Source organism: Notamacropus eugenii, chromosome 4 (genome assembly GCF_028372415.1).
Source record: "Notamacropus eugenii isolate mMacEug1 chromosome 4, mMacEug1.pri_v2, whole genome shotgun sequence".
NCBI lineage: Eukaryota > Metazoa > Chordata > Mammalia > Diprotodontia > Macropodidae > Notamacropus > Notamacropus eugenii.
In genome coordinates, this window is record NC_092875.1 from 201,088,194 (window position 1) to 201,376,551 (window position 288,358).

Below are 288,358 nucleotides of genomic sequence, written 5' to 3' on the forward strand. Positions count from 1 at the left end.
CAGATCAGGAAACTGAGGCAAATTGGGTTAAGTGACTTGCCCAGGGTCACACAGCTAGTAAGTTTTTGAGGACAGATTTGAGTTCAGGAAGATGAGCCTTCCTAACTCCAGATCTAGCACTCTGTGCACTATGGCACCACCTAGCTGTCCTTCTTAATCAGATTGGGCTGCTTCCCCCAAATGGAGGAGGGCAGATATGTAGATAATAACAGGTAGAATGACCGATAGGTCCACGGGGGCAACTACTGAATACCAAAGGAATGTTTACCAACCCCTGTTAGCATCGCAATTAAAATTATGCATGATTCATATATTGAAAGGATGTTGGAGACTACTTTCCCTGGGTTAGGACATTTGTAATGTTCCAGACTTCTTTGTCCCCCTGAATATAAAGTAATGTTTTCTTTGACCTCTTCAGGATACTTAGATTTAGCCTGTAGTACTGGGTAGCATTTGTCAGCTGGCATTGTTAAATATTCTGTGTCTTCTCTTAGGATCAGAATAAACTGAGACCTAGAATGGCAACGAAGCAGATTAACAAGTCTCCTTTTTTATTAAAAAAAAAAAAAGTGCAACCAGTAGTTCCTGTACTGTCAATAAACCAAAGTAGTTAGATCAATAGAGTATAGCCTTACATTGTTATTCCTTGAAATTTGGATTAGACTAAAGAATAGTCATAAAATGCGTGAAAAGGGACTAGCCTTTAGGTGGAAGCCTAGAGGACCACCTGTTGGTGATATGGAAGCATCAATATGGAAATTAGGGTTTAGGTATGGATTGTGCAAGATAACCTCTAACGATTCTTTCAACTCTGTGTTTGTAATAAGGATTTCCACCAGGATGTAAAGTTCTCAAGCAAGTGTTGCAGACAGAAATGAGTAATTTTTTTTTTAACGTGTATCATGTAATGGCACTGAGGTAGGTAGGGGTCAGTCTTACTCTGGATCCAAAATGACCTAGAGAATGAACTTATTAGGTGTTTTGCTAGGAGAAAATCTGCTCCTTATCTTGAGGAGTTCATTCTGTTTTGGATGGCATTACAAACTAACATTAGTCCATCAAGAACTGGTTATGCCATAAAATCAGAAAATGCGGAAATCAAGTTTGGAACAACACTTTATGCCAGATTCTACAATAAGCTTTAAATGGATACACTATCTATATACAAATGTACTTTCAAAAGCAAACTAAAGGAATAAAGAAAAAGAGCTAGCTACCTTTCAGAACTGTGGATAGGGGAAGAAATTTTTTTAATGAAACATGGGATAGAAAGGATGACGGGATAAAATAGAGAATTTTGATTACATAAAATGAAAAAGTTTTGCATAAGCTAAAATTAAGGTTATAAATAGAAAGGAAAACAGTTAAATGGGGGAAAAATCTTTGCAGCAAATTCCTCTGGGAAAGGTCTGGTATCTAAGATTATATAGGGAATGGTGCAAATATGTAAGAGCAAATCATTCCCCAATAAATAAATGGGGAAAGGATAGGAACAAGCAATTATCAAAAGAAGAAATGCAAACTATCAGGAACCATATACAAAATGCTCCAAATCACTAATAAGAAGATAAATATGAATTAAAACATCTCTGAATGATTACATTAAATTAAAAATGATTCTTCCAAATAAAATCAGTGTGGTCAAGATTATAAGAAAAGCATAAAATTAGGGGGAAGTTTTATAACCAGTTTCTTGGATAAAGGTCTCATATTTCAAAAACATAGAGAACTGATTCAGATTTATAAGTACACGAGTCATTCCCCAACTGACAAATGGTCCAAGGATATGAACAAGAAATTTTTGGAAGAAAAAATTACAGCTATCTATAGTCATAGGAAAAATGTTCTAAAATATTATTAATTAGAGAAATGCATATTAAAACAACTTTGAGGTATCATTTTACATCAATCAAGTTGGCTAAAATGATAAAAGGGGAAAATGACAAATGTTGGGGGTGGTGTGGAAAAATTGGAATGCTAGTATACTATTGGTGGAATTGTTAATTGATTCAGCCATTTTGGAGAGTGATCTGGAATTTTGCCCAAGGAGTTATAAAACTATGTATACCCTTTGACCCAGAAATCCCACTATTAGGTTTGTTTCTCAAGATGTTCAGGGAAAAAAGAAAATAACCTGTGAGTTCTAAAATGTTTATAGCAGTTCTCTTTGTGGCAGCAAAGAATTGGACATTGATGGGATGCCCATCAATTGGGAAATGGCTGAATAAGTTATGGTAAATGATTGTGATAGGATGCTACTGTACTGTAAGAGATAATGGGCTGATTGGTTTTAGAAATACATGAAAAGACTTGCATGAAATAATATACAAGTGAAATGAGCAGAATGAAGAGAATATTGTATATGGTAACAGCAATATTGTTCTAAGAGTAACTGTGAATGACTAAGCTATTCTGAGTAATATGATATTTCAAATCAACTGGAAAAGGCTCTAGAGAAAGAACATCAGTTCTTTACATAAACATATGGAAGTATGTATTGTATAGTTCCATATATATATATATATATATATATATATATATATATATATATATATATATATATATATATATCTGTATCAAATGTTTGCTTTCTATAATGTGGTGTTGGGAAGAATGAAAGGAGAGAGACAACTTGAAATTCAAAAATATGACAAAAAATAAATAAAACAGCTCTGGGGTTCTACTTCTTACCCATCAGATAATGACTAAAAAGGAAAAAGACCTTTGCTGTAGGTCTACTGGAGGACAGGCACACTAGTGCATAGTTGACAGAACTGTGAAGTGCTCCAAACATTCTGAAAAGTAATTTAGAACGATACTCCCCCATGGGGCAGAACCAAGATGGCAGAGTAGAAAGATGCATATACTGTAGTGCTTCCCCCACAGCCCACAAAATACTTGTAAAAAAATGACTCTCAACAAATTCTAGAGCAGCAGAAACCACAGAACGACAGAGTGAAAGAGATTTCCAGCCAAAGGTAACCTGGAAGGCCAATAGGAAAGGTCTTCCCCATGGGATACTGAGCAGAGCAGAGCCCAGCCCTGGCCACGTGGCACAGGAAGGAACAGGCCTCTGGGGCAGAATCCTCAGCAGGGAGGGTCCCAGATCCCTCAACCCACAAGTGCCAAAGAAAGCTTCAAAGGTCAATGTGGGAGGGCTTTCCCAGTTGGGCGAGAGAGCAGTAGGGTCCCCCCAGCACTGGCAGAGGAAGTGGCAGAGGTAGCAGCAGCAGCAGCAGCAGCAGCAGGCAGCTGGCAGCTACTGTGGAAGCAGCCTGGGTCCATTGTCCAAGTGGCTCAGCTTAAACCTCTGAGGGAACTGAGCAGGGGATCTGAACTTCAGCTCTCAGTGGCAGCCCACCCCTGCCTAAAGCCCCTAGGGGAATTGAGCAGCTTATCTGAATCTCAGCCCTGAACACAATCCTGGGGGAGAAGGAGCACTAGGACTCTCTTCTTAACAAAGGATTCAGAAGTCAAGTAACTGGCTGGGAAAATGCCCAAAAAAGGGAAAAATATAAGACCATAGAAGGTTGTGTGTGTTCATCCTTCACTGCCAAAGAAGACCATGCCATCAGAGAAATGATGATGTGACTTGCACTTGACTTTCTTTTGAGGGAAGGAGGGCTGTACAGGTCACCAGCCTCACTTCTCCTCCAGAGTCATCTGAGTCTAGTGACTAGATATTCATCAGGATGACTGGAGATGACCCAGGATGAGGCAACTGAGGTTAAATGACTTGCCCAAGGTCACACAGCTAGTAAGTATCAAGTGTCTGAGGTGAGATTTGAACTCAGGTCCTCCTGACTCCTACACTGGTACCCTATCTACTCCACCACCAAGCTGCCTCCCATAGAAGTTTACTTTCTTGGTGAACAAGTATCTCCTTTCATCCTTTCAGATGAGGAAGAACAATGCATACTGTCAGAAGAAGTCAAGGCCTCTGCCTCCAGTACCTCCAAAATGAATATAAAATGGGCTCAGGACATAGAAGAGCTTGAAAAGCAAGTCAGCAGTTTGCTAAAGGAGAACAAAAAACAATGCTGAGGAAAATAGCACCTTTAAAAATAGGCTAACTCAAGTGAAAAAAGAAATCCAAAAAGCCAATGAGGAGAAGAAGGCTTTAGAAAGCAGAATTGGCCAAATGGAAAAGAAGGTTCAAAAGCTCACTGAACAAAATAGTTCTTTAAAAGTGAGAGTGGAATTCAGGGAAGTGACCGCACAATAAACCAAGAAATTACAAAACAAAAGCAAAATATTGAAAAAATAGAAGATAATGTGAAACATCTCATGGGAAAAACAACTGACCTGGAAAGCAGATCCAGGAGAGACAATTTAAAAATTATGGGACTACCTGAAAGCCATGATCAAAAAAGAGCCTAGACATTATCTTTCATGAAATTATCAAGGAAAACTGCCCTGATATTCTAGAACCAGAGGGCAAAATAAATATTGAAAGAATCCACCAATCACCTCCTGAAAGAGAACTGAAAAGAGAAACTCCTAAGAATATTGTGGCCAAATTTCAGAGTTCCTAGGTCAAGGAGAAAATATTATAAGCAGCTAGAAAGAAACAATTTGAGTGTTGTGGAAACACAATCAGGATAACACAGGATTTGGTAGCTTCTGCATTAAGGGACTGAAGGGCTTGGAACAGGATATTCCAGAAGTCAAAGGAACTGGGATTAAAACCAAGAATTACCTACCCAGCAAAACTGAGTATGATACTTCAAGGGAATAAATGGTCATTCAATGATATAGAGGACTTTCAAGCATTCATGATGGAAAGACCAGAACTGAAGAGAAAATTTGACTTTCAAACCCAAGAATCAAGAGAAGCATGAAGAGGTAAATAGGACAGAGAAATCATAAAGGATTTTCTAAAGCTGAACTGTTTACATTCCTACATGGAAAGATAATATGTGTAACTCTTGAGACTTTTCTCAGTATTTGGGTAGGTAGAGGGATTATACACACACACACACACATACATACGCACATATATAGACAGAGAGTACAGGTTGAGTTGAATCAGAAGAGATGATATCCATAAAAAAATGAAATAAAATTAAGGGATGAGAGAAGAAACTATTGGGAGGAGAAAAGCAGAAATAGAATGGGGCAAACTATCACTCATAAAAGAGATAAGAAAAATCTTGTTCAATGGAGGAGAAAAGGGAGGACATGAGAGGGGAAAAATGAAGCTTACTCTCTTCACATATGGCTTAAGGAGGGAATAACATGCTCACTAAATATGATATGAAAATTTATCTTACACTACAGGAAAGTGGGGGAGAAGGGGACAAGTGGGGTCAGGTGGATGATAGAAGGGAGGGCAAATGGGAGAAGGGAGTAACTAGAAGTAAACACTTTTGGGAAGAGACAAGGTCAAATGAGAGAAAAGAAAAAAAGCGGGGACAGGGTAGGATGGAGGGTAATATAGTTAGTCTTACACAACATGTCTATTATGGAAGGTTTTTGCAAAATGACACATATATAGCCTATATTGACTTGCTAGCCTCCTCAGGGGGGATGGGTGGGGAGGGAGGGAGGGAGGGAAGTTGGAATTCAAAGTATTAGAAACAAATGTTGAGAATTGTTATTGCATATAACTGGGAAATAAGAAATACAGGTAATGGGGTATAAAAAGTTATCTTGCCCTATAAGAAAAGAGAGAAGATGGGGATAAAGGAAGGGTGGCGTGTGATAGAAGGGAGGGCTCATTGAGGGAAGGGGTAATTAGAATGCAAGGTGTTATGGGGTAGGGGGAGGGGAGAGAAGGGGAGAAAAATTGGAACTCATTTGTGGAAATGAATGTTGAAATCTAAAAATAAATAAATACAACAATTAAAAAAAAAAGAACTATACTCCCCCAAAGACACCAAACTGTGTCTTTGTTGACATTTGACATTTTAAAAAATATCAATACCACCCCTAGGCATATATCCCCAGAAAGATCGAATACAGAGAGAAAGAACCCATATGCACATAAATACTTATTAAGGCATTTTTTTGTTGTAGCAAAGAATTGGAAAAAATGTGGGTGCCCATCTATTTGGGTTGGCTCCAACAAATTATGTTATGTATATGTAATGGAATATTATTGTGCCTTAACAAATAATTAAAAAGCTAGATTCAGAGACATCTGGTAGGATTTGTGTGAATTGACACAAAATCAAATGAAGATATGCAGGAAGATAATTTCTACAATGACAAATAATTATGAAAGACTTACAACAATGATCAATGAAATGATCAATCATAAGTCAAGGAGATGGATGATAAAGCCTTCTTCTCTTCTCTTGGCACCAAGGTGATGAATTAGAAATATAGAATGAGATATATATTTTCAGATTTGGCTAATGTGGGAATTTGTTTTGTTTGACTATGCCTGTTACAACAATTGAATGATGATGAATGGTAAAGAATTTCATTAAGCACTTATTATGTGCCAGATACCTTGTTAAGTCCTAAGGATAGAAACGCAAACAAGCAAAATAGTTCAAGGTCTCAAGTAGTTTGCATTCTAATGGAAGATGGCACACAAAGGGAAGCTAGAAATCAGGGGACACAGTCTGAAAATATCTGGTAGTGTCATGGTTCTGAGCAAGATAAAAAGAAAGCTCTTCATCTACCAGAGCCCAGAGTTCTGGAAATAAAGTCCAAGTGTCCAGTGGGAAAGGTTAAAGGATATCTGAAGTAGGGTTGGAGTCGATGACCGCTGAGGTCCCTTCCAAATTTAAATTTATCAGTAAGAAAAGTAGGACGTATGTTGGTGTATCTCACCATAAGAAGAAAAAAACCCAAATTATCTAAGTTAACTGTATTGATAAGAGAGAAAATGCATGGAAGGGCAGGTGAAAATTTTGCAAAAGATAAGGCAATTCTGAATTATATTCAGAGAGGAAAAGGAAATTTTTGAAATGCCCTTGCCAAAGGGAATATAAACCAGCCAGTGAAAGAGCCTAGCAGAAGCAGATTTCTAGATATAATAACACACCAGGTTTTAGGTGGTGATGGGAAAATGCAGCAAAGGTATTTTTTAGTTCTAAAAATAGGAGTTATTTATCACAGGGTGTCACTGTCATTCTTTCTCCAGAAGGCTAAGGGATTTGTGATCTTTTAGCAGGAAAAAAGTAAGTAAAAGAGCTAGTAAAAAGTATAAAACCTCAAAGGGTTAATGAAAAATTAAAATGAAAATTAACTAGTTTGACAAGCTAAGTCTTCTGTAAAATTGCAGCCTGTCAGCGAGACATGAGGCAAGTATTTTAATGAAAAAAGGGTTGGGGGTGCGGGTAGGAAAAGAATTGACTTTGGTTGTAACCCAGGTCATTTAGGTATTCATTTTACGTCACGTGTCTCAGCACCAGGATCAAAAAAGAAATTAGAAAGAATCAGAAACTAAGCAACATTTTGAATTTTGCATCCCTTTGGATTCCCAAGAGGGTGATGTGAACAGTTAACACAAGCATGAAAACAGGAAGTAATCACCACAGAAACAGACATGGGAAAGCTTGGAATTCCTTCAAACCGAGGGAAAGTTTGGAAATGGGTCTCTTTGGAAGAGGAACCTGGAAGAAAACATTGGGGCTGGTGTCCTTTATGACAAAAAAAAAAAAAATGACAGCAAGTAAGAACATGGTCTTGTTTGTAATGTAATCAATGAGGTTTGACTTTATCATAGAAACAATGTATCTTCCAGAGAGAAGAATGACATATCTAATAGATATGTTGACTGGTTTTATATACAATGGGTTGGAAGGGACATAGCTTCTTAATGTCAAATGTGCCTAAATGCTAATAGTCATTAAGTCATCTTAATTTTTGCAAGGAGAGGCATATGTGGTAGAGGAGGTATCTCACTCTTTGTCCGAGGAGTTGATTCTGTTCTAGGGTGACATTAAGAGCCAGAATCCAGAACAGCTTATGCCTGGAAAACAATCTAGCAGAAATTAGATTTAGATTAGCACTGCATCTTAGATTCCACAGTAATGTCCAAATGGATATATGGTCTAGATGTAAAAGCTAAAATGATAAATATGATACCTTTCACAACTCTGGACATGGAAATATTTTTTGACTAAACATGAGATAGAGAGCATCATAGGAGATAAAATGGATAATTCTGATTACACAAAAAATTTTCTATGAAAAGTTTTTTTTTAAGTTGAAATCAATGCAGTTAGAAATAGAAGGGAAAACAGTTAAAAAATCTTTGCAGCAACTTTCTCTGGGAAATGTCTGATTACCTAAGATATACAGGGAATTGATACAAACATATAATATCTTGCTGTATACTATTTGCATGGTTTTCATCAGGCCAATTAAACTTTCAGTACACTAGCCAACTCTCCAGGCAAACAAATTATTGAGATGCCCATTTATAATAGATGGAGGGAGTTTCCATATCGGAAGTTCACCATGCTGATGAAATCACGTCGAGATCCTGTCCCTGACAAAATTCTCTAAAGCATGTTGAACTCTTAGGCATTCACTGATGAGTAAGTGATAGCAATTATATTGTCACAATAGCTATAATGATGATAATAATAGATAAGGAAACTATCATTCATAGACCTAATAGTTGTTAGTGGACTATATCTTCAAAGAGATGCCAAGTCACAAGCCTGTCAGCACAGAAGATAAAGCCAAACATTTATGATGTGCAAAAGGGATTGCAGCTATTTCTTTCCTGTATCATAAATTCCTCCAAACAGCAGGAGGGCCCCCCTTCTTCAGCAGTTATTATGCTCCTTTTTATAGAATATGGTAGGCATTTTATCTCCTCCAGTTGCTTTGCCCAGAAATGAGGAGCCACCTTCCTGCAGAGCTCTGCAGAAGCTATGTTCCATGGAGAATCAGTCTTTGCTTTATTCAGTCATTTCAGTTGTGTCTGACTCTTAGTGACCCCATTTGGAGGTTTTCTCCAGTCCTCCTAACCTATATCTTGCCATTGGACCCAGATGGCTCTGGAGGATAAAGTGAGGCTGGTGACTTTGCACAGCCTCCCTCACTTAAATCCCATTCAGTTGCAAGTCATGGCATCACTTTCCTGATGTCATGGTCCTCTTCGAGAATGAAGGACAAACAACAACAATGTTCTCATTTGAGGTTTTCTTGGCAGAGGCTGGAGTGATCTGCCATTTCCTTCTCCAGCTCACTTTACAGATGAGGAAACTGAGGCAGAGTTAAGTGAATTACTCAGGGCACATAGTAAGTGTCTGAATCAGCCTCATTCTAGTCTTTTATCCTAAGATTAGCACTGCACAGGATGCAAAAGAAAGGGAAAGAGAGATATTTGGAGCAATAAGATGCAATTTTTATCCTTGCTGATTCCTATAGGCTTTTATCTGACTTGCTGAATCTGCCAGGCAGTCCATTTAATGTTGTCTGGGAAGGAAGAATTGTCTGATAAAAAAAACCTTCCTTTTTATCAAAAAAAGATTCTCTAAGGCAACAAATAATAAAAATAACAAACAGTACAATAAACTTTGCAAAGTACTTTATATATATATTATCTCGTTTGACTTGATTCTCAGCCCTCTGTGAGGTAGATGCTATCCTTATCCTCATTTTATATATGAGGAAACTGAGGCTGAAAGAGCTTAAGAGATTTACACAGTTCACACAACTAGCTAGTGTCCAAGGCAGTTTTCCTGACTCCAAGTTAGACATTCTATTCACTTTGCCACCTAACTGTTTGTTTGGTTTTTTTGCAAAGCAATTGGGTTAAGTGACTTGCCCAAGGTCTCACAGCTAATGTCAAGTGTCTGAGGTCAGATCTGAACTCAGGTCTTTCTGACTCCTGGGCCAATGTTTAATCCACTGCACCCCCTAAGTGCCCCATCACTTAGCTGTTTCAAACAAACTTACTCACTATTCCCTGAAGGTCTATTTCCTCCACTTCCCACCCCCAAATTAAAAACCAGCCCTCAGTTTAAACTGGTAGATGAATTTTGCCATCTACCTAGGAAGCTTCCTGATTTGGAGTCAGGAAGACCTGAGTTCAAATTCTGCCCCAGACCAGACAAATCAACTACTCTGATCCTTAATTTCCTCCAATGTAAAATAATGATAATAATAGCAATAATTTCACAAACATCAAGAGGATCAAAAAATCAAATAACAACATATTTGAAGTGCTTTGCAAATCTGTCAGATAAATGCTAATTTTTATTATTTATTAGTTAATTATTATACATTAGTTTAATTATTAGCTAATTATTATTTAATTTATTAATTTAATGAGTACCACCACCACCACCACTACTACCACTACTACCACTACCACTACTACCACTACCACCACTACTACTACCACCACTACTACTACCACCACCACCACTACTACCACTACCACCACTACTACTACCACCACTACTACTACCACCACTACTACTACTACCACTACTACTACTACTATTCTCAATCCCAGGGGTACTTGATGTTTTTATGTGTCATCAATTCCTTTAGAAGTCTGGTGAAGCTTATGGATTCCTAAGGTTAAGAGCCTCTGCTCTATACTGAATGGCAATGATGTTCAGTAAGTTAGAAGAAAGAAAGTAGCAAAAAATCATCAATACCTTCCTGTTGTCTACTGAATAAAATATAAACACCTGATACTGTCATTCAAGGCTCTCCACAATTTGGCTCACCTACTAAGTTTTTGAGGTAAGATTTGAATTCAAATTTTCCTGATTCTAAGTCTAGAACTCCATCTATGTCACCATCTAGCTGGCATACATGCCTTATTCTATTGTCTGCTCCTTAAGGTCAGGGATTATGTCTCATTCCATCTTTGTATCCTCTGGACTTAAGCACTTGTTCAGTTGTTTTTTGGTTGTGTCTGACTCTTTGTGACCTCATTTGGGGTTTTGTTGAAAAGATACTGGAGTGGTTTGCCATTTCCTTGTCCAGCTCATTTTATAGATGAGGAAACTGAGGCAAACAGGGTTAAGTGATTTGCCCAGGGTCACACAGCTAGTAAGTGTCTGAGGCTGGATTTGAACTCAGAAAGATGTCTTCCTGTGCCTATACAGCCGCCTGTACCTAGTACAATCCCTTTTCAATATCAGATGTTTAATGAAAACTTGATGAATTGAAAGTTCATATACAAATTCTCACAATGATGGGTAAAGAATTAATAGGATTTCAAGATTATCTTGTGCAACTCCCTTATTTGTCTAATGAAGAAACTAAACTCTTGCTAAGAGGGTAAAGCAAATTTAGGAAACTAAAAGAGGTGAAATGATGTCCCAAGTCACAGATGGTAGGTGCCAAAGCTAGCATTGAAATCCAAGTCTTCTGACTTAAAATTTATCTCTTTTTCCACTATGCTGTGCTGCTTCTCTTTAAGGAAAGCCATTTATGCAGCACTTACTACGTGCCAAGCATTTTATAAATATCATCTCATTGATCCCATTTCACAAGCGAAGAAACTGAGACAAATAGAGGTAAAAAGACTTGTCCAGCATCTGGAGCAGATCTTCCAACTCCAGGCCCACCACTCTATCCACTGTGCCACCAGTGGCTTCTTTTTCTCATTTGTCACTTAAAAGGTATATTATTTTGCCCTCTGGATCCTTTCAGAGGGAAAAAATGGCCCTGGATAAAAGATCCTATGGGATTCCATTTGATTATAAGTGTTAGAACTTGGATTTCCACAGTAATAGTTAGAGAAGTTTAAGGCACAACCTTGCATGTCATGTAGCTCAAAGTGACCAAAGGTTCTTACCTCAAGTACTCATCCATCATTTCTATACACCTATGTAAGCCAAGCAAAGAAGCTGGTCACTGACTCCCTTCCTTCCCTCTTTGCCTTTTTACTCTACCCAAATCACATACCTATAAAGTACAAGATTTAGAATGGGGGTGGGAGAAGAAGAGAAGTTGGCTGTCCTACACACTGCAGAACGTTAATATTGACTTCTAGGTTCAAATCCCACCTTACAACTTACTACAAGTGACCTTGGGTCTAAGTTGAATTTAATGGAAAGTTACTTAACTTCTCTGTGCCTTAGTTTCCTCATACATAAAATTAGAGATTGAGCTAGATGATCTTTAATGTTCCTTCAAGCTCTGAATAAGATAGTTGTAAGATTCTATAATCTTCTGACCTTGCTTCTGAGAGTAAGGTAAACTAACCAAGTAATCAAATCCCTCTATTACAGGGGCAATGACTGTCGCATTCTAAAATCTGAATTGACTTTTCTGGAACATATGATCATTATCAGGGAAGAGGAGTTAAGGAGCAGCTAGCTGCCCTAGAAAAATGGCCTGGCCACACTTAAAAATTCCTCTGAACTGACATGGCATGTTATATTACCTGACTTGGGAGAAAACACATTGTCATCCCACATTGTCTGGTAAAGTTAAAAGTCAAAGACCATAACTTAAGAAGCCTCTCGATGGGCGGAGCCAAGATGGTGGAGTAGAAAGACGCAAATACACATAGCTCCAAACCCACAACCAATACAACATCTGTATAAAGTAACTCACGGTGAATTCTGGAGCAGTGAGGCCACAGAACAGTGGAGCGAAGGAGATTTCTGTTCCAGAGGGACCTGCAAACCTCTCACAAAAGGTCTGTCGCGCTGCAGACGCAGAGCCCAGCCCAGACCTGCCGTGGCCGCGGCACCAAGAGGAACAGATCCGAGCAGGCTTCAGGGACGGGATCTCCAGCTGCCGCACAAGTCCCTCCACCCACAGGTGATGGGGGTTGGTGAGACAGTCTCTTTGGTGGGTCGAGAGGGGAGTGGGGTGCCCCCATAGCTCGGGCCCCCTCAGGAGGCAGAGGCTGGGAGGCGGCGGACCAGGGCTCCGCAACCAGGCAGGAGCCTGGATCCATCGTTGAAGGTCTGTGCATAAACCCCCTGAGGGAACTGAGCCTGAGAAGTGGCCCTGGATACCTGCCATTAAGCTGAACCTCAAAGGAGGACCTTGAAGTCTAATTTTTTGCCCGCTTCGATGTTCCTTTTTTCAATCAGTGATAATCTGGTTGGATTCACTGCAAACTCCTTAATGCCTGTCTACCTCAGTCCTACCGCTCTAATGTCTTACTCCAAATCAGTTCCCCCTTTCCTTTGTGCCCTCTGCAATGTCTGCTCCATAGTTAACAAGCTTCATTTCTCATCTTAAATATCTTTGTTCCTCATTCCATCCAGCTTCTAAGCCTCACTGACACATGGCTTCCTCCTGATACCATTTCTGTTAGGTCTTTTCCAATCTGTTTTTTCTCATGTTCCCTAACTGGTCATGGTAGAGAAGCAAGAAGACTACTCCTTCCCCATTATCACTTTCAATCTCTCTCTCTCTCTCTCTCTCTCTCTCTCTCTCTCTCTCTCTCTCTCTCTCTCTCGTTTCTGAGATTCATGCTATTCACATTTATTACCCTATCCAGGCCCCAGTGCCTATTATTTCCCTCTCCCACCCACACCCCCAGGACATTCTCTTTTATTTCTCAATGAGTTTACTGCCTGCTTTGTTGTATTTTTCTCATCTGCATCTCTTCTCTTCTTACTAGGGATTTCAGCATGCACATTGACATTACCTCAAATGTTCTAACTTCCCATTTTTTCATTCCACTTATTTCTTAAGACCTATTCCACCGGTCCATCTCATCTACACACAGAGATGATCATACTCTTGATCTTGTGGTCACCCACAAGAGTTCTACTTTTTTTTATGAACTCTGAAATTCCTTTATTTGATCATCTTTTACCATTCATTTATTCCTTTGTTTTGTGATCACTAACCCTGTTTGTTTTTTATAGTCCCTATGACCTTTGTTCTCTCTGCTCCTCAGCTTTGTCCTAGCTCAGCACTTTTGAACTTGCTATAGTCCTCTTCCTTCTCCATTTTGAGCCATTAGTCAATTCTATACTCTCATCTACCCTAGAATCCCTTGACCCTTGGTTCTATCACAAATTATTAACTGCTTTTGGTAATCACATCTCATCAGTACCCCCAGCTTATAGAGGATTCAAAATCCCAGGCATCTCCTTGTTTTCCACCAGCTGCTGTTTGGTCTTGACTCTGCCATTATCTTCAGGTGCTTCCCCACCCCCACCATCTTTTGAGTTTTTTTTTTTATGCATTGTCTTCCCCCATTAGACTGTCAACTCTTTGAGAGCAAGGACTATGTCTCTTAAAAAAACCCCAAAAACTAGCACAGTGCCTGGCACATTATAGATACTTAATAAAAGTTTATTGTGTGTGCTTGTATCAGTAAGCACCCCAACATAAACAGGGGGGCCTGCTATCACAGGTTCTTAGATCTACATTCATAAAAGGAAAGGCTACTTTTGAGGGGTTAACAATCACTTGAATCAAGCACATGTTATCAATGCTTTAGTCAAGCACATATGTCATTTACCTAATTCAGGGGAGTCAACACCCTGAACCCCGAAGTGATCAATGGACATGGCTTCCTCTGACCATATTTCAACAGATAGACAGTTGTCTGACCATAATTATCAGAGAGGGAAGCTCAACATCTGGATTCTCAAAGTTGGGGGTGGGAGGAGGGGAGGGGGCTCCTTATCAGCTTCCCAGAGTCCTTGTCTGGCACTCAAACCTTCTTACCAAAACTAAGCCCCAAAGTAAAACCTCACCCTCAGAGTATTTATACACTTTTAAGAGCCTCTGCCCTAGCACCTCAATAGAATAAATAAAAGGTACTTGGGACCCTCCTACAAAACAACTCCCCTAATCAAGTTTCCCACAATGGGCAGGCCCATCAATGGATGGGAAAGATCCTCACCAATCACATTTAAATAGAGGCATTATAGTTCTTGATTATACTAAAACAAAAACAGCAAAAGATCCTATTTTACTTGCCATTACAGTATTGTATGGTATGCCAAACCTCAATCCTGGATTACTCTATTGACCTCACTTGCATGTTTCCAATAAAATGATTGCTATGCTGCATTAAAAGTCAATTGGAGCAAGTTTTCTGCATCAATCATGTAATTTGTTCACTGTGGTTTAAACCTTATTGTCACTGAAAAAAGTAGAGTTATACTTGAAAAATCCAATAATTTTGGCTATTGATTTGAGTCCCTGAATGGCAGACAATATATTTTGGAAAACTCTGACCTATTCTTTGTTTTTTACCCTTCTTATTCATTTACACAAGAAGCCAAAAATAATTTTGGATTTGAGAGCACTCAACTCCAAACCTAGAGGTTTTTTGAGCAGAGGAGAGTTTGTTGGGCAGTTTCTTAGGAAGACAGGATCTAAAATAACTCTACATGTATATTGCTTAGTAATGAAACATGAAGTAGAAAGAAGCAAAAATTTTTTAGTTGATTAGCTTTGCTCCTGGGGTGGTGAATTTCCTTTTGGAGAACTAATGTCTGTCTGACATTGTCTGAGTACTTGTAGATCTTCTTTGAGGGAGCAGAAAAACTCAAGCCTAAGGATTTTTTCCTTAATATTATGACCTGGCATATGAGGACCTTGCCTTTTAAGAGCTGTAGTGTAAGCCTTTGGCCATTAAGTAACAAGGGAGATGGCAGAGCCCACCTTTCTCTTATGGGGAAGAAACATCGTGTCTTCTGAGGATACCAGGTAGAAGCAGAGAAAAACTCAGTATTGTTACATCCAACAGCGTTATAGCTGGCAGTAACTACTGTACCTGTAAGAAGAGTGGATCTCCATTGTGCAGCAGTCACATGCACCCAGTTGGGACCAATGCTTGGCAGAGAATATATACCATGCCCAGGTGACTGGCAGACTCTACACAACTGGCAGCAAGTGCATGCCATAGCACACTAGACAGAGGCAGTTCAACAGAAGCATCGAAATGATGTTACCAAAAGGCATGGGTGGCCCTGGAGCACCAGAGGCATGGGTTGCCTCTCCAAGTGTCCCCTGGCCACATGTTGCCTACATGTATCATTTGTATTGCCTCTTTGTATCTGCACTTCCCAGTCATGGTGTCTTTGTGAGAAATCTTACCTCCAGTCTATGGGGAAAATGTTCTGTAACTATTTTTCTTACTATGTTATTTCATTAAATGCCTTGGCTTTTGAATTAATTATGTCTTCTGGCAAACCAGAAAAAAAGTATTAGTGATGTCTTGTAAGCTATTATTTTGAGCAAATATGGAGCCATGGAGTCCTTGGGGTACCCCTTCTGAGAGGTTCCAGCTGGGAACTATCCCCAGAGGCTCAGCATTCATATTTTAGTTTATATAGAGCAGTTCTCTTCCTTCTTCTCAAATATAATGCCTTTTTAATATTATTTTTTAGTAATTGCAGAGAAAAGACCTACTCACAGAATCAAAAAGTCTGTTGGACTCAGCCATCATCTAATCCATATTATACATGAATAGGAATTCTCTATAGTTTTTGCCAGAAATGGCTATCAAACTTGAGTGACTTAGAGTAATGGGGAACTCACTACTTCGGTCCATTCCATGTTTGTATAATGTTGCTAGGTTGTGTCTGACTCTTCATTAACCCAATTTTTTTTTGGCAGAGATACTGGAATGGTTTTCCACTTCCTTCTCCAGCTCATTTTACAGATGAGGAAACTGAGGCAAACACGGTTAAGCAACTTGCCCAGAGTCACACAGCTAGTAAGTTTCTGAGGCCATATTTGAATTCAGGTCCTGACTCCAGGGCCAGCACTCTATCCACTAGTTGCCCATAATATTGTTAAGAACTGTTTATGTAATTCAGTTGAGTGGGATGGATGAATTTTCCAGGTGACTCCAGGAAGCAGTTATTAACAGGTCTAGTGGTCTGTGACCTTTTTTTGTATTTAGAAGGAGCTGTTAAGTAGCAATACATGCCAACTTTGCCTTCAGGCATGACCTCGTGGGAACAAATCAGGTCTGCTTGGTGAAGATCATTCAGACTTATTGAGGGATTCTCCAGGTATGAGTGAACCCTTGTTTCATGGGGGTAGAGAGAAAGGAGGGACTAAGATATAACAAGTGTAGGAATTCTTTAGGGGAAGTAGGAAATGAATTAATTCCTCCTAATTATTATTTTAATTAGTATTTATTTAATTTATATATATAATTACATATAATTTATCTAATTAATTTCATTATTTTCATAATTAATTAATTATTCCTAAATATTATTATTTCTAATAACATCTTACTATTTTTTATCCTGATTTTGCATTAAGGAATCTGATATTCAATACAAAGAGAAAGTACTTTGTGCTAATGCCTAAAGTATCTCACTCTCTCTATTAAGGCCTAGTGGATAGGATACTGGAATTAGAATTGGAAAGAACTATTTCCCATTCTTCTGGGCTCTGTGACTATGGGTAATCCACATAACTTTTCTAAGTCTTACTGATCTCATTTGCAAAATGAAATGAATACCTACAATACTGAATGAAATCAGGTTAAGTGAAGACCCCCTCAGGCATGAATTCCCCCAAACCTCACTCCTTCTTGTTAAAGCTAAAATAACTAAGTATCCCCCTTAGGTAAATAAAGTGCTTCAGGATGGAGGAGAACCACCAAAGTTCCAGTCATGTGACCTGTTGTACCTCCCTCCCCCTTCCCTCCCCCTTCACTTCCCCTTCACCACCCCCTTATGCCACATCAGCACTCTTCCCTTAAGTTCCATATTTGGTAACAAAAACTCTCATTGGTAAGCAATGATCTTTTCTATGTTCTTTGTCTCTGGGGTAGATTTCTGCACTTAGACTGTATGCCTGGATTCCCAGCCAATGGGAAGAGAGGCTAGTGAGCTTCCATGTTAGGGATTATGTAATGTACTCTGCTCTGCTCAGGTGCACTCCCTTGCTGACCACTGTCCATGGTCTTGTAGGAAGTGCCCCTACTCATGAGATTGTAATAAATTTCTTTTTGCCTTCTACCTTGAGAAGCCTCTGAGTTTAATTTGAGTAAGGGTCACTGTATCCCACATAGTTTTGGGGGCTCATCTGGGATTATTCCCCATCGTGGGGGGGTCTTCCAGACCATTAGCAGACCAGGCACCAAACAAGGTTTTTTTGGAAGTCCTTGAAATTGGTTTGCGAGATCCTACTCCAATCAGGTAATTGCCTGAGAAGAGGAACTTGAAGGAGGAAAATATGAAAATAAAGAAACTCCAGAGTGATGTCAGGACTGATTAATTCAGCCAGGAAGACCAGCCAAAATATCAGTCACATGAGTTGTGAGCACAACCCAGGTAAGCAAGATCTTGTGAACTTGAGCAGATAACTCAGCCAAGATCAAGTGAGCACCCCTGGGTGACTGGCAGAGAAGGTTGTAAATTCCACCACCCTCTTTGAACTTATAACAAGATCCAGTGAGTTTTATGTTGAAGCAAGATCTCATGAGCCATGGGAAGAGGACAATTAAAGGTGGCTGGTCCCAAAAACTCATTTCTGGACATTCCTGGAGGATAGCCTCTTGGGGAATAGACTTAGCAATTGCAATGAAACACCAAAATATAAAGGAAGGATAAGAAGAAAATGATTAATATTGTTGTTTTGTTTGGGCAGGGATCCTGCTGGGAGGAAATGTAAATTGACCAAGGTACAGTCCTCCCAGGACTGGGTGTGCAGACAGTTAAATCTGATGGTGAATGCCAAAAAGCCTCTTAACAAGGAAGAAAGCTCTTGTGCAGCCCCATGCCTTCGGGAGGCAGGCCAATTTGTGATAAACTGTTTGGCTTGATCTGTTCCATGAATGGTGTTAATAGAGAATTTGAAAACTTTTTGAAAGTTGTCAAAAAAAAATCTTTCTGCATTCTAGACCCTGGCTGGCCACATTTTTGAATGTGAAAAGAAAGATAAGGGAAAACGAACCTCAAGCAGTCTGCAGGGAAAAGTTGCATTTTGATTTGATGAGATCTTAAAGCTAAAATCTGTACTTTAGGTTTGAATTGGGTCAATGTATCTGATACAGGACAGTGTGTTTAAAATTTCAAGTCCACTTTGGAATTTCAGTGGTTTCTTTTGGAGGCATTCACTCTCTCCTGATTCTGAAGGATGAAGACAAGGAGGGTGAGTATGGAGGTTCCTCAGATACCTGTCTGGATTTTGTGCTAACCTAAGGAGAGCAGGTGGGATTTCAACTCTTTCTAGAGCATGAAATTCCCAAGGCAGAAGGATATGGGTGAGACAGTAGTATCCATGTGCTCAGAGGAAGTTGCCCCCTCCCTCCTGGTCCGAATTAATTGGGAAAGCTCCTGGTCTGGTGGACCTTGGAGCAGGGAGGGGAGCCAGAAGATGACATTTCAACTCTTTAAGGGAGTAGAGTAAAAATAGATTATGGGAAGTTATAAAAAAAAGCTTTCTTTTAAGTAGCAAGAGCATTTTTTTAAAAAGGAGGTCTAAAATGTTTGTCATTAGTGATTACAAATCCAGGTTTGATACGATTCAAGTTAAAATCTATCCTGAAGGAAGTCAGAGCAGCCTCTGAGAATGCTCTTCCTATCAGGATTAAGCAGAAAGATATTATTTGGCATTTATGATTGTAAAGTGCTTAACATAAGGATGGGTATATATGTTAGATGCAACATTAATCTAATGTAATTGTCAAACAATTTTTGAATTTGGAGTTTGTTATATATATAACTAGAATGAGAATCCAGTGCAGACAGTTATGATTACGATGTGGAGGAGCTGGACAATTTGAGTAATGGGATTGAGAGTTGGAAAGATGAACGAGGGTTTTGATTGAAGATATGAGTCAGATAAGAAGGTTTGAATGGCTCTGGATGGGTTAGTTTGTGATGGTTTTAGTAAGTAGTGAGGGTATGAGGAAGTATGTTAAGAAGACAAAGAAATCATGTAACTTGATTTGATAATTAATAGCTCCATCAAATTTGAGATGACTCTATTTGATCAGGTGGTAAGAAGATAAATTACGGTACAAGATGATGTGGAAATGAGTAAAAGCTTATTTTAAGTTTTAAGTAAACTTAAATAGTTTAAAATTTTTAAGTAAATCTAAATGTTGTTATATTAGAAATTGCATTGTAAAATTAATGATGAATTGGTTAAAGAAGCTGTTATGAATTCTGTGTAAGAGTTTCTGTGTTGTAGAATTTCTATTGAGAAAATGAGAATCCTTAAAAAACAATACATATATATTTTAATATATGGGTGTGATTTTCAAGCCTGCTTCATCTAAGGATGTATTAAGTATGTTAAAAAGTTTACTTCTGCTGTTAAGAAGGAAGTTTTAACTAAAATTGTTTTTGCTATGAATCAAGCATTTACAAAAGTATGTTTGTAAAAGGAAGCTTATAGGCAAATATACAAAGACCTTGGTTTTAGATCTTGTCATTTTTTCCATTTATGGAAAAAATGGGGGTTTTGTGATAAATTGTAAACTGTTCTTAAAAGAAGAAGATATTTGTTGTATGAAGAAATATTCTGTAAAATCTTTTGTGTGATTTTTGAAAGGACTACCTACCAAATTTATATTTGTAAGCTAATTTGTTATACTAGCTTCAGGTTTTATGGGAGGTTGGAAGATAAGGGACAAGATAAGGGAGACCAGGAATTTTACGGCTCCAGGTAGCTCTGTGGTAAATTTTAAGACAGTCTCCTGGTCTCATCCCCCTTTCTTTTTGAAGTCCAGTCATAACAGAAGGACTTCTTAAGATCTAATCTGAACTGGAGATTCTCAGAGGAGAGATAGTAACTATTTCCGATTGTCAAAGGAGTCCAGGGGTGGCCCCAGGGGGTTCCAGGCATGGTCTTGATGGGACTGGCCAGTAATCTGGAGATTTGGATTGATAGGGTATAGTGACAGGGAAAAGTTTATGGGCCTCTAGATAGCCAGTTCACGTGGGGAAAGTCAAGGAGTTTTCAAGGTGAGGTTTTCCAAGGCCCTTTTAGATAAATGGGACCAAAACTCTTTCGGGTAAGGGACAAAGGTCTCAATTTGGAATACGGTCTTTACCTGGTACAAAATGATGTAAAAGCATATGGGCAAATATAATTGACTGAATCAAGTTACTGAGACTAAATCAGAGACATCTTTAGTTTGGGGAAAAGAATTTTAGTTTAAGTTTCTTAGAGGCATGCATGTAGTCTCTGGTAATATTTGGCATTGATGGGAAAGTTAAATGTCTGTTTTGATTTGAGTTCATTTCATGAACATACATTGAAATTAGTGTTTGAACTTATCATATGTATAACTCATTCTTTTAGATTGAGCAGGGTTAGAAAGGGATAGAGTAGTTTGGGAAACAGATGTAAATCTATTAGGGCAATAACTTATGGTTACAATGGTAAATTTGATTTTATGATTGTTATTTAATCAAGGACTAGAACATGTATAGAAAGGCATGCAAGCTACTTAAGATTTGCTTCAAAAGATGTTCCTTAGCCAATGTGAAGTTATAGTCATATCTGAGACTGATTATTGGAGCTTGCTATTTTAAGATTTTATGGAACTACTAATTGACTGTTCTTCTGAGTCTAACTCCAGGTATGGATAGTAAGAGAGACTGTTTGAGTCATTGATCCATGATGCCAGTGAGCCTATGAGATACTGGTATGAACTGCAAAAGGTGATTTCATGGGAAGGTTGGGAACGCGACTGTTCAGCCTGGGCTGAAGTAGGATTCTCCTGATTCAGTTTTCCCACTGATACCTGGCAGACTTTAAGCTTGGCTGAATGCTAGTTGACAATCTACTCCTGCCTGGAATTGACATGAGGGAGATGTTGTTTCCCTGAAATGTCTCCACTCTTAGTGGCAATTTCCTATAATCAAAAGTTTTGTAAGTTTAATACCAGATCTATTAAACAATAGATTGTTGGTAGGGAAACACCTGAGTTTAAGTCCAAAAATTAAACTATTAGACTTAGGACTTTAGATCAACAACAATAAATTAGAGTCCTTTAATTCTTAGTAACAGTGTAAAGACAAATCAGGTCAAGGGTTTGTGAGGTTAGTATACATAGTTATTATTATTTTTGTCTCAGTTGGTCAATGTTAAAAGAAAAATGGTTTGTGGTCTATATTGTAAATGCTTTAAAAGAAACATCACATGATCAGAAGTTGGAATTGTTTTATGGGGTGATATGTACTGTGTTAAATATGATTATTTATTGTGTTTATGTAAGTATTGGAGCCTGTTATTGATTCCTTAGTGAAATCTCATCTTTCTGATGGGGGAATGAATAGTGAATTAATATAAAATGTAAAAACTGGGTTCTAATGTGAATTTCTTAAACATGACAATTGGCCAAAGTTCCAATTTTGATTTTGTAAGAGTGGTAAGTGTATCAAGCTTAGGGATAGTCATCTAAAATGGTATTAAGATTAGTGTTGTAGGAGAGTAGATATCTCGATTTCCTAAAGAAGATAAAGGAAGAAGATGCTGAGATGCTGTGCTGAAGATGACTTGAACGAGCATCCAGACCAGAAAACTGCATCAAATGATGTTCCTCCCCAGACTGCTGTATGAGATGGAATCTCTAAATGGATAATTCATTGATCTACCTTTGTATTTTGAATCTCTGTATTTGTACTTATGAAAGGGGACTGCCCCCTTCTAATTTGTCAATGCATCAAACAACTTTGCTCCCTTCTCATATTCATATAAAGGGGAGCTAGATAAAGGGAAGAATTCATAGGGGAAAGAATGTGAGGAAGTATTTATTGGATTTAGGTGTGGAAATAGGAATTTTAATAGAGAAAAAAGGGAGTGTGTGGGAAGCTAAATCTCTCCACATGTTGTATGAAAATAGATGACAATGGAAAGGCAGTAAAAGAAATCATTAGGAATATTAAAAATTTGGCTCACATTCTAGTTCAGACTTGGACATCACCATTTAACACTTCTTGGTGGTCCTGGTTTGGAGATAGCTGGTGGAAACAACTGTTATGGTTTGTGCTCATTGCCATCAGTGGAGTTATACTCCTCCCAATTTATCTCCCTTGCATGATACAACTAATAACCAGACTAGTAGAAGATTCCCTTTCAAAGATGATTAGGCCAGAAACTAAAGCTGAAGGGTCAGTTAAACTCATGGTCCTAAAGAGCCAAGGCTGGACACCAATTGAAGAGAGTGGAGAAGAAGGTAGGATGATTTAGCAGAGGCAGCCTTCTGAGAGTGGTGTGAGAGGTCTTCAGAGGAGGGATAATAAAGAGGAGGAACTGAGTGAAATCAGGTTAAGTGAAGACCCCCTCAGGCATGAATTTCCCCAAATCCTCATCCTTCCTGCCAAAGCTAAAATAACTAAGTATCCCCCTTAGGTAAATAAAGTGCTCCAGGATGGAGGAGAACCACCAAAGTTCCAGTCACATGACCTGGTATACCTTCCTCCCCTTCACTTCCCCTTTACCACCCCCTTATGCCACATCAGCACTTTTCCCTTAAGTTCCATATTTGGTAATAAAAACCCTCATTGGTAAGCAATGATCCTTTCTATGTTCTTTGTCTCTGGGGTAGATTTCTGCACTTAGAATGTTTGCCTGGGTTCCCAGCCAATGGGAAGAGAGGCTAGTGGGCTTCCACATTAGAGACTATATAATGTTGTACTCTGCTCTGCTCAGGTGCACTCCCTTGCTGACACTGTCTATGGTCTTGTGGGAAGTGCCCCTTCTCATGAGATTGTAATAAATTTCTTTTTGCCTTCTACCTTGAGAAGTCTCTGAGTTTAATTTGAGTGAGGGTCTCTGTATCCCACACAATACCTTCCTAACTATACTGACATTAAAGTACATGTCACTGTTAATAATAGTGATAATAATAATAGCTAGCATTCATATTGTGCTTTAAGATTTACAAAGCACAATTGTGATATCATTTGATTCTCACAATAACCCTGGGAGATAGTTGCTATTATCCCCATTTTACAGAAGAGGAAACTGAGGCAGACAGAGGTCAATTGACTTGCCCAGCATCACACAGCTAGTATCTGGGGTTGGATTTGAACCCAGGTCTTCCTGACTCTAACTTCAGTGTTCTATCCAATGTACCCTTAGTTGCCAATTAATATTATTTACTATTATTACCTAAAGATCATCTGACGTGAAAGGATCTAACTAACTCTTTCTGGCAATGACTGGAAGGTTCAGTAGAGGCAGAGAATAAGGCAGGATCAAAAGTAATAATGTTAAAATAGTGCTCCTGCTAAGAAGTTTCTTTTTGTTCCTCCATTTCAGTCAGGGGTCATTAGCATAATGGTACCAGGCAGTCTGACTCATTAAACTAAACAATAGTATACCAGTCTTGGGAAATACTAACTTTTCTATTCATTGACTCACTGGATGATCTAGTCCTCATCAACCAATGGGAGACACTATTAGTGTTGCTGTAAAGATTACCTAGAAAAAAAAGGCATACCACTTTGTAAGTTAAATAGCTCCATAATGTTAGCCTACAGGCTTTCCATTCATTTTATATTACTGAAATAATTCAGATTTAATTGAATATAGGAAATATCACTCAAACGTTACAATAACAATATCATTTTTATCTCCACATGACTGCCATACAAAGAGTTTCACAAATACTATCATAGGAAGCTTTACCTTGACTAGTATGAGAGGGACCAATTGGATTGTACTTTAATTTTTTTTTTTAACTAAGCAAGGTTCTCTCCAGAGACATAGCAAGCCAGGGATGAGAGAGAACTCAGGAAAGAACTAAGATCTCAAAATTCCTAGTTCATTACAGGTAAACACCCCAGAATCTAGTTTTGATTTTGTCACAAACTGAACTGGAGACCTTAGCTACTAGCTTGTCTTCTCCATGTCTTTATAAAATGAAGAATTTCATTTAGATCAAGAGTTCCTAACCTAGGGTTTGTAAACTTGTTTTTTATTAAATTGATAACTATTTCAAAATAGTTGATTTTCTTTGTGAAGTTATGTATTTTATTTTATTCATTTAAAAATATGATTCTGAGAATAGGTCCATAGACTTGGTCAGAGTCCCAAAGGTCTCCGTGACAAAAATGGTCAAGAACCTTTAATCTAGATGGTCTCTGAGGTCCCTTCTTAGCTCTAGCACACAGCGTGTGAAGACTTTCTCCCAGTAGAATGGGTGGATAAGAGCAATTTGTTCCAATGATCATGAAGGAGACAGAAGCAGGTTCTGTGGAGTGCTTAAAGCTTGGTCAGACATTGAAGATGCTAAGGTTATCCCCTGCATTTTGAACCACTGCCAGTTACCTTGACTTTTGTCTTTTACCTGGACTTCAATGACTCTGGAAGAGAGAGTGAAGCTGATGACTTTAAGCAACCCTACCGCATTTAAACCCAATTCACATATACGTCAAGATATCACCCTTTGATATATTGATCTTCTTTGAAAACAAAGGACAACCAACAACAGAACTCAATTATTCTTAAAACCAAGAGATAGCATGGAAGCATGGATAGAGTGGGCTTGGATGCCCAAAGGCTTCATTTGAGTCCCCCCTTTGATACTCATTGTCTATGTAACTATGAGTGAGTCACTAAACCACCATGACTCTTAATTTCCTTATGTGTAAAACAGGAGGAATATCTCATTATATATCACAAGATTGTTGGAAGGTTCAAACTTTCCAAAATCAGTAGAACCAGTTATGGTTAGTGACTTTGTGACCTATAACCATGTCTTTGCAAACTCCAAGTCACTTCTACCCCACTAGAAGAAGACTTTTAAGCATATAAATATAGACTGCCTTTGGGTTAGGAGCTTCCCTCTCATTTGAGGTCTTCAAGAAAAGTTTGCTTATCAAATGTGATGTAAAAAAGATTTGTATTTCATATCTCCATATTTCATTTGGACTGAAACCTAGTTAATAGCTAGTATCTATATAGTGCCAATTATGTATCAGGCATTGGACTAAGTACTTTATAAATATTATTTCATCTGATCCTCATAACAACCTAGGTGCTGTCATTAACACCACTTTACAGATGAGGAAACTGAGGCAAGTAGTGGTTAAATGTCTTGTTCAGGATCACACAAATGTGTAAGACTGGAGATGAGCTCAGATCTTTTAACTTCAGACTCAGTGCTCTATCCATATCATATCTATAACTGCCATATTCATAGAAACATAACCTTAGAGCTGGGAGAGAATCTTAGAGGTCAGCAAATCCAACCCCGTCACTATATAGATGAAAAAATTGGGGCTATAGAAGTTAAGGGACTTGCCTAGGGTCACAGGATGTTGGAAGTGAGGTCTGCCAGTCTCTAACATTCAATTACACCATGTGCCCCAGTGATTATTAGGATCACTTCCAACTCCAAAATTCTGTGTTTTGATTCTGTGAGGTTTATAAAAACTTTAGGATGCTATGATCATTATTGCTGTTACATACTGGGTTCTAAAAAAATAAATGTCTATTGAACTGAATTCAATTGCTGGCCCTGAGAGACATTTCCCCACTGGGAAGCGAGCCTTGTCATATGTCTTCCAGCTTTGCTGTTAAGTGCACACAATAAAAAGGCAAATGAACTCTTGAGGACTGAGTGCAGCTTTCTGGCAACACAAAATGGCTCCTGGAATAATTTACTAGAAATTATCTGGTTCCAAGTCACGATTAGAGCAAAGCTACCCCTCTCTCTCAAAGTATGTAAAGAAGGAAGTGATTGTTAACACCAAAAATCGGATGAATTACCTCATAATGACAGAGCACTAGAAGATTTTATAATAATAATAATAATAAAAATGAAATTATTTTTCTACTTATTCTCCAAGTGCTATGTGCTACTTAGCAGTTATTAGAGGATAAGACTTAGAAACAAATCCAGCCCAGTAATGGCTCTGCTCTTCAGTAAATAGGAAGTAGCCAAAACCTACTTAACATTTTTCAAGAAGGAACCCTTCCAGTGCTATTATTTTAAAAAGTATAGCTCTTAATAATTATTCTATATTCATCTCCTGGAACACCACGCCCACACAATCTCCTTGCCTCTGTCAAACATGCTGCTAAAAACCTATTTTTATGTTCTCAAAATTTAGGCTCATATCAACTTCTCAATGCAATTATTAAACTTGAATGCACTTCATTGTTCTAAAAGGGATATGTTTGTGCAGCAGATGATACCAACACTACAGAAAAAAGGAATACTGTCTCTTTTCCTGTATATTTTCTTTTCTCAATTTAAACACACCTTATAGAGCTAATTGCGAGAATTTGGCACGGGAATAGACCTAGGAACAATGTCCTAGGAGATTTGTTCTCTATGAATACAATTAATTTGAATGTTGTAGATCAGGCTTCTTGGGAAATAGAAGTAATATCTATACTGTGTTTGAGAAGGTTGCTCCAAAGAAGAAAGAATGGTTAGGGAATACTTTATCACCCTATTCTAGTGTGCTGATTAAAAAGTTCTGAGAGACATAGTTTCTGGGTAATATAGTCACTTTATTAATAAGACTAACAGATTATTAATAAAAGGGTGATCATTTGGTCGTCTCTCGACCAAAGTCCAAAGGCTGTGGCTGAGGGGAGGGGGTCACAGTTTATATGCCCTTCAAATTGGTCCCAAAGGGTGACTACTCAACTCTGATCGGTTAATTACATGGGAGGTGGGCTATCCTGGAGTACCTGATTTAGGACACCCAAATCTCCATCAAAGAGGCATCAGTTTCCATTTCACCTGTTTTGATAATAGGGAGAATCAACATTTTCGCAGGACCTGTCTGAGCAAATACAAAAAGCAGGAATATACCCATTAGCCCAAACTTAGAACTTCTTTTGCTGTCTGATTAGATCATGGTCTGGGTAAATCTCCAAAAGAGATTTCTCACACTGGTTGAGTTCTGGATGAGGAAGCAGAAAAGGGGAAAAACCTTGATCCTAATATAATAATTAGTTATTCAATAGAAGAGAGAAATATTAATTTCTCACACTAGTTATCTTGACATAAGTAGAATGTATTGGACAATTTAAATAAAAGAGAATGGCAATTGGAATCATGAGATGGGCATGATCTAGAATGGAAGGAAGAATCAAAGTTGATTTTTCGATTGTGTTTTTTTATTCTAGTTCTCTAATAAATTTATTTTGTATTGGTTGAAAGGTAATGTGGTCTAGAATGGGTATGGTGTATTACCATTTGGATGACCTGGTTTCAAATTCCAGAATTGCTATTATTACCTGAGGGACCATGGGCAAATCATTCCCCTTCATAAAAATCACAATCTCTTAATCTGGGGACTGTGAATTTGATTTTTAAATATTTTGATAATCATATTTCATTGTAATAGATTTCCTTTGTAACCCCATGAGTTTTATTTTATGCATTAAAAATATTATTATGAGGATGGGTCTATAGTCTTTATCAGACTGCCAAAGGGGTCCATGACACACACCAAACGCTAAAAACTACTGATTTCAGAGTTGAAAGAGACCTGGTCTTACCTGCTAAGAGTCTCCAGCATTCTCAAGAAATAAATATTCAATATTTTACATCAAGAATTCGACTACAAGGAAACTCTTATCATCTTGAACAGCTCTAATTGCTAGGAAGTTTTTCTTTACATTAAGTCTCAATCAATTTTTCTATAACTGCCACCCATTTCCCTTAGTCCAGCTTTCTGGGACCAAAATGAACAAATTCAATTTGTCTTCCACACAATAGACCTTGAAACACTTGAAGACAGTTGTCATATGCTCACTAAATCTTCTCCAGGCTAAGCATCCCATTCTTTCAAATGGTCTTTGCATCTTACATTCTCCTATCTTCTGACCATTCTGGTCACTATCTTGGGGATGTGCTTCAGTTGGTCTTTGTAGTTCCTAGAGCCAAAGACATTATTACATGTAGTGTGACTGGAGAAGAAAATGGTTGAACTACTTTCTTCCTCTGGTCTCTTTTAGTGCAGCTAAAGATACTACTAGCTTTTGGCTGGCATATCCCACTATTAAATTACATTGAACAAGAAATATATGAAAACTCACAGAAAATTCTCATAGGATCTAATATCCAACCATGTTTCAAAGTCAAGCCCACTGGTCTATAGTTAGATTCTGTTCTCTTCTCAAAAAAAGAAATGGAACATTTCTCTCTTTTTTTTTTCAGTTCTGTGGTACCTATTCCATTTGCCACACTGTCTTTTAACATTGGCCTACATTGGTTCAAAAACCATATCTGCAAGTTCTTCCAGGTCTCTGTGATGTAGCTCTACTACTCCAGAAGATCCTGAACTCATTAAGAGAAGCTAGCTATTCTCTTATTATCTTCTCACTTGTTTTAAACATCACCTCCTTCTGAACTATTTTCTATTTTGTAGTTTCCAGTCCAAAGATCATTCTCCTTGGCAGTGAAAACTAAAGCAAAATAAAAACTGAAAATTGAGCAGGTGGTTTCTCTCTGTCTTTTGTTATCTATAAGAAGTAATTCTATCTTTTTCTTTTATCTCCCCATTTTCCCCAAGATGACTTTAACATCCCCATTCCCTTTTTGCTGTCCTTACCCATCTTTGTCAACTTTAGCTTACTTTGTCCTTTGCTATACCTGCCTCAATTCTTACAGGACCATGATGTTTTTAAAGCCTTTGCTTTGGGTTAATTGTGTCATCTAGTTGACTATTAAGGCTTAACCAATGGAGGCTCTTCAACTATAGTTTTAGGAGTTCAGACTTACAGAGTACCTTGAACCTATGTTACCTTCTGGGAAATGAATCTGTGAGGGAGTTGGGTGTAGAGAGACAATCTCAGAGTGGGTACTACATAAATGTTTTTTAAAAATCTAAGTTGCTTGACAAGTTCTCATTCCATCCACATCAGTTTCCTTTAGACAACTTGGGCTTTCCTTCTCTTTGTTTCTTTTTTATTTCTTTTTTTGAGAACTTCCCAATTCTTCTGGGTTGCTATCCCCTATAGAATTTAAGGCTTTGGGATCATTATTCTTATTCTTTCTCTGAATCCCCTGAAATATCTCTTAGTCTTAAATTGTTGTTGTTGTTAGTTGTGTTTGTCCTTCATTTTCAAAGAGGACCATGACATCAGGGAAATGATGACATGACTTGCAGTAGACTTTGATTTAGTTAAGCAGGGCTGTGCAAAGTCACAAGCTTTACTTTCTCCTCCAGAGCCATCTGGGTCCAGTGGCCAGATATTTATCAGAATGACTGGAGATGGCGCAGAATGCAATGGGAGACCCTGGCCCTTTTCAGCTAAAGCCTTTTCAGGTTCTCTTTTTGAGTGAGGTAATGCCCATTCAGGGAATAAGCCTCTTTAAGAAGTGAGTCAAGGGATGGTCCCTTTAATTAGAAAAAAAAAATCAAGCTGGGAGGGGAAGACCTTCAAGGTTGCTTTTCCAAAGAGAAACTTCTTTAAGAAACTTCTTAAATTTAAAAAAAATCCACAAATAGTTTTGGGGGCTGCCCACAACTGTCATTTGTGTTACCTTTCTGTTACTCTGATAACAATAGTATCATGAATCCTTCAGAAATTCTTTATTACCCAAAAGCCTCAATCAAGGAAGTTCCATCAACCACTCCCTCCTGTCCCTACAAATACTTTGATGGGGCAAAATTTTCTCTGTCTTTGGGTGGTAGTGTTTTGTTTTGTTTTCTTTCTAAGAAAAAATACCTTGAGTTCTTTGTTAGGAGATATGGTTATCCCTGAGTCTATCACAGGTTGGGACATGTCAGAATAGAACATGTTTGCCAGCTGATTGCTAAATTTTCAGTGTAAGAATTTTCACCTTGGAAATCCTCAAGTGCTACCAATCAAAGCTTGATTTATTTTGTTGCTTGTTATTAGATCTAAGACAGTAGTGGGGGATTAATAAAATAGTTTAAACATAGGGGTGTTTTTCAGTTTGGGGGAGACTTGGATGTTAAACATTTAACAATACACCTCTGATTACATCTCTAGTAATTCAGTATCAGACCTACTGTAGGTCTTATAGGACTACATGACATATCTGGAGGGGACTTCAGACTTCATGGGACCATGGAATCAAAGCCTTAGAGCTGGAATGCACCTAGTTTAACCCCCTATTTAACATATGATGAAACTGAAATTGACAGAAGTGTATAACATATCTATGGTCACTGTGTGTGACCTAAGTGTGACACCTAGGATTTAGTCTTAAATACAATTGTGTCAATTCCTTATATTCCTTTGTCTTGATTGTGGTTCCAGGTCTTGAACAATGGATCACGCAGAGCCTGAAGATTCAAATATATGACACCTTAAGTAAAAACACATTCAAATTCCCCCAAGTGAAATCAATCTTTAATTCAGCTAAAGTGCATCCTAGGAAGATAGCAGGTAAGAGTAACCAGCAAGTTCACTGGTGTTTCAAGAGCTTGCTTTTAGGGTTATCTTTGCCTGAAAGGCCCACAGCTGGGTCCCAAATCATACCATCTGGTACTAAGGTTAGTTCAAACTGTCAGAGATCTGCTCCAAAGTTTCTTGACTCACCAGAGCTCTGGCTGGCGTGTAGGTAGTGGGGAGAGTTAATTCAAGCCTCTTCAGTTTCATTGGTGTACTAGCCTACAATGCCCTTTTTGTGGTTTTTGTTCAGTCATGTTTGACTCTTTGTGACTCCATGGACCAAAGATGCTGGAGTGGTTGGCCATTTCCTTACCCAGATAAATGCCCTTAGATATTAGACTTCTATCAGAGATGTTTTCAATTCAAAGATTTCTTCTCATTTGATTTTTCTTCTTATTCTAGTTGCATTGCTTTTGTTTGTGTAGAACCTTAAAAATTTTACATATAAGGGGGGAAAATCATAAAATTCTCTATTGTTGACTCAGAATGTTCTGGCTAAACTACGTCTTGTGGAGCATGTGCAGCACTGAAGTGAGTTCCTCTAGGCACTTCGTGTGATGCATATGTATTCTGGCTCAGTGCTGAAAGACTTAGAACTTTGTAATGACGTAGCAATCCCTTCATCTCAGTGATGGGAGGGGAATGCATCAAGGAGAATTACCTGCTGAGCTGGAAAGAGTTACCGAGTTAGTAGATTTTAAAGGGAGAAAACCTTCACTCTTGTTCCCTCTTTCCCCATCTGCTCAGAGTATGTGGGTACTCTGTGAAGTTCTTTTTGGATTTCCTCTGGGGTAGTGGTGAGAATCTAACTGCACATACATGGTAGCTAGAGCATATGTTCATTTAGGTGAACCTCAGTCATGATCTCAAGGTCTTGATTGCCTCTTCAACTTTGTGTTTCTTTTTCTAAGTATAGGTGACTAAACAGCATTGTAGAGATTAATATAAGTAGCCAATTCACCCTGTATATATTTTGCTTTTTGTTTGCATATTGCCTCCCCTACTAGAATGTGATCTCTTTGAGGGCAGAAACCATTTTTGCTTTCTTTATATCCCTAGCACCTAGCATAATGCCTTGCACATGGTAAGTGCTTAATAAATGTTTGTCAAATTTACTTGCTATATAGGGGAAAATGCTGATTTAAATCCATTTTCTTCTAAACTGCTTTCCTGTTTCCCAAGCAGTGCTTGTCAAAAAGGGAGTCTTTCCACCAGTTGTTTGTGTTCTTGAGTTTATTAAACCTGAGTACTTGGTCTTGCTCATTTAATCTTTGTCATTGACCTACTTTCCTATTTTTAACCAATATCAGGTTATAAAAAAAAAAAATAAACACTCATTAAAAAAAATTTCAGTTCCACATTCTCTCCTTCCCTCCAGCCGCTCCTCTACCCATTGAGAAAGCAAGCAATATTATATTAATTATACATATGAAGTCATGTAAAATATATTTCTATATTAGCCATGTTGAAAAAAAAAAAAAGGAAAATGAAGTGAAAAAAATATGCTTCAGTCTGTACTCAGAGTCAACCAGTTCTCTCTCTGGAGGTAGCTATCATTTTCCATCATGAGTTCTTTGGAATTGTCTTAGATTACTGCAAAATCAAGCAATTTTGATATTATTGCTTTATAATGTGGTTTGAGATCAGAAAATGATAAACCTTCATTCTTTCCTTCCATTATTTCCCCTGATCTTGTCGATCAGGAGTCTGCAAACAGCCTGAGGGCCACATTCAGCCCTGCCTGTTTCTGGAAAGTTTGCAAGCTAATAATAGCTTTTATATTTTTTAAATACAATAACACTTTATCAAAGACTTTCTTGGCTAGCCAGCCATATAAAAGCAGGTGACTGACTGGATTTGGTCACTGGCTACAGTTTGTGGACCCCCATTCTAGACCATTTATTTCCTCTTTCAGATAAAGTATTGTTATTTTGTCCAGCTCAATAACTACCCGAGGTGGTTGGTTAGTGGAGCACTGAATATGTAAACTGTTTTAAGGTAGTTTTATTTTTGCTGTTGTGGCCCAGATGTAAACAGTTTATATATATTTAATTTATGTCTTCCTTTATTTCCACAAAGTATTTTTAGTGGTATTTATGTAAGCCCAGTGTGTATATTGGTAAATAAATTTGATCATTTATTCATTTTGTAGTTATTTTGAATAATCATTGCACTCTCCTGGTTTTTCTTAAGGCTACATGGACATGATGATTTTTGTGGATTTATTTGACCTTATTTTGTTTTATGGTATGAATGTTGATCTACGTCTGTTTCTGCCACTTCACTTTCTAGTTTTACCAGCAGTTTTTCTCAAATAGTAAGTTCTTGCTCCCTAAGCTTGGATTCTTATGGTTATCACACTAGACTACTATGGTCATTTACCTCAGTCTCTTCCACTGCTCCACCACTCTGTTTCTGATCTAGCACCAGAATATTTTGATGATTACTGCTTTTTAACAAAGTTTCAAATCTGGTACTGCTAGGCAGCCTTCCTTAATATTTTTTTTCATTGATTTCCTTGATATTCTTGATCTTTTGTTCTTCTGGATGAATTTTGTTATTTTTTCTAGCTGTGTAAAGTAATTCTTTGGCATTTTGATTGGTATGGCACTAAATGAGTAAATTAATGTAGGTAGAATTGTCACTTTTATTATATTGGTTCAACCTAAATATGAACAATTCATATTTTTCCAATTGTTTAGATTTGTCTTTGTGTGAAGTGTTTTGTTATTGTGCTCATATAGTCCTTGGATTTGTCTTGGCAGGTAGACTCTCAAGTATATTATATAGCTGGCAAGTATTTTAAATGGAATTTCTTTTTCTATTTCTTTCTGCTGGTAATATATAGAAATACTGATGATTTTTGTGGATTTATTTGATATCTTGCAAGAGTATTGAATTTTCTCAGAATTCACCTGTGACTTTTGCTTATTGAGTATTTAATTTTTTTTCAATAGGGCACAGATTTACAAATCTGCAGAGGATGAGTTATTATTGAAATGTTGAGCCTATTTCTATTTCTAGAACACACAAATCCTATTCCCCAAACTTCCAGTAAAAGCATTTGTATACTCAGAGCTCAGCCTTCTAACATAGATTTGAAACTCTTTGAGTGACATTTAAAAGAGAAAAGGCCTGAATTCTTCCCTATAGCATCTTAATTATGATGCTTGATGCCTCTTCATGGAACTCTAAATGACATACCCTTTTTAAAGTATTTTTAAGCAGTTGGTTTTAAGATAGAAATGTGGGGAAAACTAATAGGCAAAAGCTATTTTTTTAAAACAGAAGCTGACTCTTTTCACTTTCCCTTCCCCTCTACCTCTTTCTTTCTTTCCTCCACTCCCTAGTCTCTCTTTGTCCCCTTGACTTCCCCCCCTCCCCCTTTTCTCCTTGGCAAATTGTCAGACCATAGGAGAATTATCCATCCTCTGGGAGCAGGGGAGAGATTGCCTAAGTCAGAGTGACAACTTGCCAGCAAATACTTCCTCTATTCTCATTTATGGCTTCTGGGCGATGTTATTAAATAGAGTTATTTGTCAAAAGGAACAATCTCATGCCTGTGTGGTCAGTTAAGTTTCTGAAAACCTCAGGGGCACCTCCTTCCTCCATTAACACAAAGTATATGTTTTCGGTAGCAGCTTACCAAGGTTCCTTATGGAGTCATTCATGCTGCAGGTCAGGAAGCTAACTTAATCCTCTGTCTTGAGAGTAGGGAGGGAAAAATGGAAGGCAAGTACATCTGAAGAGTGTGGAGGTTCTAAATGCAGAAAATCTTCAGCATATTGGGTATGTTACTGACAAAAGGTCTATCTTTGGGGATATAGGGTGAATGGATCACTCAAGAATGGTGGAATCTTAAGTACATGATAGAGGGAAGCTTAAAGCCCTGTCAGGTAGGTAAATCATTGGAAGTCCTTCACTTTCTAAATATCTTCTGAAGCCTACCTGTTTTTATAGCTATTAATGGTTCTGGGTTTCAGCAAACTGGCATAGGGTCTATCCCCTGACAGCATTAATAGAAGATCTCTGTGCAGGCAGTAATATCCCAACCCCATTAAAAGCCACCAAAACAAAACAAAGGTTCCTAGGGAGACTGCATGTTTAGGAAATGTAGCAATTTGGTGTGTATGCCTATGTATTCTTTTTCTTACTGCACTGGTCACTTTTGTAAAGAGGCTATAATTAAAATGTCATTTCCTAAAGTACAGAAATTAGTCCTTGAAGGGTATTTTGTGTAGGCTAGAAGGAGGTAGAAGTGGCTGACAGTACATGGACTGAGCCTCAGAAGGAAATTGAGAGACTTTCTGGGATATATGAGAACAAAAAATTTGCCCTTCCCCCAGAAATGTTGACTATTCTGGATTAGGGTAGTTATTTTAAAAGTCATTCCTTAACTTCTTTGCTGGTAGGGCACTTTTAATTAATTTTCCAGAGGAGGAAATGAAGACTGAAAGATAGAGAAACCCTTTCCTCTTAAGCCAGTTCCGTTTTTCACTTTTAGCTTTAGTGAAAGCAATCATTTGTGTAAAGGACAGATTGGAGTTGGAAGACAGTGGAGGCAAGAAGACCAATTTGGATGCCATTATATTCAGCCAGGTGAAAATTGATGAAGATTCGAATTAGTATTCATTTGAAATCATTAAGTCATTCACTTAAAAAAACCCAAATTTGTACTACTTGATAGCAGAGAGGCAACAGATGTGAAAGATAAAGAGGTAGAATTGGCAGGACCTAGCAATTGACTTAATATGGGGGTGAGGGAGAAGGAAGAGCTAAAAATAATATTAGGTTATAAGCCTTAGTGAACTGGAAAGATAATGGATAATAATCTCAGCAAAGACAGGGAAAAAATATATGAGATTGTGTGAGATTCTGGTAGGATATGCAGGTGACAGTTGGAAATGAAGGAACAGATTTCAAAAGGGAAATTAAGACTAGACAACTAGATATATAGATTTTTAGATTCATCTGCTTGGTTGATCTGGTTAGATAATAATTGAACCCACTGGAGTAGATGTGATCAGAGGGAAAAGAAGCCTTATGACAGAATTTTGAGAGACATCCCCCTCTCCCCAACACATGCAGCATAACAAATAGGTGTTTTCTTTGCCATAAAAAATATTGCTACCAGAGACAATGCAATAAATTTCTCATTGAAGTTATAACCTCCCCATTATACTTTTTACATAGGTATATTTTTATGTGTGCAATGGTAGAATATTAGCTCCTTGAAGGTAGGGGCTATCTCCTCTTTTATATGAGTATCCTCAGTATCTTAGCACAGTGCTTTGCACATAACAAGTACTTAATATATTTTTTCCTTCCTTCCTTCCTTCCTTCCTTCCTTCCTCCCTCCCTCCCTTCCTTCCTTCCTTCCTTCCTCCCTCCCTCCCTCCCTTCCTTCCTTCCTTCCTTCCTTCCTTCCTTCCTTCCTTCCTTCCTTCCTTCCTTCCTTCCTTCCTTCCTTCCTTCCTTCCTTCCTTCCTTCCTTCCTTCCTTCCTTCCTTCCTTCCTTCCTTCCTTCCTTCCTTCCTTCCTTCCTTCCTTCCTTCCTTCCTTCCTTCCTTCCTTCCTTCCTTCCTTCCTTCCTTCCGTAGTGTGCTTAAATCCTGCCTTCAATACTAACTAGGTATGTGACCATGGGAAAATCACTCTGAGCCTTAGTTTGATCATGTCCACAAGTGTACATACACACACACACACACACACACACACACATACACACACACACACAAGCAAAACAAAACCCCACAAAAACTTGTTCTGTTGCCTCACAAGTTTTGGTTAGAATGTCCCTTAGTAAATTTTAAACCGCTATATATATTATTACTAGTTCTTAATCCTTCTCCACTCTTAGTGTGAACTCCTTGAGAGCAGACTATCTTATTCCATTTTTGTATCATAAAAGACTAGCACAGCGTATAGAGGATCACATAATCTCAAGATTGGAAAGGACTTCAGAAGGCATCTCCAACCCACATGTGAACTAGGAATATCCATTTTAAAAGACCCTTGAAGTAGTTGTGATCCAGTTTGTGCTTGAAGACCCATTACCACTTTGATAGCCTGAAGTATTGGGAAATTTCCTCCCTCACATTAAACCTAAATTTCTTTTCTACAACTTCTAATGTTGAACTATCCTTACATTCTTGATGTAAACCCAACTTTGTCCTAGTAAATAACTAAAAAATATGTTGCTGTAGTCTATTTGCTAGGATTTTGTTTACAATATTTGCATCAATATTTACTAAGGTTATTTGTCTGTAGTCTCTCTCTCTTTCTCTTCCCCCCTCCCCTCTTCTTTTCTCTGGTTTAAGAATTAGTGCCATTTTTGCCCCATAAAAGAAGGTAGTGCTCTCTTTCAAAATATTTAAGACTATTCAGTGTAACATGGGTATTAATTGCTTTTTAAATGTTTGATACAATTCATTTATAAATCCACCTGGATCAGGGTTTTTTTCTTTGGCAGTTTCTTTATGGTTTGTTAAATTTAATTTTCTCAGTTGGATTAATATCACTATTTCATTAATTTGTGTATTTCACATCTTTATAGATTTCTTTTAAATTCTTGGTTTTGTTAGAACATGATTGTGAATAGTAATTGTTTTAATGTATATGTCTCCTGCTTGTAAAAATTTCATATATCCTTTCTCTTAATATTTGGTAAATCACAAAAATGGAAACTGATATATATTACCAGCAAAAATAGTGCCATTAGTTGGTTTGGACAAATTTTTCAAGAAATTTTCTTTGTGGAAGGGCAGTTTGGGAAATCTATTTTTTTTTTCAAAACAGAACACATTCTCTGTAATAGCCCTGTACAGAAGATAAAAACAAGGGTAGACAACTGAAAATGAATACCAAAGAGTAGCATTGTTCAATAAGAGCAGCTGAGCAATTTTAGTACTCTGAGTACTCTTAAATAATGAGTGCCAGGGACAATAAAAGGGTTTTCAGTTCAGTTGGGAACAAAAGGAATATCAAAGAAGAGATAGGACTCTTGCGCAACCTGAAGGTGTTGGCACTAACTTGACAATAAAGAGACAGCATCCTTTTGAATTCTTAATTTGCTTCTTTTTCTTAAATAAAATGACCTTTTGTTAAGATAGTACTGAAAATGACTGAAAAAAGTTAACACCAAAATCAAATGAGGTGATGAGTGGTAGGAGAGCACCTGTCTGCTAATATTTTTTTGTTAAATATTTACCAATTACATGCAAAAATTTTTTATGTTCACTTAAAATAATTTTGGGGGGTTTCAAATTCTCGCTCCCTCTAGAACCCGCAAACCCCTTAAGATTAGCAATTTGATGCCAATTGTACATGTGAAGTTATGCAAAACATTTCCATATTAGCCATACTTTTAAAAAAAACAGACCAAAAAAAAAAGAAAAAAAGTTTAAAAAGTATGTTTCAATCTGCATTCAGAGTTCATCAGTTCTCTCTCTAGAGGTTGATGGTATTTTTCATCTTGAGTCCTTTGGAATTGTCTTGGCTCATCATCTTGATCAGATTGACTATGTCTTTCACAGTTGGTTGTTCTTACAATGTTGTTATTACTGTGTACAATGTTCTTCTGGTTCTGCTCACTTTACTCTGCCTTAGTTCATCTAAGTCTTCCCAGGCTTTTCTGAAACCATCACCTTCATAATTTTTCATAATACAATAATATTCTATCACAATCATATACCATGACATGTTCAGCTATTCCCCAACTGATGGACATCCTTCAAATTTCTAAATCTTTCTCACCACAAAAAAAGCTGCTATCAATTTTTTTTGTGCAAATAGCTTTTTTCTTTTCTTTGATCTTGTTGGAATACAGACCTGGTAGTGGTATTTCCAAGTCAAAGGGTACACACAGTCTTATAACCCTTTGGGCATGGTTCAAATTGTTCTCCAGAATGGTTGGACCAGTTCACAACTCCAGCAAGAGTGCATCAGTGTATCTATTTTTCCTCATTGTCTCCAGCATTTGTAATTTTCCTTTTCTGTCATGTTAGCCCATCTGATGGGTGTGAAGTGGTAAATCAGGGTTGTTTTATTTTGCATTTCTCTACACAGTAGTGATTTAGAGCATTTTAAAAAATGTAACTATAGATAGCTTTGATTTCTTCTTCTGAAAACTATCTGGCCATATCCTTTGTCCATTTATCAACTGATCAGTGACTTATTATTTTTTATTCTTCATTTATTTATTTTTAGTTTTCAACATTCACTTTTATAAGATTTTGAGTTCTAAATTTCCCCCTCCCTCCCCTCCCCCTTCCCCAAGATAGCATGCAGTCTGATATAGGCTATACATGTACAATCATATTAAACCTATTTCTACGTTTTTAGTGAAAGAAGTGAAAGAAAAATTCAGAACAAAAGGAAAAAAAACACAAGAAAGAAAAAAGAGAAAACAGTATGCTTTAATATGCATTCAGACTCCATAGTTCTTTCTCTGAATGTGGATAGCATTTTTCATCATGAGTCTTTTAGAATTGTCTTAGATCATTGCATTACTGAGAAGAGCTAAGTCTAATAAAGCTGGTCATCACACAATGTGGCTGTTACTGTGTACAGTGTTCTCCTGGTTCTGCTTACTTGACTCAGCATCAATTCATGCCAGTCTTTCCAGGTTTTTCTTCTTTTAAAAATATTATTTATTTTTAGTTTTCAATATTCACTTTTATGAGTTTGAGTTTTACTTTCCTCTCTCTCTTCCCTCTCCCCATGATGGCATACAATCTGATGTAGAATATACGTGTATAATCATATTAAACATATTTCCACATTAGAATGCTTATTTTCATAAATTTGACTCAGTTCTCTATGTATTTGAAAAATGAAGTCTTTATAGAGAAACCTGTAGTAAAATCCCATCCCCATTCCTCAGTTTCTTTTTTATTTTGGTTATATTAGTTTTGTTTGTGCAAAAGCTTTTTAATTATATGTAATCAAAATTATCCATTTTACTTCCCATGATCCTTTTTATCTCTGGTCATAAACTTTTCCCTTATACCCATAGATCTGATGGGTAATTTTTTCCATGCTCCCTTAATTTGCTTATGAGAACACCCTTTATGTCTAAATACTTTATCAATTTTGACCTTATCTTGGTATATGGTGTGAGATGCTAGTTTATGCCTAGTTTCTGCCAAACTGTTTTCCAGTTTTCCCAGAATTTTTTTTTTTTTTTTTTTTGTCAAACGGTGAGTTCCTACCCCCAAAGCTTGGGTCTTTGGATTTGTCAAATACTAGATTACTATGGTCACTTACTACTTTGTACCTAATCTGTTACACTGATCCATCACTCTATTTCTTATCCAGTACAAGACTGATTCCTGATTTGTAATATAGTTTGAAATCTGGAACTGCTAGGTGGCCTTCTTTCACATTTGTTTTGCATTGATTCCCTAGATAGTCTTGATCTTTTATTCTGGATGAATTTTGTTATTATTTTTTCTAGCTCTATAAAATAATGACTTGCTAGTTTGATTGGTATGGCGTCAAATAAGTAAATTAACTTACACTGAATTGTTATTTTTATCATATTGGTTCAGCCTACCCATGAGCAATTAATATTTCTCCAATTATTTATATCTTGTGTGTGTGTGTGTGTGTGTGCATGTGTGAAAAGTGTTTTGTAATTGCATTCATATAATCCCTGGGTTTGTCTTGGCTGGTAGACTCACAAGGATTTTATGTTATCTGCAGTTATTTTAAATGGAAATTCTCTATCTCATCTTGCTGAATTTTATTGGTAGTATATAGAAATGCTTATGATTCATGTGGGTTTATTCTCTACATTCTGCAACATTGCTGAAGGTATTAATTGTATCAACTAGTTTTTTAGTTAATTCTTTTGGGTTTTCTAAGTATGCCACATTACATCATTTGCAAACAGAGATAATTTTGTTTCTTCATTGCCTATTTTTGTTCCTTCAATTTCTTTTTCTTGTCTCATTACTATAGCTAGCATTTATGGTTAGATTTAACTAGCTCTGAAAGGGAAAAGTTGAGTTTCTCCATTAGTATAGTTTTATTATTTCCTCCTATAATTCGTTAAACTTTTCCTGTAAGAATATGCATGCTATACCTTTTGGTGATATATGTTTAGTATTGATATTACTTCATTGTCTATAGTGTCTTTTAACAAGATTCAGTTTCTTTGGTGTTACCCCTTTCAATTAGATCTAATTTTGCTTTTATTTTGTCTGAATTCATGATGGCTACGCCTGCATTTTTTACTTCATCTGAAGCATATTAGATCCTGCTCCAGCCTCTTATTTAACTCTGTGTGTTTGTTTCAGGTGTGTTTCTTATAAATAACATATTGTTGGATTCTGGTTTCTAATCTATTTTGCTATCCAGTCCTGGTTTTATGGGTGAGTTTATCCCATTCACATTCACAGTTATGATTCCTAACTGTGCATTTCCCTCCATCCTATTTTTTCTTTTTTTTACCCTATCCTCCCTCTAAAGTCTTTTTTGCCACTCTTATGTCCCCCCCCCTCTCTCTCTCTCTCACACACACACACACACACACACAAACACACATACACACACACACATTTCCTCTTTGAACCAATTGAGATGTGAGTGAGGTTCAAGCATTTCCCCCTCTCTCCCCTCTCCTATTTTCTTCTATGTTGTAAAAGCTCTTCCTTGCATGCTTCTTTTATGTGAGATAATGTTCCCTGTTCTTCCTTTCCTTTCTCTTTCCTGTCTTTCCATTTTTTTATACATCATCTTAACATATTGAACTCACTCCTATGCCCTCTTTCCATGTAGAACTTCTAACAGCCCAAATAATGGTACAGTTCTTAGAGATACATGTATCTTCTCATAAAGGAAGGTAAACAGTTTAACCCTATTGAATCATGATTTCTCTCATATGTTTACCTTGTTGAAACTTGTATAAGAAAGTCAAAATTTCTATTCAGCTCTGGTCTTTTCATTAGAATGCTTGAAAGTCCTCTATTTCATTACACATCTGTTTTTTTTCCCTTGAAGGATTACACTGAGTCTTGTGGGATAGGTTATTCTTGATCGTAATCCCAGCTCTTTTGCTACCCAGAATATTATATTCCAAGTCCTCTACTCCTTTGACATGGAAGCTGTTAAATATTGTGTGATAATGGTTGTGACTCCATAGTGTTTCTTTCTGGCTGTTTGAAGTATTTTTTCATTGACCTTGGAGGTCTGGAATTTGGATATAATATTCCTAGGAATTTTTATTCTGGCATCTCTTTCAAGTGTTGATTGATGGATTATTTCATTTTTCATTTTACCCTCTGCTTTTATGATATCAGGGCAGTTTTCCTTGATAATATCCTGAAATATGAAGCCTTGGCTTTCTTTGATCCTAGCTTTCAGGTAGTTCAGTGATTCTTATATTATCTTTCCTTGGAACTATTTTCCAGTTCAGTTGTTTTCCCAATATTTCACATTTCTTCTACTTTTTTATTCTTTTGACTTTGTTTTATTGTTTCATGATTTCTTAAGGAGTCATTAACTATGATTTGCCAAATTCTAATTTTTATGGAATTATTTTCTTCAGTGAGCTCTTCTTCCATTTGACCAATTTTGCTTTTTAAGGAGTCATTTTCTCTCCCTCTCTTTCCCATATAGCATTTTATTTTTTTCTAATACATCTAAAGACAAATTTTAACATTCATCGAAAAATTTTGAGCTCCATATTTTCTCTCTCCTTTTCTCTTGTTCCTTCCTTCCCTTCTCCTTTCCTGATGGTAAGCAATTTGAAATTTGCAATCATGTAAAACACATTTTCATATAAATCATGTTGTAAAAGAAGAAACAGACCAAAGGGAGAAAAACATGAAAAAAATACTGATATCAGTATGTTTGGTCTGCATTCAGATTCCACCAGTTCTTTCTCTAGATGTGAATAGCATTTTTTTCCTCATGAGTCATTCAGAATTATCTTGGATCGTTGTATTGCTAGGAATAACTAAGTCATTCACAGCTGATCTGTGGAAAATGTTGCTGTTACTATGAACAACGTTCTCCTGGTTCTGCTCACTTCACTTTGTGTCAGTTCATGTAAGCCTTTCCACTTTTTTTCTGAAATCCATCTGTTTGTCATTTCTTATAGCATAATGGTATTACATTCATATACCACAGTTTGTTTAGCCATTCCCCAAATGATGGGCATCCCCTCAATGTCCATTTCTTTGCCATTAAGAAGTTATTTTCATCAGTGAATTTTTGTATCTTTTTTTCCATTTGACCAGGTTTTTTTAATCTGTCCCCCACTCCCCCAGTATTTTTGGTGTCTCTTTTACCAAGCTATTTATTGTTTTTTCATAATTTTCCTCCTTTGTTCTCATTTTAAATCTAATTTTTCTACTCATATTTGATTTCAAAAATCACTTTTTCCACTCTTCTAGGAATTTTTTTTGAGGCTTTTGTTCAATATACATTTCTTTGAATCTTTGCTTGTAGCTGTTTTGACTTCATTGTCTTCTTCTGAGGTTGTGTCTTTGTCTTCCTTGTCACTATAGTAGTAGATTTTTATGGTCAGGTTCTTTATTTGTTCATTTTTCCATCCTATTTCTTGATTTTTAAAAATTTATTTATTTTTAGTTTTCAACAGACACTTCCACAAGACTTTGAGTTCCAAATTTTCTCCCCCTCTCTCCCCACCCCCACCCCAAAACAGCGTACATTCTGATTACCACTTCTCCTAATCTGCCCTCCTTTCTATCACACCTCTCCCTTCTCTCTTTCCCCTCTATTTTCTTGTAGAGCAAGATAGATTTCTATACCCCATTGCCTGTATATCTTATTTCCCAGTTGCATGTAAAAACAATTTTTAACATTCATTTTTTAAAACTTTAATTTCTCTCTCTCCCTCCCCACCTATCCCCACTGAGAAGGCAAGCAAGATTATACACGTGCAGTTATGCAAAATACTCCCGTAAAAGTAATGTTGTGAAAGAACTAACTATATCTCCCTCCATCCTATCCTGCCCCCCCCATTTATTCTCTTCTCTCTTTTGACCCTATCCCTCCTCAAAAGTGTTTACTTCCAATTAGCCCCTCCTCCCATTTGCCCTCTCTTCTATCATCCCACAAACCCATACTTATGGTGTAAGATAGATTTTTATATCAAATTGAGTGTGCATGTTGTTCCCACCTTAAGCCAAATGTAATGAGGTTAAGGTTCACTCTTTCTCTCTTACCTCCCCCTTCTTCCCTTCCATTGAAAAAACTTTTTCTTGCCTCTTTTACATGAGAATATGTGCCTCATTCTATTTCTCCTTTTCTCCTCCCAGTGTATTCCTCTCTCAACACATATTTTTTTTAGATATCTTCCCTACCTATTCAACTCACCCTGTGCCCTCTGTCTATATGTACATAATCCCTACAACTACCGTAATATTGAGAAAAGTCGCAAGAGTTACAAATATCATCTTTCCATGTAGGAATGTAAACAGTTCAACTTTAGTAAATCCCTTATGATTTTTCTTTCCTGTTTACCTTTTCATGCTTCTCCTGATTCTTGTGTTTGAAAGTCAGATCTGGGGGGAGAAGCCAAGATGGCGGAGTAGAAAGATACATATATGCTAGCTCCTAACCCACAACCCATAAAATACCTGTAAAGAAGAACTCCCAAGAAATTCTGGAGCAGCAGAAGCCACAGAACAATGGAGTGGAGGATATTTCTGTTCCAGAGAGACCTGAAAAACTGACACAAAAGGTCCGTAGCACACCAGACCCATAGCAGAGCCCAGCCCTGCCTTGGCCGTGCGGGACTGAGAGGAGCAGATCCAAGCAGGCTTCAGGGACAGAATCACCAGTGGCCACGCAGGTCCCTCCACCCACAGGTGCCAAAGGTCAGTGAGAGGGTCTTTGTGGCCAGCTGAGAGGGGAGCAGGGTGTCTCCATAACCCAGGACCCCTCGGGAGGCAGCAGTGGAGGCAGCAGCAGACAGGGGCTCCCAAGCAGGCAGAAGCCAGGATCCATTGTTGAAAGTCTCTGCATAAACCCCCTGAGGGAACTGAGCCCTGTGTGGCAGCCCTGCCCCCACCTGAGCACCTAAACTTAATCTCACACTGAATAGCAGCCCCACCCCACCCAAAGCCCTGAGGCTTGGAAGCAGCATTTGAATCTCAGCCCCTAAGCCCTAGCTGGGTGGTCTGGAGGCAAGGGTGTGGAGAGGAAACTCAGAAGTCAAGTAACTGGCTGGGAAAATGCCCAGAAAAGAGAAAAAAAATAAGACTATAAAAGGTTACTTTTTTGGTGAACAGATATCTCCTCCCATCCTTTCAGATGAGGAAGAACAATGCTTACCATCAGGGAAAGACATATAAGTCAGGGCTTCTGTATCTCAAACATCCAAAATAAATCAATGGGCTCAGGCCATGGAAGAGCTCAAAAAGGATTTTGAAAATCAAGTTAGAGAGGTGGAGGAAAAACTGGGAAGAGAAATGAGAGAGATGCAAGAAAAGCATAAAAAGCAGGTCAGCACCTTCCTAAAGGAGACCCAAAAAAATGCTGAAGAAAATAACACCTTGAAAAATAGGCTAACTCAATTGGCAAAAGAGGTTCAAAAAGCCAATGAGGAGAAGAATGCTTTCAAAAGCAGAATTAGCCAAATGGAAAAGGAGGTTGAAAAGCTCACTGAAGAAAAGTTCTTTCAAAATTAGAATGGAACAGATGAAGGCTAATGACTTTATGAGAAACCAAGAAATCACAAAACAAAACCAAAAGAATGAAAAAATGGAAGATAATGTGAAATATCTCGTTGGAAAAACAACTGACCTGGAAAATAGATCCAGGAGAGACTATTTAAAAATTATGGGACTACCTGAAAGTCTTGATCAAAAAAAGAGCCTAGACATCATCTTGCATGAAATTATCAAGGAAAACTGCCCTGAGATTCTAGAAGCAGAGGGCAAAATAAGTATTCAAGGAATCCACCAATCACCACCTGAAAGAGATCCAAAAACAGAAACTCCTAGGAACATTGTGGCCAAATTCCAGAGTTCCCAGGTCAAGGAGAAAATATTGCAAGCAGCTAGAAAGAAACAATTCAAGTATTGTGGAAATACGTCAGGATAACACAAGATCTAGCAGCTTCTACATTAAGGGATTGAAGGGCATGGAATAGGATATTCCAGAAGTCAAAGGAACTAGGACTAAAACCAAGAATCAACTACCCAGCAAAATTCAGCATAATACTTCAGGGGGAAAAATGGTCTTTCAATGAAATCAAGGACTTTCAAGCATTCTTGATGAAAAGACCAGAGCTGAAAAGAAAATTTGACTTTCAAACACAAGAATGAAGAGAAGCATGAAAAGGTAAACAGCAAAGAGAAGTCATAAGGGACTTACTAAAGCTGAACTGTTTACATTCCTACATGGAAAGACAATATTTGTAACTCTTGAAACTTTTCAGTATCTGGGTAGTTGGTGGGATTACACACACACACACACACACACACACAGCACAGAGTGAACTGAATAGGATGGAATCATATCTTTAAAAAATGAAATTAAGCAGTGAGAGAAAAATATATTGGGAGGAGAAAGGGAGAAATGGAATGGGGCAAATTATTTCTTATAAAAGAGGCAAGCAAAAGACTTTTTAGTGGAGGGAAAAAGAGGGGAGGTGAGAGAAAAACATGAAGTTCACTCTCATCACATTCCACTAAAGGAAGGAATAAAGTGCACACTCATTTTGGTATGAAAACCTATCTTAAAATACAGGAAAGTGAGGGAGAAGGGGATAAGCAGGGTGGGGGGGATGATAGAAGGGAGGGCAATGAGAGGAGGGAGCAATTTGAAGTCATCACTCTTGGGGAGGGACAGGATCCAAAGAGAGAATAGAAGCAATGGGGGGCAGGATAGGATGGAGGGAAATATAGTTAGTCTTACACAACATGACTATTATGGAAGTCATTTACAAAACTACACAGATATGGCGTATATTGAATTGCTTGCCTTCCCAAAGGGAAAGGGTGGGGAGGGAGGGATGAAGAGAAGTTGGAACTCAAAGTTTTAGGAACAACTGTTGAGTACTGTTCTTGCTACTAGGCAATAAGAAATACAGGTAATGAGGCATAGAAAGTTATCTGGCCCTACAGGACTAAAGAGAAGATGGGGACAAGGGAAGGGAGGGATAATGGAAGAGAGGGCAGATTCGTGATAGGGGCAATTAGAATGTTCGGTGTTTTGGGGTGGGGGAGGGGACAAATGGGGAGAAAATTTGGAACCCAAAATTTTGTGAAAATGAATGTTAAAAGTTAAATAAATAAATTTAAAAACTAAAATAATAATAATAATAATATGAAAGTGAGATCTATTCAGCTCTAGTCATTTCAATAAGAATGTTTGAAAGTCCTCTGCTTCATTGAATGATCATTTTTTTCCCCCTGAAATATTAGACTCAGTTTTTCTGGGTAGGTGATTCTTAGTTTTAATTCTAGCTTCTTTGATCTATGGAATATTATATTCCAAGCCTTCAATCCCTTAATTTAGGAGCTGCTAGATCTTGTGTTACCATGATTGTATTTCTACAATACTCTAATTGTTTCTTTCTGGTTGCTTGCAATATTTTCTCCTTGACCTTGGGATGTCTTTCAGGAGATGATTGGTGGATTCTTTCAATATCTCTTTTACTTTCTGGTTCTAGAATATCAGGGCAGTTTTCTTTGATAATTTCTTGAAAGATGATGTCTAGCTTCTTTTTTTCATCATGGCTTTCAGGTAGTCCAATAATTTTTAATTTGTCTCTCCTGGATCTATTTTCCAGGTCAGTTGTTTTTACAATGAGATATTTCATAGTCTGCTATTTTTTCATTCCTTTGGCTTTGTTTTATAATTTCTTGATTTTTCATCAAGTCATTAGCTTCCATCTGCTCCATTCTAATCTTTAAGGAATTATTTTCTTCAGTGAGCTTTTGGACTTCATTTTCCATCTGGCCAATTCTGCTTTTTAGGGCATTCTTCTCATTGGCTTTTTGGATCTCTTTTGCCATTTAGGTTGGTCTATTTTTTAAAGTGTTATTTTCTTCAGCACTTTTTTGGGTCTCCTTTAGCAAGCGACTTGTTTTTCATGATTTTCTTACATCACTCATTTCTGTTCCCAATTTTTGTTCTACTTCTCTTACTTGATTTTCAAAATCCTTTTTGAGCTCTTCCATGACCTGAGACCAATTCATATTTTTCTTGGAGGCTTTGGATGGAGGAGCTTTGACTTTGTTGTCTTCTATTTGTACACTCTGGTCTTCTTTTTCACCAAAGTAAGATAGTCTGATTATTTTGCTGGTTTTTGCTCATTTTCCCAGTTATTTACGTGACTTTTGAGCTCTTTTGTCAAGGTAGTTCTCTGCTTCCAGTTGGGGTGTAGGGTGTGCTATCACTAGTTGGATCCCCCCCACAATCTGTGGACCTAGAGGTCCAGAAACAGCCACTGCCGTGGCTGCCAAGCACTCCTCTGCCACATGCTCCTTCTCCTCCACCACCCTGGGCCTGGGGCCCAACCACTCTACTCTCTGACATAGTTCCCATAGGTTTTTTTCACGGACCTTCCAATTTGTTCTTGGCGTTTTGGGATCATAAAGTCTGGAAACCACCACAGATGCCTGAGATTCAATCCCTCCATGGTCTGTTCTAGTCTGTGCTGGTGCAGCCCACACTGACTGTGCTCTGCTCCTCACATGGCACAATAGACATTTCCCAGTGACTTTCCAGGGTGTCTTGGGCTGGATATTTGCTTCACTCTGTCATTCTGTGGGTTCTGCAGCTCCAGAATTTGTTTCGAGCCATTTTTTTTTTACAGGTATTTTGCTGGGTTTGGCAGGAGCACTCTAGAAATTCCATGCTGTTACTCTGCCATCTTGGTTCTGGCCCCCCACAGAGAAGACTTGCATAGGATGGGCTACAATTTCCATCATTGGAAGCAACTTTCAAATTAATGAATTCATAGATTCCTTTGAGATGGAGTATCACTGAGATTCAGTTGGAGTCATATTATAATATGAAAAAAAAGTGAGGACAGTTAGCACATTCAGAGCACAGAACTTTGCAGACCAAAAATGTGAGTTCATTCCTTTTGAGACCAATTAATATTAAACAGAATAAACAAATCATACTATGTGCTGGAATGGATCTTAGAGATCATCTAAATTCAAGGGTTCTTAACTTGGGATCTGTGAACTAGTTTTAAATTCCAAATAACTATATTTTACTATAATTGTTTTTCTTTTAAATTCTACGTATTTTACTTTAAGCACTTAAAAAGTTATTCTGAGAAGGAATCCATAGGTTTTATTAGATTGCCAAAGGGTCAGTAAACACTAAAAAGGTTAAGAATTCCTGCTCTCGTATAAACCTTTAATTTGATAAAGGAAAAAAAAAACCCAAACTTAACAGCAGAACTCTTAATCCTAACTTACAAATCTTGGAAATTGAAAGGGATAGGCATATGTATGGCATACACCCCATTCCATCTACAAGAAAATAAACAACTCTTGTGTATGCTCATTATCTTCTTTTAGGAAGGGAATGAGGTAAGGATACACAATAGCACAGTAGAAATTAACACTGGATTTAAACAGAATAAGAGAAACTAGATTCTAATCCCAGCTCTGGAATTTTACTACCTATGACCTTAAGCAAGTCACTTAACTCCCTGGGCCTCAGTTCCTTCTCTGTAAAATAAGGAGATGGTATAAGATGACCTCTTATGTCTCCTTCATCTCTAAACCAATAATCTTATCACTTACAAATGTGCAGTTCTTGGGGGCAGAGCCAAGACGGCAGAGTAGAAAGACGCATATACTCTAGCACTTCCCCCACAGCCCACAAAATACCTGTAAAAAATTACTCTCAACAAAGTCTAGAGCAGCAGAAGCCAAAGAACAACAGAGAGAAAGACGTTTCCAGCCAAAGGCAACCCGGAAGGCCGACAGGAAAGGTCTATCTCATGGGACACTGAGCAGAGCAGAGCCCAGACCTGGCCATGCGGCACTGGGAGGAACAGGACATGAACAGACCTCTAGGGTACTGTTCCCAGCAGGGAGGGTCCCAGATCCCTCAACCCACAAGCAACAAAGAAATCTCCAAAGGTCAGTGTGGGACGGCTTTCCCAGCTTGGTGAGAAGGGAATGGGGTTCCTCCAGCAATAGCCCCAGGTGAAGGCAGCAGCAGCAGCAGCAGCAGCAGACTGCAGGCAGCTATGGAGGCCAGGAAACAACATGGGTCCATTGTACAAGCAGTTCACCTTAAAGCCTCTGGTGGTAGGGAGCAGCTGATCTAAACCTCAGTCCTGAGTGGCAGCCTGCCCCCACCCAAAGCCCTGGGGGAAATCAAGCAGCTGATCTGAATCTCAGTCAGTCTAACCCCAGCTCTGGACAGCAAGAAAGATGGTGTGAACCTCCAATCCATGATGCCAGTAACCCTGTGAGATGCTGGTAGGAACTGAAAAAGGTGATCTCATGGGAAGGGTGGGAGAGTGGCTGTTCAGCCTGGGCTGAGGTAGGATGTCCCTAACTCAATTTCCCCACTAACACCTGGCAGACTTTAAGCCTGACTGAATGCAAGTTGACAATCTACTCCTGCCTGGAACTGACATGAAGTTGGGGAGGAAGTTTTCCAGAAATGTCCCTACTCTTAGTGGCAATTTCCTACAGCCAAAAGGTTTGTAAGCTTAATACCAGATCTATTAAACTGTAGATTGTTGGTAGGGGAACATCTGAGGTTAAGTGTAAAATTAAGCTATTAGGCTTAGGATTTTAGACCAACAACAATAAGTTAGAGTCCTTTAATTATTAGTAATAGTGTGGAGACAATTAGGTCAAGGGCTTGGGAAGTTAGCATACATAGTTATTATCTGTGTCTCAGCTGGTTAATGTTAAAAATAAAATTCATTTGTGGTCTATACTGCAAATGCTTTAAAAGAAGTATCACCTGACCAAAAGTTGGAATTGTTGTATGTGATATGAACTGAGTTAAAAATGAAAAATAAAAAATAAAAAACCCTTCAAATTTGCAGCTCTTTCAAATGGGAACAGTTGCAAAGTCTTGCCTTGGGAAGAAAAGTAGCCATTGTAACTATAGTACATACACTCTCTTCTTCTATACACCATAATGTGAATTATGTTAGGCAGAGCTATTCTTTCCTAAAGTTAGCTTTCAGGCTCACACCTTTCCTCAGTGATTGGTTTGATTTAAAACATTTCCTTAAGCTGGGATCTGTGAACTTTTGGACAATTGGATTTCAATATAATTGGTTTCCCCTGTAAACCTATATATTTTATTCATTTAAAAATATTAGTCAGTAAAGGAATTCACAAGCCTCCCCAGTTTGTTAGAGGGTTCATGCCGCAAAAAAAGGTTAAGAATCCCTGGTTTAAAAAGACTTCTCTAAACCTTTTTGCATATGTTTCAAGGGCAAATAAAATGACATCAACAAAGTACCTAAGTAAATGGATGTTGTCAAAACTAGGTTGAAAGTTTGATGATGATGATGATGATATGAATCACATTTCACCACAGAGAACTGAGGATAGACAAATATGCTTTTTAAATTTTACTTGAGGGGAATCAGTATAACAAGGAAAAAAATATGGCATTCCAAGATGGAATGCTATCTGTGACATCACAACATTGTATAATTTTAGGCCAAAAAAACCCCAAAAAACAAAACTAGATCAGATCAGTCACATTTTTTCATAGCGGTAACTGCTGATAAATTGAACCAGGTTGTCATAGTCACTGTCCAAGTAATTTTTAAAAAGTTTCCTTCTTTCTAAACCTATGCTTCTCATTTAAAAATTTTGTTTTTGGCTACTCACAAAGGCAATTTATTACTCTCTTTCATAGTCTGCCATTTCACCTAATGACTTGGGCATTTTACTTCTCCAAGCAGGAAACAGAGCTGATAAACAGAGGTCTTAATCATTCACGTGGCAGAGCTGGCAAGAGAACATAGGATGCTGAACTCTTTGCTTCCTTCTGCTCCATTAAGGAAGTACTCCCACACCTGTATTTAAACTCTATTTTAGGTAGAGGTATATCAGTATAATTTAAACTCTCCATAAAGGGAGAGAGGAATTCTGGGTTTAGTAACCACATCAGAGTTTCTAAGGTAAACTCAGATTTCTCTTTTCACTGAGAAACAAATTGGCAATGATATCTATAACAGGCACAAAGGGTCCAGCTGACTAGTGAGCAGCTAATGTTCCCAGGGTATGTATTTCTATGCTATTCAGAGAAATTTGGTAGGGAAAACAAAGGTGAATTCTTCTCAAAAGATAATCATAATATTAATTGGGAAACTGAATGAATTAAAAAAAAAAGTAAAGTATACTTTACTAGTCCTTTTTGAGAATTAAAAAAAATTAAAATCCTACTTTCCAGACCTCAATATATTCTAGTGAGTTAAAGCATGGAGTATCACTCAACTTTCAGTCTCCACAAGTATTCAAAAAAAAAAAACCTTTCATTTTCTTTGAGGTAATTGAACATTTGAGCAAAGAAAAAGAAAAGGACTTATATGTACAAAATAATATATTTATCACAGCCCTTTTTGTAGTGCTAAAGAATTGGAAATCAAGGGGACACTCATCAATTGAGGAATGGCTGAACAAATTGTGACACACAATTGTGATGAAGTAGTTGTACAATAAGAAATGACCAAGGGGTGTTTCAGAAAAACCGATGTAAAGTGAACTGAATTGAAAAGAACTAGATCATTATGCACAGAAACAGCAATGTTGTAATGATCAACTGTGAAAGATTTGGCTAAGACAGTTTCAAAGGATTCATGATCAAAATGCTATCTACTTCCAAAACGAGACCTGATGAACTCGGTGCAAACTGACATATAATTTTCTCACTATATTTATTTTTTACAATATGGCTAGTATGGGAATGTTTTGCATAATTTCAACATGTGGAACTGATGTCATATATTCCTTGGCTTCTTAGGTAGAGAATGGAGTGGGAGAGAAGGAAAGCAGGAAAGCATTTGGATCTCTAAATTTAAAAAGAAAAGACTGCTAAAAATAAAAGAAAAAAGAGATACTGAATCTTTGAAAATGTATTTTGTCAAATGCCTCATAGATCATAGTGAATATTAAATAATGCCCTCTAGTGGAAGAGAAAAATCCCTTTAGTTTTACATTAGGAAACAACCTTGGGTTAATCATACCAAGGAGCAACGAGTTTTTGAGAAGACCTTATTCAAGTATTCATTTCTCGCCATTACATAAATCAACACTCAAATTAGCCTGGGAAATATATTTTTTAAACTCACCTACATCCTTGCTATTGCTTGCTTAGTCACTAATCCCCAAATATTTGCCTGTTTCATTTTGATTTTAATAAATAAGGAGCTTGATAGGAAAAAAATCTCACCTTGGAATAGGAGTGTGAAAGCATATAAAAAACCTTTCTCATTAAATTCATATTAGCAAATAAATATTTCTTCATCCTAAAGTCTTGTCCAGGCTTTTCCCTTTAGTAATATGTGTAGAAGGTAAAGAACAAAAAAAATAATGTCATGGAAAAACAGATTAGAGGAGGTAATCAAACAGAACAAAACTTCAAGAAATGATCTTTTCAGAAAATACTTGGATTCTGCCAGATTTTGTTTTGTCTACATTTTCAATTCTATTTGGGCCAGTGTTCTGCTCTAAACTTTTCCTTGAAATGATTTACTGATGACCAACAGCATGAAAACAAATTGTCCAAAGGCATAAAACAAATTTATGAAGATGATTTGTAGTAGGAAGTTGAAACTGCATGTGGTCAAATTAAATTCAGAATGCCAATTTAAAATTTAAATGTTTTTTGCCCCAAATATGCTTAGTGATAGCAACCTACAGTTCAAGATATAAATAAATGATCAGTGATTTCTTATTGTAGTATCCCAAAATTGCTTAATAGATAAACAGTGTATGAGAAGTAAATTTTCTATTACACAAATTTGCATTTTAATTTTTGAAAAAATCAACTTTCATGAAGGAATTGGTGACCAAAGTTAGTGAAAATAAAGATGTCGTTTTTTCCCCATCTAAGTTCACAGACTTCCTGAAATCCATCTACAGACACTGGGTTAAGAAACCCTGTTCTGTGAAAGTGGTCTCATGTTCACAATTCTATTTCTGTCTTGTCTTTTACTTCTTACTCAGTTGCCTGTCAATACCATCATTCTGACTTTACTACAGAAATTTCGTGTTGAATTGGAATCATTCAAGAGACTGACCTAACCATGTCCAAGTAACAAAATAGATTAAGAAGGCAGGTTGCCCCAGCTTACTTACTGGTATTCTAATTCAGAATTTGTCCTAGACAGGTGCTCTACAGATTGGACTCAAAGTTGAATAGGAGGTGGCAATTTGATAATGTTGCACTGTCAGATGACCTTAAGTTCTCCTTGCTGCAAAAGACCACCTTTTCAATACTTCTATATTCCTGTTACTGCTATGTGTCTGCAAATCATGAAATATTACAATTACAATCTCAGTAGAATCGCAGTTTCAAAAGGCAATGGAAAGTCACAAAGAGGGCAGAAGTAGACTGTGACACATTAATAACAATGATTCATGGTTGAAAATTACCACGACATCCTTAAAACCTGTATGACTGGAAAAGGTGAGTTTATTATGTAATAAGTCAGAGAAGTTGTGCTGCAATGGCACCCATAAAATGTTTAGAAAACAACAGAATACCTCCAAGTACGCAACATGGATCTTGTGAGGAGGACTTATAGAAATGCATGGATCAGAACTGCTCAAGGTGAGAGTACGTGGATAGGTAGGTCATAATATATAATAGTAGAGGGACACAGAGTTAGAGCAGAACATGATTTGTCATGGAATCATAGATTTAGAATTAGTCCTATTTTCTTATTTTACAAATAAGAAAATTGAAGCGTGGAGAGGAAGCTAGAGGACTTACCCAAGGTTGTACAGGAAGCAGAATGGCAGAGCTGTAACGTGACCTTTTTTTAAAACTTAATTTCAACCCCCACTTAATCAAGATCCCTCCTTCCTCATTGAAAAAGAAAATTCTTGTGACAGATACATAATCAGCACCAATTCCTATGCAGATTGTGTTCAAATCTACGTATCTATCTATCTTCCTATTTCTGCACTCTAAGCCCATCACCTCTCAGTCAGCAGGTAACATTTTCCACTGTAATGTACTTCTTTTTTTTCCAGTGGAATATTATTTTTTAAAATTGATTTATCTTTTAGTTTTTAGCATTCACTTGCACAATATTTTGAGTTCCAAATTTTCTTCCCATCTCTCCCTTCCCTCCGCCCCAAGATAGCATGTATTCTGATTACCCCTTCCCCTCATCTATCCCTTTTATCACACCCCCTCCCTTCTTTTATCCCCATCCCCTCTACTTTCCTATAGAGCAAGATCGATTTCTATACCCCATTGCCTGTATGTCTTATTTCCCAGTTGCATGGAAAAACAATTTTTAACATTTGTTTTTAAGACTTTTGAGTTCCACATTCTCTCCCTTTCCCCCTCTCAACCTACCCTCATTGAGAAGGCAAGCAATTGAATATAAATTGTAACGTACCTTTCCTTTAGAGGTCCAATCTCATTTACAGGTGAGGAAATTGTAGCCTAGAAATAAGTGACTTTGCTGAGATCACAAAGGGATTAAGTTGTAAGTCCAGCATTTGAAGCCTGCTCTTCTGATTCCAAATTCAGACTTGGCTATTTCCCCACTAATGAGGGAGTATTTCTCTTAATCTAATCACAGAACCATTTAAGCTTTAGGTGGATATTTTTTTTGTTCCTACTTATTTGAATGGAAAAATCTTTAATGTGTTTTGAAAACCAGATGTAGAGTCCATTGCTGCTATGGTAAAAGTGCATACAACAAAGAAATTGCAATAATGTATTTAATGAGATGAAGACTTTCACTGTGTTTTGGTACCACTTAGAGATTCTGAATCAATGTTTAATGAAGAGTATGAAGGTTTATCTGAGGTTGTTTTTTGATTGTCTTAGTTTTTTAAAAAGTTGTTTGTTGTAAAGTAGCCTTTCATTTTATTTCCAAAGAGCTCTCCTATCCTGAAGTAAGCCAGGAAAACAGACAGAAAGGAAATCTGCTCTGCAACTGATGCCAACACTTTCTGTGAAGTGGTGGGCAGAACAGTAATAAGGAAGTTTCTAAGAAACTGAACTACGATACTTTCAAAACATTTCTGAACTCTGATCTCCCCCAATTCCAAATACTACTCCAAGGCTAATTTACTGACTTGGCCTTCTATGCTTCAAACACAGTTGGCAGAGGTCCATTAACACTGATGACCTTAGGTAACTAAATCCAACAAGTTCCAGAGTTGATCATCATTTAAAATTACCTCCATTGGGCCAAGGTGTATAAACATCTGGTTCTAGACTCTAAAACAAGTCATTTCATCATATCAATTGAAACAAAAACTTCACTTAAGACTTTAATGTGTCTTGGATCTCATTCATGCAGATGGATTAGTGGGAAACAGTCTAGCTCTGGATTTGCAATCAGAGGACCTGAGTTTAAACCCTGGCCCTGCCACTTACTTAATCCCCTTACCAGCTCCCACCAATTCTTCTTCCATTCAAGCTTATCTACAATTTAGATTGAGGACAAGAAACATTCTCATACATCTTTGAGCAAATATGAAGTATAACACTGTTTCCAACTTCTGGGAAAGTAGTACTCAAAAATGCCTCAGTGGCATACTTTGAAATTTTGTAGTGGATCTGAAAAATGGAAAAGGATATTCAAAGGAATAAGTAAGCCAAGACTGCCTTAACAACTCAGGGTTACTCAGTAAGTTAAGAAATGTGTGAAAGGGTTGCGAAGTTTTTGTACTAGGACTTTTCCTAGTTGGAAACACCTATTAAAAGGAACAACTATTAGCCAATTTTGTCTCATGCTAGCTACGGATAATTTTGACCATTAAGAAAACTATATGGAACAAACAACAAACAAATTTGAAGTTTTGTTTGCTAAAACTGGTAAAGTGTAAGATGTGGAAGATTATTTTTCTACACTGAAAAAAAAGTGTTATGATTATGAGGCAACACTTGCAGCACCTAACTCTTCTCTCTAAAGTTCAGAAGACCTATTAAACTCTTTAGAGTTGCTCAGTTTTATTCTACTTCTGACATCTTTAGGTACTTTCAGAAATCCAATTATGTCATCCTCTGCAATTTTCTGATATCCTGTGGTAGGCTCCCCATCAAAAAATAAGTGGAAAGATGTGACATTTTAAAAAAATAATTTTTGATAACTTAAAAGAGTTTTTTGGTGAAGCACTGTTTAATTATCTATATTAGCTTTGTGATCAAAATAAAATAAAATGGCACTTATATAGAGCAAGACAAGTCTTTGGCAAGAAAGATTTGCTACTCTGCAGAAAGACAGACTGTTCTAAATAAAGTTAGTTCTGAAATAATAGGTAGATGAATTGTATCTAATCAAAGTAACTTCATAAAATGCACACACTACTTCCCTGAATTCACAAAAGAGAAGGGAATTTACAAAATGGATCTTTATTAAATGAAAGAAAAATCTGTTTGGTGGGTCAAATATGAAATAGAATATACAAAAACTTTACATCAGATCTCTCAGTCAAAGAAAGAAAATCCTATCTAAGACAAACTAGCACTCATTCCTTTTATGAAGAAAACAAATGCGTGAATAAGTTCCTTATGGCAGTACAGGATGGCAGAGCATCATACACTGTGCTAAAATTTCAGGTTACACAGAAGCAAAGTTTAAAATCTAAACAATAGTCTTCTAAAGAGCCCAACTATTTTAGAAAGTAACTTAAAAATAAGAAATTTGATCATTACGTATTCTTTCAGAAGCAAGTGATGTGGATGTCAAGTGTAGAGTCCATGAAGTCTGCTTATCACATTTTCAGTTTCTATACAAATATAAATTGTTTTGTATTTTAAAATCCTTTTTATATTTTTGATAGCTTTAACTGTGAAAAAGCACACTAGATCATCATATTCTTGTTACATCATTCCTTTTATCTTGTCTGTTCCCCTGAAATCTTACCCCAAATCATGTGCTGTGGTATTAAAAAAAAAAACAAAACCCTGCAATGTGTCAATAAATCACATACCCTCCTACTACTATATATTCTGTAAAATTCAACACTTCTTTGGCATTGCACACCAATTCCCCTTTTAATACTTTTGCTATTTAAAAAAGTAGACTTTGACTGTAGCAAAACACCTTAAAAACACCTATTTCTGATTGTGTAAAATAATGTGTTGCCTTTTTGTGTTGACTTACAAAATATACATACTGGCTTTGAGGGAGAAAAAAAATAACTGAGTGCTACCATATGGGGCTCATTTGAAGTCTGTGATCTGTTACAAGAAATAAAACATAATTACAAATCCTCCTCCCCTCCAGATGTCACATGAAGTCATTCAACTCGGCTTCAAGTGCAGCTGCCATTTCATCTGCCTCAGAGCTGCTTCCCTCCTCATCTTCATTACTGGACTCTTTACTAGATTCACTGGCAGCATCATCCTCATTCAGCTTCCGCTTGTGGCCTCTGTAAATGTATTACAAAAGGGTTAGTGAGATTATAGTTGTGCACTCAAAATATTGCATCACAAAACCTGTACTTAATTTAAAAATCTGTGAATTAAGAAAAAATATTGTATTGGTCCTAACAATACTCCAAAATCTGTGATTTCAAACAGTGAGGGTACTCCTTTCCTCCATCTATGCTGATCACCAACCATCTAGCAGATGGTCTATCCTGGAGATTTTCTGTGCTAAAAAGGTTTGTCATTCTTCACCCAACCTAGGGATCAGCTTTTCCAACACTAGTAAGTTGGTCACTGAATAATAATCCATGACCAGGTCCATTTTAGAGTCTTTCCAGCTGGCAGGGCTTATGATAATAATGGCAAGCATCCAGGACAATCTTCACACTACACTAAAGCATCAATGTGTAGGATGTACATGGATGTAATCAAAATCTATGATACCAAGAATGTTTAAACCAACTAGGCAATGCACACTAGAATTACCAGGAAGAAACTTTAGCTTCAGTCTATTCTATGGCCATATGCCAGTATCATATGACTCCTCATGAGTGCTGAGGCTTACTTCCCCTTGGGTAGTCATGTGATGAATTTGGGAATGTTTGCACTCACCTTGGGGTAAGTTCTAAACTGTAAGCTTTAAAGAATGTTAAAACTGGAGTTCTATGTCATATGGAGGCATTTGGGAAAACTAGTTAAAGTGAGACACATAAGGATCCTACGCATATTTGGAAATGAAAAAAAAAATCATTACCTATTCTTTCATGTAACAGATTTGATGTTCACAGTTCAAATGAGGGGTTGTTTTTTCAACAATTCATGGTTGGCCTTAAGCTTAAGAGTTATAGAACTTTGAAATGATATAAGCTGACTAGAAAAGATAAACAGCTTCATGTCTAATGACAAACAAGACAGTTTACTTTCTTTCATTTTTAGAGAAAAAAGAGGAATGTTCCAGGCCTCCTGTATTCTCATAATAGTTCTATCCTTGCGTTCCTTTTCTCGCACAGAAAACAATTTAATGTGTCAACTTAAAAAATCAACAGCATGTGAGGCATTATGTGCCAGAGTGAGTTTGTACCATCCTAAGTTTGGTTCTCAGCTCAACAAGTGTTTGGCTAATAAGACGTATTTCTACTGTGAGCTATGCATATTAGCAATATTAAATATATTAATATAATGTTAGTGATTATATGAATGATCTGAGAATTTAATTTGTAATATGTATCTGTATTTTACATTATCTCAAATGAATAAACATGTAATTTATTATGATAAATTGTACTAAACAAAGTAACTGTTAACATTGTAATTATAACATGCAATACTAGAAGTAAAAATGGCAAAATTTGTAGCATCTGTCACAGCAAGATTTCCTTTTTTTAGCTTTTGATGAAATGAGAAGGCAACTGTTTATTTTTTCACAGAAACATTTGACATTTATTAAGCACTCAAAATGTACTAGTATAATGGAGCTATTTACAGAGAAGGAAGTGAAGACACATGGACAAGTGAGACCACTGTTCCGTAGTCACACAAGGCACATGCTGTAGCCTTTTTATACAAAATGTGGATTCTTTACAACTTCAAAGACTAACCATGTTAGCATGGAAGCTAATCTCAAATTCTTTTATCAGTTTAGAAAATATATTCCATACTTTCCTTCACATGACCATAGAATGTGATGTCCACATGATGTCCCTTGATGGTCACAAATGCAATAAACTGGAAAATAATGAATGATTTACCTGCTACTTAAAGGCTTAGAGTAGTGAATTAAATGCTGTTTTAAAGGACTGGATATTTAATGAATTTAATGAATATCCATTTAACAGATGCACAGTTATCCCTTCCACATTGTGACTTTTCCCATGGCAGTTTCACTGTATTGTGGGGTCAGCATAAGAAACTAAATGGGAATTTGAGGGAGTTCGGTGGAAGTTGCAGATGACACGAGAAGCCAGTAGACAACACAGGAAAAATTTAGAAACTCAGAAATGCATAAAATATATGTATAGCATTGTATAAATACCACTCACGTTTTACAATAAGGTAAACATCCCATAAAAGAAAAAGTACTTCTTCTCTGATATGAAGGGAAGAGACAAAAAATTTTATGCAGATTTTCCAGATAGCAGGGGTGCCGTACCCATAACCCCCATCATGTAGAATGGATGATTGTGTATATGTGTGTGTGGCAATATTTTAAATTAAGTTTGCCTCAGATACTTAACAGCTATTTAACCTGGGGCAAATGACAACCTCTGTCAGACTCAGTTACCTCATGTATAAAATGGGGATAATGACAACATCTACCTTCTAGGGTTGTTGTGAGGACCAAATGAGATAATACATGTAAAATGCTTCGCAGACTTTAAAATACTACAGGTGTGTAAGCTATTAACATATGCTGTGGAAGAAACAAAGATGAACAAGGATTGAGGTCTGCCTTCAAGGAATTCAAAAGACAGACATACCAATTAATATGTTAAAGGACAGTATGTAATAAGTGTCATAAAAGAGATGTATAGAAACCTTAAGAGAAAAGGTTTTTGCTTGTAGTGAACAGGCAAGGCATTACAGAGAGGAGCATTTCAGTTAAGTACTGGAGGATGGGTCAGACTTCAACACGGCAGACAATAAGAAAAGACAGACAGGGTAACCACAGGGAGTATAATTAATGACTTTGTTCTGGCAGTTTTTACATTTGAAAATGAACAATAACTAAGTGGATCTGGTAGCAGCTAAATAATATACGTTAGCTGGTCCCTGGCAAAAAAATGCCACCTAGAATGCCAATCTAGAATGTCACACCACAAATTCATTCATTTCAACATTGGCCAAAAAGTGCTATTTGACTACCATATGAAGATCTGCTAACCACTAGATCAAAAATATCCAGCTGTAAGTTGATACTAAATAGTGACTGAAAGTGCTGAGGAATTTAATTAGAAAGTTAATATTTTCCATAGGAGGTTATTAAAAGTAATCACCTTTATTAACTTCTTTATTAAACAGTGAACTAAAAAGAATGCTAGATTAAAGACTGGTAAATGTCATTAAACTTTATTACTGGTTACTACTGAATAAGTTTCAATGGCAGTTTGAAGTATTCTCTAATTAGACTTGTCCTAATTATGTTTCTAAAGCAGCAACATTTCAACCAGCAAATTCAAAGACAAGCAGTCTGCAGAATCAATTTCATACTGTTTTAATCTAGTCATCTTCTAAGAAAATACAAATTCACTCAACAGTACTTTTAGAAATGTTCTTCAATAGATTAGTGACCTCACTGACGGGGGTGCCCCCTCCAACCCATTAGCAGAGACTGAAATATACCCATATCTTCTCATGCTCTCTGACTCATTCTGTGACCTCCCGAGAAGGTCCACCCAAAATGCCTTAAATCTGATTATATATATGCCTTAATATATATCTATATATCTATAGCCTTATATATATAATGCCTTAAATATTATTATATCCTATAATTATATTCTGATGAAAAAGAAAAACTGACAGTTACACACACAAAACCCCTACTAATTTTCTTTTCTCTCAAAATGCATGGTGAATTACTAGTCTTCAGTTCATCAGATAAAATGAACTCCTTTTGAACTTTTTTGTTCTAGATGCAAACATCTCTTCCCTCCCCCCATTCTTTAGCACGACTACTAGGCTTGAAAACAATTTTCCGATCTGATTATTTTTTCTGTTAAACTGGCTCCAAAAATGGGTGAATGTCAATCTTTGCATCCTTCCCAATTACTAGAAAATACATGCTTAATTTCGAAGCCTGGTCTAAATTAATTTCTAGTAGAAAGGGAATTGAGACTTAAAATTATATTTCCCAGTTCTACCATTCATAGCTACATAATTATATGAAAATAATTTCCCCCTTTTTTTTTGCCTTTCCCTTCCAAATTCAATGTGGATAATTATTTTTCTCTCTATGTTAGATGTAATGGATTATTAAGAAAATTTTTACAAAATCAGTTATTTTAAAAACTGAGGTGTTCTATGTAATTAAAAAATTTTATCTGCATGAATTTTGAGGAAATATTTAATTCTTTTTGCCCTTAGGAACAACTGTATTTTGTACTCAGGAAAAAGTTTTGGTTCTGCTACTATGGAACCAAAAAGATCAGGCTCAAAGCAAGCAAAAACAAAATATATCTTATTCAATTTTAATTTATTATTATTAGAAATCTAAAACTTAAACTGTAAGGAGTCCTCATGTTTGGGGTGGGTTTTTTTGCCCCTTATTAAAGATACTGTGAGTAGAATTTGATTTTCCTGTACAAGTGATTGAATGACTAGGGGTTAAGTTCCTGACTAAAGGTGAAAGACTTAAGTGCTTTATTCAATCAAAATTACTCATATCATAGAATAAAGGTTTCTACATTATATAAACCTCAGCGAGTAATGAATCACTTAAAAGTACAATTAATAAAGTATTGTAAGTATAAACTGTACTTTGTACATTTCCTTTCTTATCTATAATGAAATAAATCAGATGATTAAACACTTCCAGAAAAATCAGGTGATCTTGTGGGGCAGGCTTTGAGGGAAATTTTCAAAGCTATCTCCAGGAGACTTTGGGGATGGCTTGCAACCACATGCAGGCTTTTTGGAGAAAGTGATTGAGGGGTGTCTATTTCACTGCCTTCTTCTCCCCACTCAAGATCTGCCTATAGGAAGCATAGGCATTAAAGACCAAGTTGCAACACCACCTTACTTTGGAAAATCTTTCCTTCCTTAGCTTCTATCAACATTATCTTTTCTTGGTTCTCTTCTTGGATTGCTCTTTGTCTCCTCTGCTTTACCCTCCTCCTCCAGTACACTAACTACTTTCCCCGCCACTGACCCCAGTGTTGTTGATGATCCACAGCCTTAAAGTCCTCCCCAACTCTGCTACTCCCTTCAACTTCTACAGACAACTAGTTGCTAAGTCTTATCAATTCTAACCCTCCAGCAACATCTCTCATACACATCTCCCATACACATCTCCACTCCTTCCCCATAGTTTAAGCACTCAGCTTGGATTACTGCAATAGGCTTTTATTTGGTTTCCTTGTATGAGTCCCTCTTCGATAAGTTCCCTACACTGCCAAACTAATATTTAGGAACATGGGCTTGGCTGTGCTATTCTAACTTCAAACTCTTCAACTGATCACTACTGTCCTTAGGATATATATAAATTATACATTTCAATATGTGTGTGTGTATACACATACACACACACACATTTAAATGTTAGTCTGGCAGTTCAAGTCTTACATATCAAAGGATAAGAGCTACCATTCTTCTCAAATTACAAACTGTAAACTTATCAATCATATGAAAGAATATTCGAAATCACTAATAGTAAGAGAAATGCAAATCATTAAGAAAAACTATGAAATTTCAGTTCATACCCAGCAAATTGGCAAAGATTACAAAGTTTGGAATGGTTAGCTTTGGAGGGGTTGTGGAAAGACAGGCACATTAACGCATTGTCAAACCATTCATGAAGGCAGTTTGGAATTAAGTAAATAAAATGACTAGATTGTCCATATCCTTTGACCCAGAAGTCAAAGGGACTGAGTGGCTACTACTAACATAAAACCCAAGGAGGTCAGTAGGGAGGGGGTGAGAGTAGAGTGGAAAAACAAGCATTTAGTGCACACTCCCTCTTGAAATTTCTTTGTATTGACTTCATTAATATTTTGCATTGACCTCTCTGTGTCCGTGTGGCCTCATCCTAGTAAAACACAAACTCCATAAGGGCAAGGGCTGTTTTATGTTGGTCTTTGCATTCCTAATACCTGAAAGAGAGCCTGGTGAACAGTGAATACTTAATGCACATTTGCTGTAATGAACTGAAGTTGCAGGTTGCTCATTTTGCTGCATGTGAAACAGAAGAAGAGGATTTGAGATGCTGAGTTACTGTATCATCAGCCCTAGCTTGGATCAAGATGTTATAAAAGGCATAAATGCCTTTAAAATTCATGGGCCAAATCTTATTTGCACTGAATTTAAACTTCTTTGATCCTTTTAGTATATTGCTACTTCAAAGTGTCAAAAACTTTGGCTCAAATGGTGACTTTGATGAATCTTAAAATTTGTTAGACACCTACTATGCCCTAGATAAGGCAAAGCAACAAACATTTGTTACATGTTCACTGAGCTAGGCACTGGGCTGTGTCCAGCTGAGGGAGCTGCAAAAGATAAATAAGATAGTCTTTACTTCAAAAAAATTTACAATCCAGCAGAGATATTTGGACATGAATAGTTCTGATTTAAAACCGGGCCTGTCTTTGGCTTTCTTTGCATTCCCAGAACTTAATGGTCAATAAACATTTATTAAGCTCCTACTATGTGCCAGGCACAGTGTTAAGCACTGCAGATACACAGAAAGACAAAAACCAGCCTCTTCTCTTAAGGAGTTCACAGTCTAATGGGGGAGACAGCATGAGAAAAACAAAAATATGAACAAGATTTACATAGGATAAGTTGAGGGTAGTCTCAGAATTACTAAGACTAAGGACTAAGGTCTTTGAGGACTTTAGTTAAAACTTGAAAGAAACCAGGGAAATTACAAGATGTAAATGAGGAGGGGAGTTCATTCTAGGATGGAGGAGAGCAAGTGAAAACGTCCAGGACATGTGTCTATTGCAAGGAACAGCAAGGCCAGCATCACCGCATTTCAAAGTACGAAGTGGGGAAGGGGTGGTCTAAGAAGACTGGAAAGGTAGGAAGGGGTCAGGTGAAGTTTTAAAGCCCAACATTTTATATTTGATCCTGCACATGTATAAAATTGGTGTGATTAGTGGCTGTGGCTGGAGAGTGATAATTGCTTTGACGGAGCCTAAATTTAATCAGTAGGTAGTCTATCTCTTTGTGCCTTTTAATTTTGACTGAACAGACTGGATTAGAGATGCTGAAACTATAGATGATGTGCTCTCATTTTTAGCCTTTTTTTCGACTCTTTGACCTTTGTTCTAGCCAGCCTATAGTCTAAATGCTCATACATAGTTGCTTCTGAAATGAACATCTCACACACACTCTCTCTCTCTCTCTCTCTCTCTCTCTCTCTCCCCCCTCCCTCTTCCTTCCTCCCTCTCTCTCTCTCTCTCTCTCTCTCTCTCTCTCTCTCTCTCTCTCTCTCTCTCTCTCTCCTTTGCTTCCTGTTAGTTAAGAAATTGTCCATATGTTTTTTGGAGATCCACATAGTGCTCATTATATCCATAATAACTTTTTTGGGGGGAAATTATGACAAAGTGCAAAGCTCATGAGTGGTCTTTGGCCTTTTTTATTCTTTATATTCCAACACGATTTTTACTATCTTGCCTTTTGCAAACTTTTGCATCAGAGTCATAGGGTAAAAAAATATATCTAGATTTTGTTTCAATGACTCACTGTGTGACTTTGAACAAGTCACTGAACATCCCTGGATCTTAATTTCTTTGTCTATAAAATGAACAGGTTAGATTAGATGGATTTCGGTGATTCCATTCAGCCCCAAATCGAGGACCCTATGATTTTGTTGATTTCTTCAGAGGACTTCTTTGCAATGAATGTTGGCGTCTAAGTTCTCATTATCTTGATAATGGCAAACCTAAATGCTTATCACGAGCAGTGATAGTGAGGAGAGATAATCAGGCATCCCGTGAAATGAAATTTCCTGTTGCCTTTGGACACAAAAACCTAACAACACTAAATCTCTTATTCAGATGTGAGCTATTTTTCCATTTTATCTGCAACTTCTTATGTATTCTATTTATATCTATATTGGGAATATCACTATGGTTATGGCTCAATTCCTTCATCAATGTGTCAATTGATTCAACAATGCTCATAAATTAAATGTCTCAATAGTTAATGTACAACATTTTTCAGTATCAGGCATACAGAAATGTGAGAAATAATTCTAGGCTAAAAATGAGGCCATGTAAAAGTGATGATTTTTACTATTTTTCTGTTTTATACTGGATTTTTAAAATTAAGTTTTAAAAATAGGTTATTCCATTTTCCACCATAGGTTTTTTCCCCCCACCCCCAGCCTTACTTTGTTTTTTGTTCATTGATAAGGCAACCATATAATATTTTAGTATAGGCAGAATCCAGTATATTATGTGACCAATTAAAATCTTGTATATACTATCTGAGCAAAACAAGAAACCTGATCTAGAGGGAGTCTGTGAACTTGTTTTTTAAAATTTTTTTGGTAACTATTTCACTATTATTAGTGTTTTTTGTAATTTTACATATTTTATTTTATGCATTTAAAAACATTACAGTGAGAAGAGCTCTGTTAGGCTGCCAGAGGAGTCCACGATACAAAAAGGTTAAGAACTCTTATTAATACTGGAACAAATGAAATTATTCCTTTTCCTAGCAGATATTTCTAAAATTGGCAGTGCTGAATAATAACGATGATGATGATATTAAAAACAATTTCATATTTAAAATATCTAGGTTGTTTTTTTTTTAGAACAATTCTGGGGTAATGTTTTTATTTCTAGCCATTTATTCACATTAAATTAGGAAGACAATGTGGTATAGTGGAAAAAATGCTGGGTTTAGAGTCAGAATAACTGAGTTTGAATACTAGTTTCTTTATGTCCTTATGTCCAGGTACTATATCACGTCAGGCAAGAAGACCTCTATGGGCTTAGGTTTTTTCATCTATAAAATGAAGGGGCTGGGTCATGGGATGATCACTAACATCTCTTCATATGATCCTGTGAGGAAGGCAGTGTGATGTAATGGAAAGTTTATTGAACTTGAAGTTACCAGAGGCGTGTTTGAAATCCAGCTTTGCTAGAGAATAGTTTGGCAGAAATAAGGTATTGACCAACATCTCACATTCTATTTTGTTACTGATATTTGCTCGTGCCTGACATTTCATGACCCCATACATAAACCATAGCATGCCAGGCTGTTCTTTCTCACACTATCTCTTAGTCTGTCCAAGTTCATGTTCACTGTTTCCATGACACTATCTATCCATCCCATCCTCTGCTGTCTCCTTTTCATTTTGCCTTCAATCTTCCCCAATATCAGAATCTTTTCCAATGAGTCCCGCCTTTTCATTATGTGGCCAAAGTATGTAAGCTTCAGTATTTGACTTTCCAGTGGATGGCCTGTATCAATTTTCTTAAGCAGTGCCTGTATCTACTTTTGTTTAACTGACTACACCAAAGTTTTTGACTGTGTGGGTCATAAAAAAATGTGGAAAGAGATATACCAGATCGTCTTACGTGTTTCCTCAGGAACCTGTATGCAGGCTAAGAAGCAACAGTTAGAACTACACATGGAACAACTGATTGGTTTAAGATCAGAAAGGTAGTACAACAGCTGTATATTGCCATCTTATTTACTTAACTTATATGCAGAGTACGTCATGTGAAATGCCAAGATGGATGAATCAAAACCTGGTTGCTTTTAAGGTTGCTGGGAGAACTGTCAACAATCTCAGATATGCAGATGATAACACCGTGATGGCAGAAAGTGAAGAGGAATCAAGAAGCCTCTTAATGAGGGTGAAAGAAGAGAGTATAAAAGCTGACTTGAAGCTTAACATCAAAAAAACTAAGATCTTGGCAACTGGTCCCATCATTTCCTGGCAAATAGAAGGAGAAGAAATGGAAGCTGTATCAGATTTTGTATTCTTGGGCTCAAAGATCATTGCAGATGGCAACTGCAGCCATGAAATTAAAAAAGTATTTGCTCCTTGGAAGGGAACTATGGCAAACCTGGAGAGCATACTAAAAAGCAAAGATATCACCTTGCTGACAAAGATCTGTATAATCAAAGCCATGGTTTTTCCAGGAGCAATTTATAGCTGTGAGAGTTGGACAATAAGGAAAGCTGAACACTGCAGAATCAACACTTTTGAACTGTGGTGCTGAAGAGTCCTTTGAACAGCAAGGAGTCAATACTTAAAAGAAATTAATTCAAGCTATTCACATTGTATACTAAAGTAAACCCCAAATGGACATGTGACTTAGGACATATAAGGTGAAAACACGAGCAAATCAGAATTGAGGATGAAATTACCTTTCAAATTTGTGCAAAAGGGGAGAGTTTATAACTAAACAAAAAATATAGAGGATCCAAGATAATAAAATAGAACAATTCTGATTATACAAAATTGAAAAGCTTCTGCACACAACAAATCTAATGCAGTTAAAACTGAAAGGGAAACAGGTAATGAGGGGGGAAAAAATCTTTACACAAAGTTTCTCTGATAAAGGTCTCTTATCCAAGATATATACCGAAATAATTAGAATTTATAAAACTAAGAGCTATTCAGAGGATAGCAGGCAACTTTCAAAAGAAAAATTCAAGATATGAATGATATATGAAAAATGTTCCAAATCACTAATAATTAGAGAAATGTATATTAAAGCACCTAATAGATTGGCAAGGATGACAAAAAAAGGAAAATGACAAATATTGGAGGGATTGTGGGAAAAATAGGCACAACGGTGCTGTGAATTGTGGATTTCACAATTTCCAGGAAATTCTAGAAAGTAATTTAGAAGTAATCCTCCAAAATAATCAAATACTACATACAAACAAGGCGAAAGGGGTAGGAACTGTTCTTGAAGAACAACACTGCCCCAGAGAAATGACAGTTATGGGAGAACAGAGGTCTGTGGGGAAGAGCATAGGGATGCGATCTTTACTGTCCCTACCTCCATGGACAGGCTAGTGGCTTGGACATGCAGCTAGATCTGTATCCTGATCCAAGGCCTTGAAGCCACTAAGGCTCCAAATTACAGTAGGCAAAAGTCTGGCACTAGCCTTGTCACCTGTGAGGTAAGGCAGTGAAATCAGACTGTTCTTTGAATTGCCTAATAAGGAATGAGGGACAAGGACCCAGGAAACTTAACTCTAACGGTGCCACAGCAGGCAAGCATTAGGGGAAGAGGGCAATGCCCTATTAGTTAAGCTTTATCATATATGCATCACTGGTTCACAAATACTCTTTGACTTATTACTAGGCCCATACCCTGAAGACATCAAAGAAAGAGTAAAAGAACCTATATGTACAAAATGTTTATAGCATCTTTTTTACAAGTAGCCAAAAACTAGAAACTAAATTGGTATCCCACTATTAAGGAATGGCTAAACACAACATGCTAAATAAATCTAATGGAATATTATTGTAAAAAATGAGAAAATAGATACTTGTAAGGGAAACTGGGAAGACCTCTATGAGCTGATGCAAAATAAGGTTGAACAGAACTAAGGGATCAATTTATATAATGACACTGACATTATAAAGGAAAAACAAATTTGAAAGACTTTAGATCTCTGATCACTACAATGTAAACCAGTCCAGAGGCCTAATGATGAATTACAATACTTACTTCCTGACAGAAAAATTATGGACAATTAAAATGCACAGTGAAACATATATTTCTAGAAATGGCTAACATGAGAATGTTTTTCTGGATTAAGAAAATGCTATTAGAATTTTATTTTTTCATTTAAAAAATTATTCAATGAGGAGAGATAATAAATGCTCCCAAAATAAATAAATAAATCAATAGAAATCTAACTCTGCCATTTAGTACTGATGTGACCTTAAAAAAGCGAAGGGAGTTGGGCTAGGTGATTTCTAAGTTTGTTCTTTTTTTTTTTTTTTTTTTTTAGTGTTAGCTATTTGAGAATGACAATAATAAACTAAATTTCAATTTCACAGTATAAAATGGGCTATTTTTCTCTTAATGACTCAGAAGGATTTATCATTTTATTTTTGAAATTAATATACTTTTGTCTAAGGAAGAAATTATACTTTATATAGTAAAATGCCAATAATAAAATTCACTGTCATAGATTCAATTTTATTATACCATTGGTCAAATTATGTTCCGAATTATCTCTTTCACAAGGAAAAGCATTATTCTTGACCTTGACAGTAATATCATAACTACAATGAACACCTAATGTTTGCAAATAATTTTAAGTAACAAAAATGTACAGAATGGTCTTTAATACTCTAGCTAATATTCTTCATGGAGTTAAATATTTATTGTGTGGGATCTTTTCTGATTATACTTTTACAAACTTAAAAAAAAACCTGCTTACTAGGTCTTATGGATGACAAGTTTCCTCAATAGTGAGCATTTCAAAGATATGAAAATTCTCATTCTATTTTAACTTTCCATTCTACATAATAATGATGATGATAATAACAGTTGGCATTTACATAACACTTTCAGGTTTATACTTTACCAACACTGTCTTGTTTTATCCTTACTATAACTCTGGGAGATAGGTGCTATCATTATCTCCATTTTTCAGATGACAAAACTAAGGCAGACTTACCCAGAATGACACAGCTATTAAGTATCTGATGAAAGACTTGAACTCAGATCATCCTGACATTCTTTTTGTCCAGCAAAGGTATATGAGGAATTACTTTAAAGGACAAGCCCAAAGGGGTGGGGAGGGGAGAATGAGTGTCAGTCTGGGGACTGGTAAAGCACAGCAATAAATTCTGAGGTTTATTCTCTTCAACCTCTTTACTGATGTCCTGGCCACTGAAAGTTTGGGAGACTGTTAATACCTCTAAAGGGAGGAATCGAATTCACCATCTTCCTAAGAAATTAGGTGGGTTACAACAACAATGAAATTCAATACCAACAGGTATAAGCTAGTACTGGAGAGATTAAAATTCAATGCACAACATATGGGAGATAGAAGGACTGGCTAGACATAAAGTAATGCAAAAAGTCAACAATCTTTGCTACCCATAAATTATGAATAATCAATAGCATCACACTATTAAAAAGGAGACAAAATGACAAATCAGCTTGCTTTAGTAAAAATAAACATATGAAGGTTTTGAACGCATCCTTCATCCTGCAACAGATCCTGTGACAGTACTAGGTCCAGGTCTGCTGACTACTTTTTAAGATGGGTATGAAAGAATCAGAGTTTTAGAGTAGGGGGAAAAACAGTATGAGTTCTATGAGCAGACTTACAAAAGGATTAGAGTTGTTTAATCTTAGGAGAAAGAAGGCTAAGGGATAACTCAGTGCTTTAAATCATAAAAAGTGTTTTAAATTAGAGAGATGCTGATTAACTGTTTCCTCTGTCTATGACCAAGAAGAAAAATGTTTAAACTAAAGCAGAAAGGAAATAAAGAACATCTTGTGCAAAACAGTACAGCAAGGAATATCAAAAGGCAATTGTGAAATCTCTAAGTCTAAGGATCTTTGATACTGAACTAGATGCCAAAAGGGTTGCATTGTATAATCTTCAATATCTTTATAATTATTGTGATGGCTTATTTTTGCACACTCCTCACCTATCCCTCACCTTGTAGCAATCCAGAGTAACACATATATGTGAAGTACACTTGAAGGATTTAATGGCTCACATGCCTCTGGGAATAAACTTTTTTGCGGAATGCAACCAAATTTTGTTCTTTTACAGGTCAAACCAAATTATATTATTAATAAGACTTACTTTTCCCCACATCACACATAAGCATTCTTCTATCTTATTCTTTCCCAGGTTATCCCATTCTCTTGGCTCTGGGAAAGGCCAGTCACTTGTGCTGCTTATAGAGTCCTTAATATGCAACAACATAGTGTCTGCCTTTGTAATTAAGCAGAAATTAGTTCCATTTACGTGTTTTTCATCATCATGTTAACATCTATTTCTAGCTCTGCTCATTTACTTAATCAAGCATTGCATGCAAGAATGGTATCTGCTTCTCATGTTATGGAAAATGTTGGCATATTCTCTCTTCTCATATTAATAACTTAGTTAGGCACATGTTTCATCTCTTAGAAAAATCTCTTCAGGAAGTGATTGGTTTTTTATTTTGTTCATGGATGCCATGGTATTTGGTACATGATCCTGCATGTAGTACTCAAATACTTGTCTAATTGAATTGCATGCTCAAGGTCAGGCTCATTATTAACCCTTTCTAAGCATATAGAACCTACGATAGGAAACCTATGATGATTCAACACACTGGAAAATTTATAGTCTGATTAAGGTCTTCCTCACCTGCTCAGCATTGACCTGAATAATTTAAATGTATGGAGAGAGAGCAATTGCCAAGCCTTGAGAATGCATTACTGATGATTTAAAAGCTGCATACCATTCACCCTTGTGTCATCCATCCAGCCTAAGGTCAATGACAGCTCAATGCTGCTATTTTTCCATAAGTTGACATTTTCTGCAAAATCCTTTCCTGAATCCCTAGGTATTTCACCAAGTGCCTGCTGGGCCTACTATTGTGCAAGGTCCTATGGGAAACATTTTTCAAATGCACACAGTACTACTGCCAGATAGGAAGAGGGCATTTGCACTGATCTTGAGCTACTTGGAACCTTTGGGGGTTGGAACACAGATAATATTAATATATGGTTTTCTAAGTAAATATGAAACCTGAAAGAAGTCTTATGTACAATTTAGTGCCTTCCTTTCCTATTTGAGTTTGATACGGCTGATCTAGGTGACTTTCTGAAATCTTTTCTAGTTCCAACATTTATAATTCTAAGTATGATATAAGTTGGCCACCTAATATGAAAGAAGGACCCAGGAGATTTGAATTTCATTATAAAAGTTACTATTTATTCATTGCATGACCTTGAACAAAAAGTTTCTATCTATTTTATTTTTGGGGACTACAGGGTCTCAACTTTTAAAATAGAATGAATGCTCATTGTTTACTTTATGGAAATGCTAAGAAAAATAACAAGGTTATGTCTTAGAAAAGCTGTCAGCTTTTTCAAAGAAAAATCTCAATAATGAGATAAACAATTACTGCTTGGCTAAAAACTGGACAGACAACAACAACCCAGACATAGCTCTTCTTATGTTATCTGACTTAATAATCACAAAATTAAACCAAAAGCTGACAGGTATACTTCTCCGCTGCCAAGATGAGAGAAAATCTTTCATTTATGCTTCACGTAAGACTGATTGAAAGAAATTAATTTACAGCACCTTTTATAACTCACCCAAAAATCAACTAAAAGGGAAAAACATTTGCTTGTATTTTCACAGGTTTTTAATGACTACATTCACAATAAATACCTATAGATTAGAAGATGATAATTTTAAACATCCTGAGTCAATGTTACCTCAAATAGCATTATTTGGCAGGAATCCCCCACTATTTTTGTGAAGAAAATTACTCCGACCTTTAAGTCTTGAGATTGGAGCAGTAGAGACTGTGGGGAAAAGGACCAAGTTTTAACAGAGTTTCCTTTCTGGGGTCAGGGGTAAAGAGTGAAAATTAATCCAACAGGAATCACAGAATCAATACCTTTATCAGCTAGGGCTCCCCTCTGGAAAGGGAAACTTAACAAATAAATAGAAAGTCTTACTGGCAACCTGCTTAGAAACTGACCAGATAAAGTTCTGAGATCTATGGTTAGATCCTGAAGCCCAAACCTCACCTGGTCACTGTTTGGATTCTGATGGCTCAGTGTGAGCATAAATAGCAATTGTTTCTGTTTTGGCCAGAAATCCTGAAGGTCTTCCCCTTCTAGACTGATTTTTTTTTTTTTTTGACTAGGTAAAAGAGGCCATTCTTTGCCTCATTTTTACCTAACCTTAATCACCGAGTGGACATTGCCTCAGTCAAACTGAGACCTGGAAGAGATTTTAGCTTAAAAAGGTTAAGGTTTTCCACTGCATCTGGGGTCATCTCCAGTCATCTTGATCTATATCTGGCCACTGGACTCAGATGGCTCTGGAGAGTAAAGTGAGGTTGGTGACTTTGCACAGCCTTTCCTCACTTAAATTTAATTCATTTGCAAATCATGATATCTCATTTCTGATGTCATGGTCCTCTTTAAGGACAAAGGATCCACCACCACAACAACCTAGATCCTGAAGTTACTGAGTTCATGGTAGGACTGGGTTTAGAACTCAGATATTTTCCTTACATCATACTACCTCAGCTTTGCTCCTAATTAATTCTGTCTCTTCTGGTAAACCATAATCTCTGTGGGCCTGTTTTTTCATCTGTAACACTAGAAGGATTGGCTTAGATGGTCTCAAATGCTATGACACCTATCAATGAAAAACTGCTAAAGTCAATCTGCTGAAGAAAAAAAAGTGCATGTGTACATATGTATGTGCATATAGATAAATATGTATATACACACACACACATATTATACCTTCTATTAGAGATGTATAATTAAATTTAATTAAAAGGTAGAATGGAAAGTAATTTGTAGTTCAAAAATCAGTTTTTAAATCCTGACACCTATGAGGTCTGCCATCTTAAGCAAGTCATTTAACCCCAGAGGGTAGCCAACAGACTGTGGACTTGGACTCAAGAAGATCTGAGTTTGAATCCAACCTCAGACACTTATTAACTGTGTGATACCAAGCAAGTCACACTCTTTCTTAGTTTCAGTTTCTTTATATATAAAATGGAGATAATAATAGCACCCAACTCACACGGTTGTCTATGAGGAACAAAAAAGATAATTGTATGTATATCTCACACACACATACACACATACAAACACATAGCACTTACTGCATTTTACTATATAAATGTCAGCTACTATTATCTTCCTGGGAAGGGGGAGAAGGGTGGGAGGTGTCTCAAAATTGAAGAGATTATACTCAATCTCTAAAATTCCTTCCACCTCTGGATCGATGATCCTATGAGTTTAACAGGTATTTATTACATGCAAGGTACAAAGACTAGGTACCAGAGATAAAGACAAGTAACACAGGTCCTGCTCTCAAGGAGCTTATAATTTGATAGGGACAAGGGGGAGATTAATTAATAAATGCACAAGCATCAACGATCAAAGGGAACCAAGAAGTGGAAAAGGCAGAGTGGTACCAGAAGAATGCAACAGAATCACTGATCGGACAGTATCACCAGGGTGTGCCTTAGACGTCTAGATTAAAATTCCATCTTCCATCATATCTTTAAAAAGGCAAAAGTGGCACTGAAAATCATCTAAGTCCAACTGTATTTTATAGATGAGGAAATCAATCACCAGAGAGTGACTTTTCCAAAGTAATAAAGTGCCAAGCAGAAGAAACAACATTCAAATGCAATTCCTCTTGCTGCCAAATGAGGAACCCTTTCCCATAATTTGAAAGGTATCTGCCCCAAATAACTTTCCTATTAACACACCAATGTGGTATTTTACAAACTTCAATTTAAAAATATTTATTAAACATCTCTTATTTGCAAATTACTAGAGACATAAAGCCAAAATTGAAAGCAATCCCTGCCTCCGAGGGGCTAATAACATGAATACACATAAATAAGTACAATATAAGGAGAAGTGAGGAAGGGGAGAACACTAGCAGGTGGAGAAATCAGTGAAGGCTTCATGAAAGAAGCAGTACTTGACCTTTGAATGAAGATAAATATTTTGAAAGGTAAAGATGAGGGAAAGAGTGCATTCTAAGCAGGAAAGGATGACCTATACAAATGACCTTTAGATGAGATAGTGTTGAATTTGGGAGAGAGGGAAAAATAGCTAGCAGTCCACTTTGGTTCTAATGTAGAGTTCACTGAAGGTAGGTGATAAGAGTGAAAGAAAATAAAGCTGGCTGCCATATTATAAAGAGCCTTAAATGCCATTCTGAGTTTGTATTTTATGCTGCAAGAAATGGAGCACCAGAGGTTGACAGTTGAGACCATTCAGCTTCAGAGGCTTCCAAGCTTTGTGACCCTAGGCAAGTTACCTAACTTCTCTTGGCCTCAGTTTCCGCAATTATAAAATAGGGATAATAACAGCACCTACCTAGAAGGGGTTGTTGTGGAGATCAAATGAGATAATATTTGTTAAGTGCTTGTCATATAGTTGATATTATAAAAAGGTTTATTCATATCTCTTCCTCCACCTTAATAAATTCCCAGATTTTGAGGAGTCAGATGTAGAACATCTCTCTCAAAGTAATAAATGCCATTTATGCATGCTATTTACCATGCATGCACAATTGCCATGAGATAATTATATGAACAATGCAATGTGTCAGATTAATTTTATTTTAATTTTATGGTAACACAACTGTTTGCATACCTTGGATATCCACTCACAACTTAAAAAAATAAGAGGAAACTTTAATCCATATCCTGTGAGGTTAGTTTACATTATCAGATAACTCTGGGTTGAGTCTTAGCGACCCTTTTTCAACCATCTCTCTCAGACTGTAACGACCCAAGACTGAGTCTCAGTGAAACCTGACAGCCAGCCTGAGAGTTTGTTCCCAGACTCACCTTCCTTGGCCAGGGACAGTTATACTTTGACTGGGTCAGATGTGGGAATTCCAGGTGAGTAAACTCCTACTAAATTCAGAACTACAGTATTACGATTAATTATTATTATTACCATCATTACGAGGATAATGACAATGACAATAATAATTATTATAGTATTTCCCTATCCACTGTGCCAAGTTGCCTTTATGTACGGTTAAATACGCTTTAACATCAGTTTGTCAGAATGCTATTATCAAAAATACTATACAAAATACATTTAAGGTATTGTAGCTTAATATTAAACCTGGTTTGTCAAGTCTGGACTATGAGTAAAAAATAACTTTTAAGGCCCAAATGCTGGAAAATCTGATTTCAGATTTTAGTTAAAGACCAGTCATTTAATGTTTCTGATTCTGTTTTATTCCATTAGTATAATGGGGATAATTAATTGTACCACATACCTTAGAGTGGCAAAGATAGCAGAGAGTAACAATACTGATTAGCTGTCTCCCATAACTATTCCAACAATGATCAAGGAAGGTCACCAGAATAAATGGCGATCACGAAATCCAAGGAGAAAATACAATGGGTCATTTTTCTAGCCCAGTTGAGTACAGGGAGCACAGAACAACTGTGGCTGTTGCTTTGACTCCCGCCACCCCCCTTACATTAAAGAAAAACATTTACACAAAACCAAGAGAAACAGAAACTGAACCTGACAGCGAATAGACAATATTTCATATAAATATGAATCCTTCTGCCCCACCCCCACCCCCCCTTTACTAAGAGGAGTAAGCTGGGCTGAATCATCAGTTCTGTAGGGTGGATGCTTGTAGGCATGACCTATATTGGATGAAGCTGAACTGGCTCTATGTGATCACTGTTTGCTTCCCTGGAGGCCTATTAGCCATCAGTGGCTCAGCAAACCACTGGTTCCTTGCTCTGGGATGCAGTTTGTATGGGCCTGGTAGACTTGAACACATTAAGATTAACTGGATGTTCTCTTACTGTCTTCCAAATTTATCTTGAGTATCAACTCTCTATTATTCATTTCCGAACCACTATTTCTGATCTAAAATTTCATTTTCTTGAAAGTGAAAGAAAAATAAGAGTTGAATTGTTTTGTTTTCTTTCCATCATAATATTCATTAAAGCCAGCTTAAGGCAGCTATTCCCCCTATCTAGCTCAAAGTCTCAACCTTCCCTCCCCCACACAATTTTGTTGTTGTTAGCATGACTTGCCAGTTTCTGTTCATTCTGAGCTATAAACTCTTCTGACACTATTCTTAGAAGGCCATTGATAAACCATGCTGTTACCTTTTCTTGCTTTTATATTCTATATATGTATTTCAAAAATATAAGTCAGATGATGATATCCATCTATACCCTTAGTCTTGTTGAAAAAGCATCTCTTTTTCATCTGGATTTTCTCTTTGAGACTTCAATATTTCATTCTTATTTTCCCGTGTGCTGATTTGCCCTACAGAGAATCAGGCCATGGAAACCTATCTATCCCTTCTCTGAATACTCTGAAATTTGCTGTCCCTAAATCTAGGCTGCATGTCAGACTATGTCTGGCTTTTCTTTCCCCTGATATCTCAACAATCTAAGGTGGATTAGACACTCTACTCCTCTCCCCAATGTTTCCAACATCTCTGCTTCAGCAGACAGTCTTTCCTTAGTCAGAACTGAGTCCAGAACGACCTTTCCCACTGTTAGTTCCTCCTCTTCTACAAAGATAAAATTATCATTAGGGCAAGCCAGGAAATGACTAGTTATTTTTCTTTTGACAAAAAGCTCCAGAAAATGTCCAGATATCTATCACTATGATATCATGCTTCTGAACTAGACTTATGACCTGTTTCCCAAATTCTGCTGACTTTTTTTTTTGTCTGGGTGGTCAACAGTAACAATCTGATGACAATGTTGTTTCTGTGTATACTTCTGCTGATATTTACTCAAATGTCCTTGCCTTTATTTCCTTCTCAGATTCCTAGACTTCTTTGTAAGTACACTTTTCCTATTATGTTCAATGCTGTTCCTATACCTTTCAAGAGCCACATTCTAGTCAAAGATAAATAATTCGTTTAATTTCAGAGATATCTAATGAGGTAAAATTTGCTTCTTTTCATATGAACATAAAGTTCTAAAAAAAAAAAAAAGGAAAACCATTAATTATAAGAAAGAATGCTACAAATGAAATGCAAACCAAAACAACTTGCACTGCACACATAGCAAATTGATGAAGATGACAGAAGATGGGAATACTCAATGTTAAAGGAGTAATAGAAAGAAATGCAAACTAATGCACTGTTGCTGGAGGTGTGAATTGGACCATTCTGGAGAGCAATTTGGAATTATGCTAAGAAAATGACCAAAATATCTTTATCTTTTGATTGAGAGATGCCACTGCTAGCCAAATGGAAGCAAATGATTTCTTTTAGAAAAGGTTCTATTTGCAGCAAAGTATTTATAGCAGTACTTTCTGCTGTAACAGAAAACTAGAAACCAAAGAGATGCTCATTGACCGAGGAACAGCTCAATAGGTCACAGATCAATGGAATAATGATGTTGTGTATGAAACTATGAATGTGATGAGTATGGAGAAAAATGGAAAGACACATGAACTGATGAAAACTGAAGCACACAACAGGAAATGAACAAAGGTGATAACCATTCAATGTAAATAGAAAGAAAAGCAACAAAACAATAGAAACTGAATACTGTGAAATTATGACTGAGTTGGTTCTACAGTGACATAACCAATAGTTAAATTCAATAACAGCTATAGCTTCGACTGCTTTGAAACACCAATATTATCCATATATTAGGTGCTAAGTGGTATTCTATTATTTCTATTTCTACCCCAGTCGAAAACAGCATTTGGGACTTAAAATATCAACAGTTATGAATAGAAATCATCAATGGATATTAATTCATATATATTGAATTGATGAATCAATCATCAATTGATATTAATTCATATATTCAAAAAACTATGTTATCTGCTGGAAGTTATCCTTCTATGTAAGGGGAGATTAAAACAATATGCTGAAATTACTCTATCTGTATAAATGTTTTAAGGATTTAACAAATAAAGCTTTGACTAATGAAAATCTCATTTTTAGATAATATTTTTAGATAAGAGAGGGGGGATAATTGAAGGGATGGCAGACTGGGGGAAGGGGTAATTGAAAGTTGACACTTTTATAGAGGGACAGGTCAAAGGAGAAAACAGGATAGAAGGAAATATAGTTAGTTGTTCTAACTGTGAAGCCTTCATTAAATAACTGAAAATCAGTGCCAACTTCAGAGAAAAAAGGAAATAAGGAAATCTTTTGAAAGTGTTATAATACTGCTTCTAGATCAACTTCAAGGAAAATAATTCTGGGTAATAAAAAATAACAAATAATGATTTAATAATAATTCAAACTATGGTAAGGGATATTTCATTTCTTTTTCAAACTTAAAACTAAGCACCCAAAATGCCTTACCCATGGCATTTGTTAGATGTGGAACATGACATTTTACCAAGGATGGGAAATTAATGAACACAAAAGAATTAAAAGACTTGACTAAAAAAAGACCTACTTTTTATTTTTAGAACTTATGCCATAGTCTTTTTTCTTACCTGTAAGAACGGTTTTACATAATATTAATGTCTATTCAATGTCAGGGTAATTTCAGAAAAAAATTCAAAGAATAAGTGTGTGTGTGTGCGTGTGCGTGTGTGTGTGTGTGTGTGTCTGAGATGGTGGAAATTCAGGTTGTCCAAATATATTCATAAAATCCAGTTAAATACTATTCTAAACTTATTTGCCTGAATCATTTTATATTGACTGACTACATGTGAAATATAATTTGTCTATGACCCAGATAAATCTCTGGATCATGATTTGAGAATATTTTATAGAAAAGTAAGGAATGTCATATAGTGGATAACCTGGTTTTTTTTTAAAATACAATTCAGCTATGTGGCAAATTAGAGGTGAAGGTACAATCAGACCTTAGGCCTCCTGGTTTTAATGTCTAAATTAATTATCTTCTTTTTGACCTTCATGAAGTGATAACTTCACATCAATTAAGTAAGACCATTGTGACTAGGAAGAGGGGAAAATAACGAAGTCCACTAGCAACTTTTTCTGGGTAAATGATAATTCTATGAATCATAATTTGGAGCATGCTGTATTAGATTATGTTGTCCTGCAGAATACATAAGGAATGAGTTCCCTCTGATGAATTTTCAAAAGCTTAAATTAGTCCTGATATGCTTTTTTCCTAAGAGAAAACTCAAAGTCTAACATGTAAAAACTATGTTAAAGGGGAAGTCATGCTGCTAAAATATATTCACCTAAAATATAAAGAACACATTTGAAAACACTATGATGATAATGAACTCTGAATATAAACCATTTTTAAGGTTAGGTACTGAATCCCATAATTTCTACATAAAATGAAAGAACTATTGCTAAAAGCTTCCCAAAGGGATAATAAAAAAAATACTCCAAATATTCAAGATGCAATTTAGTTGATAACTGTCTATGCATAATGACTTATTTTCATTCTACAATCTTTTCCCAGAAGTCACTTGCCTAGTTTAAGGAGGCCAATACCAAGGCCAATACCAATACCAAGATCGCCCTATGTGGCTCTGTGACACCACAAAAGATTTGAAGGTGATTATGGTGTATGAGAAAGAAAAAAAAATGGAAAAGAGAAACCAAAAGCATATCTTTCTGTGGTAACTACCATTTATGTATGAACTTGGGTCTACTACATGACAGTATAATTGGCTGCTGTCAAATGTTGACAATTCTCTGAAACGAATAATTTTCTAAAATTCAAAAGGCAATAATATCTCATGACTGAACTGCTACTTTTAAACTTTATAGCCATATAGAACAAGTTGCAAGTTTTTTTTTTTATTAAAAGCAATTCCATTATATTAAACTGAGAAAATAAGAATATATTTAACATGATGCTGGTAATAATGAATGTTGAATACCTGCCATTATTATCATTGTCTTTCTATTTCTACCCCAGTCGAAAACACCTTTTCACAAAAGACTATTCAGTCTTCAAACAAATGTTTTACAATCCACCTTCTCCTCTCCTCCAAAATGAATATACTAAAAGATAAGACAAACTTTATGGTTTAAAAGAATGTTCTAATTCCATTCAAAGCCATTTCAAAACCCAAATTACTATAGTTTTACTTCAGATATCATTTAAAACTGCTGGGCATTTGGGCTCAAATTGTGGGAGATCCCTGGTTTGGCAACTATCTCGAGGACTACAAAGAACTTTAACTTGAGGAGCTCTTAACTCCTTGGGGGACAACGGAAAGATTTCAGGGAGTCCATGAACTTGAATGGGAACTATCACTCTAACTGAAGAATACTGGCAACAAATATCATTCTGAGAAGGAACCCATAGGATTTGTTAGATTGCCAGAGGGTTCGATGACATACAAAAAAGAACTGCTGATCTAATTTAGACCCTCCCTACAACTTTAATCATGTTTTCCTTGTTTTGTTCTTTGGGGGTCAAGTCAAATAAACTAAAGGCAGACCTTCAAATATCTGAGGACAGTTATGGTATCCTCTAAATGTTTTTTTCAAACTAAAAACACTCACAGTTCATTCTACTGATATTTCCAAGGCATAGCATCAAGGACCTTTGCCATTCTGGCAGCTTTCCTCCAGATGAAATGGAAAGAATTTTATCTTTAGATAAAATTCTGACAATTAACAAGTAATTCTGATCAGGAAGGAAAGGGTGGCCAACTAAAAATGACTGGAAGAGAAAAGCACTTATAAAATGCTTGCTACATACAAAGCTCTGTACCAGGTGCTGAGGGGTACAAATGGAAAAGTAATAAAATTTCTGATCTCATGGGAAATTAAATAACTTAGATTTTAGGAAATGTATATTAAAAATGGAAGCCAAAAAGGAAATTGAGCATAAATACAAAGGTATGATTTAAAAAAAAAAAAGGGTTTAAAAGCTTCAGACCAGGAAAGTGAACAAAAATAGAGAAATCCAAAATAAGTGAGGAGATGGCTGGAAGGCATCTCACTACCCTCAAAGAATTCAAGACATGCCTTGAATGGACTATGCCTTGGTGCACTCAAAAAAGAAGACCTCCCCCCCCCCAACTCTGTGGATATGATTGCCAAGTTGCAAATGAATTTTGAAAAGAAAAGGAAAAAGGAAAGAAAAGATACAAATGGATAAATTCTCAGGACTGCTGCAGAGAGGACTCCTTCCTGCTCAGGTAAGGAGTTGGAATATATGATCTCTGATATCCCTTCCAAGTCTCACATAAAAAACACTCTGTAGACTGTCAAAGCTCTCCCTAAAAATGACATTCAGAATTGAACATGCCAGATATGTTTGATCTGAACAAAGTACAGTGTGATTATTACTTCTTACGTTCTGGAGAGACTATGCCTTTGTTAATATAGGCTAAAATCATGATGGTTTTTTTGGCTGCAGAGTTGTAATATATTGATTTACACTAAGCTTGTAGCCCACTAAAATTCCCAGAGGAGGAGCAAAGATCAGGGAAGGTCCCATGGAATAACAATTTAGTTAGTCTTTACAGAAAAGTTATAGGTTCAACAGTCAAAGAGTGTTAAGGTTGCAGGGACCTTCTTTTAGAGAAAGTTAATGAATAAAAATCCTTTGGCTTTTCCCTTCAAGAGTGTTTATTTATTCAAATTAAATAAAAATATAGTGATGTTTCTCCTACTCAAGAATCAAAGTATGACTAAATAATATTTTGCATTTTTTTAAACATACATGGTTAAGTTTAGTGATTAACAATTATCTCAAAAATTAGAAACAGATGGCCATGTGGCCCAGTTAATAAACATCTATAACTGAAACTGACTTCACATTCTTTTTTGTTTAACACATAATATTTACATTTTGTTTTTACAACCAACTGCATAACTCCAGAGAGAAATACCAATTGGAATTCAATTCTGGAAAATGTTCAACTCTGAGAAAGCTTCACATTTCAATCTTCTGAACACACTGTTGCTGCAGTATTTTCTGCAGATGATAATTTATTAAATGCAGATTAATGCAGATGATATTTATTAAGATTTCTTCAAGGCAAGATGAATTTAAATTCATGTATTAAATTCAGGCTATTAAAATTTTAAACTATTAGCACTCAAAACTGTCCAAAGACTTTTAGGATACACTGTGTTGATAAAACATATAAGTTAGGTTTTCTTATGCTACTAATCAAATGAGAATTTTCTTAGGCAAATCTATTCAAAAGGTATAACCTTTTGTAAGCTAATAATCTTCACATACAAATATTTGTCCAACATGAGAAATTAAGTAGGAATTCCATATATACTTGATTGAGTTCTAAAACAATTTTAAGAGGATCTACTTCATTTCATAATAGGTCTTTCTAATTTTTAAAACAAAGACCTCAAGATGTGTCACATTTAATCTGGTTTATTTAGCTACATAGGTTCTGAGCATAAACAATAACAACAAAAACATGAATTATCTTTCAATTCAATCATACAGCTGAGAAAATTAAAGTTTCTAATGGACCAAGCTTTTAACAAACCAAGTTTCCTTTACTTCTTTGTCATTTCTGTTATATGTCTATGGAAAAAACCTTGCTCCAAAGATGTAACAGAAATAATCCTAACATTCACTTCAAAGTATATATTCCCCCTTCTCTTCATGCAAAATCTATGCTTTCTAATTTTACCATACATCCCCTGCAGGATTAGTCAAATGGACAATTCATATCACCTTTGTGTGCAAATTAAAATACAGTCAGCTGATTCTTTTTATTCTCTTAAAATACAATCCTCAAACACTAATCATGTAAGAAAAAATATCTGAATAAAATAGGAAAATATGTACACTGCTCTGCTAGCATTCTAACACCAGTGAAAGCTTTATGAACTAGTATGCATTCTTTTCTGGTTACAATTTTTTTAAACTTCTTGCAAAGCTGCTTTATTTTATTTGGCAGTTTTGGAATACATTTATGGTCAGATTACAATTAAATGAAGTTAGTACCACTCGAACCTACTGATGAATTGCTCTTTTTTTTTTGAGGTAGCAGGAAAAGGAAGAACTAAAACTAGGGAGTTCTTTGGTCCAGGACACAAATAATTGGGAATAAGGAAGCACTTCCTTTTCCAACTCCCAAAGTACTACCTCTGCTCCTTGCTGGGCCCAAAAATTCTGTTACTGTAACTCCCAGGGCCTTCCTTCTTTCCTTGTCACTCCACTTTGCTTAGGAGTTATAGGCTATTGCCTGTGTCACTGGGGAATGGGATTTCCCTCACGTTTTGACTGAATGCAATCAAGGAGGATGGGGCTTAAGGATTGGTTTACTTCCTAGCTGCAACTCTGAAAAAAGTTATTTCACACCAAGTTATAAACTGAAATTCAAATAATCTACTTAAATTACTATGATATACAAATATGTGGCATGAGTCCAAAATTAAATTTCCATTTTGGTTTACTAGTATCTAAACTGTGAGTTCTTATAACCAGTAAGTTCATTAACTTGCTTTAAAAAAATTTCTCCAGATAACTGTAGTTCAAGTGTAACTATTTCAGGCTTGTTTTTTAGATAATGGGAGAGGAGAGCTGAACAGGTTTAAAAGTGGCAGAGAAAGCATTTACAGATGAGGGGAGATTGAAGATGTTGGGGGGCAGGGGGACAAGCAGAATGACTGATGAGGGAAATGCCCACAAGGGACGCTAGAGTTCAAGGCACAAGTTGGGGTTAAGAAATGGGGGAGAAAATATTAGAAAAGAGATGGGAGTAAAAAAAAAGGAACAAGGTGATGACATAGAAAGGTCCTGAGTTAAGGAACAGGAGAGATGAGGAAGCTCACAATAAATGATCCCATTTTTTTTCAGTCTAGCTGAAGGCAAGGTCATCTACTGAGAGAAGTTTAGCGCAGAGGTGTCCATGTGGGGCCCATGACACTCCTGAGTGTGGCTACAAGACTAGTGTGTTCATGTATTCATAAAAATACATATCTATAAATGTGTAGGTTTTCTAGGTCAATATGCATCCTACAGGGTTTCTTCTATTCAGTTTTGCGGCCCCTACTTCTATTTGAATTTGACATTCCCTAGTTGAATGTTGTTATCACAGTTAGTCCTGTCAATGGAGGCTCAGTCAAGGATTAGCATCAGGATAAAGCAGTCCCAAGCAGTAGCATAGTCAGAATGGATCATAGGGAGGGGAGAAGGAGATGAGTGAAACCTAGGAACAGAAATTATGAGAGATTTTAGAGTTCTGGTGCCCACTCATCTAGAGCAACTGACAATATGTGAGGCACGTGAGGCACAAAATATAGGTGGGTTTCGTTTGCATTGCCTTCTATCCTCTTCACTACCAAAGTTAAATTTCTCAACAGTCTATTCCATTTAACGTCAGCTTTCATTTCCATGATGAATCTCTTTACTCCAAAAAAAAAAAAAATTAGATTACAATTATTTTATCTACTTCCCATGATCCCTGTTCTAAGACTTCTTTTTATTTCCCAAAGAACTTCCCTCAAAATAAATTCATCAAAAGATTAATTAAAATTTCAAAAAACATAAAGTTTAAATTCTACCTGATTCTAAATAACTAAGAACTCACTTCTCTTTATTTAAAAAAGAATGAGTCAAAGTGAATTATAAATAAATTCTGGCTATTTTCTAGATACCTTAACATAAAGATAGCATCTTTTTCTAGAATTTACTGTGAAGAATGAGGAGTCATATACTATGTTTCTGCTCTAATATAAACTACTGAAGGTAACTGCCTTTTTTTGGGAAACCCTAGGTAATCTTACTGTTCATGCTGATGAGATTAAACAGAGGTGAAGGTATAATTAGTTTTTAGTCAAAATTTATAGGATCATAAGATTTAGAGCTGCAAAATGTCTAAGTTCTTCAATTTACCAAGGAAATGTGGCACAGTGGATAGAGTGCCAGGCCTGGAGTCAGGGAGACTTGAGTTCAAATCCAGTCTAAGACACTTACTTATGATCCTGGGGAAATCACTTAACCCTGTTTGCCTCAGTTTCCTCATCTATAAAATGAGCTAGAGAAAAAAAAAATGGCAAACCACTCCAGTATCTTTGCCTACATGGGATCACGAAGAGTTGGATCTAACTGAAGAACAAAATCCCTTCTAATGCACAAATACTACGATCTTAGGGTTTTCTGATCCAATTTAGAGTGGATGCCATTCCCTAATAGCACCTGTGGGAAAACAACATAAATGATTACTCACGATGAAAAATTTCTTCTATTGTATGAAAATCCACTTATTCCTAGTGTTTCTAATTTGAACAATTTAAGTACTAAAATAATCATTAGGAACATAAATTTTTCTGGAGTATTTTTTATGATTAGTCTTAATATCTTACTGTTTAGACAGACTGACCTTTTGAAAACAGAATTGGCCCAGGTAAAGGATGGGGAAGGTAAATCAAGAAGCATCTGTTGGTGCTTATTATGTCCCAGGCACTGTGCTAAGTACTTTAGAGGTGTTACCTCATTTGAAAGCTCACAATCACCCTGGAAGGTAAGTGCTATTAATATCCTTACTTTACAGATGAGGAAAACTGAGGCAGAAGAAGAGTTACGTGGCTTGCTCAGGGCCACACAACTAATAAATGTCTGGGGCTGGATTTCAACGAAGGCCTTCCTGAATCCTGGCCCAGCCCTTTAGCCACTGCTCTACTTTGCTACACCTTACATATAGATTGTTTTTATATGCAAATTCTGCCACCCAAAAGAAATAGTTCTTATGAGTGGGGCTTTTCCTATCATCACATAATGAATCAATAAGGGTTTCACAGAATTCAGACGAAAATGAATAAGGAGTAAGGGATATTTTAAGAATAAGCCCTTGCTTGTCTTTGAAAGTTACATGGAGGAATTCGTGGTTTAAAAAAAATATTTCTTTACAGAACTAGATGTACTCAGATGCACATATAGGAAAAAAATAAATAATAGAAGCTTGGATAACAACTACCTCACAAACTTCAAGAATATATAACTTCAGTATATGTATTTATATAGATTTCCAGAGGGTTTTGGTTTTTTTTAGGAGAATAACGTACCACTGTTTCTGTGTCTTCCTAATTGTTCATGGTTCAGATGTCTCACAATGGGAGCTGCTACTTTACAGCTGGAAAGCCAATAAGTATGATTTTTGAACCTGATTACTATTTCTTATACTAAAATTGAAAATGTGTGGAAACTAACAGTCTTTTTCAAAGGTTTTTTTTAAATAACAGTACAGATATTTTGATTCATCAGTTAATATACAAAATTTCCAAATCTAAGTTAGAATCTACTTCATTTAAAATATATAATGAAGATAAGTGGTTTTAATTAAATGACATATCATTTTCTCATTATTATTCTTTCTTCTTCCTTTTTAAAAAATTAAATAAATTCAAATCTTGGCTCTCATAAACTAATGGTCTAATTATACACAGACAAATGACTCATTGATATCTCCCACCTCAATAGCTAGTCTTTTCCCATCTATCAAAATGTGGTCAATTTCATTCTCAGTGCTTACCAATGACAGCATGCTGATTGAACCTAACCTCAAGAACCTGGCTACAGGACCTAATAGAGATTTATAACCACCCAAAGTGTTGGATCATCACAAAGGAAAGACCGAGTGGATGGAGAATGTCTATTCCTCATATTTCAAACTGAATTTGGATGGACATCTCCTAGATTTTGTCCAGGATCTACTGAAGATACACTTGGGACAGACTGAAGAAATGGGAAATTAGTTGGGTCCAGAGTTAAAAAGGCAAGTGGGATGGATTGTATTAAGTAAATGGCAAAACTCTTTTACTGATCCCAATCTTCTCATGAAAAGTTCATATCCTCATGCTTATATTGTGCCAGTTTTTTTTAGGGCAACAAAATACGACATAAAACTGCCTCCAATGTGAGTTGCACCTACCAGAGGGCAGAGGAAAGACATGGTAAATTCTAGAAGTATGTAATACATAACCAATAAGGAACTCAAAAGAATAGGAGTAAAGGACAATATCGAGGAATTACAAATAGACAGCCAAAAATGTTCCATCTCTGTGATGCTAAGAGAAAGAAAGAAGGTTTTCAAGAATCTCTTGGGTATAAAAGGACTGCATAGGATGGGCAGTCATGGGCAGGTTGTCATTTGTATTGCTGGAAGGAACTCCAAAATCGGTAAGGTCACATGTATATTTGAATACTTGAGTTCTAATGGGAATGACAGAGCATTTCCCTCTAACTTGCGGTACACTAATTGCAGTCTTAGAAATAAATTGCTGTCTCAAGTGTACAATGGGTATTAGGAATATGGGATTCTTTCCCTGTTGTTTATAAACACTCATTTGGTTGAGAGAGAAGATGGCATATTAGAGTAATAGTCTTAGAGTCAGGGAGATATGGGTTTGAATCTTGCCTAAAACACTACTAGCTCTGTGACTCTAAGCAAATCACTTAGGATCCTTAATTTTCATAAGCCTTTCCCTGATCTAAAATGGGAATATTAATACCTACAATATTTACTTTATAAATTTTTAAAGTCAAATGAAATAATGAACATAAATCATTTTGCAAACTTACGATGCTATTAGTTATTACTGATAAAAATCCAAATAAACAGGTTTAATTCCCTCAAACTTTTAAGTTTTTTTTGTTTTTTTGTTTTTTTTACAAAATAAGAACTGTCAGACTGAGAAGACTGAATTGATTCTGTATCATTTTTTTAATTGATCCTATTTACAAGTAATTGATTTTGTCCCATAACTTCTTTTGTCCTGTAACTAACTTAAGTCATGACTCTGTCTCTGAACTTAGAGATTCAGATGGCCTGTAATGGGTTAAGTTCTAATCACTGATCTATTCTTGTCTCATGGAATTTAACTGATTTGGGGGGATGTATGAATATAAGGGAGATGAGACTAATATCTTACACCACTAAGTTACCCTTCAAGGGTATCTGGTTTTGTTATCTTGCACCTAGATTTTCAGGTAGGAAGAAAAATTTTTGCTAGCCCCCATTTTTCAAATGCCAAATAGACACTTTTGAGTTCATGGAGAACTCACACAAGTCAAGCATTCACACGGTGGTGAGAAAAAGTGATATGGAACTCTCAAAGTCTCTTTGAAGAACTTTGGAACGGTATGACATGGGAGACACTAGCACAGGACCACCTAGCATGATGAGCCACAATCAAAGAAGGTGCTGTACTCCATGAGTAAAGCGGAACTTAAGTAGGTCAAAAGAAACACAAGATGCACAAATTTAGAGAATGCTCACATGGACTATTTGTGCCCGACCTGTGTTGGAGCATTCTGAGCTCATATTGGTATCAGTCATGGTCGGACACATACTGTAATTTGACTTCAACACAGTGATATCCATTTTGATCCTCTTCAAGAACAAAGGATAACAACCAACCAACTCATCAAACTTCCAACTAATCATGTTGCTCCTGTACTTGAGCTTTGTAACCAGTCATGTTGTCCCCAAGCCCATGTCATCTACTCTGCTCTATTCTTCGTTTTTTACTTTGCAAAACTCGTAAAAGAGAAACTGTCCTCTGGCTTGAGGTCTCTGTAATAAAATAGAGGCAAGCCACTGATCCACTTTACAAAAATTTTTATGGCCATGCTAAGCATTTGAATCTTGATCACATTTTAATAATCTTCCCAATATGGTAGAATATAAGGAATAAAAAGAGACTTTATGCTTGGTATTCTTATCTTTTGTAGCGAGAGATGTATGTGACTGTTAATTATTTTTTGCTTTTTAAAAATCAAAAGTACACAAAAATATTTACAGCACTTCTTTTTGTGGTGGCTAAGAATTGGAGATCCAAAGAACACCCATCAATTGAGGAATGGTTAACCAAGCTATAGTATATGACTGTGAGGAAATATTATTGCATTGTAAGAAATGATAAGCATCATGATTTTAGAAAAACCTGAAAAGATGTACATGAACTGATTTAAAGTCAAGTGAGCAGAACCAGGAGAACACTGAATACAATAACAGCAATACTGCATGATTAATAACTGTGAATGACTTAGTTATTCTTCGCAATAAAATGATCTAAGACAATTCCAAAGGACTAATGATGAAGCATAGTATCCACCTGCAGAGAAAGAACTGATACTGTTGAATACAGACTGAAGCATGCTATCTTTCACTTTCTTCATTCTTTATCTTTTATTCAAGTCTTCTCAACAAAAGGACCAATATGGAAATGTCTCACATGATTGCACATGTATTACCTATATCTGATTGCTTACCATCTCAGGGAGGGGGGAATGGGAAAAAGGAAGGAGGGAGGGATAGAACTTGACTCAAAGCTTAAAAAGTTTAAAACTGTTTTAACATGAAATTGGGAAAATTATATATATTCATATACATATACATAAATCAAAGTTAGAACATACTGAAAATATGTGAATTTAAAAATGTTCTCAATAAATACATTCAAGATAGTATGATGAGAGGATGAAATATCTCCAACATCCCGTCCTAGAAATCACAATTTCCCACAAAATGTTCCTTGGTGTGACTGTAATAAAAATAAACAAGTCTTATAGGCCAACAACAAAAAGGAAAAACATGTAATGGATATTAAATTGGTTAATGTTATAAACTATTATGGTTTCTCAAGCATTAAATATCTAGAGGCCACAAGATTCATTCTTGGGAGAGTAGATATGGAACTGTATTAAACTAAGATAAGATCAACCAACAGAGCAATTAACCATAAAATGCTGTTATAATTTTAAGCAAAGCATTACTAAAAATGTTTAATAAATTGCATATAAATTTTCTTTGCTGACATGGGTAACATTTCTAAAAATGTGAAATGCTGCCAAATAAAATATGAAAAAAAATTTTTCTTGTTTACACTGAGCTCTTATGCTGTTCTCATAAACTATGGCAAAAATACATAATTAAGTTAAGATTAACTTGTGTCACAATGGCCTGATCCTCCCTTCCCTGCTCTGGTAATTTCTGTTTCCCACGGACTAAAAGGTAAACTGTATCTTCCAATGACCAAAAGCAATATCCTTATTTTTTTGTATTACATGATGGGTCAGTGGTACTTCAGTAACATAATATTGTGTGCCTTGCTAACACACTTAGTGATTTTACCAGTGTAGAGAACTGCATTCAATGTTATTAAGATTGGTACTCAAAAAAAAAAAAAAGACTTCATAGAAAGTGGCATGTCAAAACATTTGTTCCACTTGAATTTTTAAATGAAGTATGTAGAATAAAATAATATATAATGTTGAGAAATCAGATAAGTTTTGAACACATCATACATTGTTAATGCCTTCATCTAAAAATTTCCGTATATATTATATATACATATATATCCCTAATATATCCAATTTAAAAATAAATTCAGCAAATAATTAGTTTTATCATGACTGCTATTACTGATAGATTCATCAAAACTTAGAATATCTAGATAATATTTCCAAGAGTTGACTGCTGTTATTTGTTTGTATGAAATTACCAAGTGAGGCAAGACTATTTATTGCCCCTACCTTATAATTTTGATACTTTAAAATGTAATTAGTTTTCTTTTCATAAAACTTTCCTTCTGGCGAACTCTCTGATTAGTATAATAGCTAGAGATATTCTGCAAGTTTGGTCAAGGCATTTGAAAAAGCCATTAGATGGTAGCTCCTCCAGGTCAGAGACTATTTTTTTGCCTTTCTTTGTATGCCTGGCATTTAGCATAGTGTGTGGCACATGGTACAAGTTTAATAAATGCTAATAACTGACTGAAATGCTTTTTGAAAAGGCAAGCAAACTTCTGATGACAGTATGAGTTGTTTTAAATTATTTTTTCATCGGCTTTCGGCTTTTCTCCCAAGCTTGGTGCCAGGATCTGCTACTTCAGTCACATCCCAGAAACAAGATGGTGAAGGTCGGAGTCAATGGATTTGGCTGTATTGGGCACCTGGTGACCAGGGCTGCATTCACCTTAGGTGGAGTAGACATCATGGCCATCAATGACCCCTTCATTGACCTCAACTACATAGTTTACATGTTTCAATATGACTCTACTCATGGTAAGTTCAAGGGCACAGTCCAGGCTGAGAATGGAAAGCTGGTGATCAACGGAAAAGCCATCTTCCAGGAGAGGGATCCCACCGTTATCAAATGGGGAGATGCTGGAGCCGAGTATGTTGTAGAGTCCACTGGAATCTTTACCACCATGGAAAAGGCTGGGGCTCACTTGAAGGATGGAGCCAAGAGGGTCATTATTTCTTCCCCTTCTGCTGATGCCCCAATGTTTGTGATGGGAGTGAACCATGAGAAATATAATAATTCCTTTAAGATTGTCAGTAATGCTTCCTGCACTACCAACTGCTTGGCCCCCTAGGCCAAGGTCATTCATGACAACTTTGGCATTGTGGAAGGACTCATGACTACAGTCCATGCCATTACTGCTACCCAGAAGACAGTAGATGGCCCCTCTGGTAAGCTGTGGCATGATGGGCATGGTGCTGCCCAAAACATCATCCCTGCTTCCACTGGTGCTGCTAAGGCTGTAGGCAAGGTCATACCTGAGCTGAATGGGAAGCTCACAGGCATGGCCTTCCGTGTTCCTACTCCCAATGTATCTGCTGTGGATCTGACCTGCCAAATATGATGATATCAAGAAAGTGGTGAAGCAGGCATCAGAGGGACCCTTGAAGGGCATCTTGGGCTACACAGAGGACCAGGTTGTATCCTGTGACTTTAACAGCAACACTCACTCTTCCACCTTTGATGCCAGCGCTGTTATTGCCCTTAATGACCACTTTGTCAAGCTCATTTCTTGGTATGACAATGAGTATGGTTACAGCAACCATGTAGTAGACCGCATGGTCTACATGGCCTCCAAGGAGTAAAGTGGAAAGTCATGGATCTTCATCCCCAGTCAAAAAAGGAGTTCTACCACTGGGGAGCCTATATTCCTAACTTATGTTCCTGTACTGGGGCTACCATGTCCCAGTCACATCCTTGTCCCGATACACCCCTGTAGTAGGGGGGAGAAGCCTAGAGTCCTGTACTGTGTATCATCAATAAAGTCACCACATTCAGTGCAAAAAAAAAAAATCATTTTTTATCCTAAAATACAACACTAAATAAAATGAGTACTTTATTCATACACAAAGTAGAAAAGAAGAATGATTGTACGTGAAAATGTGATTATGTACAGCTTGCTTTTTCTCTTAAGTAAATAATATATTCAACACTTGTCTTTTAAAACACTTATTTTTTTGCTGTTCTGGCCTTCCTCCTATTCTCTTTTATGCATTAAAAAATGCTTCAAGCACAGTCTTTTCTTTTGGCAAATCTAATCTTTCTCTTTCCTTCTCATTCAACTGAATTTTTTTAAACAGAAAAAAAATACCTCCCCTCCACCCCTACCCCTGCAACTAATATGCATTGTCAAGTGAAATAAATTCTCACATTGGCCATGTTCTGAAAATATATGCCTCATTCTGCATCTTGAGCCGATCACCCCTGTCTGGTCCTCTGGGATTGGAGTTAGCCATTGCACTGGCTATAATTCTCAAGTTTAGGTCTGGGTGAGGGGAAGAGAAGAGGGTCTAGGGGACAGAAGTTATTTACATCCAGAAGAGAATCAGTGTGCTGAAGTACACACCTGTTCTAGTCTTCTCTTCTTCTAGGTTTGGGGGTGAGAGGGGCACAAAAAGGAAAAAGTTTAAGAGAATAAGATGAAGGGAAATAAATAAAATTAAAATGCTTTTGCACAAACAGATCCACTGAAATTAAAAGGGAAAGTTAACTGGAAAAAAAATCTTTGCTACAAGTTTGTCTGATAAAGGTCTCATTTCTGAGATACATAAAGAACTGATTCAAATTTATAAGAAACATTCCCCAATTGATAAATGGCCAAAGAATATGAACAGTTCTCCATGGAGGAAATTTAAGCTGTGTGTAGTCATATGAAAAATGCTCCAAATTACTACTAGAGAAGTGCAAATTGAAGCAAATTTGAGGTTAGACCTCACATCTAGCAGATTGATAAAGCTGATAAAAACAATGATGTTGGTGGGGTTGTCAGAAAACAGCACTGATGCCCCCTCAATGGGTCTGTGAACTGGGATAGCTACTCTGTAAAACAATTTGGAACTAAGTCCCAAGTTATTAATTAGTGCATACCCTTTGACCCAGAAATATTATTAAGTAGTACCCACTGATAACTAGGCAAATAATTAGGTCAATACCCCAAGGAGATCAAAAAAAGGAAAAAATTCTAGATGCTCAAAAATATACATATAGCAGCTCCTGTTGTGGTACAAAGAACTAGAAACTAAGAGGGTGCCCATAAACTGGAGGAATGGCTAAACAAATTATGGTATGTGAATGAAAAGGAACACTTGTGCTGTACGGCATGAGGAAAGAGATGCTTTCAATGAAACCTGGGAAGACATGTATGATCTGTGGCAAGAGTGAACTGAGCAGAACTAAGAGAACCATTCGTAATATCAACATTATAAAAATAAACCATTTTGAAAAATTTCAAAACTCTCATCAATGCAATGATCAACCACAATTCAGGGACCTATGAGGTATGCTGCCACCTACCTCCTGACACAGAAGTGTGGGCTAATATGCAAAATGAGATGTATGCTTTTAGATGTGACCAATATACTTTGTTTTGCTAGACTGTGTTTGTTAAAAAGAGTTGTTGTTTTCCCCCCAGTAGTGTGGGGGAAGCGAGAGAGAAAAAATTAAAATCTGATCATTGAGAAATACAAAATTTAATTAAAAATACAGAGAAAAGAAGTAAATTCTGAAAAAAACAGAAAATCATGAAAGCTTTTAAAATAGCACATTGAATTTATTACATACTTTTAAAAGCATACTGAATGCTATTTTGAAAATGGAAATGTTTACTTCTGGGAGTGTTTGTCAAGTTCAGAAAGAAAATTAAATTAAAAAACTGATTAGAGAAGGTAAAGTGAAAGGGCATGTTCTCCTCCTCCCAACACAGTGCTTTGTACAGGATAGGAGCTAAATATTTGTGTGTGTGTGCGTGTCTGTCCATCCTTTGTTGCCGACGAAGACCATGCCATCAGAGAAATAATGACATGACTTGCACTTGACTGTTTTGAGTGAGGGAGGGCTGTGCAGGTCACCAGCCTCACTTTTCCTCCAGAGCCATCTGAATTCAGTGACCAGATATTCATCAGGATGACTAGAGATGACCCAGGATGAAGCAATTGGGATTAAGTGACTTGCCCAAGGTCACAAAGGTAGTGAGTATCAAGTGTCTGAGGTGGGATTTGAACTCAAGTCCTCCTGACTCCTGCACTCTATCCACTGAACCACCTAGCTGTCCCAAGGAGCTAAATATTTACCAAACAGATGAATTCTACTTTCTTGTTAAAAGATATAAATGAGGAAATAACATGGTAATACTGAAGTCTAATTTCTTCTGGAGGAGACATGCTTATTTGTCTCCTGCAAGCTCTTCTAACTAGACCTCACATTTTCTGTTTACACCACAGGTAGGTGACACAGGATAAAGCAGGAAGAACTGAATTTAAATGTGGTCTTCTACATTTACAAGCTTTGTGATCCTGGGCCAATCATTTAACTTCTCTTTGCCTCAGTTTTCTCAACTGTAAAATGGGGATAGTGATAGCACCTATCTCATATGGTTATTTTCACAAGGTTGTGGTGAGGATAAAATGAAATATTTGTAAAGCACTTAGTGCAGGTCTGGCATGTAGTCGGCACTTTAATAAATGCTTGTTTCCTTCCTCTATGTAAAGGGCACATCTCAAACCTTTTTTTTAAAATTAGTGGCCATGTTCAAAAATGTATGTTTCATTATGCATTTTGATTTCATCATCTGTCAAGAAGTGAGTAGCACTGCCTCAGCACTGGTTTTCTGCAAACATGGTTGCTCAGAGTTCTTAAGGCTTTCAAAACTGTTTGTCTTTACAATGTTGTTTTTTATTACATAAACTATTCAAGTCCTTTGAGTGTTCCTTCAGAAGTTTAGGATGAGTAGGGATGACAGAAGTTGACTATTAGTCCAGAGCTAGGTAATGGAGACTTCTTGCCAGTATTATAATATTTTGCTAGCTTGTATTTCATTGTACCAGATAAAGACACAGTGTCTAAGTTATCATTTTCTAGCTCTTTGAAAATGAAATCTTTAGGGGACGTGTTTATTTGAACAATAATTATTTTTGTAAGTTGCTACTATTTGTCTTTTCTCTGGCCTATAAAATTACTAAAAATAAAAAGCTGACATTTCTATAGCTCTGTGGAGTTTATAAAATACTTTCTATACATATATCACCTCATAGGAGTTGCACTGTCATTGTCTTCTGTAAGCCTTATAGGCATCTTTATCCCTTTTTTCCAGATGGTAAATTTGAAGGCAAACTGACTTAGTCACACAGTTTGGTCACACAGCTAATAAATGTCAGGGATGAGATTCAAACCCAGTTCTTGCTGTTTCTATGTCCCAGTACAGTATTCTAAAGATTCTGTCATGCTGCCTATCAATACTAAATGCCCAACTAAGCACATGGTTATCTGATTCTTCTAGAACATCATATCTTACTTTCTCAATGACTCCTGTAACAGCATCTTGAGAAGGGGGTCCACATTTCTGAACAACTTTGTATTGTCTCACTATACCTAGAACTGCACTAGGCAAAGAGTAGATAGATATTCAAATACTCAACTGTATATTCAAGACTTGGTCAGCAGAAAGCAGGGGTTTTTATAATACCATAGTATAACAAATTTCAACTAGAATAAAATGGACAAATGCTTCTCTAATACTAAAATAATTTTTGTCCAAGTCATTTTCTGTCAAGGGCATTTTGCACAGAGTCCCACACAGTATCTTGCATGTAGTAGGCAATTAAATGTTTGTTGATTTGGCTAAGGAAATTATACATAAGCAAACAAAGAACCACATGTCCTTCAATCTATCATTCAGAAAATCATTATCGAATTCAAGTGAAATTAAAATTCTACAGAAGAGCTTGCCAATGTGAAATCAGCAGGATGTGTAGGCAACTAGAACACTTCTGTTCAACACTAAAACTGAATTTCAGTATGGATTGTGCCACAGCTCTTAAAAAAAAGAAAAACCACTTTTAAGTGCTGAAAACTTATTTGTTAAATACTCTACATACAAAGAATTTGTTTTGATTCTGAATTGAAGCATTGTTAGTAACTTGAAATGATATGGTGATCCTCAAACTCCTATACACTTATGTTTAAGAAGAAAGTAAGTTTTGAGCCCAAGTACAATAGTATTTACCTAGCCAACTCCTTTATATTTCCTTTTATTTGATACTTATTAGGTAGGGCATCTAGTTGATGCACTGGATAGAGTGCGGGGCCTGGAGTCCAGAAGACTCATCTTTGTGAGCTCAAATGCAGTCTCAGACACTTACTAACTGTGTGACCTTGTACAAATCACTTAACTCTCTTTGCCTCAGTTTCCTCATCTGGAAAACGAGATGAAGAAGGAAAGAGGCAAACCACTCCAGTATCTTTGCCAAGAAAACTTCAAATGGGGTCATAAAGAACTGGACACAACTGAAAATAAGTGAACAACAAAAAAGTAAGTCAAAGGTACCTTAAAACAGAATGTCCTATTATGGCAAATAATAAAAACTCCAAATTCCATGCTATCACAAAGCTCATTATGCTCTGTTTAAGATGGTAGACAAGTGAAACCACACATTTTTAAAAAATTTCCATTTAAAATCACTTAAAAACAGACATATACAAGTTGTGGTAATTGGCTATTTAAAACTGGGCTATCTAGAAAGATTCTATAATGTTTCTCAAATGTAGAATGGATATGACTTTCTATTCAACAAACCTACAGAATAAAAATGCCTCATCAGCTTTCATTTAAAAAACATCTTCTGTACAACAAAAAACAACATAATTTTTTATAATAACTTACTTTTTGAAAAGAGACTGGAAAAGAATTTTCTGGCAGAGATGGTAGAAAAAAACTACATCTAAAATACTAAAAAAAACCTTAAAACAGTATAAAGGGAATTCCTAGTTAAAAGCTTTAACAAGTAAATTTTAGAAGTTCACTCACTAATAAAGAGATACAAATTAATACAATTCTTGAGATACTACTTCAAACCCAGAAAACTGACAAAAAATAATTAAAAACTATAAAACAAAATACTTGTGGGAGCATGCAAAAATAAAATATCTACACTCATTGCCAGCAGAATCGTAACAGAAAAATTTTTGGAGACCAATCTGGCAGTACACAGTAAATTACAAAATTAATCATATCCTTGGGTCCGTTATCTATAACTGTATTACTTCCTTGATTCCGAAATCTTAAATTCCTCTTTCTAATCACTTCAGCTTCTCCTCTCTATCTCATTCTTTTAAAAACCATTCTTCATCTGCCACTTCCTGTTCTAGATTCTAGAACATTCCCTCTGCTCTGGCTTTACTTTAATCTTGAGTGTTATAGGAGACTAGCTCAAAAATGCACTGTGAATCCCTCTCCTCAAACCCTGTTCCATGTTATCCTTGTACCAACTTTGCCAAATCTGGATTCTTCATTGACTGAATAATATGCTCTTGAATCATGATACAGAAAATTCTATAATGATGGTAATGAAGGTCATCTAAAAATATGTTAAATTAGCCATAGATACATCAGAGGTAGTAAAAGGTTGTACAATAAACCAACCAGAGGATTAAGGAAAGAAATATCTCTACATAAACTGAAAAGTTTACATATAAACAAAAAGTTAAAATCAGAAGTTTAGTAAGTTAAAAATAGAAGTAGAATTAACTAGGAAAAAAATCTTTGCACAATGTTTCTCTGAGATAGCCCAACTATTCAAGATACACAAGGAGATGATTTGCAAATAACAAGAATCATTCCCCAATGAATGGATGGTCAAAAAATAGGAACAGTCAGTTCTTAAAGATATTCAGGCTACTGACAGCCTAATGAAAAAATTCTCCAAATCGCTAATAATTAGAGACATGAAAATTACAACAATTCTGAGATTCCACATCACACTCACTAGATTGGCAAAAATGACAAAAAAACCAAACCAAAACAAAATTCCAATTGTCAGTCAGTTAAGAAGCTCTTTATGAAGTGCTTATTATGTGCCAGATAATGAGCGAAGCTACGGTGATACACAGACCAAAATAGCATCTCTGCCCTTTAAGAGCTCACATACTAATGGAGGAAACAACACGCAAATAACCATGTACACACAAGATATGCACAGAGCAGACGGAAGATAACCTCAGTGGAAAAGCTCTAGCTGCACAAGTGGGGACAGGAGATGCTAGGAGAGGCCTCCTGAGATGAGAAGGCAAAGCACTCCACGCATGGGAAAAGGACAGTGCAAAGCTGGCAGGTGGAATGTCATGTAAGGAATAGTAAGGACTGGCAGGGGAGGAAGGTATCTGCTTCTGAAGGGTCTGAGATGCCCAAATGCACGATTTCTTTTGTTTGTTTGATCCTGGAGGTAAAGGGGAGCCATTGGAGTTTCTGTAGGAGGTAGGGAATGACTAAGAAAATCATTTTGGCAGTTGAGTGCAAGATGGATTGGAGTAGGGAGAGAACTGAGGTAGGGAGATCATCTAGAAGATTACTGCAATAGACCAAGAAAAAGGTGATGAGGGCTTGTGGGTCAGGGGAATAAAACCTGACAACAACTCAGCTGGAAAAACAAGACAAGGTAAATAAGAATAGGTAAAGAGAAATTACTAGAGTTATTTTTGACATCCCTGACTTCTTTCTAGACCCAGCTCAAATGAAACTTTATACAGAAGGCCTTTCTTTGCATACTGCCCTTTCCTCCTCCATTCAATTAACCCTTTTCATCTTCTTTCTACTCTGTGTGTATCTTGTATGGATCCACTGGTTTATATATTGTCTCCCTTATTACTATGTAAGGACATACTAAGGACAAAAACCCTGGTTATGCCTTTCTCTGGATCTCTAGCACTTAGCACAGTATCTGGCATATCATAAGTGCTTAATAAATGCTTGCTGATTGATACAACTAGCTCTAGAGTTGATAGTCTCTTATGTTTAGTGATTATATAAACCTGAAACTAACATTCATAAAAAAGTAACAGGAAACAAAGGAAAGGAATTATCAACTTAGAACTTGAGAAAAGAATTCCTTCTATGAGTCTCATTTTTTCTTTCTGACTTAGCAATTTCTTCTCTGAAAATAATGTGACAATTTACTCAGTCTGAAGCCTTGATGAAGGGGTAAATGCTAAGACAAGTCTGACTGAGAGCCACTATTAACTACAGGATTAACAAAGTCAGTATTAAGATTCAGACTGAGCAGCTTTCCTTAAGTGCTGAAATCTATGCAAATTTAGAAAGAACAAACAAAAATAGTTATAAGGCAACTGAAAAATCTTAGCTTAGATTTCAACAGAGTTAATGTAATGCCACCCCCTGCATAGCATTATACAGGGTAGCAGGGCACTGAGAACAAGCAATGCCATTATTGAGGTTTCTTCCAGAACCATTAATCAAGGTCTTACTGAAATACCACTCAAAGAATTTATTTCTTTTAAAGTATTAGTATAATTGCTTCCAGATAAAAAATGCTCACGTAATCCAATGAATTCACCAGGACAGAAGAAACAATTTGCAATGGCAATAATAACTTTTACAAAAAAGAAAATATTTCCAACGTAGAAAGCAGACATTTCCTCATCCTTCCTTTATGCTCCTGGGAAGTACCCATTGGGGCATTACTGCCTCAAACCTTTATGTCATGAACTTTACCACCTAGATGCTAGGGAACCTTACTATGTTCTGCAACAAGTACCTGAATTTCCTGATAAAACTTATGAACATTCAATACAAAATAATGTTTTGTGTTACTGTTTTCCTGTTACCTGTTTCCCCACTGTTCCATGCAAAGGGGGTTAGGTGGATTAATAAAGTCCAGTTCAGTAGCCCTTCCTACCCTCAAATATTACTGTGCAAGCCTAGGTAGTGCAGTCAACAAAGCAATGTACCTGGAAGCTAAGGAGACCAGAGCCTCAAGTTTAGCTTCAGATACTTATGTGTGACTCTGGGCAGATAATTTAATCTCTCTGCCTCAGTAATATCTGTAAAGTTGAGATGATCACAGCACTGACCTCTCAGAGATAGTGTAATAATCAAATGAAATAATGTATGTAATGTGCTTTTCAAACTTTACAGCACTACATAAATGACATTATTATTATTACTTTAAAAAACAGTTTAAAATTAGTCAATTTTCTCACAATGCCCTTATTTTAACTTGGTAAAAACTATGTTGCACGCTCCCTTAGAGTAACACATATGTCTATGTTTCAGGCTACACTAAGGAGAATAGGGACACAATGTTAGTTAATGTGGTATCCCAAAGGAACAAATACTTTCAGATAAGATGAAGACAGACACTAATACTTTAGTACTTAATGATATCAGTTGGACTTTTAGACTGAATCATTACATTGTTGTAATATAATCCACTTATTCAGAAAACATTTATTCTATGTACCAAGTCACTGTTCATGATCATGGACTTACCTTGTCAGGAAAAACTTCTTGACAAGAGGAGATATCAGAAAACAGAATTAGCTCTCTAGGGAGATAATGAATTTCTGGACATGTGGATCTACAAGCTGGGGCTGAATGATTTATCATCTGTCTGGTGTGTTGTAGAAGGGATAAATGCTTTAAATAGGGATTGGACCAGGTGACCTCCAAAGTCCCCAGTAGGGTTCTAGAATTTCTTTCATTAGCTTATTGTGGAGCAGGAGAAAGGAGAGGAAGAGGAGAAGAGAGTACATATAACTATGGATGATGATGATGATGATAATAAAAATAACTGTTATTACTATAACTAGCATTTATGTAGCGCTTTAAGTTTGGCAAAGTATTTTGCAGATATTGTCTCATTTGATCCTCCCAACAACCCTATGAGTTCAGTGCAATTATTAGCCTCATTTAACAGACGAGGAGACTGAGGCTGAGAGGGCAACATCTGAGGGAGAATTCAAACTCAGGCTGTCCTGACTCCAAGTCCATCAATCTATCTACAATGCCACCTACCTGCCTAGGCTGCTTACCTTCCTCTGTAAAACAAGCCATTCGATTTTTTGGACAGTTCTTGCTATAAATTGATTTCTTATACTGAGTTCGAATTCCTTGTGCCTTCCCATCAAGTATTAAAGTGTAGGTTGATTTGGTATAGAGGACTTAGAAAAATATTTCTATTTCATCTTCTGCATCTTGGTGAATAAAGTACAAACAGCGTCATAGCTGTTGCCTTGCCAAAGCTCCAATATTGCAGAGAGAGAGAGAGAAACCAAACAACAGAATGATGTTTGATACTGCCCTTGGTTCTCACATAAAACTGCTGTCCCAGTTCCATTATTCATTGTGTAAGGTGAACCTGTGCGCTAACCTTCCATTTAGCTGCAATCCTAATCCTATTCATTTATAGCAAAAAAAAAAAAAAGTTGGAAAAGGAGATAGATGGAGCTATTAATCACAGTTTTTAGATGATGTACAAGACTATCACATTACAAACACAGAAGGAATAACAGTAGTTAAATCTTTTAGAGGAATACCGTTAACTGTAAAACATTCCCTTTTGTACTATCTCATCTCTGTCAATCTGTTATTGTTTGTAAATATAGTGTGCACTGAACATCTGCTGTAAGTAAACAAAAATCAAACACTACCTTATATTCCTTTCATATGAGATTATAACCAGTTTCTATTTTTGAAAGTGGAGATGAGATTCTTTTGATGAAATTTAAGTTAATTAGTGATTATATTAGGTAAAAATCTTGAAAGAATAAAAGATTTTCAGATTTAAATCCTAAAAAAATGAAACAAAGAAAAGAAGCAAAGACCTCCACAACATTAAATTCTAGTCATTTTTTTTGTCTTCACATGTAGAATTCTTACCTGGGTATACTGCCTGTCAGGCTTCTTTCACTCGATGATGATGATGATCCAGGTCTTTGTTCAATTTTTGTTCCAAGATTCTCAGTTTCACCCTTCTGGGGTTTCTCTCCCTCTTCTTCTAGCTTCTTCTTTTCAGTGTCACTGTCATCACTTCCTTCTCCTAAGATGTCATCAACCTATTAATTGATCAAGAGTCAATGTGTACATGAACTGATGCAAAATCAAGTAAGCAAAGACAGGAAAGCAACATACACAATGACTACAACATTGTGAATGGAAAGATCAATCATAAAACATACATATATACATATACACACAACTTTTCTCAGCTCCTTTACAGAGGTTTAGGGTTGAAGCATAGAATATAGCATATAAAGTCAAATTTTTTTTGATATGCAAGTTGGTTTTACTAAATTATTTTTTCCTTATTCCTCTTTTTAAAAAATTCTTTGTTATGATAAGTAGCTCTCTGGAGAAGGAAGAATAGAGTGATGGGAATTTTAGGGGACATAAAAACAAAAATATCAGTAAAAATCTATTTTTAAAATGTTTATAAGTTCTTATAGGCTCTCTTATATAGTTACTAACTCAGATTTTAAAAGTTCATTCATCCACACAAAGAAAAATGAGCAGTAATTTAAATATTCCTATTTAAAAAATCCATGAAAGAGACATACATAAAATATAAATTTTAGACACAAAAATTAACTAGAAACTTATTCTCATGGTATAACTGCATGCTAAGACTTAAAGATGACCAGTAACTCTTTTAAATTAGTTAGGAGAATATGAAGAATAACTCTGAAAGGACAGAAGAGTAAAGAGCAGCAAATTTGGAGTCAGAGAACCAATCACAGCAACTACTTAATAAATACATGTTGAACTGCATGTCACCATTAGCTTCTTAAAACATGAAAAGTGTGAAAGCCCATTACAGGAGCAACTGAGGGATCCTCTCACTAGTACTTCTTGCTCCTTTTGCCGAGTCCACTCTTGAAGGGCTTATAAACAAAGTGCCCAGAGATCATCAGTGTGGTTAGACCGTGGGAAATAAACCTTACAAAAACACTTGCTATTATTTGTAGGCCCATTGTTTTGCTAACTATTAGTGTGTGACTGCTGTGAAAATTTTCTTTTGATTAAAATCTGAAGATTAAGTTGAACATAACCAGTGTCATCCTTGGGGCAAAGTACTGTACCATAAGTTCACATAACTTTCTTCTGCTCTCCACATTAAAACATGCCCAGATTCCAAACAATGGTTCTTATAAATTTTTTCTTTTTTAATGCTCCCTTTATGATCCAGCCTCTAATGTTGAAGATTGTTCAGTTTGTACTGATTCTCTTCTCTAACTCTACTTTTCCTCTTAAACATGTCCCATTTCCCTGTCTCTGCCTGTTTCCATACTGAACTTAATGTAATTTTAAGTCAAATTATGTGTATGTGTGCTGAATTGTCCTTTGTTTAATTCAGATAAGCCTGAAGTTTGTGAGATGACTTCCTATCTTCACTCCCTTCTCCATTCTCACCTAGAAATACTAAGTTCTTTCCTCTTCCCAATTTCTTTGCTAACCCTTTTCTTTCTTCTCTCAAAATCAACAAGGTGGAACCAAACTACCCCTAAATTCTATGTTTGTCATTTTTAAAAAAATTTATTCTAAACTTAAACACAAAAACACAAAAAAGAGATCACTTCCATACACATAGCACAACACAAAATGAGATTTTCAATGAAACTGTCAATGTCCACTTAATATCTCCTGCTTTTTAAAAAATGTGTAATAAATCCTAAGTATTTATTTCAAAATTGTCCCGGTTGTCTGTTCTTCCTGCTGAACTCTCTTATGTTAATAATATTTCTCATGCTTGTCTTTCTGTGACCCCTCAAGACAGTGAAATTTTGAACGGACTTGTCTTTTTTTCCTTCATGATAAAGTAAGCACTTAATCATCATTTAGCCCCTTCCAATTTCTCAAAGATATTTTACCTTTTTAGGTTTCTCTTGTTTCCTATATTTTTACTTTAAAGGTTTTACCCAACTCTGATCTTTTTATGAAGAATGCTTGAAAGTTCTCATTTTTTGAAGGGTCACATTTTTTCCCACATGCTTATACTCAGTATTTTCTCAATAAGTTATTTTTAGTTCTAATATTTAGTCCATTTGTCTTTTTGAAAATCATATTCCAAGACTTCCTGTTCTTTCTGGTAGCTTCAGTATAGTCTTGTATGATCTGGCATGTGGCTCCTTGGTACTGAATTTTCTGTCTGGCAGCTTGAAGTATTTTTCTTTGACTGAGGTCTGAATTTTGGTTCAGAAATTCCTGGTTGTTTTTTATTTGGGATTTCTTACAGGAAATGATAGATGATTCTTTCTAGTTTCACTATGTCCTTTGGTATTAATAGATCTGGGAAGTTTTCTTTTATTATATCTATAAATATGATATCCAAGGTTCTTGGAATGGTCATCTTTTTCATGGCATCTGATGATTCTCAAATTCTCTAACTCTTTTCAGGTTAAGTTGTATTTGATATAGATACTTAATATGTTGTAATCTTTAAGTCTTTTTTTCTTCACTTTGTTCTAATATTTCTTGATGTCTCAGGAATTACTGAGTTCTCCTTGCACCATTATACGTAAAATAAAAACTGTCTGCCATGTACATTCTCTGTTTTCGGTGTTTTATTCTTCCAATTTTCCCTTAAAGACCTCAAATTTCATTTTTCATTTCTTAGTTTATTTGTCTAGCCATTTTTAGAGTCCTTGAGGCCAAACCATTCTTCCCCCACTCCCCTTGCCACCATACTTGGACTTGTAAAATTATTCTTTTCTTGTGGATTTCTCTTTGGCTTCTCTTAACTCACAATATTTCTTCATTGTGTTCCATATGTTGCTCTGCTAACTTGTCTCCAGTCTTAGTTGCTAGCCTGTGATTTTGTGCAAAGACTAGACTCTGCCCTTCTATAACCTTGGATGGGGAGTGAAGTTTGTCCTCACTGTAGTTTGGATGCTGTTGCACTTCTGGACAGGGTGATTTATACTAGGCCCTACCCACTGTAATCCTTGGTTTCTAACATCCTTTCTAGTTAGCCCAATGCAGGTATTAGCTTCGGCCAATCACCGTCTCTTTCTCCTTTGACAATTCTTAATCAGAAGTTCATTCTGCTCACTTGCTGCCTGGTCAGAGAAAACAGATTAAGCTGATCTCAAATATCCTGCAGGTCCCTGGAATATGTGACTATTTGTTGAGTTGGGCATGTCTCTTGCTGTGCCTCCAAATGCTCTGAAGTGAGCACTGGTAGGACCTGTTTCTCTGTATAATGATCTGTGGTGGGAGGGATAATGACAGTGACTCTGTCTGTTACTGCTACTCTCACAGGCCAGGGTCCAGATTCTATAGACTTCAGTGCTCATTTGCAAGAGGTTGCTGCTGACCGACTCCTTCCCCCTACCCCGCACCCCCAATTTCCTCTGTAATGATATCTCACTCCTTGCGTGTAGGACTTCAGGACATGTTAATTAGAGATTGCTGGCTCAGCTGGAGCTTATTTCCTGGAGCTTATGCTGGCTTCAACCTATTCTGGCACGGTCCCTCTTTGAGATTTCACAGGCTTCTGTCTTCTTGAGCAGTTCTGAACTAGATGAAGAAAATGTACTAGTGTTTTTTTTGTTCTTTGTGATCACTATTCTATTTAGTGCTCTTTTGCTGGGATTCTTGTGGGAGAGCTGGGTCCTTTAGGACCTTTTGTTGCACCATCTTAGTCTGAAGTCAGGCCATAGTATCTTAACTAAAAGTGATCATCTACTCCAGTAATACTCCAGTATTTCTCAAAGCAGACTAAAAGTTAATTTGGAAATATTTAACAAAATAAATAAAAATACAACAGAATTTAGATAACATAGTTTTCAACATGTGGCCTGCTACGATGGTTCAGTGGCCCACTTCTACTTGTGTTTGACACCACTGATGTGTTCCATTTTACAATCCCCTCACTTAAGAGATGAGAAAACTGAGGCCCAAAGGCATTAAGTAACTAACCTAAGGTCAGATATTAGGGGAGGAGGGTGCAAATGAAAAACACAATACATGGCAGTTGCAATCAAAGTTTGTTATAATTTTGATAAAAGAGGCATGAAAACCAATATCATCTAGCAGGGTTATTTTATACATTTGTTAACTTCAATATTGCCTTTAAGGAAGGAATCATGCATGGCCCATCCCTTGATAGTCTACATGGCAAAATATTCTAATATATGATACAGAAAAATGTATCAAATTTCATCTTAAAGAGGTGATTTTAAACTAATGTTACATTAGAAATAAAAGTGTGTTAGTTTACTCTTAACATGGCCATATATTCTCCTAGTTAACAGAAAATACAGAAACATTTTATGCTAAGTAGTCAAATTTCATTTCAATGTCATTTTGCTTATGTTTAGGTTTTACTATTAGGTAGTTACAAAAAGTCAAGTGTAAAACCAAAAAGCCTTCCTGAGAAGCCCAGCAGAGTGCTTAATAAAGAAAATCAAGTTCGTTCTAAAATATCTTATGGGAAATTATCCACTGGTCGATTGACTGACTGATACTTTTTGTATTACTGAATTACGTATGGAAGTATTGATAGGTCCTGATATTGTGAATTACTGAGTCTTGCACAAATACAGACAGAACATTTAATGTGAGAAATCTGGTATTACTAGATTGATACTGTTGAATAGAAATGTTCAAATTGTTCTTTGGCACTCAAACTGACCTACGATGCTTGTCTAGAGAAACTGGGCTAAGTTTTCACACACAGAGATGTACATCTGTCAATTGAGAGCACAGTAGTTGAGTTTCGAGAGGCTTGTGACAAGACTAGGCACAAGAGATGAATTTTTTTTTTTAGGCACAGAAACTGACAAAGACCATCTACAAAGACAAAGAGCAATAAAGAACTATGTTGTTGGAAGGTGTACTGAAGAAAAACCGTGAGGTACTGATTAAACAACCAGCACAGATTAAAGTACCTACTATGTGCTAGGTACTGTTCTGGGCTCTGGGGTTACAAAAACAAAAGTGAAACAGTACTTGCCCTCTAGCCATGGAAAACAACATGTATGTAATTTGGGGAGAAGGCACAAGCAGTGGGAGGAATTTGGAAAAGGTTTGTGTAAGTGGTGATACTTGAGTAGATTCTGAAAGATAGGAGCCAGAAAGGAGTTCATTCCATGCACCAGAAAGAGTCAGCACAGAGACAGATGAAGTGACAAGTGCAAGGAACAATAAAAGACCAGTTTTTCTGGACCATTCTATGCATACTTGGAGATTCTATCTAATCCAAGAAGTAACTGGGAACCACCAAAGTTTACTGAAAGAAGAATGACAAGGTAAGATTTGAACTTTAGGAAAATCATTTAGGCTGTTGTTTGGAAAGTGGAGTCCACAGAGGAAAGACTTGAATCAAGGAGACTAATTGATGAAAATGATGACCTGAGGTCACTATCTTGTATTTATACAGATAAATGGCGGGGATTTTAGTCTTCAGGATTCTGCTACTCTAAGTATATTTCCCCTATGGAGAACTTGTAGCAGAACTTCCAACATTTTAAAAATAAAGATCATTTAAATATGTTTGTTGAATAATTTATTCTCATTAGATAATCACTGTCATTATTATTGAAGTTAAGATGATCAACAAGTTGCTAAAGAACCAAGATGCCACAATAATTAATACAATAATTTCACAATAAAATATAGGTCAGGTTTTGTTGGCAAATCATTTTTAACACAATAAAACCATCTGTTTACACAGCTTTAGTCACCAACTAAAAATATTCAATATGGTAATCCAAAATTATTATACAACTTCTATTGTCTATGGGCAAAGATACTAGAAACCAGTGTCTTTCTCATTTTAGATGAGTTTAATTGTCAGGGAATGACCAGTCAGCATTTACATATAAAATAAAAACATTTTTTAGCAGTAGAAATGTTTGTATTTCTGCTTGTTTAAAATACATGTTACATGTCACTTCTGCTCCATATAAGCAGATTCTGTCAAGATTTTTTAAACTGGAAATATTTATAGATGGTGAAGTGGGAGTAATATTTGCACTCTAATTACAATAGAGCTGTTGAACAAATAAAATAATGTATACAATTTCCTTTGTAAACCTCAAAGTGTCATCTATTAACTATTACTATCACCATGATATAGTTCTAATTAAATTACAGGCAATGGGATATAAGTTTAACTGGCATAGATCCCTGCATAAAAATTTAAGTTTTGAATTAGTTTTATTACATATGTAAACTGTAAAAAGAAAAGGAAGGAAGGCTAATAAATGGATAATAAAAGGGACAAAATCAGGGGAAAAAAATTAGCCTAGAAAAGGAAGAAAGGGAAGAAAATGGAAATGGTAAGAGAAGAGACAGAAAAGGAAGAAAAAAGAACAGTATGAATAAGCAAAATAACTGAGTATGTGATCTTTGGTATGTTTCTACGGTACCTTAAATAAAAACTGTTCTCATTCACTTTTTAGTCATGAGTTTTAACTTCCTCCTTTCTTTAACCTTTCTGTAAGTTTCTTAAAGATAGGTAAGTCATTTGACAAATTTGAGTTTCTTCTGCCTGTCTACTGATAGATATTAATAAAACAGTTCAAATTCAAGCAGAAAAGTAATCCACATCTCATCAGCATCTCAGCAATACATATTATAAAAATACAGCCTACAATGTATGAATTCAAAAGATGGCACCATCAAAATGTCCTACATTCTAAACTCTAAAATTTAGATTAACTTTTTATTAATTTTTATTAAAAAATTTCAAATATTACACAGACTGATAGTATTTAGTAAGCATTTAGAACCAAAGTAAATGCATATTTTACATCCCTACCTCCTCTAGGCTAATAGTTTTTTAAAGGTGAAACAAAATAAAACAAAACAGGCAGAAAATAACTGCTAAATTCTCATTTTGGATACTAAAATTTTTATCTAAGTTACATTAAAATATAAAGTAAATTATACAAAAAAATTTCCCCTCATTAAGCTTGTTTCAACATGGCATAAGGAAGCAATAATGAGAAAATGTTCTAACCTAGTGCTTTTGGCCTTGTTCACACCACATATTCGACACTGTTCAAAAAGGCTTTTGACAAAAAGGCCTTGAATGCTTTGTTACAGGTTAGCATGGTTGTTCAAAAAACCCATTTCAAATGTGTGGTTTTTAAAAAATGAAAATATGTTCATAATGTAGGTATTCCTACTAACATAAAAACTCAAAGATAACTAACTATCACTGAAGGGGGAAAAATCCTTATTCATACAAAATTAATTATAAAATATTAAAAATAAATTTTAGTATAATTTTAGAATAGGATAACTGAACTGTTTACTCTAAACAAATGTCTTAAATTATGTGGAGTCAAATGATTCATTTATCATATATTTATTTACTGAAATAAAGGTGTTTTTGAAAAATTTGGCCTCTGTGCAACAGTAGTGGTAAGGAGATAGAAGATGACTTATTATTCAATATTGAATAAGACAGTGCTGGATTTATAATTAGGTGATAGGCAGAAAGAAAAAGGAGGATAAATACACAAATAGTCATAATACAAAATAGATCACTGGAGATACCTTAGAGTTTGTCTAACTTCCTTATTCATATTGACTGCATAGAAGGAGTATCATTTCCATTCTACCTTTCTATAAACCATTCTCAGAGGAACATTTTCTCCCAGAAGTACCTGCTTTCTCTCTCTCGCCTTGCAATGTTATTTTGGGGAAGAACACAAAGAGAGTGAAGAACACGAGAGCAGCAGTGTGCTCAGAGAGGTTTCTCTACTGCTCTACTGACATGAAGGAGCTCAGGACAGGACTGTGAGCATAAGAGAATAGCCAGAGAAGAGAGAAGGATGAAGAGAAAAGCATGGTACTGTATATGCAAACATTAAGGTGACTGTGTGAATATGTATGTGTTCTCCTGTGTGAAGATGTAATGTGAAGAAACAAATTCAGGTTCTCAAAAACACTGGGGAGGTTTTCTTCAAGGCTATATAGGCAACTTCAAATGACAAATACTATAAGTAAAGCTTACTGAGTTGAAAAGAAATAATAAAAATAGAGTGGCTGGAACATAGCCTTTGGCAAGAAAATAATGTCCTGAGTTTCCATCTCACCCTATCCCTGCTCAATGTTGAGGGTAGGAGGGGGATTTAATCTACATAAGGTATGATGAAGGGGTCTCCTTTTCTTTCAGTAGATTGACCTATGATCTGCTTCATCTATTTTCAGTCAATTGGGGCAGCTAGGTGGTGCAGTGGATAGAGTACCTGTGCAGGAGTCAGGAGGACCTGACAAGTCTTACCTCAGACACTTGACACTCACTAGCTATGTGACCTTGGGCAAGTCACTTAACCTCAATTGCCTCATCCTGGGTCATCTCCAGTCATCTTGCTGAATATCTGGTCACCGGATTCAGATGACACTGGAGGAGAAGTGAGGCTGGTGACTTGCACAAACCTCCCTCACTCAAAAAAAAAAAAAAAGTCAAATTCAAGTCATGTCATCATTTCTCTGATGGCATGGTCTTCAGCAATGAAGGATGAACACATAACAACAACACAGTCAGCTGGTCAATGGGCAAGCAAGTAGGTCAGTGAGGCTTCATGGCAAAACAAAATATGGTCTCCATACTGTGGTCTTATTTTATTAGGGCATGAAAATGTTGTTCATTTTTACCAATTTTCAAAAAACCAATAAGAGACCACTTATCTGTTTAGAATCAAAATGCACCTGGGAAAAGTCTATGACTTCTATGCTAAGATCACATATTTCCCAAAATGAGTAAGAAAAAGTGTTCCAAGACAAACTTTGAGTACTCTACCTAATAGGAGGCCAGAAAATAATAAGCTTGGGACAGCCCTGACCTTCAGCTTCTTGCAGTATACATCAGAGACTGATTATCAAAAGAGAATATAGGAGAATCTGTTTATAATATAACTGTCAAGGGTTAACATTTTAAAAATTGATTTAGCCTTAGAATAAGATATTATTAGTTGTTGGGAGAAGATGCAGTAATATAAGTATGTGCTTTCCTCATAATACTTTAAGTAATATATGCAAAGCTTGGAATGGGATGATCTAGTTTTTGCTACAAGTGCATAGCTTTCTTGTTCCCACAAACCTTCATGTGGATAAAAAATGGAGAGATCAGCAAAGACTCACCATATATCCCCTGTCTGCTGAGCCTTAGTAGTAAATCATATACACAAGATGAAAAGGAAAGTCTAATTCAATCCCTTATTAGAGATACCAGATAAGTACAATCAAAGTAACGTGGAGAATCCTGTCTTTTCTAAATTAACTACAGGTTCTGAATTGTTACTGAAAATATATAGCTAAAATATTAGGATAAGTGTTGACAATGCAGAGGAAAAAGCAACAAAAAAAACATCTGCTGATGTAAAAGTAATGTAAAAAGTCACTGTTCACAAATCTGATCATACTACTAAAAACAGAGTAATAAGATTTCCTATTTTCGATGCATATACTCTTTACTAAATAAAGAATATGTCACAGAAATAATTGAGAGTACATGAAAATATTTACATAAAGAATCAGAAATATCTCAATGTATTGCTGATATTTATTTAGCACCAAATTTATATACATGATCTCATTTCATCCTATAAACAAGCTTAGGAGGTAAATAGAGGAGGTATTATAGGCCTATTTTATAGATAAAGAAAATGAGGCTCAGAGAGCATGAGTAATTTGTCCAAGACCACAAAGCTATTAAGTATCAGATCCAAGAGACATACTGAAGATTCTCCTAAGTCCAGTACTCTTTTCACTACAGAAGTTAAAACACTAACACTTATAGAAGAACCAATGCAGTGTTCTAAGGAGAAGAGAATGTCTTTGGTATTGTATAAACAGGCTTCATTCACATTTCAATATCTTAAAGATATAAATAAGGATGCGCAAATCAGCATCTCATTAAAAACATACTTTGTTCTAAGGAAAAGACACATCTCATGCAATTCACATATGAGGATGCACTGTGGTTAATATTTCAGGGGGAGTAAGAAGCAATCATGTGAAAAGAGATTTTTCATCAGATCATACTGGCGCCACACTGAGAACAGCTGCTATTCTTGAATGAGGAAAATGTGGCAATGTGAAAATATCATAGCAGTTATTATCAAGACTTTTCCATCAGGAATCATGTCAGTGTCAGAGAATTTTATAAAATGAGTACAGCCGTTTAACCTATAGCAGTTAATACCACTATTATTGTCTGAGAATCTGTCATTTAGAACTGCTACTCCAGGGAATGATAGGGTTGAATTTGAAAAACATATTAGCTATGAACTGTAATTAGCTCACACCAAACTGCCTTTCTGTTTTTCATTCACTTGTTGTAACGGTCCCAGCAATACCTGAGATTCATAACTTTCTCTCTATTCCATCCTCATCCCAACTCAGGTTCTTATCACCTCATACCTGGATAATAATAATAATAATAGTCACAATACCAGATTATGGTGAATCTAGTTTCTTCATTACAAACTACTATGTGCACTATCAATCTGTTTCAACATATCACTCCAACAAAAGAAGGAACCTCCACATTCGCACTAGCATCACATCTAAGATCCTAATGCACCCTATTTACCCTGGCCCAACGTACCTATTCAGTTTTATTGTCCACTATTCCCTAACACAAACCCTCTATTTTAACCACTGTGGTTTCCTTATTGTACTCTACATATAGAGTTCATTTTCATTTTCATCCCTTTGCTCCAGCTTTGCTTCCAGCCTTCAACAAGGACACCAGTAATAACAGCTAGCATTTACATAGCGCTTTAAGGTTTGCAAAGTATTTCACATATTTTAACTCATTTGATCCTCATAATAACCCTGTGAGGTAGGTGCTGCAATCATCACTCCCATTTTACAGATGAGGAAATTGAGACACAACACAGAAAGGTTAAGTGACTTGCCCAGGGTCACATACTTAGTAAGTATCCAAGACAGGATATAAATTCAGGTTTTCCTGACCCCAAGTCCCAGACGATATCCTATAGCCACTTATCAACCCCCAACCCTTTTGTCTAGCCAAAGTCAACTTATAACTTGCTCCTTAATGCTTTGTAGGTTTTTTCACTTTATATGTGCTACAAAAAGCACCCTCTCTACCATGACCAATGATGTCCTCACTAACAAATCCTACATCCTCTGTTCAACTGGAATACTCTATGAAGCATTGACTGAGATGATAGCTAAAACCATGGGCACTAATGAAATCATCAAGAGAACATACAGAGAAAAGGACCAAGATATAGCTTTGGTGCATGCCCACACCTTGGAGAGGTTGGAGAAGGGGTAGATATGAATAAGTGATCTAGCAATACTGACTGGGAAGGAACAGCCAGATAGTTGGGAAACAGTAAAGAACAAGCCCTGTCATTAAAATCTGGCTGGATATTGTATCAAGGAATAGGGAGTTCTCAGCAGCATCAAAATGCCGTAGAGGTCAAAAAGGCAGAAAACTGAGAAAGCATAATTTGGCAATTAAGACATGAGTGGTAACTTTGGAAATAGCAGAATCAATTTATTAATGAAGGCAGAAATCAAATCTCCAATCTATGAGAAAATGAACATTTGTTAATGGATGGATATTTCTTTTAACACTATCTCATTCATAAAACTAGCTAAAAAAAAAAAGACTAAATATGAGATAGAGTACACAATTTAAACTGTAATGTAGGTAACAGATATAATAGTATTATGAGTCACCCAGAATGTGACTAAATGTGGAAAATGTGAAGGAAGATTTTTAGGTGACGAGATTTTTATGTGATATTAAGCAATAAACAGAAGTGAGTTAAAGGAAAAAGGAATTCTGCCTTTGTTTTGCTACTTTTAAATATTTGGGGGCAAAATAATGAAAATAAATACAATTCTTAGTATGCACACACGCGCACGCGCACACAGAGTATTCAAATTACTCAATCAGGCCCTTTCCGGAAAAGAATCCAATTTTCATATAAAGTTTATCTTAATCATATTTCTCTAAATCAGTGGAAAGTATACAACCAATAAATTTTTTAAAAAGCTAAGCATAACAAACAACCTTCTCTGGGAAGAAATGGTCAGATTGGTCACCTAGCATAACATCTAAACATAATTTACCTTGTTTAAAGGGATTAAAAAAAACTGCCACTGCTCTTGGGCTCCAAAGAAGAAATTTAGGATTTTTTTTTTAACTTTCTGCTATTTTTCAAAATCGCAGTATATGCATATTTTCCTTGCACCAACAAAAAACCATTTCTGAGACCTGCTGAACATTTTTTACTTTATAGAAAAGACATAATTTGAATTTTTAAAATTAGGTAGGAAAGGCAAATATTTTATTTGCCATGACTAATATTTATGGTACCAAGCAATGTAAACTATCCTGACTAACTCTGCATTCCAAAACTAGAAATTATCTGAAAAAAGCATTCTGTTTCATTCTCTTAAAGCTCATTAGTTACCCTGCACTTGGTAATAAATGCTACATTTTTATTAGCTGGAACAATAAGGCAATTGTAAAATGTTTATATTCCCATGGTAGGACATATGCAAAATGATCAACTGCTAAGCAATAAAACTGATTCTCAATTGGTGGGTGCATATGTTTCTAGATATGTTTTTGGAAAAGTTTCATAGATTTCCTCACCTAAATGGCTTATTTCCCTAGTTGGAAATAAGGACAAAAATTATTTTTTGGACTTTTAGGCAGATAAAATTTCATTATAACAAATGTTACATAGTGGAAGTCCATATAGCACTTTAGCAGACACAAGAAGCTCTATTTAACAAATAATTGTATAAATAATTTCTTTGGTTAATGTCCACAGGAAAAAAAAAATCACACTATCCTGATTGTAATTACTAATCCCATTTACTGATTTACAAATATTATTTTTATATATCCATGGCTTGGGTTTTGTTTTAAGTCTAAATTTTTGCTTCTTAGGAACCTGGTTCCATAAATTCACAGAATTTCAGAACTAGAAAGGAATTTGAGTGCCTGCCTAGTCCAATCTATACCTAAGAAAGCCCTCAACAACATACCTGAAAAAGACTTCTCTACCACAGATTGGGCACACATAAGTCCATGTGAACATTTGGAGTGATTTCTCTAAATTTGCGCATCCTGTGTTTCCTTTGAGCTGTTTCAATTCTGCTTTGCTCATAGAGCACAGCACCTTCTCTGATGTGGGCACACCATGCTGAGTGGTCCTGTGTCAGGGTCTCTTCTGTTACACAATCAATTTCAAACTTCTTTCTTTTTAATTTAATTTAATTTATTTATTTTTGTTGCATAGAAGAATTAAAATGAATGGGAGAGATCATATAAGAAACCAAATCATAATACAAAAGAAGATGATCTGCTACATTTTACAATTGAATCCCATAAGTTCTTTCTCTGGATGTGGAAGGCATTTTGCCTTAAAAGACCACTGGGAATTTTTTAGGTCCTTGCATTGCAATGAAGTTCGAAGTCTACCAGAAAAAATTCTCACACTGTGGTTGTTTCTATGTACAAAGTTCTCCTGGTTCTGGCTCCTTTCTCTCAGCATCAGATCACATAAGTCTTTCCAGGTCTCTCTGAAGTCGTCCTGTTTATCATTTCTTACAGCACAATAGTATTCCATTACATTCATATACCATAATTTATTCAGCCATTCCCCAATTGATGGGTATCCCCTTGATTCCCAGTTTTTGGCCACCACAAAGAGTGCTGCTATAAATATTTTTGTAAACGTGGGACCCTTTCTCATTTTCATATCTCTTGAGGATACAGTCCAAGAAGTGGTATTGCTAGGTCAAAGGGTATGCACATTTTTGTAGCCCTTTGGGCATAGTTCCAAACTGCTCTCCAGAATGGTTGGATCAGCTCACAACTCCACCAACAATGAATTAGTATTCCAACTCTCCCATATCTTCTCCAACATTTATCATTTTCCTGTTCTGTCATGTTAGCCAATCTGATAGGTATGATGTGTTATCTCAGAGTTGTTTTGATTTACCTGTCTCTAATCAATAGTGATTTAGAGCATTTTTTCATATGACTAGATATCTTTAATTTCTTCTTCTGAAAACTGTCTGTTCATATCCTTTGACCATTTATCAATTGGGGAATGACTTGTATTCTTGTACATTTGACTCAGTTCTCTATATATTTTAGAAAGGAAGCCTTTATCACAGACACTAGTTGCAAAAATTCTTTCCCGGTTTTCTGCTTCCCTCCTAATCTTGGTTGCATTAAATTTGTGCAAAAACTTTTCATTTTAACGTAATCAAAATCATCCTTTTGCTCTTCATAATGTTCTCTATCTCGTTTGATCATAAATTTCTGCATTCTCCATAGATCGGACAAATGCACTATTCCTTGCTCCACTAATTTGCTCATAGTATCCATCTTTATACCTAGGTCATGTACTCATTTGGACTTTATTCTTGTGTATGGTGTCAGGCATTGGTCTATGTCTAGTTTTCAAAGTTCTTAAGAGATACCTTGAGAGTACCCTCGTATTGCTTCTTCTAACCACCAGGTGAACATTTGCCCTGTGTGAGTTCTCCGCAAAACAGTCTTTTTGGCAAGTGTACACTTTGCATTTGAACAACATGGTCAGTCCACTGGAGCTGCATTCTCTGAAGCAGAGTATGAATGCTTGGCAATTCCAGTAAGGATCTCAGTTCCTGGTACCTTATCCTGCCAGGTGATCTTCAGTGGATATGATTCAGTTTTCTGGTATGGCACTGGTACACTGTACAGGTTTTACAGGCATACAACAATGAGGTCAGCATAATGGCTCTGTAGATCTTCAATTTGGTAGTCAGTCTAATACCTCCTCTCTCCCATACTTTCCTTTGGAGGCTCCCAAACACTGAGCTAGCACTGGCAATGCGTGTGTTAACCTCATTATCATAGTGCACATCCCTGGAAAGTATACTACCAAGATAAATGAACTTATCCACAGCATTCAAAACTTCTCCATTTGCTGTAACCAATGGTTCCATGGATGGATGGAGTGGTGGGGGCTGATAGAGTACCTGTGTTTTCTTGGTAGAACATTCTGAACTCATGTTGGTCTGATCAGCCTCTAGCACAATGATGTCATTTTGACTCTCTTTGAGAATGAAGGACAACCAAACACTTCTAACGAAGGAAGCTGGGGGGAACTGATTACCCCAGAAAATCATACATACTAATCTGAATTGGGCCCTCACCTGCAAGGTAATTCTTTTATTCAACCTCAATTCCCTATCTTACTCCAAAGAAGTCAATTCAAATCTGTTACTTCAAGCATTCTATAACTTTCCCTCCATTCTCTCTCAACTGAAGATTTTAACTTTTACTTTGTTGAGAAAATTATGGCAATTAAATGTGAGCTCTCACTTTTCCCATTCTCTTCATCTTATTTATTACACTTTTGTTCTTTTCCCCAGTCTCTGACAAAGATGTGGCCCTTCTCCTTGCCAAAATCAACCCTGATACACTCATGTGACCTTGAGCCCATCTCGTCTTCTCTAGAATGAATCTTCCCTTTTTCTCTTCTCTATTAGTTTATTTCATCTTCAAAAATGCCCAAGTCTCCCCTATACTTAAAAAAAAGAAACACTTTCACTAGACCCATTATTCTTTCAAATAATTGTCCTATATTTCTCTTCTCTTTCCCAAACTCCTTAAAAAAATAAAAATAAAAGTTATCTACACTGCCTGCCTCCATTTCCTCTCCTCAACTCTTTGCAATCTAGCTTCTGACTTCATTGCTTAGCTAAAACTGTTCTTTCAAAGTTAAGCAATGACCTTGAAATGACCAAATCTAATAATCTTTTCTCAGTCCTTATTCTTCTTGACCTATCTATTCCATTTGACACTAGTGATCACGTTTTCCAGCTGCACACACACTTTCTGTTCTCTGGGTCTGTGAGTTACTCTCTTCAGGTTTTCCTACTTGTCTGTTCACTCTTCTGTCTTCTTTGCTGCCTCATTGTCCAAAAAATCTCTCTCTAATTGTGAGTGTTTCCTGAAGTTCTGTCCTAAGTCTATTACTCCTCTCACTCTAGAGTTTTCCTCTTGCTAATCCCATCTCTATGCAGATGATTTATGATCTATACATAATCTGTCCCAGGCTTTCTTCCCTGAGCTTCAGTCTGACATCACCAATTTCCTATTGCGCACTTCAAACTGGATATGCTGGACACATCTCAAATGTAACATGTCTGAAACTTCACTCATGTTTTTCCCCCCAAACTCTTCCCTCTTCCAAACTTTCACATTTCTGATGAAGGTACCACCATTCTTCTAGTCTCCCAAGTTAACAACTTTGGTATTACTTTCAACTTCTCACATATTCACTTGGTGGTCAATTCTTGTCATTTCTACTTTCACAAAATCATGTATACATGTTTCCCTCTTTCTACTCACACAGCCAACACACTGCTTCAAGCCCTCATCACCTTTCACTTAAATTATTGCAAAAGCCTCCTAACTGGCTTTCTGGTCCAAGACTCTCACTACTCTAGTGATATTGATGGCAGTCATTTTCCATTAAGTGAGATTATGTACACATGCACATAATGTATTCATAAGTATATATATGCACACACGCATTTTATTATGAAGCTTTAATGTGAGCTAAATCCTCAACTTCTTAAAAGCATCATCTTAAATATCTGACACACAGCAATAGTGCATCCATCAGATAGTGTTGTGTACAACATAAGAACTGGCAGCAACACAACATAGATCATGAGTTGTAAATTGAACAGCAAATGTCAAACTTGTTCTTTTTTTGGGACAAAAGTTTTTCATAACAGTGGGGGCTCTACTCTACATTTCTTATATAATCCATGCCTATTAGCATATGTTTGATAAATACTTAGAAAATAAAGGGAAACTGTCCCACTGAGCATTTTGCATTGATGAAAGCGAAGATGCTGAGTACAGAAATTAGAGAAAGAAATAATGGTGCTTGTAACAAACTACGTAGACAAAAGAGAGAATACTTTCACTTAGAGAAACAGAGCAAAACAGTTAACCAATATGTTGATTAAAATGTCTTCAATGCCATTATGCCATCCAGTGCAAATAATAGACATCCCCCCACTAGTGGGAAGGAAGCAACTAGAGACCTTTGGTCATTTCTCTCCTCTACCCTACAGGCTTTTTATGGCTGCTGCTTTGGCTTCTGCACCTCATTATAAAGTAGAAAAATGTGACCTTTAAAAAAAACACTCCCTCCCTCACCTCATGCCTCCCATTGCTATCCTCCCTAGCCCTAAACCTTGATGTCTCACTTCAACTTTGACCACCTTATCTATTATGCCTTCCAGATTCCCAGTCCATAACTAACAATTTTTCCTTCATTTTATATCTCTTCCTGTCTTCTTTCTTCCAGCCTCTAGGTCCTCAGAAACCTGGCTTCACAGATCATACTACATCATGTCATAATATATAGCACTGACTGCATCTTATTTCATACTTCTTGTCTCACTGGTTTTTTGTGTTACAGAGTTATTTCTAAAATATTGGGTTGTCATCATCACTCAACAACCTTTCCCACTCCTCTGAAGTTCATGCTACCAAAATTTTGTTTAATCCACTAGATTTAATAAATCTTGGTAGTTTTCTTAAATGATTTCTTAACACATGTAAATCAAGTAACTATTTGGTTATGCACTTCAGGATTCTAATGGCATTTAAATTATTTTTTCTTGACCTACTTCCCAAGTCAATTGTTCTGAAGGGTAGATACCTTCAGCTTTCTTCTAATTTTTTAAAAACTTTATCAATTTCTTCTAATATTTCTTATCTCCTGGAGTGATTGAGTTCTGCCCAATCTATTTTTTAGGTAATATACTATTTAAGGTTTTTCACTTTCTGTTCTAAGGTAGTCAACCTCTTTTCAATTTTTTTCCTCTTATATTCTCATTTCATTTATAATTTTTAAAAACTCATTTCACTATGTCCAATAACCATAGTAGTCCTTGTATTCAAACCATCTTTTCTGACGCTCTATCTGAAGTTATAGTGGGGTTACTCTCTTCATCTGCATTTACCTCTGGGATTTATCTTAACCCACAGTATTTTTTTATTGTGTGAAATCTTCTGTTTTCTCATATTTTCACTTTTAATTTTTAGATTAGGATTTTTGCATTCTGGCAAGTCATTCTTGTATAGGTTGAGTGGGCTTTCAAAAAATCTCATTTCCTTCCAGTTTAGACACTGCTGTCGCTGCCAATCTAGATGAGGTGGTTGGTAGAGTCCTATGCTCTGCCTCTATTTTCAACCAGTTTTCTGGCTGCCCACCAGAGGTTCTGACTTCTGCTGGTCTTTCTTCTTCTTGTTGAATGATTCCCAATCAGGAGTTGGTTTCATCTCCTGCTGTGGCCATGACAAGCCCCATGTTAGAGATTACACTGGTTTCAAGTCTCCTGCAATTTTTCTTGCCCTGATGCTACAGGTGCTTAGTTGACCTTGTTCCCTTCTGTGTATCTAAGTGCTTTTTTGGGAGAGAGGGGGAGATAATGTCAAACTTATTTAATGATTTTCAAAAAAATTTTGAGTTCTAAATTCTCTCTCTCTCTAGCCCCTCCTCCACTCACTGAGAAAGCAAGCAATATGGTATCAATTATACATGTGAAATAATTCAAAATATATTTCCATATTAGCCATGTTGCAAAGAAAAAAGCAAGAAAAATAAAGTAATAGTATATGCTTCAATTTACACTAAAGAAGTCATCATTACCTCTTTGGAGGTAAATAGAATTTTTTATCATGAGTCCTCCCAGAACTGTCTTGTACCACAGTACTGATCAGTATAGCTAGGTCTTTTACATTGTTCTCCTGGTTCTGCTCACTTCATTCTGCATCAATTCGTACAGGTCTTCCCAGGTTTTTTCTGACACTATTCCACTCATCATTTCTTATGGCACAGTGGTATTCCATCACAATCAGATGCCACAACTTATTCAGCCATACCCCAATTGATGTGCATCCTGTCAACTTTCCGTTCTTTGCCACCACCACAACGAGCTGCTGTCAATATTTCTGTATATACGTGTCCTTTTTGTTTGGTCTCTTTGGGATGTAGGCATCGTAGTAGTATTGTTGGGTCAAAGAGCATGAACAGTTTTATAGCCCTTTGGGCATAGTGTCAGATTGCTTTCCAGAATAGTTGAATCAGTTCAGCACTCCACCAAAAGTGCATTAATGTCCCAATTTTTCCACAGCCCCTCTAGTATTTGTGATTTTCCTTTTTCTGTCATGTTAGCCAATCTCATAGGTATGAGGTGATACCTCAAGAGTTGTTTTAATTTACATTTCCATAGTCAGTAGTGAGTTATTATTTGTGTAATGGCATTTTTTAAAATATAAATTTGACGCGGTTCCCTATATGTTTGAGAAATGAGGCCATTATCAGAGAAACTTGCTGTAATATTTCTTCTCCAGTTGCCAGTTTTTCTTTCAATTTTGCATTGGTTTTGTTTGGGCAAAACCGTTTTAACCTCATGTAATCAGAATTATTCATTTTACTTCTTTTGATCCTCTCTGTCTCCTGTTTGGTTATAAACTCTTTCCTTATTCATATAACTAACAGGTAAAATTTTCCCTGCTCTCCTAATTTGCTTATATCACCCTTTATGCCTTAATCATGTACCTATTTTGACCACATCTGATTCAAGTATTTTATGAAGTGTATATATCTCTACATCTCTGCTCCTTCTGGAGGATAGCTGTTTCCCATTTCTCTTCTGACATACCGGGTAGGATCACAATTCTGATTGCTGGAGCTCATACTCACTCGCAACTTCTCTTATCACAATGTTGGCTGGCTTGAGGTCCATTTGGGTGAGCTCACATTGACCTCTCTAGTGATCAGAAGACCAAGCCATGTACCACTTCCTAGACATCTCCAAACCAGGCCACCACATGTGCCATCTGTCCCTGTCCTCTGCCTCCTACTTGCCAACTCTAGATCCCTGTATGTGTAATGTTGGGGGTGTAAGCTAAGTTTCATGTGGACAGTCTCGGGCAGGTAAAGGTGAGGACTTCTAAACCTCAGAGTTCTCATGAGGCCTCCCAGGGAATAGCTGGGAATTGAGGTGTGAGATACGGGCTATCTCGTGCATTTCCGCCTCTTCTCCATGGGAAACTTGCTGGGGAGAGCATCCCACTCTTGAGATTAACCCATGGTCTGAGCATACCTGTTGTTGACTAGCTAAGGGCTGAGAGCACGCCCCGGTATTCATGTGCAAACTATGTGGCGGGAGAGCTTAAGTAGGGTCAGGAAAGCCTGAAGGCTCTTCGTGCTGAGGGGCCCTTAGAGGTCAGAAGGTCCCTTCCCTCTCCCGCTCCCAACCTCTTGCTGTACGATCTTTGCCTCCTTGGGAGGAGGAGGATTCCTCTCTCCTGAGGAAGAATTCACCCTGCACATGTAACCAAAACCCTGAATAAAGCCTAACCCTTGTTCGACTCTGGAAAGTCTCTTCTCTCAATACGTTTATCCGGTCTGGCCACCGAAGACTTACGACAGGTAAGAAAAGGCTCAGGTAGCCCATCGGCCGAACAGTGTAACCTTGTACAATTAGAATTTTATCTCCTTCAGACACAGAGGCTGCCTAGCTTTTGTATTTGCATCCCTAAGGCTTAGCATAGTACTAGCCACATTTTGTTGTTATTCAGTCATTTGAATCACGCCCAACTCTTTGTGATCCCAATTGGGGTTTTCTTGGCAAAGATACTGAAGTAGTTTGACATTTCCCTCTCCAGCTCATTTTATAGAGAAAATTGAGGCAAAACAGGGTTAAGTTACCTGCCCAGAATCACAAAGCTAATGTCTAAAGCTGGATTTGAACTCAGGTCTTCCTCCCTCCAGGCCTGGCATTCTATCCACTGTACCACCTAGCTGCCACATAGTAAGCACTTAATGCTTTTACTTTCATTCATTTCATTGCTTACTTGACAAATATAATGATTTTTTTCTCAGTTCTCCTGAGTCTTGATCTCTTGGCAGCATAAGACACTGCTTACCACCCTGTCTTCTCTGGCTTCTTACAACACTTCTCTCTCCTGGTTCTTCTCCTACCCACTTGACTGTCCCTTCTCAGTTTGCTGGTTCATTATCCAAATACATCACCACTAAAATATGAATGTGCCCTGATTCTCCTGGGTCTGTGCTTGGCTAAGGATTATAAGTAGCTAGAAGGAAATGCTTTCTAAGAATGTAAGATGGCCTCTGGAAAAATAAGAAGACAGCAAAGCAATGGTAATTTTGGGGAACAAGAAATAGGTCAGTAGGTGTGGAACACAAAACATGTGAAAGAGAGGAATGTTAACTAAGTTTTCAAAATGAGACTGGAGTGAAAAATGCCAAGCTCAGGAGTTTGTGTCTGCAACATGTAGCTACGGCAGATTCTGGAACAGGAGAATAACATGCTTAGAGTAACTGTGTGTACCAGAGAGGAGAAACTATATACAAGAACACCAACTGGAAGACTGTTGTTATGGGTCACCCATCTTCAGAGAGACTGGTTTAGCAGTTCACACAGTGAAAAAAAAAATGGATGAAAAATATACATTTCCAAGATAATGATGTGGCTGAATGGAATGGACAATGAACTGGCCCTAAAGTTGAAAGAGATGAGAGCAGCTAGATTAAGAAAATGCAATGTGATCAATAAGTACAAACTCTTCCCTCCTACCGAAACCCATTTTTTTAATGCTCACATTCTCCCAGTAGGATCCTGTGTGTGTGTGTGTGTGTGTGTGTGTGTGTGTGTGTGTGTGTGTGTGTGTGTGTCCATCAATCATGGAACACAACATCTCAGAAGAATCACAATCACAAATAGCTCCCAAAGTAATAAGAAGTTGCATAGTAGATGTAAATAAGTAGCTTCATATCAATAAGGTCTTATACACAATAAATAATAATGATGAAATCAAAGACATATATCATCCCAAAAGAAGGTAGGCTGGTCACATAGTAAGAGTTGTGCATAAAAGACAGCTACCCTTTTGTATCAGCAAAATATTAAAAGACCTAGAGGAAAGTCTCCAGCATGATGGGTTGATCATTTATGGAGGATTTATGAAAGGACAAGGATAAGCACTGCACACATTGCACAGCTTAAAACAAAGAACCTACACTAATACAATGGTATCTTGTCTCTGCCACTCAAGCAAAGTCAAAATCTTTTTAGCCATAATCTCTTTCCTCATGTATAAAATGAGGGATTACACTATACGCCTCTAGGGTTTCAACCTCAATCTTTGACCTTATAAACCAATGAGATTACATTTCACTATCTTTCCTTTTTTAATTAAATTTTTTTCCAATTGCATGTAAAGAAAAATTTTAACATTCATTTTTTTAAACTCAATATGTACAAAACAACTCATTATTCTTTTCCTCCCTAAATAATCCCCCCTGCCTCCTACCTTCTTTATTATTGCAGAGGATGACATCTTTGTCCCAGTCCCTCAGGCTTGCAACCTATGAGTCATCCAGGATTCCTCACTATCTCCCATCCCCCCATATCCAAATCTGTTGCCAAGGCAGATTTCACCTTTGTAATAACTCCCAATTATGTCCCCTTTTCTCCTTTGACATTGCCACTACTAGTACAGGTTCTCATCATGCTATATTTGAATTACTGCAACAGTCTGGTGGGTCTGCCTCAAGTCTTTCCCTACTCCAATCCATCCTCCATTCAGCCACTAAAATGATTTTCCTAAAGTGCAGGTCCTCTTCAGTTGCTCCTTTACTCAATAAACTCCAGTGGTTTCCTATTGCCTCTAGGAGCACCCAAATACTATGGTATCCAAAGCCCTGCATAACCTAGTTCTCTCCTATATTTCCAGTCTTCTTACACCTTACTATTCAACATATACTTTGATCCCAGTGACACTGACATTCCATCTCTTGGCTCTGGGCATTTTCTCTGGCTGTCTTCTATGACTGCAATGTTCTCTCTCCTCCGCTCTGATTACTGATCTCCCCCCGGCTTTCTTTAAATCTCAACTAAAATTCCACTTTCTACAGGAAGCCTTCTCCAATCCTTCTTAATTCTAGTGTCTTCTCTCTGTTAATTATTTCCTATTTAGGTTGTATATAATTTGCTTCATATATATTTGTTTGCATGTTGTGTCCTTCTAATGATCATAAACTCACTGAGGGCAGGAACTGTCTTTTGCCTCTATCCACAGCACTTAACATAATCCCTGGCAAATAAATGAGAAAAATGATTACTTTTCTGTTATTAATAACTAAATTAGGATTGAGTTTTTTTTTTCCTTTCTGTTTTGTCACTCAGGGGTCAGTCCTTATAGATCAGTCAGTCTCTAAAGGACAGGGATAATGATGAGATGGGCCTAACCCTCCAGGAACATTCTCCTCAATCTTGGGCAGCACCCCACCACCCAAATAGGAAAGATTATTTCTAATCAAAGTGTAAAGAGAATATAATCTAGGTGAATTGCAGCCCCCAAAGAATTAGGCTCATGCCCTAGAAAACCCCCTCCATTGTTCAACTTGACTGATCTGAGTCGAGATGGATTCCTGTGTCCTGATAGCTGGAGGAAGCTGAGTTTCATGATCAAGTCACATTTTCAGCAGGAAGAACTGAAGACTTTTAGCCCACTTCCTCATTAGAAAATGTCCACTCATTCATTAATTGTTCATGAATCGGGGTTAATTTTCAGCTGTCAGGGGCACTTCCTTTTCCAAAGTTATTTAAGCATAAAGAAATCTCTTTGACTTGGTCTTTGGTTATGGAGAGAGACCATGGACCATCAACTTAATCATTATTTGCTAGCCTAATTAATTTATTAATTACCCAGAAATTCTGTCTCTAAGACTTTATATTCATCATGCAAATAAATGTTTATTAATTTAGTGATAGGCTCTTTAAAATACTGTTGAATTGAACTGACTGTAAATGTAGTAAAAATATTAAGTTTTACATGATTTTGATGAAACTAGTTTCAGAAAAATGAAGACTTTCCCAGTGAATCAAAATAACCAAGCAAAGTATTAGGACTTAAATGAGATATTTTGTATTTCTGTTGATGATATGACAGGGGTTGAGTGATCAACTTGCTTTCCGGTGCCATAAAAATCTAGATGAGATGCTAGGTCACAGCAATCTGGAACCACCACATCAAACTAAAAACATGGTCCACGATTTAAATTTTCAAAAAAAGTCTTCTTCATAGCCTAACCCCAACCTATCCTTCCAGCCTTATTATATATTTATATATTTTTCTCTCAGTCAAACTGGCATTTTTATTCTTCATACACAGTAATTCATTTCTAATCTTCATACTTTTGCATTGTGTGGAATGCCTTTCCTTTTCATCTCTGCCTTTTAGAATCCATCATCTACTACAAAACTCAGCTCAAATGCCACTTTCTATACAAAAACTTTCCTTATCCTACCAGCTACTAGTGCCCTTTCTTTAGCATCACCTTTTATCTATTTTTTTTACATAACTTTATATTTTTCTCCGAAGACAAAGTAAGCTCCTTGAGGGCAGAAACTTTTACTTCTGTCTTTATATGCTCTGTGCCTAGCACATTGTTGATCGATATCAATGTGTGACATCCTCTAAAAGATTCAGTCATACCTGTACTGAACACAAGTACTGAACACAATTGTAGACATAATCTAACCTCACCTAGCTATGAATTATAATGTTGATTCATCTGACACATAATCTTACTTTCCATAATACTTATTATAATGGACTCAATTATTTGGCCAATGGCCAGTAAAAGTACATTAAATATCTCACTTCTGGAACCGGTGAGTTTGCCATCTTCAAGCATTTCTTTTCTTTCACAGGCAAACATAAACATATGTGTGCACAAACATTCCAATGATGGGAAGTAGTGGGGTCATTAATTTAAAAAAAAAAAATCATCTCATTTTTCTTAGGTCTCAGTGAAAGAATGTGGCATGCACAAGGATGCTCTCTTAGCTGTTTCAGACAAGTTTTTTCAAATGACAGATGAATAGTAATGATCACATAATTTTACCTAAAAGAGAATCTAGAATGCCCATTTTCTTATTCCATTAGATAGGCTCAAGAACTTAGGTCTACCTATCTTTAGTGACTCCCTGTTTCTTAAACATCAATGACTAGTCCACTTGGCTAAATTACTGAGCTGAAATCGACCTTTTAAAATCCATCTACCCACTGATCCCAGTATAAATTCTAGTTAAAATAAAGTCTAATCACTCAACTACATAACAACCTGCCAAAGTAGAACCCCAAATATACCTCATGTGAGCCCTACCATGTCTTGACATTCTATAAATGTCTAGAGGTATGGCTTCAAATTTCTATGCCATCTTATTTGCCTTTGTCTGTACTGTACCCAAGTTCATCAATATCCTTCATAAAAAGTGGGAACCTGAACTGAACACAATACTCCAGATATAGTCTGACTAAGTATTATGAGTGGGCTTTTGCTGACCAGTGCTTTCTGATACAGGCTGTAAAATCTGTCTTAAAATTTAAGGTGCCTTTCAAGTAGGAACTTCTGCTCAAAAAAGGTTAATGATGGATCAAGTCCCAGGTAGAATTGAATTAATTTTTTACTTATTAATATGGAAATTGCAGTGTGACCCACCTTTTGAGGAAAGTTTTACTTGCTTAATAAATTTCTTTGATATCTATCACAACCACATTTAACCTCTTAGTTTGCCTCTGACAAGTTCAAGCATTTTAATATCCTTCTTCAGAAGTCTTACAAAACGGGCTTTGGTGTTTCTTTTCTAAGGTACAATAGCTTCTTCAAAGTTCTTGAGACAGTTAAGAAAAACTTCACTGGGCTGGCTGCCTGCCCTCTGGTAAGAGCTGCTTCTTAAAGATGCTGATTATGTGCCAAAACTGAACTGGTCTCTAGCCATATCATGAGTTCAGAAAAACTGTTCACAAACTCAGTCAAGTGTATGCTAACTGATCAGCAGTATCTAAACTCAGGGATAACAGAATACAAAGTAAAGAGCAAGGATGATTTCATTTTTGCATATGTATTGAATTTTTGCACTGTATTCCCCAAAATACAGTAGGTACCGAATAAATAATTGTTGATTATGTGTATGAGTAATAATTAAGCAAGAATGGGCACAAATATGGCAATCCTCAAAAGTAGTCTGTTACCCCAGAATTATTTTGTAAATTTGAATATAAGTAAAATATTTATGCACTATAACCTATACTGATGAACTATATCAGAAGTGAGGTATTTCTCTCTAGAAACAAAAATAAGCAAATTGAAGATCACCATGTTGAAAAGTTTCTGTTGTCCCTTCCCTGAAACATAATAAAATGGTCCTTTCCCAAATAGGTCAGGGATTGTATAATTGTAAACTTATCATGACTATGTTTTTTCTGCATATAAAGTACCTATGGGAAATAGTTCATATTCAAAAGCCCACTTGGCCCAGGGAGATATCTTTCTCTCTATGTCAAATGATAATATTTCTCTCCTACCTTGTTTTGAAATATACAGCCATCATAAGCTAGCTATTTAGTGACTTGTAAATTGTAATCATGCACATTTTGTTTCATAACATTATAAAGCACAAAAAGTAATAAAGGAAAATTATTCAAAGAAAATTTTTCTTGACTTCTCAATTATTGTTTTCTTTGATCATCATAAAAGCTTTCTCCAGATATCTCAGTAAGATGTTGGAGTATATTTTATCTAATCCTATTTAGTAAACTCCAGTGGTTCCCTATTTCCTCTAAGATAAAGTAAAAGCTCCTCTATCTGGCTTTTTAAAATACTTCATTATCTGACCTCCGCTGATCTTTCAAACCTCATTATACATTAGGTCTCCTCACATCCTATGGTCTAGTCAAACTGGCCTCCTCCCTATTCATGTTACTCTTCCTTCTAGCTCCACGTCCTTGAACTGCATGGTATGGACTCCTCTGTCTGTCTGTCTGTCTGTCTCTCTCTCTCTGTCTCACCACCCAGAATCATCTTGCACCACCTGCTAAATGAAGCTCTTCCTGATACCAACTGGTAATGTTCTTTTCCCCCTAATGACTTTCTATTTACTTACATGAGTACATGTTGCTTCCAACAGAACGTACACTAGAGAAAGGGATTGTTTTGTTTTTGTATCTGTATTATATTTTTATTTTTTCGTTGTATCCTCAAACATACAATATATACTGAATAAATATTTGTTTATTATATATAAATAGTAACTAAAAAAGAGGAGGCATAACAGTAAATATGGCAATCCTGAAAGTAGTCTGATACTAGTATGATTTTATAAATTTTACTATAAATAAGATTAAAGTGATAATATGCAGTTTCTGGTAGAGTTAAAAATAAACAAAAATGATATTTTTCCTTAGCATGGTCTACTATTCTCAATCTAAAGTTTATATAATTTTTTTACTCCAAAGTACAAAGAACCAAATTAATTTGGCTGGTTAAATAAAGGATTTCTGAAAGACACCCAAGAATTAAGAAATTAATGACAACTTTCACCTTAACCAGAATCACCTGAAAACCTTAAAAAGGTGTTATAAATCTATATGTAGTTACTACACAGAACCAAAGAATGATAGAACCAGAAGAACCTTTACATTAGAGATTCCCAATCTGGTGACTGTGCAATTACCGAAAGAGGTCCACAAATCTCTAAACAAAACTTGTCTATTGGAAAATAAGTGTCTTGTAAATATGCACATTACAATTTTTTTCAAAACTACGTGGGTGTTACTCCAATTAATAAAATCTAAACTGATTTAAAAGCATTCCTGAATTCAGACTAAAAAAAAAATTTAACCTATTACCTTCATTCAAGACATCGTTGCTAATAGCTTTTTAGTTTAATGACTAAATTCTAGATAAAAATCTGAATTCTAATTTTAATTACTAAGTTTCAGGGTTTTTTTCCTTTGAGGAAGAAAACCACTATATTTAGTTTATATTTAAAAACATACTGTAGATTCCACTGTCATTAAACCACAATGCAACATTTAAAAAAAAGTTAGTCTAAAATCATTCTACTGTCTAAAAAGGCAGCATACAAGCAACAGGAACTAAATTCCCCACGTAACAAGATAAAAAGTGAATTATAAAAGCTGAAATGATATTAAAATTCATTAGGAAAGGTAATTATTACTATACCACAAACATATTTTTAACAGCACTATTACTGGGTTTTTAGCCTAGGTCCACTTGTTATTTGTATATGCATAATGCAGTAAAAATAGCACATAATGGGAAATGCATCACAAAGTACACACATGACACCTTCTGCCAATATCACTGAATAGTTTCAAGGATCTAATTTAATTTAAAGCATTTCAAGATGCCAGGAGTTCTAGTAGAAAGGAACATGTAAATATAAAAAATAACAATATAAATACAGTAGTATTTCAATTTTGCTTCTGCTCTGCAATTACTAAAATCTAGAAAATAAAACTCGGCTGGAAGAGAAAATGCACAAGTATAAAAGTGGTTATCAATTATTACCACTGTCAAAAACAGCCAGCACCCCTGTTTTATATTCCTAAAACCATTTCTTTAGATTTCTGGCATTTGGTCATGGCTCACCTCTTTATCCATACTTTCTAAATCCTCTTTACAAAGTGTGTATAGTGGCATTGTCTCAGACATACTTGGCTGTCGTTTTCTTCTGGATGGACCAGGCTGCTCATCTTCATCTTGACTGGCTGGCAATTCTTCATCAAACATCTGTTGTTGATGTGGTTGAACAACTCTGAAAAAATTTCACAGGTCCCAGATGAGGAAAAATTGTTTGAAGTACATCATTTCAACAATGAATCAGATTCTTGACTCTTGGGAGTTCACAAATACAAAAATACCAACACAGGGAAATAATTCAGTGTAGTAAAAAATCTATAAGGTTTCAAAACACTTTGGTTGCTTTCCCTTCATTATTTATTAGTAATTCTGCTTACAAAAAAAGGATCCATGAAACCTCACTAATACAGATCCTACCTTAAGAAAACAAGACACAACAAAAAAATCTTATGAAGGCTAGGACCTGTTTAAATTCTGTCTCTGCACTTGTCACTTAGGCAACTTTGGGCAAATCACTTAACCTCTGCAGAATTCAGTTTTCTCTGCAAAATAAGAGAATTGTACTAGATTACCTCAAAGGTCGTCCCTCACTGCTCTAAGACCATGACTCATAATCAAAACAACAAACCCTCCCCCCTCTTCAAAAAAAAAAACACAGTTCTACAGAATCAATGACCTGACAAAACAGTTTTTGATGTTTGCTTTTGTTCAAGTTGAAGGATAATTATCTTACACTGTTTTTTCCCTCATCATCACAAACTTTATGAGTTTAGAGAAGAAACAACTAGTCAACTCAGTTTAAAAATAATAAATGTTAGGTGATCTACATTTAAAATAAAAACACCCAAATCCTGAGCAGTACCCACTGTCCAGTCAGTGTTCAGGGGGAATATTTATATTTTCAACTTAGTGATCTATTTGCTCCCTGGCTATTCTATACAAAAAACGATCTTTAGCCCATTAAGATGCCACATGGTGAGTATGGTAAAGTATTAAGTAAGATTCACTTTTATTTCCAAGAACGATAATAACGATTTAAAAAAAAAGATCACTATGAAGTCCAAAGAGCTCTTAAGAATAGTAAACTAAATGAGTAAGTTGATGCAGAAAAATCTGCACAGGTATATACTATTTAGCTGTTGTTCAGTAGTTTTTTACTCATATCTGACTCTTTGTGACCCCACTTGGAGTTTTCTTGGCAAAGAAATTGGAGTAATTTGCCATTTCCTTCTCCAGGTCATTTTAAAGATAAGGAAACTGAGGTAAACAGGATTAAGTGACTTGCCCAGGGTCACACAGCTAATAGAAGTCTGAGGCCAGATACAAATTCAGAAAGATGAATCTTCCTAACTTCAGGCCTGACATTCTATTCATTGCACCACCTATCTGTTCCCTTGGATCTATTTTAAACAATTTAACAGAATACTAGTCGCAATAGCAGGGGCTAGTAAAATTAATATCTTAGCTAGCAGAATTTCTCTAACACAAGCTTAAGTACCAGCAGTCAAACTGGTTTATGATGTACTATATTTACAGCTACCCAGAATTCTGTGATAAGAAGCTGGTCTCCAGCTTTATTTAACCTAGTTTGGAGAAAGTACACAATTTAGGGATATTGCTCAGTTGACAGTTTTCCTAACAAGGGAATAAATTTCCCACCTAGAGCAGGCTGAACATTTGGATGAAAACAATTAAAGAACTGTGAGTAGTAGTGAACTGTTGAAAAAATGAGAACTCTGAAAACGGAAGTAACAAGAGTTGATCAATGAATAAATATTCGTTAAGCACCTACTATATGCCAGATGCTGTTAACAAGCACTGCTAATTTACCCCAAGAACCTACAGATTTTAAGATCTCTCTCCTTCTGCAGTTACTTCTGCCCTAAAGCTTTTTAGTTCTACATAAGCTCTTGTTTCCTCCACCCAGTTAGTGACCCTTGATGGAAAAAAGAAGATTCGTCACTCCTCTGCCATTAAAGTGCAATGTAGTTTAAGAGGAGTCCATTTACTAGGGTTTCTTCCATTTAGTTCGAATAAACACAGATTAAGTGCTTTATAAAGCACTCCAATTGGAGTCTCCACTTGGGTTTTCATAACACTGCCCTCTCTTGATTCTCTTCTCACCTGACTTTGTAAGAAACTTCACCTCTTTCCACATCTCCAACTTCATATAATTTCATGATTCCAGAAGAAGGTAACTGTTATCCCTGTTCCTCTATTACGTGTGTGTGTGTGTGTGTGTGTGTGTGTGTGTGTGTGTGTGTGTGTGTGTGTGTAAGGCACTGGGGCGTGGGGGTGCTGTTAGGAACTTGGAACCAATATTGATGCCATCTGGGCTGCAAGGATGGGAACATTATTTTTCTAGGCTATTTACATGCAATCATCCTGTAGACAGCTTGAGCATCTCTTCTGCTGTCTTAGATAAAAGGAAAATGTATGGAAAGATGATCTTTTCCTAGAATCAGTAATAAGGAGAATTTATATTTAAAATGTAAGTTCTGAGTGTAGAACTGTCATTAAAAATACTTTCCTCAATAAAACTTAACTGAAATTCTTGAATAATGAAAATAGCAGCCAATAAAGTGATTTTTTAAAAAAATAGGGGATCAAGTTCTAGGGCTTTGTAAGTCTCATATTTAAATGAACCATATTTTGCAAAAGCTTTCAACCACCACGTGATACAGGGAGTTTTGTGCTCTTATATAATCTGAGCCCCAAGACAACCCAATGAAGAAAGTAGCACAGGTACTATAATTTAGTTGCATCTTAGAGATGAGAAAACTGAAGCTCAGAGAGGTAAAGAGACTGGCTCCAGACCACAGAGCTGCTAAGTTCCAGAGAGAAACAGCTTTGAGAATAAGTCTAGTATTTATTTGTCATGAAAAGTCAAATGAAGAAACAGTTCGGAGGAGACAAAACTCTAAAGCCAAATGTCGCACAGGCCACCACCCTAACCAGATCAAGATGGAACTGAAAAATAACAATAAAAATACCCCTCCAAAAAACCAAACCCCAAACCCACAGATAACATTAAATTTTAAAATTAAGTCAATATGTGACTGCAGGGAGGCATCCTTATGTATGGATTGACATCCCTCCTTTCAGTGGAATTTGATAGGGACTACTCTAATGTAAGAGGCAAAGGAATGAATAAAAAACAACAGCATAGTTATTAAGCACTTATATGTGCCAAGCACTGTGATAAGCACTGGATACAAATAAAAAAGTAAGAATATTCTCACTGACCTCATACTCTAACTGGGGGAGACAGCACATAAGGTCAGATGGAAAAAGCCTGGAAGTCCTAGGAGTTCAGTGGTGGTGCAGATGGCAAGGTCAAGAAATCCTTGTTACATAAGTAAATCAGGAGAGACAGAGAGACAAGAGACAGAAAGCACTGTAGGGCACAGAGGCAGGGCAGATGCTAAAGACTAGAGGGTCTTGGAAAACAGTGGCAGATATTAAGACCTAGGAGTCAGTCCTTTATCTCACTGAAAGGAATGGAGTTGTTGATTACCACTTCCAACCCGTGTAAGCAGTCAAGAAGTCCTGGGAAAGGTATAGGTGCCCCTGCTCCCATGGTAGTGAGAAGTGAGGGATATCATTGAGTTGTCTGACCAACCTGGATGAGTCTTAGCGTGGCCTAGGGCCAAAGAGGTGAAAATACAAGGAAAATTACATAAATAAATTGAGAGGGGAGGGGAAACATATGACATGGAAAATAATCGTGAAATATAGCACTCTGCTGCTGTTTAGAGAACTTTCACAACTCCTGGTTCTTAGAACAACCCTCTGGGTTAGGCACCCCTATTTTGATGATGTAGAAACCATGGTTCAATGTACCAATTTGTTTTGATTGACTTTACTTATCTGTTACAGTAGAGGGTTCACTAGGAAGAGAAAAGGGAAGGGGAGAAAAATGAAAAAAAAAATACATAACAAAAAACTTCAGAGGGAAACAAATAGCAATTTTGTTTCATTGCAAAACTGAATACTTAAAAAAAGAAATTATATCTCAGAGAAGCTGGGTTTTCTTCCTCCTGTATTGTTTTTCCTGCTACCTCATGAACAATGAACCCATAATTAACTGTGACAGCAAAGAGTTACACACTTCAGGCTAACAGTTTTAAAAATTATCAACATACTTTTCATGAATCTCTAAAGTCAGCCTATCTACTCTTACTTTCTAATGATTAAGTGACATTAGGGATATAACTTTGATTAGGCCTGTTCCATCCAGTTTTCTACTCCAAAGGTATGCTACCATTTAGAGACACGTATATTATGCTGGGAAATTATCACATTTTCTGTTACAAGTAGTTTCTTGAAAGTCACTCTCCATAATGGTACATTAATATGCATTAATAATAATAATATACAATTATATACTATACATTAATATGGAATAATATTCTATACATTTTTCTACTTTAGAATTTTTAACTAGTAGTTGCTATACTATAAATGAAGTTTGTTTCCACTTGTTAACTGCTCCTAGAATACAGAAAATTACATGTAAATGTATTAAAACCTGAAAACTTTTAGCCTTGAAAGAAACTACAGCATGGAATTTGGTCATGAAAGTAGCTGCCTATTTGGGATACTCTTAAGTGTCCTACGCTACCTCCCACTAATAATTTTTTTCACTACATTTCCACTTGTAATCAACAAGTGACTTGTTGATTACAACTATAATAAGCACATACAAAAACCAAAATTGGAGAAATATAATACACGATATTATTAAAGTTGAAATTACAGAATTGAAGAGTAGTAGTTTTTATTGTTTTCCATACACAAATAGCTAGACTAAGCATACAAAATAAAACTTTTACTTTAATGAATACATGACACCGATCTGATACAAAGTACTAGTCTGAACATTACAGGTCTGTTCTCATACTGCAATCAAAATACAGACTGCTTGAAAATAAAACTTATACTCTTGAGAAGGAAAACATTTTTCTTAAAATTTTGTTTTTTTTATGCATGTGTTTAGTAATCACCTTTTTTTCCCCAACAAGTATAAAAATAAACTTTAGATTAGAGTCAGTTATCACAAATGCCAAATCATCAAACTTGTGCCATGAATGAAGAAACATTTCACATAACATGAAGTCTCCTGACATTTGATTAAATTCATCACTACTATGTAGTCTTCTGATAAATATTTCTAACTAGAGTCTTCAACAGATGACATTTTGGTAAATAATGTTTTTTTTAAAGTTGATCATAAAACTAATTATATCTCCAACCTTAAATAACAAATCAGGTTTGTCCAACAGTGTTTATGATAATCAATATGAATATGACTAAGAAGAGGATTAGTAGGTGTAGTGGATGGGTCGGATGTTTTGATAATTTAACATGACTATAAGCCCATCTGAATAACATATATAAATATACTAAGTACAGAAAACATATCACCTTGAAAGGAGCTACATCATGGAATTTGGTCAGGATCTTTGCTCGAAAAGAAATTATAACATTCTCCTTTATCAATTTAGAAAGAAATTTTTCTAAAAAACATTCCTGTTTGCTTTCTGAGAATGAAGCACACATATTATTATTATTATTATTATTAACAAAAACTTAAAAACATAACATTTTATGTTCATTTAGATGTGGTCAGCCACAAAAGAGTAATAAATTTAAAAGCACCCTTCAAGAAATCCAAGGAACACTTAATATTTTATTAAACGTGATCTGAAATCTTTAAAGCAAAAAGCTGCAATTCCCACCTGTTAGAAATTGTCTCCTCCTTTCCTGAATGGAAGACATGATTACTAGTGAAAGAAAGGTCTACATATAATGTAAAAATAATTACTTTAACTGCTACATGTCATGAGTAACTAATAGATTAATACCTAACTCACAGAACACTGAACTGATGGAAAAGAAAAATCAGTGTCTTTCATTCCTTTAAAAAGCACTCAAACTACTGACTAGAGAGATGTAAATTAAAACAACTTTGAGGTACCACCTCACATTTACTACATTGGCTATTATGAAAGAAAAAGAAAATGACAAATGCTGGTGGAGATGTGGAAAAACTGAGACACTAATGCACTGTTGGTGGAGTTGTGTACTAGTCCAACTATTCTGGAAGACAATATGGAACTACACCCAAAGGGTTATAAAACTATACACACCTTTTGACCTAGCAATATCACTATCAGGTTTGCATCTCAAAGAGATCAAGAAAGAAAAAGGGAAAAGGACTTATTTGTACAAAAAATACTGACAGCAGCTGTTTTTGTGGTGACAAAGAATTGGAAATTGAAGGGCTGTCTATCAACTGGCAGACAGCTGAACAAAGTGTATATGATAGTGATGGAAAATCATTGTGTTATAAGAAAAGACAAGCATGATGGTTCAGAGAAATCTGGGAAAATTTACATGAACTGATGCAAAGTGAAGTGAGCAGAACCAGGAGAATATTATACACAGTAAAAGCAATATTGTAAGGATGATCAGCTGTGAAAGACTTAGCCATCATGATCAAGACAATGATCCAAGATAACTCTAAAGAACCCATGATGAAAAAGGCTGTTCACCTCCAGAGAGAGGACTGATGAACTCCAAATACAAACTGAAGCATACCTTTTTTTACTTTATTTTTATTGTTTCATTTTATTAGTTTTTATATTTTTACAACATGGCTGACATGGAAAGGTCTGCTATGACCACACATGTATAACAGAAAACAAAGTATTTGTCTTAAGGGGGTTGGGATGAGAATAGGGGGGATATAGGAGGGTAGGAAAAAATCTGGAACTCAAAATTATTTAAAATGATTGTTAAAATGTTTTACATGTAATTGGGAAATATTTAATGAAATAAATCATAATTTACAAAATAAAGCAATTCAGCATCATCAATTGGATCAATTCATATAAAACCACCTTGGACAAGCTGAGAGTAAAATGGAATATGATGAAGCAACACAGTTTTATTACATTAGCCTTAATCCTTTGTATTTCACTAAAAGTAATAATGTTATAGTGATATAAATTACAGAGCAGTCCCATTATCTAAAGGAAAAATAGAGATTATGAACAAGTAATCTGGGTATTACAAGTAAAATTATTTTTCTTCAAATTACTTCTAAATGCACTTGCTCTGAATTCTTCTCTACATTTAAATTATCTGTCCAATTTAATTTTCTAGCAGGTAGAATTCTTTTGTAGTTTGGCATGGGATAAATTAGGAACCCTACAGTCTTTGGATTATCATAAAGAAAAACTATGTATACATAGAGAGACATTCATAACAATCATAAGCAAGAACCAACTGTACTAATGTTCAAATGAAGTGTTAGTCATTGAAATAGGCTTATCATTACAATTTGAGTGCATAAATATCATGTAAGATAAAAATAAAGGACAACGAGGAACAGATGGAGTTGTGATATATAACAGACAGAATTCTCACATTGATGTGATCATGATTCACTGAAGCATCCATCAGGAAAGAGCAAATACAATATATTTTGTTTCATACACTGAGAGTGAAATTAGGCTGATTCAAACCTTCCACAAAAGCACTACTACCACTATTATATCATAAAAGTCTGTAGTCTGAGATGTTTTTTTTTAAAAAAAAATGATGAAGAAGTGAACTGTCAATTAACTGGAAATTTAGACCATGTTATCTCTTTACTTTGTTTTGCCAGGAGGCCCTTATGAGAAGCTGTGCAGAGGGATCAATCACTCATTACGAATTTTCAAATTAAAAGTGCCTACTATGTTCTAAGCACTGTTGTGAGATGCCAGACTCTGAGAAATTTACAGAAAAATGTTTTTCATCGTACAACCTGGGCCATAAGAGCAGGCTCACAGTATCTCTATGAGTACAAATCCAATAAATTTGCTATGTCACCCATTAGCAAAGTCAGGCTCTTCCCTCTTTGCCCCCGCCCCCTACCCAATCAGTTAAAATGCTCCAGGATTCTAAATCTTATGTGTGGGAGCAGAGATAACATACTACCTGAGACCCACTAGGAAGCAAGAAAAGTGGTACAATATCAGAGTTGGGATCTTTCCAATATTAAAAATTGAAAGGTGAGAAGCCACTTTTTTGCTGTCGCATATCAAAAACTTAATCAACACTATAAGTAACCAATCATCCAAACAATTAGTAGAGCACTGTTTGAGTTTTAGATATCGTTACATGTAGCTTTCTGATTTACCAGACTGCTTGAGGCCTCACTTATACAAAATATGCTTCAGTTCTGTCAAATTTTTACATGGAAGTTTTGTGCATGAGTTCTTTCAATTTAGAAACACATGTGATACTAAGTGGTAGGAATTAAAACACATAGGATAAATCACCATCTCTCTTCCTTTAGCCCTACAGACTGAAAACAGAATTAGTTCCATGAGACAGGTAGAGAGCATAGGGGCTTAGAGTCAGATATTCAACCCCAAATCCAGTATTCTTTCTACTCTATCATGCTGGACAACACTAAATGTGAAAACAGCACAAAGCCTGACCTGCAGGAAACCCTTAACGAATGTTTATTGTTTGACTACTCTCTACCACACTGGAGTAATAATTCAAATTAACATCTCACTAAAGACAGTAGTAATCTTAAAAACCAGAAAATGATGCAGCTTGCTGTAAATCAAACTTGCAAACTTGTAAATCAAACCCAAATTAAAAAGATGAAACTTATACAATATGTCAAACTCCTTGTACAAATTTCAGCCATAATTGTACAAATTTTTCTCATAAAAAACTTCCAATAACTGAAACATTTGCCTCTTTATAACATGTTACTTGAAAGTGAACTACTGCTTTTCACATGTAAATTATACACATTTTGGAACAAATCTGCTGTTATCTGCTGCTGTATTATTAGTGCTATGAACACACTGTCTTATTTTTTACTTTATTCAAGTTCAGCACACCATCTGCAAGTCTGTTTTCAGACAACACTTAATTATTTTCTCTCGTGTATCTTTGTAATTCTATAGTTCATTGCCATTTATTTCCAAGTACTGCTGAGTGACTCAGATGCTTTTTTTCATTAAGCTGTACGTTTTCCATAACTTTTATGACAATATGCCTGGGTTTTGCTCTAGATATTGACCAAAGAAAAACAGAGTTAAAACCTTATGCTTTTATGCTAGAAATAGTATAATGGATTATTTTTTTAAATCATCTAAACTATACATAATTCAGATTTCACAAATGTTTTAACATGACAATATATAGTACTATAAGAATTACAAATAAGAAACTAAATTTCAAAAGTATTACATTTTATAAAAACGTAATGCTCTTAAGTTGCCACTATACTTCTATTATTCAAAGTATGAGATACCGAATTAAAGGTCAGGGTCCATATTTTTAAAAAAATCATTATAGGGGAAAATGCTCAAAGATCCACATCTCGACATTCCCTCCCTCTACCGATGTAATTTACAACCTAACCCTTATACTTTAACATTTTTTTAAATGTTATTTATCATGAACTTAATCAAACAAAAATATTTCAATGCATAAAGAAGAAAAAAGATTAAAATGCAACAGAAATTTTAAATATCATGTAATCTTTAAAAATATAATGGAAATTTATGATTATGTATATAGACATATGACATATGAAGTATGTACTAAATTTAAACAAGTGCCAATAAAATTGCTTTGTGTTCCTTTTTGAATTATTTTCTTCTGTGTATATTTAAATGTTTCGCTGATGCTACTTTTTTCTTTTCATTTCTGTAATTATCTATGCTATACACAGTGTATAAATATATATAGTATATATAAATTATACATAACTATATAAAAATAGTACATAAAAAATAAGAGTAGTCAACAAGATAAATTTTCATTTCTTCTTAGAAACAACTTACTACATATACAAATTACATATGCTCAGAATTTTATCTAAATAAAAAGCACTATATCTTTGCAATGTAAAGTGATAATACCTTTTGTTTCTGAAGATATATACATACTCCTTACTGAGTCCCCTTTGTGCTCTTCTGTCCTTAAAGAAGTAAATGAGATATGCCCTTTCAAAGTCTACTTTTAAGAAATGGTGTCATATTTACCGTGGTTCCAGCACTTGTACTAACTAGTGCAAACCATAAGTATGGTTGTGTGAGAGTCTGGAAGGATTTCCCAAATGCTCTACGAATGTTATCTTTTGTAGTAGTAATGTTTATAATGTGACAATGTCCATACTAATATTCTCTGACATGAATAATTCTATCTCCTCTCCAATCCACTCTTCATGTTGCTGCCTCAGTCATCTTAATGCACAGCTCTGATGCCATTGTTTTATTCAAAAATCCTTCAGTGGCTTTTTCCTGCATTCTAAATAAACTTGGAATGTGGCATTCTAAGCCTTCCCTAGGTTTCCAGTCTTATCTTAGAAATGGCATGGCATAGTAAATGGCATCAGACTTAGAACTGGGAAATATCCTGTCAAATTTCACCTCAAGATATTTACTAATGGACAAATCACTTAATCTCTCAGGGACTTCATTTTCTCTTCTTTAAAGTGAGGATTATTTTTTTTTCACTACCTATTTCACTTTCCAAACTATGTAAAGCATAGTATATACTATTTCATTTTATTCTAAGAAAACTGGACTATTATCAATTTTTAATATGTTTGTTTCCCTTAACTGTCATGATCCTCTATGATATGACCCCAATCTAATGGATTTTAATTCCTATAATGCAACATGTGGCTAGCCTCCAGTCTAATTCAATCATGTAATCTCACTGTGTTATGAACAGACTCATCCTATTTCCTTCCTCTAGAATGCTCTCCTTTTGCCTTACTACCCATTGTAATGTCTTATTCTTCAAGGCTCTGCTCCACTAGAAATTGAACTTGAATAAATTACTTCAATCCTCAATAATTTGCCCCTTCTCTTGCACTTCTTGCTTTTCTCAATTTGACATGTATTTACATATTATCTTACTTTATTTGCTTTTTCTTCATGTGCCCATAGATGGTAGAATCTCTGAGAACAGGGAAACCTTATACGTCTTTCTGTAACACCACAATGATATTATCAAGGAAGTGTTAAGGTCATCTTCTTATCATTTCTGTGGTGACAGGGAAGCTCAAGACACAAACTTAAAAGAAGATAACTTAAAAACATCTAAATGTAAAGCCTCAAAGAAAAATGCAGATTGGACACAAACTCAACAAAAAATTCCAAGAAAAGCTTTTAAAAAAGAGAAAAAACAAGTCAAATAGAAATGGTAGAGGAGAAACTGGTAAAAAGAAAAATGAGAGCAATGAAAGAAAATTATGAAAAGTGAATTAACAGCTTGGTTTAAAAAAGAACAAAACTTCAACAGAGATAATAACTTTTAAAAATCAGAATTGCTGAAATAGAAGAAATTCCATGGGAACAAAAAAAAAGAAAAACAAAGTCAAAAAAATGAAAATAAATCACAGAAAATGCGAACATATTAGGAAAACAAGTTAACCTAAAAACTAGGTCAAGAAGAGATAGTTTCTAAATCATTAAGAAAAAAATCCATGGTAAAAAAGAGCATAGACATAAATATATCAAGAAATTAAAAAGAAAAAATCCCCAGATATCATAGAACTAGAGGAGAAAGTAGAAGTTGAAAGAATCCACCAATCACCACATGAAAGAAATCCTAAAACAAAAATTCCCAGGAATACTGTAGTCATTTTATATCCAAATCCCAGAGCTCCAAAGTCAAAGTAAAAGTAGAGCAAACAGTCAGAAAAAAAATAATTCAAATACTATAGAGTCATTGTCAGGATCAAACAAGATTTAGTAGCTACCAGTATAAAAGAGTGGAGGGCTTAGAATATGATATTCTGAAAGGCAAAAAAACTAGGATTACAACCAAGCAGAACCTACCCAGAAAAACTAAATATAATCCTACAGGGGAAAAAAATGGATATCTAATGAAATAGAAGACTTTCAAGCATTCTTAATGAAAATACCAGAACTGAATCGAAAATCTGACATTCAAACATAAAACTGACAAGAAGGATAAAAAGGAAACCATGAATGAAAAATCAAAAGGAACTTATTAAGTAAGGTTAAAAAGTTTACAATTCTTATATAGGAAGATGATATATGTAACTCAGACAAGAAACATGGTTGTAAGTCTTATTTTGAGATGACCTCAAAAAAAGAATGGGAAGGGTGAGAATGAGGGAGGCACTGAGAGAAAGGGGAAGAGAGAGAATGGGGAAATTTATCTCACATAAAAGAAGTACACAAGGAAGAGTTTTTCAAATGAAAAGGAAATTAGAAGGAGGGAGAATGGGCAACACTTGAATACTCATTCAAAGAGGGAAAAATGAATACACACACACACATATATACATACACACAAAGTTGAGCATAGAAATTCATCTTTGAAATTATAAGCATAATTGACCATATCAATAACAAAAAAGATTGTATGTTTATATCAATAGATGCAGAAAAAAACATTTGACAAAATATAACACACAAGGAAAGAATCTGGAGAAAAAAAATTTATAGCATATTCCTCTAATAAAGGTCTCATTTCTCAAATATACAAGGACCTGAGCCAAATATATAAAAACAAGAGCCATTCTGATTGGCAAATGGTACATGTATGTGAATGGGCAGTTTTCAGAAGAAGAAATCAAAGCTATCAATAATCACATGAAAAAAATGCTCTAAATCACTAATAATTAGAGAAATGCAAATTAAAACAACTGTGAGGTACCATCTCATACCTGTCAGATTGGCTAACAAGACAGAGAAGGAAAATGACAAATGTCAGAGAGAATGTGGGGATGTGTTAAAAGTTACACTAATGTACTGCTGATGAAGCTATGAACTAATCCAACAATGCAAGAGAACAATTTGGAACTACGCCCAAAGGGCTATGAAACCGTGCATACCCTATGACTCAGCAATGCCACTGTACCTCAAGGAAGTCAAAGAGAAAAAGACTTCAATGTACAAAGATACTCATAGCAGCTTTTTTCTGAAACAATTGGACACTGAGGTGATGTTAATCAATTAGGAAATGACTGAACAAGTCTTTTCTTCTTTTTTTGGGGGGGGGGGTGGCCTCCTCTGAATCTCCTTGTATGGATAAACTTGCCTAAAATATGTATTTGTGTGTATGTGTATGGGTGGCACAATGAATAAAGAGCACTGGGCCTGGAGTCACGAACACCTGATTTCAAATCCAGCCTCAGACACTTACTAGCTGTGTGACCCTACACAAGTCACTTAACCCTCTTTGTCCTTAGTTTTTCAACTGTTACATGATTTGGAGAAGGAAATAAGCAAACCACTTCAGTGTCTTTGCCAAGAAAACCCCAAACAGGGGAATGACAATTACACACAACTGAAATGATTGGACAACAACAAAAACAACAGCATGTACTTACATATACATATATAACATATGCAACATTATATTCCTCCCCCAAATTACCAATTATCCAAAGCTGTTCTAGTAGTTTATAATCTTTTTGATATGAGGCATATTTTTGTTGTAGTTTTCAATACATTAAAATAACTTATTTCTTTTGAATTTACTATTCTATCCTTTCCTAACCAATGACACATTTTGTCAAAGTTTCTTCCAAGAGATCAAATTTAAGTTATTATTATGAAATAGTAATTCATTTATAGTTTTACGAAAACCTTTCCATGCAACAACCCTGAAGCAGAATACCTGCACTATCACCCTCATTTTGCAAATGAAGAAACTAAAACTTAAAAAGGCTAAACTGACTTGGTCATGGTCACACTGCTAAGTAACACAGCTGGAACTCAAACCCAAGTTTTCAAATCATCTACCACTCTTTTCATTACATTGTACTATCTTTGCCAAAGATGCTTTCAGGACTACCAGTTACCATGCACTATCAGAAGAGAATCTAGCATAACTCCTTTTAATTCTAAAACTGTTTAAGAAGCAGTTGTTTATTTTACACACACACACACACACACACACACTCACTCCATTTATGAGGTAAATCACCCATTATAAACTACCTGTCTTAGTTTGGAAGATTGATCAATACATCTATAACTCAGCCTCATAATATAAACTATTGGGATAGTCCAATTCTATTTTTTTTAAAAGTACAGAAGTTCTACTCAGAGTCTCCCAGTAACACTTCATCTGTCTGGCTAAAATTTTTAATACTTTTTCTTCTCCTCCACTAATTCCTTAGTTCCTTCAATTTAGCCAACAAAGAACAAACCTATTCCTTATGCGCCTCTGGTGTATTTTTAATTTCAACAGAATAAGGAGCCTTCTCTTGCGGAAATTCCTTCCACCAGTGCAGATTGATAACTTAGTTGTAACTTAATAGTCTTAAAGAGTTACTTGAGATACCTAAAGGTGTTTCACATTGGGCCTGCCAAGAGCCTTTTTGGTCTTTATCCTTCTTGACCACTTTGTGGCTTTTAAAACTACCGGCCAGTCCCTTTCTCCTGAACATTCTTTGATTAATTTTTGTGACACTGCTCATTGGTTATTCTTCTACACATCTGACCTCTCTTTTGCTGGATCATCTTCCCATCCACTGGCTCTGGCTGCTCCTCTGATATTTCATTCTGGGACCTCTCTACTCTGTAACTGCTCTTTCTTAGTGATCTAATAATTTCCTGTGGAGAAATGAGATCAATCGTTATCTTTATAGAGGTGATTCTCAACCCTAACCCCTATGAACTACACTATAATATTACTAATTGTCAGCTGAACATTCCCACCTGGAAGTCCCAAAGCCATCTCAAATTCAATACAATCTTTTAAAAATGGAACCCCAAATCCTACACTCTTCAAAACTTCCCCACCATTGATGGAACCACTCTTAGAAAATTGCTGCAATCTCTGCTTGAAATTGGTTAATTCTAGACTGATTTATTAACCTTTCTGTTAATAAACCTAAGCTTACTTCATCTAAAAACAAATCTTTCATCAAAAGAAGCAGAATTTAGAACCTTTGAATTAGAGAACTGAGAGTTCAATTGACTCATTAAAGCAGAAGCCTCCTTTACAATACTGCCGGAAAAAAAAAAATGATCATTCAGCCACTTCTCAAAGTACTACCTGCCCCATTTTGGGATAGTTTTAATCATTAAGAAATTATTTCTATGGAAGCAAGAATTATATTCCTATAGCCTTCTCATAAAACTGAATAAACATTTATTTAATGCCTACTTATATGTAAGTCATGTCCTAGGTTCTTAGGATACATAAGGAAAAACAGTTCCTGCCATCCAGAAGTTGAACTCCTCAAATATTTGAAAAAAAAAATCACCTCTAATTCTCCTTCACCACTCTAGACCTCCACTTGGGGTACAATTCAGTTTATCAACAGATTAAGATAATTGGTTTTCTCAACATAGAGAACTCTAGGTGTGAAACTTTCTCAATCAATACAAATCACAAACCAGTCTGTGATCTAGTAAATAAATCCTAAAGACTACTGAAAGTACTTATTTACACAGAGGATGGATTTGAATTCAGTTCAGTATGTTTGTAACAAGAATTTACGAAGTGCTTACAACGTGCCAGGCACTATGCTAAGGCTGGGCGTACAAAGAAAGGTAGAAATGGTCTCTGACCTTAAGCAGCTAATATTCTAAATGAGGGAGAAAACATGTAACTAACTAGGCACCAAGAAGACATATAAGAAAGAGATGGAAAGCAATATGATGGGAAGAAATTAACAGCGGGGCATAAGTCCTGTTGCAGAAAGTGGGATTTGAGTTCAATCTTGAAAAGAAATCAGGAAAATTATGAGACAGAGTGACAGTAGCAAAACATTCTAAACACGAGGAAAGCCAGTGATAAGGTACACAGATGGGAGATGGAATATTAATCTAAAAAAATAGCAAGTAATCAAGTGTAGCTGACTTGTATTGTGTGTGAAAGGAAATTAAGTGTAAGACTAGAAAGATAGGAAAGAATCAGGTTATAAAGAGCTTTAAATGAGATAAATAGAGGTCTCTGCATGTAATTCTGGAAATGACAGGTTCTTGAGCTCACTGAACAGAGGATGACATGGCAAGACTTTCACTTTAGGAAAATCATTTTGGTAGCAAAGTAGATGAGGGATTGGAATGAGAAGAGACTTGAGGCAACAGAAACAATTAAAGGTTACTGCAGTACTCTAGGAAGAAGCAGTGAAGGTCTGAACTAGAGTGGTGGTCATTGTGTGTAAAGAGAAGGGAATGTATCTGAAAGATGTAATAAAGGTAGATTTGGAAATGTACTGATCATGAAAAGAGAGTGACAGCAAAGGATCAAGTGTGACAAAGTTTAAGGCCTGGAAGTATGGTGGTACTTTCAATAATATTATGTAAGCTCAGAAGATGAGAAGACTTGGAGATAAAGATGATATTTTGTTTTGGATACGTTGCGTTTAAAGTACCTATAGGACATCATGTTTGAGATGTCCAAAAAGCAGTTGGTAAGTAATAACTGAAGCTCAAAAGAGCCTAGGGCTTAATAATAACAATAATAATAATGGAAAAAACCTCTTCCTCATCACCACAGGGATGTGGTGTCAAAGTCTAGCATTCTATCCAAGAGGTCATGCTTTTATTATATAAATATATATATTTAATAAATAAATATATACATCTTTATCTCCAAGTCTTCTCATCTTCTAAGTTTACATAATATTACTGAAAGTACCACCATACTTCCAGGCCTGGAACTTTATTGTCACACTTGAAAATAAAGTAAATTTACTTTAGTAAATGAAATTTACTTTACTAAATGAAAATAAATAACAGTGCCAAGAAAAAAAGAGATAAGAAACAAAAGCTATAGAAGAAAGACAAGGAAAAGGTACAGCTTGAAACAAAAGATACAAAACCCTGCCCAAGAAAATAATACCTTAAGAATTAGAAATGACAAAATCTAATGATTCCAAGAGGCATTAAGAAATATTAAAAGGAAAAAGATTAAAGAGCCTTAGACAACATATTACAAAAAATTATAAAACTGCACAGATCTCTTAAAATCAAAGAGCAAAGCAGAAATTAAAAGAATCTACCTTCCACCTCCAGAAACTTCAAAATGAACTTCCCAGGATTATTATAGTCAAAATTCAGAATTCTCAGGTAAAGGAAAAAATACTGCAAGCAATTCAGAAGAAAGAATTCAGCTACCAAAGAGCCACAGTTAGAATAACACAAGACTTACCAGCCACCAAAATAAAGAAGCAGAGAGTTTGGAATATAACATTCCAGAAGGCAAAAGATCTAGGCTTTTAAAATCAAAAGTAACTTACCCACCAAAATGAGTATAAGCCTGCAGGAATAAAAATAGACCTTTAATGAAATAAGGGACTTGCAAGTATTCCTGATGAAAAGGTCAGAACTGAGTAGAAAATCTGACATACACAAACACAGGAGTCAAGAGATAGATTAAAAGGTAAATGTAAACAAGCAACCTTAAAGGACTAAACAGTTAATTTTTAGAGAGGACGTGACACATGTAGCCCCTCAAAGACAATCATCAGATATTACAGAGAGAACTGAATTAGACAGAAAGTCTACATGTGATTCTGTTATATTCCAATGATTTTAAAGAAAGAATGAAAATGGTAGAGAATAAGGGAGAGAGCGGAGGTCAGAGGAAGAAGTGGAAAATTAACTCATAAGTGGAATACACAAGTAGACTACCTGAAAGCCATGATCAAAAAAGAGCCTAGACCTCATCTTTCCTGAAATTCTCAAGGAAAACTGCCCTGATATTCTAGAACCAGGGGGCAAAATAAGTATTGAAAGAATCCACCAATTACGGCCGGAAAGAGATCCAAAATGAGAAACTCCTAGGAATACTGTAGCAAATTATAGAGTCCCCAGGTCAAGAACAAAATATTTCAAGTAGCCAGAAAGAAGTATTGTGGAAATACAATCAGGATAACACAAGATCTATCAGCTTCAATATTAAGGGATCGAAGGGCATGGAATATGATATTCCAGAAGTCATCACCTACCCAGCAAAACTAAGTATAATACTTTAGGGGGGAAAAATGGTCATTCAATGAAATAGAGCATTCTGGATGAAAAGACCAGAGCTGAGAAGAAAATCTGACTTTCAAACACAAGAATCAAAAGAGGCATGAAAAGGTAAACACGAAAGAGAAATCATAAGGGACTTACTAAAGTTGAACTGTTTACATTCCTACATGGAAAGATAATATTTGTAACTCTTGAGACTTTTCTCAGTATTTGGGTAGTTGAAAGGATTATATACAGACAGACAGACAGAGGGCTCAGGGTGAGCTGAATCAGAAGGGATGATATCTAAAAAAATAAAATCAAGGAGTAAGAGAGGAATATATTGGGAGCAGTAAGGGAGAAATAGAATGGGGCAAATTATCTCCCATAAAAGAGGTAAGAAAATGCTTTTTTCAATGGAAGGGGAAAGGAGGGAGATGAGAGGGAAAAAGCTAAGTTTACTCTCATCAGATTTGGCTTAAGGAGGGAATAATATACACACTCAATTTGGTATGAAAATCTATCTTACACTACAGGAAAGTAGGGGAGAAGGGGAGAAATGGGGTGAGGGGGGTTGAAGGGAGGGCAAAGGGGAAGAGGGGATAATTAGAAGTAAACACTTTTGTGGAAGGATAAGGTCAAAAGAGAGAACAGAATAAATGGGGGGCAGGATAGGATGGAGAGAAATATAGTCTTTCACAACATGACTTTTATGGAAGTCTTTTGCATAACTACACATGTATAACCTATATTGAATTGCTTGCCTTCTCAGTGGGGATGGGTGGGGAGGGAAGAAGGGAGAGAAGTTAGAACTCAAAGTTTTAAAAAATGAATGTTAAAAATTGTTTTCACATGCAACTGGGAAATAAGAAATACAGGTAATGGGGTATAGAAATCTATCTTTAATGGGGTATAGAACTCTATCTTGCCCTACAAGGAAATAGAAGAGATGGGGATAAGGAAAGGGAGAGGTGTGATACAAGAGAGGGTAGATTGGGGGAAGGGATAATCAGAATGCATGGTGTCTTGGAGTGGGGGAGGGGAGACATGGGGAGAAAATTTGGAACTCAAAATCTTGTGGAAATGAAGGTTGAAAACTAAAAATGAATAAATTTAAAAAGAAGAAAAATACTAACAACAAAAATTCATCCTGATGAACAAAAAAGGACAAGAATATCAATGTAAATAATTTAAAAAGGGGGGAGAAGGTGGAAGGAAGGGAGCCTGTGAATACTAGATCTAAAACTATCTAACAAAGCCATAATTATTAAAATAATTTTTAATTTAAGGCTAATTTATGGGAACATTTCACGTACATAACACACAAAAGTAGAAGAACATAATAGTGTCCTACTTTCTGATAAACCCAAAGATCACAGCTACCGGGGCAAGAACTCATTATCTGACAAGAACCAAAAGGAAAAATGGAAAGCAGTTTTTTCTAGGTATAAGATCAATATTTCATTCCACATACCAAGACAAATTCTAAATGGGTATGTGATTTAGACACAAAGGGTGACATATTAAACAAATTAGAGGAGCATAGAAGAAATTACCTGAATATCTAGGGAAAAGGGAAGATTCATACTTAAAAAAAAATAGGGATAGGTTCATAGGAAATAAAATGGACACTTTTAATTACATAAAATTTAGAGGTTTTTGCACATACAAAACCAATACAACTCAAGTTAAAAGTAGAAAATTGGTGTAAAATATTTGCAGCAAATATCTCTAATAAAGGTCTCATTTCTAAGACATGTGTATGTGTGTATATGTATGTATAGTCAAATTTGTAAGAATAACAGCCATTCCCCAATTGATAAGTGGTCAAAGGATATGGATTGGCAGTTTTTAGAGGAAGAAATTCAGCTAGTAATAGGCATATGAAAAAATGCTCTAAATCACTAAGAACTGGAGAAATACAAATTAGAGTAATTTGAAAATTAGAGAAAAACAACTCTGAAGTATCACCTCATATCCATCAGATTGGCCAAGGTGACAAAAAAGTAAAATAACAAATGCTGGAAGGGATGCAGAAAAACTGGTACATTAATGTATTGCTGGTGAAGCTATGAACTGGTCCAACCATTCTAGATAGCAATTTGGCACTATGCCCCAAAACCCATTAAACTGTTCTCTGTCTCAAAAGAGATCAAAGAAAGGGGAAAAGATAGCATATGCTCAAAAATATTTATAGGAGCTCTTTTTATGGTAACAAAGAATGGGAAACTAAGGGAGTGCCCATCGATGTAGGAATGGCTAAATGAGTCATGATATATTAATGTCCTGGAATATTGTTCTGCTCTTAGAAATAAGAAAGGGATTGACTCAAAGAAATCTAGGGACACTCATATGAGGTGATTCAAAGTGGTGGGTAGAACTAGCATAACAATTTACACAATGACAATATTGTTAAGACAAATAACTGAATGATTTATGAACTCTGATCAATACAATGACCAGTTATAATTCCAGAGTATAATTCACCAGTATAATCAATCCATCCTTATGATGAAACATGCTATCCAGCTCTAGATAGAGAAGTGATGAATTCAGAGTCCAGAAGCACACTTTTTTTTGGCGGTAAGGGAAGGAGGAGGATGGCTTACATGGGGAATTTTCTGGCTTGACTATATGTAATCGTAATGGGTTTTGTTTTTCTTGATTTCTCAATGAGTGAGAAAGAGCAAAGTGGAAGGGAGAGAATTCAGACCTGAAAGTAAATTTTAATAGTTTATTAAGTAATTATTAAAGATAACAGAACATAATTGTCCAGATATAGCCTAACCAGGTCAAAAGGATAACAGAATGCTCACTTTACTCATTTTGGACACTATAACTCCTGTGCTGAATGAAGTTTATGATTATGTTAGCTTCTGAGCTGCAAAGACACACTGTTGACCCACTGAGCTGGAAGTCCATCATAGGAGTTTATGCCTGTTTTATACAAACCACTTGCTATCTATAGCATCACCCTATCCTGTAAATGAAAAATGGAATTTATGTGCACAACAACAGTGAGTCAAAAGATCTGATTTGGAATTCTAGTTTTCTCTTTTGCTACTTGAGTGACCTTCAGTCCTTCATCTCACCTCCCTGGGCCTCAACTTCCTCATCTATAAAATGAAATGGCTCGACTACATGGTCCCTGAGGTACCATCTTCTAGTTCTAAGTCTATAATATACAATTTCTACTTATCTTCACTAAATTTAGTCTTGTAAGTTTCAATTCACTGTTTAATCCTGTTGCAATCTAAGCTCCTTATTTGGCACTCAATGACTTTAATGACAGCTGATCACATGTTCATCCCTGGCTACCTTTTTTCCTCAAGAGTTTGAAACTGATGACACAGGTGAAAAAGTCACTAATTTGGGCAGGCAATTATTGAAACTTTACACAATAAAAATAAAACATGAATGGCACCCGGTACAAGTATAATGTCCTTTTCTACTAGTGTCAGAACTCTCATTGCAGGAACAAAAAAGCCACAGGCATTAAGATTTCAAAGGTAAACAATAAGACTAGATAAAATCAAGGTGCTTAATATAATGAAATTCTTAAATGTTCAAAATAGAAAATTTAAACAAGATTTCAGTATCTACTATCAATGTTCAGGTTTTCTTTTAAATCACTCTGAATTTCTAGCAATCCTGAAACAAAGCAAAAAATATTTTTATAATACATGGTATCTCTCCTATACAATGAACTTTTAATTAATCAGTTTAATTAACTAGTCTTTTTTATTACTCACACGGTAAGTAAGAATTACAAACATAGAATAACATATCTCCCATTCCCCACCAAATATTATTTCTACTATCACACAAAATGTTTCACCTAACAGAGTGAGAAAATAGGAGGAAAAAAATACATCATATCAGTCAATAGTATTAAGAGTACACATGAAAAAACACGTGAGATAAAAAAAAATTCCTTCAGTGTACATATTAATATTTCTTGTGGGTTTTTTGCCCCTATTGCCAATACTAAAGCAATTTTATTTCCTAAAGAATACTTTTGTTAATTAAATGCATACCATATAATTTGCATATTTCTCAAGGATAAAATGGGAAAATAAAAGGATTACAGACAGGAAATAACCTGATTAAAAAATAATCACAATATTTTAATGTTAATTGGTCTGTACAATAAAAGAACAAGGGAAATAAAAGATTGCATCTTACTACAATGACTTTAGTAAAATTCAGCAATGCATTAATCCTATTCAAATAATGGCTATATTTTAAAATGAACAACCACTCAATTATCTCTGGATCCAGTTCAATTTATAAGAATTCATGAAATTCTCAAGTTAAAAAAAAAGATTGGTATAATATAGTGAGGCAAACGTAGCTACCCCCACCACAAGAAAAATCTATTAATATAATTTCTATCCTTCAAAAATCTGAAAAGTGCCTAAAAAATCTTTTCTTTTCAGCTGTTCTTGCTGAAAGCTGCTGTGTTGACGATTTCAAAATTCCTTATAACCTTATCACTTACATAGAATAGCAGGCATCAGTCTCATTCTGTTACAGCAGTGATTCAGAAAAGAAACTACAAAGATAAAAAGAGAACTAAACAAAATCATTTGGATTAAGAGGGTGCTATTTCCACAACTTATAAAGAAAAGGGAGCAGGTAAGAGAAAAGAGACAAAATAACAAATGTATTTTTAAAATGAAGGCAAGAAGGGATGTAGAAACAAAGAGTCCTATAACATGAAGAAAGGGGTAAATAACTAGCCAGTTTGAAGAGAATGTTTAAAAGGAGTTTGGGCTGAGGAAGAAAAGAAAAGGAAAAAGGGGAAAAAAAATCAACACAACACCAATGAAATCAGAAAAATAACAGGGAGTAAAGTCTAATTATGTAAAAGGTCGGTAAGTATTAAATTACTGGTGAGAAAGAAAAGTCAAATCTAAATCAACTTTTATAAAGCAAAAAAACTTCCAATGCTCATTGAAGTCAGAAGAACATGAACATCTCATATGTTTAAAGCAAGGCACTACATAAACTGGCCTGTAAGTTCTATTTAGACACTGATCGGGTTTGGAAGTAACGCAGGTTATCAGGTTCCTAATTATATAATTTCTGCTCAGTAGTGCTACAAAGAAGTGCCTTTAGAGAAAGGCTTAGTTGGCTTAGTAAACATTTCCTTTCAGCAGTTATTGCCTTTTCCATTTGGTGACCAGGGCTTTCTTCTGATCCAACTGCTGTTCTTCTGATGGCATCACTATCGTGCCCCTTTAGAACATTTGGAGATAGAGCCTGTACAGCTCATTAATACAAGACAGTAATCAAGCACTTGGCGGAGAAAGAGTACGCAATTTTTGGTGCTTTGTGTCACCTTCACAGAAATGGCAGTGGTTAGGGCTAGGAAGCTTTCATGGGGATGGCAACAAAGCATTCATGTGTGAAGGGTACTATGTTCCCTTTCAGTTTATGGGGACTCAAATTAAAGGGCAGAAGATGTTGAGCAGGGGGAACTAGTAATGTTAACTTCTCTCCAGCTCCCATCATATATATATATACATGTATATATATATATATAGAATGAAGCAGGATCAAAGTCACCCCAAGAAGCACACATTGCCTCAATGCCTCATCTCAAATACTGGTCAAATCATCTTTCCTGACATAAAGGAAAAAAGTTAGTGGAGAATCACAGATTCCCAGTGTTGGAAGGTACCTTTGAGCTTTTCCAGTCTAACCATTCCTGGAACAGAATTCCATTTACCACATCCCCCATGTTATTACCCAGTTGACTCCTGAAGATCTCCAGTGAAGAGAACTCTAATTCTTGAAGCAGCCAATTCAATTTTTTGGAAAGTTCTCAATTGCCAGAAAGTTTTCACCATATCAAGTACAAATCTGTCTGCAACTTCTACCCACTGCTCTCAGTTGTCTTCCAGGTCAAGGGTAACAAGACTAATCTCTCTTCTATATGACAGGAGCCTAGAGTTAATGTTTCACTTAGTTTCCCCTAAATCTTTGCAATCATACATTAACATTCTGTTACGCCTTGCTGGAAACAATGAGAGCAATTTATAAGGTGTCTAGTTTTCATCTAAGCTATCTAATGTCTAACCCATCTTTGATTGTTTATGGAGAGTAAGATTATTTGGGATAATATTACTTTGGATAAGCTCTATGACCATGTGTTGGGGGTGGGTTACTATCCTGGCTTGACACCCTCCATGCAAAGATCAAAGAAAGGATTTTTTTCTTTTTTTGATGTCAAGAAGATATCAGGTATGACATAACTATTCGGCTTTACTGTTCTTAACTGTACCGTTTACACTGTGTAGAATTGCTATCCAACGAGTGTGCTCTGTGACTATGTACATACAAATATTGTTTGAATCATGTTTCAAAAGGGATTTTTGAGTCTGAATTAGAGTTTTTTATTGTTATGATTCTGTGATCAAGAGGTAGTGGTTCTTCAGTGCTTGAATACTAATGGTAAATAAACTGGTGCACTTTATTAATGGATTACTGGATTATAGTTTAGCCCTCAATTATTTAAGTTTGAAGTCAGACAGTCCAATCCAAATTCTCTGGTCAGCAAAGGAAAAGTAGCAAATTCCTTAACTTCATATGCAAATATGCTTCAGAATTCTTTAAATATAATCGTTTTTGATAACAAACTGATTTAACCTTAGGAAAATATTTGATTTTGAAAAATTATTTTTGACAACCTGATACATTCAGAACCAAGTAATGTACCTGAAAGAAGAATGTTCTCCATGGACTGGTAACGTGACAGGAGAAGCTGGTGACTGGATATATAGAGACTGTCCAGAATTCTGAGTCCCTTTTCTGATTAGCTTCCCAGTGTTAGAATCATAAATTCGAACTTCTGGACCAGGCTGACACTTTGGATGGATAGGTGTTGGATGGAACAAGGCTGTTGGAAAAGCACTCTGTATATCAGGAAATGTTGCTGGACTATTTTCCCTGTTGGATAAAGATTGAACAGTTTTAAATTAAAAGACATTTTTAATATTAGTATTCAATGAAAAACAAGAATCACCATTTTTTACTAAAAAACAAAACAGGCTCTTGATGTCAATTCCGGGAAAAAAAACGTTGTAGGCACCAATAATTAATTGATTATTAGCAAAATGTTCAGGTTAGGCACATTCAATTGTGTTCTGAGGATACTATAAAGTTTTACAAAGACTTGGGGTTCATGAAATCTTCAAAAATATAAGCAAATAATTGCCATGGTATGAAAAACAGTTATACACCAGTGACCATTATTACTAGGAACAGATATGTTATACTGCCCCCATTAAGAATTTGGGTGCCAGAAAGTATTGGGAACCATTATAGGGTACATATCCCACAGATTTCCTGTAATAAATTGCTTCTGTTTATCTACCTATGACATTCAGCCTTCTGGTTAGAAAATTTTTCAACAGTCTTCCAAGCATAGCAGGGCTAAACAAAACATGGTGCTTTTCATTTCTCTACAATATACTGATGATGGACTCTTGATAAAAAAAAAAAAAATTAATTTTGTTGTTTTGACAGACACTTTTTAACATTTAATAGATGCTCCCAACTACACTTTCAAAAGAATTTATAATACTGTTATGAACAACTGCTAAGGATATGTAAGGTAAAAAATAATATCTAAACTTTATTCACAAATAAAAAACTATACTGTAGTTTTTACATTATAGTATCAATAGATTTCATTCTAAATAAGATGCTATGATCTAGTTTCTAAGCTAAAAGAGGGAAATTATCTAGATTCTAGAGGCCTCAATTCCCTCTATTATTTTTATACCAGGTAATATATAAATAAAAATTCATCTTTTAGCTCAGACATAAGACATACTAATACTGGTAACTAGATTTGGGGAGGGGGGTGGTGGTACAAACCTGTGATCTCATTATTATAACAAGATCCCCTCTGCCAATGAAGATCAACTGCTATGTGATTTAACTGGATCTTTTTCACATTTGTTTTTAAATTTTCTGTTCCCTCCTCCCACCTCTTCCTCAACCCACTGTACATGTGAAATCATGCAAAACATATTTTCTTATTAACCATGGGCAATTTAGTTTAAACAGTTATCTGGGACACTGAGGTGTCAAGCGATATGAACAGGATACACAGCCAGTGTACACCAGAGGTAAAACTTGAACCAGATCTCCTTAACTCAGAGATTAGCTCTTCATTTACTATGTGATGCTGCTCTCTCTGAGTAATTAATCCTGATTAACCACTTTAACAGAAAAGAACAATGATGGGGATAATGCAAAATGTCAGGTGAAACAAATATACTTGGCTTTGACCAAATAAAATTAGAATGTTGAAGTAATGAAAAAAATCAAAGTACATTCTGAAAACAGGAAAGAACAGATTTGCAAAAATGAAATTATCTCTAGATTGATTACTTATATTAAGAGGAAACAAAGCTCAGACTGCAATGGGGTGACATGATGAAGGAACAAAGGATTTAAACTGAAAAAAGTAGGGTTAGGTAATGCTAAATTACTAAATGTTAAGATGTAAAATCCACTAATTAATAGGTTATTCCCATCACCACCTCTGAAGCTTCCAATCTTTGTTCATTCAAAGGAAAGAACCTAAAATTTTGTTCTAAATTTGAAAAACTAATGTGTCCCTAGATTCAATCTTCTGGCTAAATAAGTACTAATAAATCAGTTGTGGAAGCAAGAGGAGAGTCAAGGCGATGTCCTGAGATTCTTTTAACATACCACACTGTCTTTAAAGAACAATGAACAAGCCATAGGATTTCAGAGATGGAAGAGACCTAAATCATCTAGTCTAGACTTGTTTTTTTTTACCTACATATGAAATGATTCAAGAGGAAAACTGGAAAAGTTAAGCATTTTTACCTTTGCGTTTTGATGTAATCCTCCTTTAAAGGGAAGAGTTGTTCCTCTACTTTGTCCCACCTTTCCAAGCAGCTCCACAACCAATCAGGGTTTACAACATGGAGATGTTTACACTCTTGAGCTCGTCTTACTTTCTCTGTGCCTAGTGTTAAGATAATCACTCTAAAAATTAATGTTTAAACAGTGATCTATTTAAAACAACCCCATGACTGCCCCCACAAAAACAATAAAATCGACATTCAAAAAGGGCTATCAACTTGCTTTCTGGCACAACTGTGTTTCTTGTGCATTATTTACATCATCCCAGCCATTTTCATGCTATTTTCCTTGCACTACTGCGCCCTCCAGAAACCATGCTATAGAGGAACAAAGCCATTCATCTTTGAAATTCACACACTGGATGTCATGACTTGTGAGAGCCAGATCTGAACATGCTTCACCATCTTCCTTGCTAGTACCGCCCCTCAAGTTTCTCAAGTATAAGGCTATAAAAGTCATGCTGTAGAGTTTTCATCTTATCCAAGAAGAAATAGGGAGTCATTCAAGGTGTCTGAGCAGGAAAAGGGGCATAATCAGTTATATATTTTGGGGGAAGATTATCTCAGCAGCTGCGCAGAGGACCTATTAGAAAAAAAAGAGAGGAATCTGGGAGAATAATCAGGAAATTATCATAAAAAATAATCTAGTGAAGCAAGTGATGAAGTTCTACACCACAGTGATGGGTTTGCAAGTGGAAATATGGGATGAAAGAGAAATACTGTAGAAGAAGAATCAACAGAACTAGAGAAACTACTTGGATGTGGATGTAGACAATCAAAACACAACTCTGAGGTCACAAACCTGATGGGCAGCTAGATGATGTAATGAGCTTGGAGTCAGGGAGACCTGAGTTCAAATCTGCCCTGATACACTTATTATTTGTGTGACCCTGGGCAAGTGACTTAATCCTGTTTGTTTCAGTTTCCTCATCTGTAAAATGAACTGGAAAACCACTCCAGTATCTTTACAAAGAAAATCCCAAATGGGATCATAAAAAGTCAGACGTGACTAAAACAACCGAAGAACAACACAAACCTAAGTGGCTAGAAGGACAGGCAGCTAGGCAGTGTAGTGAACAGAGCTCAGATCCAGGATCTGACATAACCAGCTAAGTGAGCCCTGGCAAAACACTTAACTTCTGCTTGTTACAGTTTCCTATCCGTAAAATGAAGAAAATAGCAGCACCTACCACCCAGGGCTGTTGTGAGAATTAAATGAGATAACATTTGTAGAGTGCTTTGCAAACTCTAAAGTGCTATATAAATGCTAAATGATGATATCATTACCATCATCAAATAAGAAAGTCTGGAAGAGGGGTGGAATAATTAAGGTTCTATTTTAGACAAGTTAGATTTCAGGTGAGGATGGCCTACAGGCAACTGATAAGGTAAATTCAGGAAAGATATTAGGATTAGATACAGAGTCACCAGAGTACATAAGAGGATTTAACCCATAGGAGCAAGCAGATAAGATCACTGAACGAGACCAAGGAGTATTCAGGCAAGTAGGTGAAGAACAAAGACAAAGCAATACCACAGAAGTGGAAGGAAAAGAGTATATCTAAGAAGAGAGGATGAACATCAGTTTCAAAAGTTGCAGAGAAATCAATTGGATGAGGTCTGGGAAAAGGTCCTTACATTCTAGTTAAGAAATCACTGATAATCTTGGGGAACAGTTGCATAAGTTGAAGGGTCAGAAAGCAGACTACAAGAGGTTGAGATATGAGTGGGAGGCTCTGATATGAGTGGGAGATCGAGATATAAATGGGAGGCATAAGTATAAATAGCCTTGTAGGAGTTTTATAAAATACAGAAAATATGTGAGATACTAGCTAGAGGGCATAACAAGGGAAAGGGAACGAATTTAAAGAATGGGAGGGGCAGGGAGAGAAGATGTGTGATTGTAGACAGCAGGGAAGTAGGCAACAGATAAGAAACAAATGATAGGGGGAAGGGAGCTGAAAAGGCAAGCTCTTGGAAGAAGCAGGAAAGGATAGTGTACAAGGAGAGGGGTTAGACTTGGCCAGAAGGGCCAAGAAACTGTAATACAGAATGAGAGGATAAAGGATAACATTGAGGAGTTTTGGAGGAATGAAAAAGGGGAGAAGGAGTTCATGATGCATGATCTCAGTTTTTTCTTAGTCAAATAGGAAAAATTCTCTGCCAAGAGGAAGGTGATATTAAAAAAAGGCTGGAAGACAAAAGGTTTAGAACAGCCACTGTCAGAAAAAAAAAGGCAAGTCTAACAGAGTCGCATACAAAGGTCCAGTTCAAATTCTAGTTACAAATAATTAACAGAATTTTAGAGTAAGAAGGTGTAGCTCAAAGGCCATTTACTCGGAGCCTTCCTTTCTCTTAGGCCAAATCTTTCAGTCAGCAGGGACGAAAGACTTCTTCCAGCAGCATTCAAAAGCATGGGAAAAGGAGTAGAGTGGGTTGTCTGGTAAATAGTGACAAGATGGGGGCGGTTAAAGATTCAAAAGAAAGAGGACAGCATAGAGTTTAAAAGGCTTAAACTGAAGGAAGGAAAATGAAGCAAAGACAAGGGTTCTGATGGAAGAAAAGAAGAAATGGATGTGCGAGAGGTCACAATGAGAACAAAGAATAGGTTTAAGAGGAGAGCAAGTGACGGAGAGATGAAAACGAGGAATTTCAGAATTCAGGATCATTAATGTGGTAGTTATGGGTAATGGTAAAATCTAAACTATGGCCCTTCCTGTGGATGGCTGAGATGGAACAAAAATATTAGCACAATATATGATATTGACATAGCACATTAAGGTTTGCAAAGCATTATCTCATTTTAACCTACTAATAACCTTGTGAAATGGGCACTACAAATATAAGTCTCTACAGGTAAACCAACAGAAGCTAGGGGGTTAATTAACTTAGCCATCATTATACAGCTACTAAATGTTAAGAATCAGGATCTGAACCTGACTCCAGACCTAGGACTTTAATACCATGCTGCTCCTCACATGTAGGTCAAGGAAATTAAGGATGCTGATACATAAAGAGACCAATTCATGGACTACTGCTGCTGCTTTGTCCCACATGCGTTTCCATTCTGATCACATCCCCTCACAAATTTGCAGCACCAACAATAGTACTTAGAAAGTTCTTAGGGGATTTAAAAAGAGGAGTTGAGGGGGAGCTGTTTAATGAATTGTTCCAGTGGTAGTCAAGGGATTTTGTCTTCCTTGTGAAGGCGAGAGGGATATTAATGAAGTTTTTTCAAATTTCCAAATTACTGACAAGGGAAGTACCATTCTTACTGTCATCCATACTGGCAACCTAGGGGTCACCCTCGATTCCTCTCTTGTTCTCACTCCACCTATTCAAACTGTTCAGTCTTGTCACTCCTACCTTCACAACATTTTTCCTATTTGTCCCCTCCCTCCACTCACTTGAACATCATCCTGGCACAGGCTTCTAATTACCTTATGCCTAACCCTAGACCAGGGGTGGGGATCAGCAACTTCAAGGCCACATGTGGCCCTGTAGGTCCCCAAGTGTGGCCCTTTGACTGAATCCAAACAAATTCATTTATTGTTCTGTGAAGTAAGACCTAGAGGATCATATGTGACTTCGAGGCCACAAGTTCCTCATCCTGGTCTAATTATTACAGTAGACTTCTTCATCAAGTCCCCATTTTAGTCTATCCTCCACTTAGTTGACAAAATGATATTCCTAAAACACAGGCCTGACCATATCACACTCTATTCAAACTCCAGGGGCTCCCTATTATTTTCTCTAGTATCAAATATAAAATCCTTGTTTGGCTTATAAAGCTCTTTATAACCCAGACTCTTCCTATCTTTCTAGTCTTCATATACTTTATTCCCCTCTGTCTACTCTGTAAGCTAGCAACATTGGTATTCTTGTTGTTCCTTCAAAATGATATTCCATCTCCCAAATTACATGGTTTGTCAGTGGTTGTCCCCTAAAATTGAAATGCTCTTCTGCTTCACCTCTGCCTCTGGTTTCCTTCAAGATTCAAGATTAAATCCTACTTTCTGCAAGAAGTCTGTCTTCTACCTTCCCCCAACCCCCTACATATTACTATCTCTCTTTGATTTACTTCTTTACACTATATGAATCTTATAGGTACACAATTGTTTGTATATCATTTCCCCTTAAGAATGTGAGCTCCTTGAGGATAGGGAGCACAGTTTTGCTTTTCTTAGTATCCCCAGGACTTGGACAGCGCCTGGCACAAAATAAGGGTTTTGTGACTGATTATGTCCCAGCAGCCTAGTAGCAGAGAACATATAGAGCTGTTCAAGAACTTCTACACTATCACATCCTTATTTCTGTCATGATGTCAGGAAGCAAGTTCAATTCTGTGGACTAGATGCCTGGAAGAATCCAGACAAAAAACACTTGGGTTGTTACCAGCAGCAGCAGCTAGCATTGACAACAATAGCTAGCATTTATTGAATATATGAAATATATTCATTTGACCCTCACAACAACCCTAGGAAGTAAGTGCTATTACTATCCCCATTTTATAGATGAAGAAAACTGAAGCAGACAGTGGTTTAAGGGAACAACTTATTAACACAACTAATAAGTGCCCCAGACTACATTTCAACTCAGGTCTTTCTGATTCTAGGTCCAGCATTCAATCTATTGCACCACCCAACTGTCTCCTTTCCCATCCTTCAATGACAATCGGAAATAATAGTGGAGTTAGTATTCTAATTAATGTTGGAAGAGGCTTTCTGGAAAATAGCTCACTGCAGCAATTGCTCCATAATTAGCTACTCACTGCATTCAAGCAATGATTTTAACTCTAGGTTCTTTTCCAAATTTAACCCTACACTGGGATGCCACCCAGCCACCCCTATCAATTCCAAGGTGCAGTGCCCCAGAAGATTCCTGGGAGAAGAATAATGTCTTCCCCTTCACAAACAGCAAAGAGTTTAGTAAAGCTTTTGGCAGTAGTTCTTCCACCGACAGGAAGAGATCCAGTGAGTTTAGTGCAGGGACTTCCTATGATAGTCTGGAAAAGTCTATGGACTCCTTGGAATAATGTTTTTAAATTCACAAAATACAGGATTATAAAGAAGACGAATTATATTGAGACAAAGTTGTAATTTTTCACCCATCGAAGTTCACAGATTTCCCTAAAATCTATTCAGACTCCCAATAGGAGGAGTAAAGATGTTAAGAGTGAGACAATACAGAGATCTTAAGGGACATAAGTTAAACAAGTTTTCTTTACCTACCTCAACTCCTAACACCTAGTACTAAATCCTTCTAGACTCAAACCCTGACCCATTCTCCCTGTCAGGCTTCCTCTCAGACACTGTTCATTGTCCACTTCAGGTTTTGAGACTACATCTTCTTTCAGCACTGCTCTGTAGCTCTGCCTCCGAGCTCACTCATTGGTTCTTCTGATATTACCTTGTCATACCCAAATGCCACCTGTGTTGGGACTCCTGCCACTCTACTCCCTTGTCCCCACACAAGAGGAAGTTTATCAGCACCATATGCCTGTCCCGTGACACTCCTTGACAGATAAACAGACTGGGCTTCAGCAAACGGCAATGCTGAATAGACCAGTACAAGTAGGATTTTATTAGAGAAGTACATTAGAATATGTAAGGAGGAAAATTAGGAATTAGATACAGTATTGCCTCAAAATAGTGAGGAACAATGTGAAACTAAGCCATATTATTCTAAGATTATGTGTAAATAAAAACAGGACAACAAAGACAAATGGAACAGACATGGAAGCATTTTTGTAATTTTCTGTCATTGGCATTAACAGTAGAATGACCACATTTGGGCTCTTCCACTGCTAGGTGAGATATGTACTATATTCAACATACAGCAGAAAAAGAATGTTTGGCTCTAAGTACAAAAAGAAGAAATCTTTATTTGGATCTGATACATCTTAAAACTACTCAGTCTCATAATTTCTAAAAAGAAGAATAAAAAAGAATGGAAAAAAATCACAAAGCAATGTTTTGTTTTGTTTTTTAAGTAATGAAGACTATAACGGCATTTTTCCCCCTGGACTCACCAAAAGATTTCAAAGGGGATGGCTCCAAGTCAGATACTTAAGCAACTGAGTGTTGGGAAGAACATCCTAGGGAGTTGATTAGATGAGGAGCAACAAGCACTTGAACTGGGTGATATAATCAAATGGCAAGAACTTCAAAGAAAAAGAGTCTGTTGAACAATAGTGGGAGAGAAAGGATTTGGATGTAGAGAAAAAGGAGCTTATTTATTCTTGAGAAATAGTAGCAAAGATGTGGTATCTTCAGAGAGAAAAATGGGAATTATAATATGGCACAGGGATTTTTGCCTAAACAAGAAATAGTCAAGAATAACAGAAACTAGTAGGAGAAAGCTGGGCAGCGGGGCTACCAAGGAAGCAGAAGCTTGTACTGTAAGTCAGCCCCAAGGTTCTAAATTTATAGTGGTGTTGATTGGGCTTTCACAGATCTCATTTTCATAGTGAATTCTACTAGCTTGATTTAATCAGTAAAGATCTGCAGGTTATAGAGATCAAGACTTGGGGGTTAGGAGAGGAGGGGATAAAACAGATAAAAGACACAAGCAGTGATCAGGAAAAAAAAATAAAATAAAATATATTCTCACAGAATGCTCAATTGCAAGAGTATTTAACTTAAGTAATTTTAACTTTCAATTAATCCAGTATGTTCAATACATGAAAGCCTTAGGGAAAGAGTGGTTTTTCCTTTCCTCTAAAGCTAACCCTTCTTACCTATGCCTTTTGTCTTTTTCAAATCACTCAGGGACCTAGATCCCAACACTTTTCCCTCCCTTCATTCAGAATCTTCATTCCCTACCTCTTCCACTAGATTGTTTGCTTCTTATATAGGTCTCTCCATCCTCAGCTGACCTTGTTGCTAGCTCTAAGTCACTTTCCTATTTCTCTTTTGCTGCCAATTTTTAAAATGTTTCTAGCATTCTGACAGGATAATCTTAAAAGTTACTAGCAACTTTACTATCACAATTAGTAGATTATTTTTTTACTCACTCAGTTTTGCATTTGCTCTGCTGCCTGATTTCAACTTTATAGAATAAGAGAATAAGATGCCTTGCTCAGGATAAATTCACCATTTTTAAACTCACCACCCTGTAGCTAACTCATTTTGACTGATACCTCCTGCCTCAGCTCTCGTTCCTCCTGACTGGACAGCTAGAGGAAAGAGTACCAAACTACTCCTACTGGGGCAGACAGAAACTGGAATCTCAGCTTACTCTTTGGGGGTCTATCTGGTTTCAGTTCCATGGAACAAGATGCCCCAGGGTCAGGTACCCTATGGTATTTCCCTCCCCTCACCTTCCTGTCTCATTTTGTGTAGCTGCCCCCTCCCCAGACCGTAAACTTGAGGGCAGGGATCTTCAGTGCTTAGTTCATTTCAAAAGAAAAATCCCAAGGATTTTGTGACTGACTAGATTATGGATGGAAAAATTCTGACTTTGAGGATTTGTGATTTGCAAGATGGTTTTGGCAACTAACATAGAAAAGAAAGTTGGGAGGGAAAGAATAAATACAGTAATGCACATAATGAAAGTAATCACACAATCATCCAAGTAGAATTTATTAAGTAGGTACTTAACAAAGGCTAATTGAATAGGACTTTTGTTCCTATTTTTCCTTGATTTCTTTGCTGCACTGGACATCTTGAAATTCTTCCCTTGATTTTTCTGCTATTACTAAATCATATACTTCCTACTTCTAAAGCAAAAATTTTTATCTTTTTCATGCCATGGAACATCTATAGACTTCTTCATAGGACAATATTTTAAATGCATAAAATAGAATTGTAAAAGAAGCCAATTATATTGAAATAGTTGCCAAAATATAAAGGAAAGGAAGGAGGGAGGGAAGGGGAGAGGGGAAAGAATGAAGGGAGGAAGAGAGGGAAGGAGGAAGGAAGAAAAAGTAGTGAGGAAAAAAAGGAAGGAAGGACTTTCCTATTGTTAACGTTAATCCAGTTTCTGTCATACATGCATTAGTGCAAAAGCTCAATTCTAAGATCTCCTATATCCAACTCATTCTATGTATTACTGTATTAATCTTTCTTTAAAGTAATTTTTTCCATACCACTAATGTGCTCAAAAGCCTTCAGTGGTACCCTATTTTTTTGAAGGCCACTCCCTCAATGTTGTTCCACCTAAACTTCCTATTATTTACCAACATGTATGCTCTAGTTCTAGTCAGGCCAGCTTCCTCATCACACAATGAACCCAATGGTCAAAGTATAGAATAAATGCAGGAATGGGTAAAGGATAACAAAAGAGGACCCAGAACCAGGGGAGTTAAAACAAGGCTGAGTATCCAAAAAGAAAGACACAGGAACAGGTGAAGTCTGGAGAACAAGGACACTGACTGGCAAAACTGAGATAACGGTGACTAAAATCAGATTATAAAATCAGCGCGAAGGAATATGTCAGTATTAAAACTTGGGCTCAACCAGAATTAAAGTCACAGAAAAAAGCAAAGCCTGATAGAATAGTAAGATATCAGAGATCACAAGAGGCACAGAAATCAAGGAGGGAGCTTAGGCAACAAGCAGGATAATACCAATGCTAATGATCTCTTACTTGTCAATCCTTTTCTCAAACAACACCATCTTGACCATGCTTCAGTCTTTGACAATTTGAATTGCCTTTTTACCTGGATAAACTTTTCTCTCTTAGTTTTCAAGTCACTACTCTTCTCCTGACTCTATCTGTGCAACTCTGTAGTCTCCCTTGTTGGTTCACATCCAATTCATGCTTACTAACTATGAGTATCTCCGAAGGTTCTGTCCTGGCACTTCTTTTCTCCTTTGCCATCTGTATTATCTTGATTGGTGATCTCATTAGCTGTCATGGATTGAATCATCACATCTATACACAAGATTGCCAGATCTATATAGTCTGCCCCAATCTCTCCCTTTCCTTCCAAGTCTGGTGTTATGTCTTCTGGAAATCTCAAACTTAATATACCACACCAGAATTTAATGTCTTTTCCCTCAAGTCCTTCATTCTCCCGAACTTTCCAGACCACTGTCCTTTCTTAGTCAATCAGGCTCACAAGCCTTGATGTCATCCTTGGCTCTTCATTTGCACTCACTACACATACCCAATCTGCTGTCATCTTTTTCTGTTTCAACCTTCACAACATCTCTTATATTCGTCCCCCTTTCCCCATTCAAATCAGCTGCCATCATGATGCAGCTACTCATCACTTCAAAGTTATTGTAATAGTATATCTAGCTCATCTCCCAGCCTCAAGTCAGCAAAGTGGTAGTGGCCATTCTCTATGCCTAGAATGCTGTCCCCTCCTTATCTTAGCCTTCTGGCCTCCTTCATTTTCTTCAAAACTCTGAGAGAGGCCATTCTCAGTTCTTCCCATTACTCGTGCATTTCTTCAGAATTACCTTCCATTTAAACTATAATCTTAGATGTACACAATTATTTTGCATACTATCTCTCCCATTAGAACATGAGCTTTTTAGGTATAATGTTTTGCCTTTGTATCCCCTGTACTTAGCATAGTGTCTGGCACATAGCAAGCACTTAATACTTCCTGACTGACAAATACTGAGGCATTCCTATGTCCTATGCCATTGAGCTTTACTGAAGCAAAAATAAATATCATCATAATTAGCCTAGTCCCTTCAAGACAGCAGTTGGCCAACTTGGAGTATGATGAAAGAAAAACAATTTTTGACATACAAATTTTGAAACAAACTTCTTTCTGTTCCCATATTTTCTTCATCTGGAAATCTATACTCTCTTTATTTCACTTATAGCAATCTTAACTTTGAATCCTTCAAAGGACCCCACTCACATCCCAACTTTTCCATGAAAGCCTAATCTAACCTAACTGCTTTATTAATTTCACTCTCCTTGAGAAATCCTCATGTAGCACTTAGTATATAGTTCTTATATTGATTTGTTTCACATGTACTAGTAGTCTCCTCTCCCCAATAAGAACAGAAGCTTCTTGAGATAAAAACAAAAACCAACCCACACACACAAAACCAAAACCAAAGCTTGTGTGTTCAGTAAGTTAGTGTGTGGTAAATATTTAACAAATATTTGATGCTCCTTCATCACATAGGTCCCTTTTAAAGGATGCTGAGTACTTCAATTAAGACAACAATAAACAATCTTTTCCTCTCTTTCTGACTAAGTACAAAGATTTCAAGTTCCTCCTTGGATTTAAAAATTTGCTATACCTAAAGTAAAGATTTTAAAACAATGTAATGAGTGGTGAATGGCAGGAACAGGAATGAAATAATCCATGTAAATGCACTTCTGATATTATTAATCTGCTCCTGTTCCTACATATGCCTCAAGCATTAAAGAAAAATAAGCTATAAAAGAAACAATAAAAAGCATACATACTAATTAGAGCAAATTTCTCAATTTATTCTTAAGGTAGTTGGGGTAGAAGAGTAAAGGAAAAAGAAAAACATCAGTCTTCCCATCAATACTATCAGGACATTATATATGGGTTCAGTATTGCCAAAATTTTTGCATATGTTTTTCAAAATTCACAAAGTTTTGGAAGCATTTTATCAATGGCCCTGACTAACACTGTTACATGCTCAAAGTGTTCAACTTCATGTGCCTAAAAAGAGGTTTACAAAGTTTGCGTCCTGACAAAACTATTCATTTTCTTTTATTGATTCATCCATATGAAGGAGAATAAGTTTATCTTACATTGTAACTGCTTAATAAATATTTATGGAAGTGTGGAATACGCAAAGGATTTTTTTTTTTAAGTAAACAGGTTTGAACTTATTTATAAATGATCAATTTATTCCCTCTTGACCTGGAAAATTCATTTGGTATTTCAATGTTGAAGAAATACACACTAACCTTAAAATGTATATTGTCAGCATGATAATTAGAGAGGAAGCCAATATAGAAATATTTACCACCTTGAGTGTTCTGAAAAAATCTAGCTCCAAAAAAAAAAATATGGCTGGAAAGTCCAGAAAAACCTGACATTGTCAGTCCAACAAATTTCAACTACTTACCAGCCCTTGCTGCAATAAGGTGAGTTGCTTTGTTGGGATCATCTGCACTCAATATCAAATTCTTATTGACCTTAGCTCCAAGTGCTGTAGCATGATAATGTTCTCGTGTCCTTTCTATTGGATAATTTGTTGGACATACCCCACTAAATATTATGGTAACATCTGCCAACACCTTACTTTTCAGTTCTGGTACTATTTTCCGTATGTCAGGTGCTTCTTGGATCTCCTTATTGAGGTATTTATCATACTTTGTATAATAATCATTATGTACGCGAACAAGGATCTCTTCAAGGTATATGAGATGATCATCTTCATCATTATCTTCTTCCTCTTCCTCTTCTTCTTCCATGCTCTGATCTAAAGATTCACCCACTGTAATCCCAGATTGTTCACTATTCTGGGACTCTGTCTCTGCTTCTTTCTTGTCTGCACAGCCATTTCCCAGATCACAAAGGCCATCCTGTTCAGTTTCTTCTGGTACTTCAAGGTCACTGACTTTGCCATGGAGATGTACGCTAGGTCCAGACTGTGTAGAATGATTGACTCCAACAGCTTTCTCTCCTGTGCTGTCCTGTTGTTGAGAAGTCTCTTCTTGTATGGCTTTTGACTTCTTCCAGCTTCTCTTCTCCTCATTTTCACTATCAGATGCAGAAGAGGAAGCAGATTTCCGACCATCTAATTCACTGTTACTTTCACTATCACTAGAGAGTTCAAAGTCCAAATCATTACCTGCATTGCTCTGGCCAGGATGTTTTTCTGATAATGTTCTATCATCCCGATCTAAAGAAATCTGAGATTCCTTGTCAGTTATCAAATCATTAGTACTAGCAGCATCAGTTATGTGATCGGTAGTACCATGGAAGGAATGTCTCTCATTTATTTTATCACTAGAACTTAAACACCATTTGGAAGATTCATTGCGTGCAACCTTACTACCATTCAATTCTTTTGTGGATTTCCCAAGTCCATTGCTCTGTTCTTCTACACAAGAAACATTCTTTCCATCTTCAGCTTCTTTCAGGGATGTGGTTTGTTCTGAGATTTCAGCTGTTTTAGAAGAATGATTTACTGTATATGCATATAAAAGGGAAAAAATTCCCATAATTAAAAAAGGTCATAATAAATTACTTTATTTAAAGCAACTTCCCTTCCCATCCCAATTTAGCTCATTCATATATTATATAAAAGAGTTGGGTGATGATCTTTTATTATTTAAATTGCTATAATAACCTAACTTGTCCCAGAACTTCAATTAGGTACTTTGAAAATTGCATTAACTTTAAAGAATAGTACTAAGGTATAAGGTAACATAAGTTACCACTGAAATGCACTAAACGTTATGTGAATAGAGTAAAAGCAAAAGATTTAAAAGCATTCAAAATTCTTAACTTGGCTTATGGTAAGAAATGTACCGATCATATTTTCAATGATGAATGTTTTTCAAAGAAAGTTTAACTCACAGTCCAGATGTTCTTTTAGTTTTCACTGTGAAATTAGGCTAGGGATTCTGATTACTCAAATTTCTTAGAAAAGGGTCCCTAGAAGTATTTCCCTTGTCCCAAATTTAATCTATAGCCTACAGAGATAGTTAATTCTCTGGAATATGATTACTTTGAATACGAAGATATAAATATAGTTCCTTTTAAGGAGTAGCAATACATCAACAAATTAAGGATCTGGTGTGTACTGCCCAACGTTCAACACAGTTCATCTATAACTTTGGAGATAAAAGCTCAAAAAGGTCTGAAACTCAGTGCCATTAAGTGGCTTGTTCATAATCAAAATGCAGTTGAATGTTAGAGTAGAAATAGAACACAGGTCTTTCTGACACCAAATCTAGCACTCTCTCCCCTCTGCCATACTGTTTCTCTCCTTAAGAAACAGTGGGGACAGATCTCTACACCAGAGAAAAATGGCAATACTCTTTTTTTTTTTAAATGTGAACTGCTAATAGAAAACTAAAAGAATCAACACCAATTTAACTACAAAATCTTCCTCTAATACCATAAAAAAGAAGTCATGAATTTTCTACCACCTGAAGTAGATATACAGCCTACATTAAGTATATAGAATCATGAAGCAAAACGCTAATTTGCAAATTTTTTGTGAAATGTCACTTGTTACCCACCTTTCTTTTTCATTTGAGTTTCCCTGGATCCAGGGGGTGCATTAATATCTCCTATGCCCTGAAAGTATACATATTTCTTTACAGTTATCAAATTGGGCGCAAACTTCCAGACATCTTCTCGGTCATCAATAATGCAAACCATTGAATCGCCACACGGGAAAAGATTTCTAAAAGGAAAAACGTGTCTGAGTACTATTAGAACAATTTTTTAAAAATCTATTGGGTTGACATCTGGATTATTCTTTTATTTTTGGTCAACAGGGAGGTTTCTTTTTCTCTACTTCTCTCCACATATATACAGATAGACGCATATATACTACTGAGATGGCTGAGAAGCAATACTACCAAAAAAGTCCCTTTCTGAATAATTTACCTATCTCTCACCAAAGAGTCTTCTTTTCAGTTCCTTATAAAAGAGTCAATGCAAATTTTTCCAATCTCTTTAAATTCTTTTTTGAAAATATGAAAATTAAATTTTTCCCCAATGCTTTTGGACTTCTGAGAAAGGTAAGAGATTCTAGTTACACATTGCCTACCTAAAAAAAAAAAAAGTGATAGGTCATCTTTTCTTTAAATGTGTTCATGTTTCTATTGGGAGTTTTGCTAGTCTTAAAACAGGCATCTGATCAGCACAATGACCAACCACAATGCCAGAAGACCCATGACAAAACATCTCTTGAAGATAACAGATTCAGGGTACAAACAGATACATTCAATGCAAGAATTAGCTTTGGTTAACTACGTATATATGTTATAAGGGTTTTCTTTTTTCTTTTCCAATGGGAAGAGGGGAAAATATTTTTGTTTATCTAAAAATTAATTCTTAAAATAAGCATTCAAACATTAATCAGAAGGTGTCTATTATAAGAGTATACATTTACAATAGATATTAATGAATACAGAATTTAGCTTTTAACTACAGTGCTAACTTAGCAACTCTAAGACAGAACACATCTCTTCTCCCTCTTCATGTCCCTAGTTCCAGTAAGTTCTGGCTTCTGACACAAGGTAGACTAAGTTTTTTGAAAAATGGATATGAAGTTTGGCAAGTACTTGGCAAGAATGCTGCAGAAATAGGGTGAGTAAATCCAGCTACAGGATCAGTAACCCAGCACTAAACTTTCTAGTTTACTCAACTTCTCCCCATATTTCCTTCTTTAAAATAAATAAAGACCATGGGAAAGTAATGAGAGAAATGCCTAACAGCTCTACCTCTATATAACTCTACTTTTCTGATTCTGGTTTGGCATATTTTAAGACTAAGTGTGTAACCAGGGTAAAAAAGATATTTGCAGCCCCTAAGGTAGTTAAATATATAAAGGGTGGGGGACAAGGGGAGAGAAGAGAATGAATTAGTGTAATTCAACTAGTTACTTTTCTTGAAAGAGGGAAAAAAAGAAGGTACTTGATCTTAGGGAATTAAGGAAAAAATCAGTAAAAAATTGGCGATTTTTTGCATAGAGGTGATGGTGTTTGTTCATATCTAAGTGTATCTGCCTTGTCTCCCCTCTTCCTTATGTCAACCTCTAAAGTATTCTCTTCTCTCATTCCCATTATCAATTCACTTAACAGGGAAGTGAAGGGAATAAGATTTTATGTAGCACCTACCATGTACCAAACATGGCACTGAGCACTTTACAAATACCTTTTTATCTTTATTACCACAACCCTATGAGGTAGGTGCTATAATTATCCTCATTTTATAGTTGAAAAAACTGAGGCAAACAAAGGTTAAGTGACTGGTGCAAGGTCACATAGCTGGTGAGTATCTGAGGCCAGATTTGAACAATACCTGGCACATAGTAGGCACTTAATGAATGTTTATTGATTGACTCCAGGAGAACTTCCTACTGAGAAGGAAAGATGTCACTGAAATAAAGAGGCCCTAATTACAGAATTCATTCTAAGATCATTTACGGTAACAAATTAGGGGGAATTTTTCTTCTTTTTCATTTATATATATATATATATATATATATATATATATATATATATATATATATATATACACACATACATAACTATTTATATACATAACCTTCCAGACTACAATATTATAACTCAGATGAAGGCCTACCTTGGAAGGCCTTAGAATTTTCCCTCAGTGCCCAGATCCTTCTCATACTGGAATTGTCTTCCTCCATTTCAAAGAGGGACCCAGGCTGGTCCGCTTGCATTCTCCTCTTGGCTACACTTCTGACATTCCAAACAACACCACCATACCCTGTGTGAGTGCCTTCATCTTCCACCCTTGCCAAGCCGCTCAGCTCCCCTTCTTTCATTAGAATACAAGCCCCTTGAGGGCAGGAACTTTCTTTTGGCTAGTATTTGAATTCCCAGCACTTTGCACAGTGCCTGGCACATAGTAAGGGCTTAATAATTTTAGTGGTCTTGTCTAGTTTCTTACTGTAAAATAGGGAAACTTATCCAAGGGTGACTTAAATGAGCATGCCTAGTTGTAAATCAGGGCAGGGCAGGGCAAGGTGATAAATACTGACATTATTCATAAGGTTCTGCCTAATGTTACTATTTAAAGAAAAAACCAAGAAATTTCTGACAAGGATACAAAGATTATTTTTTGAGACTGAACCTCAAATACCTTTTAGGGAATAAGTAGCATTATCTAGAATATTAAAAAAAAAACTTCTGTACAAACAGAAAAGGGAACTCTTGTAGGAAACAAGGACAAATGGACAGGATCAAATAGAAGCAGGAGTAAAATCAAGGCATGGAATAGAAAAATAAAGGCATGGATATGGGATGGAGGAGTTGATAATGTAACTGATGATTTTGTAAAGCCATTGCTAGGTTAACATAATAGTTCCTTAGAAAATAAAAATCATAGAGCTTAGCTATAAATATCATATTTGTCCAGACTCTCAGCCCTTTCCTTTTCCTACAACCTGTTCCTCTTCTACTTCTTTTCTTTAGTGCCTATTCCCATCACTTAACATCTCCCTCCCCTGCTTCAATGTTCCCTCAAACCTTCACTGTTCTTTATTCTCCCAAATCAGAACCTCACATCTAAACTTTCTTCTATCAGTCACTTCCACTGTTCACAGGACTTTATATTTGGTATGTTACGGAAAAAAATGAAAATAAATATTCTCAGAATTGGGGATATAAATTGGAATACACAGAAATATACATAGCTTGTCCTTTTAGGAAAAAAAATTCCACAGAACTACAGAAACATTGCAATGAGTTCTCACCCATGACCACCACTCCCACCACCTGTGAATGCTGATTCAAGCACAGTGGCCTTTGGGAAAAGACAAGAAGGAAAGGGGAAAAGCAAAAGATAAAAGCTAAAGATGTTTTGAAATATGGAATAACTCACTCATGCAATATTTTAAGATTTACAAAGCACTTTACCTGCAATTCTGAGATGAGATAGGTAGTATTATTAGGTCCATTTTACAGATGAGGAAATTGAAAGTACAAAGATTTGAATAGGACTTAGAAAAAGAATCTACTGCAAGAAGAGTACCATGGCTAAGTACTAACAGCAAGAATAATTAAGTATTTTCCCCATCAGAATACAAAGCTATTATTTGTTTTTCAAAATTAAATAAACTTTAACAAATGAATGAGAGGGGAGGGATTAAATGGAATCATAACCCTAAGCAGCTTCTTAAAATGCAAATTTTACAGTGGCAATCAGAATCTATTCTGTTCTCAGAGAAAAATCCTAAAGAAATCCTAAAGTGATAACTATAACTGCGTACATACAATCATATACATACCTAAGATTTCCTGTTTTAGAAAATGGATCAATACATTCATCTCTTGATAATATTCGATGAGAAAAAAGCTTCTTTTCAGGGTCTAAAAAACCTTTTGAAAGGAAAAAAAGGCCAAGTTAAAGTATTTCTAATGCCATTTTATGTAGTATTTTGCAAGAATAAAACCTTCTAAGTTTTCTTTGTAATGTCACAGACAAAAAGCATTATGGTGAAAAGAAATAATTTACATGTTCTTTTAGATAAAACCATCACCAAACAGGGTTTCTCATTTTTCAGGTTTTAACACACAAATAGTCCCTCCCCACCCCTCTCTCCTGCCTCCCTGTACACCTATATTCTGTTGGGGGAGACAAGAGGGACATAAGTAAATATGTACATGAAAATGTAAAAGACATACACAAAATGAGTACAAACTAATACAAGAAAGAGAGAATCCGAAAAGGCTTTAATGCAGAATAGTGACTGAATAGCATCTTAAAATGGAGAGACTCTATGAGGCAGAAATAAGGGGAGAATGCATTCCAGGCCTGGGAGTGCAAAGGTATTTTGTGAATTAAATCCATGATGGATAATGAAGTCACCAAGAGAAAAAGAAGAGGGATCAGGCCAGAATCCAGTTTCCTTATTTGTATCAATCAATCCGCAATCTTATATTAGGTACTTAATATACTGGGCACTGGAGATACAAAACAAAAATGAAGCAGCCCCTGCCCTCAATGGCTTCCATTCCATAGGGGGTGACAACATATGTACATTACAACATATGTAATTACAAACTAAACAAATATCAAATAGTCTGAATGGGGAAGCACTAGTAGCTGAGAACACAAAAAGCATCAGGTAAATGGAGATTTGAGCTCAGCTTTGAAGGAAACTAGGAATTCTAAGAAGAGGTGATAAGAAGGGAACACATTACAGGTATGGAAGAAAGACTGTGCGCTAAGGACCAGAGACAAGAGATGAATGTCAACTTATAAAAAAGAGCCAGAAGGGACTGGACTAGAGGAATAAAGAATCTGTGTTACTCTAGGTATACCTAGAATGCTTCATCTTAGCACAGAGATAAGACTGACTTCTTGAAGGTTATGTGCCAACAGAGCACAAGCACTGGCTGGCCTTCCCACTGTCAAAGGCTTAAGAATACAGAACCAGCAACAGAATGTGCCTGCCCCCAAAGACCAGCCTAGTTAAGTCACCTGGCTGGTCACACACGGAGGCCAACTTTTTGGGTCACAGAAAATCAAAACAGCTGTCTACTTTTAGCATGGGATGATAAACTGCATCAGAGATGGAAGTTACCCATGGGATTGAAATGAAGGTTCTTTAGAAGTTTTATACTGTTAAGTTATCAAGATATTAGATGGAAGATAGTGAATTTAAATGGATATTATACTATTAATATAACAAATATTTTAAATTATAAAAACTTTAAAAGAAAATGGTATTTCATCATATTACATAGCATTTCTACCACTCTGTAATAGTTCTTTGTTACTTTCTTTATTATGCCGGGGAAAAAAAACCTAGCATAGTTACAAATTTAGTAGGTAAGTAAGAAAACATGAGCTGTCAACATGGTACAATCTCATTCTTATAAGATGTACTTAAAAGGAACACTTTAGTATTGCTATTTTTTTAACTTTACAATTTTAATCACTACCATAAATTACCTTCACAAAGAACTACAAAATTCAAGTTAATAGAAGAAAAAAATTCTATATTAAAAAGTGAGGGGCCAGAGATAAGGAATGGGTGTGTGATTACATAACCTAGAGAACTCCAGGGTGAGGAAATTCCCCCTACTAATGCAGGTGAGCATCTTCTCTATAGCTTACGGTCTTAGCAAGTAACTCTCTACTATGCAACCTCTAAGTTTGTATTACAGAGCAAGTTAAGAAAAATAATTCTTATAAATACATTCATTTATGGGCTGATGTAGAGTACACTTCTCTCAAAATAGTTGAGTGCCATTATAAGCAACATGCACATCCATGTTATACAATAATAGACTCATTTTGCATTTCAGGTGCTTGACTTAATTCCCATCTAATACAATAGATTGTCCAAATTGTCCAACGAGGACAATTCTTACATTTGAGAATCATGTTAGAATGTATAAAATGAGCTCTGGGTTACTTTAAATTCATTTCTTACTATATAAACTCAATTCATTTGATGAAAGTAAAGCTTACCATACTAATTAGGATTTATATATTTAGTCCTAAGTTCATTTTATTTAATTCTAAGCACCAAGTTAGCTAGGAGGTACAGAGAACTTAAGTTGCCACTTTTTATATTAGTTTTAGGAAAAACTGATACAAAAAGACAAGGGTATAATAAACAAAATTCAGAGAAAAAATGTGTTTTTGCCATAAAAATATAGTTCTTCCTGAAAAAATCTGTTACAAGATTATAACTGAAGTATCAAATTCAATACTAAGTCAATTTCATTCAACCAATGAATGGCAAAATGTTTGGTTAAAAAAAGTATACTAAAATGAGTACTTTAAATGTAAACAGGAAAATATGTGGATGAAATAGGAATTCATAATCAAGATTTCTCTAACCGCACAACTAATTTTTTTCAAACTTACTTTCCCTAGAACACAAGCTACCTGAACAATATTCTGACTAGCTTTATCTTTTCCCTTGGTTGTTCCCTAAAAGTTCCCAGTACATAAGAAGAGTTATGAAAATAATTTCTCTACTCAGCTACTGTATCCTGAATGATACAGTAAGATGATTCTTTTCCACTCAGCGGCTCATTAGAGCTGACAATTCCCAAAGATTTCATTTTATGACATGGTGTCAACATTTTGACAAGCAGAATTATCTTATACAACATAAAAATCAATTTATGCTTTTTCATAAATTATTTCATGTGTGCTTTCCAACAATCCTGTGAAGTAGGCAGGTCAGGTATTAATCCATTATAAAGATGAGGCAATTTAGGATGTTAACTTGCCCAAGATAACACCTCTTGTGGCCAAACTGGGACTCAGACTCAGACTGTCCAAATTGTAGTCTAAAGCTCTTTCTCATGTTTCCCATCTGCTTTGACTACAATTCAAACTTTAAAGACAAAACAAAGTCTCCAATGACTGAAACCACATACTGTATTTCATTAACCCGTCATCACTGAAAGCTAAAGAGCTTTCATAGATGAATGTGTAATATACAGATTAACCTAAGATTATATTAGCAATATAGTAGAGTGAAAAAAGCATCTGATTTGGTGTCAAAGGACCTGAGTGTAAATCCAAGCTCAGTCACTTACTACATACACAACCTTAGGAATGTCACCTAGCCTCTTTGAGCCTCATTTGTAAAATGAAGGGGATGGACTAGAAGTCTTCTAAAGACTCTTAACTCTATCTATGATCCTATCAGATTTTACATATTAACTTAATTATGTTTTCTAAAGAAATTACCCTCACAGTCTGGTGCAGTAAATGCAATATTGGGAGTTAGAGTTAGGAAGACAGGGTCAAATTCTGTCACTAATGAACACTTGCTGTGTGTCCCTGAGTAAATCAACTAACCTCCCTAAGCCTCAGGCTTTTCATCTGTGAAATAAGGATAACACTGACAAGACCTATTCTTCATAGAGTTGTGAGGAAGATCAAATGGGAATGCCTATAAAGGGCTTTGTAAAACTTAAAAAGTACTAGATAAAAGTCAGTTATTACACAGGGAAATATAAGACTTCAAAATTATAATTCAATTGTTCATACTAAAAATGTAAAAGGATAGAAGATAATTCTACTTAAAACTAAATGGAAAGAAATGATATCTTTTTTGGTTGTCATCTCTACAATCTGGCTCAAAGCCAGCTCAGCTATAATGGTATTTATCTTTGGGATTCAATTCCACTCAAGTCTCCCAAGGTTGTCCAGCCTAGACCTCAGAATTCACCTGGCCTCCTGGGGCTGTCCAGGTTGTGAGCATTCTACTCTAGAATGACTTAAGAATTAATGGGCTAGAATTCAATAGCTTGTCAAAGGATGGGGGAGGGTGGGGTCAGAGAAGAAGGGAGAGAAAGGAGGCAAAAGACTACCTGACACTTCATTTAGGCTCTTTACCAGTTCACCCTAATCCAGAAACATGTATTCCATTCTAAAAGCAAACGAGCCACCCAGTGGCTAAACTCTGAATAAAGCTGTAAATAAATAAAAGGTACATGGCTCCATATACTTTATCATATTCTCAGGTTTAGAACTAGCTCAGGTGACTATCTAGAGTCCAGTGAGTACCAGACCTGTTATCTTCCTAAAAGGGTAACTTTTGCAACAGTAAAATTAAGTTAGTTCAATGATCAAATGTAAACACTTGATCTCAACTCTACCTCTTCGAATTTCTAGTCTTTCAACATTCAGCTTAGGTATGAATTGCTACATTATACCTTTTCTGGTCCAAATGATAATATCTTTTTAATCTCTGCCCCTTCCTAGATTATCTCAAATCTGTTTTGTAGGGTTTTTTTATAAACACCTATATACATGCATACCTTAATAGAATATGAGGGGCAGCTAGGCGGTGCAGTGGATAGAGCACCAGTGCAGGAGTCAGAAGGACCTGAGTTCAAATCTCACCTCAGACACTTGACACTCACTAGCTGTGTAACCTTGGGCAAGACACTTAACCCCAACTGCCTCATCCTGGGTCATCTCCAGTCACTGGATTCAGATGGCTCCAGAGGAGAAGTGAGAATGGTGACCTGCACAGCCCTCCCTCGCTCAAAACAAAGTCAAGAGAAAGTCACGTCATTATTTCTCTGATGGCATCTTCTTTGGCAACGAAGGACAAACACACACAAATAGAATATGAAGGCTGGAATTGTCTCATTTTGTCTTAGTATCTCCAGAACCCAGATCACCCCTCAAAGGCTATTCAGGTACTAGCTGGACTCAATAACCCGACTGGTCACTTCAAAGCTGAGATTCTGTGATATTTTAGATGGAACCATGTTCCTTTTATTCCAGAAATGTTGGGAACTTGAGTGCCTAAGAAAATGTCCTTCAATTTTTACACATTTTTTTGACTTTTTAAAAGTTTAGTCATTGGTCAACTCAGTTGCTTATAGTAGAATTTCTTGATTAAAGTGCAAAAAAATAATCTTTAAAAGCAAATATTTTCTGTCAGTGGAATGTTAACTCATTACTTCTCCCAAGTGATGAACTGATAAAGAGCATAATGAATGTATCTAGTAGTATCTTGCTTATCATCCCCTCCACCCCAACCCCAGCAAAGCTCCTTAATTCTGGCCTGTTAATTCTTAAGTCATTCCAGAGTAGAATACTCACATCCTGGACAGCCCCAGGAGGCCAGCTGAGTTCGAGGATCTAGGTTGGGCAACCTTAGAGGATCTAGAGTGGAACTGAATCCCAAAGATGAATACCCTTGTGGTTAAGCTAAATTTGAGCCTTCAAAGGCTTAAAAGTCATAAACATATTAAGAGAGGGACTACAATAAAACCAATAACAGAAAGGCTTGAAATACTCTTAAAAGTAAAAATATTTTCAATTTGTTTTAAGCAAGCCACCTAAATTAAGACTCTTTCTACAAAACTAGAAGACAGCCTACAAGTTATAATATAAAGCATTCAGAAGGAAAAACAACTATCAAATTCTGAATCAAGGTTCTGTTCGTAGTTCTACATTAAACAATATTTTTAATCTGTTGTCTTGATCATAACAAAAGAATGCTATTGGTTGGATTAGGGAAAGGCATATATCAAGATCTGTATGTAGTCCCTTTCTAAAATTTTATAAAATAGACATATTTAATGATCTTTCTGGATCAGATGAATACCCTTTAACTTTGACCACAATTCCATACAATGAACTAAAATAAAAAATATTTTCTCATAAATCATTTCTATGACCAACACTGCCATCAAGTGTTCAACACTGCTACAGCTAAAGTTACTTTTACTCTGCCCTAAGCAATCACAAGAGAATATAAAATATTCAGTGCTAGAACTGACCAACGCAGTGACCTGCCTGCTATCAAGAAAAGCAAGCTTATTTCACAGAAGAAAATACTACTTAAGTGCTCACTACAGGTTAAAAAAATAAAAATCTTGCCAAAACATCCTTCAGTGTATTTCTAAAATTATTGCCAATTAAGGAAAATAGACAAACATATTTGTACATTCAAAATTTCTACCCTGCCAGTATTATGAATAAGCCAGATTACGGTCCCCAGGTCCACTAACCTGAAATATTGGCATTCAGGACAAAAATATAGTGAGTAGTTACTGTGTTAACTGTCAAAACAGTTATTCTAACCTGAAACTGATATTTATATTACCAGGATGTCCCAAAAGTCTTTGTGCAGTCTTCATCATTAAACTTTAAGTGTTTAACACTGAATGAAGACTTTTGGAACATCTTGGCTCTAACTGGAAGCCAACTGCTGTGACTGAAAATAACATATATTACGAAAGTAAGATATTTGCTAGCCTCCTTAGCCATTCTGGTTATTTATCATAAGTATAAACCAAGGCAGTTCAGTTCAAGAAAAATAAAAATATGCTTTAATTTTTATCTACTGACTTGATCCTTAAAGAACTCAGGGCAATTCTTCTACAGTATTTGAAGAATGATAATAAATCAAGAGACAACATAATGTAATACAAAGAGCAATGGATCTGGTGTCCAAAACTTAAGTTCAAATCTTAGCTCTGATATTGTGACCTTAGGTCACCACTCCCTAGGCCTATTTCCATGTATATAAAATTAGAGGGCTGAACTGTAGCATTCAAGTCCCTGCTGGCCTGAATTTTTATGCTCCACATACTACTAGTTAAAGGTATTAAAATAAAGTAGTCACATTATGTCAAATTAAGCAAAATGTTTCACAGCTTCTTAATCATACTGCTTACCTGCAATGGTATGTGCATACAGCCGGCTACCAAAGGTGAAAACATGCAATTCGTATAGTTTGGCAATCTTTTCTAGGAATTCCCTGCAATGAGGACGTAACCGAGTTTGTAGCATAGGTTCACCTCGGCCTAACTGAAAATGAAATATACCCTGGGGGCAAGAAGAAAAACTGATGAAAGAACAAATCATGAGAGTAATAACTTATCATTAAATTTTCTTATCAATTTTGTTAGGGATAATACCTTTTGGATTGTTGGATCCTATTTATTCTTAATGGAATATAATGTTGGCTATATATAATGTTAGACCACTTCTAAATTATTGGTTACAGTGGGTCAAATCATTGGCCATTACTATTACTAGTTGCCCATGATACATTTAAAAGTCTTTGTAAACCATTTCAAAAATAACCATCATAAATAATAAGCAAGCATCATGCCAAAATAACTGCTAAGCATGCATCTCATATAACAATTTGCTCTACTTCTGAGCTCTTCCTTTCCCTTCTTCAGATATACAATGGTGTGATAATTTAAGTTCCAGAATTTTTAATTTCTATTACTGTTTTCTATAATGGCTAAAACAAGTTCCCTAAAATATTTCATATAAAGGCAGTTGCTCTCTTCATACTGTAGGTATTTCAAAACAGAAGCCCCAAATCATGTGATAATTGAATAAACTGATAAATGCAATTACCAAGCTACTAAAAAACAAATGAGTGACAGGTGTAATGGCTATACATAAAATGTTTGTTTCTTTTTGGATGAAAAGTTTCAAGGACACAAATATGTATAGTAAACTCTACTAAGGAGATTTAATTTATTAAAGCCTGAATTGGAAATTTTCTAAGGAAATTCAGCTTTAACTTAAAGAAAAGTAAAGCATCCAGAAAGAGGTCTTACAAGGCCAGCTTTACTTGTATTTAAGACTTATTTGCTTTCATGTAAATCATTAATATGTTAACAGTTCTCCAAAGTTAAGTAGAATTGTTCTCCACAATTTCAAGACATTAACTTATTCATTATAATTGAAACTGTGCAAACTTCAGTCCAGACTAATTTAAATGATTACTTGAACAAACTTAAACACTAGAGGAACTCTCTCTAGTACAGTCAAGTCATCGCAGTGATGATCCAATATAAAACTATTCCAATAAAGTATACAGCCCTGGGTGCACTGAAATATATTCACCATAATCCAACCAGACATGATGCTGGTGTATTAAGTATACATAACACATTTAAGGGATCTAGCTAGTATTGCAAACAGGACAAAGGAAAAAAATGGAAACAAAGGATGGTAAAATATAAAAGACTTATTCTATCCAAAGAGATAGTAAATATTTCAATAAAATTATTTGTTACATGTATCATATCATTTACTTTGTTTGACATTTGCTGACAACGCTGTTGCTCTGTGGTATGAATTAGAGTTTGATCCAAATCGACCATAAGGACAAGCTTCCTGTTTCGGTGCAGCCGTTGCTGGTCTTCTCTGCCGAGTTGTTCAGCTTGCTAAAATACAAACAAAACAACAAAAACCAAATAAGTCACAAACTAAAAGGCTTCAGAACAAGTAGAGATTCAACCCTTTTTAAACACCGGTAGACACCTTTAGAAAGCTGACTGATACATTTTAAAAAGAGATCTCAGTTAAAAAAAAAAAAATTCTAAGACTGCCTTCCTATTACAAAATAATTTGGAGAAGTGCATATACATTTCAGTAGGACAACCCATCTAATAAAACTGCATTTATTAACACTTCCAAATATGATTAAGTACAAAATATATACAAAATATGATAGCTGTTCCTTATAACTTCAAATATTATAACTTAAGTATAAGTCATATCTAGCATATGACAGTATTACATGCCCCTGAGCAAATGTTCTCTTCAGAAACAAGCTACTACAATAATTGAGTTATTTTTAATAGAAAAGATAATACAGGATTAATTAAAACACTCAAGAGTACAAGAATGAGAAGGTGTCACTGGGTTGCAACTTTTACTGATAGAGCGAGTACCTATATAATACTGAAAAAGACAAAATATTGACACTGGGTGATTGCCATTAGTAGGCCATAATTCCCTATAACATGAAACTTTCCTTCTTTATTCTTACTTTTCTAATCTCCCGTCTAATTTATTTTTTCCCATTCCTTTTCTTTCTCTTGACTATATTTCATGCCTTTCAAGGACACAGAGCATATCAAGGAAAGTAACTAAATGGAGGAATATAATCAATAAAGGAAAATTTTGGCATTATAAAATTTGTAGAGGCTAAAAATAGAATACAAAGTTGTTTTTTATCTTATAACAGGAAAAGGTTAGAAAAAACAGAAATAAAAATAATATAAAGAAATTAAAAATAAAGAAATAAAACTTCAGGAAAGTATTAACATTTGAACTTAGCCTTAGGGTTCTCACATATACACACAAAAATCACCACAAGTCTTCTGCCTTTAAGATGTAGGAATAAAAAAAATGTTTAAGTAGGTATCAAAAATACCTTTTGTATAAAAGAGCAAGTTAGCAATGTTATCTCTTTTGAATATCTTAGGTGAATAATATTATTTTAATAATTAAACTCTAATAGCTTCACCAACTATATCTGATAAAAAATGCAAAAAAGGAACAAAATTGTTTTCCCAACATGTCCTATGTCACTTTTAAAAATTCTAGAGAGCTTGGTTATGGTTGTTAATGGACATATCCTACGTTAAAACTAAAACACGGAGGGGGTGCAAATAATATTAGGGAAGGGAAGAAGAAACAAAGTGGTAATGAAAACTAATCAATTAATAAGTACTTATTAAACATTTACAATGTGCCAGATACTTTGTGACAAACTGGGATACAAAGACAAAAATGAAACAGTCACTAATGTCAAGGAGCAACCCTTCTATTATGAGAAGAAGTGGACAATCCTGGAAGACGACTGAAAGACAGAATTAAACTAGAAAAGCAAGAATGTTCCCCTTTCAAATTACTTTTTTAAAAATTTACTCTTTCTGAGACAATCTAAAATAGCACTGCATAACTTTCCAAAAAGAAACTGTTACTTTCTACCCCTGAAATCCCTACAGCAGATTCTATTTGAGATTTGTAGCTGAACCAAGAGTGGATTTTAAATTAAGCAAAATAAGGCAGAGTAAATAGTTATTTTATCATGACATGCAAGCAAAGTCAAATGTGTCCATAATATTAGGCACTGCTTCCTACTCAATACAGAGAAGAAATTTTTTAAAACCCTACAATGATTAACTTGATGTAACCATTTATTAATAATACTTCAGTATAATTTTGTCATTTGAATAGAGTCCATTTTGGCAAAAGAAAAATTAAAGAACAGAATTATACCCCAGTAGCCAGTTTTGTATGAATATAATAAATTGGTTGAAAAAAATAAAAGACAGTTAACATGCTGAAATTTTGAGAAAAGGTGATTTTATATCTCCCCTCCACACGCACCCTCCCTCTAATTATGCTTGCTTACATGAAACAGAAATTCCTCTCACTTTTTTTAAAAAGAAAAACCCTCCAAAATCTGCCATCTTTGTCCCAAATGACTAAACTTACCTCAGAGCTAACCATCAGTTCTGGCACACTGTGCACCATGGAGACAGTTGCTGTGGATAATGGCACTTGCTGTTTTCCATTTCTACTCTGTAGCCTTTGTTTAGACAGAGAGCAAAAAAAAAATACAGTTGCAATAAAGCATATTTCAATACTATTGAGCTACATACAGAACAGCTCCAAATTACACGATAAAAAGTCACCATCAGGTTTTAGGATTCACTTTTGAATATAGTATTTTAAGAGCTGATTTAAATGTGACTACTGAAATGGACTGAAGGTCAGAAAAAGTTAAATAACCAGTTAACTATTTCTAAAATTCTTTATGAAAATTAAGCTACAGAAATTAAGCCTGAAAATATAAAATTAGGTCTTAAATGACAGCTCAACTATAAGTAGCTCCAAAAAAATTTTTTAACCAAATATACCATTTTTATTTATAAAGTTGAGCAATTTTATTTTAATAATTATTCCTTTTATCCCAAGTTACTTAAAAGTCTATTACAATACAACAAGAATCCATGATTTTCTAGTTAGTAATTCTTATCTGTTGCACCCTAGATATTTTCTAATAAAGCATAAGGATAGCCACACTTTGTTATCTTCTGGGAGAACAAATTTTAAAAATTTTATTCCACTTCTAAAAGTACCTAAATTTTCCACTTTACTGGAAAATGAGTGGGCTAACATAAGTCCATTTGTCAGAAAGAGATTTCATTGTGACAGAATTCACAGTAACAGGTGCAATGCTTTACTGCAAACAATGTATTTGTTTTTTTTTTTTACTTGCCCAGTATTTGAAAGAGATCAAGGGATCGTAATGGCCTGAAAATAAAACAGCAATGCTTACCTTATTTTTATACCAGCAAGATCAAGTGTTTTCTCACAGCTCTAAATCCTATGACCAATGCATGTTACTAGATATACACATTCTCTTCTAAGTTTTCAACAAAACCTAGCACTTCAACTTCTTTGGACTCCTACAAGTCTAACATAACTCAGCATTAATAAATAGCATGTAACATCTGGGAAAAACTAGGCTGTACAGCACAAAGAAATCAAGCAACAGACAACACTGAGGAAAATCTGCAGGTAGTCATTTTTCCAGATATTCCACTCATTTACCCTCTTCATAAGGCCTTAATTATATAAAAGGTAATGGATGCTCTAGGTCCTTTTGTTCTCTTCTACCTTTTACAGTTACTAATTGTATCTGAATAATCATTATTTCCTACATATTACAAATTCTCTAGGAAAATTTTAGTGTTGGAAAACTGGGGAAAGAGGTTAACATCTGTCCAATTTCAGAGATTTTTGTTCCCACTTCAAGGAACTATTATATTACATAATATTTAGACTAAACTATCATGCCACATAATATTTAGTCCAATGCTCTAAACAAAGTAGATATAAGAAACATTACAATAAAATGCCCCTAAATGCCCTGTCATTACTCCCAATGTTTTGGATGAAGTGTGCATCCCCTACGTGAGTGAGGGATTGCGAATTTTCTAAATGTTTTAGCAAACCCTATGTATCTGTCTAATGTGATTATTTATTCCATTAGCTAGATCTTCAAATATAGGATCAAGATGCTTTTCCTAGTTTCTAAGTTAACAGATTAAGAGTAATATAACTACATATACTTGAATATGTATTAAATTCTTCATGTTTAATTTTTCATGGTTAAAATTGTTTACATGAAAATCAAATTAAGATAGCCAAGGAATAAGACTTTAACCTTTGTAACAGACTTGGCAAAATACTCATAATTTTATAGATTCTTTTTTTTGCTATGCCTACCTTGTATTCACCTAAAAAAATTAAATTTTGATCATTCAGTCTTGACTGGAAGAAAGACAGACAAACAAGTGTCTCAAGCTATGCCACATCCCTCTCAGGCTTTTGGCATGCACAATTCAAAGCTTTTTATATCTGTCTGTCATCATGTTCACACTTTTAGAGAAACTACAAGGTCAAGCAGTTTACTTTCTTAATTAGATTTATATGCCTTCAAACTAACAATAAAAAAAGATAAAAGAAGCCAATTTTAATATAACTAAACAAAAAAAGTCTTAAATTTGTAGTTAGTATCAGATAAATGCCAATGATAAATAGGAGATCAAAACAGGTCCAAGTTGAGTTTATTTATTTTTGTTACTACACTGTAGCCATGATAGTATTCAAGTACATTCTCTTCTTACCCATTTAATCAGCTTATTTTCAAACAAATTTATTTATTTTTAATCTACAATTATACTTACTGTGTTAAATCTTGACCACATTCAGCACATAAACCTTTCATAACTACTGGGTGGCTACATCCTTCTAATCTCACCAGAACACCTCTGCAAAACAAAGTGACATGAAACAGTTTAATAGCATAATTAACCCAAACAGTAGATTAAACATGGTAATGGAGTCGAGAGACCTGGATTTAAGTTTCAGCTCCCACACTTAGTGATTGGTTGGCTATTAGCAAGTCACTAATCTTAGTTTCCCTATATGTAAAACTGAGATAATATTTATGCTACCTACTTTACACACTGTGAAGGAAAACATTACTAAAGTACATAAATGTTTTATAAAATATAAGCTTCTCTCTATTACTACACTTCTTAGGATGTGCTACCTTATCAGCAACAGAAAGCAACATTACAGTATCCCCAAAGTCTTACAGGGGTTTTAAGCTACTGAAGTTTGTAAGTGCACTAAGACATGTTAATGTTAACTGTAAATCTTTTATTTTTTTCAACCAATTTATTATATGCATACAGAACTGGCTTCTGGGATATAATTCTGTTATCTCAGTTTTCTTTTTCCAAAGAGAACTCTACTTTAGTGGATTGCAAACAGTTAAGGTTAATGTTAGCAGAGGGGAATTTTACTGAACATGCCTGAAATAATTATTACTTTCAGCTTATTTGTTGAAAAGGTTTTTGGACTGGACCTTTGATTTCATTATGATAGGAAACTTACAGTGAAAAAACTCCTACCAATACAGATCAGTGACTTTTCTGCAACTTACAGACTAAGAGGATGTCCTAAATGTCTTAGTGCACTTATAAACTTCAATAGCTTAAAACCCCAGTAAGACTTTTGGGATACTTTGTATAAGGAGGCACATATAAATCACTATCAAATAATACAAGATTTAGTAGTTAAATGGAAATATCACTTTTCTGTGGTGACTAATAAAAAACCTAAACGCTTTAGAACACTAAATTTAATCTATTAACTAAAACCAGCAAACCTCAATTTTTAAGATGTTACCAAATTTTTAATTAAATAATTAAACAGGTTGTTGCTCAAAAATATACTTAAGGTTTTTTTTAATGTCCTTTTTAGAAGATATTAACACTAGTAGCAATTCATACTAGTGGTTATAGTCTAAAACTGAAGTGTTAAACATGGCAGACCAAACCAGATTAAAATGTAATTTGGTAAATATTTAACAAAATACATAAAAATACAATAAAATGTAGATAACATTGCATTTTAAAAACTATGTTTAAAAGTGGTCCATTGGAATGCTTACATACAGATCAGTGAACCCCATTTTCATTTGAATTTAACACCATTGCTCTAAAAAGAACTTCTGTTATTGGTCACAGTGATCATTTAAGTTCACTATATTTTGCCATTGAATCCCAAGCCTATTTTACAAATACTATGGCATTCCTCTTATCTAGCAACTGCTTCATAGTTTATATTTCTTAAAAGATCAACAGAAAGCTTTGTTCTTGAAGATAATGTTCTGTCCCTTCTGCTTCAGATTTAGGTTAAGTTTTTCTTATGCAATTTCAACCCCAACTCACCCCTAACTCTAATTTCTGTTGAAAAAATATGTCCTGCAGTGTTTGAGATTTTTTTTAAAATTACACTGAAAAAATACATTGAACAAATATTATTCAAGAAATGATGCCTGACAAAACCTTAAAACTATTATTATACTTGAGGTTGCAAAATAATAAAAAATATTCAAAAAGGTTATATAAATTTGCCTTAGACATCATTCCTACTATACAGACACAAATCTAGCTACATTTTTCCATCATAATAAAACGACAATATTTTTAATTGTATACATAAACTTGTTGTTTTTCTTGTACATTACTCATCACAAAGTTATGACTACTTTTTGTTATCCCTGGAAACAGTTATATGGGTATATTATATACTTTTAGGGGTATTAACACAAAACTAAGAACTATTATGCAATCCTGTTTTAACAACTAAGCTTAAATTTGAGCATGTCTAGGGACAGGGATTTCCATCTCACAAAGAAGCTCATTCCAATGGGCTACTCTAACAGTAACAAAGTTATTTTCTTACTCTTACCTAAAATCTAACCCCCTGAAACAGTCCTCCTTATACAAATGTGATGCTCATAACTGAACATATTGCTCTATTTGTAGTCTGTCCAACAAAGACTGTAAGTGCTCTTACTTCTCTTGTAACAGCAGTATTTTGGGGTTTTTTTAAATATACTTTAGTAACAATATACAAAAGCTGAGTTTTCCCACTATTTCCAGATGCGAGTGGAATGCTCCAAATACAGTTGCCCTTTTTCTTTTCTTTTCTTTTTTGCAGTCACAATACTCTTAAGCCTACAGTCAGCTGGGTACTCAACAAAGTTTGGCTTTTTTTCCCCCACATTTGCAATGTTTACACTATCATGTATGGGAAAAACTTTAACCTAAATGAATGAGTTTACATTTATAATTATTCAATTTCATAATAATCAGAATTAAAAGAATTAAATAGAAGTTTTCCCTAAGTAGGAATATCCTTTAAAAAAAAAAAAGATCAAAATCAAGTTGCTTCCATTTATAATAGTTCTTGTTTAAAAAAAAAAAAACCTGCCCCAAACTATAAAACATCAGAACTTACAAAGAGACTCTTATTCTAATTTAACATACATTAAGTCTCACAGGAAGAAGTAGTATGGGGCAAGGGACTGAGGACTAACCTTGAAGTCAAGAAGACCTGGTGTAAAACAAGGGGGTTACATTAAATGGCCTCAAAGTTTCTTTCTGGCTCTGTAACTCTGATCCTATGACCAGAGTTCAAGTTCTGCTTCTGACATTTACTATTTGTCTAACATTGGGCAAATCACTTCAATTCCCAGTGCCTCCAGCAGCTAAATCTACTAATTGTAGATCAGTTGCCAATCTGCTGCAGGGGAAAGAATTTCCACATCTGGAGCTCTTCAGTGAAATATCACACACACACACACACACACACACACACACACACACTTACAGAACAAGAACTACCATAAAAAGCAGAAGTATATTTGGAAATCAGGCTTTAAAACAAATTAAAAATGTCTACACTCACCTAGAGATCCCACTGTCAGAATGTACCCGAAGCAGGTCAAAGAGAGAAAAAAAATCCTATACATACAAAAATATTAATAGCAGCAGCTTTACAGTAATTACAAACTAAAAACTAAATAGGAAACCACTGACTGAGGAGTGACTAAATTTGTAGTACCTGAGTGTAATGAAACATCATTATGCCTTAAGAAATGGTCAGTGTGAAGAACTCAGAGAAGCATAGGGAAGATTTAAACTAACCAGTTCCGGATAAAATAAGCAGAACTGTGAAAACAAGATGCACATGACTACTATATATACACAAAACAAAACTCAGCACCATATAATTATAATGACAAAATCTGTTCCCAGAGAAGAGCTGATAAAACTTTCATCACTTCATTGAAAACTTATGGGAGTATTGGTGCAGAATATTACATATGCTATCAGACACAGCATACTGTTGGTTGGTTTTGATGAATTATCTTTTTTCTCCATCACTTTTAATTTTTTGTTAGAAGGGACAGCTACAGTAGGGAGTGAGGAGAAAGGGATTTATTTAGCAATGAAGATGAAGGCATTGATAAATACTGAATTTTACATGTAAGCAACATAAAAAAATAGCATGGATGCTAAAGTCAGGCCTCTTTATTCTAATAAGCCAGGATAAATGAGTTAGTTGCACTGACAACTCTACCTAGCAAAACAGGGAAATAAGACAGGGCTGCGTGATAAACCATTGATCTCTCTTTTCTAAAGTTTATATATCTCTGTAATATTTTCCAGAAAGTTTTATAAGTAGGTTACAAAAGGTCATAAACTATAACGATCACTCCTAGAACTAAACTTTCATATGTGAAAGGCTATCTATACTTGTCTCCTTTTCCTAACTCCAAACAGCCCTAGAGGCAAAGCAAATTGTTCTGGGAATTGACTTCTCACTTGGTGGCCAGCAGAGGGAACCCTCTGATCTAACAGCGCTTTTCCACCACCTTTCTTCTGCAGGAGGAAAGAATCATGTTCCTAGAATAATGTTTGGAGTTACAAAGGTCATCAGAGCCCAATCTTCTCACTTTACAAATAAAGAAACTCGAGCCCAGAAAGGTTAAATGACTTGCCCAGGGTCACACAGGTGTTAAATGGCAGAGGTGGGACTAGAACTGAAGCCCTCAAATCCAGTGCTCTTTTCTATGTTTCCTCACTACTCACATTCAGTTAAATTTTACCTCTTACAATCAATATCTTTTGTAGACATCCAATTTTATCACTTTTTCTTTTTCCTCTCTGGAATCCAACTCTTGACCAAAAACAGTTTCCTTCCCCCTTTCCATTTTATCTGCAGATTTTAAAAATTCTAATTCAAGTACTTAAGCATCTCTGGGGGAAAGAAAGAAAGTTTTAGATCAACTGGTTGCCATTGCCTCATGGGGGCTGATACACAAATAACTGTAACATAAAATAACCCATAAGTGCGTAAGAGATGTGAGCAAAATATCAAGTAATGGGAAAGGGGGAAATCGAGAGTTGTTAGCAGTTTTCATCCATGTATACCTCTTCGTGATCTCATTTGGGGTTTTCCTGGCAAAAATAATGCAATGTTTGGCCATTTCCTTGTTCATCTCATTTTCAGATGAGGAAACTGAGGCAAAGAGGGTTAAGTGACAAGTAAGGCAAGAAAGGTAAAAGATCACCAGATTGTAGAGGGTTTTGAATGAAGAACTATACCAGTTCAAGTGAATGATAATATGTTCTAGAGTGGTTTGCAAAGGAAACAAAGGGGAAGAGAGCAACGAGTACTGTGAAAGCAGAACTGGCAAAATTTGCCAACTCATTAGATAAGAAGAGGAGGTTGGAAAAAGTTTCCAACAACTTATCAGGGGACTGGTAGTACCATTAACAACAAATGGAGTAAGGAAGAGAAATAGGATTGGGCCTGTTGAGTTTGAGGTCCTTGTATGACATCCTGATAGAGATGCCCTGTACAGTTGAGATACAGGTCATGTAGTAGTCATCTGCACACAGATAACTGAAAACGAAAATTAATGAAATAAGTTATTTATAAAGCCCTTAGCACAAGGCGATTAAAGCTTATTCCCTTCCCTCTCCCTTTGAAAACAAAGGATTGAATAAAATTGTAAAGGAAGAAATGTAAAGACAGAAGACTAACACAGTCAGAACTCTGGGAGTATATGCACTTTAGGCAGCAAGGAAGAGAAGCCAGCAAATGAATAAATGAAAAAGTATAAAATTAAATATTCCAGGCTTTGAACTAAGTAAAAAGAACACTACAAAAAGCAAGACTTCAAGGAAATTACATTTTACTATGCTAAATCAAACTATGTAACTGAGTGGTGGCCAGCAAGGGACGTTTTTGGTTAGTAAAGTTGAAGGGATGACAAGGAAAATCATCTAGCAACTGACACAACCTTTCTTAGAATGGTAATGTTGATTTAATTAATATTCCCCAGACAAGAAGTGGAAAGGAGGGCAGAGGTTGGAGAAGAGGATGAAGAATGATGAAGCCTTACCAATCAGAAGCCCAGGGCTCCCAGCAAAGAAGACAGAGAAAGGGTAAAGAAATGGAAAGGCAGGAGAGTGAAAGGAGAGAGGATGTCCAAAAGGAAGGGAAGATGGTAGGTATCATATTCTGCTGAGGTTAAGAAGGATGAGGACTGCAAAAAGGTCTCTGAATTAAGGAAAATTACAGAGAAGATTTAATGAGGCATATCAACAAGCCCTCTTCTATCACAGCAGAGGCTGAGGTGTGTATATTAGTAGGACAAAATATTATATATGTTGCTAGCCCAGTCTCTGTATCAAATGTTTTTCCTAAATATTCTCCTTTGTCCCAAAAGAGGAGGTGGAAGGCGAATTACTTCAAGATCAAGACAAAAAGATATCAATAAAATTTGAAGAGATCAAAAAATCCAATCCAATTCAAGCAACATTTGCTAAGCACCTAATGCGTGCAAGGCACTGTGCTAACACAATTAAGTTACTAGTAACCTCAGAGAAGAACTTCAATGAAAGCCAAACTGCAAAGAGAATTCTCAAAAGTGAATGATATGATATGTTAACCTAATTTTGATCAATGGGCATGAATGGGTGGGAAAAAACAAAAATATGTAAGTACTTTTCATGTGTGAAGCTCTAGGTATAGAAATGTAAAGGTAAGAACCCCTTTTCTAAAAAAAATTCCCACTCTAATAGAGGAGATAAAACATATGGAAGGTTTCAGCTATAAGTAAGACAGAGAGGTTCCATGGTCTTTAGGGTATAGGTACAAAACCAAGTGGTAATACTGCTTCTTTAAAGTCATTTCCATTGATAAAAACCATGTCAGTTTTTTATGTTAAAATTTTTGACAAAAACTTCTGTTCTGGGTTCTTGGTAGCTGTGACTATATCACCTACAGGAGCAGTTGCTAAGCTGTATTTCCACAAAAGGAGTATGTCCATTTTAATCAAGGGAACGGAATGCTAAGATTGGAAATGAAATTAAACAAAGAACCAGTGTCAGCGTCTAAAGCCCTTTACAGAAGTCCAAAGTCTCCAACTACTTGATAATTATGCCTGCTTTTCCTCAAGTACCAGTATTTAATGTAAAACCTTTTTATTAAACTTGATTTTATTCTATTACTAATATTGCAATGATGTTATTTTCCATTTTTCAATCATAAATGTAGTTCTTAATAACTAATTCTTAATGAACTGACCCCAGTACTTACAGGAAAATGTACTCTATCAATCAAATGACTTACAAATAAACTTGAAACACAATCTGTACGTAAACTCAAATCTAGTTTATAACTTCAATGTTATCTGTGATTCTTTACTATCCACCCCCACATACACAGTAATGATAATAATAGTTAACATTTATAGAGTGCTTATTATTTGCCAAGTACTGGGCTAAGCACTTTACAATTATTCTCTCATTTGATCCTGGGAGATAGGTGCTATTATCCCAGTTTTACAAAAGAATACACTGAGGCACAGAGATTAAGTGACTTATATAGGGTCACACAGCCAGTAAGTGTATAATGCTGGATTTGAACTCAGGTCTTCCTGACTTCAAGCATAGCATTCTATTCACTGCACCACCTAGCTGCTTCTATATTCATAAGAGACCTCATTCATATACACATATATGTTTGTGTATGTATGCACGTATGTGTGTAAGTATGTATACGTGTATCCCTTTCTCTTTATTTCCACAACACTTAACCCAAGCTCAAGTCTCTATCATCTCAGACCTAGACTGCTGAATTAGCTCTCTAACTGGTCTCCCCATTCAGTCCATCCTTCCTGAAAGTTCCAGTCTGTCCATGTCATTCCCTAACTTGTTAAATTTCAGTGATTCCCTATTAATTCTAGGATCATAAACTCCTGTTTGGCATGTAAAGCTCTTCACAATCCACATATCACCTTCCATTCATTACTACATTCCACACAATTCATACTGACCTACATCTCCCGTCTTTGCACTAGCTGTCCCGCATGGCCGGAATGTTCTCCCTATTCACCTCCACTTCCTTAAATCCCTGGCTTTCTTCAAGATTCAACTTAAGCACCACTTCAAGCACAAGGCTTCTCCTTGGTCTCTTCAGCTGGTAGTACCTTTCCCTCTAAGGTTTTCTTGTGTCTATTTTGTACCTGTTGTATATATACCTATTTATATACATGGTGTCTCTTTCGTTAGAATAAATCTTAAGGGTATGAACTGTTTTTGCTTTTTCTTTACATCCTCAGTGCTTAGAACAGTACCTAGTATAGTATTAAGTAGGTAATAAAAGCCGGTTGATTGTGAGTTTACCCTAACATCAAGCTTAAATTTGCCTTTGTCACTTCTACCCATTGCTCCTAGCTCTGCCCTGTAGGGCAAAATACAAGTAGAATCTCTCTTCCACATGGCAGTCCACCGAAAACCTGAAAAAAGCTATTATATCCCATGCCACCTTACCCTCTACCTGACCTTCAGTCTTTTTTCTCTGTTTAAACAACCGCCAGTTTCTTCAACCAATCTTCATATGACACAGTCTTTTACCAGATTGGTTGCCCTACTCTGGATACACTCCAGCTTATTAATCTTCTTAAATCATGATGCACAGAACTGAATACAATACTTCAAAATTAAGTGGAATAAGAGCAAAGTACAGAGGAACCAGAACCTCCTCATTCTTAAAAGTTATGCCTCTTTTAATGCAGTTTGCATCTGCATAATCTGCTCTGGCAGCCATATCTTAATGCTGACTCGCACTGGGCTTGTAGGTCACTAAAACCAGGTCGCTTAAAATATTTTTTCAGAAAAACCTGCCATCTGATCATGCCTCCCCAACATATTCCTAATCCTAATCTGTCTAATGTCACTAGGTTAACATATTTGTCATAATGACCACAATAATGTAAGATCATATTATAAGTCAGAGGTGGATTTCTCTAGCCCGTATCACTTGAACTGAGCGCTGTCTCTCAAAGTAACTTAGTTTCTGAATTTTGAAAGAGATAAAGACTTTCTATTTCCATCCGAAGTCCAAATGTGTCTTAAGATGACATTGCCAAAGAAGAGAGGCAATGAATATAGATTTCTTTAGCATTCTATGCCTATACCAAAAAAACCAAAAATTTGTTTAGCCGAGTTTCGAGTACCTTCTCAGAAAAAAGTGTATGTGGTTATAGAACAGGAAGCAAAGAAGGGCAAAACAAAGTATCACTGCTTTCCATAACAGCAATTACAATGTTTGATACTATTATTGCTTATAAACAAAAGAAAGAGCAATGTTATATAGAGAACTGAAGCTATGACTAAAAAGGTTATTAAATACCAGAAAGATTTTATCCCTCCTGGTTTGATCCTCAAAAATAAAAATAGAAAAAATCATGAAATAATTCTTAAAATAATCATTCTTTGCATTCAAGCAAAGAAGCCCAGAGCTATACTCAATATTTTTATACTCAGTACCCATCTTCAATGAGCAAATAAGATAGTATGTAAGAAGAACATTGGACTAAGAGTCAAGTTACTGGATTGAGCCCTGCCAGTATTCAGCTACGGAACCAAGGGCGAAAGTTTTAGCTCTCAAAAGGGCCCGTTTTCCTCCTCTATTTAAACATGTGTTGGACCAAAGCAAAGCTTAACCTTTCTTGTGTCATATCAAATGACATACTGTAAAATGCTTAGCACAGTGCCTGGCACATAACAGACACTACATAAATGCTTATTTCTTTCCCTTCCCCTCCCCTCATTTTTAGTAGTTTGGTGAAACTTATGGGACCCTTGCAAGAATGTTTTTAACAAAATAAAATACATACACTGTTACAAAGGAAACATTATATTCAAACAGAGATGTAATTTTTTCCCCCATCCAAGTTCAAAGACCCCCAAAATCTATTCACAGGATAAGAACTCTTAAACCAAACAATGTTTTAAGTCCCTTCCTGTTGTAGAATTCTAAATTCCATTACTTAAATGTAAATTTTGCTATTATGAAAATTCCATGAGTTTTTTAAAAAATGTTATTACTAAGATTCTTTAGTATGGTCATTATGAATTATCTATTCTTTTACTCTTCCATCTCCCATCAAAAGAAAAATTATATTCAGCCTGAAAATAAATGATATTAATTTGCCACTAAAAGTTTAGTTATCAGACACAGACATGGCCTAAACACAAACAAAGATAACTAGTATGCCAAGTGTTCAACAATTTGGTCACTAGCCACGTGAGAACAATTTCTGAGAGTTGTTGAAGCAGAAACGCACAATACAACTGAAGTTAAGCTACACTACACTGCAGACTCTGAAACGGGTCAGCTTAAAAACAAAACAAAACAAAGTAGAAGATAAGCTAAACATGTTTAGCCTCCCTCAAAAAAAACCCAAATAAAAAATGTAAAATTATGAAAATTTATTTTTAATGCTTCTTTACAGCCTTTCTTTAAAAATGCACTCTCTTCTTAAGTCAGTTTATGAAGAATATACAAGTCCTTTTTGAGTCACTCTGCTTATCTTTATTTTTGAAAATGTATTTTTATTAATGTCTTTTGTTTCTTACATCACCATAGCTATCAAGTATTTCTCCCCTCCCCCAAGTCATCCTCTATAATAAATAGTACTTTTATAGAGGAAATAAAATCAGCACAACTGATATTCGTTGGAAAAAAATCTGAAAAGATGTGCAATGTGTGATGCCTATGAATCTCTCACCTTTCTGAAGTGGAGGCATGGGGGTGTCTCATGGTATCTCTCCACCTGATCCCACGTGATCTTTTACAATTTTGTTATATTTACTTGGTTTTGTGTGCAGGTGCTTGCTGCGAGCTATTCTTTCCATTTACATTGTATTAGTTATTGTGTATATATTTTTTCTTGGCTCTACTTTCTTCATTCTGCATCAGTTCATGTAGATCTTTCCATGTTTCTCTATGTTCATCACATACATCATTTCTTATTGCACAGTAATATTTCATTACATTCATCTACCACAATTGGTTTAGTCATTGCCCAAACAATGGGTATCTACTTTATTTCCAATTCTTTGCTATCACAAAGAGTGCTGCTATAAATATTTCAGTGTATACAGGGAGTACACAAGTTTTCAAAATAAGACAGCTATACTCTTGTCCTCTCTGCCTTTTAATTTTTTCCACATATATAAACACACATACATATACACATGCACATACACATGTTGCCTGGACAGTAGCATACAGCCAACCTACTTGTAAGTTCATCAATATGTATATCATGAATGAGTGTAGCATGTGGACAATGAGATGGGAAAAGGTTTACAGGGAAGATCAGGCTGGACTTCATTTCAGAAACTACATAGTTCTCTCTCTGTTCGCAAACAGCTCACTGTCACAAATGCCCTTTTTCTATCATCAGTAAATCTCTCCCAAGTGATTCCATGCAAGTCATGAAACAATTTAGATGAATAAAAATTACAAATAACTAAAAAGGTAATATTGAAAAATATGATATACACAAGTAGACAGCAGGCTATCATCAATAATGGTGAATACACAGAAAATGCTATAAAAGATACATACAGCTAAAAAAGTAACTCTATGTACAGTCTGAAGATCTGTTTGAATTCTGATTCTGCTCCTTACTTCTTTGACCTTAGACAAGTCATTTATTGGAGTCTCAGCATCCTCAACTCTAAAGTGAGACCAAAGTCTTTTTCATCTTTGCATAATAAAATGTGCTTCTGCCTTTTAAAGCAAGACAGAGAGACAAGAGAAAGAACCTCTACTAAGTTGGACTATTCCTTTGTACAGCTCAAAAATAGGAAGGCACGGAGAGGAGTTCAAATGGAATTGAGTCAGTCCCAAAGCCTCATAGTCCAAATATCACATATCAGAGAGAGGTTAAGAAAAGAAGAACAATCATAACCAACAGACAAAGCTCAGCAGTTTCTCATTCCAACAATTATTGGGGTAGAAATCACACCAATTTTTGACTTGCGTTCTTCACCTTTTTAAGTCCCAGCCTAAGGGTGGCAGATAAAGACTGGACCCCTTCTCTTAAGATGTTTTTAAATGCATAAAATAAAATATTATAGGATTGTAAAAGAAACCAATTATATTGAAATCCAATCATCAAAATACCAAAAGAACAATTTCACCGACCCCAGCTTAAGAACCAGGTTTAATTGGAAACCATATATTCGGAAATTCTTCAGGTATCATTTGTTAACTCAAAAAAAAAAGTTGTTTTTTTTAAATACAGCACCCAAACTGCATGCTCATGCTAAGAAGCCAATGTTTGACACTACATGTTATACTTTCTTGGATCCTACAGAGTAGTGTTGTCAAATTCAAATAAAAAAGGTACTGACTTAGAAAACCACAAATTAACATTATTTATTTTGTTAAACATATTCCAATTACATTTTAATCTGATTTAGGCCTCACTGAGAAGTTCTGCGGGCTGCTTGAGGCCGAGGGGCAGTGACTACGACACCTCAGCAAAGAGCATATTCAAATACCTAACATTTGGTAAGACTCAGTCTTTAAACAAGTTTAATTCTATAGTACTCAAATAAAGAAATTAACACCACCATTACCATTACCATCACCACCACCACCACCATGTACAATTTGCCACCATAAGACAAAGGAAGTAAAAAGTCTTAACTGTTTCCTGTTAAACTATAAGTAAATTTGAAATACAAGCAATTGCTAGCTTAAGAGAACTCACTGGGTTACGTGATACTTTCACACCCTGTAGACTTAGATGTGATCTTTTGAGCAAGCGTCAACAGGGAAGGAAAAAATAGCTTAACTGAAATTAATTTCTAAATCAAGCAAGATCACTGATGCTAGTTTGAAGAGGGGAAAAAGGAAAAGCAGATTTTAGTAAACATCTAAAAAGTCTACACTTATAAATAAGGTTAAAGTATTGGGTAAATTGAGTTTGCAAAACCATTCTTTCCTTACAGACTTTTAGAATGTTTCAGTAGAATTCTAAGTGAATATTTGCACCACATTTCGTTACCCCTAGTCTTTTGATTCTAGAAAATGAAAAACGCAAAAGGAATGTAATAATTAAAGTATTACTAATACTAATAGGTTTGATCTTAAAGATAATTTTATCTTCTTTTAACTAGAGAGGTCCCTCCCCATTCCCCACTAAAATTCTGGGATGTCTTACAGAAATGATCCTGGGTTCTTGAAGTTTATGGTATGCCAGCAGAGAACAAATTGTGGCAGGTCCAAGTTAGAAAGACTGCAGGTATCCATCTGGCAACAGATTAAGGTAGCTAAGGACTAGGGTAGTTAAGTACAGGTAACCCAAAATTCACCTCCAAGTGATAGGTTTTTGGTGATAGTCACAGAAACTAATGTAAACTAAGATACAGAGGGACTTGCTATCTAAAAAGGTCCTCGGATGTCAAATAAATAATCCCAACTCCATTTTAAAGATAGGTTATGAACTAAAGTGAAGTGACTTATAAAGTGATGTTCAAGTTCACATAGATAAATTAGTGATAGAAGTATGACTTGGACCAAGATTCTTTAACTCAAAATACAGTAACTCTTTACTACACCACAATATTGCTACACCAAAGGAATCATGGCTTCTTGAAATACTGAAGAGTGCTGTCATACCATCAATAAAAATTCTTCTTTTGGAGTGTAAATAGAATCTTTATGCTTCAGTAGTAACTGTCTCCAAACTCACTATCACAGACACTTGGAGATAATTTCTAAAGACCTCTTCTCACACTTGCCTTGCCCTGTTGGTTTTTTTGTTTGTTTGTGGTCATACCTTGCAATGTACAACACAAATAGGGTATTCTGTGCCAATGATACCAAGGTCATAAGAAAAAAAGACAAAAGTAACAATGATTTTCAGTTCTAGAAATGTACAGATTCAAGAGGTTATAAAAATTCTCAAATCAAAGTTAGTTTAAATTTTACTTCAGTGTTCCAACTTATGCACACCATTTCTGAACTTGGGCTCCAGGGCAATTTCACAACTCCTAAAACACTGAAAGTTTCTGTGACATGCAGAGCTTCAAAGACTACACAAATACCAGACTTATGCCCCCTGTAACTATACCTACATGGTTTAGTGGAAAGATGACTAGCCTTGGAACCAAAAGACTTGGGTCCAAATTCAATCCAGCTCTACTACTTACTAGCTGTACTTTCTCATCAATAAAATGGAGATGGTAATATTTGCAATGATAACTTAATTCAATTGTTATGAGGGTAAAAATGTTTAAATGTAAATTGACTTATAAATCTTACATCATTATGTAAACTATCACTAAGATTGAGAACATGCTGATATTTTACTGGTACAGATTAATTTCTAAAATATTCAAAAAGCACATCACTGACAGAGGAACAGAATGGAAGTTTTGCTGATCAAATAATCCAAGTCAGGAATTTAAAAAAAATCTCACAGGTCCACTATTTTTAAGCTAACAATCTCTGTTTCATTTCTCTTTAAGATCATGCTTTATTTAGTAAACAGCACCGAAATAAAACAATGTCAGATTGCAGGTGCTCACATGAGATCTTCCTTTTCCTTAACATTATTTTAAACAATTATAAACTTAATATTATTTTAAACTACTTTCGAGTTTTAATGCTGGCCTCGGATATAATTTGTTATATCACCTTGCACAAATTTCTCAATGTTTCTATACCTTAGTTTCCTCATCTATAAGATATGGAAATTGAACCAGATGATTTATAAAGCTCTTTTTCCAGGTCTCAAGTTTGAGTTTAATAATTCAGGTAAATACCATAAACATATTTTAACCTTCAAGGTTAGTATTCTGGCAAATTACACAGTAAAGGGTTTTGAATTAAAAATAAGTGAAAATCGTATCTCAGTAATCAAAATGTGAAAATCTCCTGAGTCTAACATTTACTTTTATTTTAAAGTTTTTAAAAGTTATTTAATTTAACTTTATTGTTTAATTACTGCTAAAAGCGAATGGAAAAGCAAATTAGAAGTGAAAGGAGGAAGAACAGAAGCATCTGATCTGTTATAGGAACACAGAGCTGAAAGTGATTGATGGCAGCAAGATAAGCAATAGAAAAAGCTAAAATTAAAAAAAAAGAAAGAAATCTAGAAACTCAAAAGCATAGAGAGCAGTCTCAAGTCATTTTGTGATCTAGTACTGTAAGAGAAAATAAACTAGAATAACTCACAAATTCAAGAGCACTGCTGGATGAGATAGGACTCCCAAAGGCTACTCAGAACTTGAAGATCTGGTTCAATCTCCTCATTTAAAATGTTAAAAAATAAAATTTAATTTTTTTAAAAAAAGAAGAAACTAAGACTACATTCAAAAACTGAGGTTCAAAATGAACTCAAGTTATCAAGAAAAGGTTATGTCACATTTAGCAAAATATGTAAGACCTCACAGAAGCATAAATGACTTGTCCAAGGTCATACAGTATATATGTATTAGAAAAGTAATTAATACCCAGATCTCTTCTGGTTCAGATTTGAGTGAAGTGCTCTGAACACTGTATCACAATGCCTCAAAAATGTATATATATGAAACAGAAATAACATGCAAAGAAAACTGTGAAGAAAAAACCCCTAGTTCTAAGGTCTATTTCTAAACACAAGTGTCCATGTAAGTGAAAATAAACATCCTTTGCCCCTACTGAAAAAGTCAGGCATGCTTGTAGAAATTAAAATACATCATTCCTTGGCACATACTAATCATTATAATGAAGCATTAAACCTTAGTTCAAACAAATATAATTAGAGTTGCCAGAAGAAAAGCAAACAGGGCCCTAACTAATAACTTTGTTAAATGGTTTTTCCCTAGTTAAACCTCACCAAAGATGAGTTCTCATAAACACTATGGAGCCTGATGAACAAAGCAGGAAAGCCCATGCCTAGAATACGCTCTGTTCTCATCTCGTCTCTTATAATCCACTGTATCCAAGTGCCATCTTTTTACATGAAGCCTTTTCTGATCCCCCAGTGACTAGTAACTCCCTTTCCTCCTCCCCCCAAATTACCTTCAATATAGTCTATATATGCTTATATATGTACATTAATTCCCCCCAGAAAACATAAGCTTCCTTAAGTACTGTCATTTTATCTTTGTCCCCTTAAGTACTGTCATTTATTCCTTATTCCCCTAGGCCAAACATAGTGTAGGTACTTAATAATGCTTGTTGCTTAATAATGCTTGTTGATTAATATTTCCTGGAAGAACTGTGTATATAGTGATATACATACATGCACATTTTATAGATAATGGAATTTTAAAGCTAACAGAGGCATACTTGGAGATCAACCCTCTTCTTTTTACAGGTAAAGATAAGACCCACCCAAATATATTTCCCAAGGTCATGACACATGGAGAGTTAGTGGCAGAAAGGGGATTCAAAACACAGGAAAAATATGGCATATAATAAAGATCAGGAGAAAGAAAAGTTGCCTAAAGAAGAGATCATCATTAGCTTATATCAAATTAGTCTGTCACATCCTAAAAACCAATTCTTCCTTTGCCCATTCCAGATATCATTCCATCTCTCTCCTCACCATATAACTTCTTGAAAAAGTCACCCATAAACTATACCTCCATTTCCTTACAACCTATTCCACATTTAACTCCTACCACTATATTGAAACTGCTCTCAAAATACCAATGACCACCTAACTGCCAATTTAACAGCCTTTCGTATGGTTCTTTTTTATTTTCCACAAAGATTTGACATTGTTTTGCCATATCCCAGTGCTAAACAGGACTTTCTTGGCTTTGGAGAATGTACACTTTCCTAAGTTGTCCTCCCAACTCAATAACTACAGTTTCCTTCACTGGCTTCTCATCCAGTCTTATCTGCCATGTGTCTATGAAGCAAAGCACTGCACTGGTAGAGAGGCTGGGGAAGGGTGTTGCTTGCTACTACTGTCCACAATAATCTTCTCATTCTCCCTAGACAATCTCATTCACTCACTAAGGGTTTTAAGGGATTCCTCCAATGCAGAGGATTCCCACATCTATTATCTCCAATCTTGCCCCTCTTCTAAGCACTGGACCTGAATATTCAGCCTATGGTATATCTCCCCCAGGATAGTCACCTCAACTCAAAACAACCAAAACTATTCTTATCATTTCTCCTAAACTTGCTTTTCCTTCTGACTTGCCTACTTCTCTTAATACTACTACCAGTCATAGGTCATCAACGTTCTAATAAACAACTTTTCAAAACTCTCTGATTCTTTCCTCTCTACTTCACATACCCAACTCACCATCAAGTCTAGTTAATTATACCTCTACAAGCTCTCTCATATCTATCTTCCTCCACCACCCTAATAACTATTGCCAGGACTATTGCAACAGCCTCTAAATAGGTCTTACCACTCTCTGTTTTCCAAAATGTCATTCAAGCAGCTGACAGACTAATCTTCCTTATGTGGTTATCTGGTCATGTCAGTATGTCGTATGCATTTCTCCAGGCAATCCCTCTCCCTATTACCTACTGAGCAAATTTCAAACTCCTCTAGCATCCAAACACCTCCAGGTCATCCACCACTGAGCTGCCAAAGACATCTTCATAAAGCAAAAGTCTGACCATGTCACTACCCTATTCAATAAACTCCACTGGTTCCCTGTTGCCTTCAGAGTCATAAATAGAAAATACTGTGAACTTCATAAACCTTTCTAGTTTCGTTATACCTTACTCTCCCAGTTTTCTCCATAATCTAGTTACTGCGGCTCTAGCCTCCTTGCTATGGATCACATATAAGATTCCATCTCTATTCCTCATTAGTTTTCACACATTCCTGGGCATCCTGGGCCTGGAATGCTCTCTTCTCCAGGATTCCATCGTTTCTTCCCATCTCACCTAAAATCCCATGATCTGCAATAAGGCTTTCCCTGTCCTCCTTAATGTTTATGACTTCCCTCTGGGATTATCTCCAATTAATCGTGTTTATATCTTGTTTGTAAAGAGCTGTTTGCAGGTTGTTCCTCCAATTAGTCTGTGAGCTCAGGTCCTGGCACACAGTAGGAGCTTAATAAATGTTTTCTGACTTATCTTGATTCCACAAGTGGAACCAATCTTCCCAGTCTTATTTCATATTACTTCCCTCCAAATACTCTATGATTAGGTCAAACCAGACTATTCTCTATACTCAAAAGGTATCCTGTACCTTTGCTTTTAGTATTCCTATGCCTGAAAAAGACCTCCCTTTCACCTCTTTGCCTATTTAGCCCAACTAAAATGTAAAAACTTTGGATCTTCACATTGATTTGCCATTCTTGTAATAGCAAATACTCACTGTATATTATATTTATTTGTGCATATTCTATCCTCCATTATTCTGAACTCCACAAAGGTTGGAAATGTCTTATCTAATATTCATATCTTGAATTGAAAGAATAAAAATATACCAAAAAAACTGACATTCCTGTTAAATGGCAGAAAAAAGAAGTGTCAACACAGACAGCGTGGTGTAATGTAAAAAGCACTGTTATCTGATGTTGAAACCTCTTCTCTTACATGTCCTTAGTTGTATGATCTTGGGCAAGTCACTTAACTTTCTTGGGTCAAAAGTTTCCTCATCTGTAAAAAGAAGGGACTAGACTTTGAGCTCCCTTCCAGGTCTAGATCTATGATGCCCTATTATTACACACATATAAGGAACAATAACAACAAACACTATGTAAGCAACCTTTAAGCTAAACCTAAGTTATCTTGGGTTGTAATTTCTTTAGTGTAGGGAACTGAAAGTGAAAGAAATCTCTCTACCAAAACAAATCAGCTACAGATCTGTAATTTGTAGAATTAGAGGGCTGTCTAGCATATTGAGGTTAATTGGCTAGGGCGGAAGGAGGAGAACAAAATGACCACACAGCCAGCAAATGTCAGAGCTGGAATTTGAACACAGTTCTGATTGACACTCAAGATAGCTTTCTACCCACCACACCATGCTTCCTCTAAGATCTTGTAAAAAGGTTAATTAATGATATTTTGACCAATTGCAAATAAGTGTACTATATAAAAAACTGACCACTCCTCCCACCACAAAATAAATAACATAATATACTTTAAACCCGGGGAATGAAATTAATTACAGGCCAATTTTCCTTAGAGCCACTGAACAGCAAAAAATAACCACAGTTCAAGAAATTGATGAAAGTAATCTACAATATGTTAGAAAAAAAAGTAGACATTTCTGCAGTGGAGTCTACCAGTTAAGTGAAATGACTATTTTTTTCACCTTTAATTATCTTATGATGACCCAATGACTCATTTTGGTCAAGTATATGATCACAGAGTTTGAAACAAACTAAGTACTGAGACAGGGTAGAAGTTTGGCTAGATTCAAAAGCTTGCTGTAATTTTGTACTCTAGAGAGCTCAGTCTCATACGTTCTTCTTAGCTATGATGCACAATTATATCATATTTTTATCACTTAGTTTCACAAGATTAGAGCGCAGGAAAAAAAAAAGAGACAGACAACACCAAATACCAGATCAATCTGAACAAGTTAGTATATTCAAACAATACCCAGCTATAGTTCAGATGTAGACATGTATACATATGTGTATATATTTAAACAGATGTATACATTATATACGTGTTTACTTCAGCATCATCATTTCCTGTTTTAATCTTAAAGTCAAACAAAATTTTAAAAAAGCAAGTGGAATAAATGTTTGGTTTTCTTAGAGACTGACTCCAACTCCCCCCAAATTTTTTGCACTGCAAAAATAACAACAACCACAGCTTTCTGGCTACATAAGAAAAAAAGACTTGTTAAAGAAGAAAATAAAATCAGATTTGGTTTAAAAAAAACCTTTTGTTTGTCCAGCTAGTAAGCAGCGATTTAAAGGAGAGGAGTCCAAAGTTGCAGAAAGTAGGATGGGAGTAGACCAAATAATCCATATTTCAAGGTGAAAGAGCTTTTCATTCCCTAAAGAAATGTCAATTGATAACTTAAGGCATCTCTGTCAGAGGTGTGCCTCAGAGACCTCACCGCCAAAAAGAACCCTGTAGCTATTCCTGAGAGGAGAAGCCTTATTTTAATCACATTATTTTCCCCTTTAAGCCCCCCTGTAGGGCAGCGGGTGGGGCGGGGAAAGAGCGAGGAAGAGAGAAGCTGAGATGCAGGAGAGCGCTGGGAACTCGCACCTGCCTCCTCCTCCTCGCACGCTCTCGGGTCGGTAAGGGGGTATACTATAATGCTCCAGGCGCCGAGCCCCCTCCCCCCGCCAGGTATCTGGGGTCGGGGGAGGGGGGGAAGGCAGGAGGAGGAGCAGAAGGACAGGGGCGAGCAGGACGGTCCCAGGACAGTCTACTTAGAGGCGACGGAAGTTCTCGGTTTTGAATAGTTTCTCCGCCTCCGCCCTCCAGGAAAAAAGAACGAAAACCCTTGGGCTGGGGCACAAGCCAGCTCCCTCCGTCTTCTTCCTCCTCCTCGGCAGGTCGGCCCGGTGCCCAGCGATGCCTGAGGCTTACGGGTGGGGAGGGGAGAGTCCCTGAGCCGGCCCCTATGGGGGGGAGGGAGGGGTGAAAAGGTCGGGGGAGGGGGAAACCGAGGGAGCGGAGTAACCCCCGCGGCCGCTTACCCCGGGGGGACCACCTGTCCCCGCTGCGCACACAGCTCCAGCACCACTCCGGCCCGCTCCGACTTCACCCTGCGCTCCGCCGCCCGCTGGGTCCGGCCGCAGCCGCCGGCCTCCGGGCAAGGCGAGGGCTCCCCGCGCTGGTTCCCGCACGGGTGGGGGCTGCCCTCGCCGCCGCCGCCCCCTTTCCCCTCTCCTTCCCCGGCTCTCCGGCGCGCACTGCAAGCCGGCAGCCCGCCCGCCTCGCCGCCGGCGGGAGGCACGATGGGGAGACACACAGCCAGCACCGTGCCGATCTGCACCGCTGTGCCGGCCGCCACCTTCCACTCCAGCAGCCTCAGCGGCCTGGGGCCCGGGCAGCGGATCTCCGTCACGGCCGCCGCCAGCGCCGCGGGGCCCTCGGCAGAGCGGGCCGGGGCTGGCCCCTTGGCGGTGGGGGCAGCTGCAGAGTCTCCGACGCCGCCGCTGGGGTCCGCCCGCGCCTCCATCCCCCTCCGGGCCGTGCGTCCGCCGGGCCCTCTCCCCTGCTCCAGCGCCGCCGCCTCTAGTGCCCGGGGGCCGGGGGCAGCACGGCGCGCGGGGCGGGTCGCTATGGCAACGCGCTTGCCGCCGGCTCGAGACCGGGAAGCGAACGGAGGAAGGCTAGCCCTCCCCCAAAGGGGGAGAGGAAAACAGCGACTTCAAGGGGAGGGAGGCGGAGTGGAAGGAGAGGTTAGAAAGGTGTGAGGAAAAAAGTAGTAACTGTTCCTTTAGGAGGGGGTTGGGGGGGAGGGAGGATGGAACACGGAGAGGAAAGGCAAAGTCGTACGCGTTTGCGTATTCAGGGCCCGGCTTCCATTTAAAGCCACAGTAACGCGGAAATCCCAGCGTCCCGGATGTGGGGCAGGGGCGGAGGTGGTTATTTCAGCTCTTCCCGCCCTCTGCTCGGCTAGTCACCTCGCCGCCAGTTCCCCCGGTCTATGACGACTTCCTGGAGAACGTAATGATCTCATGGAGGGGAGAGGGCGTGGTCAAAGGGGCGGCTTCTCACGTGCTTCCCTCAGACCGCGTGTTTGTCTGTGGGCGGGCGGCCTGCGTGTAAACACACGTACGCTCACACGCACACGGGAGGGAGGGCCACGGAGTCCCGAGACCCTGGGGAGAGGGAGTCCGCGTGAGCAACTGGTACCGGAAACGTCCGAGAAATAACCCTCACCGGGCACAAAACAGCGGAAGCGGTTGTACCAAAACCCTCGTGGTTATCCGCTTCATGTCTGAGCGCATGAGGACTACGAATCCCAGCATGCAACTGTCCCCCAGTGGTGTCTGTGGAAGCCGGGCTGGCGGACTACAGATCCTTGTTGAGTCTCCTTCTCGCAGTTGCATGCTGGGCCTTGTAGTCTCGTGGGGGAACGGGACCTCCCTACAAAAGCGGAGCAAGGAGAGTCCTTTGCGCTTGCGTATTCAAATACACTGGAAAATTTGTGGAAAGCCCTCCCACGGAAAGACATTGTAAAAGCATATACGGTCCCTTGTTATTCTTGATCTCTTATCGAAAGCTGCCTGGGAGTTAAACCAGAAATGGACTTTAAAACTTCAGGTTTGCGTTGGGAGGAATATCATGTTGTATGTGCCATTTTACTTGTCCCCAACTTAGGACCTTGCTAGGGAACTTCACTCAACCCTGATTCTAATGGGGCTATTGCCTAGACACTTAAACCTCTCCTTCCTCGGCCAAAAAGGTTGTACCATAGTTTCAGGAATTATTTACACTCTTACCCCTTCTGTTTTAGACCATTGGCGACTCCTTCTGTTCGTGGATCCACCCTTATCACAAAATAATGGGAAGCAGCCTCCTACTGAGTTCAGAAGCACGGGGGAGGGCCTAAAGACAACCAAATGTCCAATTTCAGTTGGGGGAAATGAATTAAAACTGCTAGGAACCAGGGCGCTGTGCTGGGGGCTAAGGGCGAAAACGCAAAGGAAACAGTCTGCCTTCTGTATGCTCAATCAGCCTGAAAACTTAAAGTCCATCCTGGCCGCGTCCGGTCGGAGCAAAATGCCTGGGTGGAGTTTTTTGGCAAACCTTCTGTTTTAGGCATTCTCAGGCCCTCCAGATCCTTTACTAAGTCGCTGTAGTGTCGGTTAGATCACTGTTAGTGATTTCTCTCTTTGAGTTAAAATGAGAACACGAGTTAGAAAGCACTTTCTGCACTCAGTCTAGTTCAAATGGCTAACAGCTAGGTGTAAGAGGTAGCACCTTAGTGAGAATTCCTTTATCCCTTGGCCTGGGGGAGGGAAGAAGCCAGGACATCTAGAGGGAGGGGGTATTGCTTTAAAGAAAAGTGCTGCAGAACAAGCTTTCCCCTGTTACAGTGTTGCTGGCACATGGCCCCTGAAACATTGTCGCCAGCCAAAGGCTCCTTCCCTGCCCTTCCCTACGCGTCTGCTCTCTGCATCACGAAAGGCAGAGGTGTCAAACTCGCCGGCCACGTGTGCCCAGCAAAGCTCTCGAGTGTTGGCGCGAACCAGCTTAAAACGTAACAAGTCAATGTTTAACCAAACGAATCAAAATACAGCATAAGTAAGGTCAGTTTGTGGTTTTGTCAATCAACATGCGGCCCCGCGGGGACCCGTTTTATTGGATTCTGACACCACAGATGTAAGGCACAGTTTTAAAATGTTCTCCCTTTGCTGCCCCTGCCCTCACACCTCTCCCTTTAGCGGAGAAGCTAGAAAAGAAAGCCCCTACCGCCTGGCATTTAGGCATGCCAGTTTAGCGACTCCCCATTCTTGGGACACCCAAACAAAAGTGAGTTTTCAGTACCTCCAGAGGGCCCTCTTGCAAGGGGCTCTTCTCATCGCAGAATGCAGGAGACACCCTAGACTGCCAACTGCCAGCCACAACAGCCACCCCTGGGCTGCCTGGGGCTGTGGAACCTTCTAGGGTTCTTCTGGCCTTGATGTTCCAGTCCCACCTCTTGCTCTAAAAATGTCCCCCCTGCCGCACCTGACCCAGCCGAAACAACTGCTGGTCCTGGCCCCTAAGGAGCTTGAAGTCAAGGCGTGGGAGACAAATCCGAAACAAAAAGTTAAGGGGTGTGAGGTGGAACGGAGATGGAGAGCATGGGGTGTCTTCAAGCAAGTATTAAGGATACCTCAGAATTAGACACTGTTTCTCAACTGTGGACCAGACAGACTCATGAAATATTTTTACCTGGTAAACAAAATTTTTACAACCAAAGGTTTTTGCTCCGTGAAATTGATAAACTTTAAAAACCTATTTCTTTTACTTACTGTTTCCACCAGCTCTGGTTTTATCCTCCCCCTGCAGTTCTTAAACTGCAGTTAATGAACTTCATATGTGTATGTCTACACACACACATATACATACACACACATATACATGGATACACACATGTGTGCATTATGTAGGTTACATATATGCTTTTGTATGTATATAAACACACATGTATAGGTATATTAATAACTAAATTTCAATGTAATTGGCTTCCTTTATAATGCCATATATTTTATTTTAAAATATTCTGAAGAGTCCAAAGGTTTCAGAAGATTGCTAAAGGGTCTATGACACAAAAAGAGGCTAAGAACCCCTTTTCCTCCCCACTTCCAGTCAGTGAGAACCATCCACACTAAGTCACAAGTAAAGAATATTGATATTTTAGCATTCTACAAGAGAGCAGCATACCTTGGTTTGGGAAACAATGAAACAGCCTCTTCTCCAAAAATCTTCCGGAAAGTTAGTGATTGTCAGCTATAAGGCCCTAAAAGCCAAGAGGCCTTTGGTACTTTGTTCTTGGGAATCAACACCTTGCTCCAAGTGTCTGTGCGTAGTGAAGAAACATTCTTGCTGTCCTCACTACCATAAAAGCTTGTTGATTCAACCTTTATGACTGTGAACCATTATTTAGGAACTGGTGGGGAAATCAGGCCCATTGTTTTCACATCCTCAATAAAGTAGGGAAAGCCAGTATTACTGGTAGCTTTGTGAAGTGTCAGACTCGAAAAGGGCACTTAATTATCTTTATAACCTAGACTCTACCCCAAATTAAAATCTGCTCAAATTTATAGAAAATAAGCCATAAATTGAATCTTGATGATATCTTAATGCCTTCTTGGAGCCTGCCAAGTTTCATCAAATCTTAAATTACTTATAAGTGTATCCTTGAACAGGAAGACAAAAATAGAAAAGGCTAAGCAATAAGGTTAAAATGCAGGCAAATGTCCACCATTTTATAAATGAGGAAACTGAGCATCAGGAAATTTGTGACTTGTCCGAGGTGATATGGTTAGCAAAGGACAGAGGTAAGATTTGGGTTCTTCTGGCATGAAGAAACAGGGGCCAAGGAAGGTAATGTATTCACTATAAACTAGTGGGTGAATCAGAACATTCAATTAAGACATTTTTTAAACACCTACTATATGCCAGGCTCTGTCCTGGGTTCTGGAGAAATAGAGAGAAAAATGAAATAGTCCCTCAAGTAACTCACTTTCTACTGGAGGAAAACATCCACTTATGTAAGTAAATACAAATTAACATGCTGGGTAGACCCAGAAATATTGGTGGATGGCTGGATGGGATGTGCTGGAAGAACTAATTGTTAAATTTTCAGTGTTAGCATTTACCCTGTTAGATACCAGTAAACCTTAAAAACCAGCACTTGATATATTGTTTTGTTGATTGTCTAGAGGGGAGAGAGTGATGGAGAAAATGTAGACTGGCCTTAAAATGTATTAACTTGCTTTGGACAGCTTGTTGTTAAAAAAAAATTACCAGAACACCACTGAATGTGAAGTATGGTCTGGGCTCAGCTAGATATAGTAAAGTCATGAGTTTTCACCCACTCACCCACCAACTGGAACACCTCAGGCCCACCCAGTTCAGAATATTAAAATGATGTGGATAGATGGTGATACCCTTAATAAAAATAGGAAAGGGAGGGTTGGGAGAGGGGGAGGGGATGAGTTCTGTTTTGGACATATTGAGGTTAAGATGTTGATGGTATCCATTTGAAAATATCTATTAGATAACTGGTCATGCAGGATTGTTGCTCAAGAGAAAGACCAGGACTGGTTATATAGATCTGGAAAATCGTCTGTAGAGATCTGATCATTTACTCCAAGGAAAAAAGAAAGGAAGGAAGGAAGGAAGGAAGGAAGATGGGAAGGAAGGAAAGAGGGAAGGGAGGAAGAAGGGAAGGAAGGAAGAAATTACTAAGTTCTTTTTACTTTAAATATTTCTCCCCCTATTGCCTCTAGATACTCTGTTTGGCTTTGAAAGTCCTTAATTTCCTGGCCCCTTCCTATCTTTTCAGTCTTCTTATACCTTATTTCTCCCCCTCTACACACGGACTTTGCAATCCAATGACACCGTCCTCCTTGCTGTTTCTAGCACATGGGATACCATCTCCCATCTCTATGTATTTTCACTGGTTGTCCCCCTTTGTAATATTCTCCCTACTTTTTTCTGCCTCCTGGCTTCCTTCAAGTCTTGGCTAAAATACCACTTTCCAGAAGAAACCTTTCCTAGGTCTCCTTAATCATAGTGTTTTTCTTCTGAGATTAGCTCCAATTTATCCTGTATATATCTTATTTATATATTTGCACATTTGCATGTTGCCTCCCCCATTGCAGTATGAGTACTTTGAAGGCAGGGATTTGATTTTTACTATTGGCTAAGCATTTCATTAAGCACTAGGGATACAATTAGAAAAATTGAGATGGTATCAGCTTTCAAGGAGCTTGTACTAAGGGAGCAACAAAGTCCAGGGGTCTTTAGATTATATAAATAGATTATATAAGTAGATCAGATGACAGTGCTAAAGGACTCAAAAACATAGAGGAAGAGTAGATGGTAAGACCCAGTGATGTCCCATATCATCTAAAGGAATAGAGCTGTTCACTTCACTCTCAAGGGAGAATGGGTCACCCAGTGGTGACAGGTCTTCCCTCTGCCTGGATGGATTTTGGGATGGACACAGGGTTTGGGGGAGGAGCCAACAGGGGAAAGGCAAGGGTGGTAGTAGTGGATCTTCCTTGCCCTGAGTTCCTGTGTGGGATCTGAGAGATAGGTTGGAAAGAAAGAAAAGGAGACGAGAGAAGGCAAGAGAAGATCAAACAAGAATGGAGAAGTTAAATCCCAGGACAGAGCTTTAGAGAGTTTTCCAGCAGCAGGGAATTGAGGATGGATTATGTTTCAGCAAAGAGCACTGAGAAAGAGCAGAGAGGTGGAAGGAGAATAAAGGAAAAAAAATCATAACCCAGGGAAAAGAGAGTGTCTAGGATGAGAGGTTGCTTAGTAGTGTCACATATACAGAGAGGTCAAGAAGGTTGAGTTCTGAGGAAAGGCCATTGGATTACATGAGTATCCCCAGAACCTTGCAGAGTGCCTTGGCTCACTAATATTTAATAAATTCTTATTAGCAGTCATTTATTTCCTCCCATCCTATCCTTGTCTTCAATATCTCTAAATAAGCTCCTTCTCGGCAACCTACAATAAATATGCTGAGGTCTTCCGTTATTTGAAGAATAAACCACTTAATTCTACCATCCCTTTAAGGTCCCTTCTCCTTTGTCTCACAGTTAAAATCATAGAAAAAGCTGTCTACCATGTGATCCTTGGATTTCCTCAAGTATCTTCTTAATATGCAATTTTATTATGTCTCTACCTCCCATTTTTATCTTTTTCCTCTTAAATGATGTACAGCAATACAGAGTAGTTAGTATTCCAGTCATGGATCTCATCCCACTGAATATCAGTGATACCTGTGAGGTAAAGTTTACTTCTTTGTGTTGAGCTTTCTATTTAATTTTGCTTGTTACTTTTATTTGGTGTGTTTGTAAATAGACATCTGAGCTGGAAATTCTTCTGGCTTCCATTGGGGAAGATTATGGGAGGAGGAAAATGGAGAGGAAAAAGGAGAAAGATAGGAGGAGAAAACAGAGGAAAGTCTGAGTTGAGTCAGCATAGTTTGGAAATTACAAAGTGTTGTGGTGACCTGGTCTGAAAAAGATAAGGTAAAAGCTCACCTATCAAAAACTAATTAAGTAGTCTAGCTCAGAAGAGTAGCGACAAAATAGAATTTGATTCTGTCTTATCCAGAAAGGAGCAGCCTTATTTTAAACATGTTATTTCCCCTTTGATAGACATGAAATGTCTGTTACATGTTTGGGAGTTAGACACCCAAACTGAAATTCGTTCTCTTGGTTTATAAATGCTTTCTTCATTTATTTTAATATATATGTGATTTAAGTAAAATATACTAAAATCAAACGTACCATGATAAATTTGAAATGGATAAATGATTTGAATATAAAAATCACATCCTAATATTTAAGGGAGAATATTACAGGTTGTAAGTTTAAGCTTTCGTAGTTACAGATAGGGAAAAATTCCCATCTAGGTATGGGATAGAAGAGACCAAAGAAGAAAAAAATAGATCATTTGGATTATATAAAATTTAAAAAAATATATGGACAAGTAAAATTAATGCTAAATGCAGTATGATTTAGAGGCCAGAAAACCAGCCTCAGAATGAAGACTAGTTGTGTTACTCTGTTGAAGTTACTTCAACTCTCAGTTCATCAAGAAGATCTTTAAAATTCTAAGTTGTAGCACAGATGCCAGTTTACATTGGTGGAGGGAGTTTCCTTTTCTGGAGTTTCCCAGAGCAATGAAACCTTAGGGATTGCTTGCTCTTTTAGTCAATGCAGCTAGAATCAGAAGAAAATATATAGATTGGAAAAATGATCTTTGCATTATATTAAAAAAAAATAATGTCCAAAATTTATAGGGAATTCCCATAAATATATGATCAAGCCATTCCTCAACAGACAAAAATAAATTAACTAAAATGAAAAAGAAAAGTATTCTGTCAATAATCACCTGAAAAGGTTCAGAATCATCAATTGTCAGAGAAATTGAAATTCAGACAACTCAGAGGCTTTCATCAAAGATGCAAAAAGATGGGAATGCTGGTACACTGTTTTACTGCTGGTAGAAGTGTGAGTGGTTCAACTGGTCTAGAATACAATTTAGAATCACAAAATACAAAGTTACTAAGTTGTTGATATTCTTCATCTAAACCATAGATTCTGCTACTAAAACTATATCCCAAGGGGGTTATTTACAGCAAGAAAAGACTTTTTCATATGGAAATGTTCACAACATCATTATTTGTGATAATAAGAAATTGGAAACAAAATGCATGCCCAATGGTTGGAGAACAGTTGAACTAATTATGGTGTAAGAATGTAGAGTGTTGTTATTCTCCTGTAAGGAATGATGAATAAAAAAAATTTCAGAGAAATACAAGATCATATGAAGTGATGAAAAGTGATAAAAGCATGGCCATGACTATACCTGTAAATAAAGTCAATATGGAAAGGTAAAAAAACTCTGGTTAGTTAAAATAGTCAATTTTAGTCTCATGTTGTCTAATTGAAAGGACACATCCCTAATTTTGTTAATAATTGATAAACTATCTTTATGTTGATATTAAATTATTATTATTCATATTATATAACAATTTTAAATGTATAAATATATTACAACCTGTAATATTCTCCCTTAAGTATATAATAAAATTAATTATATAAATTTTAAATTAAATTATTATTATTATTAAAATATAAATATCGATAAACTGTGTACTTTGTAAGAGTTTTTGTTTGTAGTAAACATAAAATAAACAAAATCAATCATGTCAAACAACAGCCTCAGCACATTTAATATTGATTCACACTTTTTTGTTTTAAGATAAGGTAGTTTTCTTGCATATAAAAACAATTTTTAACATTCATTTTTAAAGTTTTGAGTTCCACAGTCTCTCCCTTCCCCCCTCCCCAATCACCCTCATTGAGAAGGCAAACAATTCGATATAGGCTATACATGTGTAGTCCTGTAAAACACTTCCATAACAGTCATGTTGTAAAAGACTAATTATATTTCCCTCTAGTCTGTCCTGCCCTCCATTTATTCTATTCTCTCCTTTGACCTGTCCCTCTACAAGTGTTTGCTTCTAATTACCCCTTACCCCAATCTGCTGTCCCTTCTATTATTTGCCCCTCTCTTATCTCCTTCCCCCACTGCTTTTCTGTAGGGTAAATAATGAGGTACTTCTAAAAATGAATGAGTAGTTAGTTTCTTTTTAAGTTGATATCTGTAGTCTATTTCTGTAAGGAAAAAATTATACATTCAGAAACACTACCACAATGTTTCTGATGAATAGTACAGTTTATCATCACTGAAAGGAAGTCAAACACTAAAAGTTACACATTTTAATTACATTTCAAATGCAAAATGAAATCCATTTAGCATATCTGCTTATTTTAAAAAATTAAAGTGAGACAATAATATCTGTCAGTAGCAATTCTTACAACTGAGATAAAATTGTGAATCTATATTTATGGAATCAAAAGTTGGATTTCTTTTCTTTCTGAGTGAAGGTGATAAAGTAATATTGTAAGTAAAGAGGTTACTGAAGGACTTTCATTAAGAGTGCCACCTCTGTATTACCTATATGTTAAAGCTATCACACAACTCAAGGTTAACCTTGGAAAATATAAAGGACATCTGAGAACTCAGTGAGCTTATCACCACAGGGGTAAACTTGCTAGAGAAATAAGATAACTTATTGACAAATCTGGAATTAGAAATTAGAAGGGAGTACATTTACAGAATTAATCCATTAAAATAAAATTTAGCTCATATATGCTTTTTAAAAAACTAACCTATAAATAATAATATTATATATTTGGAAGTTAGATGACACATTTGGGTACATCATTACTAGATACAGTCCTGCTATACACGTGAGATTTTGCTGAAAAATTTTTATGTGTGAATTCCTGCTTTCACATTTTAAAATGTCATACAAGATATCCAAAACTCTGGAGAAGAAGTATTCATATCAAAAGTTGTGGTATTTTCCTTTCCAGTTAAATGTGTAGTTTTAAAGATTATAGTTCCTACTGAAATCTAAGCTGGGTGATACTCCACAATGACTATTACAGTATTTGTTGAGTCCTAGGAAATAATAAAGAGGTAGCACTGGCTAGAGTATCAGGTCTGGAGACAGGAAAGTTCCTCAAATACTTATTAGCTGTGTTTCTCACTGGAAGCAGCAGTGGGACTCTGCAGCTCCCTGGGTGTCTGTCTGAGCAGCCTTTTAAGGATCGCTCTGCTCATGTCCTGGTGTGAGGAAGAGGCTAGAAAAGGTACCCTAAACAGTGTCTGCTTACCCAACCCTGGTCTGATTACTGTGGCAGGCAGGGAATCCTACTATGCAGTCGAAACACAAAAAAAGTACATGTACAAAACATCTGCAAAGATGATTCCACTTACCATCGGCACATGAAGCATGTGCACACTTACAGACAACACAAAATCCAGTAGACCTGAAAGACAAACTGCTCTTGTTGCAAGAGAACTCAGCAGGCATCACATCCAAATAGCAGCCTTGAGTGAAACAAAGTTGGCAAATGAAGGCCAACTTACTGAAGTTAGAGTTGGATATACATTTTTCTAGAATGGGAGCAGTGAAGGGGAGCACTGTAAAGCTGATGTGAGTTTTGTAATCAAAACTAATCTAGTCAGCAAGCTAGTATGCCTGCCAAAAGGAATGAATGACAGGCTCATGACAATGCGATTGCCACTTGCAGGAAAACACCATGCCACCTTCATCAGTGCCTATGCTCCCACCATGATGAACCCTGATGAGGTCAAAGAAAAATTTTATGAAGACCTAGACACTTTTATCATCAATGTGCCAAAAGAGGACAAGCTTATAATTTTGGGTGACTTTAATGCTAGAGTAGGCTCAGACTACCAGACTTGGCAGGGAGTCCTAGGGAGGAATGGAGTTGGAAACAGCAACAATGGTCATTTTCTGCTGAAGATTTGTGCATCAGATGACTTTCTTATCACCAACACTGTTTTTCGTTTACCTAAATGCAATAAAACTTCACAGATGCACTCTCACAGCAAACATTGGCATCTAATAGACTACATGATTGTAAGGAGAAGAGACAGACAAGATGTGAGAGTGACAAAGCAATGTGTGATGCAGAGTGCTGGACTGATCCTTTCCAAGCTAAATATTCACATTCATCAAAAGTGCTGCCCGCAAGGCAAAATGACTACCAGAAGAATTAATGTCAACAAATTAGAGCTCTACTCTGAGCACACACAGTTTGTTACTGACTTGGAGGGAAAGTTGGGCAAACACACAGTTGGCAACAGTGAAGCAGAAAGGGAGTGGGCAGCTTTCAGAGATTTGGTGTACAGCACTGCATTTGCTCATCTGGGTCAGAACACTTGCAAACACCAAGACTGGTTTGATGAAACTGATGGGAAAATTCAGAAGCTGCGAAACGAAAAATGAGAATTCCACAGGATATACCAACAGGATAGTTCATCCACCTCTGAGAAGACAGCATTTAATTTCATCTAACGCAAAGTAGAAGCAAAGCTTAGAGAGATGCAGGACTCCTGGCTCAGTAAGAAGGCAGATTAAATTCAGTTTTATGCTGACAGTAACAATCCAAAGTGCTTTTATGATTCCCTGAAAGCTATTTATGGACTAAAAACCTATGGTGTGTCAAACTACTCAGTACTGATGGAGCCACGTTGATTAGTGATAAGGACATGATCCTAGAGAGATGGGCTGAACACTTCCATAGTGTTCTCAACAGACCATCATCAATCAATGCTGAGGCCTTTGACTGTTTACCTCAGGTTGAAGTCAATCCCTCCTTAGCTGAACTTCCAGCTGAAGAAGAGGTTTCGAGGGTTATTAGGCTCCTTTCATGTGGCAAAGCACCTGGTGCTGATTGTATTCTAGCTGAGATTTACAAGGTAGGGGGACCATTGCTCATACAAAAACTGACTGAAATTTTCCAGGTCATATGATAAGAGGAAGTTATTCTCCAAGAGTTCAGGGTCCATTGTCCATCTCTATAAAAATAAAGAGAATAGATTGCCCTGCGACAATCACAGGAGGGTCTCTCTTTTAGTCACTCCTGGAAAAACTCTTGACAGAGTCCTTAATAGGCTGATCCTTCACCTGTAAGATGGTCATATACCTGAGAGCCAGTGTGGCTTCAGAAAGAGCCAAGGAATAATCAATATGGTGTTTGCTGCCCAGCAACTCCAGTAGAAATGCCAGGAGCAGAACAGAGGTCTGGTACACAATGTTTGTAGATCTGACCAAGGCCTTTGACACTGTTAGTTTTGAGGGCTTATGGAAAATTATGTCAAAATTTGACTTCCTGGAGAAATTTATCAGTATTGTATGTCAGTTTCATGATGGCAAGTTTGCCTGGGTTTTGGATAGTGGACAATGCTGTTGTGCCTTCCTGGTCACCAATGGAGTGAAACAGGGTTGTGTTCTTGCTCCTGTGCTTTTTGGTATGATGTTTTCAGCATGTTGTCAAATGCTTTCAATGAGGATGAACATGGCATCAAGGTCAACTACCATACTGATGGTAAGTTCTTCAATTTGAAATGCTACAAGCCAAGACCAAAGTGGAGGGGGTGTTGGTGCATGATTTTATATTTGCAGATGATTGTGCACTCAGTGCAGCCTCTGAAGCTGAGATGCAACAAAGTATGGATCATTTATCTGCTTCCTGTGCTAATTCTGGCCTAATAATTAACCCCAAGAAAACACAGGTGCTTCCTCAGCCACCACCACACCATCCATACATGGAACCATTGGTTACAACGAAAGGAGAAGTTTTGAATGGTGTGGATAAGTTCACTTACCTTGGTATTGTACTTTCCAGGGATGTACACAATGACAATGAGGTTGATGCACTCATTGCCAGAGCTAACTCAGTGTTTGGGAGGCTCTGAAGAAAAGTTTGGGAGAGAAAAAATGTTAGACTGTGTGTTAGAAATAATGAAGTGACTTGCACTTGTTTTGAGTGAGGGAGGGCTGTGCAGGTCACCAGCCTCACTTCTCCTCCAGAGCCATCTGAATCCAGTGACCAGATATTCATCAGGATGCCTGGAGATGACCCAGGATAAGGCAATTGGGGTTAAGTGACTTACCCAAGGTCACAAAGCTAGTGAGTGTCAATTGTCTGAGATGAGATTTGAACTCAGGTCCACCTGACTCCTGCATTGGTGCTCTATCCACTGCACCACCTAGCTGCAGGTCTATAGAGCCATTGTGCTGATCTTGTTGTATGCCTGTGAAACATGGACAATCTACCAGTGCCATATCAGGAAACTGAATTGCTTTCATTTGAACTCTTAGGAAGATTCTGAGGATGACCTGGCAGGATAAGGTACCAGACACTGAAGTCTTTGCTTGAGCTGAACTGCCAAACATTCAAACTATGCTTCAGAGAGCACAGCTCTGATGGACTGGTCACATTGTTTGAATTCAAAAAAACGCTTGCCAAAAAGACTATTTGATGGAGAACTCACATGGGGCAGGTGATCACATGGTGGTCAGAAGAAGCTATACAAGGACACTCTCAGGGTGTCTTTCAAGAACTTTAGATTTGACTGTGCAACATGGGAGATATTGGCACAGGACTGCTCAGCATGGCATGCCCGCATCAGAAGGGGTGCTGTGCTCTATGAGCAAAGCAGAATTGAGACAGCACAAAGTAAACATAGAATGAACAAATTTGGAGTATCCACCCCAAATATTCATACGAACTATCTGTGCCCAACCTGTGGTAGAGCATTCCGAGCTCATATTAGTCTGATCAGCCACAGTCAGACACACTGAAACTTTACTTTATCAAGGTGATGTCATTTTGGTCCTCTTCAAAAATGAAGGACAACAACCAACCAATTAGCTGTGTGATCATGGGTAAGTTACTTAACCCTATTTGCCTCAGCTCATTTATAAAATTAGCTGGAGAAAGAAATGACAGACTACTCAAATATCTTTGCCAAGAAAATCCCAAATCAAGTCACAAAGAATCAGACATGACTGAACAATGAAAACAATAATAAATACCATACAGAAGATAGGCTTTTGTAGATCAGGGCATCAAACTCAGAAATAGGGCCACTAAACTATAATTAAGAGTCTCTATGGGCCACATATTGATTTAGAAACATACAAATTAATATTATCTATGTTTATTGAATTTTTACTTATTTTGTTAAATATTTCTCAGTTACATTTTAATCTGATTCTGGTGGCACTCAAGAGTATTGTCCACTGCATGTCCTCATGGGCTCATGTTTGACACCTCTGAGTAGATAGCATAATCAAATACATAGTTCTGTTGATGGGGTATGGGCTCTGGGAACCCCCTTGAATTCTCCTTGAATCTTCCCAGTTGATCTGACATTTGCCTGAGGCCATAAGCCCTCCATTATCGCTATGTCCAAATCTGTGTTACCCTTAACCTAGCCTAGCCCTCCATGGTCCATTGTCTTCACATAGCCTTTAGCTACTTCCCACCCTTAATCCCATTCTCTTGGTTCCTGGTGTCTCACCTCTAGTCACTCCAGTCTACTGGCCACTCCCATCAAAACTATCCCCAAACTCCTCCTCTAGTCACCCCAGACTACTTGGCCAGCACTAGATCTCTCCCAAAGTCTTTTGAACCTCTTTTGCCAATTGAGTTAGCCTATTTTTCAAGGTGTTATTTTCTTCAGCAATTTTTTGGATCTCCTTTAGCAAGGTGTTGACCTACTTTTCATGCTTTTCTTTCATCTCTCTCATTTCTCTTCCCAGTTTTTCCTCCACCTCTCTTACTTGATTTTCAAAATCCTTTTTGAGCTCTTCCATGGCCTGAGTCCATGGTATATTTATTTTGGATGTGTGGGATACAGAAGCCTTGACTTTTATGTCTTTCCCTGATGGTAAGCATTGTTCTTCCTCATCTGAAAGGATGGGAGGAGATATCTGTTCACCAAGAAAGTAGCCTTCTATGGTCTTACTTTTTTTCCGTTTTTTGGGCATTTTCCCAGCCAGTGACTTGACTTCTGAATTTTTTTTCCACACCCACCATGCCTCCAGATCCACCCAGCCAGTGCTTGGGGTCTGAGATTCAAATGCTGCTTCCCAGCCTCAGGGCTTTGGGTGGGGGTGGGGCTGCTATTCAGTGTGAGATTAAGTTCAGGTGCTCAGGTGGGGGCAGGGCCGCCTCACGGGGCTCAGTTCCCTCAGGGGGTTTATGCAGAGACCTTCAACAATGGATCAGAGCTCCTGCCTGCTCTTTAAGCCCCTGTCCACCACCGCCCCCGCTGCTGCCTCCCCAGGGAGCCTGAGTTATGGGGATACCCCACTCCCCTCTTGACCAGCCAAAGAGACCCTCTCACCAACCCTTGTCACCTGTGGGTGGAGGGAACTGTGCAGCCGCTGGAGATTCCATCCCTGAGGCCCGCTGGGATCGGCTCCTCTCGGTGCCACGCGGCCAAGGCAGGGCTGGGCTGTGCTCCTGGTCCAGTGCACGACGGACCTTTCGTGTCAGGTTTTCAAGTCTCTCTGGAACAGAAATCTCCTTCACTTTGTTGCTCTGTGGCTTCTGCTGCTCCAGAATTTGTTGGGAGTTCTTCTTTACAGATATTTTATGGGCTGTGGGTTGGGAGCTAGCATATGTGTGTCTTTCTACTCTGCCATCTTGGCTCCTCCCCCTCTACTCCACCATATTGGCTCCTCCCCCCAAAGTCTTTCTGTATATAAGATCCATCTTGATTCCATGAAGGGGCTCAGATTCAATCTGACCAGTTTGCCAATACAAGCATCACAAATGTTCAGATTCCTTAGGAGTCAAGTCAATGTTCAGTTCCTTAAGAGTCTATCCAATATGGCAGATCTTTCACAAACCTTGTTTTTATTTGAAATAAAATTTGAGTCGAATTAATTTGGTCAGGACCCATGTGTCACTATTTCAGGGTCCAGTAGACCTCAATACTGTCGTTAAGTTTAACTTGTAATTTCCTGATTTCTGCTTCATTAATGTAACTTCTGTAGTTAATATTAGCATACTTTATTAGGAATAGGGAATAGAGATGGGATCTATGATTTCACTGGTATAAAGAATGTGTAGATGAAGAAATTCCCTCTACTAATGCAGGTCTTAACCTTCTCTATAGGCTTGGAAAGTTAGTTGTCCAGAGCATTGAGGTTGTGACTTTCCCAAGGCCACACAGCCAGTACATAAGAGACAGTCTCTAGATCTAAGTTTTCCTGTCCTACCTCTTTATCTGTTTTGCCACTTTCATAAATATTTAAAAATACCACTCTCCACCCCCACCCCCAAAGGGCCTGATTACCTTTTGTCTGGACTACTATAATAGACTCCTAACTGATCTCCTTACTTCAAGGATTTCCCCACTTCAATATGTCTTCTGTGGGGCTGCCAAAGTTGTTTTTCCAAAACACAAGTCTGACCTTGTCATCTCCTTACTCAATAAACTTTAGTGTCTCCCCATTACCTTTTTGAGCAAATATAAACTCCTGTTTGGCATATAAAGCTCTCTACAACTTGACCTTTTCTTGCATTTCCAGTCTTCTTACACATTACCCCCTCCATACATTATGTAGTCTAGCCAGAGGTGGGGAACCTGCAGCCTCGAGGTCACATGTGGTTCTTTGGGTCCTCAAGTGAGGCCCTCTGACTGAATCCAAATTTCTCAGAACAAATCCCCTTAATAAAAGGATTTGTTCTGTAAAACTTGGACTCAGTCCAAGGACCTAGAAGGCCACATGTCACCTTGAGACTGTAGGTTACCTACCCCTAAGTCTAGCCATACTTATGGGGTACAGGATCTAGAAAACCACCTCCAAACTCTCTTTGAACTTTCCTACTCAGTCAAGTTTATAGTGTTCACCTAAGGCATCTACCCATTCTAGTAATACTCTCAATTGACTTTTCTTTGTGGCCCAAGTTCAGTCTCCCAATTCTCTACTCCCAGCCCTTCATTTTCTGTTACCTCTAGATCCTTCTGGCTATTTCCCACTCTTAATCCTAGCTAGACCTCATTTTTCCCTTGGTCAAGTGGTGGTCCATGTTCCTGGCATTCTGGTTCTTCTGTGTTACCTCCTAGTTACCCCAGATTACTTGGCCACTCCCAGAGCCCTCCCACAGTCTTTCTGTATATAAGATCCATCCTGCTTCTATTAAAGGGCTCCAATTCAATTTGGCCCACTCATATTGACAAGTGTCACAAATGCTCAGATTCTTTAAGAATCTGGCCAATATTGTGGATTTTTGGAATCATGCCCACCTAAACTTTGTTTTTTGACTGAAAAGAAGGCTTGGGTCAAATTCATTTGGGTATATAGCTATTTCAGGGTCCCAGCACCCCTAAACCTCAATACCCAGTGTCTAGAAGTCACAAGAAATAAGAATCTGAAGTCTTCAAGCTCTCACCAACTCTACACTTCACATATGTCTGAGGAGTAATCACACTCCATTGATGAGGAGAATCTTATATAAGTAGCTCTTATATACTTACTCTTATATAACTTATATATAACTCTTATATACTCTTATATACTTACAATATGGGAGAAATACACATCACTGAGCAGTTGATATAAACATTCCACATTATTTTCACTTTCAACCAAGTTCCAACATTTATAAAATAATTAGGCATAAAAAGAAAGTGAAATGTAATTGTGCCAAAGTATTTCTTTAGGGTCTATTATTCGTCCATGAATAAGAATCTGAGCAAAAACCTACAAAATCATGGCACAACAAGCTTGTGATGAGTTCACTGGACAACAGCATTAATCTTGGCAAATGCTATCCTTTCATTCTACAGGCAAATATCTGGATGACTCATTTGGAATTTTGTCTTCACCTTTAGCTATTTTCATTTTGAGAATGACTCCTTAACATGGAGCCATATAAAATTTGTAAGAAAAGAAACTATTTTTTAACTGGATGGATGATTTAATCTTGGTAGAAGACTCCCTGATGAGGAGTTCCTGTATCAATTTCTAGCTCTTGACTAGGTATTCTCAGTTCCCTTTGGAATTTCTGAGGTTGCCAAGGCATGGATCATAGAATACCTTTATTACAGATAATAAAGAATATAGAAAGCACTCATCCTCAAGCCCATAGACAGTCAAGAAAAAAAAAGATCCAGTGCTTGCAATTTCAGGGACAAGTCAATAAAAAGCTTTATTTTGTAGTGACTCATAAAGAAGTCAAGTTTTAATGGGAAAAGCTATAAATATGAGTAGCTTCTTACAAATATTTTTAGTATGGGAGGTATCTAGGTGAATCAGTGAATAGAGCACTGGTCCTGGAGTCAGGAAGACCCAAGTTCAAATCCAGCCTCCTATACTTACTAGCTGTGTGACCCTGGGCAAGTCATTTAACCTCTATTTTGCCTTAATCCACTGGAGAGGCAAATGGCAAACCACTCCAGTATTTTTGCCATGAAAAACCCCATGGACAGTATGGTCCATAGTGTCATAAAGAGTAGGACACAACTGAATAACTGAGCAACAGCTAATTTCTAGAATACAAAAAACATATAGTTGTTCTCTGTTCATAAATGATCAAGCATTGATCTTGAGAAAATTTTGATGTGTTCTAAAAGACATGACAGAATTTCTAATTAGCTAGATATTATTAACTTCAGGTTCCAAGAAACTGTGGACTTTGTCTTTTCTAGAGTGTAGGAAATAAAAACATAGGGGATTGATATGACTACCCATTTACACTGGAATGGAAGTTTATTCCATAATAGGCCTATTCATGTGAAAAGAAAGAAAATACATACCTCTACTCAACCACACCCCCCAGACACCACACTACCTTTTCTGAGGATGTTTACAGTTAGTTTTGATATATTATCTTCCTAGGATTGAGGCCTCTAATATGGGGAAAGAACTGATGGTTGTTAGAGATTTGAGCAAGCAAACTTTTCCTCAAAAACTTATATAATCGGCGTGGCGGTGCGGGAGTGCTGGAGGGCTGCCTTGGCTCCTAGCCCCCGCTCCGGGAGGAGAGCCGGCGGCCGGCGCAGCCCGGATCCTGCCCCGCGCGATGCTGCTGCCCCGGGCGATGCTGCTGCCCCGGGCGTGCCGGGCGTCCGCCGCTGCCCAGATACTGTGTGTAAGGCTAACTAGAAATAGGAAACACCATCAATCACGCCTTTACAGTGTACCGGTGCCATCTGATGAGGTAGTCATTAATTACAGATACGGTCTTCCTTTGATAACTCTCACTTTGCCATCAAGACAGGAGCGCTGTCGTTTCACAGTCAAACCCATGTTAACCACGGTTGGTTCATTTCTCCAGGACATCCAGAATGAGGACCGAGGTATTAAAACTACAGCTGTCTTCACCACAGATGGGAGCAGAATTCCATCTTCAATCTCAATGGAGATTTTGCTTACGAATGATTTTAAACTCATGATAAATGACATGACATATGATGTTCATTGTCCTAGGAAAGAAAAACTGAGCAGCGAGCACATGACCAACATGGACGACATCAAGTCCTTGGTACAGAGACTCTTTACTGCTTTGCATGTGGAGGAGCATCAGGTCAAGAAGGAACGCAGTTTACTGGAGAAAATTGAGGAGCTGAAGGAGCAGCTCCAGCCCCTGGAGGAGCTGAAAGCTAAAATTGAAGCTGGCTCAGAGGCCAAAACCAACAGACTCTTGTGGACCGGCTTGGCCTTGATGTCCACTCAGGGTGGAATCTTGGCATGGCTCACGTGGTGGGTGTACTCCTGGGACATCATGGAACCCGTCACCTACTTCATCACTTTTGGTAGCTCCATGACCTTCTTCGCTTATTTCCTCCTCACTCGACAGGATTCTTCTTACTCACTCATTAAGAATCGACAATTCCTCTATTTCTTCCACAAAAGACTGAAGAAGAATGATTTTGATGTGCAACAGTATAACAAGTTAAAAGAAGATCTTGAAGAGGCTGAAGAGTCTCTGCAACGTCTGCGCCAGCCTCTCCACTTGAGGTTACCAATCCAGGAAATCAAAGAGAAGAATTGACACCTGCTTTTATTATTTTATGAATGCTTATTAGTTTGTCTTGGAAACTGGATGTTCAATGACTGTCATTATAGATTTGAATGTTTCAATAAATTTTTTTTTAGTTAATGAAAAAAAAAAAAACTTATATAATCTCTGAAGACTTACAGCCCTACCAGGGAGTTGAGGACCCTATAAGGAAAGAACTTGAAGTTTCTAGATCAGCCTACTCTCTTCTAGACATGTAAAGACTACAGTGATACAACATACCGTAACGATCACAGGATCAATGATGGACCAGAACTGGCTTTGTTACTGTTGCTCCTTCATTTTGGCTTCTGTAGTTCCTGGTTTATGTCAGGAAGTCCTTAGCTTGGTACAGGAGTTTGCCTTTGCCACTGCTTATGTTTGCTGGTTAGTCATTTCATGACTCCATGTAAAAGCAAGCACTCTGACATAAACAGGACGGCCTGTTATCATAGGTTCTTTGATCTGCTTTTCTAAAAGGAAAGGCACTTTTGGGAGGTCAACAATCACTTTAATCAAGCACATGTCTCATTCACTTAGTTCAGGGGGAAAAGTTAGCACCCTGAACTTCAGAGAAATAAAGATCAACAGACAATTCATCCAGCTGCCTGACATAAGCAATACATACTTAGTAGATCAACAGACAGATCCAACTGTCTGACCATTACATACATACATAGTTACCAGAGAGAGAAGCACCAACATCTGAGTTTTCAAAGCTGGGACTCTCCTTGGCAGCTGCCCAAAGTCTCATCTGGCCAAGTAAACACTTCTAGTCAGTAAGCCCCAAAGTAAAATCTCACCTCAGAGTTTTTATACACTTTTCAGATTCAGGGGATCACAACCCTTGAAAACCAGTGCCTCATTAGAAATTAACAAAAGGTGTGGGCCTTCCTACAAATCTTCCCTAATCAAACTCCCCTTAATAGTCAGGCCCAATAATGGGTAGGGAAGATCTTCTCATTAAGAAGCAAAACATTTCCTTTTCTATCTCATAGATGAGGAAACTGAGGTAAACTGGGTTAAGTGACTTGCCCAGGGTCACACAGCTAGTAAGTGTCTGAAGCTGGATTTGAACTCAGGAAGAAGAGTCTTCTTGACTCTAGGCTTGGTATTCTATCCACTATACCACCTAGCAGCCTCTGTCACCAGGTCACAGTTCTGAAACTTAGATCTCTATCCAGGAATTCCTTGGCTTTCTACTATTGTTTTCACTTGGTATCTACTATCTCCTCCTATCATCAATATCTTCTTCCTTAAGAAAATGTTAACAGTTTATGCAATGATAGATGACTACAACCATTGTACCTCTGGTCTAGTTAACACATTTCCATCTATTTTTTTCCTTTTTAAAATCTTGCTCACATACCCCAAAATGCAAAGAATCATAGAATATGGAAGAAATTTAGAGGTCATCTAATTGAACTCTATACAGTTAGTATGTGGAAAGGTCCCTCAGGCTTCTGTTAATATTTACTGACTCAACTCCCTTAAAAGCAGGTACTCAAGCCTTATTCCTAACTGCTTTGGAGTGACTGAATTCTGCTCAGTTATTCTCTACTACAAAGTACAAGCAATGTTCTTCCCCTCTCTCTTGAGACCCACATAGTTAGTACTTTCTACTGAATCTTTTTGGAACTGGGGGAAAACACTTGGTCATTTGTGAATGCATGCTTGAGTCCTGATTTTTAAATACTTGCTAATAGTCAAGAAAATAAATAAGTTCCCTTTACCTAAAACAAAACTAAACTAAACTAAACTTGGTCATTTAAAACACTCGGTTGTGTTGCTCAAAAAAAATAAAGACAAAACCCCAGAAACATGGAAGGGAATGGTGGAAGGAACCACTCCTCCTCAAGCAAATCAGGGTAGCTTTTTGTGGAAAGGTATTGAAACCATACAGAATGCTTAATTTGCTCCAGGACCTCAGGTCTTAGGCAACTGTCAATTAATAAACATTTGTTAGGTACCTAAGTGTGTCAGGCACCATGCTAACCTCTGAGTAAAATAAAGTAATTCCTACTCTCAAGGAGTTCACAGTCTCATGGAGGAAACAACATGCAAACAATAAAAACAAGCTATAAATAGGATAAATTAGAGATAACCATCAGAAGAAGGCACTAGTATTAAGGAGGATGGGGACAGGTTTCATGTTGATGGTGCAATTTTAGGTGGGATAAGAAGGATACCAAGAAACAGATGCCAAGAAACAGAGGGAGAGTGTTCCAGGAAAGGGGGATGACAGGTGTGGGAGACAGTGTCTTGTTGGAGGAACAGCAAGGAGGCCAGTGTGGCTGGAATTCAGAGTATATGGAGAAGTGTAAGATATAAGGAGACTAGAAAGGTGGGAGTGGGTGGCAGATTATGAAGACTTTTGAATGCCAAATAGAGGCTTGTATATTGGAGAGACACTGGAGTTGATTGGGTAGAACAGCAACATGCCTTTTTAGGAGAGACTTCTGCAGGGACACCAACCAGTAGCCTCTTGCAATAGTCCAAGCTTGAGGTGATGAAGGCTTGCACCAAGATGGTGAGGACAGAAGGGGGCATCTGTCATAGATGTTGTGAAGGCAATCAACAAGCTTTAGCAACATTTGAGATACGGGATATGAGAGAGAGTAAGGGATTGGGAATGACACCTAAGTTGTAGACTTGAGTGATTGGGAGTATGGTGATACTCTCAACAGTGATGGGAAGGTTTGGAATGAGGCAAGGGTTTTGGAGAAAAGATAATGAATTCAGACTTTTACATATTAAGTTTAAGATAAGTACAGGATATCTAATTCAAGATGGCTAATAGGCAGTTGGAGATGTGGGACTAGAGGTTAGGAGAGAGGTGAGGGCTGTATGTGTACCTTTGAGAATTGCCCAAATAGAGCTGATACTTGAATCCATCACTTCCTGGTTACTTGAGTACCAAACAGCCACAAGGAGCTCCAGGTGTGCTTTGACATTTGGCTTTTGGACTCTAATGGGCAACTCAGAAGCGTGGGAGCTTTACTCTACTAAATTAATGCATATGTACTTTTTGAATATTGGTTGCCTACTGTAGCTAAGTAAATCTCCTTTTGTTAGCTTTTGGATTACCTGTGAGCCTTTTATCACATTCCAACATAAATTACTTGGGGAGTGATTTGAATCATGCCCAGCCCAGACAAGAGAAGAAGCAACAAGACTGGCAGAGTCACTGTTGGTTACTCAAATACAATGGTAAAGACTCATCTTTCTGTTACATAGATAAAATAACCTGACATTACATCAATTTCAATGCTTATTTCAAATTTCAGTGTATTTAAATACATAACAAAATTAGCACAACTATTCTCTTCTTTAAGAGAATATAATACTAAAATTTAAATTGGGTAGAATATTATCATATTTATATTATAATTTTATATTTATATTTTATTTATGTATTTACCTCATATTATATCTGTATCTATAATATATTGTTTTAGATATTATTTATTATTTTATATCACACATATTTATTATATGTACTATATACATATTACTATGTTATATAGTATATATAATATAAACATAATTAAATATTAATATAAATTAAATATAATTATATATGTTATATTTCTATTATAATGTGTTGCATATAATAATATATGATATAAACATTCTATATTTATATTGTACATTATATTATAAATATATATAAGTATAACATATGTTTATAGTACATATTTACATATATATAACATATAAAATAAATGTGTAAATATATTATAAAGTATAATATTATTATTAATGTATGTAATGTCTATATAGCACCTACTATGTACTAGGCGCTAAAGCAAAATGCTTTATTGATATTTTCACATTTGGTCCTCACAACAACCCTGGGAGATAGGTACTATTGTTACAAGAATTCATCTGTTTAATCAAGTGCACCAAAGTGTTTTTTAAATTTCTTAAAAGTATCTTTAGTGTTACTTTCCTAAAACAAATCTATATTTGGAAAGCTTCTGCACATTTATTTCTTCTGGGAATACAGCTCTGCTTTGCTCAATTTTGGTGTCTTCTTGGAGGCAAGCACCTGAAGACAATCACCTGAAGATTTCTGGCTGTAATCTGTGACTGAAGAGGGAACAGCCATTTCTTTTGTTCCTCTTCCCCCTTCCACAAAAAAAGAAAAGAAAAGAAATTCTATACAGAGTCTAAATATTCTGAAATGCTGCTCATATTCCTTTGGGGAAAGTTTCATTCCTAACTGAGAGTTTGCATGTGATACCTCCTCCTGATGAGAATACAGCACACTTTTCCAGAGATATATTTTGAATTAGACGGTGAATTGAGCATGTTCACATGGTCTCTCCACTTTCACATTTTTTATCTGAAATGCATGACACATATAATACTTTAATCAACAAGCATTTATTAAATGCCTAATTTGTGCCAAGTGCAGCACTATATGCTTCAGTGGATCTGTGATCTCATTGATGTGGGCATTCCCTTTAATTAAACAGCTTGTAATCCATGTATGCTTGCCCATCCTGTGCAATTCTTGTCTATGCCTGCCCCTAGATTCACCATAGGAAGTCCATCTAAAATGCTGGTGACTCCATCCCTTCCTGAAAGAGATCCCAAATTGAAAATGTCAAGGAATATGGTAACCAAATTCCAAAATTACCAGGTGAAAAACAAAATACTGCAATCAGCTAAAAAGAAAGAACTTAAATGTCATGGAATCACAATCAGGATTATGTAGGACCTTGCAACTTTTACATTAAAAGATCAGGGGGTATGGAATACAATATTCCATTAGGCAAAAGACCTTGATCACAATCAAGAATCAACTGCCCAGTGAAATTGAGCACAATCTTTCTGGGGAGGAGATGGACATTCAATAAAATAGGGGACTTCCAAATCTTTCTGATGAAAAGACCAGAGTTCAATAGAAAATTTGATGTTCAAATACAAGACTCAAGAGAGGCATAAAAAGGTAAACAGGAAAGAAAACAACAACATATTGTTAATAAGGGCAAACCGTTTATATTCCTACAAGGGAAGATGACAGTTATAACTCTTGAGAACTATATTGTTATTCAGGTATTTAAAAGGGGTATATATAGACAGAGGGCATGGGTATGGGTTGACTTTAATGTGATGATAAAAAATCTAATTAAGTGATGAAAAGGGATTGTATTGGGACAGGAGGAAAGGAGGAGACAGACAAGGGTAACTTACATCACATGAAAAGGCACAAAAACCTGTTACAGTAGAGAGAAAGAAGGGAGGGAGATGAGAATTGTTTGAATCTTACTCTCCTCAGATTTAGCTCAAAGAGGGAATAACATAGATATAGAAATCTATGGGAAGGCAGAGGGGAAAGGGAAAAGAAAAGGAAGGGAGTGTACATAAGGGAGGGAAAAAGTAATAAGAGTAAAGGGGAAGAAAATGGAGGAGGGCTAATAGAAGGGAGGGCAGAGTGAGGGAGACAGTGGTTGAAAGCAAAACTTTGATTAGGAGGGAAAGGGAAAAGGAAGAGAGAAAGGCATAAACAGGAGAATAAGGGATGGAGAGAAAGACACAGATAGTAATCATAACTGTAAATGTGAATGGGATGAACTCTCCCATAAAATGGTAGTAGATAGCAGGGTGGATTGGGATCCATAATAATACAGTGTGTTGGTTACAAGAAACACGTGTGAAGCAGAGGGATACACAGAGTTGAGATATGAAGTGATACTGAGTGAAATGAGCAAACCCAGGAGAACATTGTACACAGTAACAGTCACATTGATTAATCACTGACTTTGATAGACTTAGTTCTTCTCAGAAATGCAAGGATCTAAGACAACTTCAAGAAACTCAAGATGGAAAATGCTATCCGCATCCAGAGAAAGAATGCCGATGTAAACATACTATTTTCTCTCCTTTTCTTTTGTTTTCTTTTGATTTTTTCTTTCTGGTGGTTTCTCCATTAGTTCTAATTCTTCTTTACATCACGATTAATGTACAAATGTTTAATATGAATCTATAAGAACAGTCTATATCAGAAGCATACTACCTTGGGGAAGGGGTGAGGAGAGTGGGGGAAGAAAATTTAAAACTAAAACTTATGGAAGTGAATGTTGAAAACTAAAAATAAATAAATTAATTATATAGCTACAAAAATAAAATGCTGGCAACTTTCATCTTTTTCTCCTAACATTTTAGGGATATCAATAAGACTTGATGGTTCTCCATACATTCTGTCTGTCTGTCTGTCTCTCTCTGTCTTTCTCTCTGTCTGACTCTGTCTCTTTCTCTGTCTCTCTGTTTCTCTCTCTCATTAAGTGACTCGCTTATATTTTTTTCGTTAATTTTTTTTCTGACGACATCCTTCACATCACTTCCACTGAGTAATTCTTTGTTTGAAATGTATTGCAACCTGTTCACACCCACTATATGTCCCTCCATTGAATTTTAAGTGACCCTTAGTGTAAATGCTCTGTAGAAGGTAATATGCCATTACTCTCAGTCATACAATATCACTGAAAGAATATGATTTTGAAAAGATGAGTCTCTCCCACCCCACCCCACCCTCAGGAAATTTGGGATCATTAAAAACACTCTGTAATTTTCCAAAAGCAATCTAGTCAATTCTACTCCTATTTAACTCTGAGTCAGCTCATTTATCTATCTATCTATCTATCTATCTATCTATCTATCTATCTATCTATCTATCTATCTATCCATCTATCCATTTATCTATCATCTATCTATCTATGTCTATCATAGATCTATGTACTAATGGTATGCTATTTAGATTGTTCATCTAACTGCATGTCATAATCTAGACATTAAATATTCTTCATCCATTTAGTTTTCCCATTGTAGATAATTAGGCTGAATACCATACTGTATGATACAAAAGGGGGAAAAAAATCACCTTGAATATTTATTTCTGTTCTTCCACTGTGAAAGTAATGATTACAGAGCAACTGAAGTATGAGAGATCATTGTGTCCATGAATGAAGCATGTCAATTCATTGGCTAAGATATGTGGGACCTTTAAAAAGGCTGGAGGTCAAATGTGAAAATTGGGATATTGTGGTTTGTCCTTTATTTTAGGAGAAGACATCATAGGATGACATCTGGATATAGGTGTAAATTGGATTTAAATAAGTCAGAGTTGTACAAAGTCATCAGCCTCATTTTCTCTTCCAGTCATCTAAGTTCAGTGGCTATACAAAAGTCAAGATGACCAATGATGGCCCAGGATGCAGCAAACAACCTTGATATCTTTGGTGTCTGACCAAGTTCTAAGTGCTGTACAGTGCCTGCTTCAGCCACCTTCATGGACATTGGAACAAATTATTCTCATCTCCTTATTCCACCTGGGGAAGTCTTCACATGCTTAGGGTAAACATCCCTGTGACTCACCAATCAAGATCTTAGGAAGCTTCCCTGGTACAGGCTCACTTTGCTTCATAGGATCATCAGGATTCTGCTGAGATTCCTAGCTTCAAGCATGCAAACATAAACCTGGCCCATCTCTGCTTTTCTATACCTCTCACACTCATGTGAATTATGACCCTAGGCAAATCACTTAACCTCTGTCACCTTAGTTCTTATCTATAAAACAATAGGGTTAGACTCAGTGGCCTTTCAGGTCCTTTCTAGATCTGAATCTATTGGTCTGTTAAGTCTTTGATTCCAGAGTCGATGCTCTTTCCTCTAAGACCACATCATTCCATTGTGGGGCTATAGACTAGTCTTCCCCTCAACTGAGACTAAGGAAAGTAGTGCTGTGAGGGATAATGTAGATGCATGGTCTTGAGCATAATCAAACATGAAAGATGGACAGATAAATCCATCCAAGAATGATGTGAGTCAATATTCAACTCAGTACTTAAGTAGATTTGTTACCTCCTTAACATGAAGTTTCCCTCCAACAAAGCTGGTCATAACCCATCTGTGTTTGCCTTTCCTGTGTGATTCTTGTTCATGTCTACCATAGGAGATTGACTCAATATGCTGGGGGCCCTCCTCCCTTTCTCTTGATATGGGAAGGATAGCAAAGGCATACACAGGCTGTCTACTGAGCATTTCTTGCTCTCATGACTAGTTTGCTTTCTTTTTCATACATCTTCTTAATGATATCCTTTATATTGCTTCTCTTTCATAATTCCTTGGTTGTATTATATTTTAGGCTGCATTCATTTTACTCCAATGCCTCACCATGGTGTGAAAGTGACCTTAGATTCCTAAAGAATATTACAAGACAGTTTAAGATTCTACTGTGTTGAATAGTCTTTGAGTATGATCCTGACAATAGACTGTGTCTATCTCCTGAAGATGAGCCCAAGTATTGAGAGTTCATCCTCAGTAAACTTCCCATTTGATAATGAATCCTTTAGTTGTGGCAACCCATGAAACAAACAAACGAGCAAAATTCAACGTGGCCCTAAGTGCTGTTTATCCCCTATATTTTCAACAGTGATAGGAACAGAGTGATAGAAAAGTAAGGCATATGGCTTTAAGAATAATACAATTTTTAGACAGCTTATAATTTAACTTAGATGTTTGTCCTCTTAATTTGAAGCTCTCATTCAATGATCAATGAGTAAACATATTATCAGAGGAACTGAATTCTAGTAATCTTAAGGTGAGTCAATGGGACCTAAAAATGCTTCAAATATAGCTATAAACATGATACAGTTTAGTTGTAAAAAGGAGAGCCTCCATATAAGATGAAATTAAATTCTGAGATTTGCTTGAGAACTCAGTTTTAACAGTACATTCAAATTTTTTAGTCCCATTACATCATGCCAGATATCTAGTGTCCCCAAAGCAAAACTCCATTTTATAAAGAAAAAGTCAGTACTAGGCCTATTCAATCAAGCATTTACTGACTCTATTTAGTATTCCTATGGGCTTTAACATTCTTTATCTTCAGCAAGATGGCTCTCTGAAAAGCTAGAAATTAAGAAAGAGAATATGTTTTGGCCAAAAGGAACAGCCTACCTTAAAAAAAAAAAGACATTGTGTGCTCTTGAAAAGAAAAAAGAAGAGTGTTACTAAAACGATATATTAGTTAGAAAAGGTTCATATGTTATAGAAAAGAAAAGAAGAGCCATAAGGAATCAAGACAACATCTGTGATTTTGTTCCCTGTGAGAGCATCTGGCACACTGAACATGATGGATTTGAATCAGACAGGCTAGAACATGTTGGTTTCTAACTATCAATCAGAAACATGGCATTCAAATGATCCCACAAATCGACGAGAATAAAGGGTATGCTGAGGAAGCCACGTACATATTCCGTAGAGATGGTCTAGGATGTATTTTATACTAACAGTGGCTGTTTTTCAGGAATATTTCCTAGCACTTCGAAGCAATGGAAGAATCATGAGAAGATATAGGCAGACAATAATTCTTTCTACCTTCTACTTTTACTGTCATTTCATTCCTACTAAAGGGAAAAGCTATAAAACCCCTAGATGTTTCTCTTGCTGCAAAGACTGGTGGGAATATATGTTTAGTGACTCCTTAAAGAGCCAGCATTTGAAAGACTCAATTTTATATTATAATCTTAACCAATTATATTGCTAATTAGCAGAAGAGTATGGAGATAGCAGGAAGAAGTTTCCCTAGCTGAGTTTTCCCTATATCCTTTGGGCTTATGTGAGCAGCTTTTTTTTTGTTGTTGTTGTTGCCAGAGAAAATCTAAGAGAAAGAAACACAATTTGATCTTCTATCATGCTTAAGGTTTAAAATGCTTAAAAATTCTCAGACACCTTTTTAATTTACCTAATTATTAAATCTAATATATGGTATTCTGGCACTGAGACCCAGCTCCTGAGAATTAATTCAACAACCGTTTGTTAAGTTTCTACTATGAATGCTTTGTGCCTGGGTAGTAGGGGATACAGAGGGAGAAAAAGGTACAAGAATAAATAAAATACAGCTCCTGACTTCAAGGGATTTATTAAATCCTGTAATGTTTGTGATATAGTGGCAGATGCCCTGAAATTGCAGTCAAATCTGAGTTTATAGCCAAGTTCTGACATTTATGGCCATGTGATCATGGGCCAGTCCTTTAGCCTGCATTTCCTCACCTGTAAAATGGCATGAATAATCCTTATACTACCTATTTAAGAGTGTTGTGAGGAAAGCCGCTTGTTAACCTGAAAGCATTACATAAGTGTGAGTTACTGTTATTGCCTCGAAAGTCCAATACACATTACATCATAGGATGGGATGGCTTTACCATTGATATCTAAATTACCCTTTTGAAATAACATTTTTTAAAAAGAGAATGTTATTTAAAGATGGTTGAGAATTCAGATGTTCCATGAATTCAACCTTATAATTAACTCATGAGACTCATTCGTGGAGGCAGCTAGGTAGTGCAGTGGACAGAGAGAACACTAAGCTAAAAGTTAGCAACACCTATATTTAAATCTGGTTTCAGACATTTGCTAGTTGTGTGACCTCAGGCAAGTCATATAACCTGTGTCTACCTCAGTTCCCTCAATTGTTAAGTGGGGAAAATAACAGCACCTACCTTGTAGGGTTGTCATGAGAATCAAATGAGATAATACTTGTAAAGTACTTTGTACAGTGTCTGGAACATACTAGGTACTTGATAAATGTTTCCTTCCATTTTTCTTTCTTTAACTTGTTCATCTTTGTATCTAAATGGCAAGTTATTGGTTGCTCTTTTTTTATGTTAAGAGGAAATAGTCTCCCTGTATGAATTCCACCTGGAATTCATGTGTAAATCTCAAATCAATATTGCCTGTCATCCTCCAATTGGCAAGTTTCCACAAGAGCCACTGGAGAGAAGCTTTATAAAAAGCCTGCACCCAAGGTGACCATCTTATTGTAATTCAAAACAGAGAATGGATCTGAATCATTGATATGTAGCACAGAACAGACATAAGGAGACACCATTAAGTTGAGGGGGTGTTTAATAGAAAGAAATATCTCTCCAGTGATTCTTTACAATGTTGTTTTGCATTAAGTTTTGAAATGTAAGCAAAGAATGCACAAGAGTTTCAAGTGGGATTCATAGGGTAGTTATTTCATTAAATAGAGTAGTAAATAAAATTAAGCCAATCATATCTGATTTGCAGATGATCCCTGAGATCCTTGACATTTGGAATGGTGGGGTTCATCATAGGATTAGTAGTACATTTAGATTTAATAGTAGCTACTATTATTTGGACATTAAAGTTTAAATTATTCTAAATATTTCCTGCTTGTTCAAAATGCTATTATTCTTGATAATGACAAGCATAGAACTGTATACTTAAAAATGCCAATACTGTATGTTGTTCAGTCATGCTCATGACTGCAATGATGTCAATTATGGGAGTCAGTATAAGTGTTATGTGCTTCCTGCCCCCCCCCCCATAAATGCTTAGTCCTTCGAGAAGATTTATTAAATATTTTGCTTCAAAATTCCTCAGCCTTAGTGAGTTTCAGTGCATTATTGTACATATTTCAAAAGTTCATCCGTAAGTGAGTTGTGTCGAACTCAGAGCTTGTTTCCTCAAAGAAACAGTTTATGCATTATACTTAGATTCCCAGGTCATTCTTCAAAGTCACAGTTAACTCATAATGTGGTATTGTTCAGTTATTTTTCAAGTGTGTTCTACTTTTCATGACCCCATTCGAGGTTTTCTTGGCAAGGATACTGGAATGGTTTTCCATTCATTTCTCTAGTTCATTTGACAGATGAGGAAACTGAGGCAAACAGGGTTAATTAATTTGCCCATGGTCACACAGCGAGGACATGTCTGAGACCAGAACTGAACTTAAAGATGAGTCCACTGCACTACCTAGCTGCCTGGCTTACAATATACCTGAGTTATAATGTTGTGGGTTGACTGAGAGTCTTCTCTAGTCAATTTTTGTAGGATTTGATTAGTTTGCCAGGAAGGAACGCTTTTGTTTGCATCTTTCTGCATGGTCATGTTCATTGGCACCTTGTTAAGAGGACAAAATATAACTTCTTATTAGTTTTTAGTGGTTGAGGCAGACTCAAAATTAACTGGTAGATTTGGAGGTGCCTCTTGGGCCTCCTAAGAAATGGTTTTCAGTGACTAGTATTGCCCCTAAGATGAATTGATTCTTGGTCTTTTGGGAGAATGGACTCTTATTAGATAAGTGACCCCTTGAAATGGCCTATAAAATAATTCTTCATCAAAGACCCTAAGCTTTTTTTTTTTTTACTTTTTACTTTCTCCCTTGAGGAGCACAAATATTAATGAATATTTTGGTACATAGACATATGAGAATTGCTTATGGTCATTGTGGCTCAAAAGAAAGAGTAATTTATCACCTTTGGCCTTTCTTTTCTCCTTTCTGAGCACAGATCCAAGATAAAGATGTAAGAGTAGACATTCCTGGCTCAAGAGATAGCAGCATTTTGAGCACTGGTGGAGTATCCTAGAGAAGCTACACATACTTGCCCATGTGACTCAAGGGGAGAGTTCATGTATGATGTCATTTGTGAACTCTTGACTCCTAGATAAACTACAGGGATTTCCTAGGGAAATTTCTTGGGCAGCACTAACCTTAGGGGCTGCCTAATGAGTAACCCCAAATTTGAGTGTTCAGGGAACCAGTCTTCTATCCAGATGATATGTGAGGGTTCCTAAGCAATGCCCCTTAGGAAGAGAAGAAATTTATCTATATGACCCTATTGTATCTGACTTAGGGCTATTCTACCATGCAAGAAGCATTTGTAGCAGTGATTATGGATTTGTTTTTTTAAATGAGGACAGCTCGGTGGGAAAGTTAGAGATGCATTCTGAGCTAAAATAAAAGTGGATATTTTGAGCAAGGGGTTTACCCATCAGAGGCATGGAGGAGCCAGAGAAGAGGGGAGGATTTTCTGTAGGACTTGGATGGTCCCTTTTGATTGAGTCAGTTGGGCTAGTCTGGGAGAAACACTAGGAAGGGGGTGATTCTAAGGAGCTTCTCTTTATACTATTTAGGTTAATAGTAGACTTCATGGACCTGGATGAAGATTTTGACTAGAAGTAAGGAAAACTTGGAGAGTCTTTTTTTTTTTTTTTTTGCACAGTCATATCTCAGCTAATGGATTTTGTTCCACCAATTCCAATGATGAGAGGGATACCCTGGGGCAGGGGTGAATGGACTAGGAGAAAGAGTCACTTGGATCATTCTGTAGGAGTTTTTTCTGTCTTTGTCTTTAAGATATTCTCCACTCCCCACCAGCAAAAGACCAAAGTCCACAGCATAAAAAACAAAAAGACTTATGTTTTTTACTGTTGCCATGAATTATTTGGACAGTATAGATGTGATGGTAAAGAGATTGCCTGTCTTTTAGACTCAAGGTTTATTTCCTTTGGTGAAAAAAACCCCCAAATCATGAGATATGAGTTTGAAAAAAGAAAGCAGTGAAGAGCCCATTAGAAGTTGGGACCCACAGAGTGGGAAGAGAATTGTTTTGTTTACAAACTGTTGCAAGCACTTTCATGTGCTTTGTACAGTTATTCATAGGTTCCTGTGAGTTCTCTGAATCATCTTCATTTTTGAGGAGTGAAATAAAGATTGTCTTCTACCTAGTAACAAAATTTGTTACATAGAGTGCTCATACAAGAGTTTGGGACCCTATTCTCATATCACTGGAAATTTATATATAGGCTATATTTGAAGATTTCCCAGAATAAAATTTTAATGAGAATATAATGAGTCAAAGAGATGATAGTGCTCTTTTGAGTCAAATAGATGGTGATCTTTAGGGTCATTTCATTCTCAAGATTCTGTCTGTGGAACTTAATCTCAGGTATGCATCCGCAGATGACAGCAACAATGATGACAGAATGAATTTTGAAGGCAGAGAGATACTTGCTGGGATTTTTGCAGAAGGAGAGTCTGAATATGGCAGAAAGAACAAGGAATATGAGAACTGCCCTGTTCCTTTGTACTGGAGATGGGAGACAAGGAATAGCCCAGCTTGGAAAGGGTGCCAAGAGATTTAGTGTCATCAGGAGAAATCTGGGTTTCAACAAACTTCAGAAGTTGAAAAGAATATGAAAGGAAGAGCTCTAAAATAAAGGTTGAATCTTTAGAAAAGTTGTTAACAATTGAGGTCAGTTACACAGAGCAATGGCAGAGGACAGAGGAGAGTAGGGACTCAGGAGGACAATAGCTAAATTCAATTGGAACGTATACATATGGAGAGGTAGCAGGGGAAAGGGTTTTTCCAGCTAGGCAGAAAGTGATCTTGAATCATGATTAGAGGAATGTGCTAGCCATATGTATGGGCACTACCAAGTTTTGAGTAGCAAAATCAGCTCCAAGACTCTACTTAAGATGGGTTCAGGGTCTTCTGCAAACCCTGCTAGAAGTGAAACTCTTTCAGTTGTGTGGGGGCAGGTATAGATAATTTGTCTGATAGGACATAAACTATTATAATAAACATTGACAAATATTTGTTGAGTATTTTCTTTGTGTGAGCCACTGTGTGAAGGTGATGAGACCAAGGAAGAGACTGTGAAACAGATTCTGTCCTACAAGAGTTTACCAAGGGGTTTACTGGGCTCAGAAAAAACTAATGATCTTTATGATTGGATACTGCACTGATCCTAGCCATCCCAGGTGGGCTAGACCACTAGGCCAGGCAGTATGGTAGGAACAATCCATTCTAGTGAGAATGCAGCCAGAGAAAGAGCAATGCAACAGCCGTGGGACTCTGGCTAGGGAGGCAGTCTAAGGCAAGATTTAAAAAAAGTCTTGTTTTTCCAGTGGTTGGCACTCTGGCAGAGGTGGAAGGAGTTAGGGAAAAGGAAAAAGAAATTACCCTATCCTAGATGCTGGCAATGAACAGATTGCCTTGGCTGTGCCTGTACTAATTATACCATCAAAAACAATCACTATGGAGAGCAATATTTCTTTGGGAAAATACATTCAGAATGCCAAATTGGGATTCTAAGAGCACATATTACCCCACTACAGTAAGACTAGGGACTCTCCCTCCATTTACCACAAGCTCACCAGTGGAAATGGGCACTCTCTTAGCTCCATGCTATTGCTGGTAGTTCTCATGGCCTGGGAACAATGACCACAGCAGCATTTGGACAGGGGTGATTTAGAGGGAAGGGAAAGATGGAGACTTTGGGGAATTGAGTTAAGAGCTTTTGAGGACTTTGGAATCTTGTAACTTCCCTTTTCCAGCCAATTCCCAGTTATCCAAAAAGTTATCTTTTTTCTCCACAGGTGCGAGGGAATAGCCAATCTGCTTCTCTTTGCATGATCATGGCTTACTGCTTCCAACCATGCTCTGTCTTCTTCCAAATCTTCTATGAAACAGAATTCAGTTCCACAACTTCTGTCCAATGCTCCCATCCCTGGAGCAAGGACTTTCTGAGTTTCTTTTTCCTTTGCCAAGAAACTTATGGGGTATGTGATAGGTACTATCAAGTATCTGAAAGCCTGCTGGCAGGGAAAAGGGATTGGAACTGTTATGCTTGGCCTGAGAGGACAAAACTATAGCGAATGGGTGGAAATTGCAAAGGTAGGTTTGAGCTAAGCATAAGAACAAACTTAGTAGCAATGAGAGCTGTCCAAAAGGCTACCATAGGAGGTAGTAAGTTCCTCTTCAATGGAGGTCTTCAAGCATAGGATGATGTTGGGGATGTTCTAAAACATATTCCCTTTTTTAGCACAGTTTGGACCAGGTGACTACTGTTGGACCTTCCAAATCTGAGATTCTGCCTCTTTTCTTCTCCTTTTAAAAATGCCTAGTGATCACATATATTTCAATGTTTTTACTTATGCAGCTTTGGGATCATTTACTATGGAAAAGATTTATAATATCACCTAATTAGCACTCCGTTCCCCATGCAGTACTAAATAAATATGAGACAAGGAAATATGTTACTTTATATATCTAATGTGGTCTATTTATTACTAAAGTTGCTCAACTTTCTTTTCCTTTCCCCAAACTACTAAGTACTCTTCTATACAAATCACTTTCCTTTCCCAAACCAAATATTCATTGCTAATTTTCTTTTTCTCTTATTCAGTAGTTTTCCTCTAACTCAAGTCTATTTTTACATGTCTTTAATGAACTTTTTTTTCCCTCACTTGGCTATGCATTTCATTGAACATGGAATAAATTAAAGTTCTTTATTTTTCTTTATTTTAATACTCTAAGGAGACATGATTTTGTTAGTGTGGGCAATCCCTTTACTCTTTAAGAGTTTTTGTAGCTGAGACATTCATCACCCCAAATGAAGGGTTTCTCTGAACTTAACTAAGCTTGCCCTCAAATGGCAAAGATATAATGTCACTGGACCCCTACCTGATGCCATTCTAATTTAGAAGGACCTACCAGAATTTTAATGGTGATGGAATAACCAAGGTCATGTCTACACTAGATTTGGCATTGGTATGGGACTTAAATTAACATTGTTTTTCATTATCTACTTAAAACACTGTATATGTATATATGCATAATATTAATTCCATATATTTTACATAAGGCCAAAAACAATCTTAGCAAGCAAATACTTGATCTCCTTGCCAAAGACAAAGATATGACAGCCAAAGACAACATCAGTTTAGAATATAAACTCATTTGTAAAATTTTACAGAGAAGAATACTGGAAGACTTTGAGAAGTATTTTCTCATAAAAAAGCAAGAATCACTGAAAAGAAAAATAAGTTTACAGAAAATTTGGTGAGAGACTCAATTAAGCAAAGTCATACTGAGGACATTTAAGGATGAAACTGGAAGGAAGACCACAAACATAAAAAATTGAAAAGACCTATAAAGATTTTTATAGTAAATTCTTTTTATCATGAAGGACAATGGAGAGCCACCACATTTGAACTATTAAATCAGCAGTTGCAGAAGTTTTATGGGACTATCTGGATTCTTCTAATTCATTCATACAACAAATATCCATTAAGTATCTTTTATATGTAAGCCTCTGTGCTAGGTGAGGGAGACATATAAAGACAATTAAGGCAAGATCCCTGCCTCTGTGGAACTCATAGTCATATAAAGGCTTCTAGGAAATATGGAAATGGCAATAATCTAAACAATGATGAGAAAAGGAGTTGGACAAAAGGAGTAGGTCCAGAAATGACCAAAAATAAAATGAAGATCAGTTGGCTCGGCTTCAGGAAACTGCAAGTTTTTTCATGACCCTAAACTTTTCTCTGAAGAAAAAGATTTTAATAAAAATTTTAATAGAAATACTTTCATACAAATATTTTTCCAGTAATAGCATATGTCTAAAAATCATAAAACAATGTCTTCTCCAAAGAACTGAAGCTGAAGATTACTCACAGGACAATAGAAGACTGCTTGGTGGGTATGAGAACACTATAACACATTGCAAGCATAGAATTACATGGCAGAAGTAGTGTGATAAATGTCATATCACTAAAGAAGCTTATGAATGGGGAAAAAAGATGGATATTTTTTTAGAAGCAAGGACAAGAAGGAAAATAAATGCCCATTGACTGGAGCGTGCCTAAGCAAATTGTGGTATAGAAATGTAACACAATATTTATGTCATAAGAAATAGCAAATAAAAGGATTTCACAGCAGCATGGGAAGAACAGAGTGGTGTGGAGGGAAGTAAGTAGAACCAAGAAAACAACAGATACAAAGATATCAACTATATAATGGAGAAAAAGCAATATGGTGAAACGGAACTCAATAATTAATCAAGCTTTATGCAGGAGCAGAGTTGAGAAAATGTACGTCTCTATCTTCTTTACAGAGAGGGATCAGGAGCGGACTAGGGATGTGGAATATTTTGTATATTGTCTCACATGGCTTAGGGGTTGAGTGGTTTTGCTAAATTTTTTTTTTTTTTAAATTTTGGTTACAAGGGATGGTCCACTGGGTGTGAGAGGGCAGAGGGAAATATTAAAAAATGAATGTGATATGGGAGGAACCAAGATGGCAGAGTCGAAAGATACACATATGCTAGCTCCTAACCCACAGCCCATAAAATACCTGTAAAGAAGAACTCCCAACAAATTCTGGAGCAGCAGAAGCCACACAACAATAGAGTGAAGGAGATTTCTGTTCCAGAGAGACTTGAAAAACCAGCACCAAAGGTCCATCGCACACTGGACTAGAGCAGAGCCCAGCCCTGCCTTGGCTGCACAGTTCCCTCCACCCACAGGCGCCAAAGGTCAGTGAGAGGGTCTTTTCAGCTCGCCAAGAGGGGAGCGGGGTGTCCCTATGACTCAGGCCCCCTTGGAGGCAGCAGTGGAGGCAGCAGCAGACACAGAAGCAGACAAGGGCTCCCAAACCAGGCAGGAGCTCAGATCCAATGTTAAAGGTCTCCACATAAACCCCCTGAGGGAACTAAGTCCTGTGTGTTGGCCCTGCCCCCACCTGAGCACTGGAACTTAATCTCACACTGAATAGCAGCCCCTCCCCTGCCCAAAGTCCTGAGGCTTGGGAGTAGCATTTGAATCTCAGCCCCCAAGCACTAGCTGGGCGGATCTAGAGGTGAGATGGGTGTGGAGAGGAACCTCAGAAGTCAAGTAACTGGCTGGGAAAATGCCCAGAAAAGGGGGGAAAAATAAGACCATAGAAGGTTAATTTCTTGGGGAACAGGTGTCTCCCCCCATCCCTTCAGATGAGGAAGAACAAGGCATGCTGTCAGAGGAAGTCAAAGGCCCTCCCTCCAAAGGGGACTTAAACTTGGCTCAGGAAATAGGAGACTTTAAAAAACAAGTTAGCAGCTTGCTAAAGGAGAACCAAAAAAACGCTGAGAAAAATAGCAGCTTTAAAAAGAGGCTAACTCAATTAGAAAAAGAGGTCCAAAAGGCAACGAGGAGAAGGAGGTTTTAAAAAGCAGAATTAGCCAAATGGAGGAGAAGGTTCAAAAGCTCACTGAACAAAATAATTCATTGAAAGAGAGAGTTGAGTCCAGGGAAAAGAATGACTATGAGTTAAACCAAGAAATTAGTAAACAAAACCAAAAAAAAAAAAAAAAGCAGAATTAGCCAAATGGAAAAGGAGGTTCAAAAGCTTACTGAAGAAAATAGTTCTTTCAAAATTAGAATGGAACAGATGGAGGCTAATGACTTTGTGAGAAACCAAGAAATCACAAAACAAAACCAAAAGAATGAAAAAATGGAAGATAATGTGAAATATCTCATTGGAAAAACAACTGACCTGGAAAATAGATCCAGGAGAGACAATTTAAAAATTATGGGACTACCTGAAAGCCATGATCAAAAAAAGAGCCTAGACATCATCTTTCATGAAATTATCAAGGAAAACTGCCCTGATGTTCTAGAACCAGAGGGCAAAACAAATATTGAAACAATCTACCGATTCCCCTCCTGAAAGAGATCCAAAAAGAGAAACTCCTAGGAACATTGTGGCCAAATTCCAGAGTTCCCAGGTCAAGGAGAAAATATTGCAAGCAGCTAGAAAGACACAATTCAAGTATTGTGGAAATATAATCAGGGTAACACAAGATCTAGCAGCTTCTACAGTAAGGGAGGGAAGGGCGTGGAATAGGATATTCCAGAAGTCAAAGGAACTAGGACTAAAACCAAGAATCACCTACCCAGCAGAACTGAGTATAATACTTCAGGGGAAAAAATGGTGTTTCAATGAAATAGAGGACTTTCAAGCATTCTTGATGAAAAGACCAGAGCTGAAAAGAAAATTTAACTTTCAAACAGAAGAATGAAGAGAAGCATGAAAAGGTAAAGAGCAAAGAGAAGTCATAAGGAACTTACTAAAGTTGAACTGTTTACATTCCTACATGGAAAGACAATATTTGTAACTCTTGAAACTTTTCAGTATCTGGATAGTTGGTGGGATTACACACACACACACACACAAACACATACACACACACATACACACACACACATACAGAGAGAGAGCAAAGAGTGAATGGAATAGGATGGGATCATATATTTAAAAAATGAAACTAAGGGGTGAGAGAGAAATATATTGGGAGGAGAAAGGGAGAAATTGAATGGGGCAAATTATCTCTCATAAAAGAGGCAAGCAAAAGACTTTTCAGTGGAGGGAAAAAGAGGGGAGGTGAGATAAAAAACATGAAACTTACTTTCATCACATTTGACTAAAGGAAGGAATAAAATGCACACTCATTTTGGTATGAAAACCTATCTTACAATACAAGAAAGTGGGGGAGAAGGGGATAAGCAGGGTAGGGGGGATGATGGAAGGGAGGGCAGTGGGAGGAGGGAGCAATTTGAAGTCAACACTGTTGGGGAGGGACAGGATCAAAAGAGAGAATAGAAGCAATGGGGGGCAGGATAGGATGGAGGGAAATATAGTTAGTCTTACACAACATGACTGTTATGGAAGTCATTTGCAAAAGTACACAGATATGGCCTATATTGAATTGCTTGCCTTCCCAAAGGGAAAGGGTAGGGAGGGAGGGATGAAGAGAAGTTGGAACTCAAAGTTTTAGGAACAACTGTCGAGTTCTGTTCTTGCTACTAGGAAATAAGAAATACAGGTAAAGGGGTATAGAAAGTTATCTGGCCCTACAGGACAAAAGAGAAGATGGAGACAAGGGCAGAGAGGGATGATAGAAGAGAGAGCAGATTGGTGATAGGGGCAATCAGAATGCTCGGTATTTTGGGGTGGGGGAAGGAGAGAAATGGGGAGAAAATTTGGAACCCAAAATTTTGTGAAAATAAATGTTAAAAGTTAAATAAATAAATTAAATTAAATAAAAAAAATACCATTTAAACATAAAAAAAATGAATGTGACATAAAAACTAAATCACTAAAAAGGATATTTTTAAAAAGATAGTCCAGTCACAAGGCAAGAGCAAGACACAATTATTGGAATGCCATGTGCTCCACTGACATTTGTATGATTGCCAGAAAATCTGAATGAGGCCTACTTTGGGTAGTCTCCATGGCAAATGTAAAAGAGTATATAGAAAAGAATTGTACCTGATGAGCGAGTATTAGTTAGATAGATAAGTGGGTTATAATCTTCATTAATGTAGGGAATACTTCCTTCCATTACACTGATAGGAGTCATATATCTATAGTAATGTACATGTAAAGTGTGAAAAGACAAACATAAATTTTTCTGTCAGTATTATGTCTAATGATATATGCTTGAGCAGAAATAGTTACTTTGAAGTCTTAGAAGAATTTCCTTTAATGTTTCAACCAGAGATTTTTTTTTTAAAGTTCCTTTTAACCGAAAAAATATCCAAAAAATAATCGCCTTTGATAATTTTTCTTTTCCTGATAGGTGAGGAGGAATCAATTGAGGATCACTGTTAATTAAGCATGTGTATAGATGAGTATGTAAAATGATAGACTGCATCTGGTTTCTCATTAGGTATATTCAGTTCCACTCCTGGTATGCCAAAGACCTCTTCAGGCTTGATCTTCTACTCTTTTCCTACCCTTTGCTCCTGTCCTTTTAAAGTCCTAAGTGGCATATGTTGTCTGGTAGTTGGTGAGACGGGAGAACTCCACTTCTGATTTTCCTCGTCCCTGTAAAACGTCTCTGAGTAATCATTTACCCCCAAACTCTTCCATCTTCCTTTCTGTTGAGGACACTCCCATCCATCCCTCTTCACTCTCCCAGCATTACAGTCAGTGGCCAAATCAATTGCAATAACATCACTCGCTTCTATCCCCTTTGCCCTACTCACATGGCCACCATCCTAATTCAGATGTCACTTCTCACTGGTAGTACTATAATAACTTTCTAATTATTCTCCCTCCCTCGACTCTCAGCTCTCTAACCCACCTTCTCCATGGCTCTCCATTTGATATTCCTAAAGCTCTGCCCTCAGCACAACTGTACCTGTGCTCTGAGGGTATTCTGTTCCGTTACTGCAATTTGAATTTGTCCCAGTGGCAAGGATTTTTGATTGTGGCTCTGACAATTATATTTTTAAATTTTTAGAGGAAATTTCATTGGATGTTGTAGAGAATTACTATGTTTAATCTTTTTCACTCATGTGATCCGTCTTGCCCAGGTGTGGAGTAAATACAATATGGAATGCTGGTTTATTGGACTGTGGCGGGGGAAAGTTCAATTTTGAACTTTGAGTGGCATGGCCCTAGGTACTTGCTTGGGTACCCCCTAGAGACTATATTGTTAAATGCTAAGACTTTTAGCACAGGATCATAAATATTAAAGCTGGAAGATACCTCTGACTTCATCTAGTCAAACCACCTCATTTAACAGAGGATGAAATTAAGATTCAGAGAAGTTAAGTGACTTACTCAGTTTCATAGTGAGAAGCAGAGTTGGAATTCAAACCCAGATCCATTAACTCCAAACTCATTGGTTTTTCCACACTGCCTTAAGAACAAAAAAACAAAACAAAACAAAATAACCCCAAGAAACCCACCAACAAGCAATTAATGGGAAGGAAAAAACCCCATCATTTTTATTTTCTATCTTTGTGCAGCAAAGTATTTCCATCTTCCATGTAGTACAGAAGTTTGCTTGATCAAAATGTTTGTGAGAAAGCTAGAAAAAATTCACATATCTTGTTGCTTTGACCCATGAACTTGATTTTAATTCCCATTTTTGTCCCTAAAACTTGGAGTTTTCACTAGGAAGAAAACTGCCACTTTTGTTAACAATCTCAGCAGAACACTTAGAGCCTAAGGTTGAAATGGCTTTTGTGATGCTAGTAAAAGAAACACTAAATTTCAAGTCAGATTCGTGGTTGTTTAGTCATTTCAGTCATGTGTGAATCTTTATGATCCCATTTGGGGTTTTCTTGGCCAAAACACTGGAGTGGTTTGTCATTTCCTTCTCTGCCTCATTTTATAGATGAAGAAACCGAGGCCAACAGGGTGAAGTGACTTGCCCAGGGTCATACAGCTAGAGCATGTCTGAGGCCAGATTTGAACTCATCAGCCTAATTCCTGAATCCAAACCCACTACTCTATCCACTGTACCATCTAGCTACCTGGAGTCAGATTACCTGGGTCCAAATCCCAGCTCTGCTACATATATATGCCATATATATATGTACATGTGTTTATGTATATACATAATACATATATACATAATACACACATATATATTTACATATACATGCATAAACACACATATATATCCTTAGGTAAGACACTTAGGCCTCTCTGAACTTCAGATTGTTAGAGGTATTCAAATTTCACTTTGATTCTGTGAAAAATCACTTAATTTCCTTGACTTTGGTTTCCTCAACCGTAAAATGAGCTTGTTGGATTAGATGACATTTGAGGTCCCTTCTAGCTCCAATTCTGTGATCCTAGCTTTTAAAACCCTACACATCTTGACCCCAAACTATCTTTCCAGCTTCATTGGACTCTGTTCCTGCTCTCATACTCTTTGGTTCAACCAAAATGTCCTTTTCTCTCTTTACCCATAATGCTGCAAGACCCATTCCTATGTCTTTTACTGGCTGTCCCACATGCCTGGAGTGCACTAGATCTTTATTTGCTTCCTTCAAGATGCAGCGCAAGCACCATCTTCTACATAAAGTCTTTCTTGATCCCCTTAACTACTTAGTGCCCCCCTTCCAAACTATCTTGTATTTAACTACTTTGTATATATTTTTATCTATTCTTTTTATGTTTATTCTTATCTTCACGTCTTATTTGTTCTCTCCTCTATTAGAATACAAGCTCCTGGTGAGTAGGAATTGTTTCTCTTTTTTGTACTTGTTATCCCAAGGGCCTAGCAGGTGCCTGGCACTCAGTAGGTGCTTGCTTAGTAAATACTTGCTGATTGATAAGTATACACATCAGGCAACAAACATTTATTAAGCATTTATTTTGTGCCAGGCACTGTGCTAATTTTTTATCATTTGAGATATTTGCTGAAGTATCTTTTATCTACCCAGTATCTTTTCCTACTTACAAACATGCAAAGACTCAGAGATTTGACCACCTCATACAAAAGGTTTATCCTGCTCTACAACTAAAACTTCCTGGGCCAATACTACCTAGCGAGAGAATCTTAGCAAGCCTATGATCACCACTCCAGCGTTGTTCCTTACTTTATCTAGGAAGACCAGCTCAGGGGTGGCTTAACAGGTGACTTGTGATACCAGAAGAACTTAAAATATTATTCTTACAAGTCCTTTTTGAGTTGTTAACACTTGGCTTTGGGATGATATTACTAGCAAAGGCTGATTAAAAGTCATTGTTCTGTGCTACTCCAGAAAGCAGAACTGTGATTAATAGGCAAATATAGAGGCACATTTCAGTCCAATACAAGGAAAAATTAACACTTTAACCTGCTAAAATATATAATATTTAATAAAATATAATACTATATAATAGTCTGCCCTACAAAGTGGTGAGATCCCTATCACCATATATATTTATTCAGGGGTTAGATGGCCACCTGTAATAGATTGGCAGCTAGGTAGTACAGTGGATAGAGCTTTGGGTCTGAATTAGAAAGACCTGAGTTCAAATCTGGTCTTAGATACTTACTAGCCATGTGTCCCTGGGCAAGTCATAATGGCTGCCTGTCTCAGTTTCTTTCTCTGTAAAATGAACACGATAATAACCCCTATCTGCTAGAATTGCTGTGAGGTTCAAATGAGATAATATTTGTATTCCTTCCTTCTTCCCTGTTAGGGATGATGTAAAGAAGATTGGATTGGGAAATTGAACAAGATAGCTGCCAACTACCCTTTCCAACTGGAGTAATTCTGATTTTTCAACTAGGATGTGAAAGCCCCATCAATAATCTCTTGAGTTTAACAAGGTAGTTGAATTTATCTACTTCAGCCTAAGTAGCAGCTCTTCTTGGGTTAATGAAGTATTTGCCCTGCGTTGAGTTGAGAGGAGATTCATTGACCACCACATTGACAAAACTCCACTACTTCACAAAGAAGAAATATTCTCTCAGAAGTTCAAAGAGCTAAGTTATAACTGTTTTCCTGAGTTAAGGAACACAGAGCCAGAAATAGCCTAAGTATGTGTGGACAGCATGGGGTATCCACTCAGTATTGTTAGAGATTCCTGGGACTTGGCCTCTGTGGAGCCTGTCAGGGCCATGTTTGCCCTGCATATAAGTAATAAGAATACTTCCTGCCATTTCTTCCCCCTCCTCCAAAAAAATGCTGCACACAAATGACTTTATTTTTGACTTTCTCCGCACCTGTAACTGTGTAAAGCTGAGGCAGCATCTCAGCTGGAAAATTAACACTTGAACACTAAATAATAATAATTACTATTTCTGGTTATTTTGAATCCACTGACAAAGATCTTTACAAAATAATTGCACTGATCAATCCCGTATGAGGTGCAAGGGAAGATCCCTGAGTTGGTGTGCGATGAGAACATTAGTAGGAATTCTGTAATCGTATTCTGTTTAGTAAGTGTAATTGTAAGGAGTATATCGTGTTAAAATGCCTGACTTAGTGTCTGGTGATAGCAGATGGTTTGCATTAAGAAACAGATGTTTTCCTCAGCCTTCCCTTAGAATAAGACTTCAGAATTTAGCCACACCCACAAACTTCACTGCAGCACAGGAGTGAAGGCATATGCTTCTCATATCAAATTTATAGAATTGTGACTTGAAAGCACCAGGACAGTAGCAGTGGCCTTGAAAAAGAAGTGATATTTAGGAGAAATCAAGGCCTAGATATATTTATTTTAAGGTACTGGATTTAGGTGTGCTTTAAAAGAAAGCAAAGATGACTGAATTTCTACTTAAAAAAATTTTTTTTAGTGTAGCACCTTGTTAGAAGGTTCTTTTCTCCAAATCAGGCAAAGAGCAAGGCAACAGGGACATGCCTTAGATACTTTAACATTTGTAGAGAAAGAGCTCTTGAGTCTCGCTTTGTTCTTTCCTTTTCCTTTTCCTTGTTCTATTTTTATATATACTTATTCGAATTGAGTTGGTACAAATAAACAGAAAACTTATATAGCTTCCTGAGTGTGTAATGAATAAAGAGATCCACTAGATGGCAACCTTCTTCTTTATAGGAGCATCTATTCATGGGCATATTCCTGGAATTATGTGAACCCAAAGGAGAAGGTAGGGGAAACCCTATTTGGGTAGTATAAAGGTATTAACCCAGTATGAGCAGCACTTTCCCTGAGAGGTTCTAATGAGGTCATCATCTTCATGACACATACATGATTGTTGACCTTATTTCTTGAAAAACAAATCTCAATTTCCTTAAAAAGACAAATGTGGGAAAGTTTACCCTAAGTTTAATGAGAAAGGGAAATTCCCTTCGTTAACAAAGAGCCATAAGAGAATGCTCCTTGTTGGTGAGGAGGATAATTCTAATTACTGTGAAGTACTAATATTGGCTTTTCCTCGGGCCTTGAATCTAAGTTATCTTTGATTCATTGGGTTTTAGATGATAACCCAAGAAGAAAGGATCACAGTACTAGTAATCCAAAGCCTCAGCAGACTGACAATACTATTAGGAAATTAATCTTTTCAAAGACTTTATGTTCACATGAACATTCATGGGTGTGTAATTTTACATACTACATACAAGGTATCCCAAAAGTCTTAGTGAAATTTCCAGCTTTAATAGCTTAAAATTGCGCTAAAACTTTTGGGCCACTCTGTAGATCCAAGAGGAAAAGTAGGGGAGAATTTGTTAGGTATATATACACTATATAAGTGTATATAGTGAGTATATAGTGTACCCACACTTGGAAATTGAAACACAAGTTTTCAGAAATTTATAGGTAGTTATTTGTTTCATGTTTCCTACCTTTTTGAAGTCTAACACTTGTAAATTTCCAGGGACACATGGAAGAGAGTTGTGTTCTTGTCATTCTCTTGTTTTTCCTAATTCCCTTCCCTCTTTGTTCAGCATCTTACCAATATAACCTTTTTTTCTCTGCATATCTCTCCATCCCCTCTTCATCATGTACACACACACACGCACACACACACACACACACACACTGTATCACATGGATTCAGAAATATATCCTGGAGTGGACAGTTAAAAAAAAACCAACACTCTGTTCTAGATCTGGCTTTTTCATTTGACCTTGGCAAATCACTTCACTCAAATGGACATCAGTTTATTCGTCTGTAAGATGGGAGTAATGATGCACTGTCTCCCTTATGGTTTGACCTATGAATCAGATGGGCCTGGCAACTATAAAGTCTTCTATACATATAGACTATTGTTATTTCTCCCTATTATTATCACCAGCTCTTGGTCAAAAACTGGCAAGGGAAGTAACTGAACTGCTGAAGTGTCGGAATGGGGGTCAAAGTTAGAGAAAAAGTGTACCAAATAATCCTTTGTTGACTAATGGTATTATTCTACTTAGCTCTCCAATACTTTAATTCAACAAGAATTGATTGAGCCCCTATTCTATGTTCACAGCACATAATGGTAGGGTGAGTGCATGTATAGGTGTAGGTGGAAGGTAGGTGTGACAGAAATAATAGAAATGGAACTTACAAGAAAATGCAGTGTTCTATCAATTTTTATAAAAACATTACAAAATTTACTGAGGTATTCCTTTCAGAGAATGATTGGGTTATTTGATTATTTCAAAACCTAGACTTATCATTTCTGAAATAGTTCCCTCCTATAGAATATAAGCTCCCTGACGGTCAGGAGTGTTTGATTTTTGTTTTTTGTAGGTCCAGTGCCTAACACAGGTACTTACAAATATGTCTTGAATTGAATAAGCACAGATAATGCTATGGCAAATTGGCACTCTCTAGTTTGCATTCTTATCTTCTGCCACACTGTGGCACAATTGGCCTTTTTTGGAAGTACATTTTCGACACAATTTATTTTTCTACATTTATAGAATCTTTCACACTAAAATCATAAAATTCAGACCAGGAAGAAGTTTGAGTAAGTGAGCATATTTTAAAGAGTCAGGGTAGATGAATGGCATATAAAAATGGACTAAAGTAGACCTCAAACTGCAAGCATTTGAAGAGTTAATGTTCTTTTTCATAGCTGAAAAGGGGTCATCCCTTGGAAGGATGCCCCAAGAGGAAAGAGAAGAGGTGAGTGAAGTTTAATATTACTCATCTGCTAAAGCAAGCAAGAAGGCTCTCAAGCTGAAGAATTGGAAATTATATTTTTGGATGTCATCCATGTAGACAGGATGGCCAAAATGATGGCTTGACATACCAATGGAAAGTAAGGAAAACATAAAGATGGAGCACAGTGGATAGTGTCTAGGGTCTCTGCAAATTGGGAAGGAGGAGAAAGATGATGAAAGTCTCTGGTATAACTGAAAACAGTGAATTGGAGAAGGATGAGAAGAAGACCGAACAAAAAAAATTCTTTGAGCACCCATGAGGATTAAAATAAAGGATATTAAAAGGTGAAGGTAGCTATTAAAGAACATTTCATTTTTCACTGAGAGAATCCGCTCCTTATATTATAGTACAAGAACTAGGGATCTGAAAAGGAGAAATGAGATGAAAATAGTCAAATAGAGAGATTTGTATACTTGAGGCAAGGAAGTAATAGTAGTTTGATAGTCAAAGAAACCAAGGTGCTGTGATAAGGCTAATGTGTCAACTCAAAAGTATTTTAGTATGGCAAAAAGATCTCTACTAAAAGAAAACTTATGGACAGAAGTCTGGCCAGATAATGATGATGCACTACTAATTGTGGATGGGAAAGGAAGGTGTTTATCTACAGAAGGTAAGCTTTAGAACTGATAGAACTGATTAGAACTTAATTATAAGAAGTAAGAATACTTGTAGTTATATCTTGGTTTACCCTAAAAACTTTGTACAAATCAAATTCTCACCCTGCCATCATATTTTAAAGCCACTATAGAAGCTTGCTACTAAAAGGTCTCCTTAAAGGATTTTTTAATAAAATAACTGATCATTCCTAGCTGACCTCTTTGTGTGTATAAATCTGGACTTTTTCTCATACTAGGTCTGATTAAAGTGAGAGATGACCAGTTCATGTCTTCATATATCATGATGTTATCTATTTCCAAAAAGTGAGAAGTTATAAGTGCTTTTTTTTTGTCGTGGAGTACATAAATAGTCCACAGTTAGATTATGTAGACAGATGTATGAAGATAGGAGGTCTCTTCCGAAAGCAAGCAGATAACAGTATTTATTAAGAATGTACCATGCGCCAGGACCTGTGCCACATGCTAGGGATAGAAAGGAAAGTGAAAGCATAGAACCTTCCCTCAAGAAGTCCCCTTTCTAATGGAGGAGGAGAGACAATATACAAAAAACTGAATGTATGAGATATATACAGTGCAAATGAGAGGTAATCTCAAAGAGAAGGCACTAGCTGCTGTAAGGGAGGAGTTGTAGTGTCTGTGGGTGGGTGGGAGATTGCATCTGTGTCTCAGAATTAAATTAGAAAAGGAGCAGATCAGACAAGTACCTATCAGCCTTACCATTCTAAGGTCGTTCCTTCCCCCCCCCCCCCTCTCCCCCCCCCCCCCCCCCCACCTCCCTTCCTCCTCCCTGCCAGGCACACTGTAAAAGTAAATCATGGCTGGATCTCTGCCTCTAGTGGCAGACTACAAGTCAGAGCTGTCCCTAGGCGGCTTTCAATTGCACACCAGACATTTTGGTGAGTGTCTTACTTTTTTCCTAGCTGCATATTTTACAGATTACCTACGTGACATCTTTTTTCCCTCCTTGGCTCACTGTGTGCCCCCTTTTTTGGTCTGTTCCTTTTTGTTACCCTGTGGTATTGTAGTAGACAATGTTCCATTCATCCCCTAAAATGGAATTTACTACATATTTAAAGTGGATGTCACTCCTTTTTTTTTTTTAAAAGTCCAATACAAACTGCCCCAGTGGTCCACAAACCTTTTTCTTTCTAAGTCAGACAGCCAAATGGAAAAGTTTCCTCAATGCCAATAACCTCTACATATATCTATGTCTTCAGAAGTCTAATCTCAGTCTCAAGTGAATCTCTGGTCAGAAAATATCACCCATTTCCTCCTTCTGGACAAAAAGAGGAGTGGCAAACATCACATACTTGTTAACTTCTCTGTTTTTGGCTATCTTCCTTCATCTATAGATTTCCCATTACAGCAAGTTGATGAGGCTGGGGAGGAGAAAGAGTAGTTCAAACTTTTCAAGCTTGATTAGGTTGGTGACTCACAATCACCTTCCAAAGCCTCAAGTATCAGAATACAAGTCAGACACTTGTTGGACACTAAAGGCGTAGCAGACGAATATTAGTCTGTCTTTACCCATATTAGAACCTCTGGCTTTTACCCATATTAAAGCCACTCATCTCAATAGCTGCAGATGGTTTTTTAAGTAAAATATTTATTTTTTTCATGCTGTCTTTCTCAAGTACCTTTCAATTCCAAGTAGTTCATAGAAAAACTTAGAATTTTTTAAAAAATTCATTCCATAGTTCTCTATTTATAGATTTCCCAAGTCAATGGCATATACTTGAATCCAGATGTCATGATTTGAATGAAACAAGAATCAATCCAAAATGTTTTTTCTCAAAATTTAAACTTATTAACATACTTCTCCAGGAAAAAAAAATATACATATATAAGCACACATACATATATACACAATGTATATGTAATATGTGTATGTGCCCATATTTACATGTATATATACACACATGAGATAGATCCCTGTGTATACAATACTGTATGTGTGTATATGCGTATATATGTGTCTATATAAATAATTTTTTTGTTTCACATGCCTCCATTCTCTGATTCTGGCAAGGCAAGGAAAGTACAACTGCCAAAATACCATGAGAAAAGCTGTTCTTGGAGATGAGTGGCCAGCCAGTAGCAGGAAGTACCAGAAATCTCCTGAGAGAATCTGGTTACAGCCAAATTTTTTCAGACTTTAAAGGCTTGAATAGTTCAGATAAGTACTGACCAATATTCAAGCTTTAAGGTATTTATTGAATCACATTCCCAAGCTTTTTTGATGTAAATTCAGCACAGAATACTCTACCTTATCACCCTGATAACCTGGAATGTCCTCAAGTTGAGTCAACTTGGCATGTTCCTAGCTCTAGAAAAAGGAATTTCAGTCATCTGGTGGGAGATCAAGTCAAGGCAAATCAACAAGCGTTTATTAAGTGATTACTATGTGCCAGATACTGTGCTAAGTACCTGGCACATGGTTTCTGCGTTCTTCAGGGACATCAAGACAAGAATGCATAGAACAGAAATCTCAGAATTACCAAAGTGTAGATGTGGAAGGGTCATTAGAGGTCATGGAGTCCAACCTGTTTGTTTTTCAGAAAAGGAGAGAGAAACAGGTCCAGAGATGGTAAGTGAACTGAGAAAGGTCAAACCAGGAGGCAGAAGAGGTATGGTGCTCAGGTCTGCTGTTAATTCAGTGGTCTTTTCCCTGCTACTCCATCCAAACACTCAAATATCTTCAGGAGTAGATAGAATGACAATTCTAGCAAAGGCAGAACATAAAAAAGTAGCCTTTTCTTCCTGAAATGGTGTTCTTTGCCCCTTCTGTTTCTCCCAATCCTTCTAGGTTTGGGGTATAAGAAACCCTGAAGTCTGTTCTCAGGTCTACAGACTTGCTAGTTGATTGTCCATGTAAACTCTTTTTTTCCCATAGATTTTCCAGAGGATTAATTGTCCTGTCTTTTCCAGTGGAAATTTTTCTCTCACTCGATATTTTCTCTTCTTTGACCACAGGATGGCAGTCCAAGATTTTATCTGCCACTCTAAGTGGGTCCCGTGAGTCTAGTGAGTGTATGTAGTTGTGTGCGTGTGTTAGTGTAATTTCATTGAAAATTAGAAACAGTGATGCTTTTTCCAACTTGAAAACAAAGGTCTGAGCTTTGCATCTTGAATTAGCTCCCCGGATTAGTTCCCTTTTCGCCATTTCATATTAGAATAGGAAGGCTATTGCTTACACCCCAAGTTCTGTTGGTGATTGTATATCCAAATGGAGCAAGGCCATCAAAGTCTGGCCAGTACATTTGATCATTTTGTAACTTTGGTTTATAAATACTTTGCTTCAAGGGACTGTTGTGTTTTGATGAGATATACTGTGAAGCAGATGATCACAGACAATTAATTGCGATCTGGTTGGTTTCTTTAGAATACCAAAAATACCTAATACAAAAATAAGCTCTTGCATGCTAAGCTGTAAATAAAGTGGTAAAGCCTGTCTTTCAAATACTTCTAATACTTACTAACATTTTTATAGTGCCTTGCAGTTTAGAAAGCAGTTTACATAGGTTAATTCATTTGCTCCTCAAAACAACCTGGGAGGTAGGTGCTATTATTATCCTCATTTTACAGCTGAGGAAACTGAGGCAAAGAGAGTTTAAATGACCTGCTCACAGTCATATAGCTAGTGTGTGAGGCAGGATTTGAATTCACATCTAACCTTGTATTTTGCTTTATCCACTCTGCCAACCAGCTGCCTAACTACTCCTATTTTGTTACCTTCTGTGGTCTAACAAAACTGCCCAGAGTTTAAACTGCCATGATTCTCCAGGGTGCTTCCCTAATGCCAATTCTTGCTTCCTCCACACCTCTGTGAAACTCGTCTTTTCTCTCTACCATCCCTTTAGGATCAACATTCCTACACTTTTCAAGGTCACAAACATAACTCACAATTCAATTCAGCAAACATGCACAAAGTTCCATTTAGGTGCCAGGTGTGATGATATAAGAGCTGCTCCAGCCAAGGCCATGGCTTCCCTGAGGCTGTTGGTCCTTTTCCTGCACCCTTGACTATAATTCCATTAGAATTAAAGAGGCAGCATGATAGAAAGAGACCTGAATGAGGAGTCAGGAACTCTGGATTCCACTGTGGTCTCTATCACTAGTTGTATGACTTAAAGCAAGTCACTTGAACTCATCTGGGCTTCAATTTCTCCATCAATAAAATAGGGGAAAATCACAATTTATACAACGCCCACTATGATGAGAAGGAAAACAACACTGAAAGATGTCAGAACCCTGATCCATGCCATGGTCAATCTTAACTTTGGAAGACTAGCAGTGAAGAGAGGTGGTGTCCTCTAGGTGCAGAATGAGGGATAGTTGTCACACCTGACCTCTGTTTTGGTTGATTTTTCTTAACTACATTTCTTTATTGCTAGGGAGTGTTCTATAGGTGTGGGTGGAATCATTGAGAAGTGATATCAATGTAATAAAAAACAAGTCAAATATTTATTGAATTAATTTTTTTTAGAAAAAGAAGAGAAGGGTGATATTAGTGAAGATTATTTCAGCTCTAATATTCCATTAAAAAAAATGCTATCACTGTGCCATTGAAGTTCCTCTTTTTTCATTACTTACTCAGTGAAATCCCCTGGAATCCTAGTAGACCAAGACTCATGAATCTGGGGTTCAGCTGCAACTCTGTGACTGACAGTGACTCATTCATTGACTTTGGGTGACTCAGGAACCTCACTGCTTCAGTTTCTCTATTTTGTAAAGTGGGGATAACAACCCCTACCCCCTGCATTATCGGATTCATTCCTTGTAGCTTAGGAACACCAAAATGTTTTCCATAGTTCTTAGAACTTCTTCAGTAATGACAAAAAAAGCATTTAAATCCCAGGTATATTTATTTATAAATAATTTCTCTGATTTTAGCACAGAAGACAAGAGAATCCTATGCTCTTTTTGTGATGTCAAATTAATTACACTGGGAAAGAGCCATCAGTTATTGGTACTCGCAGAGTAGAAACACTGATAAGTTCTTATATTTGGATAGCACTTGTATTTTAATTTTTTCTTATGAACATAACGATCATCCACAAATGCAATCATAAAACAGTCATTTTTATATACAAAGAAGGATAAAAAGACTGAATGCGTGAAACTGTAAACTTATGTACAGTTTGTTTTGAGGGGAAAAGTATATTAATTGAACAAGTCAGTAACAAAGATGCCCTTTCTGCTTTCCCTTCTAAACTTTTTTCTTCTGTTTATTTTCAAAATATTTTGTTGATGCTCTTTTCTTTTTTCAAAAAAAAAATTGCATCTTTACCACTACTCATTAACTCATTCTGCCACTAAACAGAAGCTTTTCTTTGTAACAAATATAGTTAAACAAAACAATTCGGTGTATTGGCCATATCTGAAAATGCACTTCCATTTTCCCAAACACTGTTACCCATAATATCTCAGAGTGGATGTTAGGAGGGTAGCATCAGAGGGCCATTTCCTGAGGCTTACTTTCTCTGGTCAGTAGCCCTTTGTTGTCCTGTGTACTGGAGAAGATTCTAGCATATATGTGTTGGGGTGACTTTACTTTTGTGACTTTCAGGAGCTTATTGCTACCTTTTAGCTGAATAGGATTGCAGGGGAAGGAACAAGAGGAAAATAAGTAAGAGCTGAAGAGTAACTGTTTTGGGTCACATGTAGAAACTACCCCTTCTTCCCTCACTCCCACAGCAATCTGCTGTGAAAATATCTCACGTAAGTTTCTTCATGAAAATAATTTGCCTACCTTCTCTTTTCACCTGTGTCCTTTTTTGTTATAGACATTTTTCTTTTGATTTTCTTTGACTGCTGTATTGGCATTCCCTGAACAAGTGGAATGTATAACCATTCCTCTGCAACTCATTATTATTTAAGATTCGTTCAGTTCCAACAATGTGCTTTTCATCAGCTTTTTGAAGGGCCTGGTGCATTTAAAACCTTCCATTAACTCTCCTTACCCAATGTAGCAGCATATTAATTTAGTTCTTAGGAAACTGAGGAAATTTCCTCTTGAGCTACTTGATACCTGTGAACTCAAGTTCTCCATATGAAAGAGGTATTATCTTGGACGCAGTAAATGCAGCTTGGGGCACTTCAAACTCCAATTAGTCCTTTTCCTCAAAGTTTTTTTTAAGGTGTCATTATTATGATAATATCACTTGTTTGATGAAGAAAGTAAAACTCAGGAAATGGCCCTCCCATGCTAACCTCCTATAATATTACTAAAATTAATACATTTGTTTAAAAAACATTAAAGAGTTATTTGCCATCTCAAATCTTTTTCAAAGATAGTGTTGGAATTCAAAGAGTGCCAACTTTTATTTCTTTTCTAGGCTGTGCTCTCCAGTTCTACCTGGTCCCATTTTAGCAGCTCAAAGGTGTGATGAAATGGCCTTGTGACTTATCCTACAGAAAAAGATGATTAAAAAAGCCACCTACTGTTTTGGAGTTTTGTATGTGCTCAATTATTTTGCAAACTGCACTTAAGAATGCCAAAATATAGAAACAGGCCTTGTGGTATGATGATTAATACATACTGTTTATTGGTGATGGCTGTATCTTGTAATTATTATAAATAATTATGATGATGCCTTAGATGCCTAGCTCCGTGCTACATACTAGTGGGAGTTCAATAAATATTTGTTAAATGAATGAATGGATGTTTGGCATTGTCTATGACAAGATCCACGTTTTCCAAGACAATGAAACTTTCAAATGGATTTGTTGAGTCCAGGGAGGCAGCTAGATGAAATGGAGACACTGCTGCCAAAAGAATTAAGAAGACCCAGGCTTAAGTATCACTTTTGACATCTATAATCCAGGGCAGCAAGGTGATACATTGGAGCTCATGGCATCTTGGAACTGAGCTTGAAGTTAGGAAGATACAAACCCTACCTGAGATATAAGTTGTATTACCCCAGACAGATCACTTAACCTCTCTCATCCTCATTTCCTCATCTATGAAATGAGACAGTTGGACTCAGGAGCATTTAAAGTCCCTTCCCACTCTACATATAGCATAAACTAGGTCATATCCTTGGGCAGCTAGGTGGTACAGTGGTCAGAGTGCTAGGTCTGAAGTCAGGAAGATTCATTTTCATTATTTGAAATCTGGTCTCCAGTACTTAGTAACTGTGTGACCCTGGGCAAGACACTTAACCCTGTTTACCTCAGTTTCCTGATCTATAAAATGAGCTGGAGAAGGAAATGGCAAACCATTCCAACAACAGTGGTGTATCTTATGGTATAACCTCTCAGTGCTCCAGATTAAGAATCCCTGCTTTAAGATGATAAATTGCTGAGCAAGTTTGATGTCAGTGGAGAAAAAGCACCTCTCCTTGAGAGCTCTGTATATGACAAAATTACAGGTCTGTTTTTTTTTAAAGCAAGGCATATATGAAGATTCTTCATCTAAATTCCACTCCTTTGAAGGTCACTGGGTAGAACAAGCTGGTAGTGAGGAAGACCTGAGTTTCAATCTGACCTCAGACATTTTCTAGCTATGACCCATCTCTTAAACTCTATTTTCTTCAGTTGCCTCATCTGTTGTTGTTGAGTCATTTTCAAACATGTCTGGCTCTTTGTGACCCCATTTGGGGTTTCCTTGGCAAAGATACTGGAATAGTTTGCCATTTCCTTCTCTAGTTCATTTTACAGAAGAGGAAACTGAGGCAAACAGGGTTAAGTAACTTGCCCAGGGTCACACAGCTAGTAGGTGTCTGAGGTGAGATTTGGATTTAGGAAGATGAGTCTTCCCAATTCCAGGCTTGGCCCTCTATCCACCACACCACCTAGCTGCCTCATGTCATTTGTAAAATGAGGATAATAATAGCACCTCCCTCTCAGGGTTGTTATGAGGATCAAATGATGCTCATAACAGTGAAGTGCTTAGACTACTGCCTGGCACATAGGAAGTACTATGTTAATGTTATCTATTATTGTTATTATCATCATTTCCCCCACATCCTTCATTTATTCTGTATACTTCTGCATCCTTATGTGCTTAATCCCAAAGTCTACTATTTGGGTTTGTTGTCTGTTTCCAGGTAGATTTTAAACTTTCAAGGGGCTCTGTCTTGTGTATCTTCTTATAATTCATAATATAGTTGGAGCAATGACTCTGGCCAGGTGTTTTAACATTTAACCCTCTTTGGAGGTTCTCTGGTACCCTTGAAGGGTTGGAGAAGGGTGTCTTCAGTCTTTTGCCATTGACTCAATCCTCCATAAATTCCTCTTCATTTTTAGGGGTTAAAGCACTCTGCTTTCCATTAACTACCTAACAGTCAGATCCATTTTTACAAACTCAGGGAAAGAAGCATTTATAAAGCATTTGCTAAGTGAGTGAGGTAGTGCTAAGTAGAAACACAAGTACAGGTAGAAATGAAAGAAGTCCCTGTCCTCAAAGTGTTTATATTCTAACAGGAAAAAACAATTCACAAACTTAAAACAGAGGGTAGAGGCACAGTGAAGAAAGTCCAGAGTTTAGAGTAAGCATGAAGAGGAGTGACTGGCCTGGGTTTTTCCTAAAATGGAGGTTCTAAGATGAAACAAACAATTAGGGGAGGAACCACAAGGGTAGAATGTTCTTCTAGTGTGAGAAATCCAAGGAAGGAATGAAACTTCAGGATGAGGAGCCTTTTGTGGCAGAGAGATTCACAGAGTCAGGAGTGGAACCTTGGGACAAGTGAGGAAAACACTTATTTCAAAGGTGTAGCCAGAACAAACACAAACTTGTCCTCCTAACACCTCAGAGGCATTCTCTCCTCACTCCCCACATCACCAGTCTCCAGAGTTTAGGTTCACATTTTAGCTCAGTTTCTATATAACATTAGGCCACCAAGTTCCAAGTCCAAAACCACCCCCAGGTTTGCCTTCTGGGATCCTGGTTACTCAAGGTCTTCACTGCTGGACTGGTTACATCATCCAGCCTGGAATCCCAGGCTCCAAGGTCCCCATAGTTTAAGTTCCTAGATGCAGGACTATACTCTCTATACCCAGAACAGGAAAAATTAAAAAAAGACCCAAACCCCAAACCTATGTCTTGGGGCCATCTGGCCTGGATCAAGAGGAAGGCAGCCCTTAGGTCCTTCCTCTGTTTTCTACTACATGGTCTCCATGAATTACCTGCTATGAGTGAATGAGACTTTCTCTCTGGATGCTGTTGCAAAGAGAGAGACTGAGTCTCAGTCTAGCAGATTAAAGATGCAAGCAGTTATGGTTATGCAGTCAACAGAAAGACAATAGTCCTGTGAAAATCTTCCAGCAGATGTCTAGATTTTAGGTGGTATAGATATGTACCAAATACTGGTTACATACATGCTTGTTACAACAAATACTGGGTATAAAGTATATTGAGGAACAATATATGATCGTTGGAAACCCTGTGAAAATCAACTTTGATGTCCCCAGAATTTTAACTGAGGAGCCTTATTATTACTTTACTTATGGCAACATTCAGATCAGGCCTCCTGGTAGCACACCATTTAATCTTGCACCCCTACTCTTCATTTCTTTACAGGAGAGGGGTAGGGTTATTTAATTGTGAAGGACCTTTTTGCTTCTGAAAGGATAAAAAGCCAGCAAATAGAATCACCTTCCTGACCCCAGAATAAACTGAATTCTTTCACTCCTGCTAAGAGTTGGTGGCCATCCTATCTTGACGCATTAGTTTAAGGCTAAGATACTTGACTTTTTGTGTGGCATGGACCCCTTTGTCAGTCTGATGAAGCCTATGGACTCCTTCTTGGAATAATATTTTTAAACAATTGAAGGAAATGCTTACTTTCAGTGGGAGGTAAGTGAAAATAAAGATGCTTTTTTTTTTTCTCATTCAAGCTCATGATCCCCTGAAATCTATTTCTGGACCTCTTGGGAACCCGTGTCTCCCAGGTTAAGAACCCCTTGTTTAGAGGATATCATTAAGTTTGTTTATTTTAAATGCCATTTTGGGGAGGAAGTCGTGGCGCTAGCTAACCAAAAGATGAAGATTTCTACCTAAGTCTCCTTTTGGATTGGTCAACTGAGGAAGGCTTTCTGATCTGAGAAAGGGGCAGAGTCAGCAAAACCCTTCATCAGGAAAGCCCCAGAAGAGGAAGTGGAGGCACATGCTTCCTGCCTCTACCCTCCCCCTACTCCAAACAATGTAAAATCACCCAGAGGCCACCTTAAGGTTACAGTGGTGGTTACACTAGTTCCTCTCTGAATTTATCTTCAGCAGTTAGGTCAACTCAGGTGGTAATGAACAAAAATAGTCAGCTAGTCTGGCCACTTCCTGGAAAACTGTGTAGACTAAGGAATGTACACGGTGGGGACCGCAGCCTAGGAAAAAGCACAAGCCCTTAACTTTTAGTGGCATTCATTTGTTAGACAAATAATTGATTTTTTTTTCATTTTGAAGGGGGAGGGTTTCCAGAAGGGGGGCACACATTGAGGTCTTAGTACATAAAACAAACATTTGTGGAGGCTGAACCAGAGAAAGCAGTTATTGGCACAATAAGGGGGTAATAAAGAGATAAGATCCTTGCATTCCAATTAAAAGGAAAATAAATAGCACCATGAGCTGGAGTCACTGGAGGATCGGAGCAGGGCAGAAGCTTTCTTTCCAGCAGGAGACAGATAACACCTTTCCTCCCTCTGTTTCCCCAAGTAACAACACACGAAGCTTCATTGTGGCGAATCAAAGGCAGAGAGATGGCAGAAGAATTTTTTGTCGCAGATTAGAAGAATTTCCCATTTATCGCAGGAAACCCAAGAAAGATTGGACTAACCCATCACCAGAGAGGAGGGAAAACAAGCTATTAAGAGATTAGCATCAGGGAAAGCATCAGGCCCAGATGGCTTTTCTGATGGAGCTGTGTAAGAAATTAGTGCAGCAGCTGGCAGCCCCACCATTAGAAGAGGCCTATCACCATATACTGTGCAGCCCCCGTGGCTGCTTCCATGGCAAGGCTAGCTCAGATGACAAGCAAACCTGGAAGTTGCGGGCAGGGGGAGAAGAGGGGGTGTTGGAGCATCAACTTCACAGATCTGTTCACTTCCTAGTCTGCTGCTAAACATATTAAAGCAATGATAATCACCCTGTCTTCTTAATGATCTCCTGAGCGTTAAATTTTCATATACCCAGAAGCCTCTTCCTTCCAAGTGATAGGAGAAAAGCACGAAAGCAAAAATTTAAATTAAGTTGCCATCATCAACTGTTCCACATAGCGTGGGTAGGGTGGGAGGCTCTGGCCAGGCTAATTAAGTAACCAACTTTATTAAGTGGTGAGCGGAGATCTAAAAAATGAAAAAGAAACAGCATAATGTCATGCAGTTTGACTAGGGCAAAGGAACACAGAATCACCAGAATGAGAAATGGAAAAGGCCTAATATGGCTTCCTGTCCAGCCCACAAAGCAGGCAAAGATAGTTCCCAAAGAATGGTAGAGTTTTTCTAGACTCATTTTAAATGCCTCCCCTGGTATAAAATGCTTTAATTTTCTTTGTCATGCTTAAGGTTCAGTCTTCTAAAATCTTATTTTTCTTGACCAATGATAGTTAGCCTTCACTGAGAATCAAGTGAAAATTAATTTTGTTTCATATTTAAATTATAGCCATTATATTTTTTGATAATTGTCTGTTCCTTCTGAGGAAGATATTTCTCTTTATTTCAAAGTTTTAGGAAGTCCTCAGTATGGGTTCTATCACCTTGCAGATTGTAGCTTCTTTACCTTGGTCTTTGTGAACTTTACTGCAGGAAAAAATCAAGTGCCTTATGACCAATATTCTAGAGCTAAGCCTCTCTGAAATGAACTAGTTCAGTCTTTAGACCACAAGCATATGTTTATTTTCAGGTCTGTAATCCAAAGTTTTCTGTCTAGGTAGGATTTACCAGAGGTTGTATCCCCCTGGCACAGCCTTAGAAGATTCAGGGTTACCTCCTGGCCACGATGAGACATTGAAATAGACGATGGACTTAAAGTTGCAAAAATACAGTCAGTTCAATTATCCTATTGCTTTATCTATTCATCACTAACATATCTCTGTATTTATCTGTTTGTTTGCTTGTTTGAGGGAAGAAGGTCCCCCTTACCAGAGAGGGGCTCTGATCAGGAAGGGAGAGATAAAGTAGAGCCTTGAGTGAAAGCAAGAAAGAGCTAGGACCAGTGAAAATAATAGGAACAGTGACAATAAAAATAAAGCTGGAATTTGTATACCGCTTTTATGCAAATATTGTGCATATGTGATCGTGGACTTGGAATTAGAAGCTCTGGCTTTGAGTTCTGGGCTACTGACTTCAGGCAAGTTATCCTTTTGGAGTCCCGGTTTCCTCATCAGCAAAATGGGGATAGTAATATTTATACTATCTACTTACCAGAATTCTTGTGAGAAAAGTGATATGTAAATGGGAGTTATTATGTTGCTAATATTATGGGTAGATTTTCTTTTACCTGCTTTATTTCTTGCTTAGATTCGTAAATGTCCTTAGGGTATAGGAAATGAAGGAGATATATACTACACCATTGACAGCTGGGCAGTGACTTAGGGAGGCAGTCTATTGGGGAGAAAGTGGTGGTGATGGGGAGTCTTCTTTAAAGAAAAGAAGGAAGGAGGGAGAAAAGAAGGAGGGAAAGAGGAAGGAAAGGGAAAGGAAGAAGGAAGGAAAGAAAGAAAGAAGGAAAGATGAAGGAAGGAGGCAGGAAAGAAGGAAAGAAAAAGAGAAACAAAGAAAAAGACCTGAACCTCTTAGACACATAATAGTTCCATACATCTCTACTCTTAATTTTCGCCTTACCCAACCACCAAGGTAAAGCTAGACTGCCTCTCTACACGTCCAGGATTCTGTAGAATCCTTCCTTACTTCTCCTTTCATCAGTTCTTTCCCCTTCAAGACTATCCTTTGATATTTCTATTAGTTTTAATTCACCAGTATTCAAACGGGAAGGAGGAAGGAAAATTGTGTGTGATTTGCCCTGCCTGCTCCATCTAGGAAAGATCTTTAAGCCCAAATAAAAAAGAGTGGTTTATATCTAATTCTTGGCGACTTTGGCCCCTCAGCTCTCCTCCAACAGTTCCCTTATCTCAGTGTTTTTTAATATCTATGTGAAAGGACTTTGAGAAATATTGAAAGTTCTATTCAAATTACTATCACCTTTGTCCTCCAACCCATAGCAGGGTGCTTAATGTTTGTTTTATAAGTGATTAAAATAAAGAATTTTAAAGGTTTTGAGGGCAGGGAATGTCTTACTCTTCTTTTGTCCTCTTCCCCTACAGTACCTATCGCAGGGCCTTCCATATGCAGTGTAGGTAATCAGTAAATATTTGTTGATTTACTTATTGATCTCTTTGGCAATTTTTTTCCTCTTTTCTGAAATCTTCACGCATTTTTAATGTTTTCTTGGAACAAAAGCATCCAGAGTAGAATGGATTATTCCATGTTTGTTTCACCTTTGCTGTTCCAAAGGGAAAGAAAAAAATACTACAATCTTAATTGTTCTGGGCTTTTTTCCTGCCACAATCAGTTTTATGTTTTCCTCACCCAGTTCTACATGATTTGCTCAAGTTTCTTTAATGATCTGAAAGAGTTAATGCATTAATCAGGAATGGGAGGTTAACTTAGCCATTGGGGAGATAAGAGCATATTGAAAATTAATAATGTAATATTGTATCCCTAATTAATCAAAGGTTACTTTGAACATTTCTGTTTGAGTCAAACCTTCCCATTATCAAATTCAGGTAAAATCCAATTTTAACCAGCTTGATGGGACATTGAAATTTCTGCTTTGTATTTAAATCTCATTAAAATAGAAACCTGCTGTACAAGACACCAAGGGAGAAGGGTCTACTTTAGTAGTTTCGGGGGATTACTTTGCTAAAATAAAACAAATGTTCAGGGCACAATGTATTTGTAAGTAGTAACGTTAACTGAGGAAAGGATGAGGAACATGCTACAACATCCAAAAAGGAACGTTTTTGAGTCTTCTAAAACCTGGGGAAGTCAATACTGTTATATCTGTATTTTTTCCCCTTTCTTATAATTGCATTTGAAGCAATACTATAAGGCACCATAGGGTAGTGGAAACAGCAAAGACTGCAAGAGCTAGCTTTTAGTCCTGGCCACTAGCACTGTGATTGAGAACAAGTCACCTTAGCTTTCTGGGCCTCAGTTTCCTTATCTGTGAAGAAGGACTAATCTAATTTTGTTGTTATTCTTTGGTCATTTCAGTCATGTCCAACTTCATTTGAGGTTTTCTTGGCAAAGATACTGGAGTGGTTTGGCATTTTCTTTTCTAGGTCATTTTACAGATGAGGAGCAGAAGAGGCAAACAGGGTGAAGTGACTTGCCCATGGTCACACAGCTACTAATTGTTTGAAACTGGATGTGAACTCAAGAAGATGAGTCTTTCTGATTTCCAGGCCAGTGCTCTATCCACTATGGCATCTAGCTGCCCCCAGATCTAACGGTACTCATGAGGAAATATCCTGTAGACTTTAAAGTATTGTGTTTTTTTGGTTGTTCAGTCAGTTCAGTTACATCCAGTTCTTTGTGACTTGATTTAGAGTTTTCTTGGCAAACTTACTGGAGTAGTTTGCCATTTCTTTTTCCAGCTCATTTTACAGATGAGGAAACTGAGGCAAACAGGGTGAAGTGACTTGCCCAAGATCATACAGCTCGTAAGTGTCTGAGGTTATATTTGAACTCAGATCTTCCTGACATGACAGAGGCCCTGCACTCTATCTATTACACCACCTAACTACCCCAAAGCACTGTATACTTATGAACTTTCATTATGTAACTCTTACTATACATTGACATACTTGTCAAAATATTGTGGTAGAAGGTAGCAATGCAGAAGAGGGGGGGGGATGTTCATTTTTAAGCATATAGCTTGGAGAATTGGAGGCCTCATGGCAGGATAACTGTTATAGACTTCCCATATTGAGCCCAATTTCTCTGAAATTTGAGAGAATTGATCAAAGGTCATCAAAGGTTCAAAATATATATGTGGAAATTAAATGGGTAGTGGAGAAATCAGGAAGAGATGGTCAAATAGGGCTACTGCTTGGCTCAGGGTGAAGAGTAAGATTTTGGAATAGTAGAGCAAATTTCTGTCAGAGGCTGAAAACCGTCCAGGTAGAAAAGGTAGGGGATAGAGATCCAGGTAAGACAGAATATATGTCAGGTATCCAAAGCTGACAGAAGAAACAATCCTTACACTCTGTCTCAACTGTTTTTTTTCTGGCTGGCTCTTCTCTTGCTTATCCTCTGAGTATCTTTAAGAGAAATGCAACTTATAAATTGCCTAACTCCTCTGTCCCTACCCAGTGACGCCACCCACCAGTCTCTTCAACCTATCTGTTTATTCTTCACCACTCTGTTCACACAGTGTGCACTCAGAGAGCAGCTGAGGTCAAACTGGGGAACTAGAATTCAGCCACAGCCAGTAGTCCCTTTGCCAGGCATTCTAGCCTTTGTTTGTGTCATGGACCACTTTGGCAGTCTGATGAAACCTATGGATCCTTTCTTTAAATATTTTTCTAATGCATCAAACAAAATACATTTGGGACTACAATGTAAATTAGTCATATTGAAATACAGTTATCAAAATAGCCAATAATTATCAAAAAGTCAACTTCATGAACTCCAGTTAAAGAACTATTTATACTAATGCTCAATTAATCCTTATAAGAAACATTCTTTAAACATTTTTTTTTTGCTGTTTTATTCACATACTTTTATTCCCAAATATGTTCTTCCCCACCTAGAGAATTATCCTTTGTAACAAAGAACAAAAAAGGGGGTAAAAGCAGTTCAGCAAAACTAATCAATACTTCAGCAGAATCTGACAGTATATAGAAATAGTTCATCATCTCCAAAGGGAAGGGAGCAAAGTACATCTTTTCAACTCTTATTCAAGACCGTGTTTTGATATTAAGAGTTACACAGAATTCAATCTTCCTTCCTTTTTCCCCTTCTTCCTTTCTTCTTCAATTCCTTCCTCCCTCCATTTCTTCCTTCCTCCATTTCTTCCTTCTTCCCTTCCTCTCTCCCTTCTTTCCTCCTTGCTTTCTTCTTTCCATCCTCCCTCCCTCCCTTCCTTATTTCCTCCATCTTTCCCCACCTCCTTTCCTCCCTCCTTTCCTTCTTTTCTCCCTTCCTCTTTTTCTTCCTTCTTTTTTACTCTTTCCATGAACCTCAGGCACATTGTTTTTCTGGTTCACAAATATAATTTGAAAGAGAATGAGAGAGACAAGGCAGATAAAGACAGAGACATAAAGAAATAGAGATAGAGAGTGTTTAAACTGTTTATAAACCAGTACGTTTCCAAAAAATCAAATTTTGATAAACTAGCTTAGCATTTTATAAACATTCAAATACAGTACTTAAAGATGATATTAAAGGACAAAATCCACATTAAATAGATCGATGGGAAAATTAGTAAGCTCTAAAGTTTGTTATATAGGACTTTTCACTTACTAGATTTTGCTGTATATACAACAGTGTCTATTGATGAAAACTGAAAATATTCTTATGATGCAGAGATTGAAATTCTAATAGCATTTATTAAAATGGGATGCAACCAATGTCTCCGTCCCTGACTATTTTCCTTTATGTACATTGGTTTATATTTTCCCCAGTGAATTCTCAATTTTTCTCTTTTATCTATACTTCTAACTAACTTGCAGCTGATTTATTTTATTTGCCTGAGTTTCCTGATGCTTGCAATACTTTACAGATTCTTCAGTAGATTTCATTACCATATCATTAATTTTCTAATCTATATCATCATTAAGAGTACAAAATAAAGATGAATGCCATTTTCATTTAGCTTCCCATCATATTCCACACTACAAGGCCCATCAGCCCAATGAGATCCACTCCTACATTTCAGAAACAAGGAGGTATCTGGATTTACAGTGACAAAAGTGTCTTGATTTATAGCGATACAAGAAAAGTAGAAGTATAAAATAACATCGGTAACTTCAACCTAAAGAAAGAGAAGCATGCCTAAAATTTGTTGATATCATATGTGTGTGGAGGTGAGGGGAGGAGGGGAAAGTGTGTCTATGAGTCTATATATGTAGTGGGCAGATGATTGCTCTACAGTACAGACCTGAATTTTTATGAGATTTTTTTTCTCATAGCTACTTCTACTTTGGGTCATTTATTCATACCCTAGCAGTCCTTTCACACTATTTCATTGGGTTGGTGCTCACGTTATCTATAGCACACTGTCTGCATTGGGAGATAAAGGCCCCAAAGTGTGGGATGGGATCAGATTGGAGTAATCCTGGCCCAGCACATTGATTTTGAATAGCTACTTGTTGAACACTTGCCACAGACAGGAAGTTTTTCTAGTGCCACTCTTTCTAATACCAGCTCCTTATGTCCTCTCTTTGCCTCCCATTTTTCTCTTTCTCTCAGCCCCAAACTCCTGAAGCATCCAAAATTAAATTTTGGACCCTTTATTTGGTTTGCATTCCCTTTTGTGAATGATGGGATAAAATGGAATTCAGAGATGACTGCTGCTTGTTTGCAAATGAGTATGAAAGTAGAAAAAGCATATCTGCCACCTAAGGTGTCTCTAATCTGAAATGATTAATACCTATCAATCTTATCCTTACAAAGTGTTGCATAATGAGGCAAGGTATGCTCAGCTCTCACACTCTAGTGAACCAAAATCTCAGTATTACTATATTCCATTTCCTAAGACCCATTACAGGAAAGGAAGTTCAGCATGAATGATTAAAGGGTTAGAGTCACTGATTTAAGAGAGAAAGTTAAAAAATTAAATATGTATGGCTTGACTATCCTAAGAAGGAGGGGTCATGTAATGACCATTTGTAGAACAAATATCCAAGGAGTGTTAATATCAAAGATGCAGGGAACTTAATTACCAGAGAACAAGACAAAGTAAGTAGGAGTAATGGAATGAAATCAAGAAAAGGAAAAATTAGGCTTATTTGATCAGGAAAAACATCCTGACTGTGAGACCAATTAGACAGAGAAATAATTTCCCAGGAGGACTGCAGAAATACAATTACTTAATACATTTATAACCAGACTGGCTAAAGCACCAGTAGCCATTTTTTTAGAGAACCATCCTAAACTGGCAAGGATGCATGAAATGACCCAATAGGTCTTCCCCATATCCAATTTTCATGAGACTTTTAAGAGCTTGGTCAATCTCTCTACATTAAGTGCACTAATTAGCACTTCATCTGCTTCACTAGCAAACAGGATGAATGCCAATTGTGCGTAGAAGTTAGCATAGTATGAGAAACTAAGGTACTGTTTAACATTCTAAGTAAGTGGATTGATGACATGAACTTGAACATCCATAATCAGAATTCCCTAGGCAGATGAAAACAGGCATCTGCTGTGAGAATGAACACCTTTTCTGATTTTCTCCTTAAACCAAACAGCAGCAGCCCTTCCCTCTCAGCAGCAGAGTAAAGGAAGCTTTGGGGATTGCCTGGAGGACATAACAGATTTGTAACAAAATCTTCCTCCTGATATGAGCATCAAACTTGGAACCATGGAACTTGAATTTGAATCCTGAATTTACCTGTGTTCTTCTGCATGTCATTTAAATTCTTATGGCCTCAGTTTCCTCATTGGTAAAAGGAAGGGAATTAGACTGGACGATCTGTTAGATTCCTTGAAATTCTACAATTTTATGTATAGCTCAGGTACACTCTGACCATCTTTTGCTTCTCTAGGAAATTGTCCCTATCCAGGTAGAACTTAGGAATGTCAATATCTGGTACACCATCCTTTCCCTCCTTGCCTCCATCACAAGAGTAGCTGCCAACTTCCCTTACAAAATTCAGATTCACTAATGAAATACAGTTTTACTGAAAAATAAATAAATAAGTGCAGAAAAGACTCACATAAATACACACCTAGGGAACTGTTCTCCAAAGTGGGACCCTGTACATTAGGGATAACACCAAGAGGATGCTAATTGGGAGAAGGTGGGGTATATTTTGTACTTCCCATTATAGGCAAATGTGAGTGGAGCTTATTTTCAAAACAACACCTTATCCCATTACCCATTATCACCTAATTCTCCTGTACTCCATTCCTTTCCAGTGTTGATCAAGCTCTTGAAATCATTCCTTCTGTTGCAGACATCAGCCCCTGAGGACAGTTACAAACCATCCATGACCCAGGTACCCATAGCAGCAACATCTTCACACCACCTCTCCTCCCACCCAGAGCATCCATAGCCTGGCCCTCAGATCAACTAGTGACTATAGCAAGTTCTGAGCTCCTAGGAAGTGGTGAGGGAATAATTACTGTGACCTCCCCTTTCTTGGTGTTCACTGGGGATGCAAAGAAAGATAAAAGGCTTCCAAGAACTTACAATCTGATGGGGGAGACAACATGAAAATGACTGTACAAAAAGACACATCTATAACATACATATATACTTGTATATACTCATATCTGTAGAATATATATGATAAACTAGAGATAACTAATAGAGGGGAGGCACTAGCATTAATGAGAATTGGGAAAGATTTCTTGTCGAAGGGGAGACTTTAGTTGAGATTCGAATGAGACCGGGGAAATTAGGAGGTGACACTGAAGAGGGAGAAGATTTTAGACATGGAGCCAATGAATATGCTCAAAAGTCTAGAGCTGGAGAGTTGTTTAAGGAAAAGAAGCTAGTTTCATCAAATCAAAGATTATATGAGGGTGGTGTGGTAATTATAAGGTGTTAAAAAGACTGGAAAGGTAGGAAGGGGACAAGTAAAGGAGGTTTTTATAGGTCAGATGAAAGTTTTATGTTTGATCCTGGAGGCAAAAAGGAATCACTAAAATTGATTGAATAGGGGGTGACATGGTCAGACTTGTGCTTTAGGAATTCCAGTTTGATAGACGAATGGAGGATGGACTGGAGTGGGGAGAGACTAGAGGCAGGGAGACCAATCTGCAGGCTATTTCAATAGTCTAGGGGTGAGGTGATGAGGACCTCCACAAAGGTGATGAAAGTGTCAGAGGAGAGAAAGATGCATTTGTAAGAGATATTAGAAAGGTAGAAAGGATAGAATTTGTCTACTGCTTGGATTTGGGGGGTGAGAGAGAGAGTGTAGAAATGAAAGTGACTGCTAGATTGTGAGCCTAGTTGACTGAGAGGATGATGATAAACTTGACAGTAATAAGAAAGTTAGGTAGAGGGAAGGGTGGAGGAGAGAGAAATGAGTTCAGTTTGGACATGTTGAGTTTAAGATATCAAGCTTGAGATGTCCAATAGGCAACTGGAGATGTAGTTAGGAGACTGAAAGTCAAGAGAAAAGTTAGGGCTGGACAAATAAATCTAAGAATCATGTGCATTGAATGATAGTTGAATCCATGAGAGCTGGAAGAGTGAAATTGTATAGATAGAGAAGAGGACCCAAAATGAACCTATATTTAGTGGATATAGCTTGGATGAAGATCCAACAAAGCAGACTGAGAAGGAGTGGTCAGATAAATAGGAGAATCAGGTGAGATCAGTATCACAAAAACCTAGAGAGAAGAGAATATTAAGGAGAAGGGAGTGAATGACAATGTCAAAGGCTGCAGAGAGGTCAAGAAGGATGAGGTTTGAAAAAAGGCCATTGGTAACTTTGGAGATTACAGTTTCAGTTTAATTGTGAGATCAGAACCTAGACTGTAGAGAATTAAGAAGAGAGTGAGAGGAAATGAAGTGGAGGCATCTAGTGCAGACAGCCTCTCAAAGGGAGAAGAGATATAAAATGATAACTAGCTGGCATGGATGGATCAAGGGAGGGCTTTGAGGATGGAGGAGATGTGGGCATGTTTGTAAACAATAAGGGGGAAGGGAGTGGGCTCAAATTTAAAGAAATAATGAGACAGATGGGCAAATGTATCTGATCATCGCAAGTCCTTTCCCTCCTTTATGACTTCATGTCATGAAGGTGTAGCTCTCTGCTGGCCTCTGAGGGGTAGTGCCATTTTAGAATCCTGAAGCTGTCTTTTCTCAATGTGTCTAGTTTGTTCCCATAGCATCTCTCAGCCCCTGACGCAAAAGTCAACACCAGCCATTGCTATTATGGGATGCAATTTGCTCTGGTGGACATTACTACCATGCCTATGAGAACTCCAGATCTTCTGACTTTTTGAAGTTCACAAGGTCATTACCTGGTTAATGGTAGAGTGGGGAGGAGAGAGACTTGATCCCCAAGGACAGTTCTCTCAAAAGACTACCACCTGACTCAGTGCTGATGGAATACCCTGTGAGAATTGACTTTGTTATAATAGTCATAGGCCCAGAGGTGTGTCTTATTCTTTCAAGCAATCCTAACACTTTTCTGGTGGTGTCATCTGATTTAATCCAATGACTCAACTGTCTTACTCTTTCCACATTTATTAAGGACTTCTTTGCATCCAGTTTGCCCCTTTTATTAATTGCATAAATCTGGTGGTCTGGACCTTCTGTGTTTTATAAGAATTGGAATAGTGGTTTCTTGTCCTAGTGTGGAAGCTTCTGCTGGCAGAACTAGGAAGTAACAGTCTACACTGAGCAGTTCCTATACATATCTATCCATCCATCCATCCATCCATCTATCTATCTATCTATCTATCTATCTATCTATCTATCTATCTATCTATCTATGTATCTATCTATCTATGTATCTATCTATCTATCTATCTGTCTCTTTGTCTATCTATCTCTATCCATCTGCATATATAGTTATACAAATTATATATTATATAATTCATATGTTTATAGCATTATAATGCTATAATTATCACCCAATGCAGTGCCTCAAACATAGTAGTCGCTTAATACATACTTGCTTAATTTAATTCCAATTAGAATGGCAAGTAGAGGACACAGATGAACATAGGGCTCATAAGATTTCCAGTTGGGGAAGAAAGAACAGGTAGAGAGAAGAAATAAGCACATTGTTAAGGCATGTTAGATTTTTCCTCAGTTAATTCTTAGATTTGAAACTATTCTTTTATTCTTACTGTATTCACCTGTCGTAAGGGAAAAGCATACATGTAGTAGATAATTCCTAATATCATTTCTGGAACACTTTAAAAATCAATTTTATAAATAAACCAATTAGAACTGAACAATCCCAAGGTGTTGGCCATTCTCCCTTGACCTGGCACCAACATAGAAAGTACTTGTTTTACTCTTCATTAGACATGTCTTGTGCAGTAGACAGTACTGTCAGTGGCATTTGCCAGATCTCGCCCAACTAACCCCAATTCCCAGCTGAATAGCAGCCCCAAAATAACAGATATCAAGTGGATGCTCAGTCTATTCAATAACTATAGTGGGGAATAATAGTCATTAGAGCAAATGAGCACTCTTATTGTCTCATGCAGCTGTGACTCTAGCCCTGGTCCTGGACGGATGGCCTAGGGAAATGAGGTGAATTTTGCTTTTGTCTGTGGATAGCAGTTGTTCTAAAAAATACGCAGAGTATAACTACCTGAAGTCAATTGCCCCACCTTTCATAAAGGATGCTACTTGTCCCCCTCTCCAATAGCTCCCCTTTTTGACAGCTGATTTTTATAGAATCTCCCTAACAAATAACAATATGACAGACAAAATGTTAATGTACTCACAAAGTACATGGAGTGGTGTAAGGTGTAAGAAGACTGGAAAGGTAGGAATAGGTCATTTTATAGCCTTATTTTTGTGCCCAGTAGTTTCTGTCATTTCCCAGTTGTGTTATAGACTATACTACTGGTAGGGGCCATGCTATTTCTGAGAGTATGTAATAGCTATTATTGTTATATGACAAATTGAGGCCATAAAATAATTAAAACTTTGGCTATAGCTTTGATTAGATCATTAACAATGTGATTTTATATTTCTATAGCACTTTCCTTCTAATCAAACTAAATCATTTGTGTTCACATTTTATATGCAGGAAAACTGAGACATTAAATTTTAATAAAATTACCAATTGTTCTTTGTGCCATTTGGCTTTGGGGATTAGAAGTCAATATTCTTACTTTTAGGTCAACATGTAGGAATTTTATACCAATTGGACACCTCAAAGAATAATGAGTCACATGAAAATGTTAATGGAAAAGATGGGGTCCAGGCACCCTTGTGTCCTAAGACATATCAATGTGATTTTAGTTGTATCTGATTTCAGCTCAGTTGTTTTTCTAATAGTGTTTGCTATTTCTCAAAGGTAGGGTGGTCTGGAGTCTAGTGAAGACAGTCCAATTTTAACCATACATTTCCTGCATGGAAATATTATAATATACCACAATATTATATTAGGCTGTAAGTAGTCATTAATTTGGCATTGCATGTAGAGATTTAGTATGTGATGTAGAATCTCATTAAAGAAACATTCTCTCATTCAACACATTTTTGAGTTCTTTCTACTATCAAAGAGCTCACTGGTCCCTGAGCCTCTGGACTTATTAACATATAAAAAAGATAGATCATGGGAGACATGGAGGCAGAAAGGAACCTGGTACAAACTGTAGCAACAAAGTTAGTGAGTGGCTTTCATTCTGCGTCAACATCTAAGGCTTGATTGAGAGAAATCAAGTGAACTGAATAAGCCCCCCCCAACTCCAATTTAATTTCTGTTAAACCATCATCTTCCCTTTCCTTGAAGGAGTAGTAATAAGATAACAGGTTAACAAATTCAAGAGATGGCATTTAAAGTAATAGACAGATTTTCTCTCTAAAGGGTTGACTGATATCACATCAGGTTGGGTCTTAACATAAAAATGTGTAAGTGAAGAGATTTTTTCCAGTTTGAACTCTTCAACTATTCCTGGCCCCAATACAGTTATGACATAATTTGGTTCCTACAGTTTTGATATCAACCGTAATCTCTATTGAAATACTCTGGTACAATGAAAAGACTGATGACTAATACTATATTACTTTTTACTAAATTATAATTCCTTGAAATCTTCAGGCAATGATCTTAAGTGATTTGTTCATGTCAGTCAATCAGTAAGCATTATTATGTACCTGTTATGTGTCAGTCACTGTGTTCAGTACTTGGGATATAAAGAAAGAAAAATAGTCCCTGTAATAGAGGCACTCACAGTCAATTGGAGGAGACAACATGCAAACAACCACATACAAAATGTATGCAGGATAAATGAGATAATCAACAGAGAGAACAGACAAAGGGGACAGGGAAGTATTTTTTAAAGTGGGATGGAATTTAGCTGAGATGTTAGACTCCATCTGTCTATACATATTTCCCTTCATGGTTTGTAGATAGAGATTTTTTTAAAAAAAAAAAGAAACTCAATGGGCTAGGAAAAGAGAGGTGGAAAGGAAAGATGGTGGGAAGGGAGTGAGTTAAAGCCTTTCATTTCCTTCTGGAGTCAAGTGTTCTTTAGAGAAAGTACACATTAGCCTTTGAAATCCTTGTTAAGAAGAGGACAGACTCAGGATGGCAATTGTCTTCTTAATGGGCCAATTTGTTGAGTTTTCCTGGTCTCAGGACAAAGATGTGCTGAATTGTAACGTCCTGCAAGCTAGTCTTGAAGATGAGGTTTTCTATGACGTTGCAGTTATCTTTTCTTATGATTATTGAGAAACTTTCATATGATAAAAGCTTCTGGACATTGGTCTTTTTTATCCACCTGCTTAATTTTGAGATTCCCTTGGAGGCGTTAAAGGTACAATGAAATTTACATGACCTAATGGAGTCTTAATCTACTTGAGACCGTGAGATAGAAGTTTCCTATCTGTAGCATTTGAACTTTCTGATGTCTCACTGGCTTATCAGTAAACACAACTCTGTTTCCTTGATATTTTCTCCAGTCTTCCCTTCTCTTTGACAATTCACTAATAGTTTAATTCCCTTTCCTTTCATTGGATAATCTGTCTTTGGAGTAGGTGTAAATCAGCCTATACCTTGCCTACCTCCCCCACTTTCCTCTTTTTGCAGCACCAGACTGATTCATTCCATGGTTATTACCTTTCAAACCCAGGAAAGAGAAGGCTAAAAGCATCTCCAGCTCTTATTGGTCTTAGACTTGAATTAAAAAAAGGAAATAAATGACATCTGCTTATTTGTATGTTACAAAGGGATGTCTTAACTGGGTTGTCACTGCATGTGATGCCTAGCAAATAGATTGCCTTCACTAAATCCTCAAGGGTTCGGGTCTTTGCATAGCTGGATGGATTAATGTGTGGATCCACTGAGTGTGTCAAGTTGTTTGCATTTGAAAGTGGTGAAGCAGGCTCCCAATGCCTGTGGTGGTCATCTATGCTGCAATCTATCTGTTAGAAGCTCTTTAAACACAGTTGTTCTCCCAGAGACAGATTCCTAACGTGGGTGGAGTACCCTAGTGGTTTCCTGATCACTGTGGTCACAGAACGTGATGCTGTTATACTTAGCACTAAGATGACAGCTCCCTCCTAAAAAGGGGGGAGGGGGACTACCCAGCGTGGGCATTGATAGGTACCAGCTGTTGAGTCTAAACTTCTGTCCTTGCCAAAGTAAGTATATTGGCCTAGATAATAATGATCTACACTTTAGGTCCTATGCTTAGCTTTGACCAGTAGCTAAGGAAGGAAAACTTGCAGGGAAGAACAAATGGAAGATGGAAACAAGCAATTCAACTCAATAAACATTTATTAAGTGCCTACTATGTGTCAGGTACTGTCCTGAGTGCTGGGAATACAAAAAAAATACATCCAAAGCAAGCCATGTACAGAGTAAAGAAGAAGCAATTAAAAGAGGGAAAGGAATTAAAGGGGTAGGCCAAGGCTTTCTGCAGAAGATGGGATTTTAGTTGAGACCAATCAGGGTGGTCAGTAGTCAGAGAAGAGGAGAGAGCCTTTCAAGCATGAGGGACAGCCAGAGGAAATGCCCAGAGACAAGGGTACAAATATTCTCTGATGCGATTCTCACAACTCTGGGAGGTAGGTGCTATTATTATCCCCACTTTAGAGTTGAAAAAAATTGAGGTAGATAGAGGTCAAGTGACTTGGCCAATATCATACACCTAGTAAATGTCTGAGGTGGATTTGAACTCTGGTATTCCTGATCCAGACCCAGTGCTCTATCCACTCAACTACCTAGCTCCTCAGAACAACAACAACAACAACAAAAGGCATCAATTTACCATTTTCTAGATCTTGTAGAAGATTTTCCTGTCTTAAAACACTTTTAAGGGAACACTTCTGGGAATTGTCAGGTATTAAATTAATTGAATTAAAAATGAAGCATTCTGGGTTCATATCATTCATCAGTTGTGAATGTGAAGGAATGATTTCATCTTTGCAAAGCTTCATTTCATCAAACCTTTCAAGTTAATCTCCCATCCCAAGCTGAGCCACAAAGCAGTGTGGTACAGGAGAAAGTATGATGGTTTCAAAGACAGATTACCTAGATTCAGATATCTTTGCTTTTCCTTTTGTCCTTGCTAGGGTCATTCAACGTTACTGGACCTCAGTTGTCTTATCTGCATGCAGACAAAGTGGAACGGGATGATTTCTGAGGTCCCTTTCAGTTATAAATCTCTGATCCTGTGAACTAAAAAGTTTCATAATTTCAGGCAAGTACAAGTATCACAAATTGTTCCTGCAGCAAGTAGAATAAAGCTAGATATAAAGCATAATAAATGTAAGTAAAATATATTTATTAAAATTTTATTTTAATAATTTACTATTACTTATTTTGCAGTTATATACAAATACATTTTATATTTATAAAAGGCATACATAAACATTAACTATATATTAAGTTATTATTGAAATATTTATTACTAAAACAAAATATAAATAAAAATAATAAAATATATAAAGGCTAGTATAAAGATAGAAGAAGATCAATCTAAGTAGAGTTTCACCCTCAGCCCATCATCTGGTAGCTTCCTACTTTAACCAATTCTTCTTACAAAACATGTGCTAATCTCTAGTATTTCTATGCTGCTAATGGTCAGGACCCTTTAAATTAGGCACCCTTAGGCAAAGTTCCAATTACCTGACTTTTGTCTTGTTTCTGGTGCCAAAGAATTATATTTTGGCTAAGTTCAACCATTTCACCATAGGATCATAGACCTGAAGCTGGGAAGAACTTTACTGATCATCTAATCCAAACTCCTTTTACCAATGAGGAAAGCAAGAGCTGGCTAGGTGAATGATCTGCTCAGGATCATGAAGGTAGCCCGTATCAGAGCTGAGAGTCCAGCGCACATTCTCCAATTTAAGGAGTGCTTTCCCCCAGCTCCTAGGCTGTACTGTCTCATAGGCAGTGTGATTTGTTGTTACCTTTAACACTTAAAAACAAATGAATCTGACAATGCAAGCCTGCTTCCACTTCTTCATCCCTGGCATATAAATAAGGTTCAGTATGGGATTATATTGGGTAATTAAGGAGGTTGATGGTATAGGTCAATAAGGTATTCCTTTTTTACATTTGTATTGAGGAATCCCATCTCCACCAGTAACTCATAGCCAGCTATAATTGGTCCTGACTGTTAAATTTTCAGTGGATGTGCTGTTCCACTTCTGAAACTAGCAAGGGCTACATACAAATCAGGGTCTGATTTATTGTTCTGTTGATTTTCTAGCCTTAAGAAAGTGATGGAGGAAATGTTTCAGACAGCAAATCAAAGTTTAAGGTATGTTGTGAATACATTGTTTTCCAGAGAGCTGATAGTTAAATATTTACCAGCATATTCTTGCTGGCCTCAGACACTCACTAGATAATTGTCTGACCCTGGGCAAGTCATGTAACCTTTGTGTGCCTTATTTTCCTCCTCTGTAAAATGAAAGAAATGAAAGGGCCAATAGCCTCACCACTCCTGATCCTGTGATTCTATAAGGAAGGGGAGAAAACAAATCCCTTCTGTAGTTCTCTACTCCTCCTCATCCCAGAGTAAAAGGGACAGGGTAGATGACCTCTTGAAGGGGACCTTGGTACTCTGCAACTGGGGTTAGGGGATGTAGACAAACTGAGAGACCTGAACAGAGTGGAGCAGGTAGAGGAAGTTGCCTGAGAAGACAAGAAAGGAAAATACCCACAAGAAGAAGATTCTACAGGAGACTGAGGCCATCAGTTCAGGTCCAAGGCCTTCAACCTAGGTCTTCATTCCATCTAAAAGACAATGTTCCTCTTGGTAATGAAATATCAAGCGAAATGAAATCAAAAGGCTTTCTGAAATTAAGATCAATGCCATCTATGGTTCAGCCTTGTCTAAGTGGCCTGCTTCTCTAATATAATGAAAAACTAGACCAATTTTATATAACCTTTTACTGCTTACCAAGGTTTTTTTCACAAGTATTTTCTTTGTGAAGGCATTATTATGTCCATTTTACAGATGAGGAAATGGGCCCAGAGGGCTTACTCATAATCATACAGATAGGAAACTGCTAGGCCAGAGCTTGAACACAAGTCTGATGCCAAATTCAAGATTGGGCAACTCCACCATACTAACTCATATCATATTGTCTAGTCTCGAAGATTTGTGGTTCATAAAGCCAGGGTGATTACTATATCATCTCTTATATCTTCTTATTTAATTGCAAATTATTTGGTGTTTTCAACCTCTTATCATGGATTATTTTATATTATAGTGACAGGATGCCAGGTAACATATCCCTAACTAGACAGTAAGTCCTCTGTGGGATGTCTGGTGTGAGGGCTTGCTGAGCCCTTTCCAGGACTGCTTTCCACCTTTGGTGTCTATCTGATTCACCCAACTCCTACCTGTGGCTCCAATAAGCTGTAGCATATGCAGTGGTCACACCCCAGTAAACCATCTCATAGGAGACAATTTAAGTGGTAGATCCCTCCCTTTTGTTTCATATGTTTCCCCAAAGCCTACGTAGACTTTTGGGGTCCTTAATGAAAATACTCAAGCTCTCCTAAGGAACTTGCAAATGTCATCTTTTTATTAATATTGACTATATCACATTAAACATCTAGATATTTTAAAACATCTGGATGATTGGAATTGCATAGTTAAAATATTCTGATGACTGCATTTTTCACTATTTATCTTTGTGCTATGGGGTTGTGTAGGTGCAACCAGTGTCTTCCATGTGGGATTTTCAAGGCAGGCTCAAAAGGCCATAATGTCTCTGAAGTATTGTATCAACTTAGAGATAAAAAGGAAGAAATAATTTATGTGCTGGCCAGTGTCACATACTGAATCCGTTTCAGCATTCTCTGTTCCAAAGAAAATCCAAGTGTCATGCTGTCAGTCTCATTGTTATAATTATTAGATGACACTTCCTGCCTCTGTGGTTTTCATCAGAGGAACAGAAAATAGAGATGGAAACCATCAACCAAGACCAAAAATGCACTCCTCATGATGTGCACATTGTTTTAAAAAATTTATGAATCTGATGATATGTTCAATATTTTTCATTTTTAAAATAGTACCCTTTATGAACATGTTTTTCTGTTAAGGAAATATTTATTTTTCAAGTTTTTTCTTCTTTCATCAATTTATTTCAACCTCTTAGACATGTACAGATATTTATTTATAAATGGTCACATGTCAACTGTAAGTACTTAGGACTTTTGTAAGTGGCACAAATGTCATTCTGGAAAATTAATTATTAACAAGAGACCAGTCTTGATGAGTAAACAGGAAGGATAGATCACTGCTGAGTGGTTCATGAATGAGATGTCCATTCAGAGACATTTGGGCGTCATGTACTCTGCACATGTGAACATTTCCATAAGAATATGGGAAGGAGAAACTTCCGAATTTTTTTCAAAAGGGGAAGTTTGGATCAATCGTGGTTATTTTCAGTTAGAGCAAAGTTTATTATTTCTCCTTTTCCCCCCATGTTGATGAAACATGATGGGGATATATGTTGTACAGTCAGACTAGGAAAGTCCCTCTTCAGTTCTAAACAATTTTTTAAAAGTCCTACCATTTAGTTTTTCTTACAAGTATCTCAGTAAGCACATAGTAACAACAATAATTTCTCTCTGAACTTTGTCAAAAATAATATAATGAGGTAATAATGTGATATACTTGATAAATATAAAAATCTTAATATATACCAAGGAAAGATAAAGACTGAAAGCTTAGAGCTTGCATCTACCCATGAGTGAAGGTGGTACAATCTATCTACAATAGGTCTATGAACATTTATTAAACACCTACTATTTGCTGAACACTGTGCTAATTGCTGGGGATGCAAATAAAAAAAGAAAGACAGTTCTTGTCCTCAAGGAGCTTATAAACAATGGGGGATGGTAGTACACGAAAGAAAACTGAAAAGAGTGGAGAGTGAGACTGGGGAAGAAGGTACTCAGAGCTGAGACATTGTGGAGTCCAGTCCCAGAAATGAAAATGGGTGGAATTGAAAAGTTGATGATCTGTGAATCATCTTTAAATGGAGGCTTTGGAAGGAGTTCTTTGCTCTGCCCTCCAACCCTCTAATCAGAAAGATAAGGGGTACCGAGGCTACTAAGAAGGTGTGAGTACCAAAGCTTATGTAACCTCAAAGGATGATGAATTTATTGGTAAAGAGGTTTCCTGGGAGCGTGGTGATGGTGGAGGTCAAATCCAAGGAGTAGAACTGGTGGAAAACAATAGCTACAAAAAAATTTCTTGTCCTCTAGGCTAGCTAGTCAGTC

The 288,358-nt window shown here is 36.8% G+C and overlaps 1 protein-coding gene and 2 pseudogenes across 2 annotated transcripts; 2 read left to right on the forward strand and 1 right to left on the reverse strand.

Moving 5' to 3' along the window:
- Positions 1–57,695: 57,695 nt before the first annotated feature.
- CTDP1 (CTD phosphatase subunit 1) lies at positions 57,696–212,115 on the reverse strand. Of its 2 annotated transcripts, none has more exons than XM_072604043.1 (13): positions 212,045–212,115; positions 189,118–189,201; positions 186,857–186,950; positions 184,660–184,791; positions 183,277–183,427; positions 176,391–176,481; positions 172,645–172,811; positions 170,517–171,584; positions 159,458–159,599; positions 157,310–157,540; positions 132,618–132,783; positions 103,972–104,147; positions 57,696–58,733 (listed from the first exon to the last, which is right to left on the reverse strand). In XM_072604043.1, exons 1-13 carry the CDS (start codon positions 212,077–212,079, stop codon positions 58,592–58,594), a joined length of 2,679 nt encoding a protein of 892 aa, XP_072460144.1. In that variant the 5' UTR covers positions 212,080–212,115; the 3' UTR covers positions 57,696–58,591. The 2 variants fall into 2 exon arrangements, with proteins under 2 accessions (XP_072460144.1, XP_072460143.1); XM_072604042.1 differs by lacking the exon at positions 212,045–212,115 and adding an exon at positions 209,242–209,857.
- Positions 92,896–93,889, forward strand: LOC140500939 (glyceraldehyde-3-phosphate dehydrogenase-like; annotated as a pseudogene).
- A 16,014-nt stretch (positions 212,116–228,129) lies between the features above and the next one.
- LOC140500940 (calcium uniporter regulatory subunit MCUb, mitochondrial pseudogene) lies at positions 228,130–229,296 on the forward strand (annotated as a pseudogene).
- Positions 229,297–288,358: the final 59,062 nt, after the last annotated feature.

Coding starts and splice junctions, on each gene's coding strand:
- CTDP1 (XM_072604042.1), bottom strand. CDS start 209,726: ATGGAGGCGCGGGCGGACCCCAGCGGCGGCGTCGGAGACTCTGCAGCT. Junction 157,541..159,457: donor GATTACATCAAAACGCAAAG/GTAAAAATGCTT, acceptor TTTATCCAACAG/GGAAAATAGTCCAGCAACAT. Junction 58,734..103,971: donor CTGACAGGCAGTATACCCAG/GTAAGAATTCTA, acceptor ATACATTTACAG/AGGCCACAAGCGGAAGCTGA.